We start from the raw sequence: 288,358 nt of genomic DNA, 5'->3' as shown, positions 1-288,358 counted from the left end.
AGATGGTTCCAGACCCGAAACATCAGCTTTCCTGCTCCTCTGATGCTGCTTGGCCTGTTGTGTTCATTCAGCTCTATACCTTGTTATCTCAGATTCTTCAGCATTGGCAGTTCCTACAATCTGCTGACACAACTTCTTTTATGACCTCAAAGGCCCAAATGGCCTGCTCCTCTTATTTTAACGACAAGGGTATTTTTGGGAATTAACAGGAAGGAATGCATTATGAGTCAACATCTGCTTTGATTTCTTTTGAAACACTAGCATAAGGCATTGCATACCATGACCTGTAATCTGAAAGATCAAAATTGTCTCATTATTTGTTAAGGATCACAGAAACTTTTAAAGTTGGTAAAGGCAGTCTTCTTGAACTCGGTACTGAGATTTCAATGTTAAGAGTTCAAATATCTAGGCAAGATGTTAAGATTTTGTGAGTTTCAGTTATTGACTTCTGTGAAAGGTGTCTTGGAGCTGTAGCATTCTCCATAATACATTCCCGTCTTCAATATTATTCTCTAAGGTGCCTTCATGTGGATAGTTGGCTCTTTAACCTAGGTGCCCACATGCAGCACTAGGATGATCTATGAGCATCACACTTACCAAAGCAGGTTTATGAGATGTAGATCTAAGACAGTTCAGCTGAGAGGTGATATTTCTTGATCTAACCATGTCCAGCCACAAGATCTTCCACTTGGATGCAAGATTCAACTGCTCTAGTTCATTCATACCATGACTTTTACATGTGAAAAAGCACTTGTGACAGGGACCTCCATCCTTTCTCCCAGAATCACAAACATATTTAAAATGTTTCAGTTTTTACTGCTGCTTTTAGGCCCAACATTCACAACAACTGCTCACTATCATCGATTTTTGGTAATTGAAATCTACAATGCATCAACTTCAAACACTTTGCAAGTATGGAACATTTTGACCCTGTTTTGAATTTGATGCTTTGCAAAGAAACAAGACAACATGAGCAAAGTAACACATCATTCAAATTTGATTGAACTAGCTATTTACAAATGAACTCAAATTAGTACAATTATTTTACTTTACAAATTGTGATCAGTAGACCCCTATGAATTAGAAGGACAATGAAGTTTTGTTATACTACAATCTTCTGTTCGATGGCAACATTCCATTTTAACAAGTACTGTCTGAATGAATAGTGCTGACTGTACAATTGATGAAATGCAGTAAACAGTTGTAACGTCAAGTTAAATTTATGACAAACTTGTTTAAGGTAGGTCCCATGTGGGGCACTAGGTTTCAAATTTAATTTCAAACTCATTCTCAGCATAAAAAAGCTTAACTCAGAAGTAAGGTGAAAGTGGCTGCCGTTGACATCAAGCAGTATTTAAATCAATGTAGCAAAATTGAACATGGGATTAGAAGGAAAACTCCCCAGATCCCTCGCACAAGGAAGATGGTCGTTGATGGAAGCTTTACATCTCAAATCCACTCTGTGACAGAAGTTCCTTGGGGTAGAGTCCTCAGCTTCATCAGTGACTCTTCCTCCAAATTATTAGCAAAAGTGAGGATGTTTGCGAAAGATTGCACACTGTCCAATATCATTTGAACTTCTTAGGAACTGTGGCAGTCCATATTTATGTATAACAGGCTTGGGCTGATAGGAATGTTACTTGCTACCTATCACACAAATGCTGAGATCTCAATTAAGAGACCATGCATCTATCTGTATTCCTTTGACATTCAATGATTCCCACATAATTAATATCCTGGGGGATCCAGTATCCAGAAACTGAACTGGACTAGCTATACAAACATTTCATGGTACAAAAGCAGGCCATAGACCATAAATTCTGTGGAAGAAACTTACATTCTGTCACTCAAAAGCTTATCCACCACCTACAAAGCCACAAGTCAGGAATGTGAAGAAATGTATTTCACTTACTTGGATGTTTGCAATTCCAACAAAAGTGAAAACATTTGACACCACTTGCTTGCTTGGCATCCCATTAGCGACCTTGAATATTAATTCCTTCCACCTCTGACACTAAGCAGTGTGTACCGTATATAAGATACATATAGTAACTCAACCATGCAACTTTGACAACACTTACAAACCTGTGACCTCCACCACTTAGAAGGGTAAGCACAGCAAATGCACAGGGACACCAGAGCCTGCAAATTCCTTTCCTATAGAGCATAGAATCACTACAGTGTGGAAACAGGCCCTTCAGCCCAGCAAGTCCACACTGGCCCTTGGAGCATCCCACCCAGACCCATCCCCCAGTTACCCACCTAATCTACACATCGCTGATCACTGTGGGCAATTTAGCATGGCCAATCCACCTAGCCTGCACATCTTTGGACTGTGGGAGGAAACAAGAGCACCTGGAGGTAACCCATACAGACATGGGAGGAACGTGCAAACTTGACACAGACAGTCACCTGAGGGTGGAATCGAACCCAGGTCCCTGGTGCTGTGAGGCAGCAGTGCTAGCCACTGAGCCACCGTATCACCCTATCTACACACTAACTTGACTTGGAACTAAACCAATTTTCCTTCACTGCCACTGGATCAAAATCCTGGAACTGCCTTCCGAACAGCATTATGGGTGTATCTATCCTCACTCAATGAACTGCAACAGTTTAAGGTGGGGTCTCACCAGTATCTTCTCAAGGGCAAGTAGGGATGAGCAAAAAATCCTGGCCTTTCCAGCTACACCCACTTTTGAACGAATGAATAAAACATATTGTTTTTCACCATCATGAGTACATTCTTGCAACAGTGCATATATACCATCTATAAGATGCATGCAACAAGTAGTTAAGACTCCTTTGACAGCATTTTCCAAATCTGTGGCCACCTGCCAGCTAAAAGCTGAGCACATGGGAACATCAGTACTGGCAAAATTCCTCCAATCTTGCATTATCCTGACTTGGAAATATATTACTGTACCTTTATCATCGTGGTGTTGAATACTGGAATTTCACCCTAAAATCACTGCGGGTGTTGTAAAAATAAGCTTAAGAAAATTCCCGTATATAATTATTTAAATGAATGTCCAAGGTTTAATATGAAAACAGTATTGATTAAGGAGCTTACTGAGTTTGTGTTTAACTTTGACACATGGTCGGAAGGTCAGGTAAGCATTTGTGAAAATAAATAATAAACCCGTTTTTGATTGATATTTCTTTGAACAATTTTGATTAATGGACATCATCAACCTCGAATTGATAATGTAATATGAACTGCTTTTCGGGATGGTAAATGAAAAGATTTACACAAAGGCATGCGGAAATGTTTGGGCAATGTCCACTGGTCATCAATTCACTAGGCAGCAGAAATCCATCAGTTCTCCTTTACCTTGAAAATTTTGATCAAATTAGCCGCTAATGCTCTAAATTAAGACCTAGTTTGCATAATTTCTCCTCACAGTTTAACCTTTAAGGGACTAAATTGAACAGGACCCAAATTGAAATGGGCTTGAGGTTCATGGTTTGTGGTTTGATTCTTTTGTTTTAACAATATTTAGAAATTAGTGACTTTGTCTACTTGAGAACAGTTGAGGTCTTACACTGGCATGTTCCTGCTATTATTTACACAATAGTATCAGTACAGTGCTCTCCACTGCATATCGTTCTCTTTAAGTCTCCAGCCCGTGGCTGCTGATGTCACTGTTGTACCATCACATGTGAAATTAGCGTTTGCCTGATTGAAGTGAAGCAGGCATTTATGAAGATGTTATGCTGGACACTCATTTTTATTTATTGTGGCAGGCAGCCTTGTGCTATTGCTGCTGAGTGGCTGTCACCTCACCATAGGCCATCGGTTCATGTTTTCTCCTGGTTGGGGAGCCTAAAGCGAGGCGGCTCAGTGGAAAAATAATGGTAAGCCACTTAGGCCCGAGATAAGAGGAAATACTTTTACTCAGAGTTTTGAGAACATTTGGAATTCTCTACCACAGAGAGCTGTGGAATCTCGGAGTTTGAGTATGTTTACCACCAGACAATAAAATATAGGAACAGGCTATTCCAACCATTGAATCTGCTCTGCCAATTGTTCATGGCTGATGTGTTTCTCAAACCTTTCTCCTGCATTTCCCCATAACCCCTGATCCCCTTACTAATCAGGAACCTAGCTCTGTCTAATACATTAGATGACTTAACCTCCCCAACCTGTGTGGCAATGAGTTACACAGGGTCACCACCCTCTGGCTGAAAAAATTCCTCCTCATTTCAGTTCTAAAGGATCATCCCTTCAACCTGAGGCTGTGCCCTTGAGTCCTAGTCTTTCTTATTAGTTTAAATACCTTCTCCTCTGCCCACTCTATCTATGTCTCTCAGTAGTTTATGAGTTTCAGTCAGATCCTCCCTGAACACTTCTCAACACTACCTGTCTGAGTCATCTGCAAACTTAGCAACAATGCCCTTGGTTCCTTCATCCGGATTGTTCATGTACAGTGTGAATAGTTATGATCCCAACACTGACCCTGTGAGCCCCATTAATTATCAGCTGTCATTCTGAAAAAGGCTCCTTTGTCTCCACTCTCTGCCTTCTGCTAGTCAACCAAATCGCTATTTATGCCAACACCTGCCCAAGCACCGTGTTCTCCAATCTTATTTAACAGCCTTCTGTATGGTACATTGTCAAAGGCCTTCTAGAAATCCAAACAGATCATACTCACTGGCTTTTCTCTGTCTAATTTGCTCACTTCCTCCTCAAAGAACTCTAACAGGCTTATCAGGTGTGACCTCCCCTTGATGAAGCTATGCCAACTCAGCCCTCTTTTACCATGCACTTTACAAGCACTCTGTAATTCTCCTCCTTAATAATGGACTCTTACCAATGACCTAGGTCAGGCTAACTGGCCTCTAATTTCCTGTCTCTGCCTTTATCCCTTCTTAAATACTTTAGCCATTTGCTGGTACTCAGAGACTCTCCCTGACTCCAGTGATCCCTGAAAGATCACCACCAATGCCTCTACAATTTCTTTCAGAACTCTGAGTGTAGTCCATTTGGTCCGGGTGGTTTATCCACCTTCAGACCTTTCAGTTTCCCCATCATTGTCTCCTTATTGATAGTCACTACACTCACTTCTGCCCTATACTTGGATTTCTGGTATGTCTTCCACTGTGAAGACTGGTGCAAAGTACCTATTCAGTTCCTCTGCCATTTCTTTTTTCCCCATTATTACTTCTCCAGTCTCATTTTCCAGTTGCCCAATGTCCACTCTTGCCTCTGTTTCTTTTAGATATCTAAAAATCTCTCACAATCTTCTTTTATATTGTTAGCTAAATTACCTCCATATTTCATCTTCTCCCTGTTCATTGCTTTTTTGGTTACCTCTGCTGGTTTTTAAAGACTTCTCAAGCGTCTGGCTTCCCACTAAACTTCACCACATTGTATGATTTTTCTTTTGCTTTCCTGCTGTCCCTAACTTCCCTGGTCAGCCACGGTCACCTCATTTTTAGTATGTTTCTTTTTCATTGGGATGAATTTCAGCTGTACCTCCCCAGTTACCCCCAGAAACACCTGCCATTGCTGCTCCACTTTCTTCCTTACTAGGCTCCCCTTCCAATTAACCAATCTGGCCAGATCCTCTGTAATGTCTTTGTAGTTATCTTCACTCAATTGTAATACCATTACATGTGATTCCAGCTTCTCCCTGTTAAACAGCAGTGTGAATACTGTCATATTGCGGCTGCAGACCCTAGTGCTTCCACCACCTTCAGCTCTCCAATCAAATCTACCTCATTATACATCACCAAATCCAGAATTGCCTGTTCCCGAGTGGGCTGTATCACAAGATGTTCCAAAATAAACATTTTGTAGACATTTCATGAATTCCTTTCCATGGGATCTGCTAGCAACCTGATTTTCCCCGACCACTGCACATTGACGACCCCCATGAATATTCTAATAATGCCTTTCTTACATGCCTTTCCTACCTCCAGATTTATTTTGTTCCTTATTTTGATGAATGCCGGAGGGCCTGTACATAATTTACACCAGGGTCTTTTTTTACCTTTTGTGATTCCTGAACCTTACCCACACAGATTCTATGCACTTCTTGCTAACAACTTAATTTCAATTCTTACTAACAAGGCTACACTGCCCACCTGCCAAATTAAGGTGGAGCTTGTAGGTTTTCTCATTACCAATGGCATACAGGAAAATGGGGAATGCATTGGCTAAAAAGCATTGGCATATTTGATGAGCATGATTATATTGGATGGCAGGGCAGGCTTGATGGGCTGAATAGTCTACTGCTGTTCCTGTGATGTTATGTAAGGTTGGCACCGGCTACTTGAAACCAAACTGTGTCTCTGCAAGCTGAGGTTCAGTCTGAGTACACCAATGGTTAAAATAATTTAAGCAATAGTTGAAAACCTTCTGAAGTGACACAAAATCAGAGAATCGTAGAATGGTTACAGCACATTAAAAAGGCCAGCTGTCTGCAGAAGCGCCTCAGCTAGTCCTGTTATCCTGTGTTTTTCCCCTGTATTTCTGTAAATGTTTCCCCTTTAGATATTTGCCCATTTCCCTACTTAAAAATACAATTGAATCTGATCCAGCTCACTCTCAGGCAGTGCATTTCATAACCACTCACAGCATCAAGGGGGTTCTCCTCATGTCACTATTGGTTCTTTTGCCTATCGAGTTAAATCTGTTCTCTATTTCTCGACAGTGGAAATGGTTTCTTTCTACTATCTCTGTTAGGAATGGCACAACTTTGAAAACCTCTGGCAAATCTCTTAACCTTCTTTTCTCTGAGGATAACAGTGCCAGTTTCCCGTCTAGCAACATAACCACCCTCTCAACCCTGAAACCGTCTCCAAAAGTTTTTGTACACACTCCCAAAAACCTGCATATTCTTTCTTAAGTGTAGCGATTCCAAAACATTATGACCCGAAATGTTAACTCCGATTTCATTTTCTTCGCGGATGTTGCCAGACTTGCTGAACTTTTCCAGCAACTTCTCTTTTTGTTCCTAACCCCCATGAGTTGAACTTCTGTGATTTGAGCACATATGCCCAAGGTCTCTCTGTATCTGCAACCATCCACACCCTCACCAAACTATAATCCATTACTTTATCTGCCTCACCATGGTTTTCCCACTAAAATGTATAATTTTACATTTCTCCACATTAAATTTCATCTGCCAGTGTATAGTACAAATCGCAAGAGAGTGCACTTCCACGTTCTTAGGTGCCATGGTGGAATTGCTCTAGTGGGAGGTGGACTTAGAAGAAATGCCCTTTCTCTTCCTGCAAGGAGCCAGGTTGCTCAGAACAGTACAGTACAGTACAGCACAGGAAAAGGCAGTAGGAGCAGAGGAACCACAGTGTTCAATGACAAGAATGTGGTGCCATGGATCTGAATGCACTGCCAAAACAAATTGAAGGACTTCGCTCCAGTAGTCAAGATCAGTGAATACATCTTCACACCAACATCAGCACTAGCCACACAAGCTGCATAACATACCATTACCACTTCTCTTGTCCTTCATCCAAATTAGTGTGTCTCTAAGGAGATCAGATGCTGAGGGAGGAACAATTTTTTACTTCAGCTGACATTGACAGGCACTAACTGAGACACTGGCACAGTGAGTATTTCAGAGTGTAATACAGAGAGAGAATATTGATTGTGGTGACTCACCAAGAGTGAGTGGGCTGCAAGAAAGCCAGTGAGAAGGGGTGGAGTGTCTGCCAGCTCTGCAAGAGATAAGGTCACACTTGAATTTTGCTACAGATGACTCAAATGAAAATTTTATTCAAATCGCAAATAAAAGGCAAATGGGTTTACATTAAGAAATTCTTTGTGCTTTGGCAGACCTGTTGTCATTTTAACAGCTGATTCCAGCTCTTTATGGGGCTCCTTGAGGAACATGGTACCAATGGAAGATGGTGATGTGTCACCTGGTACATGGAGGACGGCATTGTTCAGGGTGGAGAGGAGGGGTGGGGTTAGGAGTTTGTATAAACACACATGGATTAAACCATGCCTCTGGTCCATGATGGAGGTCTGGAAAAGCAAAAATTGAACAGGATTTACCAGGTAACTGTTCTGACTATCAGATCAGGAATGTCACTGCCTAATTTCTATCTGGCAGGTGAGAGAATGGAAAACAATATATTAATGAGGTGAGATTAGGGAATGATGAGACGTCAACACATCTAATGCGTGCAAATAAATCTTTTGCCACTCTTTAGCAAGAATCTCAATCGCGTGTACAACACATGATAGGAAAGTGGGACCTTTGGCTTTCAATACTGAAGAGCTCCTCTCTGGCAAGCACATATAATTTTCCCGACTTTGATTTTGCCAATGACCAAGTCATTCAGTGCTTGGAAGATTCCATCCACTATTTTCTCTTTTAGGTCCAGGCTTGGGAAGTGGTTTCTGAAGATTATAACTTCCTGAGGCTGTGTGCTGAGAGCCCTTCTCCTTCAGTTTCTGTGGGTAGTTTGCCTTCTTTGCTATTCTGTGTTCTGCCTGCATCTGATTCTGCAGTCCAAATGGGGTTTGTACCTATAGCCAAGGCCTGGAGTAAGTGGTATACACAGAGACCTCCCGTTAAAAAAACATTACCCCGAAGTCCAGCAGCACTCACTTCAGACGTTACCAATATTCCAACAATACTTCAGCTCCACAGTACTTCTACAAACTCCACAAAAGTTGTAGGTACAAATATGCAACTACCCTAAATTTCACTGGCTCCCTCTGAATTGAACAAGTCAGGGGTCCATCATGCAGCTGAGCACATGTCAAATGTGCATTGTCAAGAGTTAATTGGAGAGATTAGGTTAAACAGTGCCGGGTAAATCACTGTTAGGTGCATAATTGCATCACAATCATCTTCAGCATATTTCCAGCATGAGCACATGACACTCAGACCATCACCATCAACACCGTGATCATATTAGTGCAATTTTGGAAGTGACTGGGTTTAGTCCTCCACCACTCTTTACCTCAGCCAAAATGATTGGTTCAATAAAACCAATTATTGCATTATTTTATTAAAATTCCAACCCACTTCAGGCAAGGCTGGTATATCCTTCTTAAGGTAATGCCCTGAACTGATCGTAATAATCCAAGTGTTGTTTAACCATGGATTTGTGTTACAAAAGAATGACTCCTCAGTCCTTGTAATTAAGTCAGAGAAACGTAGAAGATAGGAGGAGGCCACTCGGCCCTTCGAGCCTGCTCCGCCATTCATCATGATCATGGCTGATCATCCCAACTCAATAGCATAATTCTGCTTTCTCCTCATAACTTTTGATCCAATTCACTCCAAGTGCTATATCTAGCCACCTCTGAATACATTCAGTGTTTTGGCATCAACTATGTCTTGTGGTAGTGAATTCCACAGACTCACCACTCTGGGTGAAGAAATGTCTCCTCATCTCCACCCTAAATAGTCTACCTCGGATCTTCAGACTGTGACCCTGGGTTCTGGACACACTCACCATCAGGAACATCCTCCCTGCATCTACCCTGTCCAGTCCTGTTAGAATTTATAAGTCTCTGTAAGGTCCCCTCTATTTGACTGAACTCCAGCGAAAACAATCCTAACCTAGTCAATCTGTCCTCATGAGTAAGTCCTGCTATCCTCGGAATCAGGCTGGCAAACCTTCTCCGCACTCCCTTGAGAGCAACAGCATCGTTCCTCAGAAAAGAAAACCAAAACTGCACACCATATTCTAGATGAGCCCTCTAAATATTGTCAAGGACAGAGTGTGTCACTTCTTTTGGCTGTAATCATTGTTATGTATGGAGAGAGACGTATCATTTAATTTTATTCCTTGGAGTGTGTATACAAATTAATTTAGTTAGCAGCATGCTTTTGTCAGTTTAAAGAAGTTTATTTATTATCTTGCACTTTACTCAAATTGCCATAATATATCACATACACAAAAATTAGATATAGATAAGGTTTTAAAAGATTAAGGTTTTCTCAGTATCTGGTTTATGATCTGGTATTTCCCATCTGGCAAGCCTTCCAGCTCACCAAAACTGTGCTGACAGATGATAGCTTTCTAAACTAAAAACCTTTTGCTTCTACCTCCATTAGCTAATAATTTCTTATGAGAGATTTTATTAAATGCTTTCTGAATGTTCACCTGAAAAATTCCTAGACATTTAAATAAACACAAATTACTCTGGCTGCTAGTGATCTAAAAAAAAGTTCTGGACAAACTCAGCAGGTATAGCAGCATCTGTGGAGAGAGAAAAACTGAGCTAATGTTTAAAGTCCAAAATGACTCTTCATGAAGATTTGACTTTATTTTTCTTTGCATAAGAATGCTGCCAAACCTCAGGTTCTCCAGACTTTCCATTTTTACCCTTAGGCATTCCCCTATTTATTACAGGTATTTTAGTCAGTACTTCAAAAAAAAGAAATCCTTGCTAACTCTTTGTTTTCAGCTGAAAATGTTTAAAGTGTTCTGTTTCTCTATTTTTAATTGGAGACAGTAGTAATTTCCTAACAACAGATGTTAAGCTAATTAATCTGTAATTCCTTGGTTTCTCTCTCTCAACTTCCTTAAATAGGAGAGTACTATCTCCAATTTTCCAATGGTTCTTGAACCCAGAGAACTTTGGAAGGTCTTAGATATGGCTTTTGCGCTTCTTTTCAATCTTTGGATGGAAACCATCTGATCCTAGGGATACATTAGATCGTTAGTGCTATTACTGTCTTCATTACTGTTAATTTGCTTGAATTAAGTAAGTCACTTCCTTTAATGAAGTATTCATTTCTTTGGTAAGTCCAACATGTTATCTTCCTTGACTATAAATGCTGAACACAGCATTTATTTGATGTATTCTCCTTCTTTATTTTAATTTTTATATCATTTATCAGCTTTTAAATGATGCACTTTGCTTTTAAACACCTGTTTATTTCTGATATGATTGCAAATATTGATTGTGTTGCTTTTCGTACTCTGTGTTTTCAGCCGTACTATTTGTTTTGTCACGCTTTGCTGTTTCTCACTTTTGCCAGGACTTTTATGCTCTCTCACAGACTTTTGTTTGTGTTCGGCCCTTAAGTCTTTCGCCCCTTGTCTCTCCTTGATCAGTGATAAATTCCAGGATGTTAGTGGCGGGGAATTCACCTATAGTGATGCCTTTTAACATCAAGGGATGGTAGTTAAGTTTCCTCTTGTTGGAGATGGTCATTGCCTGGCCCCTTAATGGCACAAATGTTATTTGCAACAAATGAATCCAGTCACAATTGATGCAGAAGATTTTGCAATCATCAATCTTTCATTGGAATAAAAATGTGCTAAACAGTATTCTTAACAAAGGAATTCACTTAAATTATCTTAGAATACAACGTTGTTATTAATCCCAGACTCAAGTGTTGAGGTGTAGTTGGTGGAAAAGAAGTAAAGCTTTTAAAGTTTAAAAAAGAGAAGGAAAGAAACAGAAGCAGTACCAGGGTCCATATAGCACTGGAAGGAGACTAAGTCAGGAGCAAAATGATATTAGTTAAGAAAGAGGTATCTCCAGTTCTAGCAGCTGAGTTAAAATTTTAATTACTTCAAGCACATCAAAGTACTAAAAAGAAAAGAATCCCTTTCTCCCTGCAAATAAGCTGGACTGTTTCCTGTGAGAAGTGCAGCATGCAATGTTCTTAGAATTGTAAGAATGTTTATAAGCTGTTCCAGGGCGTATTAATTCTGATACACAGCTGTTGTTTCTGTTCAATCTGTAAAGAGTGCTTGGGTTATTTTGACTGTATGTTTAAAATCTTTGAGCCGGTGCCATGAGGGAATAACATAGTTTTTTTCCTATTTATGTTTGTTTTTGTGGTTAATAGACTTCTGCTAGTTTTACTGTTAAAACAAAGGTAGCAACATTGCGTACTTCTGTTTTAGTAAAAGATCATTTTGGCAACAGGAAACGATTATGGTCTATTTATTCAGGTCCCTTTCGAGGATCGACATGTCTGTTATTAATAGTATAATGTGGATTAATCTTATAGTAGGGATTGTGTGATTAACATCAATGGGGCTTTGCAATAACAGTTGGGACTGCAAGATCATGATAAGCTGGAGGGCAATTGTACACATTGTTGAATTGATGTCAGTGTTGTACCAATACGAGGCTGCCACTAGCATCCCTATCAAATTGAATTTGGTGACTCTCTTTCCAAGGCTGCCAGTCCAGAGTGCCAGCAGCTGAGCAGCAACTGCACCACTATTAGAAGTGGTAGGTGCTGAATATGCCAGATGAAAGAGAGGGTGCATCAGTGCTAAAGGGGCAAGGTGTACTGGCCAACATCAGAAAAGTCTGGAGAAACTCAGCAGGTGTACCAGCATCTGTGGAAAGAAGACACAGCTAACATTTTGAGTCCAGTGATCCCTATTCAGAACACTGTTCTTTGTTTTGTTCCAATGTCCACAGTTCTTTGTGTCTACGGGCCATTCTGGTGTAATATCACCTGATGTTACTTTTATTATTGCTGCAGAGCTTTTGAGACTTGGATGAAAGCACAATTTGGCTTGTTTCTGGTTGTCAGCCACTAAACCTGAGGGAGCTTGAAGGACATGCATTGAATTTGCAGGTCTTGGATATGATCTACATTTACCTTCTCTATCTCAATTTGCTTCATGTCAGTAAAAAAACAAAAATCCTTCTCTTATGTTCTTTTAGGCTGTATTTAAAGTCTGATTATCTTAATCTTTTTAAATTTTAAATAAAAATAATTCCTTGCTTTCAGATAATTTCAAGTTGTTTCTTGATCAAATACAATGTGAAGATATCTATCAACAAAAGGAAAGTTGATTATTTTTGACTTACTGGTTAACATTCTATGTTGTGGCTGTGTTTCAGCTGGTGGTGAGGGTTGGCAGTGGGTGGCAATAGTGGATTCAATAGTACATTATAATCCACAACTAATGACCATGGTGTTAATGGTGCATCTTCAACAGGACAGGGAGCACTATTCTTTGAGGCGCAGAAACTTGGAAAGTGGATATCATTCTATTATGCTTCAAGATCACCCACTGAGTTGGAACAACTGTATGCATTGATTGTAAATAAGCTTTCTAGCATAACATGGGCATGCAAAAAGTTTTGGACTGTGCGAGCGGTTTAGTTTTTAAAATAGAATCAGATCATAAACCAATGGTCTTGCTTCTAAATAAATAAGACAGAACTAAATTGCTGCTCTGAATCAACAGTTCCAAATGAGACTAGTGAGGTTAAGCTCAAAACTGAATATATGCAAGGCAAGTATCAGATGACAATAGACACATTGTCAAAGATACCGGTAACCAGCAGAGAGAGCAAACTTGGACTTCATAGAACAGTTGAAGCCTATACATCAGAAGCCACAAAACACTTACCAGCTATGGAAAGAAAACCACAAGAAAAATGTGATGAATAATGTTGTGTGGAAGGCTGCCCAGACTATATATTGAACTAGACAAATCAGCAGTTTTTGATTTTACATATGTGATCGTGGTGTTTCATGATTGAGTAGCGTGAACTGCAATAAAGCAGTAGCTGTAACACAGTCTAACAGGATGATTGTACCTAAATGCTCCAAAAAATTTGAAGGAGACCATTTGTGTCCAAAAAGTAGTACTTGGAGACTAATTACAGTTTGACCCCATATCATGATAAAAATACTTTTCCTTCTTTATACCCATAGAGACCCTTAAAACCTGTGAAATTCAGACAGTTAAAATAGAATTGCCAACTAGAGCAGAGGCATGGCAGGTTGCTATCCGTACCTCCCTGCCTTACCTTCCAACTCCCTTGATTAAAACCCGAACTGGGAAGGTTGGAGATGGGTTTGAGATTCACCATTTTAAAAAAAATTTCCCCATGCTTTTAGTATTACTATCTCCGTCAAGGATTTGGGGGATTCAAGTCTAGTTCCAGACCTTTGTGGCAGGTGAGGAGAAAGGAAACAGACAGGAAAAATAAATTAAAATCATACAGAGGAAAAAGAACAGGTTCAATGACTGGAATGCAAAATAACCAAAGCTTACAATGGGTGAAATGCTTCTAGCATAATATATAACCTCACCCAAATTATTCTGTTAAAATTGTATCGACCTCAGAGAATAATAATCCGGAAATGCTGACTGCTTCAGCAAACCACAATACAGATGGTATCTTGGTACTTGCCAGAAGGGTGATGCTGCTGGAGGCAAATGATCCCATAGTTATGCTGGAAATCTATCTTGAAACAGACCTGGCAACATTTGATGTACTTTTTCTTCATGCAGTTGACCATCTGCTCTATCTATTTCAGGCTGTAGTCCTTATGTCAAGAGAAGCCCTCTTCTCATTTAGCTATGCCTGATAAAAAAAAGTAATTCATTAATATATTCATAGCTGTTTATATAGTGTGAATTGCTGATGTATTAACTTATTTATAAATGTAATTATTTTTTGTGGTTTATTAAAATTTTTATGCAAGTTTTTATGATTCACTACATTGCAAATACATGGTAAGTAGATTCAATAAATTGCTGCGGTAAAACAGTATGGAATATAATAGAAAGATAATTGCATTTTTATAATAGACAAATAATTCAGCAAATAAAACTGTTCCAGCACAATTTACAATATTTGTTAAACAGAGGAACGCAAAAGGAGATTTTAAAATACAGTTAGTGAATTATATTTTTGAACTGATGAAAGTGTAGAAAAATTGTAAAATAAAAGTCCTATTTGTGACATACTCCCATTAATTTCAAATTTGTCTAAAGTGCATTATATTAAAATGATGCCCTCTTCAGATTTCAGCCCATGCAGCATTCAAGACCGTAAATATTCCAACAAATGCCACTAGTAACAATAAGAAACAATGTACTTGTAGGAACTAAACTAAAAAAAACAAATAAATCATCTTGCTTTCTTTTTTAGTGCATTTGTATTTGTTTTTATTCATTCATTCATGAGATGTGAGCACCACAGGCCAAGCCAGTATATATTATACATCTGTAATTACTCAGAGGGTTGGTAAGAGCTGACATTGCAGTGGGTATGGAGTCACGCGTCGGCTGATCAGGTGAGTCCACTGTTGTCTTCTCTTAAGGGCGCTAGTGAACAAGTTGGGTCTGCTACAATCAATAATGGTCACTTGGTTTCTGTTTGGCTAGTTTTTAAATTCCAGGTTTTATTTAATCGTAATCAAATTTTGCCCACTGACATGAAAGAACTTGAATGCATGCCCCCAAAACATCGGCTTAGCATTCTGTGTGACCTGTCCAGTAAAAGTACAATTACACCTCTGTCTCCCTGTAATCATCGTAGTTTTTTTGTAGTTAATGCGAGGTTTGAAATTTTAACCTGCCTCCAAATTCCTCTGGCAGTTGAAAGCAAATGATATGCATCGAAAAATTTATTTGGACATCCTGAGAGAAAAGGATAGAAACTATACAAAAGATCTCAATGTAAGTTATGATTAACTGTTCCACATTGTCACAGACTTGTTTTAGCCTTCCGAAATACCTGTATTAGGTTTCTTAAATAGAGTATAAATGGACAGTGACTGTACCATACATGACTCATTCAGAACATGAGACCTGAAAGAAACCACTGAAAGCCATAAGAAAACAGTCTGTGAAATTTTCCACACTTACTATTGCGGACTGAGAAGAAGAGGAGTGTGCCCTCCTGGACTCGGAAAAGAAAGAGTCACTGATCTGCTGCTGGCACTTTGGGGCCACCATCCCACCTAACTTTAGGTGCAATGGGTGGCTTTTTTTAGTAATATATGACAGATTGTTAGTTTGTCCACATTGTCAACCTAAAGCAAAGTATCTAGTTGGTGCCATCTGCCTGCTGATGTCTTTTAACTGAAGTCCAAAACTGAATTATGTTCACCAACCAACATGAAACAAAGGGAACAGAGCTGTTGTACTGCTGATTGCATGTGTCTTGGGTTCAAGTCAAATTTCTCAGAACATATACACAGTAGTGAATGTTTTGAAGTGAATCACATTTACAAGATAGCACAACCAAGTAGGAATGCTAATCCTTGCTTAAAATTTACAGTACATCAGATCTTTTGTTCATAAATGGAAAGTATAAAGGCAAGGGTGATAAAGCAACTATCTCAGTGGTAAAAAATAAAGTTGCTATTGTTCCAAAGGACCATAGAGCTGTTCTTTCATAAGAGACGGATGGCTGGTGGTGAGTTTAACCTGAAGGTCACTACACGTCAGGTGAGGGGGCAAGATTGAGAAGATGGGATCTTCATTGTGGTCTTAGCCAGTACATGAATTGAACTTGCATTATTTGTGTCACTCTGGCTGTCCAGTCAACTGAGCTAGTAGGAAAGCAAATCCAATTACCCGAATTACTTGAAAAATAGTTTTGAGGGCTGATAGGATCCAAGAAAAGATTTAACTCCAGGCAGTTTGAGTGTCCGAACTAACTGATAACTGTACAAAGCAAGTAGGAGCAGATGCTGGAATTTGTACTAAAAACCAAAATTCAGAAAATCACAGTGGGTCACGGCAGCATCCGTGGATAGAGAGAAAGCTAATGCTTTGATTCGAGGTGACTCTTCATCAGAACCATGATGAAGAATTATCCAGACTTGAACCGTTAGCTTTCTTTCTCTCCCAGGTGCTACCTGATCCATTGTGATTTCCAATTATAGAAAACTATACTACAATCTCAATGGCAGCAGAGTTTTGATTTCGGCCTAATAGTACCAGCAACCTAAAATGTTGGGAAAAACAACTGGTGTGGAAAGTGTAACTAGGGCCCGCAAGAATACTTACCAGGTTAAATTTGTGCAGGTAAAACCAGCAAGCAAGTAAAGTTGCAGACTTTGAGAGGGAGGAAATGTAATCCCTTCCAGTATACAAGATTAAATAAAAATTATTAACTGGAACTTCAACAAATATGAATGCAGAATAGAATTTTATTATGATGCTGCAAGCAGAAAAGTTGAAAGTTAGTTGTGGAAAACTCTGAGGACCATTCTCCTCAAGGTCAGAAAATGCAGATGACGTCCACTTAGATACAGGCAATGTCCAATAACTCCAAGTATCAACAGAATTTTGGTTTTGGTGAAAAAAGCTTGCACTGTTATGGAAGACCCAATTTTATGCTTGCCAAAATCTTGCTAAATTGCAGGATTGTTTTATGGATGTTCTAATTATGAGCACACTGAACGCCAGGATCAGAATAGATTTCCTCTGAACAGTTCATTGTCAGCAGGAAGTGAGAATGCACATCTAGATGCAGCCCTTAAAAGGCTGCTGCTCATTAAAAGCATACATTCATTGCTGCTGCATAGAGATGGAGAAATAGCTACAAAAAGAAAGGAATTTTCAAATTTGTAGAGAGGAAACCAAGCGGAGGCTTGGGGACCGCGTTGAAGAACACCTCCGCTCGGTTCGCAATAAACAACTGCACCTCCCAGTCGCAAACCATTTCCACTCCCCCTCCCATTCTTTAGATGACATGTCCATCATGGGCCTCCTGCAGTGCCACAATGATGCCACCCGAAGGTTGCAGGAACAGCAACTCATATTCCACTTGGGAACCCTGCAGCCCAATGGTATCAGTGTGGACTTCACCAGCTTCAAAATCTCCCCTTCCCCCACTGCATCCCTAAACCAGCCCAGTTCGTCTCCTCCCCCCACTGCACCACACAACCAGCCCAGCTCTTCCCCTCCACCCACTGCATCCCAAAACCAGTCCAACCTGTCTCTGCCTCCCTAACCTGTTCTTCCTCCCACCCATCCCTTCCTCACACCCCAGGCCGCAACCCCATCTACCAACTAACCTCATCCCACCTCCTTGACCTGTCCGTCTTCCCTGGACTGACCTATCTCCTCCCTACCTCCCCACCTATACTCTCTCCACCTATCTTCTTTTCTCTCCATCTTCGGTCCGCCTCCCCCTCTCTCCCTATTTATTCCAGAACCCTCTCCCCATCCCCCTCTCTGATGAAGGGTCTGGGCCCGAAACGTCAGCTTTTGTGCTCCTGAGATGCTGCTTGGCCTGCTGTGCTCATCCAGCCTCACATTTTATCATCTTAAAATTTGTAGATGCACTTTTGAAAGTGTTATTAGAAAAAAAATGCACCAACAATAACAAAATATAAGGATAGTACTATGGATGCAGAGAATCTGAAATAAAAACAGAAAGAGCTTCATAAACTCAACTAGTCCAGCAGTGCCTGTGGAAAGAGAAACAGTATTTTTTTTTTCACAACTGAAGGAGGGTAGAAATGTGTTGTGTTTTATACTTCGGAGTGAGTATGTGGAAAGGGAGACGACTAACAAGTGGAACAGATCCCAAAGATACCCCAGAGCATACGGTGAGAGTAGTGTTAATGGTAGTAGAGAATACATCTATAAATATGGATGTAAATAGTGGATCATTGGTCAGCTCTGTTGAGACCAATCCCATGTAAGGAAGACATAGGTGGGTAGGGCTGGTGAGAAGTTTGGAGGGCAGAGTTATTGGTGTGAAGTTAAACTTAATGTTGAGTCCTGAATGCTGTAAAATGCCTAAGTAGAAAATGAAGTGTTGTTCACTAGCTCATGTTTGGCTTCACTGGAACACTGCAACTGGTGATGGACAAAAATGTTAGCATAAAAGTAGGATGGTGTGTTGAAAAGGTAAGGTACTGAGTCATTCATAGTGGAAACGTGACAAGGAATGGCTGTGAAGAAATGTATTCAAGGCAATTGTCGTTGTCAAGGCATGTCAGGAGTTTTGTGTTGGAAATTAATGGACAGTACATTCCCAGAAATTGAACAGAGAATTTGAGGAAGGGAAAGAAAAAAGTCAGAGATGGACTTAGTGAAGGTGATGGAAGAATGGAAATTGGAAGTAAAATTGATTAATTTTTCCACTTCCAGATGAGAGCAGGAAGCAACGATCAAATCAGTATTGATGTGCCAGAAAAGAGTTGAGTAGGAGGCTAAAAAAGACTGGAAATCAAACTGTTCTACATACTCCACAAAGAGACTGGTATCCATCGTCATATATATGAGACGAGTTAAAGGAAAAGCTGTTCAAAGTGAGAATAATAATTCAGCCAAGCAGAGGAGGGTGGTAGTGCATGGAGACTGAGCAGGATTCCTTTCAAGTAATAAGTGGAGAGCTCTCAGACCATTCTTATGGATGATAGAAGCGTAGAGGTGAAATTACATTAATAATAACTTGCATTTATATATTCTTTCCAAACTAGGAAACCATTACAGAATGACTGGTGTAATCCAATCACAGCTGTTTAGCATCCAATTTCATTCTTGGCTTTAAAAACCACAACTCATGGGAGCTTCCAAGTGGCACAGCTCGACAGAGAACTGGGATTTCTGAGGTATCGCCTTGGGAAAGTAGTTGTGGCTCGTAGGAACACAAATGATCCCTCGTCTTTCAGGGTGGCAGCATTTATACACTAATCCATATCACTCTGCTAGTCTTCTTGCTTTTGTCTGCCACAAGCCAGTCACCGGCCACACTAATATTGTCTGTGCTGATGGGTTTCAGCTGACAGCTAGGTCTTTTCAGGCCATGATTAGTTCAACGTTCTATCCTATCTGCAATATGTTGAAAACCTCACAGCAGCTAAATAACTCAGTATCTGCTTAAGATTTATTAGAAGATTGTAAGATGTAACCTTTTACTGTTGTTAGGTTAAACTATGGATGGAACGTAAGGACTGTCAGAAATAGCAGACAGCCCTCAAAGTCCATATTAAACTCTACTGACTGTATTAAGTTCAATAGGAATATTAGTTAACAATACAGTATACTTGTTAATAATACAATTGTTAACATTATATCCATAAACAAAACCCGTTACCTACAAATAATTTACAAGGAATTCTACACCCAGCAAGTTGTCAACCAGCTTGCCAATTTTACCTTCAGTAACAGACCAAACTATTTGACTTCAGCATTAAATCACTTTATGCAATAATCATTGTGCCCATCTTTCCAAGATAGGTAGGATGTTTCATTAACAAAAATGGACAAGCCTAACACAAAAACACCAGTAGCCACATCTGTCAAATGAAGAATCCAATCCTTAATTCAGATTCTGATACTAAAATTCCTTTGACAATGAGTATTTGTTTATATCCTATCAGTAAATTTCCATCCTTGTGGCTATTCCATATGCCTTTGAGAATTTTCAGTCAACATGAAAGTTATCTTTCATGGTCACAAAAGATTTTATAAATACAGGACAATTAAGAAATCAAAATTGCCTAAGTTCCAAACTTCTTACAAGCTGCTGCTTGGAGATTAAAGGCTGACATCTGATAAAGCATACAAACTAAACAAGTCACTTAGTTCCTTTACATTCCAAAAGTGACAGAGGCTAACTTAATTTAAGGGACTTTGATCGACAACCAATGTACCTAGCCTGAATAGCCCCAGGTCTCAACAACAAATTTTAATTAAAATCTTACCTTCCCTTCTGAGATATCAAAAGATGTGCATCATGATTGTCTATTTTTCTATTATTCCCTTTAATAAAAAATGTACTGCATTGCAATGTCTCAGAGCAAGAAACTGTGTATCCCTATTTTTGATGGTGCAAAATGAGACTTGTTTCAATTGTATAGGGTTAACATCTAACATCAGCACAGATTTGAAGTGTAAAACTTAATATGAAAGGGGTGACATTGTTCAGTCTCTTGAGCACTGGCTTTTGACACAACTCTGACAGTGACAAACAATAACCAACTGAAAGTACAACAAGGCCCAGGCAACCTGAGGGATCAACTCTCTACACATTGAAGCATCCTGAAATAGTATATCTAATGTCTAAGGAGATCAGAAGGCCATCTTACTGTACAAATCCAACAAGCCCTTCAAGGTCATCACAATCTGCAACAAGCTGTAAACAGAGGGACGTGCAACTGTACAGGAAACAGGAGCAGCCAAGAGCAAAACAAAATGATAATGAAAACATTATTTTGGTCAAAAAAGCCATACAGCATGATCTAATCAAAGAGCTCCTCAGTAATATGACGTAAATAAGAAATAAATTTGCACGAAGAACTTTGAGGCATTCTGAGGAAATTACAGGCATTATGTAAATACAATTACTTTCTTTGAACTAATGGAACAACTTATATTTACATAACACAGTTAGCCTACTTAAATATTCCAAAGTGTTTCACAAATGCATGATGAAATAAAATGTGATAATAAACCTGAAAATATGATATTAGATTAAATGCTAAGCCAAAGGGAAAACTTTAAATGGGAGGAAGGTAAAATAGAGAAGTGGAAGAGTTTACGGAAGAAATCCTAAAATTTAGGGCCTCAGCCATTGCAGGTCAGTAATTGAGCAACTAAAATCAGTGATGCTCAAAAGGCCAGAGTCAGATAAGAGTAGATGTCTCCAAACATTGTGAGAATTCCACATCCATATCTTCTCCTGAAAACTTTGATTTCCTTGCTCTCACAAAAATTTGTATCCATCTACCTGAAAATTGTTCAATGAATCATGCTCCACCACTTTCTAAGGGATGGCTCCAAAGTCCCAGCAACTGATGAGAGACATATTTTCTGTCCTGAGTTTTCAAACAGCGTGCCCTAGTTTTGGACTCATCCACAGATGAATCTTTCAGCTGGACATTTGTATTTGGATAAATGCCGGTTTCTTTGAGTTTCATGGAGGCTTTGCCCCTGTCATTTAATTTCTGCCCAATTTTACCACTTGCCATTTTTGGAACAACCTACCCCTGCTGGGCTGTGCAGGAATGGATTGGCTACCAGGCACTGGTGTCATCTTTAAAAGGCTGTTGTACAGCTGAACAATTGCTGTAGGCCTGGAATTGCTCTGTACAGTATCTGACATTTGTGCTGGGCAACACAAAGCAGGAAAATTAGCACCCAGCTTTGTGGGAAGACAACGGGAGATCCTGAAGGCAGGGTTAGTGCAGTGATGGGATATCATCTTCGCCCAGAGCTAGCAGTGGAGGATATGACGTCAGGCTTGCTAGCCTGGTTGGAGTTTGCCACAGAGGTCAGTGCAGTCTCAGTTACTTGGAGAAAAGTACAACGATGTCCAAAAGTCAATGCGCTTCTCCACTCCACCAGCATAAGTACCACCATGTTCTGTCTGACACCTCACAATCTCACTATCTTTGCTGCTGTAACCATGTCCAACACCATGTTCTACCACTCTGTTACCGCCTGCAACACCTTTGCTCACTCATTCTCATACACTTCAAGCCCCTGACACCATTAATGCTGCATGCCCTCTGCATTGCCTACTCATTTGCTTGGGATGCATCCCCAAGTGTACTAAAGTGACAGTAGTACCATCCACCTTCTTACCTTTCAATACCTGCCCCTCTCGCATTCCAGGAGGAAAACAGCCCACAGTAGAAAGAGTAAAAGGGTGTCTTGAGAGAGAATAGGTTCCCTTAAAGATCAGCATGGCCATCTGTGTGTGGAGTCACAGGAGATAGGGGAGACTTTAATGAATATTTCTGCTCAGTGTTTACTGAGGGGAGAATCATGGATGCTAAGGAAATATGGGAAACATGTGGGGATGTTTTGGACTGCATATGTATTACTAGAAAGGAAGTGTTTGCATCCTTAAAGCCCATTAAGGTGGATAAATCTCCTGGGCCCAATCAAGTCCATCCTCAGATGTTGTGGGATGCTAGGGAAGAAATTGCAGAGGCCCTTGTAGAGATGTTTCCTTCATCTTTAGCCATTGGAGAAGTTCTGGAAGACTGGAGGGTGGCTAATGTTGTTCAATGTTTAAGAAAGATAGAAATAACAAACCAGGGAGATATAGGCCAGTGACAGCAGTGGTGGGCAAGTTATTGGACAGGATTCTGAGGGACAGGATCAAACAACATTTGGATAGTCAAGGGCTGATTAGGGATAGTCAGCATGGATTTGTGTGCAGGAAGTCATGTCTGATAAATCTTTTAGAGTGTTTTGAAGAAGTAGCTGGGGGATAGATGACGGTAGGGCAGTGGAAGTTGTCTATATGGACCTTAGTAAGGCCTTTGACAAGGTCCAACATGGCAGGCTAGTCTTGAATGTTAGGTTGCATGTGATCCAGGGAAAGCTAGCTAACTAGATTCAAAATTGGCTTGATGGTAGGAAGCAGAGGGTGATGCTTGTAGGTTGTCTCTCGGACTGGAGGCCTGTGACAAGTGGTGTGCCACAAGGGTTGGTGCTGGGACCTTTGCTACTTCTTATTTACATAAATGATCTTGATGTGAAAGTTCAAGGCATGATTAGTAAGTTTGTGGATACAAAATTAGGAGGTTTTGTTGATAGTGAGGAAGGTTATCAAAAATTACAGAGGAATCTTGACTAGATGGGGAAGTGGGCTAAGGATTGGCAAATGCAATTCAATGCAGTTAAGTGTGAGGCATTGCATTTTGGAAAGTCTAACCAAGGTAGAACTTACACAGTAAATGGTAAGGCCCCGAGGAGTGTTGTGGAACAGAGGGACCTAGGAGTTCAAGTATGTAGTTTGCTGAAAGTGATGTCACAGGTGGGCAGAGTGGTGAAGAACGCATTTAGCATGCTGGGCCTCATTGTTCAAGGCAATGAGTATAGGATTTGGGATGTTATGTTACAGTTGTATAAGTCATTGGTGAGGCCGCACTTGGAGTATTGTGTACAGTTTTGGTCACCCTGTTATAAAAAGACATAATTAAACTGGAAAGTGTGCAAAATACATTCATGAGGATGTTGCCAGGACTAGTAGGGCTGAGTTATATGGACAGGCTGGCCAGGATAGGATTTTATTCCTTGGAACATAAGAGAATGAGGGGTGACCTTATTGAGGTGTATAAAATCATGAGGGGCATGGATAGGATGAATGCATATAGTCTTTTTCCCAGGGATGGGGAATTGAAAACTAGAGGGCAGAGGTTTAAGGTGAGAGGGGATAGATTTATGAAGGACCTGAGGTACAACTTCTTCACGCAGAGAGTGGTGCGTGTATGAAATGGGTTGTCGGAGAAAGTGATTGAGGCAGGTACAATAGCAACATTTTACAAATGGATGGGAAGGGTTTAGAGGGATATGGACTAAATGCAGGCAATTGGAACTAGCTGAGTGGGCACCATGGTCAGCAGGGACCACTTTGGGCCGAAGGGCCTGTTTCCTTGCTGTATTGCTCTCTGACTCTACGGCCCTCAAGGTGGATGATGGACCACAGACATTCAACTTCTCACCCTTTCTGAGCAGATGAAGCTGACTCTGACCGCTCTAAGCCGGAGACCGACCATGTTGAAATCCCTATATTGGGAAACAAAGCTGTGCTTAATTTCCCATGCTACGCCGGCCTGACTAAAGGCTATGTCCTTTGACTTCATTGAGGACTGATAACAACCTTCACAAGCTTCCCAGCATGGTGTCTGTGCTAAATAGCAAGGCAAGACAACAGCATTGTGTGTCTATTATTCCCAGCTGAGTGACAAGGCACTTAAAGGCAAGGCAGGAGCCTTCAGATAGGCCCAAAGTAAAGGAGCACTCAGAAAGCAAGCAAACCGCCTGAGACACACTGACCCCATCCATGGGCAGAGTGTATGGCCTTCCAGCATTACAGTGAGAGTTGGCAGTATGTCCCAAGCTGTTGCATTAAAGCACAGAAATGTGCTATAAGTAGATCAGAGGTGTGCCATGAGAGCCCTTAGATGCTGGCACATGTCAAATGCCTACGTCCATGGGCATGGAATCCTTGTGCCCAGCACCCAAGCATGTTCACTGACATGTTGATGCCCAATATCCAACATGGAGGTCCTTCAGAGCAAGCAGTGAGTTGAAGTTTCCAGATACCTGTTCTGAGTTCCATGTCGAGATTCTCAGCATTTCATTTATTTTCACTGAGTGGCAGGAATGGAAGCTGCATGTTAATGAGGTGAGATATGCAGTCAATACGATCATCAACAAGCAATAATTCCACTTAATAGGCAACTTACTTCTGCCCGGGGAAAATCATCCCTGAACATACTGAACTTAGTTAAAAGATATAACCAGTTATTCCCAACCTTAAGATAGGCTTTGCTGAAATTCTCATGTGACTCTGCCTCATGACTTGTAATTGCCTACGTTGTCCAGGCTCCTATAAGATTCATATAAGATCAATTATTTCCATTTCCTCCTCATCAAGACCAATCAGGATTTATATACTTTATTAATAAAGTGTGAAGCTGGATGAACACAGCAGGCCCAGCAGCATCTCAGGAGCACAAAGGCTGACGTTTACGGCCTAGGCCCCTCATCAGAGAGGATGAAGGGTCTAAGCCCGAAATGTCAGCTTTTGTGCTCCTGAGATGCTGCTGGGCCTGCTGTGTTCATCCAGCTTCAGGCTTTATTATCTTGGATTCTCCAGCATCTGCAGTTCCCATTATCTCTTATATACTTTAATATATACTTTAACCAAGTCACACTTCTAAACAATGAAGGCAAGCACAGTCTGGCTACCATATCCCCATAAGACAACCTGCTCATCCCAGATATCAATCTGGTAAATCTCCAAATACATTTTTTCCTTCTTCCAGCTAAAGTGTACATTTTTACAAATTCTGACATTATACTCCATCTGCCAGGTTTTTGCCCATTCATGCAATTTTTCTCTTTATATCTGCAACCTCCTTATGTGAACTTCACAACACACTTCCCAACCTATCTTTGTATCATTTACAATTTGGTTACCATGCCTTTATTTCTCTCAAGTAAGTCATTGATATAAATTGTAAAGTGCTGAAAGCCCAGCACATACACATGTAGGCCTCCACTTGTCAAATCCTGTCTATCAGAAAAAGAACCCCATTACACAGATGCTTTCTGCCAGTCAGCCAATCTTCTATCCATGTTAGGAATGTTACATCCCACATCATGTGTATCTATATTGTGCGATAGCCTTTTGTGTGGCACCTTTACAAATTGTGGTTCAGTGGTTAGCACTGCTGCTGCACAGTATCAGGGACCAGGTTCCATTCCAGAAATAAGTGACTGTCTGTAAGGAGTTTGCACGCACTCCCTGTGTCTATGTGGGTTTCTTCCAGGGGCTGCAGTTTCCTCCCACAGTGCATAGATGGCAGATTAGGTGGATTTGCCATGCTAAATGTAGGGTTAGAAGGATAGGATCAGGGGCTGGGTCTCGGTGGGAGGTTCATTTTTTTTTCTTTATTCATTCGCAGGTTGTGGCATCACTGGCGAGGCAGCATTTATTACCCATCCCTAATTGCCCAGAATGCAGTTAAGAGTCAACCACAACCCGCTTTGGAGGGTTGGTGCAGAATCAATAGGCCAAATCTTTCTGCACCATGGGGAATCTATGATTCTTTGATATGATGACTGAAGGAAATACAAGTACAGTGTGTCAACAGGATTTCTTCCATGTACAGCACATTTTATTCCTTCAAAAAACTCCAACAAAATAGTTAGTTATGATTTCCCTTTTTCAAATCCTTGCTGACTTTTAGTGCTTACCTTGATTTTGTTTCCAAAGTAGCTGTGACCTCCTTATCAAATGATTCTGGCACCTTCTCTATGATTGATGTTGTGCTAAAGGCTGATAGTTTCCTGTAATCCTCCCTTCTTGACTAAAGGAGTTGTTTTTGCTCTTTCCTGGTCTGATGGAGCTTTTTCAGAATTTAGCAATATTTTTTGGAAAATTGCACTCAGCACTACCTCATTCACAACATCGTTTAAGGCCTTAGGTTGAAAGCCATTTACACCAAGGGAATTAGCAACATGCAGCTCAAACAATTTGCTCAGTACTGCTTTCCTGGTGGTTGTAATTTCATCACATTCCTCTACTTCTTCCACTTCCTAAATTTTTGGCTGTCACCAAGACGTTATCCTCTGTAGTGGAGACAGGAGCAAAATATATGTTAACTTCTTCTTACATTTCCTGATCATCACCTATTAGCTCTGCATTCTGATTTGCTGGACATTCTTTTGCTTCTTAGATACTTGTAAAACCTCTTGCTATCCATTTATATTTTAAGATAATTTCCCCTCGGATTAATCTTATAGTCATTCTTTGCCACTCTTTTATATTCTGACTGATCATCTCACCTACCACTCATCCTTACAAGTTATTTTTTTTTTCCTTAAGTTTTACGTTTTCCCCAATATACAAAGTTAACCACAGATTGTGTGTACTCCCCTTAGAATTTTTTGTCATTACAAAAGCATGCTTATTCTAATAATCTTAACTATTTCTTTAAAAAAATTACCACCGACTTTATTTTGACCTATATCCTAGCCTAATATCTCACTTCTCTTTAGTTAATCCAGTTTTCATGGCCTTTATTGAGGTTTAAAATACTAGCCTAAGACCCACTGTCCTCACTTTCAAACTGGAAGTAAAATTGAATCATTGATAACAAAGTGTGGAGCTGGATGAACACTGCAGGCCCAGCAGCATCTTAGGAGCACAAAAGCTTTTGTGCTCCTATGATGCTGCTTGGCCTGCTGTGTTTGTCCAGCTCCTCACTTTGTTATCTCGGATTCTCCAGCATCGGCAGTTCCCACTATCTCTAAAATTGAATCATTATTTGGTTCCCACATTCTGTCCACAGAAATGACCCGGAGCTTCCTGTTGCCTGTCACTTCCATACAAGACAGAGTTCCCTGGCCATTGCCTCTGTCTCAGTCTTGCTGGTTAAGGCCAGTGTAAACTGGAGGAATAGCATCTCATTTTCCATTTGGGAGACACTGCAGCCTTCTGGATTCAATGTCAAGTTCAATAATTTTAGGTCCTGAGCACCTTCTCCCATGTGCTCACACCAATCCCCACACACCAGATCTTGTTATCACATGGGCTGCTACCACAAACAATCATTGTCAGCCACTAATGATCCCCTTTAGGAACTATTCATTCTCTCAGGCTGACCTTTACCCACTCCTTTGTCTGCCCAACTGTGTTTCTCTATCTCTCGGCTCCATTTCCACCTATTGTTTACTCCTGCCCTACCTATCTTCAGCATATGTACCATACTAGCTGCAAACAGTTACAAAGAAGGGCCATTGGAAATGAAACATTAACTCTGCTTTCTCTCCACAGATGCTGCCATACCTGCTGAACTTTTCCAGCAATTTCTGATTTTGTTTCTGATTCCCAGCATCCACAATCCTTTGTTTTGTTTTTTGTTTAGTGTATGATCTCTGGCATTTCTTAGAGCAGCTCAGTTTTCTTTGGCTCAAAATATTTTGAGAGCATTTCCTACTGTCACAAATATGGGTGTGTCTTCTGTGAGCTGCTTAATTAATCTCTGGTCTTCTGCTCTAAAACAATATTGGGTAAAAACCTCCTTCCCCGCTACTGCTCCATCTGTTAACTATTCTCCATCACCCTCTTAACCAGTTGTATATTTTACACTTTGAAGATGTGAAACACTCCAGGTTATATACCCAAATAGGAGTTTTATTTAATGATTCAACATTTATGTTTTCATGCTTCCAGCTGCTTCACCGCAGTTTAATTTTTCTTTCTTAGTCAGAACATCCAGGCTTGATTAATCACATACAATGAACTGTCAACAGACACAGACACACATCTTCGAACGCCATATAGTTGTACAGTAGAAGGAAGACTGGATCTGTGGTATATATACCATAAGAACAATGGTCAAAATGCACTAGAATGATATAGAATGGTCAAGTAGCAAATGTACTTTTTAAACAGAGATAACAAAGTGCAGAGCTGGATGAACACAGCAGGCCAAGCAACATCAAAGGAGTAGGGAGGCTGATGTTTTGGGCCCAGACCCTTTTCTGAAAAAGGGTCTGGGCCCAAAACGTCAGCCTCCCTGCTCCTGCGATGCTGTTTGGCCTGCTGTGTTCATCCAGCTCTACACTTTGTTATCTCACATTCTCCAGCATCTGCAGTTCCTATTATCCCTCTCAGTACTTTTTAAATGCCATGTTTGCTCAGAACTTGAACCTTCCAGCACGGTCTAATCACAGCTTATGACAGTCACAAGGCTGTAATCAAATAAAGGATTACAAAGAAGCACAAGTGATTGATGATGAACATCATTTGAACTTTGGATTCAATTATAGCTTTTAACAGCTTCTCAGTATGCACTGTGGATTTTAACGCTGCTATCAATGCTGACATATGTGTCGGCTTGGCTCAGTTATTAGACTCTTGATTTGAGTCATAAGGTTCAAGCTTCACTCCAGGACTCAGACGCATAATGTAGTCTGACAGTTCAGTTTGATACAGAAGTAAAACAGCACTCTTACAGGTTATTTCTTTCAGATGAAATATTAAACCAAGGCACTGTTTTATCTCTGGATGGATATGAATATCCAAGGAAAAAAATCAAAAACAAACACAGTGTCCTGGCCAACATTTCTGTCTCAATTAATACCAGCAAAAACAGTCTAACAAATATTTGCAGTTAATGGGACCTTACAGTGCAGTAATTGCTGCTACATTTGCCAAAATAACTAATGGATTTTTGTGGTGTTCTATGTGGTGGTTAGAAACATGCTCTTGCTGACCTATCCTTGTTTGCCTTGTGCCTGTATTTCTCTGTTAATTTTTAAATCTGTCTTTTACACTTCTCCCTTGTCTTCTCTGTTTCTCCCTATTCTGTTTTTCACTTTATGGGCTGTAATTTCCTGTAAATTTGTGACTGGCAAATGGCATAAATATTAAAATGGCGATTTCATGGCTAAAGAAACAAAATTAATTGGCTTTCGGGCTACTTCTGGCTTAATGTTACATCAAAAACTTTGACGTAATCCTCTGCCAAGCCATGCAAAAGTGCCGCTCGTGGAAACATCCTGAATTAGCATCAGTGTTTACATCTGAAGTGTAAGTGCAGAAGAACTCAAAGTTATCTTTCTGCTGTCATGTGGCAACATTTTTCAATGGTTTAAAAACAATTTCTTCTGGATGCCTATAATGCACTTTCTGTATCTTTGATTGCATCTTTATGGCGTCAGAATGATTTGACCAAAGAATTAATTTTGCTTAAATTGGTGAAAGCTTTCATCGTTCCATTTTGTAAAACAATGTCTGCCTCCTTGGCCTTGCCTCCAAGCATCTCCAGCTCTACAGCTCTCCAAGATCTCTGCTTTACTCTGACTCTGGCCCCTTAAGTAACTCTGCTATTCACCATTTGCTCTGCCATTGGTGGCCAGATCTTAGACTGACTAGACTTAAATTCTGAAATTACTTCCTCAAACCTCTGCAGCTCAGGCACAAAGGGGCATAAAATTATCCCTCCATTGCTGGATTCCTGAAAGTACAGGACATTATCAATTGAACTCATGCAGCCATCGAGACAGCAAGTGAGTGACCAGTCAGATTCATCATCAGGAAGAGCTTTCATACCTTCAATGTTCACCTAGTCTGGATCCATAACAAGTTTACCTTCTATGCGTGCATTATTGACTGCTGTAATTCCTTCATCCTTTTACAGCCAGGGTGTTGCACCTTTTCATTCTATCCCACAAGCTATGTATTAGCATTCTAGGGGGTCAAAGGATATCCCTTGAAGAGATGGCTGTCCAACCTCTACAAGAACCTGATACAGAGCCACAGATTCATTATAACTGAAAATATTTGATCACAAAGACCACCGCTGAGCTTTCAGGCTTCCACAGGTGTACTGAAGGAGTCAGACAGCATCCATGAATAGAGAGGAAGCTAACGTTTTGAGTCTAGATGGCTCTTCATCAGAGTTGAAATGAAGTGTGGGGGAGTGGGGGCAGCACCTATGCTATAGTTGTGTTGGGGGGGAATGTGATGGTGGTGGCATGTAGAATGCTGATGGAGATAAGATGTTGATAGTTCAGATAGTTCACATTCCGATCACTTCATCTGAACTATCAACATTTATTCTCCATCAGCCCTCTACACGCCAACACTGCCACACACCACCCTTCCCCAACTATAGCATAAATGCTGCCCCATTCACACTTCACTTCAACTCTAATGAAGAGTCATCTAGATTAGAAATGAGAGTTTGCTGTCTCTCCATGGATGCTGTCTGACCTGCAGTGATCTCAAGGATTTGTTGTTTCCAGTGTAGATTCCAGCATCTGCAATAACTTGCTCCTGCGAGAGATGTAGTTTTGGTGCTTTAATGTCAGAGAACATCTGATGCAGGCACATTTCACCTGCCCACCTCTCAGCCATGTAGGGTTACATGCTGTGGGATACACTTTGTTATAGCTGGGAGAACACATCCATTGAAGAAATGATCTTAAAAGGATCTTCTTTTACCAATGTGTGGTCCTCAGCTCTTATATGACTTCAAAGAATCATAGCATCCTTACAGTGTGGCAGCAGGCTGTTCAGCCCATTAGGTCCACACCAACCCTCTGAAGATCATTTCACCCACCTGCATCCCCCATCGTAACCCTGTAACCCTGCATTTCCCAAGGTTAATCCAATTAGCCTGCACATCCGTGGACACTGTAGGCAATTTAGTATGGCCCAATCTACCACACCAGCACATCTTTAGACCATGAGATGAAACTGGAGTACCCTGAGGAAACCCACACAGACACGGGGAGAATGTGCAAACTTCACACAGACAGTTGCCTAAAGAGGGAATCAAACCCGGATCCCTGGCACAGGTAGCAGTGCTAACCACTGAGCCACTGTGCCGCTCGTATGTCACTGTTGAAAGATTGTCTTCCCTTGACTAATTAATGCTTCCTTTGCACTGATTAAAGAATAATTCCACACTGTAGGGATTCTATGGTTCTATGAAATCATTGAGGAATGGAAGCCTGCATGTCTGAAATCATGGCCCACCATTTGCAGTGGTATTAAAAAAACTGCAAAGGCGCACATTCACAAATAAATCCCTGTATACCACTCAGTATCCTAAACAACACAGTGAGCTTTGCTCTTGGGCCATTTCTATATGGTTTTCCCTGCATGGCCTCAAAGGAAGTGGAGACTGCCTGCTTTCTTTCTGGCTGGGGCACATGTAGTGGCTGCCTTCATCGTTGAGGTGCCAGTGGGAATACCTCCAGAGGCTGCTGCGCCCTTTTCAATAGGATTAGAATTAGAATTGACTTTATTGTCACATGTACTCAAATGAGTACAGTAAAAAGTTTATAAGTTGCCACTTACAGTGCCATCACTGCTTTTTTAGTTACAAGATCTTAGAAAATAGGGAAATAAAAAGTCCAGCATTGCAGAAATAAAAGTTCAGAACAACGGTCTTCCAACCCAGACCATGCTGGCACCTAGCCTCCAGTCTGCACTGAACCTTGGCTCCAGACCATACTGGGCTTCATGTCGAGGTTCATGAGGCTGGCAGATTGCTCTGGAATCACCTCGAGACTGGGAGACCATAAGAGCCCAAGAGACTGCCACATACTGCCAAAAGACCGTAGTGCTGGGCCAAGAGAACGCCACGCCGCGCTGGGAGGCCGTGTGCGAGAGGAATTAAGGAAGGTGATGGCGTTGAGAATGCTGGTTCCCTGTCAGACATGACAGCCTCATCTTCTCCAATGATTGCCTCAGCCTATGGCAGGCACTCACAAAGCACTCAGCTCCAGCTGCAGAGAAATGTTCCTACAGCAAATTACAGTCCAAAACCCTGCAAAAAACATCTTCTAGCAATTGTTAATTCCTATCTGTGCACATCACTGGTCCATTTTGCCATTTTTTTTGTAAATGGCACAGAAACAGATAAAAAATGAATGTAACATCACTCTGACACTTTTTCTGGTGTGATGCCATGGAGAGGCACTACTCAGTTATTTATTTTTAAAAGCAAAATATATAAAAACAAAAAAAAGTCACCTCTAAAAGATCAATAAGGACCGAAAAAACAGCAAATTAGGAAAAACATTAAACTGTGATATATATCCTTGTACACTAGTAATACGTAATAAACATAAGGTGGCGTTGAAAAGATGGAAACCAAACATCTCAGCCTGATTGGCAACTCCAGTGATGTTATGTCAGAAATATAGAAACATATAAATTAGGAGTAGGAGCAGGCATTTGGCCCACGAAACTTGCTTTGCCATTCAATATGATCGTGGCTGATCTTCTATAGAACATCATATTCCCATTTTCTTGCGTTATTCTTGAAACCTTTAGGCCCTAGAAATCTCCTTATTTCTTTGTTAAATATATCCAGTGATCTTGCCTTGAGAAACTTCTGGAGTAGAAAATTCCAGTTTCACTGCCCACTAAGTGAAGAAATTTCTCCTTGTCTTAGGCCCAATGGCCTATCATGTATCCTGAGATATGCATGCATTTGTTCTTCACATATAATCTGTTGTGTATCTATTGTCATGCCTTTTAATCAAACAACCCAGTCTATTGTAGCCAACTCATCACTATACCTTTGTAGTTCCTTTGTTTAGATATTAGACTGAAGTTTGTGATTGAATTGCTTCACTTTCTCTCCCAATGAAGAATTATCATCATGTTATGGTCAGTTTTTCCCGAAGACCTTTTGCAACAAGATTATTAATTAATCCCTCTTTCTTGAATATTATTCTTCTTAGATAATGCAGTCTATATTTAGATTAAACTTATCGATGATTACTGTAATACTCTTATCGTGTGCTTCTCTAATTTCCTGTCTAAATATTTTAAATTATTCATTCACAGGCTGAGGGTGTCATTGACTGGCAGTTAAGAGTGAACCTCATTGGGTCTGACATCATAATATAGGCCAGATCAGGTAAGGATGGTAGTTTCTATCTCTGAAAGACATTAGTGAATGGGCTTTTCCCCAACAATCAATTCATGGTCAACATTTGACTCTTAATTCTCGACTTGTTTCATTGCATTCAAATTCTGCAGTGGTGGGATTCGAATTGGTGTCTGCAGGCTTGGGGACCACTTTGCAGAACACCTACGCTCGGTTTGCAATAAACAACTGCACCTCCCAGTCGCGAACCATTTTAACAACCCCTCCCATTCCTTAGACGACATGCCCATCCTGGGCCTCCTGCAGTGCCATAATTATACCACCCGTAGGTTGCAGGAACAGCAACTCATATTCCGCTTGGGAACACTGCAGCCCAATGGTATCAATGTGGATTTCACCAGCTTCAAAATCTCCCCTCCCCCCACTGCATCCCAAAACCAGCCCAGCTCGTCCCCACCTCCCTAACCTGTTCTTCCTCTCACCTATCCCCTCCTGCCACCTCAAGCCGCACCTCCATTTCCTACCTACTAACCTCATCCCGCCCCCTTGACCTGCCCATCCTACCCGGACTGACCTATCCCCTCCCTACCTCCCCACCTATACTCTCCTCTCCACCTATCTTCTCCTCTATCCATCTTTGGTCTGCCTCCCCCTCTCTCCCTATTTATTTCAGAACCCTCTCCCCATCCCCCTTTTCTGACGAAGGGTCTAGGTCCGAAACGTCAGCTTTTGTGCTCCTAAGATATTGCTTGGCCTGCTGTGTTCATCCAGCTCCACACTTTGTTATCTTCAGAACATTACCTGGGTCTCTGGATTAACAGTCCAGTGATAACACCATAGCACCATTACCTCCCTTAAAAGCACCAGTTTATTTATTGTCACCCCTTACTTGACATGTCTATTTGGAGGGCTTTGGACAGCTCTCACTAATGTTTTCTGCCCTTGTTGTTTCCTAGCTCCAACCAGATTGATTCCACATCTAGAGCTGATCTTAGAGGGGTCACAATAATATGGGCTATGGATAGAAACATGGTAGAATCAAGCAAATAGCCCAACAAAGTGTACCTTGACATTAGGAATGACTCATTGCATCTTTTAACAGACTTCCTTGAAAGTTCAGACAGAATTCTCAATGGGGACCAGCAAGTTGCTTATTTAGGGGAAAGTTGATTGTTAATGATCTCATGAACTGCATATCTTGCCTCATTAATTTGCAGCATTTATCCTACCACCTGCAGTGAACTAGATAGATGTCAAGAATTTTTAACATGGAAGTCAGAGCGGGTACCTCATCAGTTTGGTGTTGGCTGTGAAGAGCTTCCACATTCCTAATGACACAACAGCATTATATGCTTTGCGCAAACCAAGGATTACTTCTTTGGAAACGAAAACAGAAATAGCTGGAGAAACTCAGCAGGCCTGGCAGTATCTGGAGAGAAAAGCAGAGTTAATGAATAAAGAAGGGTCACTGGACCTGAAGTATTAACTCTGCTTTCTCTCCACAGATGCTGCCAGACATGCTGAGTTTCTCTAGCAATTTCTGTTTTTGTTTCAGATTTCCAGCATTTACGGCTGCTTGGTATTTTTTGATTAATTCCTTGAACATGGACTGCTTCAGTATCTGAGTAATGGTGAATGGTGCTGAATATTGTACAGTAATCAATGAACGTTCCCACTTCTGATCTTATAGAGAAAAAGTCAATGATGAAGCAGCTGAAGATGTTTGGGCCTAGGGCAGTATCCTGTAATGATGTCCTGGAGCTTGGGTGCCTGAATTCTAGCAACCAAAACCGTTGTCCTTGTACCAACTATGATTCTAACCAGGAAAATATTTTACTGCTAATTCCCATTGACTCCAGTTTTTCTAGGACTCCGTGCTGCCACACTTAGTCAATGTGGACTAGATGCTAAGTTACTCTGAACTAATATTTGGATTTCAGCATTTTTGTACATGATTGAACCCAGGCAGCAATGAGGTCAGGAGCTGAGTCTCCTGGCGGAACCCAAACTGGGCATCATTGAGCAGGTTATTGCTGAGCAGGAGCTGCTTGTTGGAATTTTGATGACACTTTCTGTCACTTTACTGATGATTGTGAGTAGACTCATGGGGCGATAGTTGGCCAGGTTGAATTTATCCAGCTTTTTATGTGCAGGACGTGTCTGGGCATTTTTTGCATTTCAGGTAAATGCCAGCATTGTAGTTGTCCTGAAACAGCTTGACCTGAGACGCATCATGTTCTGGAAGACTGGTTTTCAATACTATTGCTGGAATTGAGTCAGGATCCATAGCCTTTGCTGTATCTGATGCATTCAGCTGTTTTGTGCTATCACATGGAGTGAACTGAATTGGCTGAAAACTGACATTTGTGATGCTGGAGACCTCTGGAGGAGGCCCAGTTGGATCATGCACTTGGCACTTTGGCTGAAGATAATTGTGAATGTATCAACCTTGACTATTGCAGTGAGGTGCTGGACTCCTCCATCATTGAAGATGGAGGTATTTGTAGTGTCTCCTCTTCAACTGAGCTGTTTAATTATCCACCACCATTCATGAAGAGATATGGCGGGATTGCAGAGCTTAAATCTGATCAGTTTTTGGGGGGTGTTTAGCACTGTCTACTTGCTGCTTCTGCTGTTTGGAAGCAAATAGCCTTGTGTTGTAGCTTCACCAAGTTGACACTGCATTTTTATGAGTGTTTGGTATGCCTCTTGGCATGCCCTCCTGCACTTTTCATTTAACTGGACATGACTACAATCATAAACTATGGTAATGCCAGGATATGTTTGAGTATAATTCCGTTGCTACAAATGACGCACTGCGTCTCATGGATGCCGTGTCTTGAGTTGCTAGATCTGTTTGAATTCTATCCCATTTTGCATAGTGGTTGTGTCACACAGTATGATAGACTGATCCTAACGTGAAGATGGAACTTAGTCTCTATTAGGTCACTCCTACCGATAGTGTTGTAGACATATGCAGACATAGATAGATTGGTGAAGATGAGGTCAAATGTGTTTATCCCTCTTGTTGGTCTTGAGCTAACTGCTTGAACATGTTTACTGGAAGTCACATATCTGAGTTTATGGCTGTCAGAAGGTGCGGTTATTTGGTTCAGTTAGTATCATTTGAGAGAATTCACCCAACTCATTCTCTTGCATTCATTTTGATAGGTCTTCAGAGATTCCAGTGTGAGAGCAGAAGAAACAGATGCAGATAGCCTCCTAGAAGCTTTTGGAAGACATCTCCTGGCTGAACTCCTTATGAAGAGATCTCAGTGACAACTACATTTGTCTAGTGACAGCTATCTGTGTCTAGTGACTCCCATATACATGTGCCAAGACACCAACCAAAAGACCTCTGGAACATTTCATATCTTATCCTACTTTCTTCATGAATTAACAATTAACAATTAAGTGGATAAGGCTTTTTTTGATCGATACATTAATTTTCCTTTAATCTGTATGTGTGCACGTGTTACATTATTTAAAACATGTATATTTACTGTCATTTTTCAAAATGTGTGTTAATGAATTTTACACATTTTTATTAAATAAGTTATTTAATAATAAATCATAATTTCATTGTTTACTAAAGAAACCTTTTTTATTCATCCATATGATATGTGCAGCACTAGTTGAGCCAGAAATTATTGCCCAACTCTGTTATTTGTACTCTGAAATGGATTGTATAACACATACAATTGGCTGTATTGTTACTTAGCTGCATTTTCTTAATTAAACTAATGGTCTGACTAGTGGATTAATGAGACTTCAGAAAGACAGTTTATTCCTCCCACTTTGGTCATAACAGTATGTACATCCATGGTGTTCCATTCATTGCTGTATTGCAGTCTTGTGCTGGCCAGTAACATATCAGTCTGTAGTACATGATGTGATCTGTGAAATAGCTTTCAAGAATGCTCCAGCATTTTGTGACTAGAAGTGTGATTATTTTTAACTTTTGAGAACCACGATAAATAACCCCAGTACTTCATCTGTTCCTGACCGATTGAGTAAAAATAATGATATCAGCAAAACAAAATGAACATTTTGTACAAAGAAAAATCACAGACATGCCTGCCATGCATCTACATTCTTCTCATCTTCATCAAGCTTCTTCAGCGCTCACCCAAATCAGAGCAGCTGTGTTATTTGCAACAGGACATCAGGAGTTAAATCAAGCTATCTTTTATTATTGCTCGTGCAATGAGGATATGATTGGTGCAATGATATGAAGGTTTATTTATAGTAAAGTTGACGGAGGAAGCTGCTATAGACAAGGAAACAATTCAAACTATTCTTCCATCTCTGATTTTCCAATCATGGTGTGCACTAGAAGTATCAAACTTGTGAAGCAAACAAAACCATGGTCTATTCAAAAGTGCTTGATCCGTTTAAAATGTCCTGTTGATGACAAGTGTTCAAGTGCCTTGTCCTCTGTGTACTATAGTGTCTATCAGACATTTCCAACTTACCATCTCCAGCCTCGTTCTCTCCACATCCTACTCCCTTATCTTCACTGGCCAGATCACTAACAAAGCCAGTGATAATGGGAACTATCACTCTCACTGTCTCCAGACCTGTTTGGTTTAGCTTGGTTGCACATGATCATAGTTTATCTTAACAAATAGACATAAGAGGGGCTGATGGAAAATTGTAGAATGTAGAGTTGATAATGGGGCAACATGTTAATTGGACTGATGCTTTGTTCCTACCTACAGAAGTTGCTGTGTTTATATGATTATATAGTGTTACAATATTTCAACTGTCAGACGGTCTTGAAAAATGTGCTGTGTGTTACCCATTCTAGTGGTAATTGAGGGAGTTATTTACCACAAATTAAACCAAGCTGATACATTGTCTTGCAATATTTAAATTCAACAGGAAAATCTAATAGTCATTACATGGACTTGCACTGGCTAAATCAATTGCTTGTAGCCTTTAGGCAATGCAAAGAAGTATAAACTATCGCATCATAATAAAATGTGAGGCTGGATGAACACAGCAGGCCAAGCAGCATCTCAGGAGCACAAAAGCTGACGTTTCGGGCCTAGACCCTTCATCAGAGAGGGGGATGGGGGGAGGGAACTGGAATAAATAGGGAGAGAGGGGGAGGCGGACCGAAGATGGAGAGTAAAGAAGATAGGTCGAGAGGGTGTAGGTGGGGAGGTAGGGAGGGGATAGGTCTATCCCCTCCCTACCTCCCCACCTACACCCTCTCGACCTATCTTCTTTACTCTCCATCTTCGGTCCGCCTCCCCCTCTCTCCCTATTTATTCCAGTTCCCTCCCCCCATCCCCCTCTCTGATGAAGGGTCTAGGCCCGAAACGTCAGCTTTTGTGCTCCTGAGATGCTGCTTGGCCTGCTGTGTTCATCCAGCCTCACATTTTATTATCTTGGAATCTCCAGCATCTGCAGTTCCCATTATCTCTAAACTATCGCATCAGTTTTATTTTGCTAATGGCTATCCTGTAGAGTGATCGGTTAATTAACTTCTCAATGGTGGCAAGAGTTTATAGCAGAGTGTTGTAATTTAACTGATAAAGTACAAACCCTGTAAAGATTTCAGGCCATTAGAAGAAACTGTATGAGATCAAGAATTCTTGCCTGCTTGGATTGCCCAAAATGGATCTGTACACCTAACTCAAAGCAATTAATACAGCATTCATACAGCAAGAATATTTCTTGTGGAGTGCTTATGTCAGAGATTTAGTTATCATGTTCTTCCAATTGGATTAGTTCCGGATATTATTTGTGCTTTCAGTAAACACTTTAATTAAAACAACAATTTTAAAATGTTTGTTTGAGATTTTCAAATACTCATTAAACTGAGGTAAAATTTTTGCAATAGTATGAACATTTTTTTTCCAATTAATTGGAGGCATGACCCACTCCCGATTCTGATTTCTGCATACTAGTGGTAATGATTTCCCAACCAGCTTTGGATTGGATTCAGAGTCAGAGAAAGTAAGTGAGGCCTGGGAGTTAAAACTATTGGGTCTTTGCATCGGTTTTGGTCCTTACGGTCCCAGTTCCTGCCCTAAGCTGCAGCCAGTCTTTAAATGCTTGTATTAAAAAGACTGTTTCAGTCAAAATGATTTAAATATACTCAGACAACCAATGATCAATACCTTCCATTTAACAAGCTCTTTTAAGCAATTTTGGTTGATTTTCACACTGGGTGGGAGGGGGAACTGTGAGGAGAATGCAGAAATAGTGTGATTTGAACAGGTTGAGTTAGTGGAAAATATATAGCAGATGAAGTATAATGTTGATAAAATGTGAGGTTATTCACTTTGGCAGCAAAAACAGGAAGGCAGATTACTTTCTGAATGGTGATAGTTTGGGAAAAGGGAAGATGCAACGAGACCCGGGTGTCCTTATACACTCAGAGATAATGGGAACTGCAGATGCTGGAGAATCCGAGATAACAAAGTGTGGAGCTGGATCAGATGAAGGGTCTAGGCCCGAAACGTCAGCTTTTGTGCTCCTAAGATGCTGCTTGGCCTGCTGTGTTCATCCAGCTTCACACTTTGTTGTCCTTATACACTGGTTGCTAACAGTAAACATACAAGAGCAGCAGGCAGTGGAGAAGTTAAGAGTACATTGGCTTTCACAGTGAGAGGACTCAATTAACAGGATCAGGGATGTATTACTGCACTTGTACAGAACATTGATAAATTCACATCTGGATTATTGTATGCAGTTTTGACCTGCCTATCAGTGAAAAGGTGTTAGGCAATGGAGCCAGGGCAACAAAAAGGGAGTGCAACAAAGATTTACCAGATTGGGATTTAGCTGATTCTTGGGATGGTAGGGCTGACATTTAAAGAGAGACCAGGTTGGTTAAGACTATATTCACTGGAGTTTAGAAGAATGTAGGGGGAACTCTTTAGAAACCTATAAAATTTTAACAGGACTAGACACGATAAAGGCAGGAAGGATGTTCTTGATGGATTAGGGGGCCCTGAACTAGGGGTCACAATCTAAAGATGTGGGATAGGCCATTTAGAACTGAGCTGAGGAAGATTTTCTTCATCCAGAGAATGGTGAACTTGTAAGATTCTTCACCACAGAAAGTGGTTGAGGCCAAAATATTTTCTATTTTCAAGAAGGAGGTAGTTATATATCTTATGGCTAAAGGAATCAAGAGATATGGGGACAGGGCAGAATTAGGATATTGAGCTTGCTGATCAGCCTGATCATAATAAATGGCAAAGCAGGCTTGAGGTTTTGAATGGCCTATCCCTGCTCCTATCTTCTATGCTTCCATATTAAACAAGATCTAAATTAGTGAGGGACCAGTTCTTTTGAACAGTTTTATCACAGCTTTAATTGGATAAAATGTTGAGACACTTATTGAACCAATTGTAACAAGCCTACTTCCATTTCTAAAATTCCGATATTAATATAATGGCTTCTACATCCGCACTCAAATGCTATTCAATGTCGCCTAATTTTGCACTGAGGATTTATATTCTTAGCGTGATCTAAATTGGTGTTTTTTATTGTATTTTTAAGTAAATTGTACATAGAACATCTTTTTAGTGTGTATGATCTTTGGGAGAGCATTCTAAAAAAGGTGATTTATATTCACCAACTGGTATACCTCTGCCTGTTAATCTATGGGTAGATACGTTCTTGTTATAGTAGTGTAAAATTGCGAGTTGGAATAACTTTCTTTTTTTAACAACCTGATAATTAATAGGATTAAGTTGCTTTCTGTTAGTATACTGTGCTCCTTGATAATTGATTATTTTATCTGAATAACATTCTTAAAAGACAAATCTTAAAAAATGATATTCAAGTAACCATTTTTATTTTAGGGGTCTGTTTATCATGTGCCAAAATATATGCTAATGAGATTAACTTTGCAGTGCAGATCATAATTTATGTGCATTAATTAAGTACTATTATGTAAAAGTGCATAGAATTTCCCATTTCTGCATATTACTTGCCTTAGAGAGAATATAAGCTCATGAACATTTCAGCCTCCTGCCACGACCTCATTTAGTGAGTTTAACTTTGTACTTCATATGCTCTTAAAAACTTGAGGAATAAGTTTAACTCTGCCTCTTTGGCTGGCTGGGCAGTTAAAATTAGTTGGTAGATGCATCTGCCAGTTTCCTGTTCTGTCTCCATTGCCTTCTGGTTTAAAGTTCTCTATTACTTTAAAAATGCATGTCTGCACATTGTCAATAAGGTTTAGTGCTGAACTAAAAACAGAAAATGCTGGAAATGCATAGAAGTTTGACAACATCCATGGAGAGAGAAACAAAGGACTGAATCTTATGTTTTTACAGTAAGTGGCAGGTGTGTTTTTTGAGGGGATTTTTGCCACAAGACCCAGTGATATCAAGGACTACAGCGATCCTCCAGAAAATGGAATCAGCATGGATTTACAAAAAGTAATCGTGCTTTACAAATCTACTGGAATTCCTTGAGTATGTAATTAGTAGAGTTAATTAATGGGAATCAGTACATCTGGTTTATTTGGACTTTGACAAAGTCCCATGTAAGAGATTAAAATTAAAACGCATGGAATTGGGGGGCCATGTACTGAGATGGACAGAAAATTGGTTGGCAAATAGTAAACAAAGAGTAGGAATGAACTATTGCAGAGATGGTAGGAACTGCCGATGCTGGAGAATCTAAGATAACACGGTATAGAGCTGGATGAACACAGCAGGCCAAGCAGCATCAGAGGAGCAGGAAGAAGGATCTTGACCCAAAACATCAGCTTTCCTGCACCTCTGATGCTGCTTGGCCTGCTGTGTTCATCCAGCTCTTCACTGCATTATTGCAGTAGGAATAAACTGGTCTTTTTATTGAATTGTGAGCAGTGATTAGTGGTGCAGAGCAGGAATCAGTGCTACGACAACAGCTATTCAAAATGTATGCTAATGATTTGAATGGGAGAACTATACGTAATATTGCCAAATTTACAGATGACACAAATCTGAGTCAGAGAGTAAGTTATGAGGGCAATGTAGAGATCTTCAATGTGATTTGGACAAGCTGACAGGTGCAATATAGTGAGGATAAATGTGAGGTTACTTGCTTTGGTAGCAAAAACAGGAGGGCCGATTAATGTTTGAATGGCTGTAAACTGAGAGAGATACATTACCCTCATACGTCAGTTGCTGATGGTAGGTGCAGAGGTGCAGTAGGCAGTGAAGAAGGCAAATGGTGCATTGCCCTTCATAATGAGAGGATTTGAGCACAGAAGCAAGGATGACTTGCTGCAAGTGTACAGGTATTAGTGAGACCACACCTGGAATACTGGGTGCAGCTTTGGGCTCCTTATCTGAGGAAGGATGTTCTTGCTATCGAGGAAGTGCAATGAAGTTTTACCAGACCTTAGGGTGGTGGGATTGATGCATGAGGGGAGGTTGAATCGGTTAGGATTTTAGTCACTGGAGTTCAGACAAATAAGAGGGAATGTCACAGAAACCTATAAATTGTAACAGGACTAGACAGGGTAATGTAGGAAGGATGTTTCTGATGCCAGAAGCAGTGGTCACAATCTCAGGATATGGGGTAAACCATTTAGGACTGAGAGGAGGAGAAATTTCTTCATCCAGAGAGTGGTGAGCTTGTGGAGTTTGCTACCACAGAAAGCGATGGAGGCCAAAACATTATATAATTTCAAGGAGTTGGTATAGCACTTGTGCTAAAGGGATCAAAGGATATGATAGAGGTATGATATGACTTGATAGAGGTGTACAAGATGATGAGGGGCATAGATAGTGTGGATGGCCAGAGACTTTTTCCCAAGGTGGAAATGACTATTATGTGGGCGTATAACTTTAAGGTGATTGGAGGAAGGTATGGGGAGATATCAGAAGTAGGTTTATTTATGCAGAGAGTGGTCGGTGTACGGAATGTGCTGCTGGGGTGGTAGTGGAGTCAGATACTCTAGGGACCTGTAAGGTCTTGGATAGGCACGTGGATAACAGTAAAGAGTAGGGTATGAGGGTAGCTTGATCTTAGAGTAGGATAATAGGTCAGCAGAACAAAGTGGACTGAAGGACCTGTACTTTACTATTCTATGTTCTATGTTCTCTACTGGGGGAAAAGCAGGAACAGTCTATTGAGTTGCATGATCAGCCATGATTATAATGAATGGCAGAGCAGGCTCCAAGGCTGAATGGTCTACTCCTGCTCACATTTTTGATGTTTCCACATTATTTCAGTACTACAGGAAGAGAGGAAATTTCATTAGCATTCAATGGAGTTCCAGGAATGATGGGCATGAATTTGGGACACAACAACACATTCAAGGACTTTGAAGGATGAGGAGAAACTTTGTTTTTTTTCATGGAGACAGTTGCTGACAGTTTTCATCCAGAGGCAGGAAGAGTAGTTGGGTAAATAATAAATGTTTAAAGTTTCCTTTTACTGATAACTAATATTTACCATAAACATTGTGCAATGCTAGAGTCAACTGATAACCAAATTCACAGAGATCTGAAGAAGATACGAAGGACTCAATATACAGATGCAGTCAACCAAATGGCACATTTCAGACGGGTGTCCTGGATGACTAAAAGCTGAAAGACATTAACTCGTCTCCTGTCCAAACTGAATTTGTAGCATAAGAGACCACAAATACTTTATTTCTTTTTGACTATAAACTGGAAAATGGATTTTGGACACAGTTATTATGCTAGAAGTACCAGAAGTGTTTTTTTGCAACTTAAAGTTCAAGTGGGATTGTATGTTGTACTCTTGACCTTGTCTACCATCCCACCAGCATCCACACCCAGAAGGTCATCAGACGTTATTTCTGCCACCTCCAGCGAGATGCCACCACCATACACATATCTCCTGCCCTCTCTTGTCCTCATTCTCTAGGGACCGTTCCGTCTGGGGCACCCTGGACCACTCTTCCTTCACCCTCAACACACTCCCCCACGGTGCCATGGCAGCTTCTCCTGCAACTGGCAAAGGTGCAACACCTGCCCATTTACCTCCTCCGCCACACCCCCCCCCACCCCAGTATCCAAGGGCCCGATGAAGGTGAAGCAACACTTCACCTGCACTTTCCAGAATCTAGTCTACTACATTCACTACTCACAGTGCGGTCTCCTCTACATTGGGGAAATGAAAGATAGACTGCATGACCGCTTCTCAGGACATCAACCTTCTGCTTGACCCTGAGCTATCTGTCGCACACCACTTTAACACACCACCCTGTTCCCTGACCAACATCTCAGTCTCTGGCTTGCTGTATGGTTCCAATGAGCTCAATGCAAACTGGAACAACAACACCTCATTTTCCACTTGGGAACCCTGCAGCACTCTGGGCTCAATATTAAGCTCAATAATTTTAGGGCCTAAACTTTCCCATGTCCTAGCCCCGTGCCCCACACCCCAGGTCTTGTTACCACATAACCTGCCGTTATACACTACCTATTGTTAATCGCTAACAATCCCCACTAACAGATATTCACCGTCCCAGCCAGATTGTTATTAACTACTTTGTCTATCCAACTGCTGTTCTCTCTGAGATAACAAGGTGTAGAGCTGGATGAACACAGCAAGCCAAGCAGCATTAGAGGAGCAGGAAAGCTGACGTTTCGGGCCTTGACCCTTTTTCTGAAGAAGGGTCTAGGCTCAAAACATCAGCTTTCCTGCTGTTATCTTATCGTCTTAGACTCTTCAGGATCGGCAGTTCCTACTATCTCTGCTCTTCTCTCTCACCGGGCTCTATCCTATTGTTTACTCCCTACTCCATCCCCCTCCCTATTTTCTGCATATAAACTGATGTTTCCCAGCTATCGTCAGTCCATGGGTAGGGTCATCGGACCCTAAACATTAACTCTAATTTTTTCTTCACAGATGCTGCCAGAGCTGCTGAGCTTTTCCAGCAACTTCTGTTTTAGTTCCTGATTTACAGCATCTGCAGTTCTTTTCATTTTTACTCACCACCTTTTCCTGAGTGAATGTGAAGACAATGCTTGAAGACTTGATCCAAACAATCAGCTAATGAATCAATGATCATCCTTTGCTCTGCTGACAATATTGTGTCATCGACACTAACATTTTTAAAAAAAACTATGGAAATCGACGCACCCTGTCCTTCTGGTCTGGACTCTTGAGCTACAGAACTTGTTTTTCTGTCTATATTTTTCTATCTATAATAGTTATGTCAAACCATCTGTCTTTGTTATACTTGTGAATGTATGTGATTTTGGGGTTTTAAAAGGCTGAAGCTTAAATTGAATAGCAGTGCCAAATAATTATTTTTCACCATTTGTTAAATGATAAGTTTGCTTCCAATGAATAACACATTGTCATATTAATGCTGAAGCATAATATGAAGCGTGATATGTCTGTCAGACAAATTGATCATTTCGGTAGTTTAATTGTGTAGGTACAAATTTGTGATGGTTTGTGGAACAATGAAACTCAAATACTGTTGCACTGTTCCCAACTGACTCAGGACAATATGTGATCAGAGATAACCTGTTCTTCCTCTCACCTATCCCCTCCTCCCACCTCAAGCCGCACATCCGTTTCCCATCTACTAACCTCATCTTGCCTCCTTGACCTGTCCGTCCTCCCCGGACTGACCTATCCCCTCCCTACCTCCCCACCTATACTCTCCTCTCCGTCTATCTTCTCCTCTATCCATCTTCGGTCTGCCTCCCCCCTCTCCCTATTTATTTCAGAACCCTCTCCCCATCCCCCTGTCTGGTGAAGGGTCTAGGCCCGAAACGTCAACTTTTGTGCTCCTGAGAGGCTGCTTGGCCTGCTGTGTTCATCCAGCCTCACACTTTGTTATCATGACAATATGTGTTGTTCCAAGTTCAATCTAAAAATCAATTTTTAGTTCACGAGGTATTCAAAAAGAGAACAATAAACCAGAACCCAGAAATAAATAATGTTAATTGATATTTCAGGACAAGGCTAAACTGTGCTAGCATAGACTGTTGATATTTATGAATTTTCTCACATTGAAATGGGAGGGATCATCTGAATGCTAGACATCCAATCACAATGTTTTCTGGAGGCATTTTCATATTCCTCTCACTGCCATTCTGATGCCGCACCAGCTTCTATTACAAAGTAAGGTCACTGAAGTTTGTATTGTCAAGAATGTTAGCTGTGGCTTTGTCCGTCTTGGGTCAGCTGCTCAGTCATGTTGAGAAATGGTGGCTGACATTTTCTGCAAGTGGCAGAATTTGAAAAATCAGAAATTGCTTCATCTGATGCCAGAAAACAGAAAAACCAGTAAACCAAAACCAGTTGCATTGAATGACAAATGAGTGGCTGAATTTTTCAGCAAAGAAGTAATAAGAGCATAACATTAGAGTGGCAGGCTAAAAGCCAGATCCAAATGTCTTGAAATACTGACTGTAAGTGCTTTGAATGAACTGGACCCTTAACAACTTGAGGAAATGTTCGAGATAAACAAAGAGCCCCAACTGAAAATTTGCAAAGTTACTAATCTTGAGAAAGTTACTAATCTACTCATCTTAAAACAGCCACATTATTCCCATTCCCATTCATAATGTTCTAAGCACGTTGCTGCTCATTGTCTTACTTTTGTCTTACCTTTTCTAACAGACTGTAGGCTGACTCTGATTCTGTTTCACTGGCACTTTGCAATAGTACAACTCGAATCTTGATTTTCATGCTTTTGCCACAGTACTTGTGGTTTTGGACTTTAATCCCAGCCCTCCAGTTTTTCTGCAATCCCAGAGAGACAAAATGAAGAAGTGACAGAATTCCAGCTGTCAGGTATAGGTCCATTGCAGCAGCAAAGGAATAATTCATTAGTGCCACAGTGGAATAACTATCATATCCCTTGCGGTGGTGTGCAACTTTAAAGAATCATTAGAACTTTGGAGAAATAGGGAGCTAATGGCTTTAGAAACATCTGCTGAAAGCAAGAGCATGGTTGTCCTGTTAGCAGCCACTCTGCAATTCCTTTATGTCTATTCTGGCTGAAACTTAAACAAGGTGAGTTGATTACAATCAGAATGGCTTCCCATTGTCCTTGGTCAAGTGGGATATCTGTACACCAAAGGGGATTTCTGTTAATAATTTATTCTGAGTTTGAAATCTGCCCCAAAGAAATAGTGACAGTGGGCAGAGGACATTTGAATAGATTTGGATTAAAGCACAGGACAGTAAAGAGGGAGAAAGCGAAAGGATTAGTGTAACAGAAAGACAGGCAGACAGTTGTGGATTGTTGTCAAAAAAACATTCCTATGGAAGCGTCCAAATTGCCTCTTTCAGGTTCAATAAAAATGTTATAACATTGTGCAACAAAACTGTCCTGATGAAAACAAAATGTGAGGCTGGATGAACACAGCAGGCCAAGCAGCATCTCAGGAGCACAAAAGCTGACGTTTCGGGCCTAGACCCTTCATCAGAGAGGGGGATGGGGGGAGGGAACTGGAATAAATAGGGAGAGAGGGGGAGGCGGACCGAAGATGGAGAGTAAAGAAGATAGGTGGAGAGAGTATAGGTGGGGAGGTAGGGAGGGGATACGTCAGTCCAGGGAAGACGGACAGGTCAAGGAAGTGGGATGAGGTTAGTAGGTAGCGGGGGGTGCGGCTTGGGGTGGGAGGAAGGGATGGGTGAGAGGAAGCCTCCGCTTGGTTTCCCCAATGTAGAGGAAGCCACGCCGGGTACAGTGGATGCAGTATACCACATTGGCAGATGTGCAGGTGAACCTCTGCTTAAGGTGGAATGTCATCTTGGGGCCTGGGATGGGGCAACATGTCCCTCACACCCCGCTCCCACCACAACCGCCCAAAGAGGATCCCCCTCGTTCTCACACACCACCCCACCAACCTCCAGATACAACGCATCATCCTCCGACACTTCCGCCATCTACAATCCGACCCCACCACCCAAGACATTTTTTCATCCCCACCCCTGTCTGCTTTCCGGAGAGACCACTCTCTCCGTGACTCCCTTGTTCGCTCCACACTGCCCTCCAACCCCACCACACCCGGCACCTTCCCCTGCAACCGCAGGAAATGCTACACTTGCCCCCACACCTCCCCCCTCACCCCCATCCCAGGCCCCAAGATGACATTCCACATTAAGCAGAGGTTCACCTGCACATCTGCCAATGTGATATACTGCATCCACTGTACCCGGTGTGGCTTCCTCTACATTGGGGAAACCAAGCGGAGGCTTGGAGATCGCTTTGCAGGACACCTCCGCTCAGTTCACAACAAACTACTGCACCTCCCAGTCGCAAACCATTTCCACTCCCCCTCCCATTCTTTAGATGACATGTCCATCATGGGCCTCCTGCAGTGCCACAATGATGCCACCCGAAGGTTGCAGAAACAGCAACTCATATTCCGCCTGGGAACCCTGCAGCCTAATGGTATCAATGTGGACTTCACCAGTTTCAAAATCTCCCCTTCCCCAACTGCATCCCTAAACCAGCCCAGTTCGTCCCCTCCACCCACTGCACCACACAACCAGCCCAGCTCTTCCCCTCCAACCACTGCATCCCAAAACCAGTCCAACCTGTCTCTGCCTCCCTAACCTGTTCTTCCTCTCACCCATCCCTTCCTCCCACCCCAAGCCGCACCCCCATCTACCTACTAACCTCATCCCACCTCCTTGACCTGTCCGTCTTCCCTGGACAGACCTATCCCCTCCCTACCTCCCCACCTATCCTCTCTCCACCTATCTTCTTTTATCTCCATCTTCGGTCCGCCTCCCCCTCTCTCCCTATTTATTCCAGAACCCTCACCCCATCCCCCTCTCTGATGAAGAGTCTAGGACCGAAACGTCAGCTTTTGTGCTCCTGAGATGCTGCTTGGCCTGCTGTGTTCATCCAGCCTCACATTTTGTTGTCCACCTTATCTGTGTTTGATTCTCTCCTTGCTGACTGGTCATACATATTTAGTGACACAAGAATAGACAGGGAGGACCATTGCCCATTCTATTTTGTTCTAGCGTAGAAATCTATATCAGTGAATGGTTAAAGACATAGGAAATCAGACGTTTCCTGCTTGACTTGCTCTTTTTCCAGCATTTTCAGTTTTATTTCAGAATTCCAGCATCAGCAATATTTTGCTGTTTTTTGGCCGACTTTATTCTCTCCCTTCCTCATGACACAGTAACTAATTTAAGTTCTCTGCTTTATAGGTTAAGATTAACTTGTTTGACACAAATCTAAAGCTTTTCTGTCAATAGAACTTATTCATTAACTATTTAACTATTACATCTCTGGGGACAGTTGCTCTAGGAACATGTATATATTGAGCTCCCAACCCAGGAAATGTGTCACTCCAGCAGACATCAAAAGGGTAGGTAGCACAGTTTGGTGCTGTGTGTGTTTCATGATTTTGTCTATAATCATATTTTTGAATTTTCATTTTTGAAGCTAATTGAACAGATATACAATGAATGACTTGACAGACATATATCAAAACTAGAATTTAGATTAGACATTAATAATGAAACTGCAGTTTCTGACATAAAATATGAACATTATTACATTTTATTTTAAAGATACTGAATCAATGGGGTTAAATGAAGGGTGTTTAATGCAATGTTTGATTTAATATGCAATTTATTGCTCAGAAGGGTAATCAAACTCAACAGTGTTATCTATTTTGATGGAAAAACATTGCAGAGGTTTTAAAATCAAAATATATTTCAACAAATGGAAGTTACAAATGAAAATGAACTTTATTTGTGATAATTTGATTGTGCTCTATTTTATCAAGATGAATTTTTTTTGAGTTTTGTAATAAAGGATTTCAAAGTTATAAACAGACCAAACTAATTGTCGTTTGGAGATACCTAAATTAGCATAATGTGTAATCTATTTCAGAGTTTTATTTCATTTTAAGGGTATATGTTTGTAAAGATAAATCATTTTCAGTTAAATAATGAAAAGATTACCCCATTTAAAGACACACATTGTTTTTAGCATTGTATTAACACTTCCTCCTGCTTATATTTAATCAGTTACAAAATGAGAGCAACGGGAGAACAAAACTCAATTATGCTACAAACAGAAGCACACTGTTAGGTTTTCACAAAGAAGTGGTTCAAAGTAACAGCTTTTTACAAATGACTACTCTGGAAAGTCATTGCATGAGTGCCACCCTTTTAATTAATTAGTTTGATCATTTGCTTTATGACTTGGAACTCCAGTGTCATGATACCAGTAGAGACTGATAACTCTTAAAAAGATATCTGACTTTTCAGTGGCTGGAATGATAAAATGACAAAATTCCAAATTATAGTTTTAAAATTACAAGGTGTACTGTAATAAACAAACCAAAGGCAACTTTGCCTAATAACTATTTAGTGGATACTTTGTACTCTAAAATACAAAAAAAAAATCCCCTGTTTGACTGTTGGAACAACAGATAATCTTCCTCCATGATTGTACTTTGTCGTTTAAGTGGACACTTAATTCTCCAGAAGCATTCAAAACAATTCTGAATTCTTGAGGACTTGCTTTTTTTTCCTTTCCTGGCCAGATAACTTACTTTGCCAAAAATCTTTCACAGTGAGGGCTAGCCTGGGAATTCTGCCCTTAGGCCAAACTAGACACATCTTCTGGCTACGTTTAAATGTTTAAGAATTTGGCCATTCCAATCTGAGAATAAACTCCCTTGTTTGAGCACTGTGAAAATTAGAGACTTGTTGCTTTTGTCTCTTCGCTCTACGCCTCTCCCCTCAGAATCTTGCTCTGACCGTATCTGCGAGCTTCAGGGAGATCTTGAGAGACCAGCAATTTGATCCTAGAAAGGGTCCACATGACGTTCTCCCTTCCTAAAACTAATCCCTTTGGCATTGTAATTCATACAGGTCTTCTATTCAAGTAGAAATGTTGATTAATTATCTGGGAGTCTGATGTCAGTGGTGGGTATGTTGTTGACAAGCAAAATCTGCATGCTTTTGGAGATGCAAGGACTGATTACAGATAGTGGAATTGGTTTTGTTCATAGGAAATTGTCTCTCGCAAACTTGATTGAGTTTTTTGAGGATATGACCAAGAAGGTAGATGAGGGCAGAGTGTTAGATGTTGTTTACATGGACTTTAGCAAGGCCTTTGACAAGATTCCACTTAGTAGCCTGGTTAGTAAGTTTGGAGCACATGGAAGTTGAGGAGAGATTGCCAACTAGGTACAAAATTTGGTTGACAGTAGGAGACAGTGGGTAAGAGATAACAAGATGTGGATCTGGATGAACACAGTAGGTGAGGCAGCATCAGAGGAGCAGGAAAGTTGGCATTTCAGGTCTGGACCACTCGTCAGAAATCAATTTCCTACTATCTCAGGGGACAGAGCGCGGTGTTGGAGGTTTGCTTTGCTGCCTGGAGGCCTATGAGCAGCAGTATTCCGCAGGATTTGGTGTTGGGTCCACTGTTATTGTCATTTATGTAAACAATTTGGATGAGAATTTAGGAACCATGGTTAATAAGTTTGCGAATGACAACAAAATTGGTGGTATAGTAGACAGTGAGGAAGATTTGATCAATTGGGCCAATGGGCCGAGGAGTGGCAGATGAAACTTAATTTGGATAAATGTGAAATGTTGCATTTTGTAAGACAAACAAGGGCAGGACATGCACAGTTAATGGTAAACCACCTGAGGAGCACTGTCAAACAGAGAGACCATGGGGTTCAGGAACATATTTCCTTGAAAGTTACATTACAGGTAGACAGGGTGGTGAAGAAGGCATTTGGCATGCTTGCCTTAATTGCTCAGACCATTGACTATAGGAGTTTGGACATCATGTTGTGGTCGTACAGGATGTTGGTGAAGCCACTTTTGGAGTAGTGTGTGCAGTTGTGATAGCCCTGCTTTGGGAAGGGTATTATTAAATTGGAGAAGGGGCAGAAAAGATTTACAAGGATGGTACCAGCCTGGAGAGTTTGAGTTATAAGAAAAGGCTGGAGAAGCAGGGACATTTGTCACTGAAGCAAAGAAAGTTAAGGAGTGACCATGTAGAAGTTTATAAACCCATGAGGTGCGTGATAAGGTGAATAGCAAAGGTCTTTTCTCCTGGGTTGGGTGAGTTCAAAACTAGAAGGCGTTGTTTTAAGGTGAGAGGAGAAAAATTTAATAGGAATGAGATGGGCAATTTCTTCACACAGAGGGTGGTATATATGTGGAAAGAGCTGCCAGAGGAATTGGTAAATGCAGGTACAGTTACAGCATTTGAGAGACATTTGGACAGGTCCACTATTAAGAAAAGTTTAGAGGGGCATGGGCCAGATGGGACGAGTTAGTTTTGCAAACTTGGTTGGCATGGACAGATTGGACCGAAAGATCTGTTTCTGTGCTTTATGACTGTATCACTCTACAAAGAACCCCAACTCTATTCTAGCTTGAAATTAAAGCACAGTTTGAAGTATCACTGTTTATAAGAGCAGAAATTCTGCACATCTTCCTTTATGATTTGGGGTTGAGTTTTACCATTTGCAGTTATAGTGTGCTGATGACTGAGCTTCATGGAACATAGTCCACTTCATCCTGGTGTTAATTTTCTCAGACAATCATTGCCTTTCATCTTATTAAAAATAGAATTGATCTATTCGGTACATTTCTTAGGGATTCGCATGGTCAGAGAGGCAGAAGTGTTTGCCGTCACCAAGACCTTTTGGCACACACAGTGCCATTTTTAAAAGTCAGTTGTGCATCATTTCAGATCCTGCAATCCACAAACTACATTTCAAACTACACAGCTTGACTCTAAAGTTTGAAAATATCAGAAAGGAAAGGTAAGCTTGCTCCCCAGTTCCGGGATTCGGATCTCGGAGCATTGTTGGATGGGGTGGTCAAGTGACTGCTAAAGGAAACAAAGCCACCAGATCTAAGCAGCATGGAGAGAAATTACACACGGGTTAGTGCAGTATCCTGAGTCCGAATGCACATGCAGCAGGCTGGCAGGAAGCTCAATGATTTCCTGTGCTCTGAAAAAATAAGTGTTACTATCTTCTGTCTTCTACCTCACTCAGTGGGCCAGCACTCACTTTAATTCTGCCACAGCACATGCATCTCAGCAAGACTTGTGGAATACACTACTGCACACATCTTGCCCACTCAAAGGCTCCGGCTCATCTCGTCCTCCCCTTCATTCCCTGCTTTCTGCACTTCCTTATTCACTCACCGTGAACACCTCAGCACCTCTCATGTTCATGTAAAATCATTAATTGCACTACCATTATATTCACGACCTCCCTTTATTCAATGAGCTGAGAGTTGTAGGACTGGTGGGAATGAGGTGGACATCAGATTTCTCACTCCCTATGAGGAGAACATTCTGGATTTGGCTGGAAAGGAGCAGGGCTGCCCATGCAGCGATGGAGAGGCACCAAGAGCAACCAACCTGACAACCTCCCATGTGTTTTGTTGCTTTCTCATGACTGACCAACTGCTATCTCCTTCTTAATCTGCACAAGGTTTTATCCATGTTTGATAACTAATTCCCTCATTTCTTTCATGCAGGAACCAGTGCTACCCACAAAAATCACCACATATAGATAAGGACCATAGGCCCTGATTTCCACCTAATGGCACCAGCGAGGAGAGAACCACTCAATGCTCAGAAGATGCTCCAGCAAGGCTTTCACTTGCACCCTCCTCTAGTTCAAAGACTTTCAAAGACTCGGCAGAGACTAACTTAGACTCAGGATCACAATCTGGTGAGCACCTCACCAACATGTCTCTGCAGATGGCTTACGTAAGGTATTTTCCCCAATCTCTGGCACTCAGAGAACTGCTGGAGACCAGACACCAACTCACACACAGCTAGAAGATGATTCTGTGGTCTTGGCCAATAATGGCATCATCAAATGCGCACTCAGGCACAGGAGCAGTAGGCAGACTTATCAGAGGAACTGGTGAGCTGGATGAAAGGATGAAGAAATCCACCACATTGGTTCCAGCCTGCACGAGTCTAACGCTATACATGGACAAGGGTGTAACTGCTGTGGAGATCCAGGTCTAGCACACTCAATGGTTCTGATCACAGGCCTGCACAGGCGCTCATGGGGCCCATCAATGGGGAGGCACAAGTGGGGAAAAGGCAAAGTGCTGCTTCCTCTCAGGGAAGCCAGGTGATGCCAGCACATCACTGAAATGTCTCTGCGCTGGCGGAGGAAGCAACACTTGACATCTCTGACACTCAGAGGATGGATGAATGCTGGGCACCTCTCATCCCAAGTTAGTAACGTGCTCCTGACTTTGGCCTTTAATGACATGGTCAGCTTGCAGAGCCATGTGCAGGAAAATGAGTCAGCTTTGTTACAGGCACTCAGTGAGCTGGGTTGAAGGATGGACGTGTCCACCAATATTCTCAATACAATGCTGGCCCGAGCATGAGTGTACAGGATAAATAGGATGAGCTGTGTCTGGCAGAAGACTCTAAGCAGGCATGGGCTTACAAAGGTACCTGCTGTCAAAAACCACCCAAAACTTCCAAATCAATAGGACCAAGCACAGAACAGGCTACCCCCACCCCAGCTGTGTTAGCAGAACTACACTTCCATGTAGCGGGAGGAAATACTAAGGGCACATCAGTGGCATGTCTGAAATTTCACTGTAAACATTCTACCACTTTTTAAAAATATATGCTCACTTTTGTTATTACATTTTTACATCTCATTGTTAAAATGTCTGCTGTGATACAATTGTCATGCTCAGACTTATTTAAGCAGATGAAAGACGACCAGCCTCTGCAGACATTCCAAAAATGAAAGCAGTTATAACACGGATGTTGCTCATCTCTAACAAACTGCCAGCTCCTTAAGTGCAGGTAGCCTTAGACATCAGGGATCATCGCACTGTGATATTGCGGGATTTCAGCCGAAACATTGCACTTGAAGGTAAAGAATCCAGGGCTAAATACATAGAGAATGCGCTAGGGCCTGGCCTGCATACATCATTCCACATTCACACCCAATTTGTGAGTGACGGAACAGAGTCAGTAATCGACACCCGCTGCAGCAGGAGGTTCACTTTCATCATCAACATTTCAAAGGAGGGTGCTGCCATTCGAGATGACACATCTAGACAGGTTGGTTAAAAAGACTTTTGGTACACTTGCCTTCATTGCTCAGTTCTTTGAGTATTGGAGTTGAGAAGTTATGTTGAAGTTGTACAGTCCATTGGTGAAGCCTCTTCTGGAATATTGTGTCCAGTTCTGGTTGGAAGGATATTATCAAGCTGGAGAGGGCTCAGAAGAGATTTACCAGGATGTTGCCAGGTATGGAAGGTTTGAGATATAAAGAAAGGTTGGAGAGGCTGGGACAACTATCACTGGAGTGTAAGATTTTGAGAGGTGACCTGATAGAAGTTTATAAAATAATGAGAGGGATAGATTGAGTTGATTATATTTGTCTTTTCCCTAATATGGGGTCTTCAAGACTAGGGTGCATATTTTTAAGGTGAGAGGAGACCTTTTTAAAATAGACATGAGGCAAATTTTTTACACAGAAGGTGGTTTGTGTGAGGAATGGATTTCCTGAGGAAGTGGTGAATAAAGGTAATATTACATATTTAAAAGATTCTTGGATAGATACATGAATAGGAAATGTTTGAAGAGATATGAGCCAGGGCCAGGAAAGTGGGACTCGTTTAGTTTGGGATTATGTTCAGCAGGGACTGGTTGGACCAAAGGGTCTGTTTCCTTTCTGTATGGCTCCATGAGACCTTAGGACAGCTCACTTGTTCATTCTCTCTCATTGTGCTTTGGTTTGCCAGGAAAAGCTGCACAAAGGGCTGCCTCTCAAAGGATTAATGCTTTCCCAGGGGATGCTCAAAAGGGAAACTTAACAGTGCAAAAAGAACTAGCACAGAGGTACGAGAGACATGTCTGTCCCTGGGTGCAAAGGGGCCTGCCAGATGCATGAAAGTTATTGGTGGTCATCACCTCCAAAGTAAAGGCTAAAGGCCTGACGTGGTAGTTTGTCAATGTGGAGTTTTGCCGATGAAAGTTCAAGGGTGGTGGGGTGTCCACAAAAGTTGTTGAGAAGAATCAGTTTCAGATGGCCAACAGCCCACAGATACCCACTCTGTTTTACCTGTCAGGAACTTGTGCCATCGTGTTTCTTGGTGGAGGACAGGATGATTGTAAGTGAGATGTAAATAGGGTGAGTTAGAGCCTGATGAGATGCAAATAATGGAAATAAGATAGTCACCACTCAAGGGTGAAGTTCGAAAGCAGTTGTTGAAGGCTTGAGATGAATATTTTGGAAAATGTTTCTTGATGTTAAAAATCTGATTATTTTCATTCTCACTCGCTTTTGTTCCTATGCCTGCCATTACTCTTGCTGACTAGGGTAGGGAAAATTCCACAATTGTAGACTAATAGTTTACCCAAAGATAGCAGAGATTCTCTTCTTATTGTTTAAATGGATAAACTTGTGTGTATTCATAGAACATAGAACATGGAACATGACAGCATAGTACAGGCCCGTCAGCCCTCAATGTTGCACCAACCTGTGAAACCAATCTGAAGCCCATCTAACCCACACTATTCCATTATCATCCATATGTTTATCCAATAACCATTTAAATTTCCTTAAAGATATCGAGTCTACTACTGTTGCAGGCAGGGCATTCCACACCCTTACTACTCTCTGAGTAAAGAACCTACCTCTGACATCTGTCCTATATCTATCACCCCTCAATTTAAAGCTATGTCCCCTCGTGCTAGCCATCTCTATCTGAGGAAAAAGGCTTTCACTTTTCTTTTGAATAAAATAACATTTTCAACTCTCCACAATCACCTTTAACCTTTAGGAACAATGCCACCTGAGCTTGTGGTCTCAGGATTCAGGGCAGGTCGCATGCACCCTGCTTTCATTCCTCTATTTTACCATAAATTGAAAAGACAGACCCAAACCATAACAATTGTTTAAGAGTTATATTGATAACAATTTGGAAAAATATGTTCAAATGACTGGATGACTTATCATGAAGTATCATGATAGAATAGTACTCATTATCGGTTCTATTTTAATTTTGGAATCAATTAAAAAGAAATGTTAAATATTTGCTTTGTTTACAAAGACCCAGAGAACACCAGAACCACAGTATTATTTTTAAGTCAAAGAAATAAATCAGTTCCAGATCTTTAGGAATTTATTTGTTCTTTTCTCTGCATCTTAACTACCTTTGCTCAAAAGAAAACTAGTGCTGTTTTCCCATATTTCATTTAAATTGGGACTTCAACTTTTGGGATAAGCAACCTGATTTGACATTGAGAGCTACGTTTCTCAGATATTCATAGCTTTGGACTATCTGGTTGAAAAGCTTTGACTGAGGAAGATGTTATGACCTTTGAATGATATAGGACTTTGTCTTGTCAGACTTTATTTAGTCTTTGCTGCGCTGGGTTAGGAAGAAAGCTTGCAGCACAATGAGAGCTGCACCAGATGAGAATGAGGAGCAACCTAAATGATATAGTTTAATCCTAGAAACCAGCAATAAACTGTTTCATGTAATAATGGATTTAATCTTCTTACCTCCAACTACAAATGATTATGACTGTGGGTTCATGTTCACAATAATGGAACATTATGTGAGAGCTGCAGCTGAGAAACCAGCATAAAGTTAATCCCATCATTTTTACTTCCTACTTGATAGTTTTTAAGTTTTCAAAATATGATACTTGTGAGAATGAATAACAACTTATTCAATATTAACTTTGAAAGATATACGACAATAAAGCTCAGGTATAAGTTATAATTCAATATGTGGTAGGCAATATTCTTTCTGGAACACTAATTAATAAATTTGCGTCTTTGATAAGATGTGTGCTAATAGTAATTTAACGGTACAAAGAAATTTACAGTCTTTGAAGTTTTATCACTCATTTGTAGTTCCTTCTTCATGCTATTCCCATTGCCCTGAATTCTAATTTTACTGTGATCACGTTCAATGAACTAGATTCAAGAGGTGTAATTCAATTAGAAGGAATAGAACAATAAAGTTTGTGCTGGTCTTTAATACTAACTGAAAGAGAACGTAGATCTTTACATTTATTCAAGATACCCAATGGATGCCATTTTGGTTGATAATTTTCCTGAAACTTCTCCAGTTTGTTAACTTTGTTAAAGTTTTGGCGCTCAGCCAAGTAACAAGAAGCATGTGCCCACTGCTAGAATTTGGGATTGTTTTATAATCTTCTTGTTAAAATCATTAAATAAAAGTAGTTGGTCAATAATTTGTTCGATGAGCTTTGCTTAGTTCAACTAACAAGAGGAGACTCAGTTTGAATTGCAAGAGTCTTTGGTTTGTATAGTATGCATCCTACCCGTTAAAGTGCAGTAAAACAAGTTACTTGGTATAAGACTATACAGTGTGGTGCTGGAGGAACACAGCAGGCCAAGTAGAATCAGAGGAACAGGAAAGTTGACTTTTCAGGTTGGGACCCTTCTTCAAACCCAAAACGTTTCCTTTCTTGCTCCCCTGATGCTACCTGGCCTGCTGTGTTCCTCTAGCTCCACACTGTGTTGACCCCAGCATTGGCAGTTCTTGCTATCTCCAAATTATTTGGTATAGCTATTTTGTGTATGTTTAAAAAATAAGTCGCTATATACATACATTACATAGTAAGAAACGTAAGGATAAATTCAGCTTATAAAAATGGGTGATTTTGGATAAAGTGGGCGAGGGATATTGAATATTTTAAGATTGCAGACCTTGACTCCAATCCATCCATTTTGTGTTTTATGAATTTGGGACAAATGACAGGTAACAATTTTTCTCTCAGGGATGGGTTAATTTTTAAGCATGTTAAGGAGGCTAGCGACTACTAATTTACTCTGCCTTTTGGGTTATGTAGCAAATGGCTGTATCTCCAAGAGCTTGGGAAGTCCAGCAGCTAAAGAAAGATGTTTATCATTTGGGGCAACAAGAAGAGTGCTTTTAAAGTAATGCTAGTGGGCCAAGAGGAGGAGAAGTGCTTCTGCTAGGCACTCAAAGCACACTCTATTGGATCCATTCCACACTCAAATTTATTAGGAGAGGCGATGGCCTAGTGGTATTATTACTGGACTGTTAATCCAGAAACTTACGTAATGTTCTAGAGACTTGGATTTGAATCCTGCCATGGCACATGGTGGAATTTGAATTCAATAAATATCTGGAATTAAGAGTCTAATGATGACCATGAATCCATTGTCGATTGTTGGGGAAAAAGCCCATCTGGTTCACTCATGTTCTTTAGGGAAGGAAACTGCCATCCTTACTTGGTTAGGCCTATATGTGACTCCAGACCCACAGCAATGTGGTTGACTCTTAACTGCCCTCTAGGTGACTACAGATGGGCAATAATGCTGCCACGCCAGCAACACCCTCATCCCATGAACAAATAAAGGAAAAAAAAATAGGACCAGGAACCAGGTAGCCTGCAGAATTAGGAAATGGGTGTCCATTTGGACTGAGTTTGGACTCCCACTTCCATTGCTTGAAGGTTGGTAGCATGACCCCTCACTCCAGTACTGGATCACCCTCAGTTTTTGGGGATAGAAGCCTGTCAACTGGTCTAGTTATGGATTACAATCATGGTGTCATTGTAACACAGCACAAAAGCAGACTCTTTGGTCGAACTTATCCATGTTGACTACGTTTCCCAAAATAAACCCATTTGTCGACATTTAGCCCATATCCCTCTAAGCCTTTCCTATTTATGTACCTGCCTGAGTGTCTTTTCAATGTTGTAACTGCACCTGCATCTACCACTTTCTCTAGCAGTTCATTCCAAACATGAATCACCTTCTGTCTGAAAAAAGTTGCCTCATCATTTAAACCTTTCTCCTTTGACCTTAAAATTATGTCATCTAGTTACAAACTCCCCTGCCTTGGGGAAAATATCTTTGCTATTCACCTTATCTAAGCCCCTCACAATTTTATAAATCTCAATAAAGTCACCTCTCAACCTCCTAAACTCTGGGGAAAAAGATCTCAGCCTATCCAGCCACTCCTTATCACTCAAACACATCAACTCTAGGACAAACTGCAACTGGAAGTGATACCAATTGTCCCTTCCCTAAAGTCCAGCTGTTGTGTATTCATGTAAGTCAATGCCCAACATGGAAAGTAATCCTGATGTCTTAATTGTTCAGTATTATGCTGTGTCAAGTTCATATGGGACATCACAATAGATCAGACAGTGACTGCTAGGAGAGAAGGGTTATTCCTATGTCCACTTAGATGGTTATCTCTAGCTTTAAAAAAGTTAAAAAATTGCATGCCTAGCGTCTCAAAGAGCAATGAATCATTTGATTAATGCTAGCATCTCTCCTTTTGCCTTTAAGTGAGGCCTGACCAGACACATGACTAAACCTCCTGTCATCATTATTAGACAGGAACAGCACAGCAGCAGAGTTTTCAATAAGCTGAGTTCAGAGGGTGGAACATGTCAGCTTCCTGGAGAGCACTGGAGTCATGAGCCTGGTGGTGTCAATGTCATTGTTACAGTTTACTAGCTGACCAGATTTTGCTCAGCACAGATATACACTGTCAATTGCACATACATTAGTGTATAGTCTTTTAGTCTTAACAATGTCTAATTCTCAATTATTTTCAAAGTACACTTTGGCTCTATCACTAAATATCACAGAATCCCCACAGTGGTAGCAGGCTATTCAGCCCATCAAGTCCACACTGACCCTCTGAAGATCACCCCACCCAGACTCACTCCCCTAGCCTATCCCTGTAACCCTACATTTCCCATGTTAATCCAGCTAGCCTGCACATCCCTGGACACTCTGGGCAATTTAGCATGGCTAATCCATGGCCAATACTGCACATCTTTGGACTGTGGGAAGAAACCTGAGCATGCGGAGGAAATCCACGCAGACACGGGGAGAATGTGCAAACTCCACACTGACAGTCGCCCAAGAGTGGAATTAAGCTAGGCCCCTGGCACTGTGAGGCTGCAGTGCTAACCACTGAGCCACTGTGCTTCCCCATAATTTTAATTTAAAGCTTATTCAAAATTAATCAACAGGATTACCAATAACTAAATATATCTAGAATAGTTATCTGTATTTATTTTTAAATATACCTCTTTGCAGCCTAGTGGTAGATCTATTGAAATTAGCTGACTGAAGGCTGCTTTTTCAATTGGAACTATTATATCTGTCCTTGTCTTGAGGCTTATAACTGACAGAATGAACAGAATCTTCTGCATCTGCAAATGGTGAGGATGGAGATGGGAGGCTTTAAAAATGAGATGGGTTGTCATCAAGACCAAGTACAGACACCATTTTGTCTCTGTGCAAGGGAATCCCAGGAGGCAAGGTCCGTGGGTGATCTTCTTGTCGCACTTCCACCTAAAATTGTTAAGTGGTGTTAAGAACCAGTTAAACGTTTCTTACTATTTGGGCTGCAATATTCATTGCTGTTGTCAGGACAATTGACAAATGGCCTACACCAGTGATAAATCTGTGCTGGGTGCTTGTCACTTGAGGATAGGGAGAATTGACCTGCAATAGTGTCTGCCTGATGAGGTCAGTTTGATGGGACAGGAAGCGCTGTTGACAGCTAAGCCCCTGCTCTTGCTTTTGATGGCTCTGGCTCTCCTTTGTTCCCAATCCACGCTCTGAGCGATACCTCTCCCACCAATGGTAAACCTTTTCTCTGGGACCCCACATGGTGATGAACCAGCATAAGCCATGATCTCCACCACAGAGCCGCTAAAGTTTAGTACTACTGGCCTTAGAAAGGCCAGCAGCTCTAGGCTAGTGGACCATTGTATCAAGACTATAAATGGAGGGGAGGACCGTCATTGTCTCCTGTAGTGCCTAGTGAGCAGGAGATACGGTGAGTCTTCCTTCAAAGAGTGACTGTAGGCCTGTCAGTGCTTTTTCAAACAGCAAGACACCCTTGAACTTTGAAGATTCAATCCAATGTATCAACTTCAAGTCATGGAATTTCAATAAAATCAATGAAATATTGTTCAGAAGCTGAGGTACAAACTGGAAAAACTCCACATTTTGAAAACTTTGTTGCCTTATAAAATAAAAAGCAAACAGCTGGAATTTTTTTGTATTGGAATGATTCGAAGAAGTTAGTGTTTTGAAATTTGACTTCATTTGGCTACACATTATATGTACATGCACTTTGTCTTTATATTTGAGGAGACGACGGCCTTCTGGTATTATCGCTAGACCATTAATATGGAAACTCAGTTAATGTTCTGTGGATCCAGGTTCAAATCCTGCCATGGCAGATGGTGGCATTTAAATTCAATAAAGAATCTGGAATTAAGAGTCCAGTGATACCCATGAAACTGTCATTGATTGTTGGAAAAGCCCATCTGGATTCATTAATTAATTTAGTGAAGGAAATCTGACATCCTTACCTTATCTAGCCTACATGTCTCTCTAGACTCACAGTAATGTAATTGACTCCTAACTGCTCCTCAGGCAATTACAAACAGGCAATAAATGTTGGCCCAGCAAGAGATGCCCTCATCCTGTGAATGAATTTAAGAAAAGATGCCAAACATAACATTTTTAAAAAATGTTTACGAAAACACAGCTTTAACAACTGTGTATTTGTAATTTTGCATATCAGTGCTTAACATATGCTCCATTAATCATAGCTGGTTTCCAGGTGACAATTAGGATCTTTAAAATTAATTTGAATTATTAACATATAATTCTAATGAGCCATGTTGCTGAAAGTTGATTGGTTAGCCTGAATATGTTTACCTTCCACTAATGTATTTTGCATTAAAGATGGTCAAATGTACTCAGAATGTCCTGTGTCTTAGAATTTTTGGGTAACTGATTGCTGAGCAAGAATGTTTGCACATGCCTTGTGAACATAAGTTAGGCTAGAGATTCTAATCACTTCTCTATCAATGCTGTATAAAAATGTAGCAGTGCAATGTGAAAATCTTGCATTGTTGCAGGACATTCAACGACCAGTAATTCGACACAACTCACTGTATTCTTTACTAGATCTTTTAAACATGGATAGCATCTATCTATCTGTCCACCTGTCTATCTATCTATATCGATCTATCGCCACGCCTGCATGTTACATGTATTTGTTACAAAGACAGTGAAAAGTATTGTATAATCTTGTCACTCTTTGGTGCCATCTTAAAACACAGAAAATAAACCAAAACATGGAACATAAAGGTAGAAAATAAGTAAATAAAGTTGAGTTCAACTTTACAATCCTTCTTGTTAACTCCTTAGCCCTGGGCCTGGGCCCAGATTCTTTCACCCTAAAGCTGAGTCTAACACCAGCATGAAGCAGCTGACCTGATTTGAGTCCCTTCACTGTGCTGCCACTGGAAGAGAGTTGCCATTCTTCAGTGCCATCTTGCCTCCATCGACGTTGACGCTGCCATGAGTCCACGTTGAGCAGACCTTGACAATGTAGCTGCTACTGATGCTGCTGAGCCCCAAACTGGGCTCAAACCTGACGTTGGGCCCACCATGCTGAAACAGCAGCTGTCGATGCTGCTGGGTCTTGTACTGGGCCCAGACTGCCTCCCTCTGCCACTGCTGATGGCAATGCAAACTCAACTCTGACCTGTAGCGCACCTTGCTAAATGCCGTCAATGTTGATGATGCTGTGGCTGAGCTCTCCTCAACAAGAGAAGTAAAATTGAAAAGTGAAAAGGAAAACATTGAGAAAGGGAAAGAAGGAAAAGTAGACAGAGAGGACAAAAGCCCTTGGCTCAGGACCCTGAGCACTGGTTGCTCGGCCGCTACCAGTAGGTGACAATACGAACTGGGCAATTTCTCACTTAGGACGTATCCAGGACACTAAGTAAACTAAAAATACCAAACATTGTGTCAGAAGCAGTCATTCTTGTTGTGTTGATAAGTCCTTGAATATTGAAGCATTTAGAGAGGTAATCTTTCCTATGTCCTGTACTATGTCTGTTGCTACTCTCATCCAAGGAATGGATGAGACATCATGTGGATATAGAGGCTCCCTCCACTGCTGGGTTTGACAATGTTTGACATGTTTCACATGCAATTATCAATTGTTGTATATCCTGATTCATTCCGGACCAATACAAAGACTGATCTGCTCGGTGTCTTGTGTTCAATACCTATGCGTCTGTGGTGTAACATGGACATAGTACATTGATATAATGTTCCTGCTATTAGGACTTGTTTGCCCTTGAAAATGACTTGTCATAATTGATCGAGTTCACCTCCACATGGTCACAATGAATGACTCTTCCCAGTTATATCTTTAATCCTGTCGGGCCATTCTTGAATAATGATATGCTCTTGTCGTTGTTCATTTTTGGCAGTTACTGATTGCAACTGTTGACACTGGCTCTGACTAAATGAGTCAACCTTGAGAATGTCTTCAACTTTGTTGTCATGAACATCAACATGTAGATCAAGAGGAATATCATGCTCCTTGTGTTGGTTAATCTCAGCATGTCAGATATAATCATCCTGGCAAAAATAATGGATTGATTGATCTGGTTTACATGGACAGCTCCCTGTCTGACTTGATGTTAAGCCTGTAAAGGCTGACTTTTGATGGAAATTCATTTGGGGCATAAAACCCTGACTAAGGAATTAAAAGTCTGCACCACATGGGAAATTAAAGAGTTTTAGAATTCTTGTTCAAAATTATAGCCTCATCTACATCCCCTGTACCTGCTGAAATCCAGACCATTGTATTTATCAGATTGACTGCATTTAAGCTTTTATAACCTGTGACAACTTAATCTGTCCTGTACATTATCACTCCACCTCAAGTATAATTGCTTGCTGGTGTTGTCGTTTGCCGACAGGAGCTGCCATTACAGCTTGGGAAAGCCATGTCGGGATTGACGTTAAACAATAAAAGTCCAAAAATACTGGAAATCAAATTAGTTTGTTGGTAAAATTTCTCATGATATCTGAAATACAATGCTGAAGCAATGTCAGAAAGTGTTTGCTGTTATGGCTAGTGTCATTTATTTATTTTGTCACTGGCTTGTTTCTAGAGGCTGGTTTTTGAATGGATAGTGTTAGATGTTGCCTTTGTCACAAAATTGCCTTTTTTATGTTTGGATGGAATTTGAAACCCATGCTTGGTAACCCTTTTGCCCAAAGCATAAAAGAAAAAAAAAGGCAGTACGCTAAAAATAAAATGAATCATTACGAAGACTTGATCTGCAGGACTGACTGTATTTTTCAAAGTGACCTTCAGTTTAAAGTACTGTTGGAATAAACACTTCCAAGAGAATACGTGGTAATTTGTTCTTTTCCTAACTGATTATATAAACTGTTCCAATGATCTCAGAGCAGAAATGTCATTGGTAGTTAAATCACTTCTGCTGATCAACAAGACAGAAGAGGATGCAAATGTAAGGTAATCTCAGAAAAAATTAAAGGGGAGCTAAAAAGAATGATATTCACAAACAAGATTAGCGTACGGAATTCAGTGGCAGAAACTATTGCAGAAGTAAATCTATTATTGGAAATAGTCTACGCTTACTTGACAATAGGGAAATATTAAAGGATATTTGAAGATAGAGCAGAAGATTATGGAATGAAATACATGCCTGATTTGATAGCACAATAACTTGTTTATGCCTTATCATGTTTTATGATTCTGAGTCTGCAATTTCACTTTTTTGAGCAAAGAATGAGTGGGGGCTGGGGAGCTTAGGGGACGGAGAGAGATGGAGCCACTGTCCAAATGTGCCACACCATAAATTCACTTTTGTGCCTCTCCCATACCAGAGAATAAAAATTAAAGCAGCATTAACACCTTCAGTTGGGAATTAAGATCTCTTTGTTCTGAATTTTCATGAAAACAGGCTTATTTTTCCCTAAGGGAACTCAGTAGAGGCAGTCCAGAGTCGGGAACAGCAAAAATACAGCCTAGGTGTTGGAGTGCAGCTTAGCTTATCTGGGAGCAGAGTCAAAGCAGATATGATGGGAGTTGGAAGATCAGAATGCAGACTTTTCCTGCCGGGAGCAAAGTCCACTGAGGATGCTGAAAAAAAAACTGTGATGCTACAGAAGCTAGTAAGTTGATTGACTGTTAGGTGCTTGGTTTAAGGAACAGCATGTTAACATTTAGCTTACAATGCCAGAGTTATGGTAGACTTATAAATAAAACTAACTATAATTTATAACAAATAAATAAAAGATAAAACAAAATTATTAAAATAACTGAAACAATCTTTGTAATTAAAAAGTGTTCAACTTTTTTTGTACATGGTCTGATGATTAATAAGCACAGTAAATACGATTATGCTTAGGAATTATTCTCATTTAGTCAAGAAAATAATTAAAGCCAATAGCATAAGAACAGGACTAGAGGATAAAAAAAAAAGTTTCCAAAGTTTGGAAGCGTCACTGGAATCAAAACTTAACTCTTTTTTTTCTCCACAGATGTTGCCAGACCTGCTGAGTTTCTTCAGCAATTTCTGTTTTTATTTTAGATAGGGACCTTGCTTTTCAAGGGTTTGTGACATTAGGAAGGACAGAATTCTGTGAAGAATGCACAGAATAGATACATTTCAATGAGAAAGAAAATTTTCAAGCAGAAGATTAAACGAATAAAGCCATGTAATTGCACAAAGATGAGTGGAAAGTTGGAAGATTGTACAGAATACATTAAAAGACAGAGAATGACAAAAATATTAATAATGAGGGAAAAAAGACTAGAGTACAAAAGAGACAGCTAAAAATATAAAGGAAAATAGCAAGATTTTCTACAGATGTTTAAAACTGAAAGGTGAGTGTTGGTTCTGTGTGAGGTCTGTGGAAACATTAACAGAAGATAAAGAGATGGCAAATGAATTGAACAATTATTTAGTGTTGAATTCACTATAAAGATACAAGTAGCAATCCAGAAATATCAGTCAATCAGGAACCAGAAGGGAGGGAGAAACTCAAGAATATCATAATCACCAGGAATCTAGTATTTATGATGATACCACAAAGATAGGTAGGCAGATAAGTTATAGTCAACACAAGCAAATTACAAAGGGATTAGGTGAATGGGTAAAAATCTGGCAAATGGAATATAATGTGGGAGAATATGAAACTATCCATCAAATTTGGTAGAAAGAACCAAAGCATATTGTTCTAATAGTATGAAATTGAAGAGGTCTGAGATGCAGAGGGATTTGGATGTCCAAGAGCATGATTCACAATATGTTGGTGAATTTGGTACTGCAAATAATCAGGAATGTGGAAAGAATGCTATAGTTTATTACAAGGAGATCCCAATTAGTTATACAGGGTATTTGTAAGACTTCATTTGGATCACTGTGCATTGGTCTCTTTATTTAAGTATGGACATAAATATGTTGGAGATAATTCAGAAAAGGTTTACAAAATTAATGGTTCAAATTTGTTTGCCATCTTATGTGGATAGGTTGAATAGGCTAGACTTACATTCGTTTGAGTTTAGAACAATAAGAGGTGAACTGATTGTAGCATAAAAAACCCTGAGGAAAGTTAATAGGGTGGATGTAGAAAGGATGTTTTGTCTGGTGGAAAATATTGACCTTGGGGTCACTGTTTTAAATTCATGGTCATCCATTTAAGACTGAAGTAAGGGAAATTAGTTTCTAAACAGAGGATTTTGAGTCCTTGGAACTCTTCCTCAAAAGGCATTAAAGGCAGAATGTTTGAATATATTTAAGGCAAAGACAGACAGATTCTTAAACAAAGTAGTGAAAGATTTTTGGGGCAAGCAAGAATGTGGAGTAAACATTAAAAATCATAACAACCATAATCTTATTGAATGACAGACCAACCATGATGGGCCAAGTGGCCTACTCCTGCTCCTAATTTTCATGTTTATGCATTCATATGTCTCGGGAGATATTGAAAAATATTAGCCACCTTGCCTTCTTATAAAACTGTCAATCAACCAAGGTCATTCATATTACAAGTACCAGAAGCTTTTTTCTACTTCATGCATCTTAATATTGTGCAACTAGACACATAGACAGTGAAATATATTTTCAAATAAACTTTAGATTATTAAAATGTATTAGGCATACCAATGAAACAAAGACTTACCACTCTCTACAGCAGTACAGGGATTACATTATGAGACCTGAGTGCATAAATTATTCTTAGAGTTCAAATCCAGGTCACTGTCACAGTTAAGGCAGCATGTTGCATGTTCATTGGCTTCAACCTGGATAATCACAGTTTCAGTTCGGTCAAGCATTCATTTTGAGACAAAATACTCAGCCTGCTTTTTGTTGGTATGTTTACCAGATTACCTCATTATGACTGCTTGGCTGAACTCCAAGAATGAAGTACATACATCTTAACAAGCAATATTTATACAGCTTTCAAGGAAGTGAAGACTTTCTTTGATTGATGTCTGCATTGCCTTGTAATAATGTACTGTAGAATCAGAGTTATTTCACTGCCTGTGTGTTTATTTTCATAATTGATTAATGGGTTTTATGTGGATATAAGCTTTCAACATTTCAAGATTTATACTATGAACGACTGTGGTTGATTAACACTTCTAAGAGGTTCTAAGCTGAGACTTTTTCAAGCAACATTTTCAAAATCTTTGATAATTACACCAATATTCTAATTATTTCAAAAACTTGTTAAATTAATCATTCGTTTATTGTATATGGTAGATACTAGAACAATGAGTATGAAGGGTACATGGAGACAAGGAAGAAGCATGACAGTATGAGGACTCAAGGAAGTAGCATGGAGGTACGACTAGCCAAGGTGGGATATGGGGAAGTTAGAAAAATATAGAAGGACATGAAGAGGGCATGGGAAACATATTTGATAGGTGGGAGCTGTGGGGGTTTAGAGGTGGGTGTTTGAGCACTTCACAAGTATTATTATAACAGCGCCAATGTTCCAGCAATGTATGTGGACAATTCTGGCCTGCCAGCCTCACTATCTGTCAGCCTTTAGTTGCTTCCATCTGCTTGTGAAGGAAGTAGGTCCAATTCTGTTCTATCTCTGTCTCCCCAACTGAAAAAAATTCCAGGTGAGGGCCTCCTTAACAAAAATACATAGGCGGAGTTGGGAACTTTTCCAACTCTTGATGCTCATTTCCTTCATGAAATCTGCCCCTCTGTCATTGAAGAGATAATTGATTGGTGCTGGACAGAAGGGAAAGGGGGCTATTAAATGAGTAGACTGTAAGGTTTTTTCCATCCAAAGGCCTTAACCAATCTTAGGCTGCATATCATAATATTCCAGTTCTTCATTCCCCCTCCTCACTCATTTACGTACACAATGAGGTAAGCACTGAGCCATGCACAATTGATGTTTCTGTGTAGGTAGTATCGAAAGAACTACCTTTCATCACAACCTTTGTCATAAGGTCAGAATAGGAGTATTGACTATTGATTGTGAGCACCATTCAAGACACCTCTGATACGGAACTAGTCCCTATCCATATGCAGCAAGCAGGCAATGAAACAAAGATTTTCTTAACAGTCAGGCAGAAAAAGACTGAAAGGTTGGCAAACAGTGGAGAACTGGCAAAAAAAACATTTTGTTTGAATCAAACAGCCACTGATGCGGAAAGGCAATGTGTCTTCTTTATTTGATATTACATTCTTTTCATCATGATTTCGATCATGACTGCTGCTCTGTATGTTCATCATGCTGTGAAATAACAAGGCTTATTGATTTGAATTGGCCAGGTTTCACTGAGTGTTTGATTGGTTACAAGCGGCTATTTTGTTGTAACTCCTGCTTTTGCAAAGATATGAGTAGATAGAAGGTAGTGTGAGTCACTTCCCAGGAAGTCAGATGGTGACTACTGCGGGAGTGACTGATTCCAATGAACGTGAGAAAGTATTTGCTGTAGAATTTAATTTGCCTTGGTGCAACAGTAAAATCTTACTGGCATGTACACATACCACTTTGTTCCTCACTTTAACAGATGGTTATCATCTGAACAAAAGTATTATATGTAGTTGCTTCATTTTGCCTGAAGCAGCTTACGTATTCAAGTGGCTTTGGTGGAAGAATTCTTTTTACATAACTGTATCAGTTCTAATGATGGCTCTCAGAACTTCACCATGCCCTGCACATTACAGCAATTTCAAAGCTTTCAATAACAGTGCTTTAGCACAACTTTTGTTCGGGGAGTGTGTGTCAAATAGTTCACACAGTTAGCATATATAAAGGCTTCAATATACCGGTTTTGGATGAAGAAAGTAATTTATCACACTTAATTCCAATTCTTCACACTTGAAGTTTGTTCCAACATATAACAGTGAACATGGTAAAAGTTGTTGAAGGATAGTTGGAGTTAGTATAGATGAGATTTCTGCCTTTCAGGATGATGCCATATGGCTCCTATGACTTCTTCTGCAACTGGCAGAATAAATGCAAAACAGTGAGAAAGAAAGATAGTGACTGCAGTGACTGCACATGTGAACGTTTGATTGGAACATTACTATGATCAAGTAGAGAAGGCCCCAATTCCCAAAGGCAGTGGAAACGATTATCAACTCAACTAATATTATACCTGGGCAAGTCAGAGCTCAGAATGAAATCTGACATGACAGACCATACTTTGTTTTGTGTTTATTAATTAAGTGGCTTTTCACTAAAACACAGCACTTAGTTGTGTAGATTTGATTTTAACAATAAAACAGAAGTTATTAAACAAAGAAATGAAGATAAAATGTAATATATTGTACTGTTTATATATAATACAAAATGAAAAAAAATCCAATCAGTCACAGCACCACCATTTTACACTACTCAAGAACTAAACAAAATTCCCTTCTCAATCACATCATAAGTTTGATAGTCTTTTTCTTGATTAATCACACAACTGAGCTTCGACTTTTTGAGCTTCAAATAACCTCTGCAGGGCTCTAACCAAACATTTCTGGTCTGAAACTTTGAAACTATTACTTTGACACTGAGATAACCCATTTCTTTACTGTTCTTAACTATATTCTTTCTTCCGGAGAAACTGAGTTCTTGAATTTAACTGGAACCAAGACTTCTGCAAATTGAAACAAAAAGCTTTCCAAGCTATGGATTTTTCCTTAAGTGAAAAAAAATCCTGATCCTACTAATCTGAAAGCAATCCTTTTTAATGATTTTTCTGTATAATCGTAAAACTTTTCCAATGCAATTCCCATTATCTGTCCATACTGTCTCCCATTATCTCTCATACTTTTTTTTCAAGTCATGACTCCATAAATTCTGACAAGTTAGTCACTAAACCTCCACATACACTTAGACCAAAACCATATGCCGCTAGTTAAAAGTCTAAAATCATTTATATAAAATCACAGTGTGTATCTCACTAAAACCCAGCAACTAGTCACCTCACTTAGTCCTGTTCCTGGCAGATGACTTACAAGTATGTCTCGTAGTAGAAGATACACTACTGCCAAGTATTGTTAAAACAAAAACATATTTCTGAAGCATTTTGTTGTGTATTCAGCAGGACAGTCACAAAAATAGTAATGTAAAGGAGAACAATGTTTTATATTAAATAAGGAGAGATTGCTGATTGCTTGGCAATTGGACACTGACAAGGCTAGGCATTGCCATGGAGAGTGCACCATTTAAGTGCTGATTGACGGTTAACTGCCAAAGTTTGTTTAACTTTAAACCAGGCAGATTGACTCTGATTTTTTTAATTCACTCGTGGGACACGGGTGTCATTAGCTGGCCAGCATTTGTTGCCCATCCCTAGTTGTCCTTGAGAAGGTAGAGATGAACTACCTTCTTGAACTCTTGCAACCCATGTGCTATAGGTTGACCCTAGTCAAGGCATTTTCCCAAGGAAAGAGCCAGAGAATTACTGTCAATTATTTTTCCAAGTTGAAACAGGTGTTAAGTAGACAAGCCACCTCAACTTGCTCCTGATATCTGCAGGATCACAGAAGCCAGTCTTCAAATATTTACATTCACTCAACATAATATTAAGAAATGGCTGATGACATTGGTTGCTATAAAGATGAGCAACTGGAAACATCAGTACTGAAGACTTATGCTGCAAAAAAAAGCCATGCTCCTCGCCAAGTTGTTCCAGTACAGCGACATGTAGCTGACAATGGGGAAAATGGCCCAAATATATTATGTGCCCAGAAAGCAAGACAAATCCAACCTTGCTAATTATTAGCCTATCAGTCTAATCTTCCTGTAAAGCAAAGTGGTGGAAAATGTTGTTGATAGTACCATAAAGTGGCACTTGCCCAAAGAATAACTTTTTCACTCATGCTCAGTTTGGCATCTGCCAGGGCCACTTGGTTCCTGATTTCATCACAACCTTTGTCATAAGGTCAGAATAGGAGTATTGACTGTTGATTGTGAGCACCATTCAAGATACCTCTGATATGGAACTAGTCCCTATCCATATGCAGCAAGACCTGGACAACTTCTGGATTTGGGCTGCTATGTGGCAATTGTCGATTCCACCATATAAGTGACAGGCAATGACCATCTCCAATGAGAGAATTTATCCATTGCCACTGACATTGAATGGTACTACAATTCCTGAATCCATCACTAATAAAAACCTGAGGCTTACCCTTGATCACAACCTGAAATGGGACAGCCACATAAATACTGTGGCTACAAGAACACGTCAGAGGCTAGCTATTCTGCAGCGAGTAACTCAACTCCTTTCTTTGCCATTCCATCCACCGTCTACAAGGCACAAGTCAGTAGTGGGATGAAATACTTCCAATTGCTTGGATGGGTACATGAGATGTGTATTATCTATAAGATGTACGGTAGTAACTCACCATGGATGTTCCATCTGCACCTTTCAAACATATGGCCTTTGCTGACCAGGGGGGCAAGGCCAGCAGATGTTTGGGAATACCACTACCTGCAAGGTCCTCTCCAATCCACAGCACCCTGATTTGGAACCAAATGACAGATAATTCATTTTCATTGGCCCAAAGCCATGGAACTAACAGGGCAGATGTGGAGAAGATGTTTCCACCTTTGAGACAATCTGGAACTAGGAGTCACAATTTCTTTTAAAAAAAGGGCCACCCATTTAGGACATGGACAAAAACAAAGTTTTTCTCACAGATGATCTAGAATCTTTGGTTTTTTTTACTCAATAGTTGGTGGATGCAGAGTCTTTTGATACTTTTAAGGTGGTGGGAGGTATGTTCCTGATAAAAAAAAAGACTGAAAACTTGTTGGAAATATTGGAGCCATAAAGAGCCAGACCATATTCATGCGTCCTGGTGCATTCTGTGAGAATACGCAGGGGCGTTTATAGAATCATAGAACCCCTACAGTGTGGAAACAGGCCATTTGGCCCAACAATCCCACACTGCCCCTCTGAAGAGCATCCCACCCAGACCCAGACCCTTACATTGCCCATGTCTAACCCACCGAACCTAAACATCCCTGGGCACTACGGGCAATTTGGCATGGCCAATCCATCTACCCTGCACACCTTTGAACTGTGGGAGGAAACCAGAGCACCCAGAGGAAACCCATGTGTGTTGTAATAATGTCACTGGGTTAGTAATCAGAACACTCAGCTAATGTTCTCATGCTATGTGTTTAAATCCCACCATGGCAGATTGTGAAATTAAATCTAATAAAAATTTGAAATAAAAAACCCTCATCTATTGGTGACCACACAACCACTGTCCATTGTCAATAATAAAAAATCGGTAGAGCCCATTAGGAAGGAAATCTGCCATCTATTCCTGACCTGGCCTAATGTCCACTGGATAATTAAAGCTGGGGGTCAATTAATGTTGGGCTAGCCAGTGATACTTATATCCATCGAATTCCTTCAATGTGGAAAGTGTTACCCATCTCTGACAGACAACACTTCATACATAGACAAAGATACAGAGGAGACACTTAGAGCTCTATCAAAAACATGAATTCATTTATTAAGTACCTAAATAAGCAACTCATTTTTAACTACTTGAGACATCTCAATCACCGTCTTTCACTACTCTGAGTTCTGTAACTAAACTCAAATGTTGTTACCCAACAGATCTTGAAATTGACCAGGCTGAAACTACTCGAGGCCTTCATGTAGTGTACCTTCTTACAATGTGAGTTTTCAAAGTATTATTAAACAAGGGGATTTCTCCAGCTTTTTATACACAAGTCTCTGTGCCAAGTATGTTCCTAACTTTGAATTATGTGCGCACATGACCAATCCTGAACTTCTTGTCCAAATGTATGCCTACTTTAGATTTATCCGTGCACATGAGTAATCCCACGTGTTTTGTTCAAACGTGTACCTTATCTGATAGAGCCAGCAGTTCCTGATTCCCTGCAGTTTTAACTCCTAGCAGATCTGACTGACTTAATATATTTCCATTCATACAGCAGCCCATTGTTAGGCGTTTTATTAGTTCCTGTCAGTTTTTGTTATCTTCAGCCTTATCCAACTAAAGAAGCCATTTGGCCCATCAAATATTCAAAGCATATCCTACTCAGACCCAGCATCCCCTGCCATATCTCCATAATCCCGCATTTACCATGGCTAATCCACCAAACTTACACATTCCTGGACTCTATACGGTAATTTAGTATGGTCAATCCACCTAACCTGCACACCTTTGGACTGAGTGAAGAAACTGGAGTGCCCGAAGGAAACCCACACCAACATAGGGCAAATGTATGCACTCCACACAGATACCCAAGGCTGGAATTGAACTCAGGTCCCTGGTACTGTGAAACAGCATTGCTGGCCACCATGCGATAATATAATAACTTACTATATAATATAATATATAATAGCTTATTTTGCACATACTCAGTAGCTATACTATGAGTAAAGAAACAATTTCCTTTAGTCTCTGTCTCCTTCTGAGTTCTACCGTGGTACTCTTTGTCAGCACTAACATTTGTCCATGAACATTTAATTCCTTCACTCTACTTTCCCACCCTCATCTACTTGTATGCAACAATTCCGATTTGCTTGAGGGACTAATCTCTATTCTCTATTTATATGACGCAAGTGCTCTCATGTCAATTTATTTGAAAGGCTTAACTCATTGGTGGAGTAAGATGGCAGCTTCTGACAACATGAGGACGATGGACTTTCAACTTGTAAGCTTTCCTTGAAATTTTATGTTGAAGAAGTGACAGCCTTGTTGCCTGTCTCCTGAGGGTTGGTAAAATACAATCTTTGGTTGCTGTAGTTACTGAAAGTCCATCTTCCCTCCTTCTCCTTTCCCCTTGTGCAGTTTGTCAGTGTAACCTTTCATTATTTTCCCAGTCATGCTTAATTCCAAGAGAAAAGTAGACTCATGTCTAGAAGCCATTTGTTCCTGCGCAGTGTTTTAAATAGAAGAACAAAATGACTTCAGCTCCAACCAGACTGCTATCTGTAGATTAATAAAACTGCAATACGTGGAAGAAGGCACAAAAAAAATGCATCAGCAGCCCAATGAAATAATACAGCATCTAATGTGTAAGTTCTTCATGATCCAGGAGAAATATTCTGTTCAACAATTGTTCAGCAGTGCAAAGTTAAGGCGAGGTGTAGGCTGGAATGTGGAGTTCAGAAATAGCAGCATTAAGTGTCAAATTATCATTGTGCTGATTAATGTCATAATCATCCTACTGTGCATTCTGCAGTGATAATTAGGTGCACTTGTATGCAAATATTTTCACCACAATATTATTGGCTTTCTGTCAGAAGTGTGTACATGCTTCTTTGAGCCTATTTTGGATGTGACAAGGCCATAGAGCCTGAAAATCATTGTTATCCTGTCCAATTTTACTCCGATGAACTCCTTGCCTGGAATTTAACCAGCTTTTTGGATATGGGTTGTGAGGTTAGATGGGTGAAAAGATTGTGGCAAGGGCATTAGGAGGGAAAGGGTGCTGTGAAGCTTAATGTAACCCTGCTGCCAGGTGATATTACGAACTGTAGGAATGGCTGGGGCTTGAAGGTCCATCAGCTGGAGGCAGGGGGCCAATTAATAACATTGGGATTTTACCACGGTCAGAATGGCCCTTCACAAGCTGTAAGACTTCCATTGACATAAAAGTAGCCTCTCAGTAGATTCCTGGGGAAAGGTGAGGCTTTCCTCTCTGGGAGCTTAATGTCACATTGAACAAGACAAACTGGGTATACGAAAGTTTGGACAATGCTGCTTTGCAGGGAGTGAGTCAATTTGTTTTTGTAATTTGAAGGTCAAGCTAAAACTGTGTGTTTATTTATTGGTTACACAAGGCCATGTAACTGTAAGAGAAGGTGGATTTGATATTTTTCTGTAACAAGCAGAACTGAGAAAGAGCAGTGGCACTCAGACATCTGGAAGCAAAGATATGCTTCATCTTGTCTCAGTCTGTGAGAATAAATCAACACTCAGATAGACCAGAAAGGATATTTATCACTCACAAATGACTAGGTCTAACTGATCAGCTACCAAATTGATTGTCTTCTATCTCTCTATGTTGACAACAACCAAAACAACTGTCACAAAAGTCATTGCTTTACCACTTGTTAAGGGATAGGTTTGTTTATAAAAAAAAGTTTGTGCTCCTGAGATGCTGCGTGGCCTGCTGTGTTCATCCAGCTCCACACTTTGCTACCTTTGTTTTCTTGTTTATTGATGAAACATGTGTGCATCTTTTTTGTTTTACACAGTGGGGAAATTAACCACCTTAATGATTTAATTGATCATTTGTGATGGTGTGGGGAATAGTGCACTTTGATTTTCAGTGCACTTCCCCATCAAGCTTGTGACATTACAAGTTTATTAACGACACTGATTACTTACATTGATATAATATCACAGACCTGGACATGGTCTGGGTTCTGTGTTAAACAGATGTTACCGTACATTATGTACTCATAAGTGACTGACTGTGTGCATCACATAGACTCTATTATGCTGAGAGACTAACTGAAGACAATTCAGATACTTCTATCCTGGAACATCACATGCCATGTAATTGTCTTAGAGGTGTTAATACCTGTTTGATCTGGAATCTATGCAGTAATACAGCCACCTCTATTGGTGGTGCAATAGAGCTGCTCGTCTCTTTGAACTGACTGTCAACCATAATATTGCTGTCATGGTTCCTCTGTCTATCCATGGGCTCCAGACACACTTTTTATTCCCATATTCCGATCCTTGACATGCTGATAAAATTCTGGCCCTCAATTCACATAAATGCCCTCTTGAGCCATGCCCTTCGCAGACCAACCAATATGCCACCTAATAACACTGCACTCTATTGAATGCACTGTTTCCGTTTACTTTCCAGAAAACTTTGAGTCATAACTGTGGATACTGCCAGATTATTTTTTCATTATGTAGCTGTTTCTGAGACCTTTTGTGATTCATGCTGTGTTCATATGACCTTTCTGACATTGATTGACAGTTGTATATTGCTTTCCATAGTGCTATGAAGAACCAATGTAAGTGTTTTTTTTAATATTCTATGACAGTAGACCATCTATTTTTAATCTGTATAAGTAAACATGATTTATGCTCGTCAAATACTTGAATCAGAAGACAGGGAATAAAAATTATGGACTTTAACAACAGCAGAAAAGATTTGAAAATGTGCTATTGTCTGCCTCAATCAAATGGTGATTGCACAGTAATGCCCTTTTTTTTTATCTCCATCAGCCTTACTTATAAAAACATGGGACTAAATTTCCCAGTCTTCGCCTGAGCTTTGATTTTAGGGAGTTTTATTTTCCCTCCATGAGCCCTGGCAATTTTTCTCATGCACGTCTTCACTGCTCACCTGATCAGCAACACACCACACCTCCAGGGGATTGCTCTCACACCATCTTATACCTACTGGTTCTTGCTGGCCCTGGCACTTTCTGGGGTTCATGTTGCTGGCACTGTATTTAAGCCCTAGCTGCATGTATTGTCTTGTATTTAAGCCCCATCTTTAGAACACAGAGCAAACCAGGAATTGCGCTTCACACAACATTTTGGAATAGCGCTGAAAGGGCAAAGATGGGTGGCAGGTTGATTGACAGTTATGTCTTCACCCCACACAAGGAAAGGATCCTTGAATTTGTGGGAGAGGATAGAGCTCAGTCTATCCGACAGAGATACCAACACCTACAAGTCCATGCAGCTCAGTCAGATTCATTTGCTGTGCTGCACGGTGAATATATTCTTCACATGTACAGGTTTCCACCCCTTTTGTGCAACGCATTCCCTCTCATTGCTTCTGCAGACACCAGCAGCATCTAAACGGATTGCTTCTGCAAAAAACAACCCCTTTGGCAATCAATTCCTGCCCCTCTGCTGAGAAGCACTTATAAGGCTGCCTCCCATACATCCCCAGCTCAGATACTGCCATCTCAGTGTGCACTTTTGCCTGATTAGACTTTGGAGCACATACTGATGAGCACGACATGGCAAGTTTCAGCAGCTGGCTAAGGAAGATACACCACAGGTTAACATGACACAATTTCTAGTCCTTGTTCACAATGCATATTCCCCTTTGTCTCCTGCAGATATGTACAGCATTAATACTGTCTCTATGGTCAAGTATTTTAGCTAGCTGAGCTGGTGAACATGTTACATCTTTGTAGCTGGCCAAGGAAGAAATGACCCAGGTTGCTGGCACTCAGAGGGTTGTAGGGCTAGGCACCTGTTCAGCTCCCTGTATGAGACAGACTATGTCTTCTGTAATTACAGACTTCACAGAAATGCACAAGCAGACACAGGAGCTTTGTCAGGGACACTGGGTAATGTGACACAGAAATTCCAGCAATACAACGGGAACCCTGTTGCTTCATTGCAGGTACACAGCCGAGCCATCCTTAATGCTATGTTATGTTTTATGGCCCAAAGTGTAAAGTGAACAACTCCTGCACTAACTACCGATTTTGGAAACTTGGAGATGATTATTGCCTTAGCAACCAGGGTCAATCTTTCCAATAGACTGTGTGTACATCTGATGAGTGGGATTGATTCCTGATGCTGCTTGATGTTGTCATGAGTGGCTGGGCCAGGATTTGGCTTTCACATGGTAGGTGCATGCCTAAAATTCATAAAGAGCATTTTGTTATCACGGGTGTCTCCCACCCAAACTGCATCATTGTCTTTTTCATGCTGCTGCCTTTTGAAAGGTCTCACATTGCATAAAATTGAACCCAGCTCTCTCTTAGAATGAACCCTGCTCACTCCAGGAGTGGTGGCAGCCATTTTAATCTCCGTTGTTATTTGCATGATGGAAGAAAACAGCAACGACTCCCCAAGCAGTGAGTCGCAGGCTTAGCTTCTTACTGCTGAGGAATCCCGAAATATATACACTGATTTCTTGGTCCCCATCCCTGTCAGTCCCATAGGCTTTGTGCTTCCTCAACTAAGCCATCTAAACAATTGACCTAAATCTTCATCTCGCCACTTTATCACACCACCCCAGGTATATTAGTAAATACACCAGATATATTAGCCCACTGTTCCCCACGGAAGCCAGAGTGTTGCTGACTGTCAATCACCTCCCCTTGTACATTACACCTTTTCCTTCAATGTATTGAGTATTATTGTGTATCCCCTTCAATATTTTAATCCCTTCTGCATGCTGTCTCCAACCCCACAACTAAACTCCTCAGCCTCCCTACTGCAGCATTGGCTCTGATAAATCCCTTTGACTTTTAATAGAGGGACCCCAGAACTGACTACGGCATGCCCCCTTGATCAACTGAAATGGACATTCCTGACTAACAAGCGACCATACCCTGATTAATATCTATACGTCTCCCAAATATTTTCTCTTGACTCCCTGGACTGGTTGTACTGGATACACAGGGTTGACCATAGTCAGCTCTCCTGGATTTAGAGGTATAGATCTATGAATTCCCCAAGTAGCTGACTGACTGAGCCCAAATCTCTGAACTGATACAAGAGCCTACCCTTGACTTACTGTGCTGGGATTCCCTGTCTGAAGGGGTCTCTCTTGATTTAACCGAGGACTATTTCCTTTTGACTTTGAGACATGGCCCCTGTGTTCAAAAACATGCAGTGGAATAGCACAATGCTATACAGGAACATGCCCATGCCTTTAGTCTGATTACTGCTGGCAACCATGAAAAACTGCTTGTCTTTGTGTCTTTCCTGAAAGATGAGGTAAGACAGAAACGCTGTGAGCTGTTGAGTTCTCCCACAAGGGGCAAAGTGCTTAAAAGTCCAGGGACACTGTGAGCACTGAAACAGGCACAAAGTGAAAGAATAATAAGAGGGCTGGAGGATCCCTAGGATACAGTTTAGTCCAAATGATGGAATAGGTGCCTGTTCCTGCGTGCAATGTTTTCTTGCAGCATCTTTGCAATGAAAGGTGCTACCGCACTCTAAAGTGCAAAATCATACTTTAAGTGGAATGGAGATGTGGCATGAAAGTGTGGTGAGTCTAATATGTGTTGGATGCCAAAATGCATGGACATAGGGTGCATGTGGACCAATCTGCTCCTTGTTGTCAGCTGAATTTCCCTTTGAACATATCTCCCAGCTCCAGCTTGTCATTAGTATCCTCCCCCACTGCTAGAATGAACAGCAATGCAAACAGCACTTGTGGGCTAATGTACAACGAGTGTCAGGAAACGTTTTAAAAAGTACGGTAGCCATTTTGACAATCCTTGGTTTTGAAAACATTCCTTTTCATATTTCAGTATGCAATCAAAAATACAGAAAAGTACAAAAGACCTGGTCTTTACAATGAGTTTTTTTTAGACATCCACTGCTAGGTCCTAAAACTAAATCCAAATCCTCTGATATACCAAGAATTTTTGCCACATTGTATGCCCTAGATTTTAGATTCTCTCCTGATCACTCTTGTTAACCACAAATGATTCATTCTTCTCATTATGTCCTTTTTTGGCCAAAATACATTTTTGCTGAACAGTGTAAAATATCTGCCACTGTTCATTCACTAAAATTTTTTACCCAGCTTACTTTAGACATTTGTTTCTGCAGATTGGTCCACATGCACCCTATGTCCATGCATTTTGGCATCCAACACATATTAGACTCACCACACTTTTATGCCACATCTCCATTCCACTTACAGTATGATTTTGCACTTTAGAGTGTGGTAGCACCTTTCATTGCAAAGATGCTGCAAGAAAACATTGCACGCAGGAACAGGCACCTATTCCATGATTTGGACTAAACTGTATCCTAGGGATCCTCCCGCCTTCTTATTATTCTTTCACTTTGTGCCTGTTTCAATGCTCACAGCGTCCCTGGACTTTTAAGCACTTTGCCCCTTGTGGGAGAACTCAACAGCTCACAGTGTTTCTGTCTTACTTCATCTTTCAGGACAGACACAAAGACAAGCAGTTTTTCATGGTTGCCAGCAGTAATCAGACTAAAGGCATGGGCATGTTCCTGTGTTTCTGAAATAGCTTGTACCCAGGCAGGTTCTGCAACATACAGCTCTAAGAATTAATCTGAATTGCACTCTACAAATTTGTCTTCCATGTTACCCTTGTCTGTTGAATTGTCCAGTCAATATACAGATTAAAGTCAACTAAGTTGTTGGTTGACAATTGTAGTACCCCTCTTACATGACTTCATTATTTCCTGATTTATACAGTTTTCTACAGTCAGGTTCATCTCCAGGGGTGTACAAATAATCCCCATCCATGATTTCTTTCCCTTGCTATTCCATATTTCCACATAAGCTCATTCTACACCATGATCTATTGCACCCATATCACTATTCATCAATGCACTGATACCAGCCTTTATCAACAATGCAACTCCAGCTCCTTTTCCTTCTTGCCTTTTTTTCCAGAAGGCTTAAAAACTTTGAATATTGGGTTCCCAGTCCTGGTCACCCTGCAACCATATCTCAATAATAGATATCAAACCATATTCACCTATTTCAGTATTGGTCTTCACTATTCCAAGTTAATAGACAGGCAAGACAGTCTCTGAGACTGCCTACCTTTGGTGCAGTGAAGAGTATCTATTCCCCTAACTATGCAATCCCTTATTACTAATATATTTCCTTCTTCACCCCTTGCTTGAATGGCTTTCAGTACAAAGCGGTTTGGTTAGTTTATTCATTTACCTTGCACACTGTGCCCTTATCCACATTAGGAGCAAGAACTTCCTGGTTACTAAGGTCACTGGCTGAGGCACCTTCAAGGCTAAATTCTGAATATCAATAATTGCATCGAGTCAAGTCACCATAGTCTTACCAGACCAAAGGGCTTCTCTCTCATTAGAGAGAGATGATTGGTGGTGATTTAATCTGACAGCCATCATTGAAGAACAGTCACTGGATTTGATAACAAAGTGTGGAGCTGGATGAACACAGCAGGCCAAGCAGCATCTCAGGAGCACAAAAGCTGACGTTTCGGGCCAAGACCCTTCATCAGAGAGGGGGATGGGGTGAGGGTTCTGGAATAAATAGAGAGAGAGGGGGAGGCGGACCGAAGATGGAGAGAAAAGAAGATAGGTGGAGAGAAGAGTATAGGTGGGGAGGTAGGGAGGGGATAGGTCAGTCCAGGGAAGACGGACAGGTCAAGGAGGTGGGATGAGGTTAGTAGGTAGGAAATGGAGGTGCAGCATCCCACAACCAGCCCAGTTCGTCCCCTCCCCCCACTGCATCACACAACCAGCCCAGCTCATCCCCTCCCCCCACTGCATCCCAAAACCAGCCCAGCCTGTCTCTGCCTCCCTAACCTGTTCGTCCTCTCACCCATCCCTTCCTCCCACTTCAAGCCGCACCTCCATTTCCTACCTACTAACCTCATCCCACCTCCTTGACCTGTCCGTCTTCCCTGGACTGACCTATCCCCTCCTTACCTCCCCACCTATACTCTCCTCTCCACCTGTCTTCTTTTCTCTCCATCTTCAGTCCGCCTCCCCCTCTCCCTATTTATTCCAGAACCCTCTCCCCATCCCCCTCTCTGGTGAAGGGTCTAGGCCCGAAACGTCAGCTTTTGTGCTCCTGAGATGCTGCTGGGCCTGCTGTGTTAATCCAGCTCCACACTTTGTTATCTTGGATTCTCCAGCATCTGCAGTTCCCATTATCACTGGATTTGATACTCTATTTTCTCTACAAAGATGCTGCCAGATCTGCTGGGTTTCTCCGGCAATTTCTGTTTTTGTCCCTCATCTCTAAAAGATGGATGAAAAATCCCACGAGACTTTAATGAAGAAAAACAGGGGAGTTTTCACTGTTGACCTGGTCAATGATTATCCTTAATCAACATTATTGAAAACAGACTAACTGGTCATGATCATATTGCTGTTTGAGAGCATGTTCAATGTGCATTTCAATTGCTTTGTCTTCTAAGTTAAAACTGTAACTGCGCTTCAAAAATATTTAATTGACAATAAAGTGTTTTAGATCATGAAAAATCCATTTAAAATGCTAGATTTTGTATTTTTGTAGCTCACTCCCTTTCATTTGCGATCTAATGCTTGACTTGGTCACTCACCCTGTTTTCCTGCATCTGTGTGGATCACAACACCCATTACATGTCATCAACCAATGCCAGCTGTACTTTTTCTGTAATTGCAAACAGGACTGAGCTGTAAGAAAGCCAAGCCCTGGGATCACTATGTAAGGTTCAAGACCGAGCCTTGTTTCTTTACTATACCAGTGCATTTCTCTTCGAAATGCTTTATTCTGTCGATTGTAAACCTCAAGCTTGCTGCTTTTGATACTTTGATGCTAAAATAATTGGTCAAACTTTTCAAGCTGATTGAGGGTAAGAAAATATCTTCAAATAGAGGCTTACAAATCATATTAGAAACATATACCATTCTCATTTCTGCAAATAAATGTGTTTAAAAGTCAGGAAGATTCTATACAAGAGAAGAAGAAAATAAGTTTCAGAACTGATTGTCTTTTGTGGCATACCAGCTTAGATGACAAAAATTTTTTTTAAAAGAACAACTTCTGCTTTAAAATCAGAACTTCCCTGAAGGGCAAGACCTGCTGCATTTTTACATTTTTTGTTTGGGATTTAAGGGAACTGTTGGTTTCTTTGTTGGTGTTTGTTGGCAATTATCAGCTATACAACTGAAGTCCCATGATGGGAAAGCAAAGGTATGTTACCAACCTCAAAACATTCAGCAAGAAATGTCTCATAGGTCAAAGAGCTTTGAAATAAATCACAGATGTGAACTTCTGAGATGTTGACAATGTGCAGTATTTGCGAATATGATAAACAGTTACCATCAGAATGAAAACAGCCTGTTGAAACTTTGTTCTAATAAGTGAGAAATCTGTGGAGAAAATTGCTATATTGGAGAGTGATCAGTGTCATCCAAGATCCATATAACAGTGTTTCTGAAAGATTTGAGTTTCTCCCACTCAGGCACATTGGCTCAGTGGTTAGCACTGTTGCCTCACAGCACCAGGGACCCAGGTTCAATTCCACCCTTGCATAACTGTGTGGAGTTTGCATGTTCTCCCTGTGTCTGCCTGGGTTTCCTCCCACAGTCCAAAGATGTGTAAGCTAGATTCCAAATTGCCTGCAGAGTTCAGGGATATGTAGATTCGGTGGGTTTAGGGGAATGGGGCTGGGTGAGATGCTCCAGGGATCAGTGTGGACTTGCTGAGATCAGAGCTATGAGATTCACAGTGGCTGGTATCTTCTGGTTTGAAAGGGTTTGAGAAGAAAGGTGGCAGTGGGGAAAACTTAATTAGGTGAGAGATCAAAATTCTGAACCTTGACAGTAGTACAAAGTAATTTAATTCTCTGTCCTTAAAAGGCTGATTGACCTTCCCAACTGCAGGAGGTGGGAAGCCTATCTGCTTGTACTTATGTCTTATTAAAAGTCCAACTCATCAGAATCAAGTGCCTCATCCTAATTAAGTTCTTTCCAAAATATGCTCTCAGATGTCTGACTGTGCATGAGAGAGGGACTTGTGAGTTTGACTTTGCTTTGTGGGGTTTTAGAAAGAAGTTCAGATTCTCTCAACTTGCTGAAACCCCAGCAGTCCGCTCAAGCTGCTGTTAGGGATGTTTTTGTCCTGCAGTAGAGCTCTGTTGGATATCCCTTAGGGCAAGTTTTTGCTTCAACCAAGAAATTTCTGGGGGTGCAGAATGGGAGCTGAAGCAAACACAGGTTCGGTAATCCTCCTGGCTGACTGGTAATTAACTACATATTCAGGTGTGCCTTCAAATATGGAGCATGAGTCTTTGGCCCTGAAAGTATTGGCAGGGAGAGAACTTCCCGCCAGCCCTGTTCCATTGGTTTTGGTGATGTACTTGTGCAAACTCTCACATGTGTAAACATAATGAGCTAAGGGCTGCCATGACCATACAGAAAAACTCAAGAAGCCTCTGAGCACACACGATTGCCACTTCCAAGCCTGACACCAGACTTTGATCCCATAATAGAAGTTCCCGCGTGGATATTTATTAGCTCATCCATTTCATTAAAGGATGCATTGGATATGCAAAAGGATAACTCCACATAACAAGATGTCTGAGGTTGGGTATGTTCACACATATGTGTGTGAAAATATTTCATTGTTGCCTAAAAATTAGCAGTGGTAATTTTATCAGCACTTTAACTATCTCCATCATTTAATATTTCACTTAAAGCAACCAATACGTTTACCCAAGCTATCATGAGGTTTTTTTCATCAAATTGTCCAATTACCTTGCATTGTTGTTGCATGAACATAAGACACCCACGCATTAAATTCGTCTCTCTACAACTTAGCAGCATTTAAAATGTAGATGTTCATATTATAATTGCAACAGCTGAGAAACGTACCTGATAGAAGTACACAAAGCATTCATTTACTGTTTTTGCTTCAGGCCATTTTCAGGCTTTGATTTTGTCCATTCTTTGCATTTTGAGTTTGCAAAGTTACCCAAGATACCATCATGTAACAGCATGAATGCGGAATTTTTATTTATTGCATCATTATATTACAGGTTAAAGATTTATTTTTAAGGTTTTGAAATAAACTACTTTATTTACTTTTCGCAAATTCTAAACAATTAAACACTTGCGAAAAATCCAAGACTGTAGATGCAGTTCAGCCTCAAGAATTGGCTTTATTTGAAGAATTATACAAAAGTAGTTTACATTTACACCTTACCATAGAACCATAGATGTATACAGTGCCATATGAAGCCAAATAACCAATTGTGACTGTGTGCCCTGAAGGAAGGGCCATGCAGCCTGATCCCATTTTTCAGGTCTTGGTCCATAGCCTTGTTATGGCAGTTGGAATGCACGTTCAAATATTTCTAAAATATGATGCGGGGTCCTGTCTCACCCAGTTCTTCAGGCAGTGAATTGCCAGATGCCCATCAAAGTCTGACTGAAAATGTTTACCCTCAACTTCTTTTTAATTCTTCTATCAATTATTTAAAATCTAGTTCTGATGGTTTTCGCCCTTTCTGCTAGAGGAAATAGAGCCCTTTCTTTCTATCATGATCCTAAATCATTCCATCTAGATGTGTCATAACTCTATTCACAAAACCATACTATATGCTCCGTGTGCAATGACATACTTTGGAATGCTATTAAAGATGATAGGCATTTTGCATGTGGTAAATATTCAGAGCCAGAATGATCAGTTAACCTGGTCTTTGTATTCAGGAAAGAAGGTTGTGCTGTGGTCTGCAATAGTGCAATAGAGTTTATTCAGCACGCACAAAAGCAGTCTGATAACTTAATTTATAGCCATAGCGTCGTAGAGTTATTCAGCACAGAAGTCAGACCCTTCGGTTCAACTCATTCATGTTGACCAGATATCTTAAACTGATACAGTTCTATTTGCCAGCATTTGGCCCATATCCCTTCCTACGCAAGTACACATCCTTATGCCTTTTAAATGTTGTCATTGTACCAGCTTCCAACACTTCTTCTGGCAGCTTGTTCCATACATGTCCCACCATCTGCGTGAAAAAGTTGTCCTTCAGGTCTCTTTTAAATCTTTCCCTCTCACTTTAAACCACATGCCCTCTTGTTTTGGACTCCCCCACCCTAGGAAAAAGGCTTTTCACCCTATCCATGCTCTTCATGATTATATAGACCTCTATAAGGTCACCCCTCAGACTCTGATACCCCAGGGAAGAAAGCCTCTGCCTATTCAACCTCTCCCTATAGCTCAAACCTTCTCTTAATTTCTTAACTAAAACTCTTGAGTTATTTTCTTTTGTAAATATAGAAAATGCTCATATCTTAAATTTGAAGCATGCCACTGCTAAATTCAGTCTGTCAGTTCAGTTAGGGTCAAATTTTGAAAACTTGCTCCAAATAATTTGAGGTCCTAACAAACAATGTTAACATTGCAGCTTTGAAACTGGAAACATCTGTCAAGGAGATCGTAAATCTGATAAAGAACCCAATCTCTCCTTTAGTATTACAAATTAATGTAAGCTTTGTGAAGGTCAAGGATTGGGAAGTGTTGGTGACATTAAGATTATAACAATAGCTGAAATGACTGATTGCTGAAAATAGGTTGTTACAGGAAACATTGACAGAAAACACTCACTGATTTCTTTTGAGTGGACAAGAGCCTTGATTCAGTCCAAATTGAGCAATCATCTATGCACATTAACTATTCACATTTTTTGATCAGGATTGTATTGTCATGTAATTTTGTCTTGACAGGAAAAGCTCACTGATTACTATGGAGCCGGTAATAAGTTGTAATTTAGTGAAATTATTTAATCACTTCTATGGCTTTTCTAAACAAGATTCTAATCAGGATTACTGTAATATCTTGTTGTTTTGTCGAACTCCAAATTGGCCGTGAGACAATTCAGCATGTTCCATTAGGTTGGAATGGCAGCCAGAGCTGTTTTTGATTTTATGTGAGTTTAATGCTTGAAATTACCGATCTGCTTCAATTAACTTGCAATATTTGGACACATTTTATTTAGAGAATAACAATGCATTTCAAAGTAAGAGAAATCTCTCATACATTTTAATATATGTATTGCAGAAGGTCCATGTGCAGTGATCAGGAAGGCTTCAATGCTGTGGGATTAGTACAGCACCATGTCCACTGCTCTGGCTCAGACTAACTTAATCAACACAGACTGGGGTTTGAACTGCTGGATCAGAGGACTGATATACATGATCCAAAGTCAATGATCTTTCATATAGTTATAAATTATTCAAAGTTTCACCTTTACTCTCAGTTTAAACAATGAATTTGAAATATATGTACCCAAGAGAAAAATGAAAATGAATGGTTCTAAAAGAATTAGCATGCAGAATAAGATACATGACTGATCCATGACCATACAGAGAAATGTAAGCAGTATGCAGGCCTGTGTTTGCTTGCTGTCATTGGTAATGACATGCAGTCCAGCACAGAACATGCTACTGAATGGCTGCACAACTTTGCAAGGATCATATGAGATTAGTAGGTTTGTACCTTTTAAACGGGAGGTACAATCTGGCTGCAGAAGAGGCTGGAAGTAGTGTAAGAGGAGTTAATAGTCAGGAAGACCTTTCGAAAATAGTGTGATAGAACAATGAGCATGTCCCAGGGTGCTCTGAAGCAACAAAGGAAACTTTTGTAGTGAAAGTGCACCAAATGAAAGAGAGGCTTTCTTCTCTCGTTGGCTGAGGATATCTTCCTGACACTTACCCATGAATACAGCGGAAGACAGTAACCTCAACATCAATGTTAGAACTTGAGGGCCTGGAAGTAATGAGGTAAAAAGCTTAAAGGCTGCATAAAAATACTGAAGATAAACATCTTGACTAGCCATCCTTACAAATGAAACAATAGTCTTGGACATAGCTCTATTCACCACATTCCCATCACTCAAAGGTCAACTGTCATGTTCATTCAGCAGCTCATATCGTTATTTCACACTCACATATTGAGCACTGTTGTGGCCCTCACAGTCATAGAGCACTGATACTTTGCAATTCACCAAATGACATGCTACTATTTAACTTTAAGGATAAGATGGTGCATAATTAAAATCTGCAGCAGCTAACCGGTGGAGGGTGGGCAAGATTGTATGTCCTTAGTCTTATCCTATTGCTAACTCCCATAAGAGGCAGTAGCGGTTAGCAGTACTGGTCAGGCTATGGTCAATGGTAGGGCAGAAACCATCAAAGGTGCCAATGTGTTCCTACTTAATACTCCTTCTCATATCCTAAATTCCACTCAGTTCACAATCTTTACTGACTTACAAGCTGCAGATCGTATAACTCTGTGTCTCTTAATTAATCTCCCATTTCTCACTCCAGGTGTAAATTTGCTGAAACTGGAATCAACCTTGCTGAGGTCCGTCAAGTATTACGTTTCCTGCTATAGGGAAGTTGCTGTTAAACTTTAAAGGGTCCAGAAAAGATTTATAAAGATGTTGATTGGATTGGAGGGATTGAGCTCTCGTGAGAGGTTGAATAGGTTGGTGCTTTTCTCCCTGGTTCATCGGAGGCTGACTTCCAACATCTTGAACCATCTTTCTTTGTGTCAGGCATGACTCAAACACTGGAGAGATTCCCTGATTCACATTGATTTCAGTTTTACTAGGGCTCATTTCGTCAAATTTGACTTTGATATCAAGAGCAGTCATTCTCACCAAATCTCTGGAATCTAGCTCTTTTGTCCATGTTTGAACTAAGGCTGTATTGAAGTTAGGAGGTGAATGGCCTGAACCCAATAAACCCAAACTTGGCATCAGTAAGCAGATTATTACTCGGTAAGTGCCTCTTGATAGTACTGTTGATGGCACGTTCCATCTCTTTACTAATGATTGAGAGTAGATTGATAGTGCAGTAATTAGCTGCGTTGGATTTGTCCGGCATTTTTTCATGTTTTCAGGTCGACATTAGATGTACAACTGTACAGGAGAAACTTGCCTGGAGTAGCGGCAAGCTCTGGAGCACAAATCTTCAGTGCTGTTCCTGGAAAGTCAGGTTCCATAGTCCTCACAGTGTCCAGAGCCTCATGCCACTTCCTGATAAAAATGGAAACAAATTGAATTGGCTGAAGACTGGCGTTTGTGTTGCTGGGGCCACTGGAGGAAGATGAGGTGCATCACCTATTTGGCACATCTGACTTGTAGGGTTCTGGTTTGCAGTCAGTAATTTGCTGATTTTTAAGCAGTTCAAGTCACTCCCAGATCCCTGGTTCTAGACACTGGACCTAGTTAAGGAATGTGAAATGAAGAGGGCAGTAGATGGGTGTTTCAGAGCAAAAGAATTTCTGCATTTATTTACAATACAACAGTATAAGTATAATACAGGAAATATAGGTAAGTGCAACAAACAGGGAAATTGACACAATTAGCTATACAGAAGACAGTAATATTATTAAATACACTTAGCTGGATCAAACATTATTAGAATCTAAAGACAACAGGCTTAATCACAGAAACTTCAACCAGGCTTCATAACCAATGCACTATCAACACCTGCTTTCCCTTCTCAGCTCCAAGTATAAGATACACTGCAGAATTTCTCTGATGAGCCATAGCACTTTCAAAATCCATGACCACTTCCATCCAGAAGGACAACTGCAGAAGATACCTGGGGACACTATCACCTTCAAATTCTCCTTGAAGCCACTCACCATCCTGGTTTGGAAATATATTGCTGTTTCTGGAAATCCTGGAATGCCTTTCCTAGAGGCACTGTCTGAGTGAATATCTGCAGTGGTTGCGCATGGCCTGCAGTGGTTCAAGAAGCAGCTCACCGTTACCATCCAAAAGGTGACTAGGATGGCTAATAAATGCTGGCCCAACAATTGATGCCTACACCCCATCAATGAATGAATGGAAAAGAATGAAGTGATTTGACTGACAACAAACATATAGCTAACAATAAACTCACTTAAATTGTAACTTGCTGCTGCTTATCAAGAAATTTGCTTTTTCACTTGTAAAACACATAGAAGTTGAATTGCGATGCTCCCCAACATCAATACCAGCCTTGTTGAATGTCTCATCTGATTCAAGCACAAATCTCGCCATCGCCCACCTTGTTCAGGCCCCTAGAAGAATCTGCCCTCTGTTTCCCTGGAGAATCCCTCTGCTGGACAAGGTACTTCTTTGTTGAATCATACAAAACCATTGTAATCTGCTTCATTTTGAATTATGTCAATAATGTCATCTGTCCCTGTTCTTTGCATAATTGTCTATGGTTTTGCTTTTCTATCTCGTGGTCACCATGTACAATGGTGTTGATTCAGGTCAACACTGTAGGATTTTCTAATTTAAACCATCCCTTCCAGAGAACTGGATTTTCCCATGCTACCTGCTTAGAGTACCTTGAAATCATTTTTGCTGTTCTGTTGAAAGGTTGCACACCATATCCCTAATTAATGCCTTCTTCTCTGACTCTACACTGCAACTGCTGGAAGAGGATTTTCTTCACAGGAGCAATGCCTCAGTGGTGCAGCCTGAATGTATTTTGTAAGATAATTTTTCTGACTTTCTCTGGCAACCCACCATCTATAAGTGGTATAGATGTTCGTCAACTGACTCCTTTTCCTGAGTTCTGCAGTTTTGGCACCATTTTATCACGACTGCTTTCTAATCTTCCTCAGAGTAGAGTTTGAGGTTTTCTAGGCTCTAAACCAGCTGCCACCGCATTGGATGACGATTAGTCCAGCTGTGGGAGATTGCTGAGCCATAGAAACATTCACCATATTATTGCATATTCACGAACTATGTATGGATTTACAGAATTAGGTTTAGTTCTGAGGAGGGCATCATTAAACTCACTTTAATCTATCTGTCATGTGTTCTCCTGCATCATCAGGATCAGAAGGGCTCGCCACATAGTGCCAGATATTAACCTTTTCTAATCTGAGCACTACAGCTCCAAACACCCAGATGAACATGTTCAGTAAAGTTATATCTAGTAGGCCACACTGCAAGGACCAATATTGTGGGTATCATGTTGGTACCAAAATAGCATGTGTAATACTGGAATTAAGGAGCCAAATTTTGCCACTTCTTTTAATAGTTAGCTGCTACCTTCTTTACTAACCTCGAACTAATATCTTTATTAGTTAACACGATGAATCGCTTCTATCTTCATTTCAGAATTATAAGTGATAGAGGATTGCTTTACCATATTTTCTCTGGCTCTTTTATAAATGGAATATCTAATTGAAAAATGTATAAGTTCAACCAACACATCTATGACTTTGTGCTCAGTCCAAGCAACAAAGTTTTCACAGCATTTGAAATTAATTCATCATGGGTTAAATGATAATAGATGGACCGAAAATACATTCATGTTAATTTATTTCCTTAATTATTAAGTGGGTGAAATATTCATCCACAAGAGAAGCTAAGGCACTTAATAGAATGCAAATCTTGACCTCCTTGTGCTACTATTGGACAAAATTTAACAGAGTAGATGTAATAAACAACAACAGCTAATGTGTGAAATGCAGAATGGGCCAGGTAGCTGTTATAACTCAAGTGTAATCTTTTGTCGGAGTAAACTTAATATTTTGGAGTCATAGAGATGTACAGCACAGAAACAGACCTTTCAGCTTAACTTGACTATGCCAAACAGATATAGACTAATGTGGAGAAAGGCATGAAAGCCGGTTTACTGCAAACGTAAGGCAATTGCGGACTGAACATTCTGTTTTGAACTTTAGTTCATGGATTTGTTTGTGATTTCCTTTGGGTGTATCCATGTAATTATAGATCCTCCCTACTGGTAGTGTTTACTGATAATTGCTAAAAACCTGTGGTTTCCTATAAACAGAGGATCTTCCATCTGTTTGCAGTGTGGTTAATGACCTGTAAATCAAAATGTTATGGCTCATTGCCCTCCTGTTAACTGGTGTCATTAGCCTATCAAATTGGGCTGCGTGACAGAAATAGTTGGCTACAATTGTACACATGGAACTCAGATTATTAACAGAGAAGAGCTACTGCATGACAGGAATACCATAATTGATCTTATAAACAATTCAGCTTGGTTTAACTTAGATCAATTTCACTGAAATGATTCTGGTGAACAAGATAGATTGTAACTCATATGACATTGTTATTTGCAAAGACCACAGTACACACAGGCTTCTGACCTTATTTTTGACTGTATGTTCTGATACCTTGGCAACCTGTGAGAATTATGTTCCTCTTCCTCTTCCTTCTCTAAAGACAGTGGTATCATCGCTACCTCTGAGCCAGGAGGCCCATGTTCAAGTATCACTTGCTTCAGAAATGTATAATGACATCCCTGAACAGGTTGAATAGAAAGTATCTCACATGTTACTAATATTGAGGAATCTTGTGGTATTTCCCCTACCTTTGGAGTTAGGCAGGCCTGGTTTCCCACTTGCTCCAAAGGTGTGTCATTACTTATCCGAATGGGTGGATTAAAAATAACTTCATGTTGCCAATACCATTTCAGGGTTAACTTATTCTTTATTGGAAAAGAAGGTTAAGGGTTCCAAAGGCCTGACTTTGAAAACAAGCCAGGAAGTAGATGACTGATCGCTGTTTGAGGAATAAGGTCCACGTACTAATTTTTGCATGTCTAAAAAATTATTTGCCTGTCAGGCTCAGGTGATAATGGAATAGTCTTTTTCTTCAAGCAGAGCAACAGAACTGAGGTCTGACCTTTTGAGCTCATCATTAAACTTTCAGATGGAAAACAGGATAAATGGGAGTTTGTGGAAATCTGATTGCTACTGATTTCACTTAAGGGAATCTGCTATGCCCAGATGAGTTATATCATGTACTTCTAGTTCATACAGGCTGCTTATATCTGCGTCAAAACAACTTATCATTTGCAGGGAAGTTTTGCACAGAATAGTACATTACAGTTTCAGGATGATGTAAAGTGAAAGTTGACTGAGTATATACTGACTAACCTTGGCCAGTTCACAGTAACCCTATGTAACTCAAGTGAGATAAGTAGTGGCATAGACAAAGGGGACAAAAGTCCAACAAAACTTTATTGAATGCTTTATCAAAGAAAAATAAGATTTATCAGACTGTATTATTGAACTTCAATTAAACTGCATCAATCTCTTCACAGGACTCTTCATTAACAGTCTTCAATCTCTAAGTAAAAAGTCGCAAATCTACACTAGTTATTTGCTTCTGACATGTACTTCCCAGGATTCTCTATACCCTAGCCAGAGGTCCCTGTCACTGTATTTGAAATGTTTGTCTGAAAGGAATGGCAATGCCCATTCAATAAGGCTGGAACAGGCTGTTCCTCGGCCTTTAAGAATTGGCTGATGTTTCAGGATTTACAGTGATCGATTTGGCCTATCCCTCTTGTCTAGGGTGGGTTCTGGTCTTCAGGCTGTCTCACCAAGGCGGTCTCTCTGGTACTGGTCGCCATGAGATACAAGGAGCTGGAGAAGGAACTCAGTTGCCAGTTGAAGGTGCTCTCTGTTGATACCATTGAAGAAGTTACAAAAGCAGAGCAACCTGGGACTGCAGGATGCCCCTTTTATTCCCTCGTTCATGTCCATTTCAAAAATCGATGGTTTGTGTCCAATACCAGCATCAGGCACGGGCAGGAAGATCCAACAAAGCGGCTACTTTCCAAAATTGGACATCGCAGAGTATGGTTATGAACCTTCAAATATCAAATGCTGTCCTTGTCAGTACTGTGCTTCTGGCCTCTTTCTGAGCTGGGTGTCACAAAACCTGAGCAGCAATTTTCTAACAAAACATGTTCACTGGACAGGGAAACAACAGTTCGTTCTAATACAATATGGCATGAGCTCTGAAGTTCTGAACTTCTTCAATTCTGAGGAAAGGTCATTGGGCCCGTAATGTTAACTCTGGTTTCTCTCCACAGATGCTGCCAGACCTGCTGAGTTGTTCCAGCAATTTCTGTTTTTGTTCCTGATTTCTACTGTCTGCAATTCTTGCAGTTTTTGTGTTTAGTGTTCATCTGGGATTTTAAACCTGTGGATTAATTCATTTGAAGCAGAAGAACACAACAAGTTATGAAGCAGATATTACAGCAAATCAATTGACTTCTGTGTGTTTAACTTATAGACTCAGAGCAGACTAATTATCTGGCAAAGTTGCAACAGCGTATACCCTCAGCACATGTAGTTCTGTAAAGCTGAATTCTCTTAAGGACAAAGTACATGTATGAATTTGCCTGATTTTATTATGACTTTTGAAATGTTCTCTCACCATTTCTTTCATAATGTATTCTAGAATATTTCCATATCAGATATTAGGCCAAGTGGACTGTAGTTTCCTGCTTTCAATCTCCATCTTTTCTTGAATTTTTGTCTGTGTTTCATGTGTTCTTTTCTGGTCTGCTGGCAGTTTTCTAGAATAAGGTATTTTGGAAGATTATGATCAATGCATCTACCATCTCTGCAGTCACTACATTTAAAACTTTAAGATGCTGACATACTATCAAACCCAGGGGACTTCTCAGGCATTAGTCCAAGTAGTATTGCCATTACTTTATCTCGAGTGACAGTGATTATTTTTAATGCTTCTTAACCCTTTATCTCTTGATATTTTACTATTGGGATTATTTTTACGTCTTTCACTGTGAAAAGACAAATACTTTTTGAAAGACTCTGCTGTTTATATATTTGCCATTATTAGTTCCTCAGTCTAACTGTCTGAGGGACTAAAACTCAATTTAGCTACCTTCTCTTTTTTAGGAATATGCGGAAATTTTGCTGTCTGATTCTAAAATTAGATGTTATTGTATTTCAGCAATCTGCTATTATCTTTTGACCAAAGCATATATTGTTTAAACGATCAATTTCTGACAGAATTTTGAAAGAAAACCTTAGAAAAACCAGACTAAGAAAAAGCTGGTGAAAGGTCAGATACGAAATTATTACAGTTTGAGTCTTGGAAACTAATAGTATGGGCTCTTAACGAAATGTACAGAGTAGCTTAGCTCCTGACTGTTTCAGAAAACTGTAAACTCTTCTCTTAGCAATTATGTTATTGCAACTTTTACATTTGTCACATGGTTTGAGAATTAAAAAGCATATGTACAACTGAAATGTTGTTTAAACGTGGAACCATCAACACATATTTTTATTTGAACGCCAAGAGTGGAATTTTCCCATTTTCCATTTAACTGAGAGAGGTTTGCAGCACTTAATCTGTCATGGCTGGGAGTGGCTTTTCCATAAGACCATAAGACATAGGAATGGAAGTAAGGCCATTCGTCCCATCAAGTCCACTCCGCCATTTAAATCATGGCTGATGGACATTTCAACTCCACTTCCCTGCACTCTCCCCGTAGAGCTTGATTCCTTCCGAGATCAAGAATTTGTCGATCTCTGCCTTGAAGGCATCCAATGTCCCAGCTTCCACTGCACTCCATGGCAATGAATTCCACAGACCCACCACTCTCTGGCTGAAGAAATGTCGTCTCATTTCAGTTTTAAACCTACCCCCTCTAATTTTAAGGCTGTGCCCACTGGCCTGAGTCTCCCCGCCTAACAGAAGCAACTTCCTGGCATCCACCCCTTCTAAGCCATACATTATCTTGTAAGTTTCTATTATATCTCCCCTCAACCTTCTAAACTCTAATGAGTGCAATCCCAGGATCCTTAGCCGTTCATCATACGTTAAACCTACCATTCCAGGGATCATCTGTGTGAATCTCCGCTGGACACGCTCCAAGGCTAGTATGTCCTTCCTGAGGTGTGGAGTCCAAAATTGGACACAGTATTCTAGATGGGGCCTAACTAGAGCTTCATAAAGCCTCAGAAGCACATCGCTGCTTTTATATTCCAACCTTCTTGAGATAAACGACAACATTACATTCGCTTTCTTAGTCACGGACTCTAACTGCAAATTAACCTTTAGAGAATCCTGGACCAACACTCCCTGATCCCTTTGTGCTTCTGCTTTGCGAATTTTCTCACCATTTAGAAAACAATCCACGCCTGTATTCTTTTTCCCAAAGTGCAAAACCTCACATTTGCTCACATTGAATTTCATCATCCATTTCCTGGACCACTCTCCTAAACTGTCTAAATCTTTCTGCAGCTTCCCCACCTCCTCAGTACTACCTGCCTGTCCACCTATCTTTGTATCATCGACAAACTTCGCCAAAATGCACCCAGTCCCTTCATCCAGATCATTAATATATAAGGTGAACAGCTGCGGCCCTAACACTGAACCCTGTGGGCCACCACTCGTCACTGGTTGCCATTCCGAAAAAGAGCCTTTTATCCCAACTGTCTGCCTTCTGTCAGACAGCCAATCCTCAATCCAAGCCAGTAGCTCACCTCGAACACCATGGGCCCTCACCTTGCTCAGCAGCCTCCCGTGAGGCTGATTCCCATGCAATCTTGCGTAATTTAGCACATTAATAATGTAACTGGTGTTCCGGGTACCTTTCCTGGGGAATTGCACAGTGGGAGAGGTGGAAGTGCTAATCACAGCTACGGAGCCATTTGATCTTTTTTGATGCTGTGGCCATATTTAAAGTACAATTGCACAGCACTTTAGACACTGCCAGCTTATGCTGTGGTGTTCCACCATCAAGACCCAGAGGAAAGGGAAGACCACTCTCTGCCTCACAGTCAGGGGGCCTTAAGATGTTGATAGATGAGATGCTCGAGAGGAAGGCGGTCCTTTTTCCAGCTGACAACCGCAGGAGGCCAGGCTGAGCCAGCTTGGACCCAAACTGCAGCCCAGATAATTGCAGTGTGCCAGCTGATGTGGGATGCCCAGCAGTGTAGAAAGAATGTCAAAGGTCTTCTACACTCTTCAAGGGTAATTGTGACACCAACATCTCTCTGCTTCTTCATGCTCATAGGATCACCACTCTAACTTTGCCACAATTTACTCTCACCTAGGCTCATCCTCCCAAATGTGTAATCCACCTTGCTCTCTGTGCTACCGACTCTCTCAATTGGGAGACCTCAACACTTTTCCTGCTCCAGCAACATCACTAACTGCTATTGGCTCACAGCTCGGCTGATAGGGTCAAGACCAGCCAGTGTGACCCGGGAAAATGTTGGGGAGGGGGTCAGAATGGTAATAATGACTGGTGTCTCACTCCATCTGAGGAGAAAAGTCTTGATCTTGCCTGAGCACTCATATGGGACGGGAATGAATAAAACCAACCCAAAATCCTTCATTGTGCTGGCTGTGCTGCTCTCCCCTTGACATCAATGTGAAAATATTCTTAATCTACTTTAGATTTTATCCCTTTTACACATCCCTTTTGTCTTGTGCAGGTGTGAGAGGCTCTCAGTGAACCTCCATCTCTGAGTAAGAGGCCAGGATTAGAGACCCTCAGCTCCATCTCCACCTCCACTTCTGAGGAAGAAGCCAATGAATCCTCAGCGGGTGAATAAGGGAAGGTTTTTACCTGCAGCCTCCACCAGCTCAGAGACTTTTACAACAGTTGGGCTAGCTTTCTCAATTAGAACAATCAAGAACAAAATGTGATGAACACATCACTGAGATGTCTCCACAGCTACTTAGGGAAGCACACTTGGAGGACTGCCAGAGTCCAGGCACCTTCCTGAGTCCTGGGCAGGGGATGACCCTATGGCCACAGCCTTTAATTATAGAACCATGGAATTCCCTATTGTGTGGAAACTGGTCATTGTCTCATCGAGTCCATGCCAAACCTTTGAAGATCATTCCACCCAGACCCATCCCCTAACCCTATCCCTGTAACCATGCACTCCCCAAGGCTACTCCTAAACTGTACATCCCTGTACACTCTGGGCAATTTAGCCTGGCCAATCCACCTAACCTGCACATCATCGCACTGTGGCAGGAAACCAGTGGACCCTGTAGAAACCCACATAGGTACAGGGAGAATTTGCAAACTCCACACAGACAGTGACATGAGGGTGGAATCAAACCCAGGTCCCTGGTGCTGTGAGCCTGCAGTACTAACCACTGGGACACCATGCTACCCAATGGATTTATCAATGGGTGCAGATGGGTGCAGAAGCTGGATTGAAGCCTGGAGGATTGCACCAACATTATCAGTGCCACGCTGGCTCTAACATGCATGTATCTGTCTCCATGGACAGGGTGGTGACAACCTCGGACAGTACAGGAGTTTTGTCAGGTTCAAGGCATTGGTAAGAGCCACAAAAGTCCCTATCATCCAAAAGGGAAAAGGTCAGTGTGAATAATTTGCCTGTACTTTGCATGAATCTCTGTGCACCCTGTCTCCTATGAATAAACAAAATTAGCCTGAGTACCTTCCAGAACTGGTTTATAAGGCAGCAAGACACTGGAGCAGAAATTAGTCCATTTGGCTCACTGAGCCCGCTCTGCCATTCAATCATGTCTGATAAACTTCTCAGTCCCATTGTCCCGCTTTCTCCCCATAACCCTTGATCCCCTTGACAATCAAGAGCCTACCAATCTCTGTCTTACATATACTCAATAACCTGGCCTCCACAGCCTTCTGTGGCAGTTTATTCCATCGATTCACCACTCTCTAGCCGAAGAGATTTTTCCTAATTTCCATTCTAACGGGTCTTCCCTTTACTCCAAAGCTGTGCACTCAGGTACTAGTCTCTCCTACCATTGAAAACATCTTCCTGACATCCACTCTGCCCAGGCCGTTCAGTATTCGGTAAGTTTCAATAAGATCCCCCTCATCCTTCTAAACTTTATTAACTATCGACCCAGAGTCCTCAAATGTTCCTCACATGTTAAGTCTTTCATTCCTGGGATATTCTTGTGAACCTCCTCTGGACCCAATCATCCTTCCTGAGATATGGGGCCTAAAATTGTTCACAATATTCTAAATGTGGTCTGACCAGAGCTTTATAGAATACTTTTGTATTCTAGTCCTCTTGAAATAAATGCCAACATTGTATTTGCCTTCCTAACGACTGATTCAACCTGCACGTTTACCTTAAGAGAATCCTGGTCTAGAACTCCCAACTCCCTTGACACTTCAGATTTCTGAAATTTCTCCACATTTAGAAAATAGTCCGTGCCTCTATTCTTCCTACCAAAGTACATGAGTTCACGCTTTCCCGTGTTGCATTCCATAACGTTTATGTTTGCATTAGCACCTGCACTCATCCACATTATTTCTTCTTTAGACTATACCTGGTCCTTCCCATGGCCTATCTCCCTAGGATCACTGCACCTTCTGACGGTGATGGCCAGGTCAATGAGTGGATATCTGAGCATCACATGAGGCTGAGCCAGACGTTCAATTTGGCATCTAAGAGCACGGAGAGAAAAGTGCTGAGAATAAAAATATTGAATGCTCACAAGGCTTACAGGACTAAGCTTCCAATTGGTGCAAGAGCAATCCACTAAAATTAGAATATCAGGGGTTGGAATAAGATACAGGATGTGTGGGACTCTGAACCTCAGAGTCATCAAGTGGCTGGATACATCTTACCGCACCAATGCTGTTGAACCAAGAGCTGGGAGGGAGCCTCAGGAAATGGTTCGCAGAGGAAGGGCAGTTGCTCGAGGCCGGAAGTGTGGTGGATGATGTGGATTTAAGCTGCCCACACAGCAGCATTGTGGAACCTGAAGTATCTGGGTGTGATGGGTCGAGTGAAGTGGAGTCGGAGGACACTGCAGAATTTTGGAGTGGCCTGTGTGCTGTGAATCCAGGGTGCGACCAAAATACCACCAGCACATGAGAGGATTGAACATCTTTGACCACTGCTATACAGCCATCAAAGAAGCCTACACTCCAGATCCTGCCTGCACTTTGGAAAATCATATCACAATGCTATATACCTCCTCCCGGGTTACCAGCAGAAGTTGGAATGAGAGGAGCCTTCACAGAAAGTGGTATAATGCTGGTCTGAGGCAGCAGAAGAGCATCCATGGGACCTGTTTGGACTCGGTGGGCTGGACCAATTTCAAGAGACCAAAGTAGATAAGTACACCACCACCATCAGGCTGCACTTGCAAGTGGGTAGAATTACGTGTGCTAAAGAAGTCAATCTGTGTATTCCCTACTGGAAACCTTGGATGAACTGGGAAATCCACAGCCTACTGAAGACCAGGTGTCTGGCATTGAGTTGGACGACTTAACCTTTACAGGAAATCCAGACATGATCTCCTCAAGGCAATTAGAGATGCCAAGAGGCAGCACCAGCCCAAGTGGGGAGGCCCAAACTAATCACAGGGACACCCACCGCCAGTGGCAAGGCCGACACAATACAACAGGTTACAACATGAAGCAGAGCAATGTAGCAGACAAAAACACATCCCTCTCTGAATTTTGTGAAGAAGGGCCTAGACCAGAAACGTCAGCTTTCCTGCTCCTCTGATGCTGCTTGGCCTGCTGTGTTCATCCAGCTCTCCACTTTTATGTCTCCCTCCCTGAATGCTTTTTATGCTCATTTCAGGCAGAATGCCAGTGGCTGGCAGTCACCTGCCCTGGCAGCCCCAGACGCACATGTTCCCTCTGCCAACGCTGCAAACATCTGATCGGTCTTCCTGGGAGCCAACGCTAGGAAAGCAACAGGCCGGACGGAGCCCCTGGCCGTGCACTCAGATCCTGTGTGCACCAGCTGGTGGAGGTATTCGCTGATATCTTTCTACAATCTGAAGTTTCCACTCGCCTCAAGAAGACCACCACTGCCCCAGTACCAAAGAACGCACGTGCAATGTACTGCGATGACTTCCGCCCAGTGGCTCTGACCTCCATAACCATGAAGTGCTTTGAGAAGTTAGTCTTGGCCCACATCACCTCTAGCCTCTAGCTTACCTCGACCCCTTGCTTTTTGCCTATTGGTGAAACTGGTCCACAGCGGATGCTATTTCCTTAGCCCTGCACTCCTCCTTGGGAGCATTTTGATAATAAGGCTACATCAGGCTCCTACTCATCGAGTACAGTTCTGGCTTTAAAACTATAATCCTTACTAAACAAATCTTAAAACTCTGAGACCTAGCTCTCAGTTCTACCCTCTGCAACTGGATCCTCAGCTTCCTGACCCACACAGCACAATCTATGAGGATAGACAACAGCATCTCCTGCACAATAATCCTTAACACTGGTGCCCCTCAAGGATGTGTATTAGTCCCTACTGTACTCCCTATACACTCACGACTGTGTAGCCAAATTTTGTATGAATGCTATCTATAAGGTTTGCTGACATCACCACCGTTGTAGGCCAGGTATCACACAATGATCAGTCAGAATACAGGAAGGAGATAGAGTGTTTGGTGTCATGGTGCAATGGTAATAATCTCTCTCTCAATGTCAGCGAAACAAAAGAACTGATCATTGACTTCAGGAAGCAGGGAGGAGGACAGGCCCCTATCTATATCAATAGAGCTGAGATGGAGCGGGTTAAGAGTGTCAAGTTCCGAGGACCAAAGATAGTCAACAATCTGCCCTGGGCCTCTCTTGTAGATGTGACAGTCAAGAAGGTCTCAACAATGCCTCTTCTTTCTCAGGGGATTTAGGAAATTCGGTCCAAATGGATCGTCACCAAATTTTAAAGCATTCTAGCTGGGTGCATAATGGCTGGTACTGCAACTGGTGTGCCCAGGGCCATTAGAAACTACAGAAGGTTGTGTGCACAGCCGAGGCCATCACGGAAACCAGTCTCTCATCCATGGATTCTATCTACAATTCTTGTTGCCATGGAGAGGCTGTCAACATCATCATAGGCCCCTCCCACCCCAGCAATACTCTCTTCCAACCTCTTCCATCAGGCAGAAGGTACAGGAGCTTGAACACACGCATCAACTGGTTCAAGAACAGCCTCTTCCCTGCTATTATTAGATTGCTGAATGGACGTCTCTCATTTCAACCTAATGTTGACCTTGTTGAGTGCACCTCCTGTGCAGTTGTAACCTTGGATACCTCGCTCAGTCCAAGCAACCTACTATCTGTATGTTCTTGTTTGCTATGATCTGCCTGTACTGTTCACAAAACAAAACTTTTCACTGTACTTAGGTACATGTGACAACAATAAGTCAAATCAGATCAAAGGATACATCCAGTTTGAGGATGCCTACTCTCACCCAGGAAATGGGCAAGAGGTACTGTTAGGAGGCAAAAACTGAAGGAAGAAATGCTGCCAATTTTATTCTGAATGACCTGGATCCCAACGTGGCTGATCTGTCTCAGAGCTTCGATCCGTTGGCAGGTACTAGTACAGATAAGAAGCTGAGAAGTTCTTCTAAAGCTAGCTATCATCCCAAAGCTTACCATTTGCCTAGACTGGTGGTGCAGGAAGAGAATGCGGTCAATACAGAATTGAACATTCTCATCATTGTGGCACATTAAGACAAGCTAACCATGCAACTGAGTTAACACATGATCGCTGTGTGCCTTGTACTGTTGCTGGGCTGGCAGGTTTCAGGTAGGAAGGGGCATCTAACAGGATGTCCAGCAGCAGGTGGTGATGGTGATTTGAGAATATTGAGTGAGAGAGCTGAGCAGCTGCTCAGGATTTCCACCAGCAGATGGCAATGATGAAGAAGGACAGCTGGAGCAGTTGAATGGATTCTTGCTGGCAAAAATGATGTCTTTGGTGGAAAGAAGCAGATTGGAAGGATTCCATAGCTCAGTGTAACTCATAGGTTTTGTTCCACATGCATACATCAAATAGTTCCCTTGTTTGTCCTTAATATCTATTTCTGTTTATAATGACCTGATGCCAGTGGAGCAAAGAACATCTGCTCCATAATCTTTGGATTTCTGTGTGTTATAATCCCATGTTACAGTTAGTGCGATATCTCATTGTCTGTTGCATTCCCTCTAACAGTAGGGCATGCCAGTGTGACATGCAATGTGTTGATACTTGAAAGTGGATAACCTGAAGATATCAAGCCAACAGTCAGATGGATAATGAGACATTTATTCAGTAACACAAAGGGCCAAAGACTGTTGAAAAACAAGGTCCACATGCCCTTTACTCTGAATGGGTGCTGCTTGCCAGATTATCAACTGAATCTTAATCAATTAAATGAAGCTGAAATACAACTCATTCAGCCCGAGCATGAATTTCTGTGAGGTTTTATCTCTGGCTTATTAGGACCAATGATACTTTGCTCAGTCAGGCTATCTTAGATTGACATTCTTATCAATGTCCTGATTCTGATCCATATCCTCAGAAGAATGCTATCAATATCCCAACTTGTCTGCATCCAGGATATTGCCTCTTCTGTTGGTTCCTGTCTTGAATAATACAGCATTCCCCAAAAATGAGAGACACTTTTTCTGGGTTATATTGCAAGGCCCTGTTGGAGCGATCCAGCCAACAAAATCTCATCTAACCAAGGGTTATGGATGGCTCCACCATGACCATTGTAGAAACGTGACCAGTGTCCTATTTCAATCCATGTCAGCATGAGGATTTTATAAAGGTGTTTGAAGGGAGTGCCCTTCTCTCCTTTACTTGCATGAGTTGATTACTCAGGAAGGAGTCAGGAACCTGTGAGTTCTCCAGTACATCAACAATATGGTAGCATGTCCTGGGAAATCTGGTGCAGATCTTCAGAAATAGGTGATGATTGTCAAATCCAATTTGAACCGCCTCCATGTAAGTTCAGTATGAATGTTGCAACAAAATTAAGCTAAGAGTCATAAAGTGCATAAAAAATGAAATGAAGAACTGCAGATATTAGAAATTTGAAACAAAAGCAGAAGTTGCTGGAGAAACTCAACAGGTCTGGCAGCATCTGTAGAAATAAAGCAGAGTTAATGTTTTGAGTCTAGTGACCTTTTTTCAGAATATATCTGAAGAATGGTGGCTGGATTTAAAACTGTCATTCAGCTTTCTCCCCACAGAGGCCGCCAGATTTGTTGAATTTCTCCAGAAATTCCTGTTTTAGTGTCATAAGGTGTATGTGTGTCCCTGTGCATGAACATGACCTGGTAGATGCATACAAGTTGAAGGTGTCCCTGAGCTGTAAAACATAATTTGAAGAACTGAATTGGCAGACATGATGATGTGGTGAGGCTGGTAGCTTGCTGTGGCTGAAGAGCCAAGAAGGATAGTGCTTGTGGAGCATGCAGGGAAATAATTGTGAAGAAACAATTGCATGATGTTGGGAATTTGCACCACCCAGATTCTCAGTGGAAGAGAGGACAACTGGAATGTAACATTCACACCAGGTTTGTTTTGATTTTAATGATATGCAATTGTATAGAAATAAGGTTGTTGCTGTTTGGTGAGATTCTGAAGTTGCTAGTAAAGGTTTGAGGAAACACTTGGGCAATGTTTTTAATGTTGACAATTTAAGATTTTCATTCTCTCTGTGTTTTCCCACCTTTCTCTCCCTTGCTTGCAACACTCCAGGCAGGGGTAAATTCTCCCTCAAGATGTGAAATATTTACTGCTGAAGTGTAAATGGAAGCCAGTTGGGTGACATTACTGAATCAGTGAAGACATTATTACTGCAGTTGCCCTTTTGCACGGCTTCATTTTGAAAACATATTTCGCTGCCCCCAAAGAAAACAAGTTACTTACTCCATCCACTTTGCATGGAATGTCAAAATTTACATCGACATTTGATTTGATTCTGCGAGGTTTCAACTTTGTTTCAGTGTAAGCGATGTAACTGTGTAAGCGATGTAACTGTGTGAGCAATGTAACTGTGTGAGCGATGTAACTGTGACTTGTGAAATTCCCGACCCATTTCATATTCCTTTTAGTCCTGAAAAGAGTGGTCCCTCCGGAAAGCAGACAAGGGTAGGTATGGAAATATGTCTTTGGTGGTGTGGTCGAATTGTAGATGGCGCAAGTGTCGGAGGATGATGCGTTGTATCCAGAGGTTGGTGGGGTGGTATGTGAGAATGAGGGGGATCCTCTTTTAGCGGTTATTGCGGGGGCGGGGTGTGAGGGATGAGTTGCGGGAGATGCGGGAGACGTGGTCGATTGCGTTCTTGACCACTGCAGGGGCGATGTTGCGGTCCTTGAAGAAAGAGGACATCTGAGATGTATGGGAGTGGAATGCCTCATCCTGGGAGCAGATGCGGCGGAGGCGAAGGAATTGGAAATAGGGGATGGAATTTTTGCAGGAGGGTGGGTGGGAGGAGGTGTATTCTAGGTAGCTGTGGGAGTCGGTGGGCTTGAAATGGACATCGGTCCTCACATCCCGTACTCTCAATAACCGCCAAAAAAGAATCCCCCTCGTCCTCACGTACCACCCCACCAACCTCCGGATACGACGTATCATCCTCTGACACTTCTGCCTTCTACAATCTGACCACAAAACCAAAGACATTTTTCCATCCCACCCTTGTCTGCTTTCTGTAGAGACCACTCTCTCCGGGACTCCCTTGTCCTCTCAACACTCCCCTCCAACCGCACCACACCCGGCACCTTCCCCTGCAACCGCAGGAAGTGTTACACTTTCCTCCACACCTTCCCCCTCACCTCCATCCCAGTCCCTAAGGTGACCTTTCTCATCATGCAGATTTTCACCTGCACAAGTGCAATTGTGGTATACTGCATCCGCAGTACCCGGTGTGGCTTCCTCTACATTGTGGAAACTAACTGGAAGCTTGGGGATTGCTTTGCAGAACACCTCTGCTCGGTTCGCAACAAACAACTGCACCTCCCAGTCACAAACCATTTTAACTCCCCCTCCCATTCCTTAGACAATCCTGGACCTCCTGCAGTGCCACAATGATGCCACCCGAAGGCTGCAGGAACAGCAACTCATATTCCACTTGGGAACCCTGCAGCCCAGTGGTATCAATGTGGATTTCACAAGCTTCAAAATGTCCCCTTCCCCCCACTGCATCCCAAAACCAGCCCAGCACTTCCCCACCTCCCTAACCTGTTCTTCCTCTCACCTATCCCCTCCTCCCACCTCAAGCCACACCTCCATTTCCTACCTACTAACCTCATCCCGCCCCCTTGACCTGTCCGTCCTCCCTGGATTGACCTATCCCCTCCCGACCTCCCCACCTATACTCTCTCCACCTATCTTTTCCTCTATCCACCTTCAATCTGCCTCCCCCTCTCTCCCTGTTTATTTCAGAACACTCTCCCCATCCCCCTTTTCTGATGAAGGGTCTAGGCCCGAATCATCAGCTTTTGTGCTCCTGAGATGCTGCTTGGCCTGCTGTGTTCATCCAGCTCCACACTTTTGTTATCTCGGATTCTCCAGCAGCTGCAGTTCCCATTATCTCTGATTCCCCCGACTTGAGTTACCACGTTTTCCATGAGTTCATGGACTGTCTCCTGATAAACTGCTGATCATTATTGACCAAACTCCCAGAACTGACTGTGACTCACCCTACCAGACCGAGTTTATGGGAAAGCCTCTGTTCATATCTCGCAGAAATTTTGCAGCATACCTTTAAGAAATGTGTTCATGATATCATCACTATATCAGAACACATGACCTTTGGATGATAAGGTCTTAGTCTCCAGCTTAACTGGGGACATTTGAAGCATGACATGCTGAAGAAAGCAAGCTGCTGTTCATAACCGAGTAGCATAATATTAACTCAGACTAGAGTGCTTATGGTTGTCATATATGTTTGTGTATCATGAGTTATAAGAAATGTATTTTGTATTAAATGAATTTTGAATCTTTCATCAGGTACAAAAACATTGCAGGTAGAAACTAACCACATGATTACAGAAACAGATCACTCCCAACCACCATGGTCTACCGGCTGTCATGATGTTTTCAAGGCATCCCAAAATACCTACCTATAAACCCCATACTAGGGGCAGTGGTTAACACTGCTGCCTCAAAGTGCCAGGGGCCTGGATCTCCACGCTCTCCCTCTGTTTGCATGGGTTTATGTCAGGTGCTCCAGTTATCTCCCACAGTACAAGGATGTGCAAGTTAGGTGTATTGGCCATGGTACATTATCCATACTGTCTAGAGATGTGCATTGCTAGGCAGAGTAGCCATGGAAAAAGTGGGGCTATGGGGAAAGGGTAGGGGGCTGCGTCTGTGCGAGGTGCTAATCAAATGGTTGTTGTAGACTTGAAGAGCCAAATGAACTCTTTCCATACTGTAGGGATTCTACGATTTCTTCTATGATTTTATATTGGTTGCATTTGACCTTGAGGATTGACCATGACACAATCCCTGGACTGTAAGGACATGGGTCATTTGACTCCACTAGGATCAAGCGCCTGGCTGACTGTGACCGCTCCCTGCGGGGGAATAAGAGGAACTTCTTGGTTGACTGTGATTGTATCCCTGACGGAACACAATTCCCTTAACCTTACCGGCCCCCTTTCACTTTTACACATTGGACAATTATATGAAGCACAAGTGGTGTGTTTGCCGCGTAAACTACTGGTACATGCTGCGGGCCTGACCTTGACGGTGTTACACAATTACTTATCCATTCCCTACACCATTCAGTGTTCCCTACTGTGACAAGCTGACTATCTCTCAGTGCTAAAAGCAATGCAGGCTGCTGAGGCTGGATCCTAATGAAATGTAAACAATCTAAGAGCGATAAGATGCTCCTTTTAAGATGAAGAGATGCAAATGTGTCCTTGAACAGAAAGTGATCTGGCAGATGCATGCAAATCCTTGAGCCCCAAAGTCAAATTCTTAAGCGCAGAAGTATGAGAGTTGGAATAAGAGCAGCCATCATGATGTGCAGAGATTTTTGGTTTGCTGATGTTGATTTCTGTGGATGAACGGTCAAGACTGATAATGGTCACAGAGTATGCCAGAGCATCGTGCTGCATGCATTGTTGGATGATAGCTTGAGGAGGCTAAGCAAGTTGCAGTTACCTGTTACCCATTCTGATTTACATGTCGGAAATTTGTGGCATCTAGGGATTTTGGGGAAGGGGAGGAGAATTGGTAGTTGACTAGAAATGGGGTATGGTGGGTTAATAACAAAATTCAAATGCATAGACAAGAAATAATTGTGGCTCAATAGCTAGATTCTAAAGTTGGCTTGAAAATTTTAAGTGAAAGTTGCAAAACCTTTTTTTGATGTTGAATATTGATTTTTCTACATCCAACATTTTTCTCCCTTCTTACTGTTGCCCATTTCACACCAGCAATCGAAAATACCACCCTAAATTTATACAAGAGAAGGACTGTCAAATATTACATTAACCTATGGTCCGCTACTTAGACTAATTATGACATTATTTATCTTTTCTTCTACATTATAGTTTCAGGTCAGTTTGGTCAATATTTAACATTTTAGCTCTGATGTCAAGAATATTACTTTGAAGCATTTATTTCATGGATTGAGCTGAAATTAAAAAAAATCTTGAGAAGTATACAACATCAATTGTTTGCTTGCTGCTTTTATTTGCGTTTCTCACAAACAATGAACATTTATTCAAAATAACAACATGTAACTTTGTTACATTTTTCAGCTGTCTTCCTGTGAGATATGGCCGACACAGCTGGTTTCTTTGACTTCCTACCCAATTTTGTGCTGGAATTGAAGGATAGGCAGAGGTAAAAAAATAAGGGGTTGTGCATCTAATTAACCACCAGGTGTTATGCATTAAGGTAACACACATCTGAGAATTATTATCCATGATATTTTTGTCACTTAGAGTCTAAATGTGTCATGCCAGAATCTCATTTTCTTAACAGTAATTTCATTAATTAAAGTAGGTGGGTTGGGATTACTAATTAAAACTATACTTATATAAATGAGCTTACCTCTTAACCACAGTCTTGATCTATTTTGAGGTTAAGGTGTCATTTAATTCACTCATCATCAATGTGAATAATTTAAACCGAACGAACAGAAAATTTTTTCTTTCCTAACTGTGGCAAGTTCATTTTGAATGGAATAATACTCAATAAAGCAAGCAAGTAAGTAATCTTTGATATCTATTTTTGTCTTGTATCAATTTGTTTTATAAATACAATCTGTGTAATGGCTTGGAATGCATTATACAATGATGGGGATATTTCGTCTTCTAACCTTTGGTAAGTTTATTTGTAATGTAGTGATTGATGCTAACAATAAATATAGTTTTTAAGATTCTGTCCAAGTTTTCTTCAGGTAATGTTTACATGGGTGGTAACGCTAAAGATTAATGGAGCTGGAAATGCCAGTAATTTAATCCACTCATAGGTATTGAAGTGACATTAGCATTTATATGATTCAAATGCTTAAAAAAAACCTCTAGCCTAGATGATCCAGTCAACATTTGTTTTTTTTAAATTTTTGGAAACTATGTACTACAGAAATAGAATTTACATGCAATAAATTAAGATCATACTTAAGTAACAAATTAATCTTTAATGATTGTGAACTTTCTTTGAATTGAACGCCTTCTGGATTCTAGTTGCATTTTTGTATTCAAGCCAAAGTTCCAATGTTCAACTATGGCAATGAAAAGAACCTTAATTCAAACTGGTGTGCAGGTATCGCAGTCTGACTGACCATTCAGGGTTTTTTAATGAAACTTAACAACAATCTCAATGTATTGAGAAATAAAAAATAGAAGTGAAATGATTATTATCTTCTATGAATCACTCTCTCAGTTTCAGAACAACTTACTTTGTGGCTAGGCAACCGCTAACTTGCCTCTGAGTCACCACAGTTTTATGAAAGGCTTGCATGGGAGAGACTGTTTTTTTTATCTAGTTTACCAGCTCAGTAGAGATAAGAACCATGGCTTTTATCTACGAAAATTGTGGAATATCAAAAGAACAAATTTTAGGCTTGGAACACTAGTTGGAGGGATTATTCTCATGTTTAAAATAAAAGGCTTGAGTGTTATTGTTAGCAAACAGCAGACAAACAAATGTGCTGGAGTATATTTACTGTAGAATAATTTTGATTTGTGGCTGTTTTGTTTTCATATTACAAGAGTTCCTGGCCATTTAGGAATTGTATTTTACCTTAGGAGGTTCATGAACTTAACATCAAACCAAGGATGTTTTGCTTATACTGAACTAAGCTCATTAATCTCAAGTTTCCTTCAATTACAAACTTCACAAAATTTTAACAATGTAAGAGATAAAATTGGAATACTTGAATATGTTCTTCTGATATATTTTTCTTAGTTGAAGTAAACTTATGCGGTGTATTGTAGAGCCAACCAGGGAACAAGTTACTTGAGATATGGTAATGTTTAATGAAACCTAAATATTTATAGTAAAGGATCCTATAGTGAAGATTGAACATATAGAAGATTGGGGGTGGGTTTTTGAAAGACCAAAAATAGATTGAGAATAATCTAGCAAGGAATATAAAAGCCTTGATAATAAAACCTTCTGCAAATGTATAAAATAGTTTAGTTGCTAAAATATATGCTCTATCCTGAGAAGGTGAGATAAGAAGAATAATAAAGAAAAGGGCAGTCTTCTAACAAACATTTTGTAACTATCTTCACAGTAGAAAGCAGTAAAAACCGATAATAGAAAATTATGGAGTGAAGTGGGAGGAACCAAAACAATCATTATCAAGAGTAAAAGTAATAGGCAAAATAATGGGAATAAAAGCCAACTGGTCCCTGGACCCAATGGCTTGCATCCTGAGGGCTAAAAAGAAGTAGGAACAGAGATTAGGGAAGCATTAGTTCTTCTTACACTTTTCCTTCCCTTTCTTTCTCTTTTTGGGTCTAATTTTTCTATTTTTTTTATTCGGGGTCCAATTGGACTTTAATTCATCATATTTCCTTCTTCATTGTTCTTCTGATCTCTTTTCTCAATTCTTGAATCACATGATTAAGGAGGTAAGACTTTGGGCCTTTGGTTGCATAAAAGAATTAGTCTCTGAAATGTTTAATGGTGAGGCATGCGCTATGCACCATAGAGTCCGATGACGTTGTATGGGAGACTTGTGTGGATCTTGAAGGAGATTGACCAATGTCTGTTACAATGACTAAGAGGGAAACTAAGTCTATGACATCTTATCATTTTAAATTGTATCTGATTGCTGTCATGCAATAAACTACATATTGTTTAAGACAAAGCCTCTTGATAGACTATCTAAACTGTTCCCCCACCACACTAGGCCAAGTAAGTAATGTTGGTCCCAACCCTAAATCTGGCCGGTGACACAAAATCTACATTTTGACCATCAATAATCTAGCTAGCATGTACAACATGCTGAGAAGTAGTGAGGATTTGTCATACAACACCTTCATTCACCAAGGTCCTGAATGACGCATACGCAATCAGCTTATACTTCAAGAAATTTGTAACAGGTATAGTTTTCAGCTAAAATGTGAGGATAATGGGATATGCTGCAAACTGTCTCATTCCAATATATCCTAGATTGTTATGCTACAATCCTAAGAAATTGACAGTGAGAAGTAGCTTACAACAAATCTGACCTGAACTGTAGCTTCTCTGGCTTTTGTAAAAGATTCAGCAGCTTTAGTGCTCATTAGCGTCAGACGGTATAGTCAACCAATCACAAACAAAAATGCTTCAAACTTTAAACTGTGTCTTATAGGGCTGAAAATAAGCTTTTGAGGAGGCAGGATTGAATTATTTAAGGCTAATGCAGCTTTTACTCATTTCCAAAATCGGTGCTTTAAGCCCTGTTCTAATATTGCATTTAACATCTGAGGAACCTCATCCCACATCTGTCTTTGTGCAAGGAATTGCTGGACTTAGTGCAGCATCAAACATGAAGAGTGTCATAGCTATTGACCTCTCCTCCACAAGCTCAGTCTCTGGGGGATAAAAATGAATGCAAAATACTGTGAACTGGAATTCTGCAACAAACACAGAAGCAAATCAATGACCTGGTGGCATCTGCAATGAGAGAAACACATAATGTTCTGAGTCCAGTATGTCTCTACTTCAGAACTGATCTCTGGTTTAATGACTTATGGATTCCAAGCTTGTATTCTGAATTTTATAACTCTATTATTCCCTTTAAATTCAGAAGTTTTTTTAATCTCATGCTCATGTAATGGTTGCATGAGTACCAGTCTTGAATTTAGTCCTCAAGAAGCGATTTCTTCTCAAACGTGAGTTGAGATAGTGATTGTTGGGAGCTGATTTAGTGATGAAAGATACACTAGTCAAGCCCAGTCCTGTGCCTTCATAGTTTCTGGTAAAGTTATAAGTATTAAAAGGCTAATTTTAATTTGAATAGTTAAAATATAGTGGAAATTGGTTCTGTACCCTACTGGTTCCTTGAACTGCAGCTTAAAATGCCACAGTTATATTCGTATGTTCATTTGAATGATTTTCGTGGAGCTCTTCAGTGTCTTGTGGGTTATGTTTCTTAGTGTAAGTGTTGCTGGACAGCAGGAAGGAGAAAAGAATGATTGTTTTTCCATCCCTCATTCCAGCATGTTGAGACCATTTGCAGCCCCCACACTGTGATCGGGGATTAGCTAACTCTATTTTCTAGGACCACAGAATAAAATATGCAGGTTACTGACAGAATGTTCTAATGTTCTAGCACTCTTTAGCTGTTTAAGTGTAAATAGGATCTGAGTGCTTCCTATTTATATAATTTAATGCATTAGCCAAGTAGTGCCTTTACCCAATAAGCTATTAAGGCAATGTCCCATGTTTTTAACTGCCACTAACCATTTTACAATCTACTCTGCAAAGTAAATTTCAACATTGATACCTCAAAAAAGACCTTAGATTATAAAAATGTGAGCATCAATATATAGCATAATGTCCTCAATATACTACATAATTGATTTAATTTATTATTGTCACATGTACCTAGGTATAGTGAAAAGTTTTGTTTTACATGCAGTGCTGGCAGAGCACATGATACAAAGTGCCTGAAGGTAATAGAGCAGAGTGAAGAATACAATGTTATAGCTGTAGAGAAAGTGCACAGAGGAAAATGAACATTAAATTTAAAATTTGAGTCCATTCAGAATCTAATAAGTGGGGAAGAAGCTGTTATTGAATCTATTTGTGCCTGTGTATGAACATTTAATCTTCTGCACAATGGAAGAGGGTGGTAGAGAGTCTAACTATGGTGGGAGTAGTCTTTGATAATGTTGGTTGCTTTCCCAAGGCAGTGGGAAGGATAAATGGAATCAATGGATGGAAGGCTGGTTGGCGTGATGGACTGGGCTGTGTTCACAACTCTCTGTAAATTGTTGCAGCCTTGGGAAGAGCAGTTCCCAAACCGTGTTATGATGTATCCAGTTGATGCATCATAGAAAACATTTTATAAAAATTAATAAAAAGTTCTTGTGGACATGTCAACTTTTCTTAGTTTCCTGAGGAAGTAGAGTCATTGTGTTTATTGACCATTGGGTCAATGTGGATGGACCAGGATAGATTGTTGGTGGTCATCACCCTCAGGAATTTGATGCTCTTGACTGTCTCCATCTCAGCACCACTGATGCAGAGAGGGGCGTGCCCTCCACTCTGCTTCCTGAAGCCAATGACCAGCTCCTTCATTTTGCTGATGTTGATGGAAAGATTGTTGCCTTTACACCATGTTACTAAGCAGTTAATCTCTTTCCTGCATTCTGTCGCATTGTTATTGGAGATCCACCATACAACTGTGGTGTTGTCAGAGAACTTGTAAATGGAGTTGGGGCAGAATTTGGCCACAGTCTTAAGTGAATAAGGAGTATAGCACAGAGCTGAATACACAGCCTAGCAGGGCACCATTTTTGAGGATTATGGTGGAGGAGGTAATGCTGTCAATTCTTACTGATTGTGACCTGTGGGTCAGGAAGTGAAGGATTCAGTTACAGACGGCAGAGCTGAGACTTAAGTCTCAGACTTTAGAGATGAGCTTGTTTGGAATTATGGAATTTAAGACAGGTCCTGGACTAGAGAAACAGCAGGTGAGGCAATTTGTGTTGCTGAATTTGCCTTTGTCAAGGATTTTTTTGGGATCTTGCTACATTGGAACAGTTGTAGTTTAGTAGTTAAATAACCTATCATTCTGTTAAATTTTCCAACTGAGTTAGTTATATCAATTTTTCTTTCTTTTCTTTGTATTTTAAGGTGCAGAGAAAGAATAAAGTGTGTTTTATTTAAAGCCAAGTAGTATGACCACTTGAGTTATATCTGCAGCATAGCACGTTACTTTTGCCTTTAAATATGATGAAAGTTAAGGTCTAGGTGGGGTTTGGTCTGGTCCACAACAAAATGATGGTCAAAATATTTACGTAAATTATTGGTGATTTTGGGTTTTTCAGTGGGTTTCAAATTCTATCATGCACAACTAAAATGCATATGCCTAATTTAGACAATTGGCAAAGCCAGAAGAACCCAGAAGTCAAAAAGAGGACCTAACAAATTTAGACTTGAACTAAGCTCTCAGAAATAAAGGTAGGCCTCTATATAATTTTGTTACCATAGTGCCCATTAAGAAATGCAAACCCACCTTTGCCAAGGGTGGAGGTTGATGACTACAATCCCAGGCATGGCCTCGGGAATCCAAATGTATGTGAAGAGTGAAACAAACATGCGTGCCTGGCCCAGAATTCTGATTTTGGTTGTAGGCAACTGCAGACAGGACTGTGCTTGCAGTGTGGTGGTAATGTGAAAAGCAGACCACTGAATGTGATCAGGAAGGCCACTAAAGCAGTTTGCACAGGAGACAATCAGGTGGCCAGGCTCCATACTGCTATAGCAGGCTCATTGGCAGATATGGCTTTGAGAATTCCTGGAAATAATTTGCAGTAAGAGTGGTTCAGAAGAAGTCCTGGATATCATTGATAATTCAGTGTATTTTCAGAAAAAATGGTGAAGAAAGCCCAGAAGCAGCTTTTGGTTGCTGTAACTATGAAATATGAGAGTACGGGGAAACTCAAGGGGTAGTGTCAGCCCAGTGAAGCTAACTGTCTGTGAAAGTACTGGAATCGTGCCTGTGAGTAGGCACTGGAGTAAACTTTAGGAATCTAGACTCAGAGTTGGGGATCACTGCATGAGCTGCCATTAAAGCAGACTCTGATGAAACAGCTTTTGGAGGTGATTCTGAAGCCAGCTTTTCAAAACTAAAGCATTGTAATCCCTTGTAAGGAGAAAAAGTTTTTTAATAAATATTGATGACCCACAGTCATTACTCAACTCTATAATATCTAGCTTGACAGCATTTAATATTTTAGACTTTCTGTGTTATACACCTTACAGAAAGTATATCACTCTTGTCCAATATTATTTCTGGATGCTAGAGTATAAGCTGTAGACATATCATAGATTAGTTTACTAACTTCACCCACTAAAAAATATTAACGTATTTTATTTGTTCAAAAAACATTGAACTTTGAGATTTTATTGCCGTAGTAAATACTTAGGATCTCAAACTTCATTTACTTTAAAAGAAAATTTTGCTTATTCCTAGTGAGATTATAAAATAAATTGATGGATCTCATTTGGAATCATAGCACCATTTAAGGACTATAGGACCATCTCTAATTGAAGTGCAGAATGACTTAAACTTGGTGGAAAAGGATAAAGCAATTGATGTAAATGTGGATTTCAGTAAAGTGTTTGATAAGGTTTGCCATGGAAGACTATTGTAGAAAGTACGGATGCATGAGATTGAGGGTGATTTAGCAGTTTGGATCAGAAGTTGGCTAGCTGTAAGAAGACAGGATGTCTGTTGCGAAATATTCATCCTGGAGTTCAGTTACTAGTGGTGTACTACAAGGATCTGTTTTGGGGCCACTGTTGTTGGTCATTTTTATAAATGACTTGAATGAGGGCATAGAATAGGCTAGTAAATTTGCAGATGACACTAAAGTTGGTGGAGTTGTGGATAGTGCGGAAGGATGTTGCAGGTTAGAGGGACATAAATAAGCTGCAGAACTGAGCTGAGAGGTGGCAAATGGAGTTTAATGTGGAAAAGTGTGAGGTGATTCACTTTGGAAGAAGTAACAGGAATACAGAGTACTGGGCTAATGCTAAAATTCTTGGTAGTATGGATAAGCAGAGAGATCACGGTGTCCATGTGCATAGATCCCTGAAAGTTGACAGCCAGGGTGATAGAGTTGTTGGGAAGGCGTATGGTGGGTTAGGTTTTATTGGTAGAGGGATTGAGATTTGGAGCCATGAGGTCATGTTGCAGCTGTACTAAACTCTGGTGCGGCCGCACTCGGAGTATTGTGTACAGTTCTGGTCACTGCATTATAGGAAGGATGTGGAAGCTTTGGAAAGGGCGCAGAGGAGATTTACCAGGATGTTGCCTGGTATGGAGGGAAGGTCTTATGAGGGAAGGCTGAGGGACTTGAGGCTGTTTTCTTTAGGGGTGAAGGTTAAGAGGTGACTTAATAGAGACCTACAAGATGATCAGAGGATTAGATAGGGTGGACAGTGAGAGCCTTTTTCCTCGGATGGTGATGGCTAGCACAACGGGACATAGCTTTAAATTGTGGGGTATTAGATATAGGACAGATGTCAGAGGTAGGTTCTTTACTCAGAGTAGTAAGGGCGTGGAATGCCCTGACTGCACCAGTAGTAGACTCGTCAACTTAAAGGGCATTTAAATGGTCATCAGATAAACATATGGATGATAATGGAATAGTGTAGGTTAGATGGGCTTCAGTTTGGTTTCACAGATTGATGCAACATTGAGGGCTGAAGGGCCTGTACTACGCTATTATGTACTATGTTCTATGTTCTGTTTTCTATGGTCTAATTTCTGTGACAGTGTAATTATTGCTTCAAGTTGTAATACATCTTTTTTAGAATCTATTAAAACAATGACAATCGTGTTCAGAAATGATATGCCTGCAATTCTCTTAGAGGCTGTGATGAACATTTTTATTTTCAATCACGGAGACAGGGCCCATATCGCCCTGCGTTATGGCCAATTCACCTTCACCTTTGCTGCTACACAGTTATACGCATAACTACACAAAAATACCATGCAGTTTATTGTAAGACAATTGATATTTGTAGTTGGCATTCTGATTGTTCTTTCTTTCATTGTAGACCTAGAAGAGCAGCTTGTCAGCAGTGACAGTAGCCTGGGAAAAGTCAACAACACTTAACACTCTGCCTCCCTCTCAGTTCCAAGCTTTCACACAGTCAGAGTATGGAATAATGAGCTCGGAAATCACATTACACTGAGATAGAACAAGTGATAATGTTACAGGAGGAGCAGGACCTCAGCAACTGAATTGCTATTTGTTGTTACCAATTAGACCTTGTGCTTTTCCAAATGAGAGTGTTGCTTTTTCAAAATAAACTTTGGGAATGTGAACATCCCTGATTGTCTTGGCTAAGTACTACAGCTGGGATGTTGTCGGGGCATATAGCTTTTGCTGTATCCAGTTCAATAAATCATTTCTTGATATTTCTTGGAATCCATTGAATTAATTGAAGATTGGCATCTGTGCTGTTGGGGGCCACAGGTTGATGTCGAGATGGATCAACCATTTGTCACTGGTCTCTTGAGTTGAAATGCAAGGTTCAACTGTTAATGATCATGGGAATGTTTTTGGGGCCTCATCCTTCAGGTCATCATTTATTTGTCCACAACTACTCATAACTAGTTTGTAAAGACTAGAGCGCATTGAACTGACCCACTGGTTGTGGAATTGCATACAGTTGTCTGAAGGATGCTGCTGCCAATTTTTTAACGTACAATAGCATTATTAGTTTGTATCTGATGTCTGGTACTGCAACTGACATACTGTCCTGCACAGATCATTTAAACGCATTTGATATTTCAGTTTAATGATAGGAGCTAGAGGCAACAATAGTTAACAGACCTCAATGGTGATACAGGATCTCCATTTTGAGGTATACAAGGGGATCTGGACCAGCATGTATAATTCCCAAGCTTAATTTTTTTCTCATTCTAAGAGTAGGATGAGTGGTATGTCAAGTTATGAGGTTACAGCAGGTGGCTGATTACAATTTTGTTGCTGCTGATGGCCCACAGTGTCTTGTGGATACCAAGTTTAGAGCGGGTGGATCAATTTTGAATTTATACCATTTAGCACAATGATCATGCCACATAATACATTGAAGGGCATTTGGTGTGAGGACAGAATTGTCAGTTGGCAGTCATTTTTAACATATCGAGGCAGAAAGTGAACAGGTAACAAGAAAGAAGATTAGCCAGTGATTTAAGCAGCACACTGAGTACACCAATAAACAAAAGAAAGGAATGGAGAAGTCGTTGCAGTTACCTAAGTATGTTGAACAAGCTCCAGGTCCAAACCAGTAGGTGATTGGTACTGTGTCTTTTCTCAAAAAATATGTTAGCTGGAAGAATATTATGAATTTACAGATTTAAAGGAAGCTTTAATCCAAATCAGAATCATTATGGGAGGGTCTTAGATGAACATTGTCGATTTTTTTATAGTGAAATGATGACTTCACTTTGAAGGCCATTTACTTGATGAGATAACGAGAGCAAGAAAAATACAATTTACTAATTGGCGGTGACAGATGTATTGGCAAAAAGCAACCGATTCTGTGCAGTCCATTAAGTTCACAAGTAAACACATGGCTGCACAGAAACGGGGTAATTGGGAAGAGGGTGCAGTAGTTACCATAATCCAATGTCACTAGCGTGGGAGACATAAACAGCAACAGCACAAAGATTATGCCATCTAAACTGCAATATGGCATTTGTCTAAAACAGTGATGGGACATTTTAAAGTCACTGTCTCTTGGCAAGCTTGCATTTCAGAAATAAAAGCAAAGGTCCGCAGGATAGCAGAGTCAGTGAACCAAAAATATCAATGGTATTTAGGCCCAGCTCCTAGATGAGATGAAAGAATAAACTGAAAGTTGCTGGAATGCAGTAACTTAAGTCGACAGACATAATATCTTAAAATTGGATACGGGACATCCAACCTTTTCCAATGTGGTAGGAGGAGTAGCTTTGTCAACCATCAGGTATAAATTCCAGGGACCAGGATGCATATGATTTAAAGTCACGAAGCAGATAGCCATCATCTTTCTATATAAAGAGAGGAAAATCACACAAACATTATAATATAATATGGAAACAGGAATATTCACTTTAGTAAAAGGGCTTGTACATATTTATAGCTAACTTACAATGTGTAGAAACCGGAAAGTGAAGACAGGCTCAAAGATTTTACAGCTGTATTTCCACAATTGTTCAAAGGGTTTGGGAAGCTAAAAAAAATTGATAACATAACCTATCTTCCTGAAACAAAGCCTGTGTGATTGTTCATGTTGAGAAAAATGTCCTTTACCCACTGTTGCAGATGGTAAAACAAGAAGATGACTCAATGTTATAGCTACTGTTAAAAGAAACCTTACAGTTTAATCTTCAGGTATTGTTGCAGTACTGAAATCAAGTGGATCTCTAAGACTGTGTAGATTTCACATAACTGAACACAGCTGTTGCAAAGGAAATTCATTTGTAAATGAGAGTATGGTAAAGTTGGGGAAGAGTTCAGTCTTCACTACAAAACCAAAAAAGGCAAATGTAATGCCACTGCGCTCTCTTTAAGCTGTGAATGTCACTAATCAACACTAGCTTGCTACTTCTCAAACAACAAGGAAAGAAAGAGAAGCCAACAATAAAATAACAGAAAGAAACTATACTGCAATGCAGATTTTTTATTCTGACCTTCTAATGAGCATAGTAAAAATGGAAAGCAAACATATTTGTGTGTGTATTGACAATTTCTCCAGCAATTTCCTTTTCTGTTTCATATTTCCAGCAGTCATAGCTTTTTGTTTTACTTTTGTGCCTATAGCTCTCTGATTTCTGAGTGTTTGATCCTTCTGTTGCTGTAAAACTGGAGTAGATTAACAAATTTGGCCATGTATGATAACACTGAGTTTAATTACACATAGGTGCTTACCAAAATTTATTATGTTGCATAAAAATTGTGTTATGAAAATAAACCATAATGCTTTGACTGGGAAGAAGAATCTATTTAACTCTCCAGATTGTAAATGGTAAACAATTAATATCCATGGTCAGTTGTGATGGTTTTTATAGATGGAGCTCATTGTATGTATTAAAGCCTGAACATTTTCGTAACAATTTGCTTTCCAGTAAAGGCAGCTTGCAAATTCTTTAAAAGTGAATTAGGTAGGGTATTTAGCATTGGTATGCACATGAGAAAAATTGAAATGTTCCTGAATTTTGACTCTTCAAAAATTTAATTGAAAACTCTTGAACACTTTAACTTTGCCCTTGCTTAAACATATCAGAGATCTTTGGTACAAAAACGGAAGTTGCTGGAGAAGCTCAGCAGATCTGACAGCATCTGTGAAGAAAAAAATCAGTTAACATTTCGGGTCCAGTGACCCTTCCTCAAAACAAATGGTAGCTGGGAAAACGTCAGTTATGTGCAGAAAATAGGGAGGAGGATGTGGTAAGGAGTAAACGATAGGATGCAGCACCTGCAGCTCTTTCAGTTTTTAGAAATCTTTGGCAGAGGTCATTCTACACCTTGTTCTAGGATGACCCTAATGGAAAAATGTCAACCATTTTCTGTTATTTGTTTACTAATAGATGACTTCCCTGTGTTTAATTATTGCATACATTTTAGACTAGTCATGCAGGCTAAGGTGGCATTAGGACATACATAAATGTACCCACCTCACATCAGTAGCAGTAATGACAATAGGAGTTAGTGTATTGCTATATGTAGTCAGTAAACATGGAGACCAATGTGTAAATCTAGCTGTGTAAACAGTCAGTATTAATAAATTTTAAGACATGTGTCTCAATAATAAACACAGTATGCAAAATGTATTTTACACTGGCTAACACAGACTATAGTATTCTGACAGTGTTGTTTTATCCAGAAATAAATTACCTTGATGAAATAACTCTACAGATGCCACTATCCCATCAACACACAGACACCGATCTAACTTCTGCAGGGGCAGGCCTCCGAGGAACTCCTGTTTATTTTCTTTCCTCTCCCTTATTTTTAGGGACTCAGTGAAGACATCATTGTGCAAGTAATGCCACTCAATATTTTCACCACCAGGGAAAACACCCATGTGGCCAGGGAATCAGAAACAAGGTCGATATGGGCTATGCTTATATGAAGAAAGTAAAGGGATTAAATCAAAATAAATTTTGGAAGGGGGAAATAAAGCACTCCACCCCATCACCTCTCCCGAAATGTATTGAGAGCATTGATGGACACTTGCGTGTCCCTCTTCAAGGGCACCTGGGTACAAATGTAACTGCAGAAGAGCAGACAATGGGCCAAAAAGACCCGTTTCACAGTCGGCTGCCTGGGCCTGTTTATAGCCAGTCTGCCCAGGACTAAGAGCAGACCCACAAGAAGATCCTCTGATCTGCCTGCACCCCGAACTCCTGTTTATGTCTGTCAGCCAGAGCTTCCTGATTCAACCAGGTTAACAGTTCCAATCAGGGAACTCATATCCTATGATGTCCACCTGAATGATCTTGTCACAGTCACTACGTCCATTCCCTGTTGATTCCATGGACACAAGCCGGCTTTCTTTTTTTAGATCCTCCTGGGACGTTTTAACACCAGGTCAGGGTCCTCCAACTCTGCCTCTCGTACTGGCTGTGTATAATTTGCCTGCAGCATCTCAAAAGAAATTCATTCTCTTCTTCAGATGGTAAAAGTGTCAAGGTGGTGACATCCACTGTGCCCATCTCAGAGTCTAGGGTATCTTCAATGCATGGATTCTGGAACATTTGGAAAGGTAGTCGAGGAGATGGGCACAATTTGTTCCTGCAACATTTGCAAGTTTGCAGCTTCCATATGGTCCACATGCTTGTTCAGGGCCATCGCACCTACCCAAAGTTTATACTTCAGCAGACCTGATATCGCATTGAGCATGCCTATTACCCGTGCAGGGCCATTCCCATGGGTCCTACAGAATACTTTGTCCCCTGAAGTAAACGGCCTCTTTTGCTTAGTTGAGTCTTTTATCCAGCATTGGCATTCCGAATGCCATTTCACCCTTCTCCCCCAGGCCTGGGAATATCGCATTAACCTGGTGTGGAGTCTTCTCCCCATTAGCAACGCTGCTGGAGTTATCCCTGTAGTTGCATGAGGGGTGGTCCTATAATCAAATACAAACCAGGACAAGGCTACATTTAGTGAAGTTGTAGCCTGTTTCTTGCAACCTGCCTTCAAAGTTTGGACGGCTGTTTTTGCCAGACTACCGGATGGTGTGGGGCGGTTCTCATATGATCCATACCATTCGATGTTAAGAAGTGCCCTGCTGGTAAACTGTGGCTTGTTATCTGTGCCCAACATTTCTGGAAGTCCATGTAATGCAAAAGCTGTGCGCAATTTTTCTATTGTTCTCCCCATGTTTGGCGAATTAATTCTATGCATGTCCAGCTACTTTGAGTGGGCATCCATAATGACAAAGAACATTGAGCCTACGAAAGGACCTGCAGAATCAACGTGCAACCAAGTCCACGTTTTACCCAGCCACTGCCATGCATGTGGGGGCACTGCTGGCAGTAACTCTGGCTCTTGTTGGCACTCTAAGCACTGGCCCACCAATGCAGTTATGTCTGGATTTAATCCTGGCCACCAGACATAACATCTCACCGACAACCTCCTTTTGGAAACTTCTGGATGCCCCTGATTGGAGTTGAGCCAGTATCTGGTGGTGACCTTTTCTCAGCACAATCACACTCTCTCCCCCATAATAATACATAGCCCTCTAATGTGATCTGGTCTCTCCAGGTCCAAAAATATTCCAGTTATGGTTATGACAGCCCTTTGGTTTCCCCCATCACCACCAGCTCTTTCAATTTTGCCAGGACTGGATCTTACTGCAACCAAACTCTGATATTGTCACCTGTAACAAGAAGCGTTTCAGAAAATTTTAAAACCATTATGGTTCCCTTCCAGCAGCAGTACCACGGGTGGTGAATCTGCCAGCGGGAGGCAGCTCAATCCATCCACATTTACTACTTGGCCTCCTGGACAGTGTTCCACTTGTAATTACACGCACTTACTACTAGGGCTTACCACTGAATTCCGCCCAAAGTTATGGCTGGGATGGCCTTGGCCTCTTTAAGCAGACCTAGCAGGGGCTTGTGGTCTGTTATTATTACAATTGTACCTCCATAAAGGCATTGGTGGAACTTCCTGAGTCCAAGTATGACTACGTAACCTTCCTTCTCTATCTTGTCATATTTATGCTCTGCATTAGCCAAACTCCTGGATGCATATGCTATTAGGTGTTCCTCTCCATTGGGCACCTATGAGCTAATACCACCCCCATGTTGTGTGGGGAGGCATCGCATGTTGATTCCAGATTCGATTAGCTTCCCTACAGTGTGGAAACAGGCCTTTCGGCCCAACAAGTCCACACCGCCCCTTGAAGAATCCTACCCAGACCCATCCCCCTGTAACCCCCACACCCCTGAACACTATGGGCAATTTAGCATGGCCAATCCGCCCAGCCTGTACATCTTTGGACTGTGGGAGGAAGCTGGAGCATCTGGAGGAAACCCACGCAGACACTGGGAGAATATGCAAACTCAACACAGACAGTCGCCTGAGGCTGGAATCAAACTCGGGTCCCTGGTGCTGTGAGGCTGCAGTGCTCAAGACTGAGCCACCGTGCCGCCCTTGATCTCACTTGGGATCATAGTGTGCCATCACTTTAGAGGATGATAGCTCTTTCTTCACTTCCCTAAAAGCTTGGCTAGCTAACCATTTCCAAGCCTGAGACTTTTGTGAGAGTTGATGCGAAGATGCCAGGATGGAGGCCAGGTTATGTGTAAACTTACTATAATAATTCACCAGTTCAAGGAAAGACCTAAGCTCCAGTACAGATGTAGGAGCCAGGCATCTTTGATCACCCTGACTTATCTTCCAACAAGCCTAACCCGGTCTTGTCAACACTGTACCCCACATAGGTCACCTGGGTACCAGGAATGCACATGTTTCCCTTCTAAGGCATATGGCCACTTTGGAGAAACATCTGAGGACTATGTCCGAGCTCTCTAAGTGCTCCTTATTGGTTTTCCCTGTTGTTAGCATGTCATCTAAATAAACGCAACCTGGTGTAGACCTTGTAAAATGTTGTTAATCTTCTGCTGAAAAGTTGCACAGGCTGACAATACCCCTAATGGCAGCCTTGTGTATTGATACAAACCCTTATGATTATTAATTTGTAGCTTGTTTCTGGGAATCTTCATCTACTTGCAATTGCAAGTACGCATGGCACATGTCCAACTTCCTGAAGGACAGCACGCGGCGCGACACCCCCCCCCCCCCACCCCTCCACCAGATTTATGTATTGATCCTCTGTGCAAGGGATTGGGCATTTATCCAGCTGTGAAAAGGGGTTTATCGTTTGTTTTAAATCCCCCACAAAGACAAACCAACCCATTGGGCTTCATAATCAGCACAATCAGTGCTGCCCTATTCCACAAACTGGTTTGCAGATTCCTTCACTTTACAGCTTGTAAGGCTGGATGGTCCTTACAAAATCACTGAATTGCTTCCTGGTCAGCAGCAAAGTGGCCTTGGCTCTTGATAATCCCTAGAACTTCCTGAAAAGCTTCCAGGTATTTATTTAACCATTTTATAATCAAAAAGTTGAGCCAAACAGGGTGAATATTTCTCAACCAGTTTCGGTTCAGGGACTCAAGCCTTTTACAACAGTCAGCAGTAACTGAACTGGTTGCTTCTCATAGGATATCAGAACTGAAGCTGTAGCCTTAACATGAAAAGGTGCTCTGGTATTATTCTCAGTCTAGCCAAGATCTTGCGGCAACTTCAGGGTTGAAGTTCACACCAAATATTGTTAAAGACTTGTGCAAGCACTCAAGTGGCTGGGATGGTATTAACCTCCATTAGAACCAAGTGACCATTTAACCAGATGTTTATTTTGATTCATTCTGATTTGGATGTTGCTGAGCAAATTGACTGTTGAGACCAGACATAGGTGGACTTTCCAGGGTATGGGCTCTGCTGGATGTGTTTGCTGACTCAGTTTAGGTCTAACAGGACTCTTTTTCTGTCTCAAGTCCTCAAACTGTCAGCAATTACAATGGTATGCCAACCCGGATCCTGAAGAAATTGTTAACCATTTGCCTGAGGTTTGGCTTTGTTTTGGGTTTTTGCTATGGGCTGACCAAGAGTTCCTCTGTTCAGGATATGTCCTGAATGAGGCTATGCAATTATCTTTACTCAAGTGATGTATCCCAATCTCAGTCAAACTGGTCAGGGTATCCACTCCCATTGGAATACCCTGCAACTTATATGCTCCACTTGCCGCATTTTCCAATGATAAAGCCAGGTCTAGTGTCTGTTGGAAGTCTAGTAGGCAGTTTTGCATGGTTACTTCATTAAGCCCATATACCAAACAATCTCTCAGCATTGCATTAAGGGCTAAACCAAAGTCACATGCCTCTGCCAATTGTCTAAACCTTGTCATAAATACCTAATTGGTTTCCCCGGTTCTTGAATTGCCAAGTAAAACTGATGTAGTCTCAGAATTACAATAGGCTTGTTTCATAATATTCCTTAAATTAATCTGTCAACTCTTGAAAGATTTTAGAATCTGGTATGCCTCAGGAAACGTTATGCTCCTAATGACTGAAAAAGTTATGGGTCCACAAGCTGTCAAGAGAATTACTCTGCCTCAGTGTAATTTGCTAAGTTTTGGTTCCTGCAAAAATACCATTCTAATTTTGAGTCATAACATTTGTGATATTGAGGGCCTTTGTTAATGAAAATTCAAAAAGGCTCTCTAATTCAAGTGTTTCTTCAAAATATACATCTTAATGCACATTTTAAAATGTGCATTATCCATTTGAGGAAGTGCACATTGGGAGAAAGGATAAAAATAGCTGATTGACTTAATGAAGATTACATTGATAATGTTGTACATAATTAAATGGATAATGGGGAATGTCTATTTGTTTGAGAGAAACAAAGTTCTGAGTAATGGACATAGGAGATTCTCATTGATTAAATAAATTGAAAGCAACATACTAATTATGCCATGTGAAGTTTACACTGCAGGTGAGCCAAACTAGATAACTAATGAACAGATTTCTTATTTTCTATTCATGCTGCTACATTAAATTATCAACAGGAAGAATTGTACCCTGAAGCAATCCTTTCAAACTTAGTTCCACTTGGAGACCCAGACTTTCAATGAGTTTGGTATGCAGTGCATGGTGAAGCAGAAAAGTCACTGTGAAATGAAATCAGTCACATTTACAATTTGGAATAATTGAAAAACAGAAGAATTCTTGCCAGACTTATTTTAAATCTTTATGTTCGAAAGTAGTATTAAAAGGCAAATTATGTAATTTCCTCTTAAAACAGGCAGTTTAATGATGCTATGTATGTCATACATCAGCCTGTTTTGATTTCCCTTGATATATTTTGCTTGGGTTTGTATGCTGGGGTTGTTAATGATTGAGACTCAATTCCAATTGACCCATTACTGTCACTGAAATCAATATATCCATAATGCAAATATACTGATGTTATGTTTGCAGAAGGTGAAGTTTCCTCTTCAGGATGGAGTGCTGGAGCAGATCCTGCAATAAGACAGAGTCTATCAATGCATGCAAGGAAACTCTGGAGGCACTGCAGTGGGAACTCTTCAGTAACAGCAGATGCAAGAGCTTGAAAAGGATAGAATCTCTTTAAAGGAAGAAGGCATTGGATGATAGCCAAAAAAAGGAGGTAAAATAAAATACATTTCCCTGCAGCAGGAGGTCTGGGCTTTACTTTTGCTTCCTGAAGACAATCCAAAGTGATATTTCACTCAGATAGTAGGAACTGCTGATTCTAGAGTCTGGGATAACAAGGTGTGGAGCTGGAAGAACACAGCAGGCCAGGCAGCATCAGAGGAGTGGGAAAGCTGATGTTTTGGGTCTGGACTATTCTTCAGGAATTCTTCAGATTTCTGAAGGGTCCAGACCTGAAACATCTGCCTTCCTGCTCCTCTGATGCTGCCTGGCCTCCAAAGTAAAACCTGTTGACACCGGAAAGCAGAGATCATCTGTCTCCCAGTTCACATTTACTAGCAGCTGTTGAAAGAATGGCTAGAAACTCTTCTGTGTGGTATAGAATGCCAGATAGAAACTGCAGTGAGGAATTTAAGATGTTGCATGTCTCAAAGCCTTTAATTTCAGATTTTGTTTTCATGGTGAATTCATAAAACACATGAATTAGGAACAGAGATGGGCCATGACCCTACTCCACCACTCATTTGGATCACGGTTGGTCTAATTACTCCACATTCCAGACTGTCCCCAATACAGTTTCAGTCCTTGGCTTATTACAAATCTATCTATATCTTTGTTGGTTTTTGTTCTTACTCAGTAGGTCAGAGTGCCTTTACAATACCCAGTATGTTAGATACACCTTTAAGATATTTGCTCATCGTAAAGTGTAACCTGAAGGCATAAAAAAACTTATACTTCATCTTGACTTGGATCTTCTAGATACACTAATGAAAATATGCTGGCCTGCATAAATTTATAGCTTAACTTCAGTGCAAACACCAACGTGACTATGAATATGGAATATAGAACATAGAACAGTACAGCACAGTACAGGGCCTTCAGCCCATGATGTACCAAACTTTTACCCTGAACCTAAGGTCTATCTAACCTCCACTGCTAACTCATCCTATCATCCATATGCCTATCTAATAGCTGCTTAAATATCCCTGATGAGGCTGACTCCACTTCCCTCTCTGGCAATGCATTCCATGTCCCTACCACTCTGAGTAAAGAACCTACATCTGACGTCTCCACGATATCTACCTCCTTTTACTTCAACACTGTCCCCTCTAAAATTCAATATTTGCCATCAAAGTTTTAATAGGAAAAAGCAGGGTAGATAAAGAGAAACTACTTCCACTGGTTGGGGATTCTAGAACTAAGGGTCATAGTCTGGGAATTAAGCTCAGACTGGTCAGGAGAGATGTTAGGAAGCAATACTACACTCAAAAGGTCGGAGATGTTTGGAATCCCCTTCCATAAGTGGTGAAGCATGCTGGATCAGTTGTTCATTTTGAATCTGAGATACATTTTTGTTCAGTATGATATTAAGGGATATGGGCCAAAGGTGGGTTTATGGAGTTAGGCCCATATCAGATCAGCCATGATCAAATTGAATGGTGGAACAGGCTCGAGGAACTGAATGTCCTACTCCCATTCCTATGTTCTTATGTTTTCGTGATCTGCCATTGCTACTGGATGGGGCAATTTCACATTCTTTCACAGATAGACCATTTGCTATATTTTTACCAACTCATTTCACCTGCCTTTGACCCTTTACAGCTTCCTTATGTCCTCTTCATAACATATCTGTACTTTCCTACAGACTTGTTACTGGCAAGAAACTTGTATTAATTGTCAAAATGTTAGGTCCTAGGATTGATCCTTTTGGCACAGCTGGCCATCAGAAAATGGCCTCTTTATTTCCTGTTAGCCAATCAAACTTCTATCCATGCCAATATGTTACTCCCTAAGCTGTGAGATTTTATTTTCCACAAAATGTTTTTATGTAGTGCCTTATCAAATGCCACCTGGAATCCAAGTACACTGAATCCACTGGTACCCTTTCATGCATGGCACATTTTACTTCCTCAATGAACTCCAATAAATTAGTTACATGTGATTTCCCTTTAACGAAACGATGTTGTCTCTGCTCGATTGCCTTGAGATTTTTCAAACAGAACATAAAACATAGAACAGTACAGAATATGTACAGACTCTTCAGCCTACCATGTCTGTGGCAACAATGATGAAATTCTAAACTAATCCCATCTGCCTGTGTATCATCCATATCCATCTATTGTCTGCTGTTTTCTGTGCTTGGCTCAATGCCTCTTATATGTTGCTATTGTATCTGCTTCTACTACCTTCCCTGGCAACATGTTTCAGGCAACAACCATCCCCATGTAAAAGCTTATCTCTCTCACCATCTTAAAAGTTTCCCCTTCTCACCTTAAACTTATACACCCTTTGATACTTACACTCTCTCTCCATGCCTCTCATAATTTTATATACTTGTATCAGGTTGTCCCTCAGCTTCTGAATTTCTAGCAAAAACAATCCAAGTTTGTCTAACCTCTACTGATAGCTAATACAGTCCTGTCCAGGCAACCTACTGGTAAACCCTTTCTGAAGAAAGTTCCCGACCCGAAACATCAGTTTTCCTGCTCCCCTGATGCTGCCTGGCCTGCTGTGCTCCTCTAGCTCCACACTGTATTACTGGTAAACATCTTATGCAGCATCTCCGAAGCTCCGCATCCTTCCAACAGTGTGGTCAGAGCTGAGCACAATATTCAATACATACAGTTGCAATGTTACATGCCAACTTTTATGCGCAATGTCTGACTGATGAAAACAAGCATGCTAATTATTATAGATAACAAGGTGTAGAGCTGGATGAACACAGCAGGCTAAGCAGCATTAGAGGAACAGGAAGGCCGATGTTTCGGGCCTAGACCCTTGCTGAAGGGTCTAGGCCCGAAACGTCAGCCGGCCTGCTGTGTTCATCCAGCTCTACACCTTGTGATCTCAGATTCTCCAGCACCTGCAGTTCGTACTAACTCTGATGCTAATTATTATGTTATGATCTGATTCAAACTTTCCCCATGACATATGCTTCCCTAAGTTTTTTTTTATTCATTAATGGAATGAGGGCATCACTGCCTAGTGCAGCATTATTACCCATCCCTAATTGCCCAGAGGGCAGTTAAGAGTCAACCACATTGCTGCCTGTCTGGAGTCACATGTAGGCCAGGCCAGGTACAGATGGCCGTTTCCTTCCCTAAAGGGCATTAGTGAACCAGGTGGGTTTTTCCGACAATCAACAACAGATTCATGGTCATCCTTAGATTCTTAATTCGAGATAGTTATCAAATTAAGATTCAACCATCTGCTGTGGTGGGATTCAACCCTGGATCCCCAAAACATTATCTGAGAGTCTGAAGTAACAGTCCAGCGATAATACCACTAGGCCATTGCCTCCCCAAGGTGGCCTGCAGTTTCCAGCTTTCTGTTGTGTTTACTTTTTGAAGAAAACATTCAGATTTCACTGCTTTCAATTTTGATGGAATCTTACATGAATTTAGGGAATTTTCAGCAATTTCTGAGATGTCACTTGTATGGTCTACATTAAAGGCTTCTGGAAAATGTTTGTTCATCTGCCGTCTCCTTATTTTCCAATATTAATTCCCCAGATTCACTTTTTTATAAGACCACTGTTATGCAGGCTCTTTTTAAAATAGCTATAGAAATTCTATATATTTCTAGGTTGATGTTTGTCAAACTTTAATATTTTCCTCCTTTTAGTCTTTTTGATCAGTCTCTGATGCTACTTTTTATATTGTGTCCAATCTTCTGACCTGCCACATACCTTTACACATTTATATGCTTTTTCTCTAAGTTTGATACTACCTTTTAATTTCTTTAGCTAACTACAGATGCTGGGTCCTCCTCTTGGATTTTGCTTACTCATTAGAATATATCTACTGTGTATACTGAAATATTTTCTTAAATATTTGCTACTGCATTTCTATTGACATCCCCCTCATCAAATTTGCTTTACATTACTTTATTACACTTTAGTTTGGATGCCCTCATAAATATCCATATTTAGGTTTACAATACCAGTCTTGGGCCCTCCTATCTCTCTCGCTCAAACAAAATGCAAATTTTAATCATATAATGATTGTTGCTATCTTAGGCACCTTCCCTTCATTAATTCATTCTAATTCATCACACAATACCAGGTGAGTACAACTTGATCAATGCTACAGGTATACTGCACTAAGGGATTGGCCCAAAACATACGATGAACTCAGTTTCTAGGTTACATTTGCCTGATTTTTACCACTACTCAGATTGATGTCAAGGTACTGGTGTTGGACTAGAATGGACAAAGTCAGAAGTCATACAACATGAAGGGGCAGTGCTGCGAAAGCTTGTGATTTCAAATAAACCTGTTGGGCGAGAACCTGGTGTCATGTGACTTCTGACCTTGCCCACCACCAAGATTATCACCATGCTATTTTGACAAATATTTATTATTTCTCTGTTTTGTATTCTGTCTTTTTTTTATTCATTTGTGGGACAATGTCATCACTGGCTAGCTAGCATTTATTACCCTTCCCTAGTTGCCTTTGAAATGGTGGTGGTCAGCTGCCTTCTTGAGCTGCTGAGGTCCACGTGCTGTAGGTTGACCCACAATGCCCTTTGGGAGGGAATTCCAGGATTTTGACCCAGTAACAGTGAAGGAATGGCAATATATTTCCAAGTCAGGTTGATGAGTAGCTGGGAGGGGACCTCAAAGGTGGTGATGTTCCCCATGTATTTACTGCCCTTGTCCTTCTAGATGGAGGTAGTCATGGGTTTGGAAGGTGCTGTTTAAGGATCTTCAGTGAATTTCTGCAGAGCATCTTGTAGATCATACACACTGCTGTTATTAAGCATCAGTGAGGGAGTGGGTGTTTATGGATGTGGTCCCAATCAAGTGGGTTGCTTTGTCCTGGATGGTGTCAATCTTCTAGAGTGCTGTTGGAACCGCAGCTATCCAGGCAAGTGGGGAGTATTACTGACTTGTGCCTTGTAGATGGAGAACCAGCTTTGGTGAGTAGGGAAGTAAATTGTTCATTGCAGTATGCCTAGCCTCTGACCTTCTCATATAGCCACTGCATTTATGTGACAAGTCCAGTTGAGTTTCTGGTCAATGGCAACCACAAGGGTGGGGGAATTCAGTGATGGTAATACCATTTGAATGTCAAGGAGTGGTGGTTAGATGGTCATTGCTTGGCATTTGCATGGCACAAATGTTCCATGTCACTTGTCAGCCCTGGATTTTGTCTGGTTCTCGTAGTATTTGAACACAGATCGCTTTGGTATCTGAGGAGTTACAAATTGATCTGAACATTGTCCAATCTTTGGGAAACAGCCCCACTCCGGACCTTATGATGGAGGGAAGGTCATTGATGAAGCAGCTGAATATGGTTGGGCCTCAGATGCTACCCTGAGGAACTCCTGCAGAAATGATCTGAAATTGAGATGGCTGACCTCCAACAAGCTGGGTTATAGAAAAAGGGAGATAAGTTTAGATGACCAATAGTTCTAACCATGACATTGGAACAGGATCCTGAGGTCCTCTCTCCTTTTCCTAGATTTCCTGGGATGGGTTTACAAGGATAGGAACTCCAGCACCCTTCCCCCTTCCAACCTCAGCATGGATTTGTCTGGAAACCAGTTATTTTAAAAACCAATTAAGTACTTCTATAGCTTTGAATACTGTGTTTCACTGCATTTTTACATCTCATGGCTGGGAGAACAAACTGAAACTAATCACCAGCTGGAGTTGACAAGCTGATGGTTGCTTTCCGCTCCCAGACATACCAGATATTTGTTTTTCAAAGGCCACAATTTCCCCTCCACAGTGGTTGAAACTGCCTTCAATCGCATATCTTGAGTTTCCCGCAGCTCAGTCCTCACACCCCCTCCTCGCAATAAAAACAAAGACAGAATTCTCCTTGTCCTCATATATCACCCGATCAACTTCCAGATTCAATGCATCATTCTCCCCCACTTCTGCCACCTGAAATCTGACCCCACTCCCAAGGATATATTTCCCTCCCCACCCTTTGCCTTCCTTCAAGAGAGACTGCCTGCTCTACATCTCCCCCATCACCCCCATCCCAGGCCCCAAGAAAACCTTCCACATTAAACAGATATTTACTTGCACATCCACCAATGTGGCCTATTGTATCCGCTGTTCCCAATTCCTCCGCAGTGGGGAAACCAATCGGAGGCTTGGAGACCACTTTGTGGAGCACCTAGGCTTGGTTCATGACAAACGACAACACCTCCCAGTCGCAAACCATTTCAGCTCCCTCTTCCACTCCCTGGATGACGTGTCCATCGGGGCATCTTCCAGTGCCACAACGGTGCCACCTGAAGACTGGAGGAACAGCACCTCATTCTGCCTGGGAACCCTGCAGCCCAATGATCTCAATGCGGACTCGACAAGATTCAAAATCTACCCTCCCCCAACCTCATCGCAAGACCAGCCCATCTCGTCCCCACCTCCTTGGCCTGTTCGTCTTTCCCCCTCATATTTGCTCCTCCCACCTCACTGACCAACCCCTAGCCCCACTTCCGATCTACACTCACCTACTAGCTTCATCTCTGCCTCTTTGACCTATCTGTCTTTTCCCTCAACTACACGCCCCTCCTTCCTCACTGACCAACCCCCATCCCAACTCCTCACTTATACTCTCAGTTACTAGCTTCATCCTTGCCTCCTTGACCAGAAAGTCTTCCCTCCACCTATCTCCTCCTCTATCCAGCTTCTATCACTGCCTCCCGCTCTCTCTATTTATTTCAGAGCCCCCTTTCCCTCCCTCGTTTCTGAAGAAAGGTCCAGGCCCGAAACACCAGCTTTCCTGCTCGTCTAATGTTGCCTGGCCTGCTGCATTTATCTATCTCCACAACTTGTTATCGCAGACTCCAGTGTTCCTACAATCTCTGGTAGCTATTGCTGGAAATGTCAGGGTGCTGGCTTAACTATTAGATATTATACAGTAATAGAATGAGAAATTGAAATTACACTGGATACAACATAGAAAGCCAGACAGCACAAGCAGAGGCAATAAGAAGTAACATCTCTGAAAGCTTTCTTATATCTTTGTTAAAGTTACTCAAGTGTGTTATTTCATCTTGATGTTACAGACAGGTATAGTCCTTTTCTGCCTGTATTTGCCACTTTCACTGGGAACGGCAACTTTGTTCAGTTATATTCAGCTGCCTTGGAGTTGACTGAGCACAATCTCAACTTCTTATCTGTGATAGCTCCTGTGTTTCAGGAAGGTATCTATATGGTGCAGTACGTTGGAGATCTAAGGAGAAACAGGAGGTTGATCCAGGAGAGCAACCACTGCAATAGGAGCACAAACTCCAATGGTCGCTGTAGCTGCCTCTTCTTTTGCTGCAGAGAGCTTCACAGGGCCCAATACAGGATTGCACCTTGAGGAGGCAATACACTGTTGGTGCCTGCAGCAGCATGCCTGACTACCAGAGAAGCCAACGAGGACTCCTTCAGGAATACTTTGAATTAAAAGCCTGCTTGGATCAACCCAAGCTTTCCATCAAGACCCCTGTCTTGTCTGTCTCCAATGTGCGATGTTCCAGCTTATCCTTCTCACCTTATCAAGCCTGATCATTCCATTCACTAGAGGGAAACTGATGATGGTGTATGGTGGACGCAACAAAATAGTGACCATTGTAATAAGAAATTCATATCATTCATGGTTCCATTGAAATAAAGAGCATTGTTGAAACACTAACACCGTTATAAACTAAGAAGTTGGGGGACAGCACTCGCTGTCATCCAGCTTCGCCTTCCCACTAGTGGGAGCTAGAGAAAACTTGCCTGCCTGTTATAAGGCCACCCAAGTGGTGGCTTGCTCAATCCTGTGCAAACTGGCAGCAATCATATTTGGGCCAATATGACCTACCATATCTGATAGTCAATGAAGGTGTTCATTCCCTCCCAAAACATGCAAATGCCTGATTATACAATGGACCCCAATGCTTAAGGTGGGTTTCTCCAATCTCTCTGCAAGGGTATGCACCACCTCTCAAACCATGTGCCTTTCCACTGTTTTTCGCCAGCTCCCTTTTTAATGACCCCCCAAAGGCTCAGCTGCTGTAGTTAACGGAGTAGAACGTGTCATGTATTATGTGCTCCAACGGTACATTTAACTATTGTCCTTCACTCCAAAACCTGCTTCATTTCAAATAATGTGCTCCTCACCAGGTGAGACCTTACCTATTTTCATCACAAGATCCACTAATGTGCGTACCTACACAAGGTAAAGCTGTGCAGGAAGCATATGATGACACCTTTTCAGAGTGTATCCTCTTTTTGCGAACTCCTGAATTGTAAGCACCCTCAGGAGCTATGAGAAATAAAAACCATGAGCTTACGTATGTGAAATACAGTGTAAAAACCTGGTATTTATAGAAAATGACAACTCATATGTTGGTCACTCAAATTTAACATTTGCGACAGTTAAGTGCCAATTGGCTATCTGGCCTTCATTGGTCAATGCGTTGAGTACAGGAGTTGGGATATTATATTGTGATTGTACAGGACATTGAGGCCACTTTTAGAGTGTTGCCTTCACTTCTGGCCTCCTGGCTACAAGACAGATCTTGTTAAACTTGGAAGTGTGCAGGAAACACTTACAAGGCTCTTTCTGGGATTGGAAGGTGTGCACTGCAGTAAGAGGCTGAATAGGCTGGGGCTTTCTTTCAAGGAGTATCGGAGTCTGAGGGATGACCTTTATAGAGATTTACAAAATCACGAGGGCATAGCTAGGGTGAAAATCCAAGGTCTTTTCCCCCTAGGTAGGGGAGTCAAAAACTAGATGGTGCAGGTTTAAGGTGAGAGGCGTAAGATTTCGAAGATTTGACTTTTGCACGTAAAGGGTGGAACAAGCTGCTAGAAGAGGTTTTGGAGATGAGTACAATTACAACACTTAAAAGGCATCTGGATGGGTACATAAATATGAAGGGTTTAGATGGATATAATTTAAATACTGGCAAATGGGATGAGATCAGTTTAGCATATCTGGTTGGCGTGGACAAATTGGACGGAAGGGTTTATAACTGTGCTGATATAATTCCAAAATTCTTTGACTGTGAGAAATAGATTAAGTACTGATAACAAATAGAGTATTGCGTACAGTTCTGGTTGCCGCATTATAGGAAGGATGTGGAAGCATTGGAAAGGGTGCAGAGAAGATTTACCAGGATGTTGCCTGGTATGGAGGGAAGGCCTTATGAGGAAAGGGTGAGAGACTTGAAGCTGTTTTCATTAGAGAGACGAAGGTAAAGAGGCGATTTAATAGACATACAAGGTGATCAGAGGATTAGATAGGGTGGACAGCGAGAGCCTTTTTGCTCAGATGGTGATGGCTAGCATGAGGGGACATAGCTTTAAATTGAGGGGTGATAGATATAGGACAGAAGTCAGAGGTAGGGTCTTTACTCAGAGTAGGAAGGGTGTGGAATGCCCTGTCTGCACAGTAGTAGACTCATCAACTTTAAGGGCATTTAAATGGGCATTCCATAAGCATATGAATAATGATGGAATAGTGTAGGTTAGATGGGCTTCAGATTGGTTTCACAGGCCAGCGCAACATCGAGGGCCGAAGGGCCTGTACTGTGCTGTTATGTTCTATTACTACCTTGCCTTTTTTTTTTGAAATAAAAAATAAACAGTTTGAATAATAACGTTGAACTCCTAACATCAACAAAAAAGACCCTGCACAAGCTCATGGGAAATTTGTACTATCTTCTATCCCTAATATAGAGGAGATAGAAGGTCAGTGGAGAAATGTATGTTTGAATTTTATTGGTGATATTGCACAGTTAAAGGTTTAGTACTATCACTGATCAAATCCATTAATGGAATGGTAGACCTTCCTGCTTCAGTAATCTTACAATAAATGCACTGTAGATGAAAATAATGTGATTTAGACAGTGTATTGATTGGAACATGCTGACTGGACAATATTAATCAGTTCGAAATAGGGGATCACTTACCCGCTGTACGTTCCATAATATCGGATGATGGAGCATTTACAAGGAATTGAATTGCTGAACAGTAAAAGCAAGATCAGCATTTCAGACGAACATTTCTCAGAACAGATGTGCAAAACTTAGAAAGGCATTCCTGTTAATGCATGTCTATAGATATTTTACGTTTTGACTTGGGAAATGTATGATGATAAGAAGATTGTGGTAAATGAAAAGGTTGCTTTGCAGAAGAAGGACAAAAGTAAGTGATCACATAACAAATAATGAAGTATTAGCAAGAACCAAACCATTCCTGTTATCACTCTATGTCGGGAAACCAGACCCTGAATCTTCCTCGGCTTAGTGCATAATTTACATGCGGTATTCATTCAGTTTGGAGAAAAGGCAGGGGAACTTTGTGTCTTATTTTCACTTCGAGGTGGGCAGAAGCAATGTCTCATGAAAGTGATTGCTTCAGAGATGGTAGGAACTGCCGGTGCTGGAGAATCTGAGATAACAAGGTGTAGAGCTGGATGAACACAGCAGGCCAAGCAGCATCAGAGGAGCAGGAAGGCTAATGTTTCAGGCCTATGCCCTTCTTCACTAAAATAAGGTGGTATTATGTAGTTTCATTATTTATGACTCATTTGCACTGAATGATGATTATGGCTGTACTGCATGGATCACCAAGATTGCTATACACTGAGGAAAATATTACACTGGAAGAACTATCCACAGATAGATCAAAACTTTGCAGAGTCTTTACTTCTCATTGACTTTTTGTTGCTACAAACTGATACCTGAAACAACATGGAGAGACCTCAGCCTTTGCAATTGTCCAATAAGTTTGAAATAGCCTTGGCTTGTTCGGATGAAAGTGAGGGGTGCATAAGTTAACTGACGGTGGTACTGTACTTCAGGGTTTTATTTATGTGAGGAGAGCAAAAATTAATGGAGTGATAGTACAGGGAAGTGTAGTGAAGGGAAGTGGCATTGTTTTCTGAGGCAAAGAGTGAGAGAAAAACAGCTGCATAACCTGCCCAGTGCCGGGGTTCAGAACATAGTCCCAGTGTTGGAGAGGAGCTTGCCATGGAAGGGGAAGGATCCAGCCATTGTGGTCTATATGTACCAATGGCATAAGGAGGGTAAAGAAAAATGTTCTTCAGAGACAATGTGAAGAACTAGGCCACAAATTAAGCAGGATCTCAAAGGTAATAATCTCTAGATATTACCTGAGCCAGAAGTAAATTTGCATAGGGCAAGTAAGATTAGAGAAACTTTTGCAATGCTATGGGGAAGTGGGTTTCAATACATGGAGCAATAGCACCAGTATTGGAAAAAATTTTGTTTTTGTTGCAGATCTCCAGCATCTTTGTTTTACTCTTTATAGCTGTTCTTTCTTTCTAACACTTGCCCATTTGTGATTTGTGCTTCACCAAGAGACTAGCAAGTTAATTGCCTTGGATGCCCAAGTGAGGTGTGTGCATCTGAGCTCCTGGAGAGTTTGTATGGGTTCTGTACCAGTGGTCCCTCAATGTTGACCTCCTTTCAAAGTGGCCGAACTTCCTTTCACGTCAGTTCATATACCTCTCTTGATGGTCTTACAGAAGAAGAAAGACATAAATTAGAATGAACATGAGTAGCCCTCACTACCTTATGTGACCATACAAATGCTTTCTCTGTCCTCCGGCATGGATATAAAACAAAGCCAGTTTAATATCTACAATTTTTTTGAAGTAGCGACCCATCAATTGATAAGGTGTGAGCTGTCATTGCTTCCTGATGTGAGGAGCAAATGCAAAGCATGCTTGAAGAATTATCATCTTCCCTGCCCAATGCCAGACACCTGCAGCAAGCAGGTCCATGAGGCATAAGTTCTACCCATGAGTTCTTTTTGTCTACATAAATGCTGCCAGGTCAGTAGTTCCATTATCTGCTTCTTTCCCAGCTATCATATGTACTTCAAGAAAAATGCAGCAAAGAGGAAGCATGGCAAAGAAGATGTTTGGTACTCTTGCCTTCATTGGTCAGAATATTGAGTACTGGAATTGCAATGCCATGCTATGGGCCTACAGGACATAGGTGAAGCCACTTTTTAGAAAATTACTTTCACTTCTGGTCACCATTCTGTTGGAAAGATGTTTTTAAACGTGAGAGGGTGCTGAAAAAAATTTATAAGGATGTTGTTGGGACTGCAGAAACTGAATTATAGGCAGGGCCTGATTAGGTTGGGGCTTTTTTCCCATGAGCACAAGGCTGAGGATTGACCTTAGAGGCTTATAAAATCATGAGGGGCATGGATAGGGTGAATAGACAAGGTCATTTTCCTAAGGTGGGGAAGTCCAAACTAGAGGGCCTAGGTTTAAGGACAGAGAGGAAAGATTTCAAAAAGACCTGAGGGGCAACATTTGCACTCAAAGTGGTGCGTGTATGGAATGAGCTGCCAGAGGAAGTGGTGGAGGCTGCTACAATTACAACATTTTAAGTGGCATCTGAATGCGTATATAAATAGGAGGGGTTTAGAGGGAACAAAAAGAGAAATTGCAGGGAAAGCTCAGCAGGTCTGGCAGAATCTGTGGAGAAAAGTCAGTTCTGAGGACGAGTTACTGGACCCAAAACGTTAAATCTGGCTTCTGTCCACAAATGCTGCCAGACATGCTGATCTCTTCCAGCATTTTCTGTTTTTACTTCTGATTTCCAGCTTCCGTAGTTTATTTTGGCTTTTATTAGGGGTTTAGAAAGATAAGGGCCAAATGCTGACAAATGGGATTAGATCAGATTGGGATGCTTGGTTGGCACAAACCATTTAGACCAAAGGGCCTGTTTCCATGCCGTAGAACTCCATGGCTCTGTGAAGCATTCAGTTAACTGTTTATTTCTTTGTTTTATATTTCATATAATATATGATTAAAATTCCATTAAAGAAATTGCCAGTCCGGTTAATTCACTCTCAAGCTAATTTAAACTTGCTCTGTCAGCTAGAAGTGAAACATTTGTGACTCTAATATTAGAATGTTGCACTTATCATCTTGTTCTCACTCCGATGAGTAAAATGTTTGAGAGCCACAGACAGAAAAAGACAGACAAAAACAACAACACACTAAGAGTTGGCGCGAAAAGGGAGAGTTAATTGCTGGCGGAACTTGCTAAATCTGTTTTTCTTTTTCTCCAGTAAAAAGGTACAAGAGATGAATTCCACGACACTCCAACTTAGTTGATTCTCAGCATGATTTAACGGGGTAAGCTTCACAATTGGCACTTGGCTGTCCACCTTAATCCAAATTGTTTTCTAGCATCAGGCTAATTAGACGTTTATTTTGGAAGGATCCTAGTGGGTGCGCTTCCTCTGTCAGGACCACCTCAGAGAAACACATGGATTGGGTAGGCTTTGTGTGACTGATTTGGAACAACAAATTAGTTCAGCAAATCACATTTACTGCAATTGATCTCTCTCTGCATTTGAAGTCTGCCAATCCTTCAAATTTAAAACCCTCTCGTTCCCCCACCATATTGGCCCTGGATGCAGACTAGTTTGCCATGAAAAGTGTCAAATATTGTGATGGTACCAATCATGACATAACTGTTAATTTACAAGTTTCTGTCACGAATGAACATACTCAGCATGGGTGGAATCTATCCATTCCTGAAACGATGTGGGCATTGTCAAACATTGGTGGGAAATTAAGGTGAGATTGGCAGTAATGAGATTTTTAACATTGAGAGCAAAAAGTTTGATTTTCCAACCAAGTGTAAGTCTGTGGACCAAGTGGAGGTAAATGGAATTAATGTAGTTTAACTTTTGTTGTTCGTAATGGACATGGTGGACTGAAGGGCCTGTTTCTAGGCTGCATGATTCTATTACGATGATTTTGTGACTTAAATTTTGAATGGTGAGATAAAGTCATGTTTGTTAGTGGCTAGAGGCCTTTTTGCAACCATTACCATGCCATTTTTACAGAATTCCACTTCATTGATTTCCAGTTTCCCATTTTCCCAGCTGTTGGGAAGGACGAAGCAGCAACAATTCCAGTAAGGAAAGTCAGAATGGATTCCTTGTCACTCCAGCTTTTTGCTTGCTCCTCTGAACTTACTTCTTAGACAGTAGTCACCTGCATTGCAGGACACATTCCATGATCACAAGCCTTGATCATCCACACGTTCCCATTCACTGTCCATGGATGTTTGCTTTGGACGTGTACCAGCCTAACCACACCTTCATATCACATCTTTGACTCACTTACGATACAGTTTTTCATTTTAGTGCAGCATTGTAGATTTCACTGGCACCTTTTACTGTAAAGCTGCTGCCTGGGCACATTGCACATTAGGACATGCATCCAGCCTCAGGTAACTCTCTGTGCGGTGTTTGCACATTCTCCCCATGTCTGTGTGGGTTTCCTCCAGGTGCTCTGGTTTCCTCCCACAGTCCAAAGATGTGCAGGCTAGGTGGATTGGCCATGCTAAATTTCCCATAGTGTGCAGGGGTGTTAGGGTTATAGGGGGTTGGGTGTGGGTGGGATGGTCCAAGAGGCGGTGTGGACTTGTTGGGCCGAAGGGCCTGTTTCCACACTGTAGGGAATCTAATCTAATCTAATCTCTAGATTTGAACACTGTGCATCTTAAAGCTCACTCACTTTGCACCTATTTGGATGCTCACAGCCTCTCTGTTTTGCCCTGCATCTTGGAACCTTAAGACCTTACAATTCTTCTGTCTTGCTTTCCTCTTTAGCACAGACTCAAAGCAAGACAACTTGTCATGGTTGTCAGCTCATTTAGAAACCATGTAGAATCTCTACAGTGTGGAAACAGGCCTTTTGGCCCAACAAGTCCACACATGATCAGCCAAGAAGTTGGACATATTGCTGTGCTCCATTGAAATCACACCTGCAATATGTGCTAGTGGAATATGGGGCAACACCCTACATATGCTTCAATCAAATGGCCATGTGTCAAAGTCTATGTAGCACTCTTTTTCAGACCAAGGGAAACGGCCTTCACTCAGTTGGCACCAGCATGGTCTGTCAAGGGTACAATCTGTTTTCAGTCCAGGGGCTCGTACGTGGTCAGTCAGCTACATGGATGGTCAGGGGGTCTGAACCTCTACAGTTTGGGAAGTGGATCACCATCAGGCCTGCAAGTCCAGTGCAACCAGTGTGGGGGTTTGTGGTGGGTCAGTCAGGGAGCTACACAGAGATCAATTAGGGATATAGAAACATAGAAAATAGATGCTGGAGTAGGCCATCCTACCCTTCAAGCCTGCACCACCACTCAATTCGATCATGGCTGATCATACAATTTCAGCATCCCATTCCTACTTTCTCTCCATATTCCTTGATTCCTTTAGCATCAAGAGCCACATCCAGCTCCCTTTTGAATATGTCTAATAAAATGGCCCCAACAGCTTCCTGTGGGAGAGAACTTCACAGGTTCACAACTTTCTGAGTGATGATCGATGATCATAAACATTTTGGCTTCGATAGGGGAACAATGTAGCATAATGGTTAGTATGTCTAGGCTGTAGGTTACACTGGGCTTTGGAGGAAGAGTTGCGCTCCCTTAAACAAGGTTCAAAGATAGAATGCGGGCTGACAATTGGTTATCTGTCTGGTTTTGTTTTTAAACAACAATTCATTTACAGATGTATACATATATTTGAAATGAAATATCAGCTGTGCCACCTATATGCCTTTTTGATTTATGTGTGTAATGAAGAGCAACTCTTGGCTGTCAGTGCTTACCTGCAGCATGGCTAAGGGAATCCTGAAATTTCTCACCAGGGAGGACTCCATCCTCTTGAGAAAAGGTAAGATGAGAGGTGTGCCATTGAGGCATGGTGCATAGCTAATAAGATGCTTTTCAGATGATCGGACAAGAAATAAGGGCGGCATCGTGGCTCAGTGGTTAGCACTGCAGCCGCACAGCACCAGGGACCCGATTCCAGCCTTGGGTGACTGTCTGTCAGTGTGGAGTTTGCACGTTCTTCCCGTGTCTGCGTGGGTTTCCTCTGGTTTCCTCCCACAGTCCAAAGATGTGCAGGCTAGGTGGATTGGCCATATTAAATTGCCTGTAGTGTTCAAGGGTGTGTGGGTTATAGGGGGATGGGTCTGGGTGGGATGCTTCAAGGGGCGGTGTGGACTTGTTGGGCCGAAGGACCTGTTTCTGCACGGTAGGGAATCTAATCTAAAAATTTTGCTTGGACCCAGAGAGGAAAAACTGCCCATTAAAATCTCTAAAATTAATACTTAGATTTCCAGTAAAATTCAGCCCTATGTCTATCTATATCACAGATCACAGCTTGTTTTTCACAGAAAATCCCAGAAGTGGCACAGGGGAAAATCTATCTTCAGAACTGTATTCTAGAATAACAGATTATAAAATAGCGCAGACTCTAACACACACTGAACAAAGCTGCAGAGATTCCCCACTGTTATGAAGGAACTAGTACTTGATATGGAAACATTTCCCTTCCCCACTTCCATTCAGGAGTGTAATATGGATTATTTGCCTGATTGATGGCACGATTTTCAAGTATTAGATTTCAGAATTTCTGCATTGATTTTCAATGTTTTTTCCTCATGAGCCTTGAGAAAGACAGAAGAAACATTACATCATCAATAATGGAAACTAGCTCAGCCAGTTTTTAAAATGATTTATGCTATATCTGATACAAGAAATTGCTTAAGCCGTTAAAATATTATGCGTGAATAGAACAAAGCAAAATACAAAAAGTGGACAAAGCTTAAAATGATAAACTGTGAAAGAAGTGCTCATGTGTACACACACACACACTGACTGATTAATGCAAAGATTTGTTAAAATCACAAAAGGTGATTGCTAAGATACTTTGTAATTGCCCAAAAGGAAAAAAAGTTAAAAATTAAAAGAATCCTGTATTCTTATTGTTAATTTACATTGTTGCCTTTTAAAGGTGAATGCACAGTAACACCCCCACTTCCACAAAATAAAACTCGCAGATCCTCAATGCCAGAGACCCAGTCCAAACAATATTCAATTAAGGGGAAATGTTCGCAAGTAAAATCTGCCTTTATTAAATGTTATTTTTGTTTTTGATACTCTTCTTCATTAGGAGAAAGAAAATGGTTCAGGGATGTTGTGAGTAGTTGATAGCAACATAAATGGGAACATGTATAGAACACCTTCATAAACTACATCCAAAGTTTCCATCTACTAAACCCAAGAGATTCAATTTATAGTGACAAGTAAACACATTGCCTGAAGACATAATAGCTACACAGCAGATGTATGACCGAGAAACATCACATTGAATTGCGTGGGATTCAGCTATACCCATTGCTCAGTGAACCTAGATCTAAATTGGGATGGGCTGATTTCAAGGCCTGTAGGTTTGTTGTATGGGAGTGCAGTCACTTAGAAATTGTCACCTTAATAGCCTCAAGCATTATGCTGCCTTTCCAACAGAGGTCAAATACCTCATATGTCATAACACTTCAACTATATAAAGTATACTTTGAAACTTTCCATTTAAAACCATACAACCTGGGCCCTAAATAACAGTGTGGAGCTGGAAGAACGCAGCAGGCCATCTTGGGAGCAGGAAGGCTGACATTTTGGGCCTCTAGGTATCTGCAGTCCCTATTGTCTCTGACACAATCTGAGCCCTAATTTGGATTCCAGAATGTCTGAGGGTTTTTGAAGAGATGATATTAGATGGAATCTTGTTAATTGAAGAAAATTATTATAGCCTTAAAATGCTTAAATCGAAGATGGGAACTGTTTAGTGTTGACTTTAACTCTCTCCTTTGGTCAAAAGCTAGAGCAGCTGGGGTTAGAAATGAAGTGAAAACAAAAACACAAGTTGTTGGAGAAAATCATTAGGTCTGGCAGCATCCATGGAGAGAAAATCAGGGTTAATATTTTGAGTCCAGTCACCTTTTGTCAGGAAAAAAATGGTTCTTTTTACCTGCCTCAATATCCATTCTATAGTGATGTTAATGGCCAGTACTTGACACATTCACCTTACTGAGCTGCATGACTCACTAAGATGTGTTAACTAGGATCCCAGCATTCAGATAGGATCGACGTTTTAAAAGCCTGTCAATCAAGGAAGGCTGGAACTTCACTCTATATGTTTTTGAGTGACAGGCTGGTGACATGTGCTAGTCACAGTTCAATATTACTAGAAACACCCTTTTCCATTTTGTGGGCTAGATGATATTAAAATTTAACTAAAGAGAAACACCCCAGATCTGTCCATCCACTCCAGGCCAAACCAATATCACGTTATCTAGCCAATCTTCAGGTTTACTACAAAGTACACCATAACAGCATAAGCAGCAGGATCAGAATTCAGCCTTTTGATTCTTTAATCCTTTTTCTGGCATTCAAAAGGATCGGTATTGGCTATATTTCCACATTTCTGCCTGCCCTCTGCAAGATAATGGCTGCAGGTTTGATAGTATTCCGTGCCGTACAGACCCAAAACACACATACCTAATTAAGTGTGGACAATCGGTCATTTATGAAATTCACACATCCAATGTTCTGTCTGGGCTTTCATACTAGACAAAGTGGATCAGTTATTGCAATCTCAGCGTCTTTCCTTTATTTGATTATATTGCCTGATAGCCTTTGAAGAGAATCACTCAATTCTTATCATAACTTAAACATACCACTTGGGTCTTTTAGATGTTGGAGGGACTTGCTGTCATATAGCCCTCCTTCTTGTGGACAAGTAATATAAAGGGTTTTCCATTATTCAGGATCCCCAGCGGTGGTGTGGAACAAAGTGCTCTCTTTAGGTCCTGGAAGGCTTCTTCCTGTTCCTTTGTCAGTGCAATTTGTTCTTTCAAGTCCCACTTCCCCTTCAGGATGTCTGTCAAGGGCTGGGCTAGTTGGGTATGCAAATCAACCCAGCACCAGTTAAAGTTAAACAGACCCAGGAAAGCCCTCAGTTCTCAAATTGTTGTAGTCTGTATGGCTGCAGTTCAACTTTGGGAGATCTCTCTTTCCTGTGGGAGATTTTCTGTCCTAGATAGACCAAATCTTTCTGGGTGATCTGAACCTTTTCAATACTGGCCTTATGACCTTACCCTTGCAGTTCATTTCAGAGAGTCTTACAGTATATCTCATGTTGCTTTTCCATTTTCTGAAGCTATCGGTATACCATCCATGTACTGAATGATAACTGTCTTGGTTGGCAGCATTTTGTGGAAATTGCTTTGGCATGCAGTCTAGCTGTTGTGGAATCCCTGTGGGAGCCGGGTCCATGTGTTCTGCTGTTGCTGTACAGTAAAGGCAAACCACGACTTTAGTTCAGCTGCTGGGGCACTGATCGTAAGCTGTTAGCCATATCTATGATTGAGAACCACTTATGGTCTGGTGTTAAGGCACTGAATATGGTAGAGGGCTTGGCTACTAATGGGACCTTTCGATCGATGCATTGGTTGGCTTTCGTGTAAACTATAGTCAACCTCCATTCCCCACTTGCCTTTTGCACGGGCCACACTGGGCTGTTCGAGGTGCTGTGGTTATTTACCAAAATCCCTTATCCATTAACCTCTGAATTATTGGGAGGATTCCTGCAATAGACGTTGGGCTGGTGGGATACAGTTTAGTGCAAGGTGGAGGTATTGCTGTAAACGGTATAGGTTCCATTTGCAGTAACCAGCTGTCATCCTTGTCTTTAATCCAGATGGGGTGGTCTTTTAATTCTTCTCTTTGTAGGATTTTGATGGATCACGTTATCTGTCCATCAAAATGTAAACTTTAGTTGGGTGAGGATATGCATTCCAAAGAGCAGCTGGGCTACAGGTCCTACCCATACAAAGATTACAGGGCCGAAAGCACCGTGCATGAGTTTGATCCTTTTAATTTCAGTCCTGTCAGCTCCTGCTTCATAAGCTGTTCTCTTTGCCCCATCTAATGGGTGTTTGCACTCCTACTTCTGGGGTAGACACATCAACTCTGCTTCTGTGTCCAAAAGGCACTCAATGACCAGGTCGCCCACCCTCATGGCCATGCACAGTCCGTCTCCCCTCTGTTGGCATTAAGCCTGCAGAAGCACAGAGGGGCACGGGGCAGGGTATCTCAGTTTTCTGTTATCTTCAGCAGCTCCTGCTGCTGCTGGATGGTTAGCTGTTTAAACTGCTCTCAAAGATTGGTTTTCCTCCCAGTCTTCGGGGTCTCCTCTTCCTTATTACTTGGGTGACTTTGCCTTTTCCCCCTTTTGCCAGCGCTATCTAACGTAGTGGTCTTTCTTCCCACAGATGGAAAGCTTTCCCGGGTGTTTGTCCTGCGTCTTTCTGGGGTTATTGGGGGTCTGTCGTATTTGTTCTGTCTGTAGGGCCCTATTAGTGAACATCTGCAGTGGCACAGTTTGAGGTGTCAATGGAATCCAAAGTACAGTTTTATAGTAGCCTCTTTTATACACAGATTTTACCTACATTAACATTTTAGCACCATGGTGTCGCATAATTGTATCTGTTGTACTTAGGTTTGAGTGACATTAGCCCTGGTGAAGCAGGAGATAGTTTAAGCACTTGCTGAATGCTACCTGTTACTCCTGATGGGGCTAGAATATCTGTCTGATTTTTGAGCTTGCATAATTAAGGGGTGTTAGTCCTTTTTGTGTTTAACATTAGTAATATTAGTAGAAATACTAGACCAATGTGACCTAATTAGGTGAGAAATTATTTGTGTACTCAAAAGTATAGAGGATATTAAACTAATCTCCCACAGCTGGGTTGTGTGATTTCATCTACAATTGCTGTTTTTTGACAGTTCTTACACATTCATTCATGCAGTTTCATGGAAGTACTGTTTTGTCAGACCCTTCAATATGTATTTAAAAAAGTATAAATCCATACATTGGTAGTCCTAAATAAAAGTTGGAAATAAGTAGTACAGTGTTAAAGAAATAGATAGTGTATAAGAAAATTTCAAAGAGATAAAAAGCAACAGACTAGGAACATCCTGATAGAGGAAACTGACGTACTGCCACGTATTCAGTTGCTGAGAGATGGTTACTAAGGGTGAATTAGTATTATAACCTTTCCATAACTTTGAGTGAGTTGCTGAGACATGTTGGTATTATTCTGAGTAGGTTACAGTACTAACACTTAATCAGGGATAGCCTTTGAAACAGGTATGGATGCTGCTTACAGCATGGGGCCAATAAGAATTGAAAGGTGTAAAGAAACAGTAATCGTTGGCAGCCTATGAAAGGATATTTAGTTTATCTTGTGTAAAATGTACTACAAAAACTCGGTTTGATGGATGGATATGTGGTATAGAAAACACAGAACACTTGTGAATGAGATAGTAAAGAAAATCATAACACAATATCCCACAATATGATCAGCATGGCCATGGTATGATGTTCTCATGGGCAAAGCCACTAAACCCCTTGTCCAGGACCCTGGGATGCTTCTCTGCCACTGGTTAGTGGCCAGAGTATGGAGCCATTGTTTTAGACTTGATTGCCTCAGTGTCATTTAATGCTAGTCAAAACCTTTCTCTCCTGCTTGCCACCACTCCCACAGCCAACAATATGATGAGTAACTCTTTGTGGGTTATGAGCAAATGACCTCCCAGTCACTCCCAGTACCTGTGGTTAATTCTTGAAGAAAAAACATCAGTTAGTAACATGTTTCAACTGTGACTAATGTTTTCAATTACATTTTCTTTTCATGTCAACATTGGCACATGTATCACCAACCATGATGACTTCATTGGGTCATCTCCATTTTGATGTGAATCCTGGCTTCTCCAGCATAAATTTTTGACAAGGTTTTATCTCTTGCACTGGGAAACTCACCTTTTCAATCTCTGCCTCTTGCTACATGCCATGCACAATCTGCTGATCCCTAACTTCTTGTCTAAACCTGCTTGCACAGCTCTCTCACCAATTGTTTAACTCTTTCTGTCATGCATCCTACTTTCCCAGTATCGACCAGTCATGATGTTCCCTGGAAATCAAACCACCCCTATTGTCATTAACTCATATGGAGTTAGTCTGGTCATTCTATTGTATGTTGCCTTCAATCCCATTAGGACATTAGATAACAGAGTGACTCCCTGTTTATTGAACAACCTGCTTTCTTTAACATCCCTATTCATTCAGTTAACTCTGCTTGAGCTCTGGGGTGGTAGGCTTACAAACTTCCTTGACCACTGGTTGTGCAAAATGTGTTCACTGACCTGAATCCATCTTGAGTCCTCCATTATAAGCTTTTGGATTAGTCCACACTTGTCTGGTGATGCTAATTGCCTTACCTATGGTGGTAAATTGAAATGCACTCACATGTTGCCGATAGTGCCACGCAACTTGATAAACCACCAAGATGCTCAAGTACTCAATTTTATGATAGTTTATTCAAGCATATGCAAGGAGGGCCAATCTTAGGCTGTCCAAAACTGAAATCTGAAAAGCCACAAGAGTTCATTCCTTATATACATCTTTAGTCACAAAAGTACTGGTACTCAATTCTAGTCTTGTCAACTTACAATCGTGTATTAAACATATGTCCTAGCTTTTGTTTATTCAGTTCCGAAATATACATCAGGCACTGTTCCTTATACATCCAAGGCCCCATCTTATCTCACTGACTCTGCAGTCTAATCTGAGTCCTTGTTTCATCACTCATTCCCTGGTTTGGTCCTTTGCCCTAATCTTATCTTATTTCTTATTCTGTCTCAAGCACATTTGGTAAGCTCCTGTTTTGCTCTTTTTTTTGCCTCCAACTTATTTTGATAAAAGTCATTTTTACCTGAAACTATTTAACCTTTTCACAAGGCTTGAGGAGATCACAAAGGTAGGAATGAGTGGGGCAATGAATGGACTTGAAAGTATTGAGAATTTTAAAATCAAGTCATTATTTTATCAGAAGCCTATGTGGGTAAGCAAACATAGGGGTGGTGGGTGAATGTGATTTGATGTGTACTAGGACACGAACAATAGCGCTTTGGCTCACCACAAGCTTATGGGAGTAGAATATGAAAGGCCATAGATTGTATTGACATAGTGAAGTTTAGAACTAGAACAAAGAACAATACAGTGCAAGAACAGGCCCTTCAGCCCTCCAAGCCTGCACCGATACATTTTGCCTTTCCATACTGAAACAGCCGTCACTTACAGGATCTGTATCCCTCTACTCCCTTCCTATTCATGTATTCAACTAACATGTTGATGAAAGTTCATCTTGGTGTTACATACAAGTCCTAAGTTGTGAACAGTTTGATTCAGAGTCAGACAGTTGTAGAAAGAAGAAGGGAGTTAATAGCTAGGAAGTTTGTGGCAGAACCTGGAGATAATAACTTTGTACTTTTCAGTATTTAGTTGGTGGAAATTTCTGCACATCCAGTACTGAATGTTGGACGACCTGCCTGGCAATTAATGCAGTGGTTGAGTGGTAGAGTACATATGGAAACTGAATATGTATTTCTGTATGGTGTTGCTGCAATACAGTGTGCAGATATGAAACAGGGAGAAGCCAAGAATAGACTCTTTGGGGACATAGAGGTCACAGTGATGCATTTGGTCAGACGTGGCCTTGATGTTAGGGGTTTGCATTCTCGCTTCATTCTGATTCCATCTTTCAGATAAAATTGCAAGTTGAGGTCCTGTCCCCTTGAAGCCTGACGTAGAAGATACTGTATTACAATTCAACAACCAAAAGTGGAATCCCCAGCAATCCTAGCCAATGTTTTTACTACTATTACATTTGATTATTTCTAAATATCTCATTGCTGTTTGTGACAGTTTTCTTTACCTAAATTGACTGCTGTGATTTTTTTTAATGTGGCTAAATTAAATCTGAAGATGATCACTATTTGGCATCTTTTTGAATCTGTTGATTTCTACTGCAACTAGCCTTGGACCAATTCATTTCCTTAATCCTTCTTAAGGGTATTCATCTACATTACTGATGCCCAGTGGGGAATCATGTTCCTACATCTTAGTTGGAAGATTAATTCACTTTTGATCAAATAGGATGTATTTATTACATACTACCAATAGCTAGTTACATTATTAGAAAGATTCCTGACCATCTCTTGTAAGTCATCAGGCTTAACTTAGAATAAGTTCATATTACTACTGGTGAAACATTCTCACACAGCTTCTTTTTAACAAACACAGAACTTCAGAACAACTGCAGATCCATTAGAAAACCCTTGTTAGCACTTCCCAGTCCCAGACTTCTGTGTCCTGATGGTTGAAACTTATCTTAATAATGTCAGTTAATACTATCAAGTCTTAATTGCTTGCACAACAATGTTTCTTATAACACGTGCAAAGCACTTCAAAAGTACTTCGTTGGTTGCAAAATGCTTTGGGACATGTGGTGGATAGGAAAAGTCTCTTATAACTGTGAGTCATTTCTTTCTGAACACGATCCAGCAATTAAAATCAAATAAGCTCACATAGTCACTGACATAAAATAAATGTACCTGGATTCTGACAGAATCTTGCTGCTTTAACATCCACTCCAAGGTTGCCTGACCCACAGTACACATTTGTCACCTATCTCAAGTTTTAAATTGATGAACTATAAATTGAAAATGAGTAATATTTGTATGATTGTCAGGACTTGCAATCCTGGTAAACTCATAATTGAATTTCAGAAAGTTTCATATCATCAGAATATGCACAATCTCTTCACGATAATTCTTTTTCTGGAGCAGATGAATCCCTAAATCCTTCCACCACGTCTCCATGAAAATAAATCTTGCACTGATCTTCAGATTTTCTTGCACTCATTTATAGCTGCTAAAACATTTAGCAATCTGCAGCTTGATATATTACAGTCCAATGCACCGATGCACTCTCTGTAACTACATGCCATTAGAAAGACCATTTTTAAGTTATTAGTTCTTGGGTTGCTGCTTCAATTTTTGATAAGCCGCTAGCTTTCTCAATTGGCAACTCTGACAATGCCAAGGTTGAGGTGGAAAACTTATACAACACAACCCACAATTCCCAGAAGGCAGTAGAATTATTAAAAAAAAACTTGGAACTTTTGTTCAAGACTACTGAACGCTCCTGGGACTTGCATGATATTCTTGAACTGGTTTAGCTTTCACAGCTTAGGATATCATTCAAACCACTGAAGTGTGCTGCAACCTTGCAACACATTCTTAACCATCTGTTATTTTCTACATAACACATGCAATGCTAACTTGGTGTCTCATTATAGAAAAGGAGCTTGCCACAACCAAGCACCAGATGAGACACTACAGTATTATAACCTTACTGTTCTGTAAAAGTTATGGAATGGATTTATTTGCATCATCAGACCACACAGCTGAATGAACTTAAAACAGCTGTAACTCTCAGCTCTCCAGTGCGATGTTGTAGCAAAAGCTACATAAATATGTATATTAATAAGAAAGTCTTATTATTTGGAAATTGCAAGTTAAAAGCAAATGGAATCAAACTTGTCAATGTATTCATTTACTTATATTTAACTAATAATTTCTGTTAACTTTTTTTGAACAAAGGTTGAAACAATTTCAGCTATGTGACTCGAAGACATGCCTGAACCCAATGATATTAGCCTGAAGAATTAATACGCTTATGTTGAAGTTCAAACAATTTTCTTTTCCAACAGAAGATCAAGATTACCATTGCTCGAGCTAAATTGTGTCAAACTCAAGGGCAAACCCTTCAAGCAATTTTTAAATTAAGACTGGCAGTTCCTTCAAGAGAGATTAACATTAGTAATCAGCAATGTTTTGCTAAAGTTAGAACTTCAGTCAGATGGAAGCCTGTCTGAAAAATCTTCAACTATTGTGACAAACCTTTAAACATTACATGCAGAATGCATTTTGAAATATCTACCTGAGTTACAGATCCCTGGAAACATCAACAGCAGACAGTAATGAAAATGATTAAATGCTTTGCTTGGCTTAATACATAAACATCAGAGAATATTGCTGAATGCTTCATGATCCTTACCTAACAGCTTTCACATCCAGCTGTGAATGTCATTCTTTCCAAGAGAAGTACTAGGACTATAAGGAATTTTCAAATTCATGGAAAGACCTGATCCCATATTGAGAAAAAAATGCAAGAGCTGAGTTTTAAAAAAAGTCAGCAAATTATAATGCACTTTTAGAAATAATTTCTTTGTTCTTCTGGTAATTATTTCACTTCAAAATGGAATTTTCTACAAAATCTACAGTCTTAGGATAGCTTTTCATTGTAGCTGTGCTATGATGAATTATGTATAGTTAACTAACTGATAAACGAGGCGTTTTGCAAGATTGTACATTGTCTGGGATGGAAATTTGACTGAATATATGGCTCTGTTAAAATCCACATTGGTAGTGGAGTTCTTTTAAAACATAGGAACATAGAAACATGAAAAACAGGAACAGGAAAATTAATTTGCATCTTTCAGTTCATTGTTTCTGCTGATTGTTGCCAACTGTATTGGTCTGTCTTGGTTGTACACCAGCCTATGTAATGAGTACAAACAACATTTCAATAAGAACAATGGTTCTCTCCATGATTAACCATGCCTGTCTTACCTCTGTCAATGTTAAAGTAGTATGAAATGAGTGCTAACAATTGTTTCAGGTTATAACAATGGAATCATAATTGTACCTTGGAACCAACTCGTGGAAAAAAATGACACAAAATGGCCTAAGGCATAGATAAGACTGACCAACTTAAAACTGCGGCTGCAAAATTACTTTTGGCCTGTTTGTGAACCTGAAACAGAAGAGACGCATGTTTAAACCATCCCAGAAATGAGTTGGGCATTGAATGTATTTTAATTGAGTGGCAGATGAAAATACTCAGAACAGCTCACCCATTCAGAGAGGACTAACTGCAGTTGTTTGTGATACTTAAAATGACCTTCAAGAGACTCAGAAGATAGCTAATGGCATTGTTTCGGTACAAAACAATGGAAGGGATGCAATCAGATTTTGGGGATGTCTGTGCAAGTCAGGCCTGAGAAGCACAGCAGGGACTGGAGATGTAGTTCTGCTTTCTTTGGCTCCACCGCAAGGTCAATTATAGAGTTGAAAAGTTTGTATTTGAGGCTGACTGTCAGCCATACCCTCTGAAGATAATGGGTTGGGTTGCTGAAAATCTGATAGGCAGAATGAAAACAGCAGGGCAACATAAATTTTCAGACAGACACCATTGCACAGTGCAACATTACAACCTTCACAGACCTGTGTAAAAAGGATCGTGGTGATTCTGAAGTGAAGTTCTCGAAGATATGGTTGAAACTGTATGATGACACCATACTCCTCCTGACAGGGCTGATTACTGTTAGGCAAATGCAATACTATGAAGGAGGATCTGAAGTTCTATATCATTGACTGCAAGCAACCCTCGTCTCAGCCAGACCAAATCTAAAACTTAGCGTATGAAGAGTTACAAATCTAAGAGAATTTTGCTATGCACTGAAGCACACTAAAACATTCGCTGTGGAACACATCCAAGGAAAATACAAAGACCTGTTCACAGGGTTATGATGTCTTCCAAGAATATGTCATTTCAATGTAGATGAGAATGCAAGACTAATTCAGCATCTGCCTAAGAAAGCTCTAGCTGGCCATAAGGCCAACCTGAAAGACAAGATCAAAGAAACAGAGTGCAAGAGTTAGGGTTTCTTTCTGATACTGGGAGCTGCAGAGAAAAGGTATCTGGAAAGTATCCCAGTGAGGTGGGAAAGGCTCACAGGCAGTTTTCAAGTATGGTGCCAGCAGAACGAGTATAAACAAGGATGTTCAATCACTCCCTGAGCTGCTCTACCTATTGAGTTGACTTTCAGGCAAACTCTAACTATTTGACTAAAAAGCCATCACAGCTGCTGAATTCTGACTTCATGATTTGATTATATTAGATTCCCTACAGTGTGGAAACAGGCCCTTCGGCCCAACAAGTCCACACCACTCCTTGAAGCATCCCACCCACACCCATCCCCCTATAACCCTAACACCCCTGCACACTATGGGCAATTTAGCATGGCCAATCCACCTAGCCTGCACATCTTTGGACTGTGGGAGGAAACCTACACAGGCATGGGGAGAATGTGCAAACTGCACACAGACAGTCGCCCGAAGCTGGAATTGAACCCGGGTCCCTGGCGCTCTGAGGCTGCAGTGCTAACCACTGTGCCACTGTCAATCCTTTCATTTCAGAAGAAACAAGTGAGAGCTGAGGAGAGGTTATACAAATTAGACTGATTGTCTCTAGAATTTTCATGGTTACGTGCTGATCTGGTCAATGCCTTCAAGACATTTACAGGAAGAGATAGGGTGGATAAGGGTAAACTTATTTCCACTGGTTGGGTATTTTCGAACGAGGGGACATAGTTGAAACATTAGGGCTGCACCATTCAGGAGAGATGTCAGGAAGCACTTCTACACACAGTGGGTGGTAGATGTTTGGAACTCTTTTCTGTAAACAGCGGTGAATACTAGATCAGTTGTTAATTTTAAGTCTGACATGGATAAACTTTTGTTAAGCAAAGGTATTATAGAATATGGACCAAAAGCAGGTTCATAGAGCTAGGCCACAGATCTGCCATGATCTCACTGAATTGGGGAATAGGCTTGAGGACCTAGATGGTCTACTCCTGTTCCTATGAGGGCACAGAAAAGCACATGGCAGTATTATATCTTAGCTATTATGAAAACATGGTTACAGAGGGTCGAAAAAGGCAGCTCAATCCTACTGGATGGAAAGAGAGATCAAAAGAGGTAGAGCTGGAGCATGACTAGTTAATAAATCAATTACAGCTGTGAAGAAGGATGGTACATTGAATGAAACATGAGAAATTTAAAATTTAAAATTCAGAAACTGAAAGAAAGGAGCAACGGCACTGATAGGAGTGTACTATATACCTCAAATAGTAGGACAGAAGCAAATATGTAGGTAAACTTCTGAATATGAAAACAATAGGTCAATAACAGTTGAGGACTTAATAACTCTAATATCAACTGGAATGCAAACAGTGTGTAAGGGAGCACAGAAGTCTTGAATTGCATTCATGAAAACTGCTTTCAGTTGTCATGCAACAAACCTAACAACAGGCATTGATAACAAGGTGTAGAGCTGGATGAACACAGCAGGCCAAGCAGCATCAGAGGACCAGGAAAGCTGACGTTTAGGGTCTGAACCCTTCTTCAGAAAATTGTCTTTCCAGACTCAGTGTCAGCTTTCCTACTCCTTTTGATGTTGCCTGGCCTGTTGTGTTCATCCAGCTCTCATCCACCTTGTTATGTCAGATTTTCCAGCATCAGCAGTTCCCACTATCTCGAACAACAAGCAGAACATTTTAGATTTTATTTTAGGAAATTAAAATGGGTAATTTGATAAAGTAGCAGTAAGAGACCATAATACAGTTAAACTTGACATCATTATGGAAACGTACAAAGAATAGGAGTAAATGTTCTAGCCTGTAAATCATTGACATACCGCAAAATTAAGGATCAGTTACTGAATCCTGGAAACAGTTTTCCAGTCAGAAAGGAAACATCCATTGATGTGTGTCAAAACATCAAGAAATACTGTTCTATTTTGGTTGTTATCAAGACAATTGTTCTATTTTGGGATAATGAGTTCCTCAATTGTTTGCTAAGCAGTAATGCTTTGATCAGATAACAGTCTGGGATCTTGTAACACTTTGTAAATCGATGTATTTGCATGAGCTCAGGCATGATGTTTAAGTAAAATAACATTAGGAATATCTGCCTAAATAGGCTGGGTTTTAAAAATTTATAATGGACAAGAAAAAAATGATGAACAGAAAATGATTCGCGAGCAATCAAGCCTGCTGTGCAGCACAGTTATTGGAATTTACATGGTCAAACACTGCATTCCTTTTGAGACCTCCCTCAGTTTATACTTTCTAAAGAGGCAAAACCCTCCAAAATAATAATGGCAATAATATTAATGGTATAATAATGGAAAAAAATACAGAAACTTCCTTTCCAACATAGCTCCCCCAACCCTTTATGTTACGAAACATAAAATACTCTGTGGGTACTGGATATAGCTGACATTTGGAAGGTGTTTTCTCTTGCAGGAGAGATTAAAACCAGTGGACATGGTTTATTCATAAGAGGTCTGTCTCCCTTTTCAGACAGAGATCAGTAAAATTCTTTTCTCCCAAAGGGTCACTAGAGTGTGGAATTCTCTTCTCTGGAAGGTAACTGAGGTTACTACACATGCACGATATAAAACCATCTTCTTCTTCATTGATGTACTCTTTAATTACTTTTCATTTGTGCATGTTTGTTATGTATTTATCACTCTTTATTGACATATATTTGATATATATTGCTGCTTCAGTGCATGTACTTGGGTGTTATCAGGCATAGCTTTAAATTTAGAACATAGAGCAGCACAGCATAATACAGGCCCTTTGGACCACAATGTTGTGCTGAACTTTTACTCTAATCCTAAAGTCTATCTAATCTCCATCCCTAACGTACATTATCATCCATATGCCTATCTAACGGCTCCACTACCCTCTCTGGCAATGCATTCTACACCCCGGCCACTCTCTGAGTAAAGAACCTATCTCCAGCATCTCCCCTATATCTACCTCCACTAACTTTAAAACTATGCCCCCTCATAATAGCTACCTCCATCCTAGGAAAAAGTCTCTGGCTGTTTATTCTTTCCATACCTCTGATCATTTGGTACACCTCTATCAAGCCACCTCTCATCCTTTGTCGTTCTAAAGAGAATAGCCCGAGCTCTCTCAACCTTTCCTCGTAAGACCTTCCCTCCATTCCAGGCAACATCTTGGTAAATCTCTTCTGCACCATTTCCAACGCCTCTACATCTTTCCTGTAATGAGGCGACCAGAACTGGGCACAATACTCCAGATGTGGCCGAACCAGGCTTTTGTATAGCTGGAGCATAACTTCACGGCTCTTGAACTCAATCCCTCTATTAATGAAAGCTAACACACCATACACCTTCTTAACAACTCTCTCCAACTAGGTGGCAGCTTTCAGGGAACTGTGAATATGAACCCCAAGATCCCTCTGCTCCTCCACACTGCCACGAATCTTTCCATTAACCCTATATTCTGCTTTCAAGTTTGTCCTTGCAAAATGAATCACCTCACACTTTTTTCAGGGTTAAACTCCATCTGCCACTTCTCAGCCGATCTCTGCATCCTATCAATGTCTCTTTGTAACCTAGAACAGCCCTCTGTTTTGTCCTCAATGCGACCCACCTTGTTATCATCCATGAACTTGCTCATCCACCCTTCCACTCCTTCTTCCAAATCATTTACAAAAATCTCAAAAACAAGAGGATCCAGAACAGATCCTTGTGGCACACCACTCGTGATTGAGCACCACATTGAATATTTTCTGTCAACTATCACCCTTTAGATTCAGAATTGATTGACCCTTAGAAGACAATCTGCCACATTTCCCCCATCCCATGCCTCCTTACCTTCTGCATGATGCATTGTCTACCCCTCACAAATCCATGCTGACTATCATGAATCAAACCATGCCTATCCAAGTGATCATAAATCCTATCTCTCAGTGCCCTTTCCAATAATTTGCCCACCACTGATGTATGACTAACTAGCCTGTTATTTCCAGGGTTATAACTATTCCCTTTTTTGAACAAGGCAATGATGTTTGCTTCTCTCCAATCTTCCTGCACTATACTTGTGGACAGTGAGGATGAAAAGATCATCGCCAAAGGCCCTGCGCTCTCTCCACTTGCTTCCCATAGAATCCTTGGATAAATCCCATCAGACCCAGGGGACTTATCTATCATCAATTTCCCCAAAACTCGTAGTACATCTTCCTTAATAACATCGACCTCCTGTACACTACCAGTCTGTTTCACACTGTCCTCCTTTACACCCAGGTCCCTCTCAGCTGTGAATGCCGAAGAATAGTATTCATTCAGGACCTCTCCTATCTCTTTAGGCTCTGTGCCTCTTACTACCTTTACACTCCTCGACTGGCCCTATCATTTCTCTGTTCATTTTCTTATTCCTCACGTACATATAAAAAGCCTTGGAGTTTTCCTTGGTCCTATCCACCAAGGTTTTCTCAAGCCCCCTTATAGCTCTCCTAAGCTCTTCCTTCAGCTCCATCCTGGATAACTTGTATCCCTCTAGAGTCTTTTTCCATTCCTTGTTTCCTAAACCTTACATAAGCCTCCTTCTTCCTCTTAACCAGTCGTTCAACCTCTCGAGAACCAACGCTCCCTCACTCAACCGCATCTTCTGTGCCTGCTAGGGACAAACGTATTGAGCACACGCAGTATGCATTCCTTAAGCAATCTCCACATTTCAATAGTGCTCTTCCCTGACAGCATCTGTTCCCAGTTTATGTTACCCAGTTCTTGCCTAACAATTATAATTATCCTTCCCCCGAATATAAACTTTAAACTGCTGTATATACCTATCCTTTTCCATGACTATTGTGAAAGAAACAGAGTTATGATCACTACCACCAAAATGCTCTCCAACCAGCAGGTCTAGCACTTGGCCTATTCACTGCCAAGCACCAAATCCAAAGGGGCCTGTCCTCGTTTTGGTCTACCTACATATTGTGTCAGGAATCCTTCCTGAACGGACTGGACAAAATCTGCTCCATCTAAACTATTGTAACTAAAATGTTTCCAATAAGTACCGATTCATGCTCAAAGTTCATCTGCCTTATTTCTGATATTTCTAGCATTGAAGTATACGCGCCTCCAACCAGCTCATTGTCCGCAATTACGCTCCATCGACCGCAGTTCTTTATAAACAACCTCACTCCCTGTTATGTCCATTGTAAGGCTGAATACCTCATCCTATGAATTATAAATCTGGTTCCCTTCTGCCTGCCCCTCTAGTTTAAACCATCCTGTACAGCTCGAGCAAAACCTCCCTCCCAGGATAGTTGTGCCCTTCCAGTTCAGGTGCAACCCATCCTTACTGTATAGGTCCCATCTTCCCAGAATGTGCTCCAATTATTCACGTAATGGAACGCCTCCCTCCTACACCAGCCCTGTAGCCACGTGTCTAGCTGCACTCTCTCCCTATTTCTTACCTCGTTATCACACAGCACTGGTAGTAATCCAAAGATAACTACCCTGTTTGTCCTGGACTTCTGCTTCCAACCTAACTCCCTGTACTCATTTTTTACATTCTCTGTCCTTTTTCTACCTATGTTATTGTAATCAATGTGTACCATGACTGCTGGCTGCTCACCCTCCCCCTTAAGGATCTTGAAGACACGATCCGAGACATCACGGACCCTGGCACTTGGAAGGCTAAGTACCATCATTCATCTCGATCGTGTCCAAAGAACCGCCTGTCTGTGTCTCTTATTATCGAATCCCCATTACAATTGCTCTCCCATTTTCCCCTCTTCCCTTCTTTGCCACAGGGCCAGCTCAGTGCCAGAGACCTGTCCGCTATGGCCTTCCCCTGGGAGGTCATCTACTTCCCCCCCCAACAGTATCCAAAATGGTATATTTATTATTGAGGGTAATGGCCACAGGGGATCATTTCACTATCTGCCTACTCCCTTTTCCCCTTCCTGACAGTCACCCAGCTACTTTTTTTCCTGTGCCTTGGGTGTGGCTACCCCCTTATAACTCCTCCCCATCATCCCCTCAGCCTCCCGAATGATTCGGAGTTCATCCAGCTCCAGCTCCAGTTCCCCAACGTGGCTTTTGAGGAGGTGGAGTTGGATGCACTTCTCGCAGGTGAGGTCAGAGGGGACACCAGCAGTGACCCTTACCTCCCACACCCTGCAAGAGGAGCATGCAACTGCCCAAGCTTCCATTCCCTCTACTCTAGATTTCAGGAAGAAATAAAAAAAAACTTACCATACCGACCCTCCACACAGTCTTTGTTTTTGGTTAGAGGAGGAGGATGGGTAGGAGACACTACACTACAAGGGTTTAGCCAATGCCCGAATGTATCAGTTCCTTGCTGGCTCGCATTCTCTCCACATGCCTGCTGCTGAAAACAAGAGGGCCTCTGCTGCATGAGGTAAGTTTTTTTTATACCGGTGAAAGAAACAACCTTACCTTCCTGTAGGCACTCTGCATCGTGCTGCTGCTGCTGAAAACAAGAGAGTTATTCAAGGCTGAGTTAGATGGAGTTTTTGATAGACAATTGAGTCAAGAGTTGTGGGGTGCTGACAGGAAAGTGCAGCGGAGACCACATCAGCCAAATTATGGTGGATCAGGATTGAAGGCTCAAATGGTCTATGTCTGCACCTAGGTTCCTAACTATGTTTCTATGATCCGGCTCAGTAAGGCATTCAGATCAAAGGCAATTCAGGACGGCCAACAAATGCTGGTCTTACTGGTGATTCGATCAGGTCATCTCGAAGTCTATATTGATTGTGAAAGAAAATTGACTAAGGTTCTTGTCTCTATTTCAGTAGAAGTTTTTTTAAGCTAAGAATTAATTGCTTTTAACTTTCCTCTGCACTTTTCCCCTCAAATGAAATGCACTATTCAGGCATGAAAAGGGAAATTTCTATGGTTTGATTAGTGGATCGTTCTAAACCAGTTATAGTTTCTGTTGTTTACTCAAGTCCCATAACAGTAGCTAACAATCACTGTAATGCTGCATATATATATTGAAACACTACATCCCATAATTAGAAAACAAAATGAAAATATGAAATTGGCTTTTAAAGGTAAAAGATTCTTTAGAGGTAGTATTTACAGTATTCCTTTTCTATCAGCTTAAAAATCTAATTTGAGAGGTTCATTACTCAGGTGGAATTTTACTGTTTTTGGAGTTGAAGTTTAGATATGACACTTCATTTACCCAGGCCGCAATGACTTTTCTCATTTAATTATCTGTTCTTTGCCTCAATAATTATACAACGGGATTGTTAGGTGCCTTTCTTGGGGAAATCACATGGCAGGAGATGTGGATGTGTTTTCCCTGCCAGGACCTTCTGACATTTAAATCACTCGCACCATGTTTAAATATCAGTGCAAAACCACGACGGACATCGCAAACCAGGTACAACTCTATGGTGCTTGAGACTCTACATTCACAACATGGCCCAGAGGAAAGGAAAACTCGCTCTCCACTTCATGGACAGGGACTTGGAGGTCTCAGTAGACAAAGTGGCAGAGAGGAAGGTAGTCCATTTTCCAGGTGACTACCACAGGAGATCACACCATTGCAGACAGCCAACCTGTGCCCTGAGTGAAGCCAGATGGCTAGCATCGCATGAAGAAGGCCAAAATTCTCTGCAAAGGTAAATGCCACCATCCCCTGTCTGCTACCTTCCAGGAACCCAGGACTCGCTTTAATTCTGCCACTGCTAACATCTCTCACCACATTTCATAGAGTACAGCAATCCATGTCCACACTGTGGTTTTTCATGCATCTCGTCGTCACCAATCACTAACCTTTTGCTGACCTCTGCACTTCTCCCACACTTACTGGAGACACGTCACCAACTTTCAATTTGTGTATCACCACTCACCAACAATTCTTTCATCCATTTCCATCGTGCTCAATCTTTGCTTTATTTCAGGAAGAGTTGTTCTATAACTGGGACAAGAGGGTGAAGTTTGGTGCTGGAGTGGGGTGTTGGACATCAGGTTGCTCGCTTTATACAGGGAAAAGATTTTGGATTTGGCAGAAAGAGATAGTAACTGCTCATGTGGAGATGGAGTGACCTCAATGGGCAAGGGAACCAATAAGCTCCATTAGACTGTATTGTTCTCCCATCACCACCAACTCATTCATAATCTGCACGTGCTGCTATCCCACTTTGATAATTACATTTGTCTATTCTCTTAGAACATAGAACATAGAACAGAACAGTACTGGACAGAACAGGCCCTTCAGCCCACGATGTTGTGCCGACCATTGATCCTCATGTATGCACCTTCAAATTTCTGTGACCATATGCATATCCAGCAGTCTCTTAAATGTCCCCAATGACCTTGCTTCCACAACTGCTGCTGGCAACGCATTTCATGCTCTCTCAACTCTCTGTGTAAAGAACCCGCTTCTGACATCCCCTCTATACTTTCCTCCAACCAGCTTAAAACTATGACCCCTCGTCTTAGCCATTTCTGCCCTGGGAAATAGTCTCTGGCTATCAACTCTCTCTATGCCTCTCATTATCTTGTATACCTCAATTAGGTCCCCTCTCCTCCTCCTTTTCTCCAATGAAAAAAGTCCAAGCTCAGTCAACCTCTCTTCATAAGATAAGCCCTCCAGTCCAGGCAGCATCCTGGTAAACCTCATCTGAACCCTCACCAAAGCATCCACATCTTTCCTATAGTAGGGCGCCCAGAAGTGGATGCAGTATTCCAAGTGCGGTCTAACCAAAGTTTTATAGAGCTGCAACTTTCAGTACCCAGTGAACCTTCACAAAGAAATAAGCACTGGAGATCGTCAGTTCTACCTCCCATCTGGGGAGGAAAGCACTGAACCCTCTGAGGATGCACCAACAAGTGTTTCGCCTCTCCCCGTAACCAGATCAAGGACTTTCACTTCAGTGGATATTCTATCTTCATCAGGAGTAGAATCTGGTGTGCACCTTCCACAACCAATCAAGGAAGAAGTGTTCCAGGTCTCTGACACTGATGTGCTGTCAAAACCAGGCAGCGACTCACCCCAGTCCATGGTTCCAGCCATTAATAACATTGACAAACTGCTCACTATGCACAGCAATATCAGGCAGGATTGGCAGAAGCAATCAGTGGGCTGGATGAAGAAAGGTATTCATTGATGTCATCACTACCATCCTCTGGCATGTGTTGGTTTGGCTGTCTCTATGAACAGGTTGGCAACTGCCATGGTTGGCCAAGTCCAGCACATTCAGTGTCTGCTAGATATGTGCAGAGACCTGCACTCCGTTAATCTAGTCATAGTATCTCAACAGTAATGGTGAAAGGGGACCTCACTTCTGGTACACTTTTCCTCTCAGGGAGACAAGGTGGTACCAACAGGCACACATAAGGAGGAGAAGGGACACATAGGACTTCCAGAATTTTCTTCTCAAGGCAACCTAAGCCCAAGGTGATGAGCCCCGACCTCATCTCAAGACCAGCCCATCTTGTCCCTGCCTCCTCAATCTGTTCATCTTCTGTCCCACATATCTGCTCTTCCCACCTCACTAACCAACTCCCACCCCCAGTTCCTACCTACATTCATCTCTACTAGCTTCAAACCCACCTCCTTAACCTGTCCATCTTCTTCTCACCTATCTGCTCCATTATCCACCTTCTATCACTGGCACCCCCTCCACCCCCCTCCATTTATTTCAGTACAGTTGCACTCATATTTATGAGTGTTAAAATTGTCTTCCAATTTTCATTTCGATGCCGTCAGGGTGCATCAGGCAACTGATTCAGTATTAGTGATAATGGGAGCTGCAGATGCTGGAGAATCCAAGATAACAAAATGTGAGGCTGGATGAACACAGCAGGCCCAGCAGCATCTCAGGAGCACAAAAGCTGACGTTTCGGGCCTAGAACCTTCATCAGAGAGCTTGTTCAGTTTACATTATCAACCCCAGTCAAAATGACCCACAATTGATTTCTATGTCACTCTGTGGTAGAAGATTATTTTTGGTGTTACTTTATTCTTCATTCTCTTTGTTTGCAAAAGTTGTACTTCTTTGATGATTGTCTTGCACAGGATAACTCTGGTGAGAAAGATGCTCACATGATTGTGTCCAGTAATTGTTGTAATGCTACATTTGAAACTTTTCAATATTATTTTAAATGTTTATGGAGTGCCAGACCAAACTAAGCAGCACATATAGTGAGAAAGATTTGTGCCTATACTGAAGTGACAGCTTGTGCTCCTTCCCTCCTTCAGTTAGCTTTTAGTTTTTAATGAAAGATAGTCATAAAAAAGGCAACATAGAAAAGAGGAACTGGAATAGACCATTCAGCCCTTCAAGCTACTCTGTCTTTGAATATAGTCATGCCCTCTCATCCTCTCCAGAACATTTTCCTTCTTTCATCCCTGTGCCTTTAAAACCATTCAATATTTTAGCCTTAAACATCTTCTGTGGCAGCGATTTCTTCAGGCTCACTACTCTTCGGGTGAAGACATTTCTCCTTATCTCAGTTTTAAAAGGCTTATCCCATATTCTTAGCCTTGTGGACCCTGGTTTTGGGTTGTCTGTCATTGGGAACATCCGTCCTGCATTTACCCTGCCTAATTCTGTTAGAATTTTATAACTTTCTAAGAGATTCAATCTTATGCTTCCAAACTCCAGTGAATATAGTCCTAACTGATACAATTGCTTCATATTTCAGTCCTGCCAACTCACAACTCAGAATGGTAAAACTTTTTTGCACTTTCTCCATAGCCACATAATGCTTCCTCACATAAAGACAACAGAACTGTACTTTGTACTCCAGGTGTGTTCTCATCAATGCCTGCACAATTGCAGCAAGACATCCCTGCTCCTGGACTTGCATCCTGTTGTTATGAAGGCCAACATACCATTTGCCTTCTTCACCGCCTGCTGCATGAGTTTGCCCAATCCCTTAACTTGTTCAAATGATGAAGTTCTTCTGCATCCTTCTCAAGAGCTATGGGGAAAGGCAGAAAAGTGGAACTGAGGAATATTAAATCAGCCATTATCTCTGAATGACAGAGCAAATGCAGTGTACTGAATAGTCTACTTCTATTCTTACAGCTGTGGTCATTTGGTCTTAAAACTTTCTAGATTTGTTTGATAATATAACAAGCAGAATTTACAAAAGGGACTAATTGACGTATGCATTTTGATTCCCAGAAGGCGTCCATAAGGGACTCCATAAAAAGTGTGACAAGATAGGATCTCACAGTATTGGGGGGCATATATTAGCATGGATTCAGGATATGTTTATACACAGAAGACAGGATGTTACGATTAATAGACCTTGTTCAGATTTGAAAAACTTAAGCATGGAATGCCATAAAAATCAGTACTAGAGCCTCAATTATTTCTTATCTCTAACAATGACTTGGAGGAAGGGGCAGAATGTACTGTATCCAAATTTTCTAACAATGCAAAAATAGGTGAGAGACCATGTTGTGATCAGGATGTAAAGAAACTGCAAGGGGTTGACATTTGTTGAGTGAATAGGCATAGTCTTGGCAGACAGAGTATATTGTAGGAAAGTGTAAAGTCATACAATTTGGTAGGAAAAATCAAAAGATAGACTATTATGAGGATAACGATGTACTGTTTAAAAAGTAAGGCGCAGAGGGATCTGAGTGTTTCTGCATATGAAACACAAAATGTTAACATGTACGTGCAGCAAATAATTAAAAAGAAAATTGAATTTTGGCCTTTATTGCTAAGAGTTTTTTTTATAGTAGGGAAGTCTGATTACAGCTGTACAGAATGTTGGTACGGCTGAACCTGGAATTCTGTGTATTTGGTCCTCATATTTAGGAAAGGATATATTGGCATTGGAGGGAGTTCAAAAAGTAAATTCCTTTTGTTGATTCTAGGGATGAAGGTGTTGACTTACCAAGACTGGCTAAACAGGCTAGGGCTTTAATCATTAGAGTTTAGAAGAACAAGGGATGATCATGTTAAAACATACAAGATTCTTAAATGGCTTAATACAGTAGATGTTGAGAAGATATTTCCATTTGTGAGAGAACCTTAAAGTATGGAACTCAATTACAGAGTAAAGGGACACTCATTTAAAACTGAGATGAGATAGAATTTCTTCCCTCAGAGGTACTTCCCAGGCCAGAGAGTTGTGGAGGTTAGATTTTTATAAATATTTAAAGAAGAAGTTAGTAGAATTTTGAGACATTGAGGATTTGAGACCCACAAGGAGCTGAAGTGAAAGAGGAGTGGAGGCCTGGGCCAGGTCAGCCAGGCTTTTAAAGAATGACAGAGCAGGCATGAAGTGCTGGTAGACTTACTGCTGCTCCTCTACCTTATGGTTGTGGATTAACATACTACTAGTTCAAATCCAATGTTAGAAATAAATTACTTCAAAATGCATATGAATTGTGGACCTTACATCACAAATACTGAAATTTCTGGGGTACGTTAAATTTCTTTTGGGCTGATTTTGCTGCCCACAACCATCCACAAATGTGCCATCATTGATCTCAGTGTCAGCAACTTGAGCCATATACATGGGGCTTCCCTGCACAGTTATGCTGGTTATGCCACACTGGGTAATATCTGGTTTAACTGCATGATTATTCAGTGTAACTGAGCTGAATACTATCACCAAAGCTCCAAATGAACTACTCCCTGAACCACTTGCTCCCCAACTCATATATTCCCCCATCCAATCTCCTCCCACTCAACCAACACTGTATCTGACTGCCCCATCAGACTACCCATACTACTAGATCTGACTACCATCAATCACCAAACCACCCCACAAGAACTAGACTATACTCCCAGCACCCTGATATAATTACATCCCATCAGATTCTACACTGAGTTGACCAGTCTGGACTGGGCCAGATTACATGCTATCCACAACTTCGACCAAACGATACCCATTAATGTACTCATCCATTCACTCAGTCATCCATTGACCTGTTCACCAACTCAGCCACTCATCCATTCAACCAATCATCCAGTCGGTTATCTATTCAGTAATCTACTTATTTACTAATAGACTTGAGATCTTTATAAACTTACCTGATTACAGCAGCTACTTTTGTGTTCTGTCATTGACCATCCTTTCTCGCACTTGTTGACCTCCTCTGATGGTGTCTGCGCCGAGCCTTTAATGCTTCAGCTGGGATTGGAAGACCTGGCTGAACAGTCACGACAGGCCATATGCAGGAACCTTTGCAGCCAATGTTGGTGCACGTGGAATTGATGCCAACTGGAAGATCTAGTTATCATATCTGTAGTTATCAAAAACCACATTCTCTAAATCACTGTGAGCAATTCCTTGGGAAAACTGTTAGTTTTCTTTATTTTAAATTGGTGATTATGTATTGCTTATTGAGCCTCAAACAGTGTGGACAGTGGACCTTAATGTGATCATCAGGGTCATTTAGCAAGGTCTGTCCGAATACAGCTTTCCTATATTTTATAGTAGAAACAATCTAATGCTGGTGTTATTACATTGTTTGCAATTTAAGTTTCTCTGAACGTAGTGATCGATAACTGCAATCAGTTTCTGATTCTCTTTAGGCTATCAATTTTCTTTGATTTAATTTTGTTTACATAGTATTCCATCAGAATTTATTTTAAAGAGGATTTAATTTTAGCGTCTTTTAGCTCTATAGTTCTAATAGGCACCTTGGCTGACGTTGTGCTTTTTTCAAGGATACAACATTGAACTGAAGTTTCATTGGCTGCCTCAGGTGGAAGTAGAAGAAATCCCATGGCAAAATCTTGAAGAAGAGGAGGGAATTTGTCCTGGTGCCTTGGCCAATATTTATCTATCCATTAACATCAACAAAACAGGTAATTTTCTCATTATCGGTCACTGTTTCTGGGAGCTTGCTGTGTGGAAAATGGCCACTGTATTTGCTACATAACAGCGATTGCACTTGAAAATTACTTTACAGTTTAAATAACACTTTTTAGACTTTGTGAGGAAAGTTTCTATATCAATGCCATCTTTTCTTTATTAGTCATTAGTGTATTGTTGTGTTAGGCAGAGGGGGACAGGACCTCTGACTGGTTGACTCCAACATTTCCCATCATCCAGCAAGTGGAATCCAACTTGACTGATTTGTTTCTTATCTGTCTAACCATAGCTAGTCTGTCACCTGAAACAGCTTGTCATCCCATGCTTGCATTGTTATCTCTGTTATCTCCTACGGATCTGTTCTTGGCCCAACTGCTTCTCAACTACATGCTGTCTTTCTGTAAAATCATTCAAAAACACAGCATTGGTTTTCACATGTACACTGATGGCACCAGCTCTAAATTGCCATCACCTCTCTTGATTCCTCCATTGCTGCTAAATTATTTGACATCCAGTCTGAGATGAGCTGAAAGTTTCTCCAAATAAATTTCTGAGAAGACCATTATTATTTGGAATCCATTGCCTAAGGCCGCCATTTACAAACTCTGTACTCCAGGAACTGGCTCCAACACTCGCTGTTGTTGTAGTAATCCTAAATAATTCTAGAATCCTCGAGATACAGATCAATGATCATTTATTGAGCCAATTATGGGAGAATTTATTCCAGTAAAGATTCAGAGGTAGTACTCTCATGCAACGAGTATCATCAGATATTTGTACATTGTAAGTCACAATAGGCAGTACGTAACTTGAATTTCAAAATAGTCCATTTTAGACGAACACCATTATTTTTCACACATTCCAGAAGTGGTAAGGTACCTGTTACCCCGGTCTTACTACTCCCTATTTTCCCAGGTGGCATCCTCTTTCCTCTCTGAAGCCCGCACTTCGTTCCCATCCTTGATTAAATCCCATTGCTCTGTCCTTCTTGGCATGATATGGAGTTATCCTCAAATTCCATTTCCAACTATGACTTCAGGATTAATGTTGGTTCAGCCATACATTTTCAAAGAAACTGGCTGCCTGCTGCATCGACACCCGCATGTGCATATATATTATAATGGACTTTTCTTTTAACCTGATCACTTTCTTGACCAAGAATAAATGAAAAATGATTTATACAATTGTTGATTATGACGTTAACTAAAACTGTCTACCTCATTCTTGGGGACACCTATCCACTCCACTTTTCCCACTGACCGATCACAATAACCCCCTACCTGCATCCACCTATCACCATCCCACCTACCTTTCCCCCACCCCACCCTGTCCCTCTATTTATTTCTGGGCTCCACTTGCCCTTGCCAGTCCTGACAAAGGCTTTTGACCTGAAACATTGACCATCCTGGTCCTTGAATGCTGTCTGGCCTGCTGTGCCTTTCCAGCTTCACATTTATTGACTCTACCTCATTCTAATCTCAGTTGGAACTTTGTGTGGATTTACAGATTCACTCATGTCATTCTCATGTTACCCCCAAACACTGTTAAATGTTAAGTTCCTGAGGGTGAAGCAGACTGTTCACAGTCTTGCTGTGATATTTGACCCTGAGATGAGCACGTACAATATCTGATGATATTGAAGCTGAATGAATCAGCTTCAGGGACACAGGCCATAATTCAGCTTTAGAAGTCTTGGGCACCTTTAAATATTATGACTGGCTTAATAAAAAGATGTACAGAATCCACTTTAAAAAAAATCACTATCTGCACTTAACATGCGTAAAGAATAATTGCAACCAAGTAGTCACAAATTTATGGTCGATTTTTGTAAATAAGTCTTGATGAAACTGAAGATTACTCTGGAATATTAATTATGGGAATTGAGTGTGTATGCTTCAGTTGGAGTCTTAAAAGATTAAATATCTGATATCTGAGACCAACCTGCTGTAACCCACCGACTTAGAGTGCATATTTTATCAAGAGTCAATGGACCTCATTGATAATCAACATTTTGATTTTTTTTTCTCTGAATAGTCAATTTTCCTTAGTCTTGGAAAATTCATTGGTTAATCTCAAGTGAACAGTGTCTAATGCATGACGTTTCTAGCTATCTGCTTGAACCTGTGTGCTTGCAAGGATAATGCCTGAATATGAAGGCTCCCCATAATCCTTAAGATCTCCCATTGATCTTCTCCACCTGCCCTTTGAACTCTCCCTCAAACCCAATCATCTCTTCTCCCAAAGTTCCCACCTGATCCTTTCAATCCTCTGAAATTCCTCCAATATCTCTGGCTCTTGGTCATGCCTTGAAATGCTGGGAAATGTCCTTCCGCAGATCTAGCCTGACACATGGACCTACCTTGTCCTTTAGGATCCTTTGGATACCACCTTCACAAAGTCCAATTTGAAGACGGTTGTCAATCAGGTTAGCTTCCAGGCAGACAAACTTGTTGGTGATGTCACACACATACAGTGCAGTTAAAACTTCTGGATTGTGGAAGATTTGGCTTTACCGTTTGGATTTCACTGGTTCTCCTGATACTGCACTCCTGATGAGGAAGCCAAGTTAGAATCCACCTGTTTGTGTGACACTAGTAGAGTAAAAAGGCAGCTAAAGAATGCAGAGGAGGAATTAATTACCATCGCTAGCATTGGAGAAATAGTATTAGACAAACTAATGGGGTTAAAGCCACTGAGTCACCTGGTCCTGATGGCTTGTATCCAGGATCCTAAAAGAGGTAGCTACAGATATAGTGGATACATCGGTTGCAATTTTCCAAAAATCCTTGGATTCTCAAGAAGTACCAGACGATTGGGTAACTGCCAATGTGAGCCCCTTATTCAAAAAGGGAGGGAGGTAAAAAGGCTGATTAGCCTAAAATCTGTTGCTGGAAATATTAGAATCAATTATTAAGGAAGTAATACGAGAACATTTGGAAAGTCATAACTTAATCAAGCAGAGTCAACATGACTTCCTGAAAAGCCAATCATGTCTCATTAAATGATTAGAGATTTTTGAGGAATTCTTGACCAGAGTGGATAGAGGAGAACCAGTAGATGTATTGTACTTGGACTTCCAGGAAGTGATTGATAAGGTACCTCACAGGAAGTTAAAATATAAGATAAGAGACCACTGTGTTGCAGGTAGTAATTTGGCCCTGGATAGAGAGTTGGCTTATGGGCAGGAAACAGTGCGTGAGGATAAAGCTTTCTTTTTCAGCTTGGCAACCCATCACCAGTGGGGTTACACTGTGCTGGGGCTGCAACAGTTTACAATATATGTTGATGACTTGGAGGGAGGAAGCAAATGTACTGTAGTCAGATTTGCAGACAGTGCAAAAATAAACGGAAAAGCAGGTTGTGAAGGGGATACAGACAATTTACAGGGAGATATTGACAGGTTAAGTGAAGGAATAAAAAGTTGTTAAATGGAGTATAAGTGTGAAAATTTGAAGTTATTCATGTCAGAAGGGAAAACAAAAGAACAGTATTATTTAAATGGAGAGAAATTGCATAAATCTGCAACACAAGGGGACTTGGGGCACTTGTGCACAAAATGCAGAAAGCCATCACACCGGTGCAGCAGAAAATCAGGAAGGCTAATGGAATGTTGGCCCTTGTTTCAAGTGGGTTGGAGTTTAACAGTACGGAAGTCTCACTGTAACTTTACGAGGTGCTGGTGAGACCATATCTGGAGTACTGAGAGTAGTTTCGGTCCCTTTATTTAAGGACAGTATTTCATTGGAAGAATTTAGAACACAATCACTGGGATGATGTTTATTATGAAGGGATTGTGTTATGAGCAAAGGATAAACAGGTTGGGACTCTATGCACTGTTGTTTAGAAGAATGAGTAGTGATCTCATTGAAATGTGTAGAATTCTTAAGATGCTGGATAGGGTAAATTTTGAGAGGGTTATACCCTTTACGGGAGAGTCCAGAACCAGAGGGCATAGTATCAGAATAAAGGGATGTCAATTTGAGACTGAGATGAGAAGGAATTTCTTCTCAGAGGGTTGTGAGTCATTGGAACTTTTTGGTGCAGTGAGCTGTGAGGCAGTGTCCTTGTGTATATTTAAGGCAGAGGTAGATCGATTTTTGATCAGCATGGGAATCCAGGTTTATGGGGAAAGGGCAGGCAAGTGGATCCAGGAGAAGCCTTCTCTCAGTCATTTGAGACACCACCAACAAAATGTTAGGCTCACCTGGCAACTGATTTATTGCTGTCTGACCTCCTGTCTCCTTAAAAAAGGTAAAGCCATCCCAAAGAGCTACAAGCCATCTTGGAGGGCCAGGAGTTCTTTTTCCTCAACAGTCTCAACAGCTGGAGAGGTGAGCATAGCTGCAACTGCATCCAACCGAGACTGATATATTTCTGGCAGCTGGGTAGGGCATGGATTCTGGGCCCATTCAGGCAGGCTTTATTATGGGAGGACTCCATATTCCCTGCTACTGGTAAAATGCCATAGTGGCAGAAAATGATGGCCAATGTCGACATCAATCATTATAAGAGATTCTGTGCTCTGTAGTTCATCCCCAGAGACCTATAAAATCCAATCGTCTATTTGTCAGTGGGACAAAAAAGATCTAACCCTGCAGGCTAGCTGTAAGTCTAAGTGGATGTCATTCTGATGACCACTTTCTGTGAAACGTGGGCAGCACCTGCATGTCATATCTGGAAACATAAGTTTGATTAGACAGATCAGGTGGCAAGACAGGATCACTGACATTGATGAATTCCTCCAAAAAAGCTAACATGCCTCACATTGATACTCTGTGCAGGAAGGCATGACAACAGTGGCCATGTCAATATGTGCTACATCTACTATCTTTGCAACAACTTCCTATAAGTCTCTTTTCCATATGAGCTCATGTCGAGGCAACCTGCGAACCTTTACTTCCTTTAGTTTTGGCTTCTTTGTTAGTCTACATTTTGACTATCTGTGGTCCTGCAGCCTTCCTCAGCCTTGGAAAATCCAATATCTTAATTTAGGTGAGAACAGTCTAATGCGGGAGGTAAGTGCCTTTGACCATGTCTGCTAGATCCAGGGAACCTACCAGCCCTTACACCCATGTTTTCTGATAAAACAAAGTGTGGGGCTGGATGAACACAGCGGGCCAAGCAGCATCTTAGGAGCATGTTTTCTGAGTCCATTTTCGGCTGGCAAACCCTTTTGCCCCTTGTAGACACGAATATAGGCTATAAATACAGACAAGTTTTATATTCCCTGCTGTTTAGGTGAATGATATGTGGTCTCATGGAAACATATGAATTCATCAAGTGGCTTGACAGGAAAATACTGAGAAACAGTTTCCCTTGGCTGGCTAATTTGAAACATGGGCTCATTGTCTCAGAGAAAATGATTGGCTACTTAGCACTGAGATGAGGAGATCACTCAATGCAATGTAACACGGATAGATTTTTGGATACAAGGGGAATCAAAGGATGCAAAAATAATCTGGGATAGTGGAAAGTGAGTAAGAATACAGTTGCTTTTGGAGTAAGGTTGAAGGGCTGTGAATGACATTCCAGTTTCTGTTCCTTAAATTCATCTGCATAAATTGTTGTTTAATGTGCCAAAAAATCTTTTGAAATTTTCTTCATCTGCTTCATTAGGTCATTTTACCATTGGCTTACTAAAAACACTATTAAGTTGTAATGAAACCAGCTTCTAAAATTGTTCAAATACATGATAAAAGCAATAAATCACATAAATGACTGTTTGCAAAACAAATTTTGCAATTCTATGAATGTGTCATGGATACACATACATCTCACGCATCTATTCAGGGTGTATCTTATAGCTCTGAGCTTGCTTTCTTAGCTCTCGTGTACTTTGCTATGACTGAAGGAGGCCGTGTTAGATAATGTCCATGACTCATGGAGGCCTGTTGGGGTACCAGCCCATGCTGACTCCCATACTAATGATGAGCCTCTGGTCTCATTCCCTAAAAGCTTAGTTTTTATTAACTCATGGGAAGCAGAGCCAGAATTTATTGCCTATCGCTAGCTGTCATTGAGAAAGTAATAGTGAGTTACCTTCCTGAACTGCTGCAAACCATTTGACATACCCACAATGCAGTTAAGAAGTGAGTTACAAGATTGTGACCCAGTGACACTGAAGGAATGGTAATATATTTTTACGCCAGGATAGTTAGTGGCTTGGAGGATAGCTTGCAGATGTTGGTGTTTCCATGTATCTGCGGGCCCTGTCATTCTAGATGGAAATGGTTGTGTGTTTGGAAGGTGGTATATTAGAAAGATTGGTAAATCAGTTCAATAGGCATTATGGGTGGTATACACTGCTATTCAGGAGCAGTGGTGGTGGAGGGAGTAAATATTTTTGGATGCGATGTCAACCAAGCGGGCTTTTTGTCCTGGATGGGGCCAAGCTTCTTCTGTGCTGTTGGAGCTGCAGTCGGGCAACCAAGTTGGGAGAATTCCATTACACTCCTGACTTCAGCTTTGTAAATGGTGGACAAGTTTTGGGGAGTCAGGAGGTGAGTTACCCACTGCAAAATTCCAAGCATCTGACCTGCTCTAGTTGTCAATGTGTTTATACAATGAAACCAGTTGATTTTCTTGTCAAATGGTAACTCACATAATGTTGAAAGTGGAGCTTCAGCGATTGGGGTTGTTATCCATGTTTTGGACACTTAGATCAGTTTATGTATGAAAAAGACCTTAGACAAGTTCTCTTGTCAGTGAGGTACACAAAGGGACATAAAATTGAGTTGAACAAAACTGAATTCTATTAACAAAATATTCCTTTTAAAAACAATATGTGAGCATTTCCCAAATTCCCACAATATTTACTCTCTGTCTAGCTCTATCTACCTGAGAGAGAATATTTTTCACAATGAGCCACGTATTTGAGCTGGTTTGTTGGAATCTCCTTCATCTCCGATATAGGGCAAGCTTACTTCAATGGAGGTGGCTCTTATAGGTCAGAGCGGATCTTCTCCTGGGTCTTCTTGGGTTCTTGCACTGTCTTCCACCATGTGTCTCGCTGTGAGTTTTTGTTGAGGGATGGATTCCAGATGTGTGCTTTTATTCTTTTTGCCTGGATCTTCCAGAATGTTCTGTCCACCTGGCCAAAGGAGTCATGAATAGTGTTCTAAGCATGCAATGGGGTCAAGCCAACTCCTTCACTGTTGCCAATCTGGGGAGGTATAAAGTGCATACCCTCAGGCTTTGGCCTGAAATCAAGGTACCAGAAAGTCTGACTGATACTTTACCAATACGCAATGCCCATGCTTTTTGTAACTGGTTCTTCCTGGACATTTATAACCTCTTTATCTTTGATTTCCTCTGCTATCAGTAGCTGATTGTTTATTGGCTGTTGTTTACTTTAGTTTGGCCAACGTTCTGTAAGGCCTGATTTCACTGGCCGTGGGTCAATTTAGAATGTCCAATTTTGGGACCACAGTCACTTGACCACAAGATGCTATTGGAAGTCAAGGGTGATAAATAGATTCTCTTTTGTTGGAAATGGTTTTTGTCTGGTACTTGTGTGGTGTGAATGTTACTTGCAACTTGCCTCAATTGAATTTGTCCTGATTTTTGCATACAGGACACACCTGGACAATTTTCCAAACTGTTGGCTGGATGCTTGTGTCGTAGCTATACTGGAACAGCTTGACTTAGGGTATGGCAAGTTCTAAAGCAAGGTTCTTTGGGCAATTGTCGGAATGTTGCCAGGATCCTTTGCAGTATCCAATGCTGGTGGCCACTGCTGGATGTCACATGGAGTGAATCAAATTAGCTGAAGACTGGCATCTACAATGCTGGGGATGTTTGGAGGAGGCCAAGATGGATCATCTACTCTGCTATTCTGGCTGAAGATCTTTGTGAATGCTTCAGCCCTATTTTTGCACTCATGTCGTGGTCTTCCCCATCAAAGACTTTGGGGTCATTTGTTTGGCCGCCTCCTCTAATGGGTTGTCTATTTGTCCCCCAACATCCATGACTGAATGTGACAGGGCTACAGAAGTTAGATCTGATTTGTTGGTTTTGGAATCACTTAGCTCTTTTAATTACGTGTTGCTAGTGCTTTTTGATATTCAAGTCATCTCCTCTTATAGCTTGACAAGGTTGACTCTTCATTTTTACATCTGTCTGATGCTTCTCCTGCCATGTCCTTCTGCACTCCACGTTGATCCCCTGGCTTGTTGGCTAAGGTAGGTGGAGGCTAGGTGTCGATATGCCAGGTTGTGTTGGAGTACAGTTCTGCTGCTGCTGCTGTTTGACCACAGGACCTCACAGATGCCGAGTCTTGAGTTGCTTGATCAATCGGAAGTTTATCCCAATTGGTATGGAGATATTGTCAAACAACATAGTGGAGGGTATCCTTTGAGAAGATCAGACTCCACAAGGACTGTGCAGTGGTTACTTTTATTGCAATTGTTATAGATAGATGCATCTGTAGCAGACATGTTGGGCAGGATGAGTTCAAGTGTATTTTTATTCCCTCTTGTTATTTTCGTTACCACCTGCGATAGATGCAGTCTAACAGCTATGTCTTATAGAACCTAACCTGCTTGGTCAGCAGTGGAGCTTCTGAGCCACTCTAAATTATGGACATTGAAGTCCTTTACCTAGAGTACATTCTGCACTACACTGTTTCCAGTGCTTTCTCCAAGTGTTGCACAACATGGAGGATTACTGATTATTCATCCCGGTGAGGATGGTACATGACGACTAGCAGGAGGTTTCCTTGCCCCCGATTAACCTGAAATCATGAGAATTTATGGGCCCAGAGTCAAAGTTGAGGACTCCCAGGGTAACTCCCTATGATTATATACAACTGTTCCGATACCTGGGCTATGTCTGTCCCTTCACTGGACCAGAACAAATCCTGGGATAGCGTTGCTATTGTCTGAGACATTGTTTGTTAGGATTAATGATTCGATGAGCATAACCAGCCTGTGAGACAGCGCTCCCAATTTTGGCACTAGACCCCAAATGTTAGTAAGGAGGATTTTGCAGAGTTGATAGGGTCATTGGTTCTGGTGCCTTCAAGTTGTCTGTCTCATTTCATTTCTTCCTTTAGCCTTTGTAGCTAGTTGCTAAGCTTGCTACCCATGTCAGCAGACAATTAAAAGTCAACCAGACTCTTGTGGATCAGAAGTCACATGTAAGGAAAGCAGTCTCTTTCCCTGAAAGTCATAGTGAAACAGATGGCTTTTTGCAGCAATTACAAATGTTTACACAAACATCAGTAGACTTTAATTCATAAGTTTTAGGGAAGTGAAATTCCGTTAACCGCCATGATAGCGTTTGAACCGGGGTCGGTAGAACATCATCCAGATCACATCGAGAGACAATACCACTGGGTCATTGCCTGTCCCACAGAGGCATAGTGAAGAGGAAGGCAGAGAAATATGTGCTGGAGATGTCAGAGGCGCTGTATGGGCTCAAGTGGATGATGGAAGAGTCTATTTGAGCCATGAGTTGTGGTAGACGTGTAAACTTACATTGTCACCTCACTGAGGAGGTTACTGACTACTATGGAGAACCAGGTCAATCATGGGACTCATATACACTGAGACTTGCATTCTGTTGCTCTTGCCATGAGTTCAGTACAAGAGTGGCTAGGTGAAAAGTGGAAGGGGCTTTGTTTTATTTCAACATTGGGGGGATGTGATCTTTGCTGCCTGGGACAGCATTTTAGTTGCCCAACCTCAGTTGTTCTTGAGTAGTGCTGGTGAGTTGCCTTCTTCAATTGCAGCAGAAATTGTGTAAAGAACATGACATTTCTACTTTTTTTGTATTTTCAAGTTTGAACTGAAATGAAAAAAAAGCTTTCTTTTTAAAGAAAAGATTGCTGCAGGATTCTTGCATGAATTGAAATCAAGTAACCTGATGCTCATGGTAAGTATCATTAACACACAGTTGCTCATTCTAGAAACCGTAAAAATATGGTTACGGACAAGCTGGAGCAGAGGGATTGCGTCCAAGTGGAGCCTTGGTAAATATAAGTGTTCATTGATCAATGACAAAGACTTTCTGCTTACCAAAAATTAATTGCTAGGTTCTCAGGTAGCTGATCAGCTTCTGGCTATGAATAGGATTTAGTGAAGCCTTCAGACACCACCAGCTCAGAAGATCTCTCTGTTCTCTGCAGACAAAATTAAGTCTGAAAAAAACTGATTTATCTTTCTTTTACCAGCACCTATTAGATGAGAGCTTTTATAAGTGAACTAGTTTCTTGTAAAGCAATGGATGCATCTGGAGAAGGACAACTGAGGATCAACATTCTGATCAGTGCAGGAATCATTAGAAACATCTAAGCAATGCTTGTAGACAAGACCCACTAAACTACTCTCCCAATTTTTCCTGTCATCCTTAACCAATGTTTTCTTCCTGTCTGTGTCTCTGTGTTGAATAGTGGGGCTTGATTTCCATTGTGCTACCTTAGCGAAGTGTGATAGTGACATGAAGGGGAATATGCCATGTATCTGCTGCCCTTCTCTTTCTTGATGGTAGTAGCCATGGGTTTGTAAAGTGCTGTTTAAGTAGTCCTGATGAATTTCTGCAATGTATCTTGTAGATAGTAGACACTGCTGCTACTGAGCACAATGGCAGACGGACTGAATCTTCGTGGATGTTGTGCTAACCAAGTGGCCTGCTTTGCCTGAGACAGTGTCAGGCGTCTTGAGTGTTGTTAGAGCTGCACCCTTCTAGGCAAGTGGGGAATATTCCATCACAAATCTTGAAATGTATTTTGCAGATGATGGACGGGTTTTGGGAAGTCATGATGGGAGTTGCTCGCTGAGGAATTCTCAATCTCTGCTCTGTTATTATGGCCAAAGTATTTATATGGCTAGTCCCGTTCAGTTTCTGATTAATAATAACTTTCAGGATGGTAATGGTGGTAAATTCAGTAATAGTAATAATTTTATTGAATGGCAAGTAATAATGGCTAGATTGTTACTTGTTTGATGCAAGTGTTACATGTGACTTGTAAGCCCAAATATTATCCAGGTCCTGATGCATTTGAACATGCTTCAGTATCTGAGGAGTCAAGAATGGTACTGAAGATTATGCAATTATCAGTGATCATCCCCTTTTCTTATGATGGGGTGAAGATCATTGATGAAGCATCTGAAGATGGTTGGTGAGCCTATACTTCCTCCTGATGCTGCTTTTCAACAGGGCGACAGGGCTGGGCCATTATACGCTAAGGGAAAGAAAAAACCATCTCAGTTGTCACAGCAACCTTTCAGGGCACTCCCAATGTGAATGTTGTTCCTCATCCCCTCTGCCAGTGAGCAGAGTGCCTCCAATTGGCCTGGTCATAGAAGGAGCCCTGTACCTACTTTGTTGCTCTCATGGCCTTGGGCCTTCAGATGCCATCAAAATTATCTCAGGTAACCTGGATTACCCTCAACAATAATATTAACGGAAAATGCTGCAGAAACTCAGTGAGGTTGCTGAGTTTCTCAAGCATGTTCATTTTTATTTCAGATTTAAGGATTAGCAGATCAGCCATGATCTCATTAAATGTCAGAGTGGACTTGATGGAGTGAAAGGCCTACTTCTGTTCCTAAGTCTTATGGTCTTATTGATTGGGGGGGGGGGAAGGCAAGTGAGCAAAGATGTTGCAGGCAATAGCGAGTGTAGTAGAAGTGGGAGGTGGATACAGTAGCCTGGATAGGGTAAGTATTAGGTAATCTAAAGAAGGTGGGGACATATCCTGGGGGGACAAACAAGGTCAATGACCTTCTTATTGTGCTGTTGGCCATTCCTCCTGACATTTGAGATTGTATTGGTCCAAGTGGGCAATCTCAGACCAGGCTGGCAGGGTCTGATGGCATGATCTCCTGTGCCAGTCTTGGAGGAAGCGGAATTTCTTTCTCTGCACCATCCCACCAATCAGGGCATCCAAGGCCAAAATGTGGGTGGCCAACTTCCCTTTCTCTGCCACACTAGCGAAAATGTCAGGAACCTTGCAGGGCAGCTTCAGGATGAGATCCGCAATGATGTTTTCAAGCTGGCACTGATGCCTATAAAGGCAATCCATTGCAGGTTATCTGGTGAGTGGCGTATTCTCACAGTTGCAGCAAGATGGTAGAATCAGGTGAGCATTGGATGCCAGAGGCATGCTGTCAGTTAACAAGGTGAATTTGGAATGATAAGACAAGAAATTCTACTCAGCCTCAAGCAGAGAAACTCTCTGTAAAACTTTATAGAAAGTAACACATCCAAACTTTTATAAGAGTCAGCCCTTATTATATGCGAATAATATGGATTCAGCTGCAAATTACATGACCGGGTAAAAAAAGTTGATTTGCAATAAAAATATAAAAATATAAAATGTTCTATATAATCAGAAGCCCCCTCCCCAATTGAGTATCAAACTCAAATCTCATTTTCAAATGGAAATCGATTGCATAATCATTTACAGCTTTTGCATTCTGGATTTCTAAAATGATCAGCTTTGAGTTTTAGTTCTGCAATTTTGCTCCAAACACATTTGCTTTGCTCAGCAACTAAAAGGAATTACTTTATATCATCTCAAGTGAACTTATCGCCAGCGTCATTCACTAACAGATATAATAGTTGCTTTCTTGGCAAACCATAGAGGTCTCTTTGAAGACACAAATCAGTGAAATTTAAGGTTATTATTGATTTGAGTTCAAGCAAGAAAATTGATTAAATCCTGAAAACAGAAGCTCAGAGATTGTATTCCAACTAAAATCTTTCTCATGACTAAAAAAGGATGAATGTTTTTGGAAAGCTTTCAACTGAAGAATAAATTGCTAAGTTGTTTTGACAATCACAGATCGTATAATTCCAAGAATTTTAATTATTGGCCAGACTTAATGCTGCATGACCAGCACCATGCCTAAAGAAAGAGGCCTGAGAATTAGTGTAAATTGACTCTTGGTCGAAACAGCCTGTTTTGAGCAAGCTGCAATTACTGGTAGTGTTTCAGCAGGCAGCTCATCCACTGAGAGATAAGTTCAGTCTTGGAATACTTGCCTGACTGGCATTAACCCCAAGGTTACAAGGGAGATGGAGTGGGCCATTAGCTGGGTACTTGCACTCCAAAAAAGGTTTAAGAGGCATTTGTGCTGAAGAGTGCAGCACAGGTTAAGGTAATAGCGTATAAATATGAAGGTGCTTGAGCAGTGGGTTGACTGTGAGCTCAGTTCTTTGCTTGCCTCAAGTGGCTTTGTACAATTGGTCAGGAAGATTGAAGGCAGATACCTGGCAGCAACTAAAGGGAAAGCACACAGAAAGATGTGTTATTTCATTCAGGCAGAACTGTGAACATGGCTTGATTAAATATATCAGCCTGGGCTGACAAGTGATTCATGCTAAACAAGTACCAGACAATGACTATTATTTAAAAATAGAGAATCCAACCAACTATCCTTAAAAGTCAATAGCATTGCCATTGTGAATACACTCACCATCAACATTTTGTAGGTGATCACTACCAAGATGGTTGGTGAGCCTATACTTCCTCCTGATGCTGCTTTTCAACAGGGCGACAGGGCTGGGCCATTATACGCTAAGGGAAAGGAAAAGCCATCTCAGTTGTCACAGCAGCCTTTCAGGGCACTCCCAATGTGAATGTTGTTCCTCATCCCCTCTGCCAGTGAGCAGAGTGCCTCCAATAGGCCTGGTCATAGAAGGAGCCCTGCACCTACTCTGTGGCTCTCATGCCCTTGGGCCTTCAGATGACAGCCATCAAAATTATCTCAGGTAACCTGGATTGCCCTCAACAATAATATTAACGGAAAATGCTGCAGAAACTCAGTGGGATTGCTGTGTTTCTCAAGCATGTTCATTTTTATTTCAGATTTGAGGTTTTGCTGAACTACCACTATAAATACTGTGAGTATCAGAGCTGGCCATATTCTGCTGGAATTCACCTACTGACTCCTCAAACCTGTAAAACATCCATGAAAAGTGTGACACAATGTTCATCACTTGCCTGGTACAGTTGCAAGAATCTCAAAACCATCCAGGACCGAACAGCCTATGTGAGTGCCATCCGATTCACCTTTTAAACATTCATTCTTGACAACACTGATATACAGTATCTGCAGAACGTACCTTCTATAAGTTGTTGTGCTGTTCCATAGCACCTTCTAAACCTGCAACCTCTATCTCGCAGAAGGAGAAGAGCAGCTTGCACAGGGGGCACCATCACCTGTAGCCATGCACTAATCTGGATTTGAACAAAACCATTGCTCTTTTGTTGTCAAGGACTCCCAACCCAACAGTGCTGTGTGTGTCCCTGTACAACATAGACCACAGTGTTTCAAGAAGGCAGCTCATTATCAACTTCTCAATGGGAATTAGGGGTGGGCAATAAATGCTGTTTTTGCATTGCTCAAATTACATGAAAAAATAAACTAAAGGAGAAACACAGAATGCAGTAAGACACACAGAAAAAAAGTTTCTCATGCCATGAAGTGCCAGAAGAGCACTATCTAAAATAGTTCAATGTTCTGACTAAGACAGACAAGGTTACAATGCATTCTGGGAACTGAGGAACTACGGCAGTTCTTGTTAATGATGAAACATCGCTGAGTAGGTCCCAGATCATTACTGATGTAATTGTGTTCTTATCATTTTGTTTGCCCTTGTTGTAACCAGTGTTCCAGCCCTAATGTTCACCTGTGAAACCCCCCCTCTGTACTAATCCCCCTCAATTGAGATCCCACCACACAAATGAAGTTAAATTAAATTAAATTAAACCCTTCATTATTCTGCCACATTAACAATTTAACCCTCTCAATTAACCCAAAATTAAATATTACTGAGTGATAACTTCAGTTTTGGAATATTTCTCCAAATGGCAGTAATCCCAAGGTTACGAGGGGGATGGAGTAGCACATTGACTGGGCACTTGTAATCTGTGAAAGCCAAAGTACAATCTTTAAGAAGCATTTGTGCTGAAGAGTGCTGCAGCAGGTTAAGGAAACTGTGGATAAATATCATCTCATTAAACCCCTGTCACAGTGCTAAAACCCTTTCAAAAGGCCTCACCACATATCCACCTTCCAGAACAGTCCATTATCACAGCAGTAAATCGTCTCACTAAACCTTTCATCAAAATGTTACATTCCACAATAAATCGTAGAAGCTCTACGGTGTGGAAAGAGGCCATTCAGCCACTGGGCTCTGCACCAACCTTCTGAACAGCTTCCCACCCAGACACAGTCCCTCCAACAACATATCCCCATAAACTGCATTTATCATGGCTGAGTCCCCTAATCTATACATTCCTGGACACTGCAGGGCAATTTAGCATGGCCAATCTATTCAACCTGCACATATTTAGACTATGGTAGGAAACCCATGCAGACACAGGAAGAATGTACAAACTCCACATACCCAAGGCTAGAATTGAACCTGGGTCCCTGGTGCTGTGAGGCAGCACTGTTAACCTTTGAGTCGCTGTGTCACCCTTCAATTCTTCAATAAATCTGAGTGTTTGAAAAAGTTACCACTGCACCAAAACCCCTTAAATAAGGCTCACCACATTACTAAAACCCTTCAAATTAATCCCACAGCACTGCATTCAAATGCCCTCCTCAGTACAAAACCATCACCACAGTATTAAAACCTCTAAAAATAGCAAGTTGGCACAGTAAAATCACTTCCCAAATAATGTAATAATTCCTCACTGTGACACCAGATGCCCCAAGAACTCCCTCACTCCATGCTAAAGACAGACTAATAAATATGTAGCCTCAGTTAATCAGTGAGGCCACCCCTGAATCACACAGGCCTCCTAGCCTCTGAAGCGTCACCAGTTGAACTAGGAGATCAGCTCCCAGGATTGCTGGAGGGGGAAGGGTTCCCTCTCAGTCTAAACAGAAGCTAAAAGCTTGCATCATATTTAATCACGAGCAGTCGCTGCAACATTTACCCTTCTATCGTGTGGCATTAACACATCTAATTCTATTTGTTGCCGCTGCAGCAATGTATAAAAACCCAACCTATTAAGCCTGGTGAAGCTACCCCTAGACCTCTAACATCAATAGTGGTTTGATCCATCTGCTTTTTAAGCTGATATTTGCTGAATCAGAAGATAATGCGTGAGTTTTATTAATTTACCAGATTCCTGGAAGCTCAGAACACATAAATATTTATGCCACTTTTAAAAACTTAAACATTTCATGGAATTGAAAAGAAATAACCACTTGATGAATGTAGAATGATTTTAAATGTTAAATCTTACCAACAATGTTAACAAATTCTTTTATGCTGGTTCTCAACTGAATAAAAATTGCCAATATAAATTAGATAAGAGCTGTCTGGTTGAGGAAAACATATTCTGTTCATTGCAGGGGCTCCTTCACAAGTCATGTAAAACGCGGTTACAAAATCAATAGGTATGTCAGACAGGGTTTCAAGATGAACACTTAAATTGGTTTCAGCATCTTGGGTTTGACTGAAAGTTAGTGAGGGGAAAATTGACTTGTGATCTCGCTGCAGATCATTACCAAACAGCACTTTCTCGAAATGTAGGGAAGATTTGCTATGTATTCCCCTTGCATCAAATAACTTGACATTCAAAACCTTGCGCATGAATGGCTATTTAGGGGAGGTGTTTTAAGGTAACTGAAATTTATGCAACTATATGTCCACAGGCAGTCAATATGGCCAAGCAGTTTTTGCTTCTGATCTCACTTGTATTTTCCCATCAACTAAACCTAAAGGGTGGTAAGTGGCACACACCTCTAGGAAACTGAAAATAATGATTTAATGAGTTAAGGGGAATTTAGAAAGTTAGTAGGGGAAATGAAATGTGTAAAACTGTTTATGTATTCAACAGAGATGTGCCGGAGAAACAGCGTACAATATCAAAATATCTTTATCAGTTCAGAACCAAAGAGTAAAGCATGACACCTAGCTCATCCCTTTCTGATGTATTAGGTGACTAAACTATATCCAGATTGGACCTTTCCAGAGTAGTCTTTGGCTCAGTAACTCTATAAGTTGTATATGCTTCATACAGGTGTGGCTCTTAAATTGGATGTACATGGAACGGAGAAAGGACATTCAGCGTTTATGTTCCTCTTGAGCCTCTTTATTTATCCAAGGAGTCCCATTAGTATTTATTGTTTCTTTTGGTTTAGCATAATGTATTTTCCTGCATTCTGTGGAAGACTGTTTTTAATGTTTCCTGCTTTTGTTCTAAACCATTGTTTGCTGATATCATTGCTCAACACCTTTCTCACCTCCTCAACATCAATATTTCTCTATTAACTTATTTTTTCATCAAACTTATGTCCTTTGATATTATCATTTTAAAACTTTTTATATTATGGTCATTATTGCCTGGATGCCCCTTACTTATTCTTTGTTAACCTACTCTCTTTCTCTTTCCCACTAGATCCAGTAGTAAATTTTCCCTTATTGGGTTTCATACATACTGGATTGGAAAAGACTTCTGTACATTCCATACTCCCCTATCACTTTTACCTAATTCTTCTGTTCAAGTAAAATGAGGCTAGTTGTAATCTCCCATGATCATTAGTTTTTTTTGTTCAATTTCCTAAATTGTCTGCCCCATCTCATTCTATTATTACCTGGTTTGTAGGCCACATGGCTGATAGCCTAACAACTTTATCCTTTAGGACTTAACAAGCTTGGTTGGTAGTGGCGTTATCAAGTCACTCTTAGTGATGGATATTGAAGTCTTTTACCCAGAGCAGATTCACCAATTTTGGTGCTTCTTTTATCATGGTGGAGTATTGATTTACTATTCAAGTTGGGGCAAGCGGGTTGTAATTAACTGCAGGTTTCCTTACCAATATTTCATCTGAAACTTCATGGAGTTGGAGTTAATGTGGAGGACTCCCAGATAACTCACTCACAACTGAATACCACCATGCTACCACCTCTGGTAGGTCTTGTAGACGAGAAATCAACAGAAATGATGATGGTGGTATCTGGTGTGTTTTCTATCAGGTACAATTTCATGCATATTACTATGTTAGATGACATTCTTCCCAGTTTTGACAAAGCTCCCAGATGTTAGTAAGGCGGAGTTTGGAAACGGCAATGGCAATTTCAATCCTATTGATCCTGCAGTACAAGGGTCAATGCACATGGTCCATCTGGTTTTATTCCTTTCCCTAAATTTTGTAGCATGTTGATACAGCTAAGTGGTTTGCTAGGTTATTTTAGAGAATATTTAAGAGTCATCAACATTGCTGTGGATCTGGACAGACAATATAAGAATAGACAGATTTCCATAAGTGAACTTGCTGAATTTTTCAACAATTGGCAATAATTCCATGGTCATTATTAGGACTGGTTTAGAAACGGAGAAAAAAGGAGCAAGTGTAGGCCCATGGGGAGTCAATGGACTGCTAGTATTATTGCTGGACTGTTAATCCAGTAACCCAGATAATGTCCTAGGGAATAATAAAAATGTGAGGCTGGATGAACACAGCAGGCCAAGCAGCATCTCAGGAGCACAAGGGAACTGGGTTTGAACCCTGCCATGGCAAATGGTGGAAATTGAATTCAATAAAATATCTGGAATTAAGAATCTAATGATAGCCATGAATCCATTATGAACCCATGTCGATTATCAGAAAAACCCATCTGGTTCACTAACATCCTTTAAGGAAGGAAACTGCCATCCTTACCTGGTCTGGCCTACATGTGACCCTTGACCCACAGCAATGTTGTTGCTTCTGAGCTGCCCTCTAGGCAATGAGAGATTGGCAATAAATGCTGCCCAGGCAGTGATGTCCTCATCCTGTGAATGAATTTAAAAAGTATTTGGCCCTTTGATTCATGACTGATCACCCAGCTCAGTTTCTTTCCATTCCCTTTATCCCTAAGATTTTTTTTATAAACTCCATGTTTATTAATTGAATACAAATGTTACCATCTCTGGAATTCAAACCTATGTCACCAGAGAATTAGCCTTTGGATCATCGGTCCAGTGACATTACCACTATGACACCACCTTTTTTTTACTGCTATTGTTTTAAACCAAATAAGGACATCAACACCATATCCTTTATAAATGTATTAAACTCTGCAATATTTAATTACTGATTCTGTTTTTTTTTTGTAACGTTGTCTCGGTAATTCTTCCGATGTCAGGTTCCTCGCAATCCATGAACACCTGCAGCTTGACCGTTATAATGGACACTGAGATATTTTAATACATTTTTAACTGGGATTTGCTGTCACTTGAAATTTAATCATCTTTGTAGACTCCCCTTCCATTACTCTATTTATTGCCTTGTCAACAATGTCCTACCATACTATATCCTCTTCCAGCTTCCCTGCTCTATTTGGTTTTGTTATTTAGACTGTTTAAGTTTCTAGATGACCCCTTCCTGCTCCTCAATTGTTTAATTCCTCTGTCATGACACTCTGTACCCAGTTCAGATGAAGGTCAACATATTGTTACAATTCTATCTTGTCCCGGACTTGTTGCCAATACCCAATGAAAAGGAAACACTTTCTCACATGAGCTCTTTATCCGCATAATAATTCTTTGGCTCACTGAGAGAATATTAATCTTGGCAATAATCCAGATTATTGATCACAATTATTTTTTAAGAATTTCAAGACTGACACTGGATGTTCTTTCAATGAGATCTCCTCCTTGTTCCTATCTATGCCATTTGTTCCAAAATAGACTACAACATCTGGATTAATCCTTCCCTTTCTATATTCCTCTCCAACAACAGTGAGCTGACACTCACCCTGGTACTGAGAAAGCAACAATCTCTTCAAGATCCTCACTCTTGGTTGAAGAGGATAATATCAAACACCTAAATTATACCAATGCCAACTACCACCACATTTCTAATCTGATTTTCCCCCACAACTACCACCACTAATTCTGCAGATTCTTTAGACGCCTTAGTCTGCATGGCATTCATGAATTCTTTTTGTTTGTCTTCGCAGATAGCTAGTACTTTGTACCATCTGCAGGACCACAGTCTTTAGAGCAACTCGTCACAATCTGTCTTAAATATCCAATACTCATTTTCGATTAGTCACACCATCTAGTTCCTGATCTTGACTTTTCCTCTGATATGTGATTGTATGTGGATAAAACTGTCTGGAAATGTCAGAATGTCTCCAACTTGCACTCCAGCTCAACAAATCTGTGCTGGAGAGATTGGAAGGGGAGTAATTTCCTGTGGAGATGATTAGTCAGGCTGATCTCAGCATTCACGAAAGTGCCTGATTCTGCTTTCTAGACACGCAATCCAGTCTACTACATCTTTGACCAGGCTTATGTTATTTATTTAATCAAACAAACAGAATCTTTACTGAACAGTTATGCATTGTTAAATCATGTAGTTTAATTAGTTACCCGATAGAAGTATTGTATTACTTATGCTTTCTTATGCTCAGTTAAAATTTGCAAAAAAAAAATCTTAAATTTCACCAATCACCTACCTGTATACCTACCCTATGCCTGTGGACTTTAGTTTGCAAGTTTCACTCTCTCATTCCCTCTGTCAGACTCATCGTCACTCTGTAAAAGTTTGGAGCAACAGATCCTCCCTCACTCTGCTGAATTCCTTCACTCACCATATTCCTAGAATTAAGTATATATTCTGCCAAAGCAATATTCTATTGAGCTGATAATGGGAACTGCAGATGCTGGAGAATCCAAGATAATAAAATGTGAGGCTGGATGAACACAGCAGGCCCAGCAGCATCTCAGGAGCACAAAAGCTGACGTTTCGGGCCTAGACCCTTCATCAGAGGAAGTGTCTAGGCCTGAAACGTCAGCTTTTGTGCCCCTGAAATGCTATGGGCCTGCTGTGTTCATCCAGCCTCACATTTTATTATCTTCTATTGAGCTCAATATGGTGTTACTCTGCTTCTGTCACAACTCTTTCAATCTAACAAATTATGAACTGTGCAGACATTTGTATCAGTTCAAACACAATTAAATGGGAAGGGTTAGAATTATGCACTGTTCTATTCCACATGAAGGAAGAGTGGGCATTTAGCTCTCTGCCAATGTGTTTACAGGAGTTAGCCTTAGATTAGAGTAGATTTCAGCAAATCTGATAAAGCTTTGTAAATGCTTTTTACCTGATGCATCCAAATTTACAGGTTAATGTTTCACGTTTTATTGCCAGAACTTCCAGAGAACATTACAAGCTGAAGCGTTTTGAAGATGTTTAAAGCTAAGAATTAATACAAATATGATCTGTATTTGTGGTACAGTTACAGATATGTAGATATTTTTATACTAAGCTACACATTGCCGTCAGTGATATCAATATAAAATAACAGACTTGATTGAAATGTTGTTTCCGTTAATTTATTAGAAACATTCACCAATTTAAAAAAATGTTCACCTGTCAGGTAAAATTACAGACAGAGGAATGTCATATGATTTACTTCAGCATTTATCTCTGATTCGTTCACTTTTTAGTCATATGTTTTCGTGTTTTGGCCATTCTCAGTTCATCTTAATCTCTCCGTCTGATAAAGATAGTATCATCAGGTAGAACTGTCTATATATGTGATTCTACAGTACGAATAATATGGATCTTTTCATATAATCATTAAAACAGTATAATACAGTGGAATATTCAATAAAGATTATCCAAAGAAGCAGTGATCTGAATGTAGAACTGTTACCAAATGCAATTATGTAGAACATTCCCTTTGAACCTTACTTACTTGTTTCATGACTAAGGTGTAAAAATTTATTATTTTTGCTGATGTTATCCAGTTCTGCTGCAGGAAAAGTGAAGTCACTTTGCTGACCAATTTACTTGTTGATCTGCCTTGAAAAATTTCCTTTTCTCATGAAAAGGGCAATGGATCACAATTATAGCCTGTAATGTTCTGCAATATAAAGTTTTGATGAGTGCAAGTTTTGAAGCTTTGAAAATAATGACAGCTATTTGCAGCTTTTCCAAGTGAACCTTATGTAGGGCAGAGAGAGGGAGATTTATTTTCATCTTTGAAATGAAAGAAGGTGGCACTGCAAGAATATAACAAAAACAGAAGTTGCTGGAAAAGCTCAGCAGGCCTGGCAGCATCTATGAAGCAAAATCAGAGTTAATGTTTCGGGTCTGGTGATCCTTCCTCAGAATTGGGTCATCGGAGCCAAAATATTCACTCTGATTTCTCTTCACAGATGCTGCCAAACCTGCTGAGCTTTTCCAGCAACTTCTGTTTTTTCTTCCTGATTTACAGCATCTGCAGTGCTTTCGGTTTTTACTGCAAGGATACAATTCAACCCAAATGAAAAGCAACAAAATCAACCATGTTTACTTACTGCTGAATGCCTATCATTTCAATTAATTAAGAAGTCTTTTCTTTTTTTAAATTAAGATTAATATTTACCTTTGAAAAATTGATATACAAGGATGACAATATAGAAAGCAAAACAGCTATTGGACAGCACATGTATAGCCTACTCAACTCATGAAAACAAACCATGTTAATGGTGATTAAAATTTAATTAATCCTTCTGGAAAAGATTGTAGAAGAGGGAGGGACAAACAGAGCACTGATCATAGAAGGTACATGACTTGTTGTAGCTAATACCCAGAGAGTATGTGTTTCAGCAAATTGAAAATGGTGGTTGAGGAGGGTTTGGGACACTGGAGAGATTGAGATTTAAAGCAATGAAAAGATTTAGAAAGGAGATTCCTCAATTTCATAGGTACAATGAAATAGCAAACCTATTTCTTCTAAGTGGTTATATGAGTTTAATATGAAAATCTCTGAACAGACTGATAAGTCTTAAAAAGAGATTTGAATTCCCAATGATGTAGTTGAAAGATCACATGACTTCATGATTATACATGTGTACTGTGACAAACACACTAAAAGAGTATTAACTAAACATTACTTAGTACGCAACTGATACTCTGATTGACAGAAAATATACCCAACTAACGTTCTAATACCTATACTTGTTTGGTTGGAGAAATCAAATTCAATCAAATAAATTAAATCTATACAGAATTATGGATGACATTAAAATATAAACCCTGTCACAATTTCTTTTACAACCAATAGACAGAGAAATGCTTTCCAAGATGCTAGGTCAAAGGGTCTGAGCTACAAATTGATTAAGCCATATGCAGTCTCCCATGATGATATTAATAATATGAAGGCAGGATGGCTCATAAAAATTCCATTTAAAGATATTGAAGCAGAGTAAGGATTAATAGGGTTAAATTTCCCTGCCAAGTGACTTCAGGCATCTTGTTAACTTAACTGAAAATTTAAATTGCATAAAAAGCACAACTATCAGAATTACCTTTGTATTTTGCTCTGAAGTACAGTTTCTATATGTCATAGCTTGTGACTTCTTGCACGTGAGTTTTGGGCAGGTAGGGAGAGAATTAATTCATGTAGTGGACTAATGTCAATTCTCTGTGGGCAGACAATGGCGTAGATTGTAACTTGGTGTAGCCTACATTTGTTTTTCATTGATATCAGGATCAATGCTTTGGGAACAAGTTTCTGCCCAGTACGAAATATGTAATCTACTTCACTGTTTCGAGAGGAAATTGACCAATTGTGTATCTTTTTAATGATGTACTGAATATGTGATTGTTATGCTGAATTCAGTTATATATGACACAATAACTAAACAAAGTTCATTATAGTTTTACACAAAAACAGAGATTGCTGGAGAAACTCAGCAATCTGATAGCATCTGTGTGTTTGAGTTGGGTGACCCTTCTTCAGGATCCTTCTTCTGAAGACGTGTCACTGGACTCAATATTGACTCTGCTTTCCCTGTACAGATGCTGCCAGACCTGCTGAGTGTTTCTAGCAGAGATAATGGGAACTGCAGATGCTGGAGATTCCAAGATAATAAAATGTGAGGCTGGATGAACACAGCAGGCCAAGCAGCATCTCAGGAGCACAAAAGCTGACGTTTCGGGCCTAGACCCTTCATCAGAGAGGGGGATGGGGGAGGGAACTGGAATAAATAGGGAGAGAGGGGGAGGCGGACCGAAGATGGAGAGTAAAGAAGATAGGTGGAGAGGGTGTAGGTGGGGAGGTAGGGAGGGGATAGGTCAGTCCAGGGAAGACGGACAGGTCAAGGAGGTGGGATGAGGTTAGTAGGTAGCTGGGGGTGCGGCTTGGGGTGGGAGGAAGGGATGGGTGAGAGGAAGAACCGGTTAGGGAGGCAGAGACAGGTTGGACTGGTTTTGGGATGCAGTGGGTGGGGGGGAAGAGCTGGGCTGGTTGTGTGGTGCAGTGGGGGGAGGGGATGCACTGGGCTGGTTTAGGGATGCAGTAGGGGAAGGGGAGATTTTGAAACTGGTGAAGTCCACATTGATACCATATGGCTGCAGGGTTCCCAGGCGGAATATGAGTTGCTGTTCCTGCAACCTTCGGGTGGCATCATTGTGGCAGTGCAGGAGGCCCATGATGGACATGTCATCAAGAGAATGGGAGGGGGAGTGGAAATGGTTTGCGACTGGGAGGTGCAGTTGTTTGTTGCGAACTGAGCGGAGGTGTTCTGCAAAGCGGTCCCCAAGCCTCCGCTTGGTTTCCCCAATGTAGAGGAAGCCGCACCGGGTACAATGTTTCTAGCAATTGCTTTTTTTGTTTGTTTTGGATCTCTAGCATTAACAGTTCCTTTGTTTTACATTATAGTTTCACCTAAAATCATTTTCTCTCATTTATCATAATGAATATTTTTCATCAAGATTTGGTAAACATTTATAAAGAGGTTAAGCTTAACCTTTAGAAATGATTGGTTTGACCTCAGTGGGATCATTATGTTCATTTCTAGGCACAGCTCTTTAGGAAGATATCAAGATCTTACAGACAGTACAGGGAGGAATGAAAGAAATAAATATTACTCTTCATGACCATTTAGTATGCTGTTTCCAACACTTCTGTCTTCTTTGATCTGTCCTGGCCCCATGTACCTCGAATTGCCCATGTGCATCCTGGTTTTTAACAATAGCTCATTTCTTCTGTATCTCCATTTGCAACATCCTTCAGTGTTACTTCCTCATTAAGCCTCAAATCTCCATCCGTTGACTGCGGTCAATTTTGATTTTCTTCCTTCTCTTCACTTCGCCAGTCACAGCCCTGACAGTGTGGCCCAGCTCTTTAGGAAGGTATAAAAATATTCACTTGGGTGCTTTGCTGAAAACAAAAGCAAAAAGCCAATTCCCTTTACAACAATTATTGCTCAGGCAGTGGCAGAGAAGCTAACTCAGACCTTTACTCAATACTGATTACCAGTGGAGATCCAATTGGATCCAGATCTCAAGTTCATGTCTAAAATCTTTCAAGAAGTTATGACTAGAATATACTTAAAGTCTCCAGAATGCCACTCATCCCTAATGTGCTTTAGAAATTATCCTTCAAGCCCCCACAAAAAATGATCCATAAACTGCCATAAATATCCTCATGATCGGAACAAAGAGTTTTCAATTATTCCTTTTCCATCTAATAGCGAAAAAATAATTGAATTCTATTCCCAGCATTGAGCCTCATGGTTTTAGTCCTTTTAAATTAGTTTAAAGAAATAAGATAAGGGGTTCTCTGAAAGTAATGAACAAAATGATCTTAGGACAGAAGGATGGGGTTCTTGTGGAGCAGTGGCAGTGCTCCATTCTCTGACCCTCAAGGTCCTGGTTCAAATCTTTCTTTTCAGGAAACTGTGACAATGCAACCATCAATAACATAGACAAAGGATGAAGAACCCCAAAGAATGCACAGACTCTTCACAACTTCAAAAAAAAATTCTGTTCACTTTTGAGGCAATTGATGAAAACACCGACAGGTTTTGCCTGTAGAACACAAGGACTTTATTGGGTGAGGGGCCAGGGGAGTGGAGGGGACGTGGATGGTGGTGGAGGAAGATGTGTTAGTATTATAAATAGTGTAAATAACAAATGGGGTAAAATACATGGGGGAGAAGTGGAGGGTTAATTATACTTACATTCTAATAACATGCAGTGGGTGAACTTCTGCACAAGTGAATGTCATTAATCACCTGGAACTGGGACCTGGATGTGTCGGCTGTTGAGATGTCCTCTCACACTCTCTCCTGTGTATTGTGTGTATATTTAATTAATGTTATTGATGTTCACTGACCAGGATGGTGATTACCTTCCATCAACAACCTAGGTCTGATTTTACAACACTATGGCATTCTATACAACCATCCGGGAAGGCAGGTAGGACTTGGTTTAACATTTCATCCAAAATATTTCATCTTCAAAAATGTAGTGCTCGGTTAGTACTGTGCTGCACTGTGAAAAAGGAATAATTTTCAGGGCTGTGGGCTAATAATTTCAAAACTCTAGCGCAGGCATAAAAAGCTGAATGGACATTTTCTATGCTGTATCTTTCTGTGACTCTGTGATCTTAATGAAAATGCTTGAACTTCTGCAGTTATATCCTGACGTGTGGCCACCTCTTTTCAAACCAAGAAATATCCTATATTCATAGCTATTCTTTGAATTGATATTAATTTAGGTTATAATATATCAAGTGAGCATTCTGTAGTGCCATGCAGAATTATTTTAATTGTGATAAATATACTTAATTGAAATTGAGCAAACCATGCATGCACCAGCATACACATGGTTAGTTTTTATAAACTCATGTGTACATTCTGAATCTTGAACAGAAAAAAGCTGCAATCCTATTTTGCGAAAAAATAATTGAATTCTATTCCCAGCATTGGCCCAAGTTTTAGCTGAATCCTCCAGCCACTGCACCAGATCTCAGTAGGCTGCCAGGTCATATGCCAATGGCCAACAGGATGTGTGAACTAAAAGGCCAAAAATGTAACCGCAACTCTCCGTTCAAGGCAGTCAAGGATAGCCAATTCCTTGCCAGTAACACCTAAGAACCCATGGAAGAATACAGAGAAAAAAATCCTTCATTCTAGTCAGATTAACTTATCACGTTCCATCATTTTATATGTTCACTCACAGATATGCACAGGAACATTGGGAAAAGGAGTAGGACTTTAATCTCGCCAAGCCTACTGAGACATTTAGTTAGATAATGCTGAACCTCAGTCCCTTTTTTGTCCACATTTGCCTCATATCAGTTGACCTAGCAAAATCTATCTCATTCTTGAAAGGTCCAATTTTTCACAACGTCCAAAGCTTTGCTTGTGAGTGAGTTTCTGATTCCTATTATTCTTTGTTTCAAAATTTGCTTCTTGATTTTGCCCATGAATGACCGAACATTAATTGTAAGATTTCTAAATTTCATTGACATTAGCAATTCAATATCATGCCCTTCATTCACTCATTCTTTGAAAGAGTGCAGGATAACAATGTTAAAGAACAAATTGTAAAAACTGCCATGACGAAGTGTGACTCAAATATCTTCATTCACTTATTCAGAATATTGGCGCGTGTTCCTGTGATAACTAATTTTGTGTTTGATACACTTGTCTTTTCCTGTATAATATTGACAATGCTGTGCGAGTTGCTGGAGATGTAAATGGAAACAGGACACCTGGGATCTGAATAACCATGAGAAGCAACTGGATATCCTTTTAACCAATCAAATTGAAGGACTATGCTATTCATCATACAAAACCTGAACAAGGAAGTGAAAGTTAGATTGGATTAATTCAATATCACATCAGTGTTAGAAAAAGAAGTAACCAGAGGGGGTCAAACTTGTGTTAACAGAGGAAAAAAGGACTGATTTGTATTGAAAGCTGGCAATTTCTATTTTCTGAAACTCATCTCATTTCCTCTGCCCCCATCATCAATTCTGCCCTGTTTGCCCTACCTTCCCTCTTGCCAGTGTCAGAATTTGTCTCCACTGCCAAGACTTCCTGGGATTACAGGCTGGCACCATCTATACAGCAAAGCCAATGTTGCATCAGGTCAAGTGCTGTCATCCAGGAGTGCCCTTCACTGTGCACATAATGGGAGAAAGAACCACTTCTCAATGTACATAGGTGGTATGGTTGCCACTTCATTGCAAATACAAGTGCACATTCATAAATATGTTGTTATTTAACAACAAAGCTACACAGCTTATCCATCCTAAAGTCCTCCTACCTTAGAACCCTGTGTAAAGGAGTGCTACTCCTTCTGCAATGCCCAGTGCTGCCTATAGCTTAGACATGCCAACCATCATACAACACTGTCCTCCCCTCGAAGCTATGGTAATTGCGACCATTGATGGCCATACTCCCATAGCAACCTAAGTCCTCTAATGCATTATTAACCCTCTCCCCTTCATATGTTGAGTTCTCCCCTTCCCTTCTATATTCCAGTGTGAAGCCTCTAGTCCCCACAACTGACTTTCCCAACTTCCCCACTACATCAGTAGTCCCTAATACACCTACTTTGATTTTCACTGAGCTGACTCCCTCTGAACTAACTGTAGTCCAACCCCTAATCTAACCCTGACAGATTACCGACCAGGCTCCTGACTAATCTCTGTGAAGCTCCTTGACTGACATACTGTGATTCCTCATACTTTTTGCATGCCAGCTCCCCAGAAGTGATACAAACCCCTCACCCTGACTACCTGAAGAGGCTGAATGATTGTGTCCAAGCTGTTGGCCTGATATTGCAGGCTGGCCTTAACTTACTGTGTTGGCACTCCCTGATTGAAGGTTGGACACGTTGACCTGACTGAGGAATACTCCTTTAGACTTTGAGACATGGCCTTTTGGTTGATGCACATACAGGATTGTTGCTGCATGCGCTTCTGGCACATATTTTGGTTTGAGATTGACACAGCATGGTGACGTGCAGCAATGTGTTCACCTTGTACACTGAGGATTGACTGATTGCCATGACAAGCTGCCTGCTTTGCATCTATGCTAAATAGCAAGTCAAGACAGGAGAGCTGTGAGCCTCGAAGTCCAGGTGAGATTCTGCCCAAAAAGAGTCAGATAATGTAAACATGCTTTAAATTTTAAATATTTTTCAGCAAGTTCTGACAATTATTTAGTTAGACATGCAATGACTTGAGGACTTTCTATGGTGAATTCACTTTGTATCTGAAATGATAGTAGAGGGAACCTTGTGTTGCTCAGTGAATCTAGATGGTGAAATAGACTATGAGATGTTTCTTTAACAATAAGTGGAGGGCTGCCTTTACAACGACAGCTTTTAGACTGGTGGCAATCTATTCTTTTGTAGGAAAAATGAGGAAGGAGAAATACAAAATAAAAGATACAATTTTAATATTTGACAATATTTGTCATTGAAGGTATTGAAGGTGGCAGGACAGGTTGAGAAAGCAGTTAATAAAGTATTCAGGATCTTGGGCTTTATAAGTTGTGGCGTAGGGTACACAATGTAGGAGGTTATGAAAAACCTGCACAAAACACTGGTTTTGAACTAGCATATTGCATTAAGTTTTGGTCACTACACATTAGAAAGGTTGCAAAGGCATTAGAGGCGATGGTGAAATGGTTTATGTGAATGATTCCACGGATAAGGAGAAGCTGGGATTGATTTCCTTTGGGAAGAGAAAGTTGAGAAGACAATTAGTAGAGATTTACAATACTATGTAGTGTCTCATCAGAGTGGTTAGGGAGAGATGGTTTTCATTGGGAGCAGAGGATATTAACAAAAGAAGCAATGGAAACATGAGGATAAATTTACTTACACTGTGAGTAGTTAGAATTTGGCATGGCGAAGAGTGTGGTGATGAGGATTCAATATTGACTTCAAAAATGACTTGGTTAATTGTCTTTGCAAAAGTTTGCATGGCTAGAGGGAAAAGATGGTGCAAATGTGGCTATGTAAATTGCTGTTGTGAACTCGCACAGCCAGATGACCCAAGCAGCTTCCTGCAGTGCTGTAAACATTCTATGACTCTAAGGCATCAATGCTAAACCACACATTCACCCTCTCTTGTAATTGCCGTTCCATGTGCACTTAAATAGTGGCGAATGCTACTAGCCAAATGGTATTTTGGCAGTAATTTTTAGGCCAACGTGTTCAGGGAAAGAAATGGAACATTAAATTTATAAAATTATTCACTTTATAACTTTTTTTTCCCACTGAATGCATAAGGAAGACAAAAATGTATACATCTTATTAGGTAGAAAAGTCAATTAAAATCTGTTCAAGTATTTTTAAAGACCAATAATCTCACCGATATCTCAAAATTAAACATAATATAAGATCTGGAGTTGGAATGAACAAGATCAATAAGTTGAGTATTAAATACACATGAACCTGAATCAAACCTTCCAAGCCACAACTGACAATTATCAGAGCCTCCCCCCTTCTTACATGTTGATGATGCACTGGTTATCATTTGTTTGATGCACTATCTACAGTAATGGACAGGTTGTATTGGTGCTTTTGGAAAATAAAGTTCGTCATTTAAGCATGCTGTTTTCTAAATACTGCACAAGCTCAAGAAAATGGGGGAAAAAAAATCAAAGCATCCCAGGTTGAACCAAGAGAATATTCAATATATTCTCAGTAGGAAATAATTTTTTGATCCATTTCATTTGTAATATTGCTTCATTGAAGCTCAGCAAATAAACTAACCTGACACAACTTAACATGAAATAGCCCTATCATTTGTACTTCCAAACTGGTATTAATTGTCTACAGTAAAATGAGCCTTTTCTACTGTATCAAGGGTTGCAGGTGAAAGCAACATATATTAGTGACAAGCAACTTGAATTATGAAGGAGAAAAACTTCCACATTTGCCTTATAGAGCAATGAATAATTATAAAGGTACAGTAAGAAAACCATATCAATTCTTAATTGGACATAAAATATGAGTAGGGTAGGTATCTTGATGTCTTTAATTAATATTCCATTTGAAACAAGACCCAGCAATTAGATAACAAATAACACTTGTCACTCTACACATTTAATAATATAATGGTTATTATTTATCTTTTCTAACCTACATAATAAGTCTTTTGTTGTGCCAACCAGTCCATCATTACACATGGGACTTTTCATCTGGCTGAGTAATGCTTTCCTATAGCTTTTATTATACAAATAGCAGCAGGTAATGCATTATCCTGAAAGACTTGATAAATGGTGCAATTAATTTGATGCTTTGTTTTTCGGGCAGATCATAAAAGTGTTTACAGTTTTAGGTTAATTTGGTGCAGCTACTGTTCATTATTATCAATGTTGTGAGAATTAACAGGAATTCCCTGTGTCACATTCTTGAAGTATTAGCTTTGGGGCAATTGCATTTTTATTGTATGCAGTCATTGAGGGCCACAATGAATATTTACCAACTTATTCTGTACCTAAAGTGCTTCTCATTTTGCAGTATAGCTAAAGTAAATGCCGGTTAAGGCCAAGGCATCATCAGTCTTACTTAAGTATTCTGTATAAGATTAATGATACCATGTAAAACTAAAGCATAGAAAAATGCATTGTGAATATTATCAAAAGTCTTAGAATTCTGCTAATAGCAAATCAATCTTTACATATGAAATAAATTTTGATAGTTTCATAACTGACACATTTGCTATAGATTCCCTTCAGCATGAGAATATCAGTTTTGAAGCTAAGAATTGTGAAGATAGCAATTGTCACTAATCACAGCTTCCAGGAGAAATGTTTTATGGGTTGTTGCAAAAGGAAATTAGAAGGACAAAAATGGAAACAATAACAGCTGACTGTTTGCTTTAATTACACTAGAAATTGTGCAAAGGCAATTGACAAGAAATCCAATGAACTAAGCATTTCTCATTGTTATTTGTGATATACTAAACATCCTCCTCCAGGGAGATGAGCACAAAATCTAAACAATCATTCCAGTACTGAGTCAATGATGCACTCTGGAGGCTCTGCCTTTCTGGACGCAGTGTTAAGTCAGTGCTTTGCTGCCATGTGAAAAGAATCATATCCATTATTTCAAAGAAAAGCAGTGGCTCCTTGGTATCCTGTCCGTAATTGATCCATCAACCAAAACAAATTGGACTGATGACTTGCCCCATTTGCCATCAAACCACTGCACCTGTTTTCATTCACATCTATCTTAGCGCCCACTCTAACTCACTGCTACTTTCACCCCTAACAAAACTCAGCCTTCTATCATTGTTCAATGTGGGATCAGCACATATAGGCAACCATTAAGGAAATTCTAACAATTAGCTCTTATTTGCAATCATCCAAAAGCAAACAGAAGCAAAACGAACAGAGGTTACATGATTTCCTGAAGAAGGGTCTCGGCCCAAAACGTCAGCTTTCCTGCTCCTCTGATGCTGCTTGTCTTGCTGTGTTCATCCAGCTTTACACCTTATTATATCAAAGGTTACATTATGCCCCTCAATACAAACAAATGCTTGCACAATAATAACAACTATTTTGCTGTTCAGGATTGGTTGCTGTGCCCAATTGTTACCTATTGAAAAAACTGCAGTCAGGTTCAGTCTGGATTCTAGTGCTTCATGTAGTTGCGCTCTGTCGTGCACAGGGTCATCTTCCTCCTATTCAAAGCCCACACCCTCTTCGAAGGAGGATTATCCGTTCTTCCGGTTCATAAATGTCCAGCACATGGCCTCATTGTCAGCTTCAACTGTACAGAGCACAACACTGCAGGATGATGCATCACACTCTACTGGAACCTCCCCCAGACTGGTCCAAACAGCAGAACCACATCATCAGCAACCCTATCATTCTGCTCCACCATGACTCTGGTTGAAGCATGGGCATAATTGTAACTGTGAATCTCATCAGTCAAGTGTTTGTACAATGGTGCCATGAGCTATGGTTGCCCTGTAAGGCATCTGGACACTCAAATGTAGCAGAAACACAAGAATGCTCTCGGTACAAAGAGAACAAATGAACAGAAGCACTGGTGGAGCATGGAAAGTGCAGGGGAAACTTAAGAAACCAATTAAGAGAGCAAAGAGGGGCCATGTAAAAAGAAACCAGTGGGTAAGGTTAGAGAGAATCCCAAGATATTCTATGAGCATATCTTAAAATAATCAGGGAAAGAGTAGGGCTGAATAGGGCCAAAGGGGTAATCTTTAAATGGAGAGGGATAACATTGGCAGGGCGTGAAACAAGTGTTTCACATCAGTTTTCACTTTGGAGAAGGAGGGTGCAGGTACAGAATTTGGGAAGGTGAACTGCAATATTCTTGAACAGTTTGACAGAGGAAGTGAAGAGGTTTTGAATGTTCTCAACTATGGACAAATCCCTGGGTTTGGATGAGTTGTGTCCAAGGCTGTTGTGGGACATGACAAGGTCTCTGACCTAAATTTTTAATTCCTCTCTGGACAAAGGGGAAGTGTGTGAGAGGACTCGAGAACAGCTAATGTGGTTCCAATTTTCAAGAAGAATGGTCATCACAAAACAGGAAATTGTGCAAGTCTCACATCAATGGTAGGGAAACTACTGGAGAAAATTCTGAAAAGGTAGAATTAACCTCCATGAGATTTGATCAGGAATAGTCAGCATGGCTTGGTCAGAGAGAGGGCATGGCTAACAAATTCAACTTAATTTTGCAAGGAGTTGACCAGGTTTGCAGGGAAAAAACCTGGGACATTGTTGGTAAGGTTTGATTCTGTGAGCATGACTACATCAGGCTGGTTCTTGAATAGTCTGTGAGAAAGATCTCCCTATTTCTTGGCACTAGCCCCCAGATGTTAGCAAGAATAGTTAATCAGGGTCAACAGGGCCTTGGACATTACACTGAGGAACTCTTGCTGAGATGACTGACCTCCAACTACCATGACCATCTTCCAATGCGTCAGATATGACTCCAACCACAGAAAATTTGTACCCGTTACCCATTGATTCCACTGCAGGTGGCACTTTGTCTCTACAAGTTCTGTGCGTGGTCAGTCTCACCAAAACTGCCATAGACAGCTGACATGCAGCTGATAGACCGATGAAGATGACATCAAGTATGTCTCATGGAAGACAGATAAAGAAGGTAAAAACACATAGGACCCAGAATAACTCAGTAATTTGAATCCAAAAGTGACTTAATGGTAGGAAACATGTGGAGAGGCGATGGCCTGACAGTATTATTGTCAGACTATTTATCTAGAAAATCAGCTAGTGCCCCAGGCAGAGGGCTTCAAATCCTGCCATGGCACTTGCAACTTGAATTAAATGAAAAGCATCTGGGATTAAAAATCTGCCAAATTCCCTTGCATCCATTGTTGATTGTTGGGCAAAATCCGTCAGGCTCACAAATGACCTTCAGCAGAACGAAATCTGCCATCCTCACCTGATCTGGGCTACATTTGGCTCCAATGTGGTTGACATTCAATTGCAATCTGAAATGGCCTTCCAAGCCACTCAGTTACGTCAATTGCGACACAGTCTCAACAAAGAAAAGTAACTGGACCTAGGCACCAGAAATGATGACAACGTAAACAGCCCTGTTGACCCTGATTAACTATTCTTGCTAACATCTGGGGGCTAGTGCTAAGAAATAGGGAGATCTTTTTCACAGACTAGTCAAGAACCAGCCTGATGTAGTCATGCTCACAGAATCAAACCTTACCAACAATGTCCCAGACACCACTATGGCCATCCTTGCATATTGCCTGTCCACTGAGGGGACAGATCCAGCAGAGGTGGTGGCTCAGAGGTATGCAGTCAGGAGAGGGTTCCCCTGGGAGCACTCAACATTGACTCTGGACTCCATGAATTCTCATCTCTTCAGCTTAAACATGAGCAAGGAGCTCTTCTGCCGTCTAACGCACTATCTTCCCTACACTTTTTGAATCAGTATGTCTCCATCTTGAATAACAGTTGGAGGAGGCACAAGGGCTGAAAATGTACTCTGGGTGGGGGATTTCAATGTCTACCTTCAAGAAGGGCTCAGCAACAGTATTACTGTTCAAAATAATTGGGTCCCAAAGGACATAGCTGCTAGACAGGGTTTGTAGCAGCTGGTTAGGGAATCAACAAGAGGGAAAAACATACTTGATGTCATCTTCATCAGACTATCAGCTGCATGTCAGCTGTCTATGGCAGTTTTGGCGAGACTGACCACGCACAGAACTTGTAGAGGCCAAGTGCCACCTGCAGTGGAATCAATGGGTAACGGGTACAAATTTTCTGTGGTTGGAGTCATATCTGACACATTGGAAAATGGCCATGGTAGTTGGAGGTCAATCATCTCAGCAAGAGTTCCTCAGTGTAATGTCCAAGGCCCAATAATCTTTAGCTGCTTCATCAATGAACTTCTCACCATTGTATGGTCAGAAGTGGGGATGTTCACCGATGATTGCACAATGTTCAGCACCATTCACGACTCCTTAGACATTGGAACAATCCATGTTCAAATGCAACAAGATCTAGACAGTATCCAAACTTGAGGTGGAAAATGGAAAATTTACATTCATGCCACACAAATGCCAGGCAATGATCATGTCCAGCAAGAAAAAATCTAACCACTGATCCTTTACATTCAAAGATGTTACCATCACTGAATCCCCTACTATCATCCCCCTTGGGGTTAACATTGACCAGAAACTCAAGTGGACTTGCCATATAAACACAGGGGCTACAAGACCAGGTCAGAAGCTAGGAATCCTGCAGCGAGTATCTCACTTCCTGACTTATTTGTAACTGTCTAACATCTACAAGGCACAAGTCAGAAGTGTGATAGAATACTCCCCACTTGCCTGGTTGGATGCAAACCCAACAACACTGAAGAAGCATGATACCATCCAGGATAAAGTAGCCCACTTGGTTGGCACCACATCCACAAGAATCCACTCCTTCCACCACCAGTGTTCAATGTTCTGGGGAAGGGCCACTGAACCTGAAACATTAACTGTTTTCTCCTTCACAGATGCTGCCAGATCTGCTGAACTTCTTCAGCAAAATTATCAATGTTCAATAGCAGCTATGTGTACCCCATCTAGAAGATGCACTGCACAAATTCACCAAAGTTCCTCAGACAGCACCTTCCAAGCCCATGACCACTTCCATCTAGAGGCAAAAAGGCAGCAGATACATGGGTATACCACCACCTGCAAGTTCCCTTCCAAGTCACTCAGCATCCTGACCTGGAAATTTATATCACTGTGCCTCACTGTCACTGACTCAAAATCCTAGAATTCCCTCCCTAATGGTATTGTGGGTCAACCCACACCAGGTGGACTGCAGCAGTTCAAGAAGGCACCTCACCACCACCTTCTCATGGCCAAGTAGGGACAGGTAATAAATGCTGACCAGCCAGCGATGCCTATAACCCATGAGTGAATAAACAAATCAAATGATGGTGGTAGAGCATTGTTTGTGTGATTGGAGGCTGATATGCAATGGTGTAGTACAGGGGTCAATTCTGGGTCTGTTATTGTTCATGATCTACACCATTGAAATGGAACAAAATGTGAGGGAGATGATAAGTAAGTTTGTGGATAACACAAAGATTGGCTGGGTGGTTGACAGTTCGGGAGAAGGTTGTAGGCTACAGGAAGATATAGTTGGATTTGTCAGCTGAGCAGATGGCCTGGCTCGTGTGAGGTGATGCACTTTGGAAGAAGCAACATATCAAGGGAGCACTCAATGAATGGCAGGACACTAGGAAACTCAGGGGGGCAGTGGGATCTTAGGGTACTTGTCTGCAGATCCCTGAAGGCAGCAGGACAGGTTAATTGGGTAGTTCACAAGAACATCAGGAAACTTGCACTTATCAGCCTTGGCAGAGATTACAAGAGCAGGGAAATTATGTTGGAGTTGTGCAAAACTTTGATTTGGCCACAGCTGGAGTCCTGTGTGCAGTTCTGGCCACTGTACTGTAAAAAGGATATGATTGCACGAAATGGGGTACAGGGAAGATTCACCAGAATTTGCCTGGATTCGAGCACTTTTAGCTATGATGAGAAGTTGGATCAGCTTAGATTGTTCTCAGTTGCGCGGAGGAGACCAACTGAGGTGTATAAGATTGTGAGGGGCATGGACAATGTGGATAGAAAGTAGCCGTTTCCTTTAGTTGAAGGGTCAATAACAAAAGTAGCATATTTTTAAATTGAAAGGCAGGAGTTTTAGAGGGAACTTGTGGATTTTTTTCACCCAGAGGATAGTAGGGGTCTATGGAATACACTGACTGGGAGGGTAGCTGAGGCAGTAAATCTCATAACATTTAAAAGTTACTTACATGTGCACGTGAAATATCGTAACATTCAAGGCTGTGGGCTGAATACTGGTAAGTGGATCTAGTGTAGACTATTAGTAGGTTTGGTCAGCGCAGACCTGGGGGACAAAGGGCCTTGTCTCTACTGCATGATTCCATGATTTTATGTAGGAGTCGTGGTAGTTACCAGGGTACTGGGCACACACCTCCAAGAAGTGATGATGGTGATCAGAGGTTATTTGAATACTAATGGAGTGCAAGCTCTTTGTTTTGATGAAATCTGTTGCTTTGTAATATGGCTCTCTCAGTGCATCATGTGTGCAGTCAATTGTGGATATTTCCAAATCCTACTGCCAGGTCTGAACTTGTCATGGGGAAACAAAATGAGCCGGTGTGGTCTTGCACAGATGGCATTCATTGCTCTCCTGTTGTGGTTGGATGACTGACAGATAATGCACAGGCCATCTGTGACTCCCTGAAAGGAGCCAGTTGTATCAAAGTTCACTGAGGATATCACCTTCCCACTCCTTCCTGGGGATGACCTCCCACTCCTGCAAGTTCCAGGTATCCATTGAGCAGCTGGCACTGTTCCATCATTGAGCAGTGGAACCAAGCTTTGCTCATTTGAAGGGAAAGAGTCTGGCCCTCCTGTGACCTTGATGCACGCTAGGGGATGCTGAAGCTGCAAATTCTGCATGAGATTGGTTCTCCTTGGTCTTTATAGCAATTTGTTGCTGTTCCAGGTCTGGTTATACTTGCTTCTCGGTTTATTTGCCTTTACCTTCTTACCAGTGCAGTCAATGTGGCATTGAATCCAATGTGACTGGTTCCATAACTCTTGCTGGCAGTAGACGGTGCTGGGAATCTAAGAAACACAACATGTTCTCACTTTCGAAAAGGGTCAGCGATGACATACCTTGTAGATAACGGCTGTACACTCCCCTATCAATGCAGTGCCCTGACAATGAGGGAAAACCATCTACTTTGTAGAGATGCTGCAGTGGCTGTGTGATGAACACTTAACGGTGTATTGGGATTGTTTCGTACAGTCTGAAACATTCCCATCCCAGCTCCAAGTTACTCATGGAAGGATTTATTGAATAAAGTGGCATTTATTATAACACTCACAGAGCAGGTGGAGGGGTTTTAGGCTTGGTGCCCCACAGTGCCCTTGGAGGTGGTACAAGAACTGTGCTGGCTCTTTAAAGACCCTGTCTTTTTATATTTCCGTATTTTAATAGTGGACCGAAACAAGTAAAGAACTGTTTTAAATCCAGGCGTTGTTGGAGGATGGCTTTTCTGTAGGCAAGTAACCTAACATTCACTGTCAACACTGTTTGCACAGCTACTGTCCCAGCCAGCATTACCCACAAACCATGAATGATTAAAAAAACACAAGTAAAGGAGGAGAAACAGTTAACAATTCAAGTTGAAGCATTTTTTCGGAACATTTATCAATGTTTCAAGAGCTAATGTTCTACAACATGCCTTCCCAAATCTTAGGACACTGCTTTCCCGTTTATTTCCCTGATATTTATATTGTGCCCTGAGTAAAAAGTCATATTGAGTCACATATAAACTGAATCAACCTCTCTAACTCCATTTTGATTTGGTCCCCTCTTTCTATCTCTTAAACCCCCTCACCATGCACACCCCCTCCACTACTCTTCTTTCGATGACAGCATCGCACTAGACAGGCTTCGCTTGTTAATCCTCAGTTGGCCACAAGGGAATTTTCCCTGTGATGGAAAAAATGAATTAAAAGTATATACAGAATGGTGTCTATTTTTTGTGTCACTATGTATTGAAAAGAGGAGCCAGCTCTGTGTCACAATATATAAACTGAATCTATACCCTTATGAATATCACAGATAGGACTGTGTGTTGTACAAGTAAGAATGAACTATTTCCCTCTAATAAAGTGCACTGGAGACCATGATGGCTGCAACTAATGTACTTGTGTTGTCTCCCAAAGGTTATTTATGCCACAGAATCAGACCAATGCAGATAATCAACTTGAGCCATGTTAATTATAATTTATAATAAGGAGAAACAGTAAGGTACTGTTTGTAAATTAAAGTACTAAAAATAATGTTACAATGTAGTATCAGCTTATAATGGGTTAAAATTCCCTTTTCCTCGAACATATTTTGTTCGGAGTTTGTTTACCTTACAACATTTTTGGATGAAGGAGTCTTTTATAGACCTTTAACAATGCAATGCTGCTAGTAGGTAATGCAATTTCTATGTTAATCAGAAGTCGATTTAGAACTGAACTAAGGAAATTGTAGTATATATTACAGAACAAAGGCCCTATGGGAACAGATCTGTCAATCAACCAGGTTCAAGGACACAATACCATTGAAAACAATGAATGACACGGAGCTGTTTATACATTTTGCCAGATCTTACTAGAGCAGGGCACTTCATGATAGTGCTGTGTCTTCAATTTTTTTTCACTGCACCCATGAGGTGGAATTTTTTTGTGCCATTACTCTTGGGAAGTTTGAGCTGATAACAATTTAGTGAAGGCCTCTGAGACCTTGGTGAACAACAAACTAAACAGTCATCTCCTCAAGTGAGAAATCTAAGGATTAAGAATGAGAAATGATGGAGAAAAGGTGAAATTCAGGTACAATATTATAATTGAAAGAGAAACTGACAGATTTGAGTCAGAGACAGAAAAAGACAAACTGCAAAGAAAGTTAAGAAAAAAATAAGAATTCAATATCTGTAATCTGTAACAACAATTTCCTCTATGTAGGAATGAGATTAAGCAAGTGAAACTTTCTTTTTTGGGAAAGGTTGGTTGATTTTGCATTAGCAATGATCATTTTGTGAATAAGGTATTTGCTTTTAAATTCAAACCCTTAATTCCTACTGCATGTTTAATAGGCACTTAATATATGTACCCAGCAAATTCTTAAAAATAATTTAAAGGCTAAGGGCAAAATACCACATGTGTGAAGGAAACTGCAGAGCAACATAAATCAACCAGAACATGTTGCAAATTTAAAAGTTATTATTTAAAATCCAGAATTTGCAGGTCTTTTTGCAAATTAATTATGCTGCGTCTTGTTGAATGGCAGGTGTTTTGTCAGCGTGCTCCAGCTATTGTTAATTTACCTAAGATCTGTTAATATTTCAAACAAGTATAATTTTATTAACACCTGAAAAATGCCACTAACGTTTAGAATAGAATAGAGTAGAATATCTTTCAAAGTACACTGTACAGGAGTACAGTGAAAAGTTTTTACAATAGCTACCTTTTAATGGCACTATCTTAGGTACAAGTAGGTACAAATCTTACAGAGTAAAAACTATCATGTTGTTTTACAAAAGAGGATTACAAGGTCAGGATTTACACGACAGTCCGGTAAGAGCACCCAACAGCAGCAGCTCAGCATGTGGTGCCAGGACCCAGTCTAACAACTGTCCCGCATCATACCAGCCTCCAATCCGCTCCTCATCGGCATTCGGCAGCAGCAAGGTAAGTCTCAGTAGGGATTCATCTCCCTCGCGCTGCTCTGGGACTTGGAATTTCCCACACGGTGATCCAGAGCTCACAGCCCACACGGTGATCCATACAGTGGTCCAGAACTCCCAGCCCACGGGGTGTTCCAGAGCTCACAGTCCACGCGGTGATCCGGGGCTCGCTGCAGCTCATACCCCAGGCCGCTCCAGGACACTTGAGACCACACGGTGTTCCATCTGTTTCCCCAGACTTGCACTCCAGGACTCACTGCTGCCAGTGCCTGCCAGCATTCCCCTCTGGTGCAGATGGGGAGATAATGGGAAGGAAGAAGGAAAGAGGGAAAGAAAAGGAAAGAAGGAAAAAGAACGGGCAGAGCTGAGAAGCCCCAGCAGCAGTATGCTATTCTGCTGTCATCTTGGATCATCTCCGGACAACTAAGGATGGACAGTAATGATGCACAAATCCCAAAAATTATGAAAGATATGCCAACACCTCTGTCTCTTCCCAAACACACAGACAAACAAGTCAGAATGCAACTATAAGAAAACCCGGCTTCAGTCTTCGGTTTGAAATTTGTTTGGGAAGATCATCTATTTTTAAAACTGTTATCATGGGCAGAATTTTCCACCCCTGAACATTGCTGAAAGAGTTGGCAAAATTGCATGAGATCAGCAATGAAGAGATTTCAGACCAAGTCATCCTATTTTTCTAACCAAGTGTTGAAAGGAGAGATTTCTTTCTTGTTAGTGAGCAGCAAGCAACCTTTTTGCTTTCATTACTGTTCATTAACATCTCATTATTAGTTAGTCTCACCTCATTTCTGTGTGGTGATAATGGGAACTGCAGATGCTGGAGAATCTAAGATAATAAACTGTGAGGCTGGATGAACACAGCAGGCCCAGCTGCATCTCAGGAGCACAAAAGCTGACGTTTCGGGCCTAGACCCTCCCTCTGATGAAGGGTCTAGGCCCGAAACATCAGCTTTTGTGCTCCTGAGCTCTGATGAAGGGTCTCGGCCCGAAACGTCAGCATTTGTGCTCATGAGATGCTGCTGGGCCTGCTGTGTTCATCCAGCCTCACATTTTATTATCTCATTTCTGTGTGGCTTCTTTATCAAAAGAGAAGCCAGATAGCAGCAGTAGTCAACTCAGAAGTCAACGCTTTGATCGACAATGGGCAATGGCAAGACACTTGGGAACATATGGTGAGAATGGAAAATTGAGATTCCAGACGTCAAGGAAAATGTGTCTGTTTTTCCACATAAGGAACGATGAGATTTTCACTAGTTGATGGTAAGAACTGGTACATTGTAACACCTCATTCCTACCTCATTGTGCCACATTGATATGGAAGGCGATATTTTTCTAGGCAATGGAGAGAACCTGAGAGCACCAATTTGCTTCATGAAAGTCAGTAAATCTGTCTGGCAGGTGCAGCTTGCCAATGACTTCTCTGGGCATCCAACCTGGCCAGCAGGATTCAGTCTTGCTGGAGCATTCCCTGCGGGTGATATCTGTAGCTTTTCCCTCAGAAATGGAAGAGGGCTGGTCACTTTATCATCAATGTTGCTCACGCCTTCAAGAGACAAAATGGGTTGCAAATTATAGAAGTTTCAGTTTGTTAAGAATGTATTCACGATGGTGGAGTAGTAGGAGAACAGTATAGCATTAGGCAATGAATCATACTTGATTGCTGGATGTGTAGATCTTGGCATCGCTCCATGAACACTCACAGTCAACTTCTACTACGACAAAATATTTCTCCTCATGGGTGTGATCAGCAGATGAATATCAGGTTCCATCAGTCACCTGTTTTCTCTTGGAAGGAGACAAAATGCAGTATTGAGTGAGATGAAAATGGTTGGCATGATTATTAGTGCTGATGCTGGTGGGGGAAGGGTGGTGAAGTGTCTCGAGTGAATGAGTGGGCAGTGCAGAGGGCATGGAAGGTTAGTAGTTTGGGTAGATTGGAGTGGGTGGAAGCATGTTGGGAGACACCCTCCATGAAATGGGTGGTGCAGTGGCTCAGCGGTTAACACTGCTGCCTCACAATGCTTGGGACCTGGGTTCAATTCTACCATTGGGTGACTGTCTGTGTGGAGCTCTCATATTCTCTCCATAGCTGTGTGGGTTTCCCTGGGTGCTCTGGCTTCCTTCCAAAGATCCAAAGATGTGTAGTTTAGGTAGATTGGCTGTGCTGAATTGCCTGTAGGGTCCAGGGATATAGATTAGGTGGATTAATCATGGGAAATACAGGGTTACAGAGATTGGATAGGGGGGTGGGATGCTCTTTGGAGGATTAGTGTGGACTCGAATGGCCTGCTTTCATATTATAGGGACTCTATGATTCTGTGAGACCTCCTGAAATTGACACTGTCAAATTGTGGGAAAATACAGGCCACACCATTTAAAGCTGTATATTCAACTCTGACAATCAAGCCACTTGTTGCTGGTTTCAAGGGTCAGTTGCTTGGTTACTTCAACTTAGTCAGCTTCAGCTGACATTTTCGCAACAGAGCTTTTCATGAATGGACAATCACGGCTTCTCTTACATAGCTCAGACCCAATTTATGATGGACAACTGGCTCTTTGCTGAAATGAGTGAAGGCAAATAACTTTTCAAATTTACTTCTGGCTACAATGTAAACTCCGTATTGCAGTGCACTCAATTTGTTGCTTGAAACTTGATAAAGTCTACAAAATGTATGGGATCTCACTGATAAATATTTACAAACAGGAGCACTCCATTTAAGAGCAGCCTTCTTTGATATAAGCACTGATCTCGGCATCACAAAGACAGCAGAGTGCACCCGGCGACAACAACGATTTGTATTTATTATATACAACTTCTTTGGTAAGGGGCTTGGTTGGTTCAGTTGGCTGGATGGCTGGTTTACAATTTAGAGTTCAATTTCTGCAACAGCTGGGGTTAATGTGAGAGATTCTCCTTCTCAACCTCTCCCCTTGCCTGAGGTACGGTGACCCTCAGGTTAAACCACCACCATTTGTGTCTCTCTAATGAGAGAGCAGCCCTATTGTCTGTTAAGACTGTGGTGATTGTACCTTACATAGCATAACCAAATTAGAACCTATATCAAGCAAAAGAAGGGATATCTTAAAGGAGGAGAGAAAGTTGAAGAGGCTTGGGAGGGAGTCCCAATGCTTAGTGTTAAGACAGCTGAAGGTGCAACTGCCATTAAAGGGGCGAAGGAGACAAAGGATGCGAGAAATAAATAAATAATTGCTCAGCTTGTGTGCCAGATGGTGCTATTTTGGGAACCAATGACTGAGCCAGCTGTTAACACCTTCAGCATAATACACTCAGAATGGCAGAATGCAGTCTCGTCAATGATTACAACCAGCCGAACAGTCTTTTTCAGAATACTTCTTAGAAACTTTTTAAACTGCAGCTGCAAATCTACAAAAACTTAGTAATTGATTTTCAAAATTTTCTTGATCTCCTTTGCAGATTTTGGAGTAGAATCATGTTTTGGGCTGTTTGGCCTCTGTTCTGTACACAAAGAGAATGCTTCTTTGTTCTTAGAAATCAATGTTTCAGGACATTGGACTCTGAAGTGGTTCACCTTATAGATAAGTTCTTGACAAAATGAATCATGCTCATATTTTGATTCACCCATCACTGATGTCATGTGATCTACATGGATATTTCTCACATTTCTGTCGATTTCAACAAGTACCTTTTGATTTCCAGAAATGTTTAGTACATTTCTCAGTTTCCACTTGTGTGACTTGTGAGGGAAGACACAGACAAATACCATGTTCATTTTATTTCATACTGTTCCTGCCTTATAAACATAGAAAATAGAAATAGGAGTAGGCCATTTGGCCCTTTCAGCCTGCTCTATTATTGAATATGATGATGGCTAATCCTCTCCCTTAATGCCATATTCCAGCTTTCTCCGTATCACCCCTTGATGCTTTTATAATTAAAAACAAAATCTAACTCTTTCTTGAATATATTCAGAGACTTGGACTTGACAGCTGTCCGTGGTAGAGGATTCCACAAATTCATTACTCTTTGAGCGGAGAGGTTTTCCCTCATCTGAATCCTAAATAGTCCATAGTATCCTGATGTTGTGTCCTTTACTTCTAGATTCCTGAACCAGGAAAAATACTTCCCTGCAGCTAATCTGTCCTGCTGTTTCACAGTTTTATATGTTTCAATTGGATCCCCTCTCATCCTTCTAAACTCTAGTGAATACAGGCCCAGTTGGAGAATTCTCTCCTCATGGGACAATCCTGCCATCCTGGTATCAGCCTAATAAACCACCTCTGCACTCCCTCTCTGGTAAGTATATTCCATATTAGACAGAAAAAAAAATTGTTTGTGCTGCATTGATATTTTGACAGAATGGTTTACAATAAACTTTGACAAATAAGTTTATAGTAAAATAAGGTCAACGCTTCACATATTCAACTTCTATACATCAAAAGCTCAGCATATGCATCCCTATTATAGACTGTGGAATTATCTGGCCTTCAACAGAGCCAGCTCTCTTTTCACCCTGAAATTTGAATATCCATTCGACACTTAAATGCTTCTTCAACTATCCTAAATATCATTTAGCTGCCCCATTCGATGCTGCATGGTCAGCAGGAAGGAACGCACATCTGATATAGTTTCATTTCATGAGATTTTGAAGTGAAACAGAATTAAGTTGAGGGCCATTATCTGAGGCAAGCACTTTAGGTCATCCATGACAAGTCAGAATGGAACACAACACATCTGTTTTTCAGTCAGTGTTGGTGTTTTGAACCAAGTGTTTTAGTTGGATCCACTTTGAGTGACTATCAGGGAGCAACAAGAAGTTACCATTTTCCTTTTTACAGAAACGTACTAGAAATATTTCAAATTGATGAACATTGAATTTCCCATGACTGCAAGGGAATTTTTGCTGGCTTAATTTTATAGTTATGAAGATAATGCATTTGGTTACCATGGTTTCTAAATCATTTTCTATACCAAGTCAATGAACAAATCCTTTTTCTATAGATATCATATTGAATATTCCTGTGCTTTCAGTAAGTTCTGCTGTATTCGGCTCTTTTCATGTGACAACTCATTGCGTTATATACAGCACAGTTTTGATTCCTAATCTATACCGGTAAACTCTTTTCTATCTATTCAATGTCTGTTTGTATACTTGTTTCAAAGTTGGCATTTCTGAATGGTTCATCTAGGGGAACTACATCAGTCCATATAATAATCCAAACTCAAATTCTGCATGGGAACCTTGCAGCCCAATGGTATCACTGTGGACTTCACAAGCTTCAAAATCTCCCCTTCTCCCACTGCATCCCAAAACCAGCCCAGTTCTTCCCCTCCCCCCACTGCATCACAAAACCAGCCCAGCTCAACCACCCCCCCCACCCACTGCATCCCAAAACCAGCCCAGCCTGTCTCCGCTTCCCTAACCTGTTCTCCGTCTCACCCATCCCTTTCTCTCACCTCAAGCCGCACCTCCATTTCCTACCTACCACATCCCACCTCCTTGACCTGTCCGTCTTCCCTGGGCTGACCTATCTCCTCCCTACCTCCTCACCTATACTCTCCTCTCTACCTATCTTCCTTTCTCTCCATCTTCGGTCCACCTCCTCCTCCCTCCCTATTTATTCCAGTTCCTTCTCCCCATCCCCCTCTCTGATGAAGGGCCTAGGCCCGAGATGTCAGCTTTTGTGCTCCTGAGATGCTGCTTGGCCTGCTGTGTTCATCCAGCTCCATACTTTGTTATCTTGGATTCTACAGCACCTGCAGTTCCCATTATCACAGGGACACAAGGCAGCCTGCTGTGCTCGGGCTAGGGGCTTGGAACCCCAGACAAGGAGTAGGACTGGTATCTGTGATTTCTATCCCTGCTTCTGCATTTCAGTTGGTGTGATTGGGCTCAATGTTACGGTCGGACCTTCACAGACTGCTTCTGTGTCGTTATGTGAAAAATGTGATAACGTATCAGTGAAGCATTTTCCACCTGCAGAGTTCTCTGCTGTAATTGCACTATATATGTCTATCTCATTAGTCCATGGATGTTGTCAAACTTTTGGATTTCATAATTGATCACTGCTCTAACTTCATAGTTTGAAGCATCATGTCATAGCTTCAGGTTGTATTTGTTTCATAATAAATGTATAGTGCTGATATGCAACATAAGAATCAGAATGGAACTAACAGTTGCAAGTAGAGGTAGAACATTTCTGTTATTCAGTCAAGTGGGCATCACTTGCATTTATTGACCATCCCTAGTTACCCTTGAGAATTTGGTGGTGGTGAGCTGCCTTCTTCAACAGCTTCAGTCTGTTTGATGTAGGTAGACCCACAGTACGGAAGGATTTCTGGGATTTTGACCCAGTGACACTGAAGAAACAGCCATGCATTTCCGTGTTCGTATGGTGAGTGGCTACTACTCTTGAGTAGTGTTAGACCATGCCCATAAAAGATCCACGAGCAAAAACATTTTTTTTTGTGATTTGGGACATTGACTGCATTCTCTATCTTTTCTTTCACTAGCTGTAGCCCATTTTGATTGATTTTCAGGCCACGTACGCCATCTCAAATTGCTAAAGCGCATTCCTTTTCTACTCCACATGGTGACCTTTGTACCTTTCATAGACATCATTAATTATTTAAGATTCTCTTCCTCTTGTTGTTGTTGAAACAATTCACCATCCTGGTTGCAAAGGCAAAGCTACACACTTTGTGACATCATATCCATTGTAGCTTAAAAGGTTTTACCTTGTAGGGAAACCTCATGTATGAGCATGACCCATGAGTGCACTTACTGTTGCATGAGGAAATGGTTCTGAAAAAAATAATGCTTTAGCAATATTGATCTTTGCTTCATCTGATTATGTCACCCAGGCCCGGGATAGAGATTCAGTCATGAGAGTCTGCCATGATAGTCTGGTGGAAATACATATAGTGATTTGTAATATACCTAAGAGTTAATGTGTGTTTGGGACAGAATTATAATACTGTACTAATGTGTCTCTTGGCTTGCTGTAGTAATATGAACACTACTATGAGGCACTCACTGCAGGCTTGCATCTTTCTGTTAGTTCAATAAAGACACTGTGCAAACTAGACTGTTATCTCATGAGGTCATAACATGGTGTTAGAGTGGAACTGAGATTGAGTGTTGAACTGCTTTCTAGGAGCACTGCTATGAAAAGAGGTAAACAGGAATGTAATGTTGAAAGCTGCTGCAAGCCAAAAGATGCCACAGGAAAGGAAAAAAGGAAAAATCAGTATAAATATACAGGGCAAGACACATTGGCTGCAATTTTTTCTCATTTGAAGCTGGCCAAACTGAGAGGTGGTATGTAGAAGAACTGGAAGTTTTTGTTTTCACTTACAATAACACAGCTAGAAAACTGTGACAGATTTAATTAACAACCCAATTTTCACCCAGCACAATGAGAATTTCTATTGCCACTATTTACCCCCAGGTTCACACCCACTGCTGCTCCGACTAATCCCTGCTGGGTATCAACCTTCAAGCTTTTGTCAGAAATCACACCACACCTCGTTAGAGTCCAACAGGTTTATTTGAAAACACAAGCTTTCGGACTCTCAGCCAATCTTCAGGTGTCAGTGAGAGAGGGGTCGTGTGATTTCTGACTGTGTCCACCCCAGTCCAACACTGACGTCTCCACATTCAGGCTTTTGAGAAGCTCTACTGCCAGCCTCATGTTTCCTGCGTTCTCGTTGCTATACTGACTGGCTGACACAGTCTGATGTCTACTCTCTGTCATGCTCTAGTGAGTGTAATGAGAAGTACTACTTTGAAAGATAGGCCTGAAGATATTTCTTGACATTGAAGGAACAGTGATATATCTCCAAGTTTGGATGGTGAGTGGCCACTACTTTTGAGTCGTGTGAGGGCATGCCCTGAGAAAATTTAAGTTCAAATGTATTTTGTGGCTTTTGGAAACTGAGTAAAGCCTCTATCTTTTCTTTCACTGACTCAGAGTCTGATGTCTACTCTCCCTCTTCCAAAAATAGCAAAAAATGTTGCTTTGAAAAATAAGCCTGAAGATATTTCTTGACATTTTCTTTCTCATCAACCAGTCTGTCTTTAACCCAAAACTCATCATTTGGCTTTAAGAAAGCACACAACAAAAAAGGCCAATGTCCCTTAATAAAATTCATTTCTTCCACTCAGACAGTACCTATTCTGAGTGGCTATATTGTCCGATTTCTAACATAAATATAAAACTATAAATTTTCTTTGTGAATGGATCACATGTTAAGATAGAACAAGGAGTCAAGTCAGCATTTCTTAAAAACAATCATTCGTAGCATGAGGGTGTGAATGGTTAGGCCAGCATTTATTGCCCATTCCTAATTGAGCAGTTGTCAGCTGAGTGTCAGCCACATTGTTGGAGCCGTATGTAGCCAGACCAGGTAAGGACGACAGCTTTCTACCCTAAAGGGCATTACTGAACTAGATGGGTTTTTCCAACGATTGATAGTGGTTTAATAGTCATGATTAGATTCTTCATTCCAGAGTTTTATTGAATTAAATTCAATAAATGAATCTGGTGGAATTCATAATTCATCATCAGCTGTGGTGGGATTCAAACTCGGTTGCCTAGTATGTTATCTGGGTCTCTGGATTAACAGTCCAGTGATAATATCACTAGGCCATCACCTCCCCATTTGAATCTGTTGAATACTAGGACCTGACTACAGCATGTTCAACATAATCAAGTAAGCTTAAGGACAGTGAGTCTCAGGATAATCCAACTGTAAACTCTGTCAACCGAACCAGTTGGATCATTTGGAGATACTTACTTTTGTTGATCCCAATCTGTGTTGCGATTTTCTGTCAATATTTTTGTACATTGATTCCGTTTGATGTCCTAATTCTATTACTTATTTAGATGAGCATTCAAAGACAGACTGACACCAAAATATCTACTTTACAGGTTTAATGACAGTATTGCACAATGACCTTATAGTTATGAATGTATTATATGTACAGATTAATTAAAGGTAAGTAATTGAAAGACATTATTGAGATGTGGAAATTTCTATTCAAGTAGTGACTGTGAGCTAATGATGCTGTAAGAAGTAGGTCTTTTTTGTGTCATTAAAAGCAAGGAGAAAAAACTGACTCATTTGAAATGATAGTGATTAAACAATACCAGGATGGCTTCATAATTTCACAGCTAAAACATTTATACTAGTTGTGCACTCTGTTTGTTGGCTATGGGTTCCTGCAATGTGCAGATATTCAGAAGCCGAGAAGTTGTGGACTTGTGAAGCTAATTGGTTCTCAGCTCACTGAGTAGATTGGAACAGGAAATGAGTTACAGAGACAGAAACACAGAGAGGGAAAGACACAGAAGTATGCTTGGTTTGAACTTGAAAAAAAAATTCCTTTTCCTGCAAAGGTTGGTAGCAGTGTTCATAATAGTTTGTAAATTATGTTTGTAGGTTCATTCACTAGCAGTGTGAAGTAGACAGAACACCATAGACTGGATTTATTAATGGTGATATCATTCTTTGTCATCATTACTCCACTGAAACTGACAGTAACCTCTGGAAACTGCAAGCTTGCTGAATACTGAAAATCCAGAAATTACTGTTGTAATTCTCTGCTTTCCCAAAGGCTGTTGAGGGCCTGCAGTTTGTAATTAACGGAAATCAATTGAATTGATACAAACTTCATCTCTTATGCTGTTAAAACTCTTGAAAAAGTTACAGCTCATTGATTGAGTTGTTGTTGGGTTTTCACTGTTGTACTAATGACTTAATTGCTGCTAAACATCCTCAATTAGAATAATCTGCTAATTTTATATTAGAGAAGTGTCAAATTTCTTTAATAGGCATTCATTTATTTTTTCTGAGTTTGAATATTGTTATTTTAGCTTCTATTTTAATCCAAACTTAACCATTTATTACATTATCTGAAAACATAATAAACTTAATTTTTAACAAGTCTTAACTGTTTTAACATCCTTGTTTGCAGTCCCAAACGCTTCAACACAACTTGTTGCCTACCTGGTTGATGATATCACTACTATTTCAGACCATTTACTCAAAGGCAGATGTAAAGTGCCATCATTAAAGGGAAGAGCCACACCTTGGAGATCACTAGATCTTTGAGATTGATTTTTCCTTGAGGTCAGTAGCTTGTGCAATTGTTGTGCATGCTGAGGAGGCAGATTATAATATTAGTCGGTGTGTCATGCTGACTTGATAATCAAATTGTGGTTTTGGAACTCCTTACTACAGCCTATGTCAAAACGTAACCTCACAAACGGAGAATGACTTTACGCGGCTTGAAGAACCATTCACTGGTGCTATTTTGAAACAAATCAAGAGAGTGCCTTTTCTGAGTTTTCATATCCCTCATCAACACTGGGGCACATCATAACAAAACCAACCTAATGTTGAGCAGAGAATAGGAGTTATGTAACACACCGAAATGGGCAACCCTTCCAAATCATCAAGCATGACGTTCTGGTTAGTTATCCAGGTACATTGACATCATTTGATGTGTTATGATTGTTACATGACTGATCTGCCACTGTTTGTCACGAATAATTAAGCCCTGAATTCTGTGAAGCCAAACTATGACCACCACCACCACCAGGTGTTTTCCTTAAAGCAATTGTCAACCACTCACTGAATTATTTATTCCGATTGGTGGTAGAATTATTTGTGTTTTGGGAGCTTTCCCATGTTGGTTTAATGTTACAAATAGTTTACAAGGAGTGGGCTGACTGATTCTGAACTAGTTTTTTTTTGATGCTTTGAAAATGTGTGTAAAAACTTGTTTTGGATATTAGGTACAGTTGAACTTTCTCTTGGAATTGAGCGTGATTTAGAGCAGTGGTCGAAGTACAGGGATCTCGGGCAATAGAGGGGCAGTGGAGGCTTTGGGCAAATCTGCCTTTGAAATTCCCCAATGTGCCTAAGAAGATTCATATCCTTGGATGACCCGTCAAGTTGAAATAGAATGGAAGATAAGTGTGCAGAACTGTTTCATAAATCACCGATTGGCTCTGTTCCACCTGCTGTGATGAGCCTGTCAGCAATAAACACAGGACACAACCAGCTTCTTATTGTAAGAGCAGGGTGAGTGGATACATTTAATGAGGTTGTAGAGAGTGAAGGTGGAAACAGCAAGCAGGGACACCAGGCTAGAGAACAATTTCAGCTAGGCTAACTTGAAAGGTCAGTATAGCTGGAGAAGGAGGCCCAGGAGTAATGATGGGTGTCCATCATCAAGGGTGATAGAGGTGCTGGGAGCAAGGCCAGGGCCAGACAATCAAGGCTGGGGTGTGAGGCTCAGGGCCTAGGGAGAATGGTCAGACCCTAAGACTGTGGAGCAAAGCAAAGGCACTGAGGCTGAAATGATGCTGTGAAGGGAGGTGCGGGGAGTGAGGCTGTAGAGAAAAGCTGGAATGGGAGACTGAGGGTCTGCAAAGTTGGGAGAAGGACTTCAGAGAGGGGCTGTAAAGACCAGGGAACAGCCACAGCAGAGAAGAAAACAAAGCTTTTAACTTCCAGAGAAAAGAATACTTGCCCTGTAAAGAGCAGGAAAACTGAGATCATGAATTCTGTGTAAATTAATATGGAGTGTCTAGATTAAAGCTGCAAGAGTTCAAGAGCTACTAATATGAAGGTATGGTATATTACATGGTATTATAATGAACATAATGTCAATTGTATAATTTAACATCCAACAATTTTATTGTATAGAGATTTGCATGTATGCGTTATCACAGCTCATGATGTTTTAGCAAGTGAACTTAGAGGTTTATAAAATAATGACAGGTATAGATAAGGTGAATTGTAGGTTTCTTTTCCCTAGGGTGTGAAATTTCAAGAAGGCATATCTATAAGATGAGAGGAGAAAGATTTTAAATAAGATATGATGGACTTCTTTTTCAACATGTTGGTATGCAGTGTGAACTTCGAAGAAGGAATTGATGTGGGCACAGTTGCAATCGTTATAGACATCGTGGATAAGTACTGAACAAGAAATGTTTGGAGGAATATGGGCCAAGTGCAGGAAGGTGGGTCTAATTTAGTTTGGGATTATGTTTGGTGTGAACTACTAGGACCAAAAGGTCTGTTTCTGTGCTATATGACTCTGACTCTATTACATGCTATAAATTAGTTGAGGTGCAGTGATTGTGTTAGAGACAAGCATACAACAGTTTACCTATGAGCTCACTAGTCCATGGAAAGTATGGAATTTTTGTGGCTAGTAATATGTCAGTTATTTCACTAAACAATACTGCTGACTTTGACTCTTGTGCCAATTTAAATTGTGGTACTTAAGAAGTTGATGATTTCCTTTATGTATTGTTGCTGTAAGTTTGAGTGGTGATTTATTGGGGATATTGGTGAATTCTTCTAATTCTCCTTCTGTGAGAACCAAATCTCCTATATATCAATGCAAATATGGAGGTCATGGTTGCCAGGTGACTGAATCATCAAAATGAAGGAATTAGGAGACTGAGAAGGGATCCACAAACACCAAAAGATAGAATGCGAAAATCAAAAAGTAGCCCTCAAGAAATGACAACGGAAAGCCTTCAGAAAAATAAATTATTGTTAGCACTGACTGAGGGTATGAGGTGAAAAACTACACAGAGTAGAACAGGGTGCTAGTAGATGGCGAAGGAAGAGTGAAAGTAGAATTTTTAATGGGAGGCAACAATATACATAAAAGATTGGAGATAGCAAGAAGAGAAGGTGCTGGAGTTAGAGCCAACACAGTGTGGAGCTGGAGGCACACAGCAGGCCAGGCAGCATAAGAGGAGCAGGAAAGTTCACATTTTGGGCTGGGACCTTTCATCAGGACAGGGGAACATGAAGAGAGCTGGGAAATGGAGGGAGGAGGGCTGGGGCTGGGGGAAGGTAGTGTGGTGGCGATAAGAAGATGAGGTAAGAGTACTGGGATAGGTGTGTGATCGGTGGGGAAGGAAATGGACAGGTTGTGTCAATTCAAGGAGCCAGGGATGTGGCCGGTGTATGGGGAAATTTTGAAACTTTCAGCGCTGAAGAAGGGCCCTGGACTCAGCGTCGACTCTCCTGCTCATCTGCTGCCTGACCTGATGTGTTCCTCCAGCTTCACACTGTGTACACAGATGATTCAATAGAGTAACTCTTACATGAACCTCAATGACAACCAATGCATAAGAAGTCTGCACTGCTCAAAAGTGGCCATGAACGAAACTAGCCAATGGCTGTACCCATCGCTGCATGTTTTGAGTAGAGGAAGGACTATATAGGTATGCCTTTTGCAGAGTTTTTTGCTTTTTTTTTCTCTTTTTATATTTGGCTTGGAACTGTGAATTGCTCAACAGAGTTGAAATTTGAACAGCAATTTCTTTAAAAGGAGAAGAGAACAAAGACAGACGTTTGCTGTTGAGAACTAGTCTTGAAAATATTGCAATTTAATTACCGTTCTAAGGGCATTGTAGATGACTCAGCACAGAACTATTGCTATGGCCCAGGCTGTCAGCTCATTGGATGCTGAATTGGTCATTCAAGGAAGGACCAGTGTTAGCCAGCCAGCCAGAGAGAACATTGATTCGACTGAGAAGAAGATAAAATATAATTTTGACTGAGTTTTGGCAGGAGATTTTCTTTCAAGTTATCAGTTGTTGAATGTTCTTAGAAAAGAATCTGTTTGTAGGAAATGTGTAAATTATTCTGGAAATCTGCTGGTGACTTGGAATTCAAGTAAGACATATAGTTCTACTTACCTATGAACAAGTCTTTGTCTAAGGATTTTTAAAAATTCATTCACAGGATGAGGGCATCGCTGTCTAAGCAGCATTTATGGCCCATCCCTAATTGCCCAGAGGGCAGTTCAGAGTCAACCACATTGCTATGGCTGTGGAGTCAAATGTAGGCCAGACCAAGTAAGGATGGCAGTTTCCTTCCCTAAAGGACATTAGTGAACCAGATGGGCTTTTTCCAACAATTGACAATGGACTCGGTCATCATTAGATTCTTAATTCCAGTTTTTTTTTAAAATTAAATTCCAACATCTGCCATGGCAGGATTCAAAACCAGGTCCCCAGAACATTATCTGGGTTTCTGGATTAACAGTCCAGTGATACGAAAACTAGGCCATTGCTTCCCCATTACATAAAGGGCCTGATATTGATCATTTGAAATTATTTATTGAACAGACAAATTACAACTCATTTTTTAAAAAAAATTCTTAACTGTGTCTATCTCTTGTAAATGGAGGTTATGATCAAAGAAGATTGTAGATTTTTATTAGATTACCTTGTTGACCTGCAAGAGTTACAAATTAGTAATTTTTCTTTAGTTTATAAACTTGGTGTCCAATATCTGTAATTCATAAAGTGTCTAGTTAGGGACAATTGATGCCTGCCCACCAATATGCTTTGCACAGTTGGGCAACTTACAAAAGATACCTCAAAGCACTGGAGAAATATCACTAAAGTCGTGCCTTTGCAGGATCCTCCAAATGTGGAGACCAGAAAAGCATTCTAACAGCAATGTACTAACCTAAGCCACTCTGTCCAGCATTGAGGTGCTTGTTAGCTACTGAGCATTTACTACAATGATATCATACGGATTTGTGCGCAAAACAGCTTAGAATTGTGAAATCTAACATCTTCAAAGTCTCTGTAAAAATGTCAATCATATGAATGTAATCTGTAAATAGTTGCTGATGTGCAGTAAACTATATCTTGAGTATAAGAGATTCTTCTAGTTAGATAAGCAGGTGGTCATTATCTACCAAACAGGCTCTGGTTTCTCACCGTGAAACAGATGGTGAGGAAGGATCACTGGACTCAATGCCATCTTTGCTTTCACTCCACAGCTACAGCCAGACCTGAGTTTTTGAGCAATGTCTGTTTCTTGTTTCAGCTCTTCAGCACCCATTGTTCTGTTTTATTTTGGTGAAATCGAGGGAGTACACAAACCTCCAACTAATCTAGCTGTCTAACTCTTCAAAAATCATGTTTTGATGTGGTAGTCTGCAATCTGCAGATTGTAATCAGTCATTTCAGAACCCATTGAACTGGGAGTAGAAGCATGTCGTACTTGATCCCAAGGGACTGCCTATGAGAAAGGAGGGGAGCCCCTTTGACAACCTGGGTCGATGATCATGATGGCAGCAGTTTAAGCTTTCATTGAAACAGTCAGACCTTTTGGCGGAGCTTGAAGTTTGCACTACAATAAAATTGAGATAAGTTGTCAGACATTGCATCATTATGGTTCCATTCTGTGCATGGAGAAAGAATGGCCAAACTCTGTTCCAGGTCTTGCTGCAAGTTTGTGCTTGACTCCTCCATACTCTTTGATTATACTTTGTGGCACAGGATTTGATCACGTACAAATAGTGGCCGCCTTCTGAGCCACACCTGGAATGCTGCTTTGATATAGCAATCATATAATTTTCCAGCCTGCATCTAATGCCTCATCTGTATCACTCTGAACAGACTTGTGTTAATTGTTCACTGTGATCTCTGGGCCTGTTTTTTATGACCTAATCCAATTTAACTCTCAAGTGAAATGTATCTCAGGACAGTTCTATAAACCACTTCCAAATAGACATTAATTTAAATAAAGCAGGTATGTAATCAAGTTAGATAATTATTTTACCAGATATTGAACAGTCTATTAGGATAATCTTAGGGTACAGTAAAGGGTTAGATTGTCAATACTTCTCTTTTAGTTTTATAATGAATATAAAACTTAAATAATTTCATTTATGCTGTAGTTTTTTTTGAAACCTGCTATTTTTTACTTTAAAAGGTAGAAACAGATTTTGCTTACACTTCAAAAGAAGTAGCTTCATGACGTAATCCTCACCTTGAAGGAATGGAATTGGCTTTTATTTACATCGCAGCTTGTCACATTTCTCACTGTCAGAAACCACTTCACACACAGCCAATTACTACCTAATACAGGCACTGCTGCTGTGAAGGGAAGCCTAAAAACAATCTGCCACGCAACACAATTCCGCAAATTCAATGACCATTAAATCTATTTTGGCTGGAGTTGATTGAAGAAGGGAAGCTGGCCTTAAGTAATTAAACATTGCGTCTCCTTTTTAATAAAGTTGAAGCTTCACACCTTGCACTCATCAGAACTAGAATGCAAGAAAGAGATTTGGGGAAAAATAGACCGTACCATCTTCTACAAGCTGAGAAGAGGGTGCTGATAGGTGGGCCATCATTGACATGGAGGTGCTGCAGGAAATGATTTACTAAAGATGTTACCAGGGTTTGAGCTATAAGAATAGGCTGGGCTATCTTCCCTGGAGTGTCAAAGGCTTAGGCGTGACTTTATAGAGGTTTATAAAATCATGAGGGGCATGAATGGGGTGAATAGTCAAGGTCTTTTCCATGGGCTTGGAGAGGCCAAAACTAGAGGGCGTAGTTGTAAGGTGAGAGGGCAAAGATTTAGAAGAGGCCTAAGGGACAAATTTTTCAGACAGAGGATGGTGCATGTATAGAATGAGCTGCCGGAGGGGGTGGTGGAAGCTGGTACAATTACAACTTTTAAAAGGCATCTGGATGAATAACTGAATAAGAAATGTTTAGAGGGATTTGGACCAAATACTGGCAAATGGGACTAGGTTTGATATGGATATCTGGTCAATGTGGATGAGTTGGACCGGCTTCTATGCTGTACAACTCGGACTCTGTAAGAATCAATCTTAATTCTTAGGCTAGGAAGGCAGATAACAAGGTGTAGAGCTGGATGAACACAGCAGGCCAGGCAGCATCAGAGGAGCGGGAAAGCTGATGTTTTGGATCTGAATCCTTCTTCAGAAATGTTTCAGTTTCTGATTGGCCAAGGAGTTGCCATGGCTATTCAGAAGATTTTGGCTGTCTCTGTAATCTTTTCAAACAAAGGATCATAATGTATGTACAAATTCCTTTGCCTACATAAAAAGGGGTCCAGAGTTATGTGTGTAGCTTTCAACATGCACAAATATGTCATATTACAGGCCCAGCTGATTATCTTAAATTGGTTTCCAGCGTAATTCTTAGCACATTTCAGATTATTTAATAAATCATTTCCATCAACAGAATAACATCTAATTGTGAAACTACAATGCTGAGGCATCCTCTTCTCATGCTGTTAAAGTTGGAGTCTCTTTGTCAAATCTGTTTTTGCATGTCCAGATCTGATGAGTGCAACGCATTTAGACATAGGCAGTTTATTTCACATAATGTTAGATGTGGATGAAATTTCAAGATGCATGCACGCTTGTAAACATACAAGGAGATATAGAAATCATAGGTCTACAGCTTAAAATAAAAGGCCCTTCAGCCCATACAGGTCTGCTCTAGGCAAAATCCACCACCTAACTATACTAATGACAATAAAATGTGAGGCTGGATGAACACAGCAGGCCCAGCAGCATCTCAGGAGTACAAAAGCTGACGTTTCAGGCCTAGACCCTTCATCAGAGAGGGGGATGGGGTGAGGGTTCTGGAATAAATAGGGAGAGAGGGGGAGGCAGACCAAAGATGGAGAGAAAAGAAGACAGGTGGAGAGGAGAGTATAGGTGGGGAGGTAGGGAGGGGATAGGTCAGTCCAGGGAAGACGGACAGGTCAAGGAGGTGGGATGAGGTTAGTAGGTAGGAGATGGAGGTGTGGCTTGGGGTGGGAGGAAGGGATGGGTGAGAGGAAGAACAGGTTAGGGAGGCAGAGACGTGTTGGACTGGTTTCGGGATGCAGTGGGTGGAGGGGAAGAGCTGAGTTGGTTGTGTGGTGCAGTGGGGGGAGGGGACGAACTGGGCTGGTTTTGGAATGCAGTGGGGGAAGGGGAGATTTTGAAGCTGGTGAAGTCCACATCGATACCATTGGGCTGCAGGGTTCCCAGGCGGATATGAGTTGCTGTTCCTGCAACCTTCGGGTGGCATCATTGTGGCACTGCAGGAGGCCCATGATGGACATGTCATCTAAAGAATGGGAGGGGGAGTTGAAATGGTTTGCGACTGGGAGGTGCAGTTGTTTATTGCGAACCGAGTGGAGGTGTTGTGCAAAGCGGTCCCCAAGCCTCCGTTTGGTTTCCCCAATGTAGAGGAAGCCACACCGGGTACAGTGGATGCAGTATACCACATTGGCAGATGTGCAGGTGAACCTCTGCTTAATGTGGAAAGTCATCTTGGGGCCTGGGATAGGGGTGAGGGAGGAGGTGTGGGGGCAAGTGTAGCATTTCCTGCGGTTGCAGTGGAAGGTGCCGGGTGTGGTGGGGTTGGAGGGCAGTGTGGAGCGAACAAGGGAGTCACGGAGAGAGTGGTCTCTCCGGGAAGCAGACGGGGTGGGGATGGAAAAATGTCTTGGGTGGTGGGGTCGGATTGTAGATGGCGGAAGTGTCGGAGGATGATGCGTTGTATCCGGAGGTTGGTGGTGTGGTGTGTGAGAACGAGGGGGATCCTCTTGGGGTGGTTGTGGCGGGGGCGGGGTGTGTGGGATGTGTTGCGGCAAAAGCGGGAGACGCGGTCAAGGGCGTTCTCGACCACTGTGGGGGGAAAGTTGCGGTCCTTGAAGAACTTGGACATCTGGGATGTGCGGGAGTGGAATGCCTCATCGTGGGAGCAGATGAAGCGGAGGAATTGGGAATAGGGGATGGAATTTTTGCAGGAGGGTGGGTGGGAGGAGGTGTATTCTAGGCAGCTGTGGGAGTCGGTGGGCTTGAAATGGACATCAGTTACAAGCTGACTATACTAATCCCATTTTAAAGCACTTGGCCCTTTGCCTTGTGTGCTTTGGCATGGCAAGTGTACACATACATACGACTTAAATGCTTTGATGTCTTCTACCTTTACTAATCTTACAAGGAGTGAGTTCTGGACTCCTCCTGGGAATTGGAATGGGTAAAGAGCTTATTCGATGGAGAATTATTTAAGCACAATGCAATTGAGAGATACTGGTTTATCAATTTCCTCGCTTTTTAAGATAGGGTCCAAAGTTGGTGTTCATTAAAGGGGAATCCTTTGTGGTGGTGGGCTTAATTTGATGGCAGTTTCTTCTTTCTGAAAGTCCATACAATACTCCTTTGAGATGCTTTGCTGAATCGTTACATCTAAGGAACAGTGCCAGGCTCTTAAATGCCTACTATTTCAAAACTGTGTCGTCAAAAAGGTAGAGATGACCAGGTGTAGAGCTGAATGAACACAGCAGGCCAAGCAGTATCAGAGGAGCAGGAAGGCTGACATATCGGGCCTAGACCCTTCTTCAGAAAGCAATACACCGGCATCTCAACTTTGTTATTCTCAGATTTTCCAACATTTGCAGTTCCTACTATCTCTAGTCAAAAAGGTAGTTGGAGTCTATAACCGTGGGGGCCATATAATGAAGACTTCTTGAGGTGGAAAGGCAGGGGAGAAACAGTCACAAACAAGACAAAGATTTGCATTACAGAGAACTACTTATCTATGGCCCATTCTATAAGTGAAATGGAAAGTCATTAACACGCTCTTATGTGTGAGTAACTTGTATTTCTATTGATTTGGGGCTTTTACTGGAAACAATAGCAGCTCATACTACAAGCATTTAGCATTCTCGTCACATCTGGTGGTATGAGGTGTTGATTATCTGGCTGATGTTGAGTTCTGAGAAATTTCTTGGAGTTAACTACTAAATCCAGTCATATTATTTTAACAGGTGTGTGTGTGTGTGTGTGTGTGTGTGTGTGTGTGTGTGTGTGTGTGTGTGTGAGTGAGTGAGTGAGTGAGTGTTGGGGGGTGCTGCTGTTGTGTTATTCTGACAGTCACTAAATACATATAAAGATGTTAACATTTTTCCCTGTTCATGACAATTTAATGTTGTGTATTGTTTCCTTAACTTCTTGATTTTATGATACATATTTTAAAGAGGAAGTTTCTCGAACAGGATCATTCCAAAATCAGTGAGCTAAAATTTTAAGCAGTAAATTTGATGACACTGAGGGCAAGGATAACTAGGAAATGCTTATGGACACAGCATTATGAAGGAACTCGGTTAATAATTGAAGCCAAAACACCTTGCATTATTGACAGCATTGCTGTTATCTGTCAGCATCCTTCTACTGCGAGTCAGTAAATTTTTAAACTGTTTCCCCTTTTCTGTAATGTCACAAATCCTTACACTGTAATAATTCAATAAGATGGTGAAAAGAATGAATTTGGTGTAATGCTATATTTTTCTTTGAAATGTTCCTTATAGTCGAACGATCTTCAATTAAATGTCAAATGTTCGTTTGTTTCTCTATCTTCATATATGCTGGTTGCCACACTCCCACTATTACAGTGTGACTGATACATATTTCAGTGATTGGTGTACATGTTTTCCAAAAGATGCACAGTTCCTAGTGGTCATCAATTATGAACATCACTGCTTGCATTTCATTGTATAATCGATATCATTTAACATTTTCTCATTAAGAATTCAATGCATTGTGACTGACCTATGTCAGACTTTATTGTATGTTGCAAACATTTAGCAATAATTCAACGTGCACAACCAGGTTATAGACCTGTGGTTTATTATGAGTGGAGTGCAAAAACTGCAAATGGCCAAAGTTCATAAACTCAAATGATCATTTTCAGGTCTACTTCCTATGAACTGAAAATAGAGTGAAACATAGTTTCATATTTTTTCTCCTCATACTGGGTACAGCTGCGAAACTTGATATGTACACATGAGACACTTCTTTCATTCTTGAATAGTTGTGCAACAAAGCCAGTAAGTGAAAATAAGTTTGCCTCCTGTTAGTGAAGTTCTACCACAATGTATTCCCTCTAAGGAGCACTAACTTCAGAGAAAAGGGGTGCTTTCTTCCATTGTTAGCTTGAAAGGAGTTCAGTCGTAACTGTGTTTGAAAATCTTTCAAAAAAAATCTATTCCCAGTGCTGACATGCTTCATTTGGTTCATAAAAAAATCATCAGAAGATATATAAGGGCATATTAGAATTTCCAGAAACACAAAAAGCTATTTAACCCAAGTCAGATGTTTATGGTTCACTTAAAAGATAGATCCTACTGTTTTAACCTCCAGTGGGAAAGGTTCAACCATGGAATAAATTAGCAGAAACTTCGAGATCTGAAGTTTGTCTTGGGTAATACAGGCAATGGTGAATCAGTAGCTGCTTTTACAATTTGGTAGGAAAGAAAATTTTATGTTCCTGTAATGAACTGCCCATTCATTACATCCTGCTACTGACCAAGGTGGATTTCATTTCTCACTTCCTACAAAATCCTTTAGAACTCTTACTTTTCTTTTACTATTAGAAACATTTGCTTTCCCAAAGTATTGTTGGTAAATAAAAGTATTAAAAGTGTGCCTCTCACCCAGTCTTTGTCTACCTATGTCCCAGCAAACAACTCTTCTTCTTTCTTCTATTGAAAAAGACCAGCATATGAAAAGGCAAATCACTAATATGAGCACAGAAAAAACTAGGCTGACGAGCTAAGAAACTATGGATGAAAAATGGAAAGACTGCCTGCAAAGGAGTAAGCCAGTGCCAGTGGAGGGATTGGGTAGACATTAGGAAGCCTGGCTTGGAACAAGAAATAATAAGTTTTAGTGTCAGAGTGTCAGGATGGAATGGTTTCTCTGATTGTTTAGAACTCCCCAAATGGGCCTTTAGAGACTAACAGAATCGAACAATATGAGAGGTATGGATAGAGTCAATAGCCAGAAACTTTTCCCCAGGGCAGGATTGACTGCCACGAGGGGTCATAGTTTTAAGGTGTTAGGAGGAAGGTAGTTTTAAGGTGTTAGGAGGAAGGTATAGAGGAGACGTCAGAGGGAGGTTCTTCACCCAGAGAGTTGTGAGCGCATGGAATAGTTTACCAGTGGTAGTTGTGGAAGCAGAGTCATTAGTGACATTTAAGCGACTGCTAGACATGCACATGGACAGCAGTGAATTGAGGGGAATGTAAGTTAGGTTATTTTAAGTTTGGATGAGGATTATTTCACGGCACAACATTGTGGGCCGAAGGGCCTGTACTGTGCTGTACTTTTCTATGTTCTTTGTTCTAATATGTTCATTCTATAAGCACAGTTCCACCATACTTCTGATTAAAATTTAACAGAAGTTGCTGGAAAAGCTCAGCACGTCTGGCAGCATCTGTGAAGCAAAATTTACCAGAATTAACATTTCGGGCCTGGTGATCCTTCCTCAGGATATTTACTGTTCTAATGGAGTGTGAAGTCAGAAAGCATTCATAGGCTGACATGTTTTGACTGAGGACGTATTGTTTTCTCATGTTTTTAGTCATTGTTATAAAAAGCAGTGATATGTGCATGATAGTTCTGTATTGGAGGAGGACTTATAGACCCATAGAGTGGATTTCTATTATCCCTCTGAAGTAGAAAATAAAGTAGCCCCAAACCATCTGGGACATACAATCTCATTTGACATGAACACAGAATTGGAACCAGTGATGCTGTCCATCCTATTGCAAATTATCTGGAGCAGTGTTTGAATCCTGTCCCCTCACACTGAGAGGCAGAAATGCTACTGCCAATCTCAAGACCAGGAGCAACATTACGGTTTATGCCCTACTATCAGGGCCGGAGTCTGAGATAACAGTGAGGAGTTGGAGGAACACAGCAGACCAGGCAGCATCAGAGGAGCAGGAAAGCTGATGTTTCAGGTTGGGACCCTTCTACAGGATTGGGGGAGAGGAAGGGGGCTCTGAAATAAGTACAGTGGGGAGCATGCAATGATAGCCAGTAGGTAGTGGTGGGGATTGGTCAGTGGGACGACAGATAGGTGGGAGAGAAGAAAGGCAGATCAGTGAGGCAGGGATGAGAAGTGGGGGGTGGTGCTGATCTTGGGATGAGGGTGGGGAGATTTTGAAGCTGGCAAAGTCCACATTGAGACCATTGTGTTGGAGGCTTCCAAGGTGAAATATGCTATTCCTCCAGTTTCCGGGTGGCATCGTTGTGACACTGGAGGAGGCCCAGGCTGGACATGTTGTCCAAGGAGTGGGAGGGGGAGTTGAAGTGGCTTGTGACTGGGAGGTGGTGTTGTTTGTCGTGAAGGTGCCCCACAGTCTCTGAGCCTCCGCTTGGTCTCAGCAATGTAGAGGAGGCCACATCGGGAACAGCAAATACAATAGGCCGCTAGCGAGTTTTGAGAAGATTTGTAGCTCAGGTTGAGTTTCTGGATGTGAGTTTGCTCGCTGAGCTGGAAGGTTAGTTTTCAGACGTTTCGTCACCATTCTAGGTAACATCATCAGTGAGCCTCTGATGAAGTGCTGGTGTTATGTCCCACTTTCTATTTATCTGTTTAGGTTTCCTTGGGTTGGTGATGTTATTTCCTGCGTTGGTGATGTCATTTCCTATTTTTTCCTCAGAGGATGGCAGATGGGCTCCAAATCAATGTGTTTGTTGATGGAGTTCCGGTTGGAATGCCATGCTTCTCGGAATTCTTGTGTGTGTCTCTGTTTGGCTTGTCCTAGGATGGATGTGTTGTCTCAATCAAAGTGGTGTCCTTCCTCATCTGTATGTAGGGATACTAGTGATAGTGGGTCATGTCGTTTTGTGGCTAGTTGATGTTCATGTATCCTGGTGGCTAGCTTTCTGCCAGTTTGTCCAATGTAGTGTTTGTCACAGTTCTTGCAAGGTATTTTGTAGATGACGTTTGTTTTATTTGTTGTCTGTATAGGGTCTTTTAAGTTCATTAGCTGCTGTTTTAGTGTGTTGGTGGGTTTGTGGACTACCCTGATGCCAAGAGGTCCGAGTAGTCTGGCAGTCATTTCGGAAATGTCTTTGATGTAGGGGAGAGTGGTGATAGTTTCTGAGCCCGTTTTGTCTGTTTGTTTGGGTTTGTTGCTGAGGAATCGGCAGACTGTGTTCATTGGGTACCCTCAGATGTGGATGGACACCACTTTGATTGGGACAACACATCCATCCTAGGACAAGCCAAACAGAGACACGCATGAGAATTCCTAGAAGCATGGCATTCCAACCGGAACTCCATCAACAAACACATTGATTTGGAGCCAATCTACCATCCTCTGAGGAAAAAAATAGGAAATGACATCACCAACGCAGGAAATGACATCATCAACCCAAGGAAACCTAACCAGATAAATAGAAAGCGGGACATAACACCAGCTCTTCGTCAGAGGCTCACTGATGATGTTACCTAGAATGGTGGTGAAACATCTGGGAACAAACCTTCCAGCTCAGTGAACCAGCTTACATCCGGAACGAAATAAAGACCCACTCTTCTGTGGACTGAGAAGAGGAGAGCACGACTGTGTTGGAGGTGGAAGGAAGACGTCAGGTTGGGTGTGCAACCTCGTAACCAGAGGATCTTAATGCTGGCTTCGGCCTATCGCTGGTTCAGGGGAGCCGCCAACCTGCAACGATGACTGCGGTGAGTGCTTGTGCCCCGTGTCAGGGGGTCCGGAACACCATCCACGTTTCCGTGAAGAAGGTGGATGAAGGTGCACCTGTGGACCGCACCTTCTTCGTGAAGAGGGTCCTGTTGGACTGTTGCGGGTTCGCTGCTGCGGACATTTACTGCCTGCAGGATTTCCCCGGAGGAGGTTTCTACTATGTAACCTTCAATAGTGCCAAGCTTTGCGAGCGCTTCCTGGAGGTTTTCAAGGAGAAAGGAGGTGAGGGCCCCCTCTCTGTATTGACCGCTGTCCCGCTGTTTGTGATGCCGGTGCAGAGGAGCCGTGTGGTGACTGTACATATGTACAACCCGCATGTGCCAGCAGTTGATGTCCTGACCTTCCTTGGAAGGTATGTGAAGGTGGAAGGGGACCTAACCAACATCATGGACCCCTAGAGGCAGGTCAACGTGACGCTTAGGACAGGCGCGGACGGGAACATCGTACACCTACTGTCCAGCTTCGCGATCGACGGGAGCAAGGGCTACCTGACCTATGCAGGGCAACCTAAAGTCTGCCATGCCTGCAGTAGATCAGGTCACGTGGCGGCTGACTGCAAAGCCACCATCTGCAGGGAGGAGGGACACCTTGCAAAGGATTGCCCATAAGCAAAAAGCTGCAACCTTTGCGGGGAAGCGGGCCACCTCTATAGGGCATGCCCGCAGCGGAGGACCACCTACACCCAGGTCACTGGCAGGGGCAATGCAGGGCAAGCCCCCCCCCCGGAGGAGAGGAAAGCACCAGGGCCCTGCAAGGACCCCCCTAATGTGCAGGAGGGCCAGCTCGTGCAGGAGGGCCCAGCCCCGCAGGACGGACCCGAGGCCAGCAAAGTGCCCCTGCAGGCTCCGCTCCCCCCACCCCCCCGACAACCCGGAGTCGATGGAGGAGGCGACAGGTGACCCAGGGAAGTGGACGACGGTCCAGAGAGTGAGGAGGAAAGCGCGCCGGTGGGCCCAGGCACCGCAACCATCAGACAGGAAGACGCAGCTACAGGGGGCTATAAGAGCTCCTCTGACGAAGGAGATTCAGAGGAGGCCCGCCCAAAGCGGAAGCTAAAGGCCTCAAGGGAGAAGGAAAGCAGCACCCCACTTCCAGGTGATGGGAGGCATCCTGAGGCTCGCTCCGACACCCAGCCATGCGCCGCTGGGGCCCTGGAGGGCCCCCCGGAACTTTCAGGCGGGAAGGAGGAAACAGTGTGTCCCCAGCCTGACCCAGAGCCGGACTCTCCTGCCTCCATACTCCCGATGGGGGGATGCCACCCGGAAGGCAGCATGGATGGTTTCCTGGGCCCGGAGAGCGTCCAGCAGTCAGCCCGGGCAATGGGCATGAAGGGACAGATGGAGGGGCTGGACCTTGGACTCGGGGAGGGTACTGCGGTCACTGCCCACAATGGGGGTACGAGTTGCGAGCATTAATGTGCGCAGTGTCAAGTCCACCACAAGATGTGTATCCACGTTGGCCTACCTGACCACCATCAAGGCGGACCTCCTGTTTCTGCAGGAGTGCGGGATACCGCACCTCGGCAGGTACGGAAAATGGTCCGGCGCCTGGACCTGTGGGCCTTCGATCTGGTCGGGGGGGTAACGACTGTCGCTCCTCAGGCCTGGATATCCTGCTGCAGGGGTGCAACGTCACAATCTCTCAAGTTCAGGAGGTGGTGGTGGGGCGCCTCCTAGTGGCTGATGTCACCTACAGGAACGGTCCCCTGAGGCTGATCAACGTGTGTGCCCCAGCGGTACGGAGTGAGCGGTTGGCCGTCCTGCAGCGGCTTCCACCCCTGCTGGCTACGTCCAGGCTGGCCATCCTAGGCAGAGACTTCAACTGCATCATCGATGCAGATGGAAGATCCGGCGTGGGGACAGCAGGTGGGGGGAGTCAACTGGACATCACGTCCAGATTCCTGATGGGCATGGTGAAGGACGCCAAGCTGCTCGACGTCTTCAGCACCCCTGCAGACGGAGCGCAGCAGAGATACACCTGGTCGCGGCCAGACGGGTCTATCCGCTCAAGGATAGACTTCCTGTTTGTGTCACGGGCGTTCTTGGTCAGGTCCACCGACGTCGAGCCCGTGTTCTTCTCCGACCACTGCCTCCTGCTGGCTGACTGTCACTTACAGGACGACCAGCAGGCCGGCAAGGGGACGTGGAAGCTCAACACGACTCTGTTGACCCCAGAGAACGTCGAGGAGCTTAAGAGGGAGTACACCGGTTGGAGAACCGTGAAACCCCTCTTTGAGTCTCCAGGCAACTGGTGGGAGACGGTGAAGGAGAACATCAAGAGGCTCTTTGTCCTCAAGGGTGTTCGGAAGGTGAGAGAGGGGCAGGGAAAGCTGTCGTGACTCCAGAAAAGGGTGCAGAACCTGCTCCTTCTGCAGTCGATGGGGGTCGATGTCACGGAGGACCTCCGCGAGGTGAGGGGCCAGCAAGCCTCACTCTTCACCGCGGAGGCCTCCAGGATAATCTTCTGGTCCAGGGTCCGCTCCGTGGAGCAGGACGAGACGTGCTCACGTTTCTTCTTTCAGAAGGTGCACAAAGAGAGCTCTGTGCTTAGCCGGCTGAAGGACGATGACGGCTCGGTGACGTCGTCTCGGCCCGACATTTTGAGGATCAGCAGATCCTTCTCTGCCGGACTGTACGACGCGAAGCCCACAGACAGCACAGCCTCTGAGTCGTTCCTGTCGTCTATCACGGAGGTCTTAGACGATGGCTCGAGGGAGTGGCTGGACCGGCCGATATCCCTGGACAAGCTGACCAGAGCCCTCAAGTCCTTGGAGAGGAATAAGACTCCCGGGAGTGACGGCTTACCGGTCGAGCTGTATTCCGCTCTGTGGGACCTGGTCGGCCAGGACCTGCTGGAGGTGTACGATAGTGCGCTTCAGGCAGGTGAAATGTGCAAGTCCATGAGGAAGGGCATCATCACCCTCATTTACAAGAGGAAGGGGGAGAGGGAAGAAATTAAGAATTGGCGTCCTATTTCACTATTGAACGTGGACTACAAAATCCTGGCCAAGGTCATAGCCAACCGGGTAAGGTCTGTCCTGGAGTCGGTGATTCACCCTGACCAAACCTGTGCTGTGCCGGGCAGGAAGATCGCTGAGAGCCTCGCGCTCATCAGGGATACGATTGCCTACGTGCAGGACAGGCGGGTGGACGCCTGCCTTGTCAGCCTGAACCAGGAGAAGGCCTTCGACAGGGTCTCTCATGCTTACATGAGGGACGTCCTCTCCAAATTGGGGTTCGGGGAGGGCATCCGCAATTGGATCTGGCTGCTCTACACCAACATCGTTAGCGCAGTCTCGATCAACGGGTGGGAATCGGACAGTTTTCCTGTCAGATGTGGAGTCAGGCAGGGCTGCCCACTCTCTCCTGCCTTGTTCGTGTGCTGTGTGGACCCCTTCGCCGCATCCATCAGGAAGGACGTGAGCCTGAAGGGCGTGACTATCCCAGGCAGCAGAGGCCTTCAGGTCAAGACCTCCCTGTACATGGACGATGTCACTGTCTTCTGCACCGATCGTTGGTCGGTGAGTAGGCTGTTGGACATCTGTGGCCAGTTTGAACCGGCCTCGGGTGCCAAAGTCAATAGGGGTAAGAGCGAGGCCATGTTCTTCGGGAACTGGGACGACCGCTCCTCCATCCCCTTCACCGTCAGGACAGACTACCTGAAGGTGCTGGGTGTTTGGTTCGGTGGAGCTGGGGCGTGCACTCAGACTTGGGAGGAGCATATCACCAAACTGAAGCAGAAGCTGGGCAGGTGGATGCTCTGGTCCCTCTCCATCGCGGAGAAGAACCTGGTTGTCAGGTGCGAGGGGCTTTTGGTACTGTTGTATGTGGCGCAGGCCTGGCCTATTCCCTGGACCTGCGCCACTGCGGTCACCCGGGCCATCTTCCACTTCATTTGGGGGTCGAGGATGGACCGGGTCCGCAGGGACACCATGTACAAAGACCTGGAAAATGGGGGAAAGGGCGTACCGAATGCCACCCTCGCCCTGACGGCTACCTTTGTGTGTGGCTGCATCAAGCTGTGCGTAGATCCTCAGTACGCAAACACCAAGTGTCACTACTTACTGAGGTTCTACCTGTCCCCGGTGTTGCGAAGGATGGGCCTGGCCTCGTTGCCGCGGAATGCTCCGAGTAGTTGGACTGTCCCGTACCACCTGTCCTTCGTGGAGAAATTTTTGAAAGGAAACACCTTTGACCACAAGGCCGTCAGGCAGTGGTCAGCACGTAGTATCCTCAGGACCCTTCGGGAGAAGGAGAGGGTGGATCCCGTCGAGTGGTTCCCCACGCAGACTGCCAAAGTCGTTTGGCAGAATGCCTCATCGCTAGAACTTTCAAACAAGCACAAGGGTATTGCTTGGCTGGCGGTGAGAGGGGCTCTGCCAGTGAGATCCTATATGTATGCCCAGAATCTCTGCGCCACCGCACACTGCCCTCGAGGCGGCTGCAGGGGGGACGAGACTGTCGATTACCTCCTACTGGAGTGTGCCTATGCGCAGGAGGTCTGGAGGGGGATGCAGTGGTATTTGTCGAGGTTCGTCCTGAACAGCTCCGTGACGCGGGACTCCGTGCAGTACGGGCTGTTTCCCGGGATGCACACCGAGACCAACATCAACTGCGCCTGGAGGACCATCAATGTGGTGAAAGATGCTCTTTGGTCTGCCCGCAACTTGCTGGTCTGCCAGCTGAAAGAACTGACCCCAACCGAGTGTTGCAGACTGGCGCACTCCAAGTTCCAGGACTACGTGCTGAGGGACGCGCTAAAGCTTGGGGCAGCCGCCCCCAAGGCGCAGTGGGGAAAGACCACCGTATGAAACCCCTCGTCCAGAATAGAAAAAAATGGCCTTATCTGGTAACTGGGCCCAGCTGGCGCCTTCCCCAACTGGTCAGGGGGCCAACGGGGACTATGCGGGGTGACGACTGCCGGGGTATTTGCTTTGTTTCTTTTTCTTCTTTTTTTTTTCCTTTTAGTTGGTGTACGTACCCCTGGGTAACCTGGAGCAGCTTGCATGACTGGGTAGGTGTATAAATATGTTTTATTTTTTGTACATCTTATGAATAAAGTATATTTTTTCAATTTAAAAAAAAGTGACGAAATGTCTGAAAACTAACCTTCCAGCTCAGCGAGCAAACTCACATCCACAGTAGGCCACATTTGCAGATGTGCAGGTGAACATCTGTTTGATGTGGAAGGATTTTTTGGGGCCTGGGATGGAGGTGAGGAGGGTGGGTGGTATGTAAGGCCAGCTAAAAGATCTCACTGTTTGATTATGAACAAACCTTCAAACACTTCTTTTTTTTTCACAAAACAAATATAAAAATATGCAGTTGAAAATATGCTGAACTTTTATGTGCTGCAAACTGGAAGGTGAAGAGACTGTGTCAGTTTAAAAGATGGTAGCTTCTGCAGATCATTGATGAAATTGGCCAACCATTAATCTTCACATTTCTTCTCATATTCAAATGTTATCTCATGTATCCGTAACTTATTCGACCAGCTGCCTTACCTGTAGATGTTCTCATACTTAAATGTTTGTTAATTTTTCACACTACACCATGTCATCAGAACAGATGGCAGCTCGGAGCTCTGTCTGTAAAGATTAAATCTAAGCATTTCCAAACATAAGCACATTAGCTTAACAAATGCAAATCTTTCACTTCCTTTCTGTACTTTATATAAATGTGCTATTTTTGGATCTAATTCATTATGTAACTGAGTCGGCTTTCACGACAGTCTATAGATCATAAACAGTGTGACAGAGTCGTGCAAACTGGCAAATAAAGATTTCTGGAAAAAGTGTAGAAAGGGTATGTTTGCATTTCGGGTTAATGATCCAAGCAAAAATACAGTTATTGGCTTAGCTGTAGCTATTGTCTTTTTAAGACATTTACAAACTATTTCATTTACAAGTTATTCCATTATATTTATGTAGTCCTAGAACATTAGTGGAAGTATTATATCTCAGCTCATAACAACTAAAGTAACAAGGAATTCAAAACCTTAATAAATGATAAATCCACTTGTGGGAAAATCAGCAAAATTGTAGCTGTTAAAGTAGGATTTAAATTCTTCCTAGTAAACACTGCACCCATTAGGTTTCTGCTTTCAGATTGCCTTTTGAAGTATTGTATAAAAGAGCTTTTCTGTTCATTTATAGCTTTAAATGAAGTGACTAAAAGATATTTCTTTCAAATAGACTGAGACATGAAGACAGAAGTAGTATTAATCAGTTATCCAGTCTACATGAACACGTTTTGGTTTTAAACTGAGGAGGAAGGGGAGGTCTTTTAAATTGTGAGGGCTTGATCGAATGAATGCGGAGAAATGGTTTCTGCATCTGTCCAGAACAATGGGACATAAATATTAGATAGCCACTAACAGATCATATAAAGAATTTAGAAGGTTTTCCTTTACAGAAAATGGTGAGAATACCCAACACGCTGCCAGGTGGAGAGATTGAAGCAGATTTCATTGACACAGGAGAGGATTGATGCATTAGCACTGGAGAAGAGTATAATAAAATACTAGAACAAGGTAGCAACATGTAATTGGAATGGAAGAGGCTTGTGTGGAATAACAACACTGGCATAGACCAGTGGAGTGCATAGTCTATTTCTAAACCGTAGATTTTGTGCAATGTCAAGACCCAGTAGTGTTATGATGAAGGATGAAATATTGATGTGCTAAGATGATGTGAACTTTGTGTTTTTTTTTCTTTAAAAAGTGAAGCCCCAGATTCAAGTTCTTCAGGTAATGAGAGAGAGAGATTGGAAGCTTCCCAAGCATCATCCTTTTGTCTCTTATGCATTGCCTGCACACTCACTGCCTTAGGTATTCCCATGCACAGATAGCTGGATTTTCAATGCAACATTAGGAATCTGCCCACTTGGATAAATTCCAGGTCCTAACCCCTGAACTGTGTTGCCCGTGTGGGCTATTGTGTTAAATGCTGAGTGCCTTCTGGAGGCAGGAGCTGCCCTCTCTGGCACTGTTTGTGAGCAGCTGCTGTCTTGCCAAGGAGAGCAGGCATCTCCTACAGGTCTCGGAGGACAGAGACAGTGGAATCTAGTGCCATCCTCCAGGAAAACCATTTGAAACTGTGCCTGCATCTTTTCCTGCACTGGGTCTCGCTTCCTGACAGTAAAAAAAAACCACTAGCACGGGCTTACATTGCTACATAGCAGACTATAACATAAACTTTGTTCTGTTGGATGTCTTACCAGCAGCATTCAGGAATCTATTTTTCTTAAATATCTTGGAGCTACCACTTTTCCTGGAATCGGACCAAATATATGCTTTCAAACTTAGTTTAGGTTTAGTAAATACCCATATGGAGCACTTCTGAAGCAGAAGTGCATGCCAGGTATTGTACAAATTAAATTCTCATGACACTTCTATCTGTTTAATTTTAATTGCTTTCACTGTTGCTGAATTGAAGCTTTATTCTTGTCAAAGTACTCTGTTTCATTTTTACGCAGGGTATTATAATGATGAGACTGATTATTTTCCCCAAGCTTTCTTAATTTCTTCCAAAGAAAAACACCAACTTAAAAGTTGTGAAGTAAGTATTTTTTACTGAGGCATTTTTTGCTTTAAATAATTTAATTTTGTGAAGGGATATTGATGTCTTTAGCCACTTATGGACATGTTTTTCCAATTATTTTGAAATTTTCCAGAAATTACAAATATTCTCTAGTCAGTGTACAGTCAAATTTCACTACAGTAAATAGACCACCTAATATAAAGTGACATTTCAGTACATGGCTGAAAGGTTGCTGCATTATCAAAATAGTTGTAATGGGCTGTAGCAGTTCCTGAAAATGGTACACCATCACTTTCTCAAGCATATCTAGGGATGGCCAATAACCTTTGGCTCAGCCAGTGTCAGCCACATTTCATGAATGAATAAAAGAAATGCAAACTCTTACTTTTTACAGTGCTATTATCATCAAGACTAAATTGAGCAGAGTGCTTATGGTCTTTTGGAGGCATTATCTTTGGGATGACAGGGTCAACAAGGCTGAGTGTTCTTCATATATCACAAACCATTTATTGGGGGAATTTAAGAATTGTCTTTGAAGGATGAGCCTAACAGAGGTGTTAACTACCAGCTCCTTCAAACAATATCCCCATTTCTGGAGAAGGGTCCTGACCTGAAAGGGTTTCCTGTTCCTCTCATGCTGCCTTGCCTGCTGTGTTCCTCCAGCTCCATACTATGTTATCTCTGACTCCAGCATCGGCATAGCAGTGGTAGTTTTGCTACAATCGGTATCCGAAACAATATCATAAAAACTGATAAGTTTATACAGACAAAATCTTCCCAACTATGCCTTAGCTCTAACTATATGGTACGACAGTGCGCACCATTTGATTGCACTTCCTGTAGCTGAACTAGCCTTCAGTTTCCCTGTCTGATTTAATCCTTTGCTTCCATATCAGCAAAACTTTGTAATTTTGGTAGGTGGCTATTTCAAGAGCTAATGAAAAACAATCTACCAACTCAAGTTCTCATGTTGAACACATTTAGCCACAGAGGACACCATGATATAGAGGTTTTCAAACTTCTATGTGTTATGTGTCACATGCCTTGTTGCCTTTCCTGTTAAGTGCCTCTTGCCTTGAGGATTACCAGAGGAATTGCTGAATGTGACAATAACAAAGCGTTCTGGGATTAAAAGAACCATATTAACGGCATTCAAATCTCATGTAGAAGACAGCCAGGCACTTAAGACAGAAGTTATATATTTATGAATCTGAAACATCACCAAGTTTTGCGACCTCATCTGGGTATGAATGTCCCCTTGGATTAGAAGAATTTGTGTGTGAATACACAAGAACTGGCATGATGGATTGAAATTGAATAAAGATCTAGTGATGACGTAAAATGAGAATTGACTTAAGTTACAAAAGAGAGGTTTGTGCAGCGTGAACATGATGTACGTTCATTGTCATCTGCACATCTTGTGGAATTTAAAGTGACTGACGTATGCACTTGTCACATTGGGATACATGTGAAGCAGCAGGTGATTTACAGACACTTAAATTGAAGTTGAGCTGAAAATGTATCAAACTTATTAAATCATTTTAGGGAAAGATGAAGCAAAGGTGCAAATGTTAAAATATATTATTTCTTTTATGTCTATCAATAAAATTTATTGGTGTACTACCATTTTATTGATCATATGTAATTCAGCATTTACTTAAAATGAAGGATACCTAATTTAAGTTAATGGGATTGACATTCAATGCTGTTTTACTGAACAGCAAAAAGCAAAGAACTGCAAAGAAGGATTCAAAGCTGAACTGTTTGTGCACAAAGGTAGAATTCTGCTTTTCACCAGTCGATATCCCGCATGCCCAGTAAGAATGGAGTGCGCAGCAGATTTACTCAGCAGCAGTGTGACACTCTCCAGTATGCTTGGCCTATGCCATTTGGCCTATCCAGTGAGTGATGTGAGACCCTTGCCAAAGGTGGACAAGTGCCATGGTGAGATTCAACATTTGGGCTCTCATTCAGTTCCTAACCACACTTACACTGGTAGTAGCAAAGTAGGTCCTTTCTGCCAAGTTTGACAGGTAAACCCAATATTGAGATCAGCAGCTGTGGAAGAGGATTTGATCAGATTAATTGTTATTACAGTGGCCAAAGGCCTTAGCATCTAGGCCAACAGAAGATTGGCTAAACAGTTTCTGCAAGCAAAGTCTGATGGAATGCAAAGATGCCAAGGTTACCCCTTGTCAAAAGTTACCAAGGATCACCCTAGACATGTACTGCATATTGAACAATGGGAAAGTCATTATGATCTGAAACCCATTGAGGGATACTTGGCCAAAACAATGGGGATATACATTACGTCTGTGTATTCCCCAGTTTCAGCCAGACTCCTTGGCACCATAGAGTAATCATCTTGAAAAGAGGATGGGTACACTTAAGATGACCTGGCCTTACCTCAGTGAATACTGTGACCCTATGCAGTGGCTCCATTGGCCGAAGTCAGAGAACATTCCAGAAGGGCTGAGAAAGGGGAGATTAGAAAGGACATCTGGTGACTATTCTCTCAGTGTAGACTTGGCTGATGAAATCTCTGTAAGACCCACCTTCGAACTGAGAGAACCCTGAGAGTACTGTCGATGGAGATCAGTGAATTAGATCCAGCAGCCCAATCAGGTTCATCAGAATGGGTAGTACACGTATTTTAGAAGCAGTCAGCTTGGTTTATGAAAAAGTAACTTGATTTGTAGAAGAGATAATGGGAACTGCAGATGCTGGAGAATCCGAGATAACAAAGTGTGCAGCTGGAAGAACACAGCAGGTCAAGCAGCATCTTAGGAGCACAAAAGCTGACATTTCGGGCCTAGACCCTTCATCAGAAAAGGGGGATGGGGAGACGATTCTGAAATAAGTAGGGAGAGAGGGGAAGGTGGATCGAAGGTGGAGAGGAGACAGACAAGTTAAAGGGGCGGGGATGGAGCCTGTAGAAGTGAGTATCGGTGGGGAGGTAGGGAGCGGATAGGTCAGTCCATGGAGGACGTACAGGTCAAGGGGGCGGGATGAGGTTAGGAGGTAGGGAATAGAGGTGTGGCTTGAGGTGGGGGTTATTTGCCAGTTTGCACTGCTCTGTCACACTGTTTATGATCTGGTCAGTCTGGGGAGGATGGACAAGTCCTGTAGAGGAAGCCACATTGGGGAAACCAAGCAGAGGCTTGGGGACCACTTTGCAGAACACCTACACTTGGTTCGCAACAAACAACTGCACCTCCCAGTCGCGAACCATTTCAACTCACCCTCACATTCCTCAGATGACATGTCCATCCTCGGCTTCCTGCAGTGCCATAATGATGCCACCCGAAGGTTGCAGGAACAGCAACTCATATTCCGCTTGGGAACCCTGCAGCCCAATGGTATCAACGTGGATTTCACAAGTTTCAAAATCTCTCTCTCCCCCACTGCATCCCAAAACCAGCCCAGCTCGTCGCCGCCTCCCTAATATGCTCTTTCTCCCTCCTCCCACCTCAAGCCACACCTCCATTCCCTACCTCCTAAACTCATCCCGCCCCCTTGACATGTCCATCCTCCCTGGACTGACCTATCCCCTCCCTACCTCCCCACCTATACTCACCTTTACAGGCTCCATCCCTGCCCCTTTGACTAGTCTGTCTCCTCTCCATCTATCTTCTCCTCTATCCACCTTCAATCCATCTCTCCCTGTTTATTTCAGAACCCTCTCCCAATCCCCGTTTTCTGAAGAAGGGTCTAGGCCCGAAATGTGAGCTTTTGTGCTCCTAAGATGCTGCTTGGCCTGCCGTGTTCATCCAGCTCCACACTTTGATTTGTATAAGATTTGTTTTCTTTAACTTGTGAGTGTTTTATTAAAACTAAATATGAAGTCTTTTGTTTGTCTCATACAGTAAGTACACCTGGGTAAATGCATTTTATGAGAAATAAACGGTTCAAAATGTCTGTATAGAATATTTCACGGGCAGCTTTATTTTCTGAAGATAGTAGATTGGAGATTCTGAAGAAGGGTCTAGACTTGAAACGCCAGCCTTCTTGCTCCTCTGATGCAGCTTGGATCCGTGTGGTCATCCAGCTCTACACTTCATTGTCTCTTTATTTTGTGGAGGTTTCTTAGGGAGTCAGGAGGGCCAGGGTTTAACCTAAATGCAATGATGAACAGCTCATATTAGACGTAAAGACCAGTGAGCCGAAGAAATTGCTGTGGCATTAAGTGTAAAAAGTGAACATTATCAGAGAAATTAGGTGCATATTAGGAGCATGTAATGCATGAAAGCTTATTATTTCATCATCTTTGTGTATTTTCTGATGCCCTTTATGTTAATTGATTAATTGTAGTTTTGGCTAAATTCAGCATTCTGACATTGATCTCACTGATTCTATAAAAAATCTTCAACCTGGATCATGTAAGTAGTTGCTATTACTGACAGTCAGTTGGATTTGATTGCTTCCTTCCTGCTGTTGCTGTCACTCAGGAACAGGTTCTATCATCGTGGAAGTGGCTGAGACCTCTACAGGTTGGCATTGCAGAGAGTCTGGCAAAGATATGTATGCATCCATGAGTCAGCTGTCTGGGACCCTGAGGATAAGCAATGCTCGGAATGGCTTAACTAAATAAGGAGGCTGTCACAGTTACGTGCCACTCATTATGCAATCAATAATAAGGACTTCTATCCTATTGGCAGTTGAATTACAGCCTTGATCTCAGATGTAAGCGTCCTTCTAGCTCATATCAGGCAATAGATCTTGCTGCAGCCAATTTGCAGTCCACGATGGAATCGAGATGTCTGATATACTCACTTTAAACATACAGACACTGACATACAATTCACTGCAGTACAGTAGGAACAACAGCAAAGACAACTACAGTTACTCATCATTGGTGGCTTTCCTAAAGTATGTGTCCTCTGAACACCTGTAACTATTTAGTAGAACTCAGGGACAGAATGGAATGAGCAAGTAAGAATGTGTGAGGATTCACATTCCGCTTCCATCCCTCATCAACTTTTAAGTTCCAAAATTCTGAAGGAAGGCAAATATAAGCTGGATGGTTTTCAGTGGTTCGCACTGTAACATTGAATAGCTGCTGCATTGCCAGCAGTGGGTATCACCAACTAGAAGTTTCCCCTAAAACTGACTCACATGTGTTTCCCATATACACCATGGTGGTAGTTAAAGAAAATTCAGCACAAACTTCCGGTTACGATGTTGGGAATGATAGCCTGTTACTAAATTCACCTGTTGCTCCCTCCACCCCCAGAACACATGGGAAACTAAAGGGAGGCAATGGCCTAGTGGTACTATCGCTGGCCTGTTAATCCAGAGACGCAGATAACATTCTGGGGACCTGGTTTCAAATCCTGCTATGGCAGATGGTGGAACCTGCCATTTTCCTGGTCTGGCCTACATGTGACTCCAGGGCCACAGCGACGTGGTTGACTTTGAACTGCCCTCTGGGTAATTAAGGATGGGCAATAAATGCTGCCTCGCCAGCAATGTCTTCATCCCATTAATGAAACAAAAAACTTTCTGAATCCTTTTGAAAGCAGGCTGTTCATGCAAGCAGTTGCAAATATTTACTTAAAAGAAACCGCTCTCATACAAGACAGCCCGACATAATTGTTGTCTATTCCTTGGACGAATAGGCATAAGCAAAATGTTACAGATTCTGGAAATCTAAAATCCAGCATTTTTCTGTTTTTATATCAGGCACTACCGGACTGCAGTACTACACCTGCTTGTTACCATAGTCTCTAAACTTAAGCCTTGATTACTCACCGTTGATCTCATTACTGTCCATATACCAGACCTTTGCTGTTGAGCCTCAATCAAGACTCAAATTGTCTCACTTTCAACTTTGAGTGATGGTCCTGGCTTCAAAGATTTGAGCACAAATAGGCACTCAATGGCAGCACTGAGAACATGCTATTTTTCTGAATGAGCAATCAAACCAATGTCCCATCTGCTGCCCCACCAGCCTGATCTAGAAATATATTACCGTTACTTCAGTGCTGCTATGTCAACATCTTGGAACTCCTTCCCTGTCTACAGCATATGAACTGCAGTAGTTCAAGAAGGCAGCTTGTCACCATCTTCTCAAGGGTAATTAGGAATGGGCAGCCAGCAATACCAGCTGAATAAATAAAAAAAACTCATACCATAATTTTAAAAGATGAACACGTATCTATAGTACAACATTTTGAATTATTAATGTGTTACGTCAAATAAGATGCCATGTCTGAAAGTAATGCAATATCACAGATTTGGTTGGTTATATACTGTCATAGAAGATGCAAGCCAGATGAGTAAGATGTGTTCCAGTAAAACTCCTGTTTCATGTTTGTCCATAGACTCATTCAATATTTGTATCCGTCTAAGATACTAAGAGTATTACATGGTGGCAGCATGTGAAAAGTAGCGATGAAGAAATCCATACTGATGGCTGAAAACCTTAGATTACTGGCCTCAGCCAAGTAGAAATGTAGTTAAATGGTATCAGCCGTTTGTCAGATAGGCTTCCTCCGTGTGTGCAGGTCTCCTCGCACAGTCTGAAGGTGTGCAGGTTAGGTAAATTGCCCATAGTGTCCAGGGATGTGCAGGCTAGGTGGGTAAGCCATGGGAAGTGCAAAGTTATAGGGATAGGGCAGGAGGGTGAGTCTATGTGGGGTGCTCTTCATAGGGTCGGTTGTACTTGATGGGCCAAATGGCCGCCTCCAACACTGCAGTGGTTCTATGATTCTATCATGTCTCACTTTGTGCTCTAAAGACAAGTAGTGATCAGATCAAGAGAAAAAAACCTCTAAATGTTGGTTGGAGATTGGAAAGTGCTCGAGGACCCCTACACCACGTGCCTGTTTCTTCTTGACGGTCTTTTGGCTGGTCACCTATTCCTTGTCTCCCTGTGTACCTTTAATCTGTCGGAGACCACATTTATAAGCATGGAATCCATGAAACTCTCAGCCTCATTGACTCACTACAGTGACACCAGCTGGTGCATAATTTCTGAAATCCAGAACTCAAACTGCTGCACTTCCTGTAGAAATAGTTATTCAGGAAACATTTTTGACTTTTCATAGAGCACTGGGTGCCCACTTGAGAGATCAGATAAGTCGTGCCATTTGGATATTTACTATTTAATAGCTATGTTATTATTAATTAATCCGACTAAGGCTGCGTACCTTTACTAATATTAGAAATGCTTTACCAATACTAGTAAACCTTACTGACAGTAAATCTCACAAACACTGTTAGGTCCTCATTGTACCTGTTACATCTTAGAAGTGGTGACAAAGCTCAGGGTAAAAAAAAAATATAAAATCCAGTAACATATTTGTTACTAATATTTAATTTGGGGGAAATTTTTTGTTTTGATTCAGATATAGAAGCACGTGAGGTATTAAGTGAACACTTTGCATCTGATTTTAATAAGAATGGTGGTGCTTCTCAGCCTAGAGTTAAAATTGATTTAAAATTTGAAATCTGGGGAAGGTATTGGACAGACTGTTGAGCTTAAAGTTGATAAAACATCATGTTTGAATGAGAGGCATGTGTGAGTGAAAATTGTAGAGGAGCTGACTGTCATTTTTCAGTCCTTTAAGGAGCAAGTGATGTCAATCAGCCCATCACTTCTGTTTTGATATTACAGTTTGATTATATTTTCTGATCTGGTGTTGCCTTCGAGCTGCCTCTGCCATTACTTTCACCTTTTCTTCTACCTCCACCTCTGTCTCTGCTCCTTTCTTCAAGAAGGGAAAGAGCACAGGAAGTGTTGTAAAAATTTCCACAGCAACATATTTCCAGTCTAACAAGAAAAAAAGTCTTATTAGACATGCTTCTTGGGAATGGAATGTATCAAGTGGATCATGTCAGTTGGGAACATTCAGGAGACTCAGATTATTGGATCATAAGGTTTAGGTTGATCTTAGAAAAGGACAAAGAACAATCCAGAGTAAAAGTAAGTAACTGGGTGATAGCTAACTTCAGTGGGGTTCAATGTATATGGACTGAATAAATTGGAGCCAAAGGTTGGCAGGTAAGATTGTAGCTAATCATTGGGTTAAATTCAGAAAGGAGCTAGGCTGGGCATGGTTAATAAGTATTACTTCAAAAGAGAAAATAGAGCAAACAAATGAAGTACTCCCTGAATTTGACATCAGTAGAAATTGACTTAATAACTAAACATGTGCTTATGACCATGAAATACTCCACAGAGGCCAGTATCCCATCACCAAGTCATGCTTTATTTAAGCATGAATAGACCTTGACTTCAGTGCTGCCCTATTGAGAGTCAGCTCTTGAAGTGTCAGCATCTCTGATACTCTCCTTTTATCTGTCAGCCAGGGCTCTCTAATTGGACCTGTAAATCTGGTCCAATCATAACTCACGTTCTATGGCTTCCAACTGGCTGACATTATTACAATCACTCCAGACAGATGCCAGGTAGAAAATACGTTTAAGATTCAGGTTAAATAGGAAGGTTTGGATGGGAAGTATAAAGGCAAATAAGGGAATCAAATAAGCTGGTAGTCAGTTTCTACAGACATATCAGGAGGAAAGGAATGGTAAAAGGAGGAGCTTATGTCAATTAGGAACCCAAAAGGGTGATTTAGACTTGGAAGCTGAGGATGTAACTAAATACTTTGCTTCTGTCTCACCAAGGAATAAGGTGCTACTCAGTCCATAGCTAAAATTGATTTCAAATTTTAAATCAGGAGTAGGTATTGGTTAGGCTATGTATACTTAAAGTTGATAATGAACAGAACCAGAAGAGATGCATAGAAGGAAAGAAGTGCAAATGGAAATTGTGGAAGAGCTAGCTAGGATTTTTCAGTCTTCCTTAAATTTGGGAGTGATGCCAGAGGATTAGAGAATTACAAACATTGTACGCTTGTTCAAAATATTATGTAAAAATAATCCCAGCTATCACAAGCCAGTCAGTTTAACTTTGTTTGTGGAGAAGCTTCTAGGAACAATAATTTCTAATACTTCAAGATCATCCTGTTTTTTTCCGGAAATCCTGTTGCCAGAAGATGTAAAGAAGTTTGACTGTATGTTTCTAGCTCTTCAAAATGCCCAGCATCTATCTCTCTATGCTGTTCAACAATATCTGTTGACAGTGTATACTTTGAGATGTCACAACATTCATTGCAAATGCTACATAACTATGTGATGTTTTGGTGTACTGTGTACTATAGAGAACTTCTGGTTGTATTTCTAGTAGAAGGTGTAGGAATGAACAGGGTAAGGGTCCACTGATTATTTAAATAGTTTTTAATAGTCTCACTGCTGTTTTATTTCTATTCATGCAAGAAACTAATTCTGACCAGGAGTGGAAAATATTACAGTGAAAAGTGTGACAACAAAAATGGGAAACTGCTGAACTTCCTCATAATGTGTAGTGACATTGCTTGGTATTGATAGCGGCGCAGTGTTCAGCAGAACACTCTCCAAGGTTGGTCTTTGAAAATACTGACATTTGCTTGGCATGGAATGGAACTGTAAGAGCATAGAACTGTACAGCACAGTACAGGCCCTTCGGCCCACAATGTTGTGCTGAAATTCTACCCTAAACCCAAAATATATCTAACATCCACCTCTGCCTTATACTATCATCCATATGCCTATCTCATAGTCACTTAAATGCCCCTAATGAGGTCGACTCCTCTACCCTCTCCAGCAATGGATTCCACGCCCCTACCACTCTCTGAGTAAAGAATCTGCGTCTGATGTCTCCCCTATATCTACCTCCCCTCACTTTAAAACTATGCCCCCTCGTAATAGCTACCTCTACCCTAGGAAAAAAGTCTCTGGCTATCCACTCTATCTATACCTCTGAATGGCTTATTAATGGTTTTCTTTAAAAGAATTACATATGCAATTCTTTTAATGAAACATCCTTTATCTTCCAGTTGAAAGCATTTAATGAAGTGGCCATATCAAGTGCAGAATGTCCAATAATCTTGTTGAGTGGCACCCAATACTTCTTTATTGGAGGAGTTACAAATGGAGCTAAACACTACGTAATCATTAGTGGACAGCAATGCTTATGAACTGATGATGGAAGGAAGCTCATTTATGTGCCAGCTGTGGATGGTTACATTTGTGTTGGAGAAATTTGCTTTTGATTTATATGTTTGAAAGTATGACATAATTTTTAGAATTGAAGTCTTAACTGTAGCAATATTTGGGACTCTTAATGGGATTTTTAATCCACAGACTTAGAATGAGATATTGGCTAAACATTGAGCTAAGAAGATTTCACAAAGAACTTTTGTTGCACTTACTGAGAAACAAAATGGCATTATATCAATGCTAAACATTTTCATTAGAGGGAGATTAATCCCTGGCTGTTTTATATCAGTTAGCAAAGCTTAATACTATCAACAGAAATAATTGAAGAGTTGACTCAACAATTAAAATTTAAGTTTCAAGTTGTTTCTCCTGATGAAGACCCTTGTAAGTTTAAATCTTGGAAATGGAGATTAAAAATAAAAATACACCCACATTTGAACCAGAGAAAGATGATGCAGCTATAGAATTGGTTGAGATATCCATTTTGGGGTTTTCCCACTGCAGAAGCTAAGAACATGAAGAATTATGAAGTACAGAAACTGAAGTCTGAAGGGCTCTTACAAAAACAGAACCTGAAACATCATGTTAACAGCAACGAAAAATCTCCTTCTGTTAATTAAAAAGTCAAGACAATGAGCTGATGAGTCCACAGTCACAAGTTCTTTAAAGAAAATTGTAAGATTGCATACTAATAGTGAGTAGAAGGATCCACATGTAACCTATATGTCCAGGAACAGCTGGAAAACTATGGAGAATTAAGGTAAATTCTGAAGGGTTTTGACATACCTCTTAGATTGGTCCCATAAAAAGTGGATGTTTTAGGTAATCATAAGGGAACACTTGGTGTGAAAGTAAAAAAAAGTCAAACTGAATTTATGGCATAAGTCTTTACAAGCTATAATGTTGTTAGTGATGCTTCAGATGTTTAATCCCTCATATATTTTGGTAATATTTGTTTTTAGTTAAAAGGAATGTGAAATCCTATGGTAATGAAATGTGAGGCCGGATGAACACAGCAGGCCCAGCGGCGTCCCAGGAGCACAAAAGCTGACGTTTCGGGCCTAGTGATGAAGGGTCTAGGCCCGAAACGTCAGGTTTTGTGCTCCTGAGATGCTGCTGGGCCTGCTGTGTTCATCCAGCCTCACATTTCATTATCTTGGATTCTCCAGCATCTGCAGTTCCCATTATCTCTGAAATTCTATGGTGTTGTTTGGTTGGTTAATTGCTGGGTATATGGATTTCCTCTTTAATTGTTCATGGTCCCTGGGTCAAGGCCACTAGGCTCAGGATTTCCTGTAGCAACCTTTTTGGAGTTGAGATGATTGACCTTCAGCAATCACAGCAATTTTTCGTTGTGCTGGGTATTATTCCATTCTGTTCAAACTGTTCCCCTGAGTCTCATTGACTTCAGTTTTACTGGAGATCCTTGATGTAATTCTCAATCAAGTGTTATAATAAAAGCAGAAAGTGTCAGAGAAACTCAGCAAGTTTGACAACATCTGTGGAGAGAGAAGGAGATTTAAAGTTTCAAATCCCAATGTGACTCCTCAGGAGTGACTTTGGACTCCAATGTTAACTCTGTTTCTTTCTCTATAGATGTTGTCAGATTTGGTGCGCTTCTCCCACATTTCCTGCTTTTATTTCAGATATTTTGCAGCATTTTTGTTTTACTCAATCAGGGTACTGCCTTAATTTCAAGGACATTCACTTTAAAATCACTTCTGGACCACTTTGGAACAAAGTTGCAATCAGATCTGGAGCTGAATGTGCTAATAAATCCAAACTGAACATTGATGCGCAGTTAATGAGTGAATATATGCCATTTGAAAGTACTGTCAATGGCACTCACCATTACTTTGCTGGCAGTTGACAATAAAACTGATGGGATGGTAATTGGCTAGACTGGAAATACTGCTTTTTGTGTTATATCTGTACAGGGACAGCTCGACTAGAGACTTGATTAGTGTTGGAGCACTAATCATTTGCACTGCTGCCAGAATGTTGTCAGGGTTCATGGCCCTTGATCAGTCCAGTGTACTCAACTGTTTCTTCATTTCATTTGGAGTGAGTTGTATTGCTTGTTAGGAAGCAAGGCCCCTCATCCTTTAAAATATTACTGTACCATGTCTCTATGGCAGGTGTAGTGCTCTGCATGCCTGAAACAGTAAGAATTTCATATTTTTGATACTGGCTTTAACAAAATTAGAATTTTACATTGTTGGCCTTAGACACAAAATTTTTGAAGAGGCCTTGGAGTAGAACAGACCTGGGTCAGCAAAAACCTGTTTCTGCCTGTTGGCAAATATTTTATGTGTGCACTTGTCCCTGTTTGAGGTGACTCCAGGGACAGGAATTAGAATTCCGTGACGTTCTGTATATATCCCACTTGACTATCTCATCATTTTTTAAATAAAGAATCAACTGGGGTTTCACGTTCCCATTTCAGTTACACAAATGATGTTACAAAGGATGCAACGCCCAGCAAGGTAATAGATCTTCAAACTCTTCCCTTCTCTAGCAGCCCTTGCAATAATGATAGTTGAGCTGTGCTGGAAAATACATTAAATGATGTGTTTGTTTCATTTAAATTGGACGATAAAATATTTACCCAATTGTATTATAGGCAGCCCTAATATGTAATATAAATGGGCCTGTGTGTACCTCCCTGCCCATTTTCTAGAAAAAAAAACAAGAGGTTGAACAGAACTGTCATTACTGTGCTCTGATTTATTAGAATATGGCCATCATGTGGTAGCCAGCAGACAGGTACTTTATTGTGCTCATGCTCTCAGCCATTTGGTTCATGATGGGTGGTTGGTACACTTCCAAGATTAACCTTTTGAGGTACCCCTTTTCTACATGGGCTGGACTTTACACCTGCTTCGCTGTTCAACTTTGAAGGTGAAGTGGGATGCTTCCAAAACGGTGTGTGGCTTTTCTGCTACCTCTGACTTGCCTCCCATTTTATGAGCTTTTGTGGAAGTATCAAACAGCTAGATCACACTGAGGCCAATTCAAACTCTAAACTAGCCTCAAGTGAAACCTGTTGTTATTTTACCAATAGCAGGAAAAGGCCCATGACAATTAGATAATGGTCAGCTTTTACTGGGTAAACTGACGTTGGGAAGGGGGTAGAAGTGGAGGAGGCCTCCTCCCACCCTATCTCTGTGGCATGACGAATTAATTTCCCACAGTAAATAAAAACCAAAAGAACTGCGGATGCTGTAAATCAGAGCAAAAGCAAAAGTTGCTGGAGAAGCTCAGCAGGTTTGGCAGCATCTGCAGAAAAAAATCAGGGTTAACATTATCATGTCCGGTGAGTCTTCCTCAACTGTCCCTCAGAGAGCCAACATAATGGTGGAGCAGAAAGACAGCTTCTGATAAAAGCTGGGTTTTGGGCTGTAGCCCTCTAGAAGCCTTGAATATAACAACAATGCTGACCAATCGCAGAAAAAAATGTGATCCAAACGAGAAGGGCCCAGGAATGGAATGGTCACAGTCTCTTGAAAAGTAAGAAAAGGAAATGAAATTCTCACTTTGCTTTCTGTCTGCCTTGCTTTGTGTTGTAAGGACTGGTACAGTAGATGAAATGAAGAATGAAAGATATACAAAGACAAAGCTGGAGGTAGAGAGTTTTGTAAATCAATAACTTAACCTTTCATTTTTTGCCTGAAAAAATAATCTAGTCCACTCATAACTTGCTGATGTGTATCTTTTTCAGTCCCCAACTGCCATTTCTGCAGATCGCATTGGACTTAAGGTTTCCTTTTTTCTCTGGATAGCTTTTGTTAGCTACTTGGAGTTTTGTACTTTTCCATGAAGGGCTTTTTCTGAAGATTGAAGTTCTTTTCCAGGTATCATTGATGTTTTCTGTAATGGTATGTTGAAGACAGTTGGCTTTAACTCGGGTAGACTTGTCCATTCACCCTAAAATTTCAGCGGCCCTGAATTTGGTTTAAAGCTGAAACATTTTCATATGTGATTAAAGATCCTTTTTCTAGCTCCAGAAATTTAATCATCTCAGTTGCTACGGTCATTGGTGGCAGCTATTTATTGCTTTTTGAAGGTTCATTTTCTTTCAATAGCAATTGAGCTAGTAAAAGATTTTGTTCTTGCTTGCCAGCAGTGGTTGCAGTTTCTGCATGTCTATGGCAGATTTTGTGCACTTTGCAGAGAATTTTGCTTCTTTATATTTTTTCAAGAAAGGATTCGCCCTCCTCAAAAGAGACCGCAGTATTTACAGGAACAGTTGAACATAGGAACCAGCAGGAGGGCATTCAGCCCCACGAGCCAGCTCTACTGTTCAATAAGATCATGACTGACCTGTAGCCTAACTCCATATGCCTGTCTTGGGCCCCTCTATCACTTGACACCATTGCTTAATAAAGAGCCTTCTATGCCAGAATTAAATTTAATAATTGAATTAGCATTGACTGCCATTTGAGGAAGAGAGTTCCAAACCTCCATTCCTCTTTGTGTATAGGAATGCTTTCTAACTTCTCTCCTGAATCGTCAGGCCCTATTTCTTAGACTATACCCCTGATTCTAAAATCATCAAGCTGTGGAAATGGTTTAAATTTATCTATCCTGTCTTATCCCTGTTAATATTCTGATGGCCTTGGTTGGATCACGCCCTAATCTTTAAAATTCTCGCGAATAAAGACCCAATTTGCCTAATTTCACCTCATCACATAACCCCTGAAGTTTAGGTATCATTCTTGTAAACCTGTGAACACTCACCAGGGCCAAAACTCTTTCATAAGGTGCGATGCCCAGATCTGCTCTCAGTACTCTAAGTCAGATATAACTAAGGTTTTGTAGAACTGCATCCCTACACTCATGCCCTTTAGACACAGAGACCAGCATTCCATTAGCCTTCTTGACTACTTTCTGCACCTGTTTGTGGCATTTTAAAGAGTTATGCACCTGAGCTCCCAAATCTTGTTGAGCATCACTTTGTGCCTTGTAAAAAGTACTCTGACCTGTCCTTTTCCTGTCTGGAATGGATAACCTCATATTTGTTTATATTAAAATCCATCTGCCACAACTTTGTTGATTCACCTAATCCATCAAAAACCTGCTCTGATTTAATGCTGTCATCAAAACTGTTTTACAATGCTGCCCAATTTTGTGTCATCGATAAATCTGGATTTTTTTTATATCATTACCCAGGTGTTCAATGAATGTTGTAAATAATTGAGAGAGGTCAACACAGTTCCCTGCAGGACACCACTTGTCACCTTCTGCCAATGTGAGTACTTACCCATTATTCTGACTCTCTGTTTCCTGTAATTCAAACAATTGCCAATGAATATCTGTAAATTGACCTCAATTCGGTGGGCTTCTACCTTAGCTAAAAGTCTCCAATGTGGGGACTTTATCAAAAGCCTGAGGCCTGAATCCAAAGGTCCAGGAAACTGCAAACTCTCTGATCCCAGTAAATGAACAATTAAGTGATAGCTTCCTTCTGTGCAAATACATGCAGAAAAACTGAACCATAATCCAGGATGCACTCAGGTATCTGGTCTGCACCTTTTTTGGAATCTTCTTTCCTCACCACATTGACATTTATTCAATTTTCATCCCTTGTGTCCCCTTTCCTGAAGACAAACTTTCCAGGGCATAATTTATTTTTATATGTACCACTGATCTTACATCACAACATCCAAATTTTATTCTTCAAAACATTAGTCAGAAGAATAACAGATGATCTTTGGCATCATGATATACTCCCCAGTCTTTTCCAGGATGTTGTTAAATGGTATGCCCTTTTGGCCAGGATTAGTGTAATTGGGAGCATTGCATGGACTAAGAATGAAGTTGGGATCTTCCATCCCCACCACCCCTGGCACTTCTCCCTGCAACCGAAGCAAGTGCTGCACCTGCCCCTATACCTCCCCCCTCACCCCCATCCCAGGCCCTAAGAAGACTTTTCACATCAAACAGATGTTCACCTGTACATTTGTTAATGTGGTATACTGTATCCGCTGATCCCGTTGTGGCCTCCTCTACATGGGGGAAACCAAGCGGAGGCTTGGGGACCGCTTTGTGGAACACCTATGCTCAGTTCACAACAAACAACTACACCTCCCAGTCATGATCCATTTCAACTACCCCCCCCCCCCCCCACCCCAACCCCAACCCCACTCCTCGGACAACATGTCCATCCTGGGCCTCCTGCATTGCCACAATCATGCCGCCCGAAAGATGCAGGAACAGCATCTTATGTTTCGCTTGGGAACCGTGCAGCCCAAGGGTATCAATGTGGACTTCACAAGCTTCAAAATCTTCCCTCCCCCAACCACATCCCAAAACCTACCCAGCCAGTCTCCGCCTCCCTAACCATTCCTCCCACCTCAAGCCCCAACCCCATCTCCTGCCCACAAATCTCATCCTGCCTCCTTGACCTGTCCGTCCTCCCAGGACCGACCTATCCTCTCCCTAACTCCCCACCTACATTCTCCTTCACTGGCTCTAACCCTGCCTCTGTGACCTGTCTGTCTCCTCTCACCCTACCTTCTTCCTTATCCATCTTCTATCCACCTCCCCCGTTTCCCTATTTATTTCAGAATCCCCTTCCCCTCCCCCATTTCTAAAGAAGGGTCCCGACCGAAACATCAAACTTTCCTGCTCCTCTGTTGCTTGGCCTGCTGTGTTCGTCCAGCTTCACACCATGTTATCTTGGGACCTCCCTTGATCTTTTTGGTCCCATAACACAGCAAGAGAGACATTTACTCCATTCAGCGAGTTTCCCATCTTATTTTGCACGTTCCCCATTCCAAACTGCAGATAATGCTTGTGTTATGAATAGTCGTGTTGTGCAAATGTGCCCTTAATATTAAGACAGCCTGGTAGGTTTTCATTCTTTTCAATCAGACCCTGTCAGAAGTTTGAGTGAAAGGAAATGGAGTGACATCTAATTGCTAGAAATATATCAGTTTGCAGATCTGTGTCTTTGTCCCATGTCAGCCAACTCTAATTAATGTTATGCTCCTTTTGCATAGATGATGGATGATCCAGTGACAGAACATGAAAACCTTTGCAGGAGAATACTTTCCTTGCATTCATATTACCTCAACAGTAACAGAATGCAAGGAAAGTATTCTTCTGCAAAGGTGTTCAGTTACAGAATGCATACCTGGCGTTATTAAAATTAAATTTTGAAGCTTGAGAAATAGATCATAATTTAGCTTTAAAATAAAAATATACAACGTGAGTTAATTGTTGCTTCCCCTTCAAAAGTCAACACTTCATGGCACCATAGTCAAACAGTCAGAAAACTGCGATGACAGATGCATGTAGGAGGTGCGTGGTCAAAGTGAATTCACGGAAACAAGATCTTGCAGCCTCTAGGGTCCCTCTAATGCCACTTTCCATAATTACTTTGCTATTCCCTCAAAATGTTACACAGAAATGAGACTGTGGACATTTAAACCTACTGGATTTGAACCTGTGGCACCATGTTGTAAGGTGATAATGCCAAAATGTGAAATACTGTATTTTTGTTATTAGACAGCTGCTGGCCAGAGTTCCATATGTTGAAAGATCAATATTGAGCGATGGAAAAGGGAAAATGGCTCTGCATCAATGATTGAAAAGTAATTTTCTTGATTCCTTCAGCAGGCTTTTCTGTAAATCCCTTCTAAGTCCAGCAAGGTGACCAGAAATTCCAAATATTTCAGATGTATTGCTTTCCAGAAATGTTGCCTTCAGCAATAGCTCTCTCTGCCTTTGTTTGGGAACAGCACATTCACCTGGCACAAACAAGGGTCACTGACTTGGAGACCAGGAGCTGTAAAGAGATCACTGCATTGAGAGTTTTTCTGAGAAGGGCACAAACAGACACTATGTAACAAGATGCTCGTGGGATCCGGCAAAGCAGTTACGATAAATCAACGGATTATATATAAAAACAAACAGCAATACCAAGGTGTTCAAGTTAATTTAATAAATACAATGGGTGTTAAATTCATTATATTCTGAAAACAGTCCTAAGTGCCATGATTAACCCATTCATTGAATTACAGGAAAAATGTCAACTTTACGTTACCTGTCTTTTATCAATTGTTCTGCATGCTGCAGGTGTCTCCTTTTGCTGTTCGCTGGTCGCCTGCATCACCAGAGGACCCATTGCAGTTACAACTTAGAACTGTTTAATGCTAGGCTAAAGCTTTGAAGGGAAGCTGCTGCTGAAAATGCTAAGATTATTGGCGATAGTGTATTAAGCAACAGTCAATAATGGCTGATGATGGGAAAGAAAGAGGGTCTCAAGATTTTCAGATGCTGGGATTAAGGTCTGAGGTGAAGAGTGGGAACTGGGGAGAGATATCCTGGACTCTTTGGCAGGGGGTGATGGTACAATGGGCTTTCCAGAGTGACTCAACAGTAAGTGCAAGATGACACACATGAATTCTCCATATCATGTAATTGAAAGAAGGTAATGGTAAGAGTAACAGAGTAAGCAAGTGCTAAAAGTACAGCTTCAGATTGTAGTGGCTGCACAGGAAGATGTTCAATGACCTCACACATAGTCAAAGTCAGTAAAAGCATCTTTAAATCCCACATCCTACCAGCTACAACACTAATCTTTAACTACCTGTCAATTTATCACATCCCATGACTCCCATATGAACTATTCTTTCAATTACATGATATGGAGTATTCATATGTTTCATCTTACACTTACTGTTGACTCAAAATTAGAGTAAATAATTCAGCAGTGGCAATCACATCATCACACTGACTTGTCTTCATTCTTACAGGAAAGGTGGTGCAGGGCCAAAGGTTGTAGCATCAAACCATAAAAGCCTACACATTCTAGCCTGCTCAGAAGAGAGCATGGAGGGCATGCTAGTCAAATTATGAGAAGGAAAAATGCTGAGGCTACGGCCACCAGTTGAAGGCACTGAATATGAAGGTATCTTCAACCTGATTCTCCTTTTCCGTCCAACCTCATCCTCAGACCACAAGGCTTGTACATGGTCAACCAGTGGGCATAAGTTCTCCACGCCTTTGGAGGTGGAAAAGGATAGTGCAAGTGTACCTGCAGTGCACTCACAAGTTCTATTGCCAGTTGATGACATTTATCGGTCAGTTTATAGGAAAACTGCATGGTGCAATGGCAGACCCACCAGAAGACCCATGTTCAATGTTGAAGAGTGTAGAAGGTGGCATAACTAACTTGGTAGAGGGTTTATTGAAAAGTTTAAAGTCCATATTTACAACAGGAAACAGGTGTCTCCCTCAAGGAATGTCTGCATCCAACTACAGAATATCCAATGGACAGCACAAGATGAGCTCAAGCATTCAAATGGGCTGATGATGACAAGTAATATTTGCATTCCACAAGAGTCAGACAATGAACATCTCCAACAGGAGAGAATCCAGCCATCACCCCTTGACATTCAATGGCACTATCTTAATGTAATGCCAACTACTAATATTCTGGAGGTTACCATTGACCAGATGCTGAACTAGACTAACAATGTAAGCACTGTGTCTACAAGAATAGAATAGAATATCTTTTACTGTCACAGAACAGATCAGGTATTCTGGAGCAAGTAACTCACGTCTTCTCAAAGCTTATACACCATCTACAAGTCACAAGTGTGAAAAAGTACTTTCCACTTGCCTGAATGAGTGCTGCTCCAGCAACACTCGAGAAGCTTGATGCCCTGCAGAGCAAAGCAAACTTCTTGACTGACACTCCATTTACTCTCTTCCACATTCACTCACTGATGCACCATCTACAAAGTGTGCTGTAATAACTCACCAAGGCTTCTCTGACAGCACCTTTCAGATCTACAACCTCTACCATCTAGAAAGACATAGTCATCCGATACATGGATATATGATCTCCTGAAAGTTGCCCTCAAGCCACACACCATTCTGACTTCAGACTAGATCTCTATTCCTTCATTGTCACAGTGTCAAAATGAAGGGAATTCCTCCCTAACAGCATTGTTGTTGTACTTTCACACACAGATAAAACAGTTCAGGAAGGAAGCTCACCGGCATCCTTGCAAGGATAATTAAGGATGAATAATAAATGCTGGCCCAGCCAACTGCACCCACATCCCATGAATTAATAAACGATGATATCAATAGTATGTCTAATACCAGCAAGAAGGATTGCTGACAGATAATCTACTTAAAATATCCCAGGACGTATCTAACATTATCAAATGTCAACAGCAGTGACGACTATGCCGATTCAATGCAGATAGAGGTGGGATTCACTGTCTCCTGTTATAATATATGGTGATCAGCAGTGGAATCTAGTGTGTCATGGAAAGATGTTTACTTCCAGTGGGAAGGTATATTAGTCTGTGAAAAAGCTAGGAAAAGCTACTTGCCACACCATTCCCCATTGAAACAAACTAACTGTGGATGGTTTGGCCGTACTCAATTGCTTGCAGTATCCAGGAATGTGCAGGCTGGGTGGATTAGCTATGGGTTACAGGGATTGTGAAGCAGGGATTGTGGCTCTGTGTGGAATGCTCTTCAGAGGATGGTGCAGGCTCGATGGGCTGAGTGGTCTCTTTCTGCACAGTTGGAATTCTATAATTCTACATTGCATCCTCCATCTTTTGAGGCAAAGACTCTCAGTCCCATTTCAGGAAAAATAATTATTTTGTTTCTGTTTTAAATGTACCATCTCTTATTTTTAAGCAGAAACCTAAGGTTCTAGATTCTTCCACAAATAGAAGCATCCTTTCAACATCAACCCTGTCAGGAGCCCTCAGTTTTAATCAAGTCTCTTACTTCTCTGCTAAGGTTACAAGTCTAGCCTGTCTAAATTTTCCCCTTATCTCAACCTGCCCATTTCAGGTATTAGTGTAATATACTTTAATTGGGCAGAAGCATTTGCCTCTTTTCTCAAATAAGGAGCTGATAATATTTCAGATATGGTCTCACCAATGCCTTATATAGCTGAAGCAATATTTCCCTACTGCAATGTTCAACTCTCCTTGAAATAAATGAAAACATTCTATTAGCTTTTCTAAGTACTCTCTCTGAATATTAACCTTTCATGATTCATGCACAAGGACATGTAGATTCCTTTGTATTTCAGAGCTCTGCAATCTCTCTCACCATTTAGATAATATCCTTCCTTTTAATTCTTCCCACCAAGATGGAGAATTTCACATCTTTCCACATAATACTCCATGCCAAATCTTTTCCCAATCATTTAAGCTAAACATATCTCTCTGAAACTTTAAGCCCTCCTCACAATTTACATTTCAAACTATTTTTGTGTCATCAGCAAATTTAGCAACTATACCTTCAGTTCCATCATTCCAATCATTTATAAAAATGATAAAAATTTGATGCTCATGACTGATCCTTGTGGCACACAACTCATTATATCTTGCCTCCAGAAAATGACACATTTATGACTACCCTCTGTTTCCTATTAGCCAGGTAATCTTCCACCCATGCTGTTCTGTTACCCATGCACCATAAGCATCTATTTTCTGCAACAACCTTTGGTGTAGTTCCTCACATTCTGGTGCTGTTCAGTACAGTACAACTACCAGTTCATCTTTATTTGCAGCACATCTTACTTCCTCAAAAACATTCAATAAATTGGTTAAGCATGATTTTCTTTTCACAGAACAATCTTAACTCTGCCTAATTATCACAAGCATTTATAAATGCCCTGCAATAATCTGTTTAATAATAAGTTATAACATTTTCCCAATGACAGATGTTTAGCAAACTGCCCTATAGTTTTCTAGTTTCTTGACTTACATTTGTTACTTTCCATTCTAATGCAAATCCTTTGAGTCTAGGGAATTTTTGGTAAATTAAAACTAATGCACTAATGATGTTGTAACTTCTTTAAAGACCCAGAGATGTAATCCTTTAGGACCAACAGACCTGTCAGCCTACACTTCAACAACTCACTCAGTATCACATCTTTGGTAATTAGAATGTTCTTGAGTTCTGCTCTTCTTTTTATTTCCTGATTTACAACTATACTGGTATGTATTTATATCCTCTGCAGTGATGATTGATGCAAAATAAGTTCAATTTATCTGCTATGGCTTTATTTTGCATGATTAACTCTTAACTCACTTTCTAAAGGACCAAAACTCACTTTGTTATCTATTTTCTTCTTTAAATGTATTTAGAAATTCTCAGTGATAATGGGAACTGCAGATGCTGGAGAATCCAAGATAATTAAATGTGAGGCTGGATGAACACAGCAGGCCCAGCAGCATCTCAGGAGCACAAAAGCTGACGTCTCAGGCCTAGACCCTTCATCAGAGAGGGGGATGGGGTGAGGGTTCTGGAATAAATAGGGAGAGAGGGGGAGGCGGACCAAAGATGGAGAGAAAAGAAGATAGGTGGAGAGGAGAGTATAGGTGGGGAGGTAGGGAGGGGATAGATCAGTCCAGGGAAGACGGACAGGTCAAGGAGGTGGGGTGAGGTTAGTAGGTAGGAAATGGAGGTGCAGCTTGGGGTGGGAGGAAGGGATGCGTGAGAGGAAGAACAGGTTAGGGAGGCAGAGACGAGTTGGACTGGTTTTGGGGTGCAGTGGGTGGGGGGGAAAGGCTGGGCTGGTTGTGTGGTGCAGTGGGGGGAGGGAACGAACTGGGCTGGTTTTGGGATGCGGTGGGGGAAGGGGAGATTTTGAAGCTAGTGAAGTCCACATTGATACCATTGGGCTGCAGGGTTCCCAAGCGGAATATGAGTTGCTGTTCCTGCAACCTTCGGGTGGCATCATTGTGGCACTGCAGGAGGCCCATGATGACATGTCCATCATGGGCCTCCTGCAGTGCCACAATGATGCCACCCGAAGGTTGCAGGAACAGCAACTCATATTCCGCTTGGGAACTTGCAGCCCAATGGTATCGATGTGGACTTCACCAGCTTCAAAATCTCCCCTTCCCCCACCGCATCCCAAAACCAGCCCAGTTTGTCCCCTCCCCCCACTGCACCACACAACCAGCCCAGCTCTTCCCCTCCACCCACTGCATCCCAAAACCAGTCCAACCTGTCTCTGCCTCCCTAACCTGTTCTTCCTCTCACCCATCCCTTCCTCCCACCCCAAGCCGCACCTCCATCTCCTACCTACTAACCTCATCCCACCTCCTTGACCTGTCCGTCTTCCCTGGACTGACCTATCCCCTCCCTACCTCCCCACCTATACTCTCCTCTCCACCTATCTTCTTTTCTCTCCATCTTCGGTCCGCCTCCCCCTCTCTCCCTATTTATTCCAGTTCCCTCTCCCCATCCCCCTCTCTGATGAAGGGTCTAGGCCCGAAACGTCAGCTTTTGTGCTCCTGAGATGCTGCTGGGCCTGCTGTGTTCATCCAGCCTCACATTTAGAAATTCTCACTTGTTTTTATATTTTTATCAAGCTTTTTCCAAATCCTCAACTTTCCCTCTTTACTAACCTCTTTGTACTTCTTTGCTTATTTTTATATTTTATCCTTGGACCTCTCTTTGCACAATTCTATGCTTTTACTTCAGAATATTCTGTCATGAACCTTTTTCATTGAACCACAGACGATAGTATGTGCTCGAAATGTTTCTATGTGTTCTGTAATGTTCCCTTAAATGTTTGGCACCATATTTCTATTGACCGATACCTTAACCATGTTTGCCAGATCATATCAACTAACTCAGCTTGCATGTCCTCATAACGGTGCTTATCTAAGCTTATATTGCTTGATCCAAATTATTTCCTTTACATTTAGTGCAAAATTTCTATCATATTATGCTTGCTGCTTCCAGGTGTGTTCCTTTGTGAAGCTATTAATTACCTAATTCAATGCATTGTACAATGTCAGGTCTAGTATAGCCTACTCTCTGTGTGATTCTAGAAAGTGCTGTTCTAAGAAACTATCCCTAAAATGTTCTGTGAACTCCATTTCTAGGCTACCTTTGACTTTCTGATTTTTAGAGTTAGTATGTAGATTAAAATCTCCCATAATTATTGCTGTATCTTTTTGATATGCTACTATTATTTCTTAATTTATGTTCTATCCAAATATAAAGTTACTATTAATGGGCATGTACACTGCTCCAACAAGTGAATTCTTGTCTTTATTATTTTTCGTCTCTACCCAAATTGCATCTACATCATGATTTCCTGAACTTAAGTTATTGTTCTCCATTGGACTAATGTCGTACTTTATTAACAGATCTACTCCTCAGCTTTTACTACCTCCTGCCCTTCCTAGTTGCAAAGTACTCTTCAATATTTAAGTTCCAATCTATGATAGCTTGCAGCCATGTCTCTATAATATTTTTCCTGTGTGATTTCCTCATCGTGGAAAAGAAGTTTCTGGCTGGGTGGAAGGATACTTGAGATCATTTATTGTAACCTGCATTGCTCTAAAACTTGTCAAGTTAGTTACATTTATTACTGATATGATTTCCTTTCCATTGTTTGTATTCATTCTCCTGATCTGTGCCCTGCGAAAGGTGAACAGGCTTTGGGGAATCAAGAGGTGAGTTACTTGCTGCAGAATTGCCAGCTTCTGACCTGCTATTGTTGCCACAGTATTTATATGGCTAGTCGAGTACATTTGTTTGTCAGTGCTAATTCCAAGAATGTTGACAGTGGGGGATTAGGTGATGACAATGTCATTGAATATCGAAGAGCGATCGTTTTGTTGGAGATAGTCATTGTTTGGCATTTGTGTGGCATGACCATTATTTAACACTTGAAGCCCAAGCCTGAATATTGTCAGGTCTTACTACATTTGGACAGGGGCTACTTCAGTGTCTGAGGAGTCACAAGTCATGCTGAATATTGTGTAATCATCTTTGAACATCCCACTTCTGATTTCATGATGCAGGGAAGCTGAAGATGGCGAGGCGAAGAACAGGTCCCTGTGGAGTCCTTGAGAACAAGGTGTAGAGCTGGATGAACACAGCAGGCCAATCAGCATCACAGGAGCAGGAAGGCTGATGTTTTGGACCTAGACCCTTCTTCAGAAATGGGTGAGGGGAAGTGGGTTCTGAAATAAATAGGGAGAGAGGAGGGAGGTGGATCAAAGATGGATAGAGGAGAAGATAGGTGGAGAGGAGACAGACTGGTCAAAGAGGCGGGGATGGAGCCAGTAAAGGTGAGTATAGGTGGGGAGGTAGGGAGGAGATAGGTCAGTCCAGGGAGGACAGACAGGTCAAGGGGCGGGATGAGGTTAATAGTTAGGAAATGGGGGTCTGGCTTGAGGTGGGTGGAGGGGATAGATGAGAGGAAGAACAGGTTAGGGAGGCGGGGACGAGCTGGGCTGGTTTTGGGTTGTGGTAGGGGGAGGTGAGATTTTGAAGATTCTGACCTATCTCCTCCCTACCTGCCCACCTACACTCACCTTTACTGGCTCCATCCCTGCCTCTTTGACCTGTTTGTCTCTTCTCCATCTATCTTCTCCTCTATCCACCTTCGATCCGCCTCCCCCTCTCTCCCTATTTATTTCAGAACCCCCTCCCCTCTCCCATTTCTGATGAAGGATATAGACCCGAAACGTCAGCCTCCCTGGCCCACTGATGTTGCTTGGCCTGCTGTGTTCATCCAGCTCTACATCTTGTTATCTCAGAATCTCCAGCATCTGCAGTTCCTACTATCCCTGTGGAGTACTTGTTCTTCTTGTCACTTTTCAGGTATTCTCCTTAATAATTAGTCTGATTTAACTAGTAAAGATGCTAAAGCTTTTGTATTTTAAAGTTTTTTTTATTGTCAGCTCTGAACTATACGCATGAGATGCCTGAGATATGCCTGCTTCCATTGACCTCTAGGTAATATAACCTTACCTTGTGATCTCTGACATCATCACAGTGGATGTTCCTGTCATACATGGAAAATCACTAGCCTCTCTTATAGTTCTGCTTTCTTAACTTTGACAAATTTCATTGAACTTGGTAATACACTGCTCTTACCGTGTTTCAGTTTTACCATCGGGCACATGCAAATACATTTATGACACTGTCGAAAAATATTCTCCTATTGGTTCTTTAGAACTTTCATGGGTACATACCAGATAAAAATTCTTCTGGTTTATGTCCCCCTAGAAAATTATTCCTTCCCTGTTATTGGTCTCTGCTCCATTTTCTTTGACCTTTATTTAGTTGTGGTAGTTTCCTACTGCATATGTTATTATAGCATTTTGCTTGTTCTCGTCTGCAAAATTTCTGTCTTGTAATTTGACAAGCTTGGACATTCATTCTGGGAGTAATTTCTTAAGGGATAGGAAGTTGTGAGTTTTTGTCCTAGTAATAATACTGATTGTGGTAACCATCAAATACTTGAGAGACATGATAGACAGTTTTTTTACATTCATTTTTCTGAAATAGAAATGCCCATGCCTGGTTTTGATGCATGCTTTATGATTGTAATAAGAAGTTAAAATATGCTATACTATGGAGACGTTAGTGTTTTCTTTACCCTTCAAAATCTTTGTTCCTGGTGTGTATTCATACACCATGCTAATGTTTTCTTCAATAGTTGTCTCGACTGTTCAACAACAAACGCCAACATTGGTGAGAATTTTGCCCTTTACTTGCCCATTCCAAGAAAACTTTGAAGAGTTTGAATTGAAATTGGAGTGAGAAATTCACTCATGGTTCTTGTCCTTTCTGAATTTGCCATTAGGCACTTGCTTCACACAATGTGACACAAGTAATAAATAGATGTTTTTGAAAATTCACAGCCTTCATTAACTGACAGTCCTTTCTGTAAATGATTCAACACTTTTCTAAACTATGGTCATGTTGTTCAACTGTTTCAACATGTGTCAACATATCATTCATATGACATACAAATTGGGGTTGTATGGTGGCCCAGTGGTTTGCATTGCTGCCTCACAGTGCTAGGGACCTAGGTTTGATTCCACCCTCAGGCACCTGTTTGTCTGGAGTTTGCATATTCTCCCCATCTCTACGTAGGTTTCCTCCAGGTGCTCCAGTTACCTTCCACAGTCCAAAGATGTGCAAATTAGGTGGATTGGCTACACTAAAATTGCCCAGCACGGTCTCGGAATTGGTAGGTTAGATGTGTTAACCATGGCAAATATGGGGTAGAGGAATGTGCCTGCATGTGATGCTCTACAGAGGGTCAGTGTGGACTTGTTGGGCTGAATGGCCTTTTTCCACTTTGTGCGGATTCTATGGAAATCCACTAAGACCTGTAGATGAATAGTTTGTCAGAAAATTTCTGGAGATAGTGTTATATTGTATGGCAAAGAATCAAACTAAATCCAAAAAGGAAAGATAAAATTTGGCAATAACTTTGACCTCTCACTGAATGAAACTTGCAACAAGGTACTGTTTGTATCTCGTTTTTTATATCACATCTCTCCAAGGTGGCACCCGAGTAGCAGCACAATATGCTGGCTTTTCAGCCCAGGAGCCCAGAGCTTGTTTACTCTATCCACTTTTTATTTCTTTCTTTCTATTCTTCTTTTTAATGTTTCCATTAACTATGGTACTTTACCTTCTTTTAATGACTTCAGCAGAAGGCATCTTCTCTCGGTCCAGGCCCAGTGATGAGATGGTTTCCAGTGGCCTGGAATAGCAGCATAGACCTAGTAGCCTCCTGATGTGGTAGTCTTGTCTAGGAGGGCTAGCCAAGCCTGGTGAGGTGGTCGCATTCCAGCATGGAGGCTTTGTCCCAGTGTGGAGGTCTTCTTCGGTAACTTCAGGGTATTCCAGCAGCCCAACATGAAGGCCTAGTCCCAATGTAGAGATCTCACCCTGCTTCGGAGGCAGCTTCCGGCAGCCCAGATTGTAGATCTACTCCTGGTGTGGAGGTCTTCTCTTGGTGTGGTGAGGCAGTATTGGCCCAGCGTGGCAGTCTCAGCTCAGCATAGCATTTTCTGCCCAGTTTTCCAGCATATTCTGAACGCAGGACCATCAATTGAACTGTGATGAACTTTTATTGTTTGGTTTTCTTATTTTATAACTTCTGTCATTAATTTAAGCACCATGGTATAGTGACTTATAAATGTTCTCGCTATTTCTTTTTGTAAGTATACACATGATAATATATTGCTATTCTATTCCAGTTTTCTGAACATAACACTTTTGGACAACTTTGCCAAACTTTCTTGTATTCAGGATATCGGACATATTCCTCTTCTGACAGCCTTGAGCCAAATCTACAAAAATGTGAATTGTGCTTTTTGAGAGCATTCCCAACCAGCACTTCATCGGCTTTGTGACTGGAGAAATGAATCGACATTGGCCATCTCAAAAATACTTGAAATTCCAATTTCTTCATTCATGGATGCAGTATTTTTCTACTTCTAAGAGACATACAGGTGTGGTCTTCTCTCTTAATGTGATGCTATATTCTTTCTTAAGTCTTGCCCTGTTAATCCTAGGAAGTCCTTCTGGAACTGCCTTATTTTCTTGTGAAGGTTGACTCTTTCACTTTCCTAATGAATTTGAAATTATTTGCATGATGAAGAAAATTCTTGACTTTGACTATTTAAATTAGGCAATGTTTCCACTATTTGTCTTACTCTGCCTTGAGTTGTTTCTTGTAACATGTATTTAATTTTTGATTGGAATTCACTTGGTCCATGTAATTGAGTTTCTGTGGGTTGTAATTAATCTTTTGCTAACTGGGGTCTTTTTCTCTAACAGTATAGTTACACTTGTTCCTGCCTCCAACTTGTAATTAATCATATTTCCATTGACGTAAATGTCTGTGGCCCAGAATGTATTGATAAGGATTTGGATTTCCCCAAGGAAGTCTTTCGTTTCGTGTTTCACTAAATATTGTTGCTCTTCATTGAAAGCTGTTTTAAAGGTTAAAGCTCTTGTTATTTTAAAAGCTGGATTTCATTTTAGCACATGTTTAATGCTGTTACATTGGAAGCATTCTACTTGACTTTCAGGATACTGATCTCAACAGTGAGGCTTTTTGCGCAAAAATGCTGGCAGGATTTTAAAGAACCTTGGGCTTTCCCTTCAGTAGCGCCTTCTATTATATGGTGTCTTTTACCATAGACAGTTTTAGAAATTGCATTGATGCTGGGATTTAACTGTGGCATGCCTATTGTTCACATCTGAACATATCTGTGCTTTGCTTTTGAACCTTTGCTTGTCTCATTAGTTGTACATATTTTTTCCAGGGTGAAATCTTCTTTTGATGTAATTAATCTGAAAGAGATTGATTGGCTTTTCCAACAACATTGCATTTTCTAATCAATTCGGTTTTCGAATCTCCAAAGTCGGTTCTCTCAACAAATCCATATAAATCATTGATAAAATAATCTATTCATTTACTTGGGTGCTGAGTTGTTTTAATAAATTTGGTTGTTTCCAAAATATTGTTTATTCTGAGACTGAAGTAACTACCAAAGGTTTTTAAAAACTTCCACAAAATTGCATGATTCTTCCTTAATTTCTTGCTTTGGAACCATACCATTTGCTTTATCGCTAACAGGGGAATAATGTGCTAACTGTTTGTTTCAGATTTGTTGTCTAAGTTTGAATCAATTTTATCCCTCAAGAATCTCTTTTTCCGTAATGTCCAAGCTTCTCTCAGGCTTTGTCCAGTGTTGTATTTGAGTCTTCCCTGGGTAGAGAAATTTCTAAATTCATTTTTTTCCCCTAAAGTTGCTAGCTGTATCTATTCCTTTCTTTAAGCTGTTTTCCATAATGGAATTCTTCCCTTGTTTCTCAGTTATGCTATAAATTTAATTGTTTTCCCTTAAATATTGTCTGCACTCAAAATGTTGCAGATGTTTAAAAAACTTTACTCTCAAAGATCAATTTTCTTTTTTTCTCCACTCTCTAAACTCTTATTCTTTGTGGTATTCTAAACTATCATAAGCATATCTCACTATGCCAAGCATATAAGGCTAAGGTAGAAAATGGGATTAGAATAGTTAGATGATTATTTTTAATGGCGCAGGCTTGATGGGCCAGGGCTGAACTGTCGACCTCTATGCCTACCTCTGTTCTGACCGTCTTTAAAAGAGAAACTATTCAGCTTGAGTATGCTGCACTAATTTCCAAGATTTTCTTTAAGTTTTACCTCACTGCTAGTATGTCAGTATTCCTAAAGAGACATAGTTTGTCAGAGTACCTTTAAAAGATATGCTCATCACAAAATTTAAGTATCAAACCCTGACCTGAGGTTATAAAGATGGTAGACTGTTTTCTAGCTTGGGAAACACCATAAGAAACATACTCTTGGGCTGTAACCATACATCTTAATATTAGCCCAGACACTTACGTGTCTGTGAATGTAATAATTATTTATAATAGACAGCTGTATTTAAACGGACATCATAACTCACTGAAGAACAGTTGCATTAGACTTGAAACATTAACTCTATTTCTCTCTCCATGGATGCAAATTGTGGAATAGATAATTATGTCTTTAAAGTTAAAACATTTTGACCTATTTCTTGCATTGTTCTTGTCGTTGATATAATCTAATAACATGGTTTTGAACTTATTTCTCACAACTTTGTTGTGTTCCATAATACTTTCTATATCCATCCTGTTTCAAATTGCAATGTCCGTGGTAACACCAAATCATAACCACTGCCAAATATGTCTTTTCAGTCTTGACTGTTTCTTCCTATTATCAAGGTTAGAATCTTTTGACAGGATCACAATTCTAAATCTGTTCATTCTTTCCATACAATCTGAGGGTGGTTCTTACTCATAAAATCTTTTATCATTTTTACCAGCAGTTAATCATATAATTTCTGATATTGCTTAGACATAGGCCTTTGGTAAGAGGAAGGTCTTTGAATTCTCAGAGAACCGATATAATTTCATAGGCAATGTTATTGTATTGTTGATCAAAAGCTTCAGAAACAACTAACCCATTAACTGGTCCTTCCTCCATTTCAGGATACTCAGTTTGATTACCTTCCTCTTGTTCTTTTCCTGTAACTCAGAGTCTAAAATTGAATCATAAACTTTTAACATGGGTGCTGAATATAAGGATATGAAATTTGTATATAATCTCCAAATACTTTTTGCATTTGTTGAAACAAGTTTTACCATAAAAAGTGAACCTAAATCACTTCCTACATTAAATGTCACTCTAATGGTACTGCCCACTGGCTACTTGCCTCCCTTTATAACATCTTATATTAAAAAATTACAAACAGTAGGTTATAAGCATTTATATATTAATACTTTAACTATTCAATCAAATGGACTTAAATGATCCTATCATTACCTTTATAGAAATATATTCAACTAATGGATATTCTTTACTAAGTATCACAGCTCCTAAGCTTTCGATTGTTTCAGTCCAAACTTTATCCTTCCTCCTTTGATTTACAATTTGACACAAGGATCAGAACATTTAATTCTATTTTTATTATTTTAAGGTCTCTTTACTGAGTGAGTGGATGCCTTGCTGAATCAAAGATGCGCTCTCACTTTACTGGCTACCTAGGTGTTAAATGCCTTGTCATGTCACCCCATTGCACATGATTATGACTTGTTCTTCAATTCACTATTTCCAGGTGCTTCCCATTTTTGTTTGAACCAGCTCATTTTAGACTTATTTCTTATTTGTCAGTTACATCATTCACAACTGTTGCATGCGTAAGTGGTATCCCAATATCATATCATGCATTTTCGACGCTTGTGATTTTGTGCAAAGATTTCTAAGCCATCGTTTCTATTTCCCAGTATGGCCCAGATTTCTTTGGGTAGAAGCAAAACTATCAAACTCAGTTCCTTAAAAAATGATGAGAACATTTTCCAAAAGAAATTGGCATAGGCCCATCTCATCTATGCTTTCACTTTCATGTAAGCTATGTAATAACTCCATTAAATTACACCAAGATAAATTATTCCAATTCCCTTTTGGGTTGTTTGTCTTTTGCTATTTTTATCTTCTCTTCCACCTGAAGCATTTCATTATTATCATCCTATCTCATTCAGGAGACCTGGAGAGCTATTAATCTCCGATAAAATATTCTTCTGACAAATTTTAAAGAAGTGATAAAGTGGTTATATTCAATTCCAGGTATTAATATCTCTAGCACATTCATTCTTTAAGCTTCTAAAACCTCAAAATTATTCAAAATTCAAATAACTAATATTGGGCTAATGTGGCCCGTATTCAGTTTCTTTTAAATATCCTTTCGGTCCAACACGTCCATCCTGACCCATCCCTCTATGACCCACCTAATGTCCACATTCCCGAACACGACGGGAAATTCAGCATGTCCAATCCACGCTACGCAGAGGAAGCCCACACAGACATGGGGAGAATGTGCAAACTCCACACAGACAGCAGTGGAATCACGCCCGGGTCCCTGGTGCTGTGAGGCAGCAGAGCCACAGTGCAGCCAGTTCTTTAGTGAAATACATTGAGACATTTTTGCCAAAAAAAAATTTAATAAAACCCCGAAAAATCCACGATAACAAGGTGTAGAGCTGGATGAACACAGCAGGCCAAGCAGCAGCATTGGAGAAGGAGAGCTGACATTTCGGGCCTAGACCCTTCTTCAGAAATGGGGAAGGGGAATGGGATTCTGAAATAAATAGGAGAGGGGGGAGGCGGATAGAAGATGGATAGAGGAGAAGATAGGTGGAGAGGAGACAGACAGGTCAAAGAGATGGGGATGGAGCCAGTAAAGGTGAGTGTAGGTGAGCAGGTAGGGAGGGGATAGGCCAGTCCTGGGAGGACAGACAGGTCAAGGGGGTGGGAATGAGGCTCATAGGTAAGGGATGGGGGTGGGGCTTGAGGTGGGAGGAGAGGATGGGGGAAGGACAGGTTAGGGAGGTGGGGACAAGCTGGGCTGGTTTTGGGATGCAGTGGGGGAAGGGGAGATTTTGAAGCTTGTGAAGTCCACATTGATACCATTGGGCTCCAGGGTTTCTAAGTGGAATATGAGTTGCTGTACCTGCAACCCTTGGGTAGCGTCATTGTGGCATTGCAGGAGGCCCAGGCTGGACGTGTCGTCTGCAGAATGGGAGGGGTCGCACTAAACAACTGCACTTCCCAGTCACAAATCATTTCAACTCCCCCTCCCATTCTGCAGACGACATGTCCATCCTGGGCCTCCTGCAGTACCACAACGATGCTACATGAAGGTTGCAGGAACAGCAACTCATATTCTACTTGGGAATCCTCCAGCCCAATGGTATGAATGTGGATTTCACAAGCTTCAAAATCTCCCCTCCGCCTACCATATCCCAAAACCAGCCCAGCTAGTCCCCACCTCCCTAACCTGTCCTTCCACCTACCCCACCCCCCCACCTCAAGCCCACCCCCATCTTCTACCTATTAACCTCATCCTGCCCCCTTGACCTGTCCATCCTCCCTGGACTGACCTATCTCCTCCCTACCTCCCCAAACACACACCTTTACTGGCCCCATCCCCACGTCTTTGACAGGTCTGTTTTCTCTCCACCTATCTTCTCTTCTATCCGCCTCCCCCTCTCTCCCTATTTATTTCAGAACCTCCTCCCCCTCCCATTTCTGATGAAGGTTCTCGGCCTGAAGCATCAGCTTTCCTGCTCCTATGATGTTGCTTGGCCTACTGTGTTCATCCAGCTCCACACCTTGTTATCTCAGATTCTGCAGCGTCTGCAGTTCCTGCTGTCTCTGAAACCCTGCAAAAATCCATTGTGGCTTTGGGCAGGAATCAAATAAATCATTCAAGATGATCAATCATAACTGTAAAAACGTGGCTAAAAATGCATAATATCTAAAAATTCTAAAGCTGTAAAAGAAATATTAACTTTGAACAGCTGAGCAGAAATTTTGCAAAAACACATTGCTTTATCGTTTCTTAATAGACTCCATTTTAAAAGCTGCATCTCAAATTTAAATACACTTCCATCGCAATTTAATTTCCACAAATTTGTTTGAATTTGGCCTTGAGTTCAAAGAAACAAAGGTTCCTTACAAGTTCCCCAGCCTCACCTTTGTAAGAATTCTTTTCAAATTTATTTCTCTGGTATAATTATTAAATTTTGATTCACAATTAAATACTTAAAATTGAAATCTTCATGTATATGTGTGTGTATTTTCTTTATTTAAAATTAAAGACTCTCACATTTGCCAACATTACGACTGACCAGATGTTCTGCTGTGTACTAGTGAGACTTTAAGTTTTAAAAGAGGTAATTAACCTTGAAACTACTCATTTAGTTTTGAAATTGTACATACTCCTATTCAAGTAGTGTGCTTTATTTTTGGACAGTACTTGCTGGATTGGTGCCACTCATCTCTAATAAGTAACAAACAAGTGCAATGCTTGCAACTGAACTGACAAAAGTTGTAGTTTTGCAGTTGCCAAATTCGAAAAGTCTCAAGAATCAAAGCAATGACGTTCATATTGTTTTATGAAGGCACACCTAAATACAACTGACAAAAGGGGTAGATCAAGCACTCATAAATCAATAAATGGACAGTAAAGTATAAAAAACATTATGACTGCATGCAGACATACAAACCCTTTTCTCTTGCAGTATTTTTTTCATTCTCTCACCTCTTGAACTGTTGTTCCTGATATTATTGGAACATATACTAGATTTGGTGTAACTTAGAAAGAAAGTGCAAATGAAAAAATGACAAACAAACAAAACAGCATATATCGGCTCTGTGGGAAAATCCATAATTTTGACTATGTTTTTATGTGCTCAGACCAATGTACACATTTTTTACAGGCATGTAATTGGATTGCATGGCAAATCAAAAAGACTGCGTTCATTGATAACGCCATTGCTCGGTGGCACAGTGACCGCACATTTTGCAATTGAGCAACATTTGCCTATTCCTTCTGATTGTGCAAAGAATTACGCTGACAATCAATTTAGGATTGTCAGTTATATTCATGGTGTAGTGCTTCCAAAGCCAGAATCGAAAAAACCTAATTTCAAAAATGCCCTGAGAAGTTGGAGACTTCTGGCTGAGATGGAGACTAGGAGAACCGTGTGCTAAGTTGTAACTACCAGGTGCCCACTCTGACTTTCATGCTTGGAAGGGTTGCCATTTAGTTTCTGCCTCCTGTGTGGGAGAATAGCAACCTTCATATCAATGAGGTGAAATTGGGTCTTGATATAATGTAAATACATGCAACTAGCTCACTCCTTACTGGTGAGATTCTTATTCTGAAGTACAAATCTTGGGTGCAAAAATCAGACTTTCGGGAATTTCATTTTTCAGAACCCGCCATATTTTCCCAATTAGCTCACCAATACCTATGTTGTTCCAGGCTGGGAGAAGGTTTTTTTGTAAACTATTTACTTTCTGTTGGCCGTTTTGTCCAAATTTGGAATGTAGATAAACCTTCATCGGAACTCTGGAAAAAGCTCTAGCATCTGTGTGCTTCCGACTAATTGAAATCAACATTATCCATATGAAAGTGAGCTCTGAGTTTACATCTGAACGGCTCCAAATTGATTGGTAAGTTGTGAAATATTTAAATCTGTGGCTAAACCAGCCGCTGATTGTAGCTGAAGTCAGCAGTACCTCTGAGTTAGAAGAATGATTTCCTTTCCTGACATAAAATTTGTGTATGAATAAACACATCCGGGTGAGGATTGCTGCACCATGATGGTGTGGCATTAGTGGTGCTATTGGCACATGTGTGGGTGATGTCCATCTTGGCGACAGCAATAAAATGTTCCCCTTTAGCAACTGCAGATGGAAGTGCAATCATTTTTTTTATTCCCCTTCCAAATCATAAATTTACCTGTGACAGTGCGCATGAGTTACGCGAGAGTGTTGTTCACTGATATATTCTCCCAGGGCACTTCTGGCATCCTGTAAGTCAGACTTGTATAAATTCATTTCTTGCTGACTTTCAGCAAGATTTGTTTTAAACCCTTGTGCCTCAGTCATGGGTGCATTTAGACTGACATCATAAATGAGGTAACAGGGATGGGTATCACTAACTCTTTCCAAATCACAGATCTGTAGTTAACTCAGCCAATTCTTTTTAATTGACCAGTTTCCCCATTTCCAAAAGAAAACGTGTTTCAATTCCTGGATCTCTTAATCTTTACTTTGGATAATACCATCACCTTTGTTGCACAAAAAAAATTAAATGCTAGGATTTTCATTTCAATCTTTCGTTGGCTTCCAAAGTTTACTGTGAATCTATACTTCAATTAAAATGATAACATTGGAAAACCCAGTGCATTATTTTCTTCTGTGGACATGGGATCCAACTTTTCTTTGTGCTTTGAGGAGATTGATTTCATTCTAATATCTGTCTGCATTTTCGTTAGTCTGTGTTCCATGACATAAGTTGTTTGTTACTTTAATTTTTTTCAACAATTTCCGAATCCAGTATTTAGCCTTTTGTCTTGTCCTGCTGCAGTCACCAAAAGTTCTAATTTGTTCTGATCTAATGAGAATTTTACTTTAGTTTTTGATTATGCAATGAACTAATTCAAATTACCCTAATGAAATAGAATAAATGCTCGATCAGTATGAAACAAACATTTGCCAAAGATAGAAGCTCAAATAGTAAAGTTAAAAGTGAAAGTACTTCATAAAAGGTAAATTTATACTTGTCAACACAGATGTATTTTACAGTCTCGGTCAAATGATCAAGTTAAAACTAATGTTCAACACTGTTCTGAGAACTTTGCAAGCATGGGCAGATTTAGTATGGTTAGTACTTTGCTTTTGGAAATATGGCATCATATCACTGGATGCAGTTCTGGTTGCCAGTCAACTAACAGGACATGATTACGCTGGAGAGGCAGCAGAAGAGATTCATCAGAAATCAGCCTAGGATGGAAAGCCTGAAGCATGAGGAAAGACTGTGTAGGCTGGGATTGTTTTCTTTGGAATGGAAGAAGGGACTCTGTACTGAGGTATACTAGAGGTATTTGGCAGAGTGGGTCATGAGAATCTCTTCTCCATATGTTTAAGACCAGACAGCATAAGTTTAAGAGGAGGAGCAAATGACTCAGAGGAAATCTGAGAGTGGAAAATATTCATGCAGATAGTGCTGGAGGCAGGTAATCTTGCAACATTTAAGAAGCATTAACATGCCAGGGCAGTCGTAGCTATATACCATGTGTGGGTAAATGGGATTACAGTAGTTTGGTTAGCGTAGACATGGTTGGTGGAAGGGTATGTTTCTATGTTGTATGACTGTATGAAAACAAGGTCTATCTTGGTTGAGCCGAGAAAAAAACAAACTCAGATGAAACAGAAATACAACACATGCTGAAAACTCATTTGACCTAGCCAAAGCAGCTGGAGTTCACTGATGGTGTTATTTGTCCTAAAACATACAAAATTTCAAAATACGTGGTTTGAACTAGAACTTTATGCCAATCTTCAATATGTTGGCAACACCTTTACTGATTTTGTGAAGGAAACAAGCATACGTGGCATAGTCAGCAGAATGCCAAGCAGCCCGTATGAAGCTGAAGGCTATTGCAATAAATGAACTGGTATTGACTGGTCCTGATTTTGCCAATACTTTTAAAATTGCGACTTACGACAGTCACTTGGCAATGGGTGTTACCTTGTTATAAGATGATAAGTTGGGAACAGAGAAGTTAGTGGTGTACTTCACAAAGAAACTAAAGCAGCATCAGAAGAAGTACTCTGTCACAAAAAGGAGACTTTGGGATTACTATTGAATCTCTAACACTTTGAAGTCTCTGATCAACAATGACAGCAGAGAAAGATTAATCCTCACTGACCACAATTGAAAGGGTTAACACCTGGGATGTAAAACTATTCAGAAACAGTCTGTTGTTTCAACCACATTCTATAAGAAATACTCACCTTGCTGCAAAAGATAATGTAAATGCAGCTGCATTGCCCTGACCATGAAATGATGGAATATGTGAAAGATTTAAGAAATGTTGAAAAGTTCATTAAGCCTGTATAAGGGGATGAGGAAAGATGAATGGATGTGAAGCTTGTGCTTTGTTGTTTGTGTTTAACATACCTTGAGATGAAACATATTTCCGAATTACTGCAACTCAGTGTGATTTGTGTGAATACTGCTGCTTTGTTGAAGCAGTGGGGGAAGTGATCTAAAATGCCACAGCACCATAGTGCGTGTGCAGAGTGAGCTTTGCCCAGCAACAAGTTGCTGCTTGGTTTGCGTACTCAGGACCAGTTGTGGATGCCAGATTTTGTCAGTGTGATAACAACTGCCTGGCTTCTGAGTAGGTGAACAGGACATGTGCATATAATACTGATGGAGAAGCTTTCAGACTGCAGAAAAAATAAGGTCTCTGTCTTTGCCTCTGTCCACTTGTGTCAGGCTCACTCACTCGCTCGCTCGCTCTCTCTCACTCAAGTGAGGAAACCAAAATCTGAAAGACAGCTAGATATTTTCTCTCACCAGCTGCTTTAAGCTGTTGCCTCTAATCAGCGACTGAAAGAATCTGGAAATAAGGAGATTGGAGAACAGAAGTTCTTGGGGAGAAAAGAAAGGGCCACCTCATCAAAACTCGTGGACTGGTGCTATTGAACAGTATTTCTCCAGAAGTTTTCCCTCCACCCATGTTTGCTTGTCTATACCGTTTTTTTGTATATGTTGGGTTTAAGACAGGGTTTAGAATTTTGCTCGTGCTGGTAATATATATTTTTGTTTGCTTGTGGTTAGAAACAACTTGTTTATCATAGACAGTAGTTCTTGTTGAGTACGGAAACTTGTTATTGTTTTATGTAAAGCTGAGTTCATCAGAAATATACATTTAGCACATTGAGTAAATTTAACTTTTGTGATAATCTCAGCAGAAGTAAGACTTGAGCATCAATGCACCATTGTAGAGGGTTGTGATGAAGTACCCTCATGGCTGTTAGCTCCCTTGCTGCTTGAATTTGTTCTCAAGATACTCAATTGGGAGTTGAACTCACAAACTTTAACTCACAAACTTTAACTCAAAGGTGATATTTTTATCACTGTGTCACAGCTGACGCTGAAAGACTGTGCACTCTGGTCAAGCGGAGAACTTGGTTCCATAAACTGACAACCTGGAACATAATCTGCAGAATGTACAAGAAATGGAAAGAATGAAGTAGAAGTCTTTGGTACCTTCAGGTGCCCGACAGCAAGTTCGAATAAATGTATCAATGACCTCTGACAGGAATGAATATGGAATATTTTACAACTGTGCTGTTAGTCACAGCAATGCATAAATACAATACATTCATTCATTGCTACCAGTCATACAATATAAATATAGTTAAAAAGTACTAACACTTAGAGAAGTCTACTACACTGAAGCTATATAATTTATTCCGATTAAAATTTAATGTATTAAGAATGAAAAATCCCACAGCTAGGAAGTTGTTATCATTTAGTTTCACCTGTTATTTTGCAGCCTCTTTCTTTATGCCTTATGTTCAGAATTGTATAATGCTCCCTTTGTTTCTAATGACTTGAGGAAATTAGTGCGAGTGTATGTCATTCAATAATGCAATAAAAGCCTATACATGAAAAAGCCTTAGAGTTACCAAATGTACGACCCATTACAGAATTGCCACTTATCCTCACTCCCGTTCTGTTACTTAATCTGAAATACTGGCAGCAATAAGAATGAAAAAGGGAGTGACTTTATTGACAATTGCATGAACACATTTGTTAGTCATAGATAGTGGGCAATTTTCAATATTACAGTATACAGACTTGGGGTCTGTAAATTGACCAACCACCAGAATGGAATGAAATATACAGTGGAAGTGTGATCCACAAAAAAACAGGTTTATGCTCATGAAACATAAGAAATATGGCCCTCAGTTAATTGACCATTTAAGCTAATGACTTGTAGGGTTCTTGTGGTGAAGTGATAATGTTCCTACCTCTGAGTCAGGAGCATTTGGTTTACATCCTACACTGTACTCCCCCACAGAGGCACATAATAAAATCTCTGAAAAGTTTGATTAAAAATGACTTGTTAACACTTAGTGAGTATGTTATGTTTCTGGGTTTCTAATTAGACATTCAGTAGTAGATTTTATGCAATGGTTGTTAAAAATGGCATAGTTAAGATAAACTCAGTTCGAAAAAGGTTAAAATCATTCATTTATTCCTTTGTAAAACCTAATTTCCTATTAATTTCCATTTTTATCTTTATTCATAATTGTTTCTTTTGATTTATTATTTACACTATAACATTCTGACATAATTTTGCTGAACAAGCTTATTCTTGCTTAACACCAAGTGGGATCGAAATGAAATATACTATGAACAGTTTGGCCTACCTATTACAGTGTAGCAGGAATTCCAGTTCATTGAAGGAGGTTGTGCCATCTCTACATTGGGGAAACCAGCACAAGCTTGGGGACTGCTTTGCAGAAGACTTATGCTTGGTTCACACTAAACAACTGCATCTCCCAGTCGTGAGCCATTTCAACTCCCCCTCCCATTCCTCCAACGACATCTCCATTCTGGGCCTCCTGCAGTGCCACAATGATGCCACCCATAGGTTGCAGGAACAGCAACTCATATTCCGCTTGGGAACCCTGCAGCCCAGTGGTATCAATGTGAATTTCACAAGCTTCAATATCTCCCCTCTCTCCACCACATCCCAAAGCCAGCTCAGCTGGTCCCCGCCTCCCTAACCTGTCCTTCCTCCTACCTATACCGTCCTCCCACCTCAAGCCATACCTCCATTTCCTACCTACTAACCTCATCTCGACCCCTTGACCTGTCCGCCCTCCTTGGACTGACCTATCTCCTCCTTATCTCCCCAAGTACACTCACATTTAGTCATTCCATCTCCACCTCTTTGATCTGTCTGTCTCCTCTCCACCTATCTTCTCTTCTATCCATCTTTTATCCGCCTCCCCCTGTTTCCCTATTTATTTCAGAATCCCCTTCCCCTACCCCATTTCTGAAGAAGGGTCGAGGCCCGAAACGTCAGCCTTTCTGGTGCTGCTTGGCCTGGTGTGTTCATCCAGCTCCTCACCTTGTTATCTCAGATTCTCCAGCATCTGCAATTCCTACTGTCTCCGAAACAATTTTAACCCCACTGCGAAAGCTCTTCTAAGGAAGTTATCCTCCTCCCTCTGGAAAAACCTCAGTGGATCTCTCTCCCACTGCAGCTCTCTTGTAATCTCTTCAGCCTTGAAACTGCTGGACCACCTCCTGAAACAAACCAGGTATGACAGCCATATCACCTTCCTCAGCACCTGCCTACGGAACCAGATCATCCCCAATGGACTACAGTCTACATTCAATCCTTCCCAATTTGGCACCAACCATGACAATGTCTATATTCAGAACATTGAGACCGTTCAGAGGCGTTTCTCCCTGCGACTCCTGAAACACACACTCGCAGCAATGCGCTGGCATCTCCTGATATTACAATCTAGCCTATCCCAGCTCAGAGTCTCCCTGTCCCAGACCTGCAAAGGACCTCTCCCGTTTTTTTGATTCTTCATAGGACCCACAACCTGAACTCACAATTCCACTCAACTAAAAACCGTAAGTACAGTAAACTTACTGGCGCCTGCCACCTCCCGAAAAGCCAACCCTACCCGGTTCCTTCCTCACAATGTGCCCGCCGCCATTGGCCATGTGGCCCCTTTCGGAGCACTGGGTACACCACTTCCGGGACAGCAAACGCCATCGACACCACTGCTGATGTCCCTGCCACTGCTTCCATTTCTGAAGCCGACACCACAGACACTGAGGATGCACCTGCCAACACTGGTTCTACCACCACCTACCCCGCTCCGCCCACCACCGACGCAACTCCACCCACCACCAACACTGCAACTCCGCCCACAGCCGACGACGATGTCGCTCTGCCCACGGCCCCCACAACCAGCTGCTCCGGAGGATACAATAGCACCCAGCCCTGCCAAGTCCTCGCCATCTCCCCCAGACCTCCCCCTTACTGTGGACAATGTTCAGTCCTCAGTAAAGGGCTCACCTTTGTCCTCCTCCACAGATACCTCAACGAACACAACTCATACTTGGACGTTGATCAGTTTTTCAGCCGCCTCCACCTCGGTGCTTACTTCTTTAACCGTGAGCCTCATCCTCCCTCGACTGACCCTTTCTCCCACCTCTGACACACCCCCTCCTCTTGGACACCACCCCCAATGCCTCCTACCCTCCCTCGACCTCTTCATCTCCAACTGCCATTGTGATATCAATCGCCTCAACGTCTCCGCCCCTCTCACCCGCTCCAACCTCTCCCCTGCAGAATGTACAGCCCTCCGCTCCAATCCCAATCTCACCACAAGAACCGTGGACAAGGGAGGCGCAGTTGCAGTATGGCGCACTGACCCCTATATCGCTGAGGCCAGACACCAACTCTCCGGCACCACCTCCTTGATCATGACCCCACCCCCAAACTCCAAAACACCTCCCAAACCATCCACAACCTCATCACCTCAGGTGACCTCCCACCCACAGCCTCCAACCTCATTATTTTCCAAACCCCATTGCCCACTTCTATCTCCTTCCCAAAATCCACGAACATGACTGCCTTGGCTGACACATTGTCTCCACCTGCTCCTGCCCCACTGAGCACATCTCCACCTATCTTGACTCTATTTTCTCTCCCTTGGTCAAGGAAGTCCCTACCTACGTCCGTGACACCACCCACGCCTCCACCTCCTCCAAAACATTCAATTCCCAGGTCCCCAATGCCACCTCTTTACCGTGGATGTCCAGTCCCTATACACCTGCATTCCCCATGCAGATGGCCTAAAGGCCCTCCGCTTCTTCCTGTCCCTCAGGCCCAACCAGTCCTCCTCCACTGATACCCTCATCTGCTTAGCCAAACTCGTCCTGAGCCCCAACAACTTCTCTTTCGATTCCTCCCACTTCCTACAGACAAAGGGGGTGGCCATGGGTACCCGCATGGGCCCAAGCTATGCCTGCGTCTTTGTAGGTTATGTGGAACAATCCCTCTTCCATACCTACACTGGCCCTAAACCCCACCTCTCCCTCGATTACATTAATGACTGTATCGGCGCCACCTCGTGCTCCCTCGAGGAGCTCGAACAGTTCATCCACTTCACCAACACCTTCCACCTCAACCTTAAGTTCACCTGGACCATCTCTGTTACCTCTCTCTCCTTCTTGGACCTCTCTATTTCCATCTCTGGCAATCACCTGTAAACCAATATCCATTTCAAACCCACTGACTCCCACAGCTACCTAGAATACACCTCCTCCCACCCAACTTCCTTCCAAAATGCCATCCCCTATTCCCAATGCCTTTGCGTCCGCACATCTGCTCCTAGGTTAGGGCAATCCACTCCTGTACATAGCAGATGTTCTAATTTTTCAAGGACCACAACATGCCCCCCCATCAGTGGTCGAGAACACCCTTGACTGTGTCTCCCACATTACCCGCAACTCTTCCCTCATATCCCCTCCCCACAATAACAACCAAAACAGAATTCCCCTTGTTCTCACATATCACCCCACCAAACTCCGGATCCAACACATCATCCTCTGACACTTCTGCCATCTGCAATCTGAACCCACCACCAAAGACATTTTTCCCTCCCCACCCTTATCTGCTTTCCAGAGGGACCACTCTCTCTGTGATTCCCTTGTCTGCTCCACAATCTCCTCCAGCCCTATTACACCCAGCACTTTTCCCTGCAACTGCAGGAAATGCTACCCCTGCCCGTACACCTCCCTCCTCACCCCAATCTCAGGCCCCAAGAAGACTTTCCACATCAAGCAGATGTTCACCTGCACATCTGCAAATGTGGTAAACTGCATCTGCTGTTCGCGTTGTGGCCTCCCCTACATCAGGGAAATCAGCGCAGGCTTGGGGACCGCTTTGTAGAACACCTACGCTCGGTTTGCACTAAACAGTTGCACCTCCCCGTCGCAGACCATTTCAACTCCCCCCTCCCATTCCTCAGAGAACATGACCAATCTGGGGCCTCCTGCCGTGCCACAACGATGCCACCCGAAGGTTGCAGGAACAGCAACTCATATTCCGCTTGGGAACCCTGCAGCCTAATTGTAACAATGTGGACTTCACAAGCTTCAAAATATCCCCTCCCCCTACCGCATCCTAAAACCATCCCAGCTTGTCCCTGCTTCCTCAACCTGCCCTTCCTCTCACCACCTCCTCCTCCCACCTCAAGCCCTACCCCATCTTCTACTCGTAACCACTTCACACCCCCTTGACCTGCCTGTCCTCCCTGGACTGACCTATCTCCTCCCCATCTTCCCACCTACACTCACCTTTACTGGCTCCATCCCCATCTTATTGACCTGTCTGTCACCCCTCCACCTACCTTCTCCTCTATCCATCTTCTTTCCCCTTCCCCTCTTTCCCTATTTATTTCAGAACCCCCTTCCCCTCCCCCATTTCTGAAGAAGGGTCTGGGCCCGAAATGTCAGCCTTCCTGCTCCTCTGATGCTGCTTGACTCATCCAGCTCCATGCCTTGTGATCTCAGATTCTCCAGCATCTGCAGTCCCTACTGCCTCTATGCATATTCCATTGCTGTCCTGGCTCATTTTTTATCCTCCACACCCCCTAAACTGGAACTCCAACCACAACTGTACTCATTCCACTATTCATTGTATTCTAACTCACACCAAATCCTGCTTACCTAACCCCTCTGTTCCATATTGGTTCCTTGTTCACCAACACCTTAATTTCAAGACTGGGGCTTTTTCTTGCATTAAAAGTGTTGCATAAATTCAAATTATTGTTACTGTAATGTTGAACACCAGGAATGTTATGTCAATTGCATAGGATAATGTCAGTCCAGACATGTGAGGTCAGCATTATCTGTCACACTAGCGAAGTTGTCAGTGGCTAAACTGTCCCACAGTGAAATTCAATAGTGAATCTCCTCTAAAAACAGCCAAGAAAATGGCTTATGATGGCATCAGCATAAATAAACACCAATGGCAAAGACAGGATCCCTTGCTAAGGGACAGGTAAAGAAATGCTTGGCAATAGAGGATGTGAAGTTCCCCAGATGAGCTTGAAGCACAACATGGACTCGATGGTAGCCTTGAGGTGAAGCCCAGGGTGGACCCGAGTTGAAGCCAAATGTGGACTTATCTGCTCCGTCTGCTTTTTTTTTCTCGATTTCAAATTTGGAAGAACTGTAACGCCAAACTTTTAACTTTATTTCCTTATTTTTCTCATTTTTATCTCGGCCCCTAGATCACACTGGAAATGGTGACTTTGTACACTTTTCACTCTGCTCATCTATCCTTGTACTTGAGTATGTGACAATAAATCCTAATTCTGATTCTAACAAATATCCAGCGAAACCCTCGCATATATAAGATTGATTTTATTAGAAAAAAATGGCTATGTCAAGTGTAAGCAATGAATAGAAATGGAAAGCTAAAGAACCTGTAATAACAAATAGAGAAAGAGAGGTTACATTTACTGGGTTTCCTGAAGTATGGTGAACAAAATGACTTTGTAAATGATAAAGTAAGAATGATATACTTAGTTCATGAAGAAAACAAATGGGGGTAGCGGCACTGATAAACAAAGAAGCTGTACAATACATTCGTGAAATGAAATGCAATTCAGATCGGCTGGTACCAGTGAAACCTAAGGACCAAGAAGTGAACATTACCATCATTCGGGTTTGATGTTTATAAGTGAACTTGCAGATGAGGCAGTTGACGAAATGTATCATTGAAGACTAATTGAAAAGCAAAGTGGAAACAGCTATGAGATTGTAATGGAAAATTGGTGGATTACTAGAGAAGGGAGAAACAACAAAGAAATTGGACTATAGAGTCTCAGTAAAATAAAGGTGCAAGTACAAAAACTAGTAGATTTTTGCAGAAGAACAGAATTCATGATCACAAATACATCAATTAGGTATCATAAAAAGTGATGGTGCACATGGAAAATATTTAATGATGTGGAAAGATTGCAATTGGTCTCAAAATTGATGAGACAAAGATACAGAATACCGTTAAAAATGTGAAAGCTCGGTCTAGTGTGGATGCGAACTCAGATCAGAATCTTGTAAAAATGTAAACAGGATTGCAACTGATGATGATCCAGGGCGAAATCCATGGAAAACAGTGGAACAGCGAAGGCTGAAAGAAATAAATGAAAAAGTTTGCAAATGAAGTAAGTGTAACACTAAGTGGGTAAGGCAAGGATCCCACCAAAAGGGATGAGTAGCGAAAACATATTAAATAGCCTGTCAAGAAATGAGAGCAATAATCAAAAGGCTTTTAAGGGAAGTAGAATTGAGAAACAATGGTTTATGATTCAATTTTGCAAAAGGATGGAAGAATGAAGAAAATGGAAGAATATCAATATTGAAGAAGGCGAAATGAAATGTAAGTGTTTTCCTCATGAGTTAAGAAGGAAACTGGAACAGGTGCAAAATCACTGGTTAAAAGAACAGCATGAAACATATGAAGAATTGGATCGATGACAGAAGTTGACTTTATGTATAGAAAAGCAAAGGAGATTAGTGCCACTGACCACAAAGGACTGAAAGCCACAGTAATACACTGTAAAGGAGGTGATTTATTATTAAACCCTGATGAAGTAAGGAATCATTTGAAGGAGGACTTTTCATTTATGCATAAAGTGGAAAGCCTTAAATGATTGAACAAGATGAAGAGAATAATGGTGACATCAATTTCACTGGATCAGAAATAAAATGGATTGAAATGAGAGCAGGTATAAATGAGATAATAATTGGAAAAGTGGCTTAAATAAATGGAAAATCTGCAGGAGTTGATTAAAAATATGGAATGAACTTAGCATCAATGTTTCCCATTACAAAATAAAAATACTTTTTCCAGGTATCCAGAGGAACAATTAAGTGCCTTATCCTTTTTTTGGGAAATATGTATCAAACTTGTTTTCAAATAGCTTTTGGTTTATTTTCAAAACATTATGTGTCCTATGAAGATGCAATGATTTGGTTAATTTACAAATTCAGTAATATAGACCTATAGCATAAATATTTATCTCTCTAAATAATCCTAAACTACAAATACACAGAGAGATACAGGTCGGAAAAGAGAAAAATCAA

This window comes from Stegostoma tigrinum, chromosome 7, assembly GCF_030684315.1.
Source record: "Stegostoma tigrinum isolate sSteTig4 chromosome 7, sSteTig4.hap1, whole genome shotgun sequence".
NCBI lineage: Eukaryota > Metazoa > Chordata > Chondrichthyes > Orectolobiformes > Stegostomatidae > Stegostoma > Stegostoma tigrinum.
Note: the sequence above shows the minus strand (reverse complement) of the source record.